The sequence below is a fragment of the Falco biarmicus genome, chromosome 1 (assembly GCF_023638135.1).
Source record: "Falco biarmicus isolate bFalBia1 chromosome 1, bFalBia1.pri, whole genome shotgun sequence".
Classification (NCBI taxonomy): Eukaryota; Metazoa; Chordata; class Aves; order Falconiformes; family Falconidae; genus Falco; species Falco biarmicus.
The window spans coordinates 44,907,194-45,195,551 of record NC_079288.1 but is presented as its reverse complement, the minus strand read 5'-3'; the positions used below and the strand labels follow the sequence as shown (position 1 = coordinate 45,195,551).

Here is a 288,358-nt window from a genome sequence, read left to right as displayed (position 1 = left end):
ATGGGTCTACTGGTGGTAGTTATGTTGTTAGTCTATAACTAAATCCAAGGCAACCATTTCAAAGCAAATTAACTCTAGTGGAAACTCAAAATTTTTCTGACATTTCTGTCATTGCTTTAAGGCATGTGCTTGCCTTTAACAGTAGCTTTTAGACACCACTTTGTTTCAGGAAAGAAGGTTTTTGTTTAAGATGGGTACAATCGAGTCTATTGCCTACTACAACAAACTGGTATGTCACCTTATGAGGAAAGACAAATCTGAGATTAATGCTCTTGAAATAAATCTGAAGTTTCATTTTATCATCTACTCTGTACTCAATTTGAGGATCTTGTTATTAGAGGTCAGACTTATAAGCCACAGCTTCAGCTTAAGCACTGGATAGCAACTCTTAGTTACAGAACTCTAATTCAGACTGCAAGTACCTCAAGGCACTGATACATATCTTTTGAATTGTAAGAAAGTCTGTAAAAATAATTATTTACATAGGAAAGAAAATCAAAGGGTCACAAAATACTTGCTCAATGTTATTTCAGCTGTGAATTTCTGGATGCTAAGCACTTGCTAAAGGTTTAATGGTATTGTTAGTCTCTAAGAGTTTTGTCAAGAGAGTGATAAGTAGCCTTTAACTGTGAGAACAATCAAGAGTCATAGGACAGATTCCAGTTGACTCCTCATACAGCTGCAAATAAGAGTAGCCTCTCTTTGTGCCACTGGTTCAAACTATACTTTGCCGCTGGTCAGCTTAATGTAAATTTGATCTTTGTTGATCTGTACTCAGAACTTTCTGCTGAAGATGAAGAGAGCCAAGAAAGGTTAACTTTCTAACCTTGTCGTAAAGTTTTCCTGCATCAAACCTATGGAAGCAAGTTTCTTTAAAATTGTTAGTTCCCTCAATAACCTTACTATAAGTTCTTTGGTCTAATATCTTAAAACATCTGCCAGAGTCCAACCACAAATGTTCACAATCCCATATGACATTTTTCCATTCTCGGAATAAAAGTACTAAAAAGAAAAAAAAAGTTTTTCTTAGCTCTACTACTGTCATATGCAGAAAGAAGGTGAAAAGTTGATGCAAAAAGAGAAAGGCATAAATATAAGGAAAAGCTTTTTAGCATGTGATTCAAGAGCATGCCAGTTAGCGAAACAAGGCATTAATGTGGAAACAAGGCCAGAATAATACTGATTTCTTGCAGTGAACTTATAAACCCTTTCCTGCTCCCTTAGTGGCTTTGAATGAGGTTGATTTAAAGAGTAGCATCCACATCAAATTGAAATTTGATCCTAAGCTTATGCTTGAACTGACGCCTGTGGTATTTGCTTCCTAGCACTACACCTGAATTCAATCCCAAGTGACATAGCAGTTGTAAAACCACTCCTGAAAATATAGTATTTGGAAGATAATTCACAAATTCAGGAAGTAAACCACAATGGCAGTCCAGTGTAATTTCCTGTGTGGTTGTATCCTTCTCAGAATACACCTTGCTAAATTTGAAGGATGACAAAGGTGATGCTGGAAGACTGGCTGTCACCTTTCCACATAAGTATAGATGTTCCTTTTACAGACTGAATTCTAGTTTTTTAAGACTAAATTCTTGCCAGAGGGCAAAACACTAACCTATGTATCTCATGCATAATTGACATTTAAACACATTTTAAATCAAAGGTGATTCTTCAAAAATCTGTAAACAATGTTCTGTGGGTAGTGATGGTTTGTGTACAAGCAAGCTTTCTGTCAGTAAAGTATTATTTTTTTCTCATGCTTTTGATATTATTTGGAACTGGCTGCATGGGGAATATATTTTCCTAAATCTAATTTCAATTTCCATTAAGAATTAAAGAATTATTAAGTGTCTTTTTCCTCCTGTTTCAGTGAACAGTGGGCTAAGCACTAAAATTGTTATTCTTGAATTGATGCTGTTAGATCATACTCAGATTTCCTTCTTATTTTGAGTAGTAAATCCAAAAAACGTAACCCCATACAACTCTTGCAATGAAAAAAGGGTTCCTTTTGTATCTCATTATCATATTCCTGTCTGAGTTTTTAAAAAATAAGCCAGAATTTGCCAGAGAAGATTAAAGACTGAACTCTTATGCCGGAAGAGCTGTATGTGATGTTTTGCAGTGGGATGCTTTACTTTGCCCCATAGCTATCTGTCTCCACTTAAATTACCTGGCAGCGAACACACACAGTTCTCATTTGTTACCATGAAAATGTGAATAAATCATGGGCAGTGCTTAATTTCCATCACTTGCTTGAGGCTCAGCAAGCATATCACATTGCCACATGTCAGTGACCTTCTATCCTGGAGAACGCTGAACATCTTAATATTTGAGCATGAATGATGCATAGTGAGTGAGACAAGCCGGTCAATCAAGAATCAAAGACTTCTGAAAATAAAACTTGTGGACAGTGAAACATCTTTATTTAGTAGCATTGGTATTGATTTTCCGTAAACCAGCTTGTCGCCAGTTTTACATGATCAAAGATTTTTGAGCAATGAGCATGCTAATGGGGTTAAGCATACAGCAGAATGACTAGGTATACTGTATTTTAGAAATGCAATTTTTAAAATGTGACAATGAATCCTTAGATCATGACAGAGGCATAAAATGCTAGTGAGTCTGGCTGCTGGCAGTGCATTGTGACCCATGTACAGATTTGGCGTGTGATGTGGGTAACTAGCTTAAAACTTGAATTACAGTTCAAGAATTTAAAAGCTCCATAGATGATTTCTGTCTCCTACAGATATAATAAGAAAGATTTCAGCATTTTAAATGCAGAATCGATCACCAAGGACAAAATTTACACAGTAAAGCTGCTATTTTGCTACCTTTAACAGAGAACTGTTTCCTGCAGTGGGTACTGATGCCCAGTGAACGCAGCTGGGGTTAGTAAAGCCAGACGGTTTTGCCTGCTTTCCACCCCTACACTGGTATTTAAAAAGACGTATCACAAAAAGCAGAAAGAAAGTGTCATGTGGTGATAAAAAGCCTAGCAAGGGCTTGGACTCAGTTTATCCACCCAAGTCTTGTGGGCATCACCAGCTCCCTCAGCTGCACTGTGCTGGCCCAGCCCATCTGTCAGTGGGGTGGGATGAGCTTGTCCCTTGCCCTTCTCCCCAGGCGTGGTGGTTGGTGCTGCTCTTGGGCTCTACTCGCCCCCGTACGCCCTGCTCCTGTCTCTGGCCTCGCTCACCAGTGCTGAGCTTGTGCCGAGCCACCACAGCCACCCTTGAACTTGTGGGGTGGACGTGCCAGAGGTGGCAAAGCTCCAAGGCACTCCACATGCCAAACTTCTAAATGAAAAACTTCAGGAAAAGAATAAGTTAAAGTGATTATAGTTTTAGCTATTTCTCCCTGCAACCTTGTTAAAAATTTCAGTGCTTAGTTGAAATAGTGTTGCTACTACATATCTTCTCAACAGGATGATTTATTGATAATTTCACCTTTAAGTCTTAATTTTGCTAACAATAAACATATTATGTGTATGTAATGACAGAATTTCACTGCAGAAACAGGTAAATATACTTGTACATTCCGGAAACATTTGTTTCTTTGTGCATTGAATGGAAGTTTATATACAGCAAAAAGTTACTCTAAGCTAGTGTGATTTGTTCTTCCAATTATGTTTAGTGTCTTATTAGAAAACACCACTTTTGGTATCTTTGTGTACCTTTATATTTTCATATGAATTTAAAAATAGTTCCTTAAGGAACAAAATAATTTTTAAAAGAACCAGTTACTTTAGTGATGCTTTCTGCATTTAACTTTATTCAGTACAATGCAATAAAAGGGTTTAGGAAATTTCTTCCTTTTTTAAGTCCCACAGACTGTATAAGAAACAGAACAAGTGAACACATTGCTACTTAGATTTTAGTAAATCAACTCAGGTTTACTTGAAAATAATTGCATTTAGACTTGATCATATAAGGTGCTTTACTTAAAATGCATAGCATCATTTCTACTTAGTTATGTAGAGATCTGGTATTTTTCAAAGGTGTCGGTATTGACAAAATCAGCAATTTTATTATTAAGATTGTTCACAGAAAGCTGAAGTTGTAAATGCTAATCGAGCTCATGCTTCTGCTTCAAATACCTTTTCACAAGGCATTTTGTGGTGTTCACAAAGCTTTACTCTGGACCTTCAGACTGCTGCTCATGCCTCAGCTTTATTTAGCCTCTTGAAAGAGGCAGGGGGAGAAACAGACTTTTCTCCTGAGTGTATAGGCTTCACTTGTCTCTTTTCATCTTGCTGCCTTTTGCAGAACTGGCAGAAAGAATCCAAGGTGGTGAGGGAAAACAAGTTTCGGTATTTCTGGGTAACATCTTCAGTGTTGTCTATGTTGTTCTTTCATCCAAGGCACTTCTATTTTCAAAATTAATATCTGTCACAAGGAATAATCTTCACAAGTTTTAGAGAACATCATTTGCTCTGTTAAATCTCCTCAATTATCTTGATTCAAGTATCAAAAACTTTTCACAAAGGTGGGAAAGCCTTTTCATTCTCAAACAGGGGAAACAATTTTGCTGGTATACCGATTGAGTGTGCCTTACGGAGAGGGATGCAGTGCTCTAGTCGCTCTGATGGAAAACAATTACGGGTCATTTCTGCTGTTGTTCTTGTGGCTGTGATTTCTTTTTCATGGTTCTCTTTCAGTCTCTGTGACCCTGCAGCTGTTGTAGCTGTATTGCTTGGTCTCAGAAATTACACTTCAGTGTTTTTTTTCCTTTATGTTGTGAAGACCGTGACCCATTGACTTGTTATGATTTTTTAAAAGCTCTCCATAGAATTTCATCCAGTTGTTCACATCTGGAAAGTAGGAACAGAACTGTCCATATTTTTTTCTTTCTTTCTTTTTTTTTTTTTTTCCCCTGGGTGAAATGAGGAGGGGAAAAGAGGTAAAGAAAAAGATCAAGATTTGGATTTTAGTTGCTTCTACTGCTTGCAAAACCAGTATTAGTGATTTGTAGAATTTTAACCTACACAGAAAAAGCGGTCCAATTTTATTCTTCAGGTAAGCAGAGTCTAACCCTGGGAAAACAGTTTTAAGATCATTTTACCTGTTCAGATAGGGAAGCACAAATGAAAAAAACAGAAGACAGCAGGAGATTCAGGGGTCAGACAGACCAGAACAATCGGTTTTGTCGGCCCCCCCGTGCACCCCAGAGCCTGGGACTGCAGTGCGGTGTTCCTCAGTGGAGAGCATCACTTTCTGCGATAGAGGTGACACAGCCTTTCTGAGCCACCTCTCTGCCAGAGATGGCTCCTTGCCATTCCCTGGGGAGCCAAGGGAACAGTCGCCGCAGTGTTTATTCGATGTGGCTGAGTGCGGCACTTTCTCTCTCCCATCAGTGTGCCTCAGTAGCAGTGCCGCTGATGAAGCAGGGACGTGCACTGCTATCAGTAGCCGCTGTCTAATCCAGGAGGCAAGCTGCACTTCAACCCAGAAATGCATCAGGAAAGTTGACACCCCATTATCATACCGAAGCAGGGCGAAATTCCGTGAAGATGAAAGATAGATACCCTTTAATAAATAAATCTTGAAGTTTCTTAAGTGATTTGCTGTACAAAAATCTCCATAGCAAGATGCAATTATATGGCTGCCAGCTGAAAAGAAAATACCCCCACATTAAAATATGCCTTTATCCAGATTAAACACAACTTTTTGAGGTTACTGGGTATTTCTACTAATATAAAATTACTGTCAAAAGTGAGACAAACACATCTCCTTAGAAATTGTTGGTGGTGGGAATAGGCTTTACAGGGGCTCAGGCCCCCAGGGCTGCACTCCAGCCAGTAGCTCCTTCCAGCTTACTTCAAATGGATTCAGACAGGTAGCAGAAAAAAAAGCTTTGGGGTTTGTGTTTTCTGGGTTTTTTTGGTTTTTTTTGTTGTTGTTTGGTTTGGGGTTTTTTTGTATCATTTGTTTGTGTAGCACTGGTTTTTCCAAACCTTTCCCCCAGCCCCACACACTCACCCCCATTTCTAGGTGGGAAAATTAATTGCAGTGGGAGCCAGTGAGCTGGACAAGACTGAATATCTTACAGTCTAGATATTCTCATTGTGCTAATTTGAACATAAGACTTGTAATTGCATTGCTGATTGTTAATCTATTAACAGGACAGGACACCATCACATACTTCTCCAAGTATTACAAAAAGCAGAAACAAGAGAGAGAGAAATCAGCTACAAAACAGAAATCTCATGTGGTTGATGTTTACTGGTGCTATCTACAAGCTGATGCAACCTATAAATCTACAATGTTGATGAAAGTTTACTTATTACTGTGCAGTCAGTGAAATTAGGAATGTTCTGGGCAGTAGTTTTCTTACTGAAGCAGTAAGAAAATCAGATGCTTTTACTGGCAGACAACCTGGGGCACTAGGGAGTTCTACAACGAGATCTAGGAAATGTAACAATTTGTTGGTAGTATAGAATTGGTGGAGCTACTCTGGGAAAATGCAAGTCAACAAAAATATTTCTAGTGAAAGAAAATTTTATGATACAACATAGAGCTTAGCTTTCATATAAGACCTGAACTTTGACCTGTGATAAGACAGGATTTACTTGGCTGCATACAGTTCCTGTGTAATTAAATGTGATAATATCTATGTGGATACCTTTGGTTTGGAACACCAGAAAAGCAGAAAAATGCTAAAGAGATACCTTAAGAAGTAAAGGCAATGGTCAAACATAAGGAAAGTAAGGTCGGTACAGCTGCATGAAGAATGACACAGCATAAGAGATACTATTCTCTTCTGTAATATTTTATTAGGTAATATTACAGAACTTTTCATGGTCAAGCTTATAATGAATTTTCATCATCTCCTAATCCTCTGAAAATGAATCAGTTGTGATACTTCTTAGCAATAATAAAATGGCATAACTTAAAGCAGTGAAAATAAACTAAGGGGAAAATTTAATATTTTCAAGGGTTATAGTAAATGAATAAAATAATTGCAAGCACCTTTGGAACTACTGTATGTGCATTAACTAAACGGATCTGTTATACTTTATATATTTTGGCAATTTGTTCATTGTCATCATTTCACAAGTCAGTCTTCTCCACTTCACATTTTTGTGGTAACATTGCTCATTATATATAACGAGGTCCGACCCTAAAATATTCTACCCATTTTACATTGTAGGTATACTAAAATGATGCATTGTGAAATATAATATTTAGAAATTGTCAGATGTGTCATAATGGCTTTTCTAACTCTTCCTGTGAAACTAGTTCTACATGTATTTCATTACTACTTAACATTTTATGATATGATTCTTTCCAAGAATTACTGATACTCATTCAGTCAGTCTGAAGATAAGAAAATTTATGGATAACTTGGATTTACTCATATATATTATATATATATATATATATATAAGTACTCTCTAGAAACTCTTTTACAGGGCCAGACACCTTGATCATATGCTGCTTGTGCCTGAGCTATAAATAAGGAACTATGTGGGTTCACTGTTTAGTCCAGAAGAAATACGAGATTCATATCTTATTAGTATAAAGAGTGAATAGAAACAATATTAGAAAGAGGGAGTTAAAGTAAATGGAAGTAAAATAAAAGCCAAAGATATTTGTATTTTTTCCATTAATGCATTTTTGTTCTCCTGATGGCAAAATATCTGTCACTAAATTTCATATCAAGCAGTGCATTTTATATGTTAACATTGTTAGATATTAATATTATATCTATTTGGTTAAGAAAAGCTCAGAAGTTATATTTCTACCCTGGCATTGCAAAATCATCTAAGGATTTTGTCGATATTTTTTTTTTTCTGACAGCGTAGACTTTTTCCAGCAAGTTGGTCATCAAAGGTAGTGTAGCTGCATAAACATGAGAAATATAAAGAAAATATTTGATTTTCCTTTAAAATGTATCAATTAAAAGTGTGTTACAAGAAATACTTGAATATATCTTAGTAGGTATTACTGGGAGTATGGATTGAGAGCACAAAATTTCTCAAGTGTACCATCTGATATTTTTAGATTGTGTCTTTATTAATGAGTAATTTGCTGAGTGAAGATTTTGAACAGAGTTTATATAGCACAGACAAATAGGACCCCCATCCATTTACCAGTAGTATAAATAGCAGTTTTGGCTTGTTGGGGTTGGTTTGGGGTTTTTTTCTTCTTTTTCTTCGCTAACTGGAACAACTGTTGTTTGAAGTATGCATAGTAACTCTGTAAAAACACAGACGTTGTCAGAGCTGTCTCTGAAACATTAGATGATCTTATTCAGATATGAATAAATTTCTAATATTAAAGATAGAAATATTTCCTCTAAAGCCAAGTTTGTGAATAGCCATTATATCCTTGGCCATTTGAAAACTTGAAACTTTGCAAGAAATTAAAAACAATATCAGAATTTGAAGTTTTGGCTGATCCTTACTTCTTCATAACAGCAAATTCAGATTTAGTAAAATCATTGTGCTTAATAATAGCAGGAAAAATGTGACTTCTGAGGCAGCGGTTTAGGAGTAAGCTGTGCTGCTGGTTGCAAAAGCTGTGCATTTGCTTTGTGTGCATTTGGAGCACAAGCAACACAACATGTCTGTGATGTGATAAGAATAATAAGCAGTTCTCCTTATTTCAGGTAGTTCTAGGTTATTACTGCCTACCAAATAGAAAAGGTCATTGTGATTTCGTTATATGCAGCCAGTCAGTGAAATTCAGTTGTTTGGGAAAGCATTTTGCTCTGCATTTGGTTTTGCTCAAAATTAATTGTGAACTGCCAATTCTAAAGGGAAAGGGCCTGTGTTCTTTTATCCAGGATTCTCTATAATTTTATTTTAGTAAAGGAGTAAGTTAATGAGTGTTTTATGCAATTCACAGACGTGAAGTTAAAAATTAAATTCTAATCTAAAGTCTATAACAGCAAACACATACTGGAGATTCAGTCCTTCAGATGAAAACTGTTATCACTGAAATGAATAAAATGGAAATGATTGTTTTAGCATTATGATAGCCTTTTTGCCCTTTGCAGGATCTCTGATATGTGCAATAAGGCAAACACCTGTACAACACTTTTGTATAAAACTCTAACAACACTTTAAAACAAATGCATGACTCACACTGACCTTTTCATCTCACACAAGTGCTATAACCATGACAGATGAACAAACTTGGATATCAAGAGATGGTTTCAGAATAGTGGTGGAAGTGGCCAGAAAGACAGGGTTTTGAACTCTCAGTGGCACTTATGTCATTTTGTAAGTTTACAAAGAAGACGGATTTTGTTTCTGCCAAACAACAAAAAAAGTTTTCATGCAGAATGGTTGGTGACAATGTTTTACTTAATATTGAAAAAGACTGCATTGTTAACCCAAGCAGGTAAAGGCAATGCATCACAGCCCTTCCAGAGTGATCCGACTTGCTTACAAATCAGGAGAGCTTTGTATAGAAATATTATAGTCTCTTTATTCTCTCCTATTTTTTGTTAGGTTTCAGGTTTCTAGATTTTTCTCTGTAACTATAAGGTCTAGGATTGGCAAGGGTTGGGGGTGGGCTTACTTTTGCTTTGAATAAAATCTCAGGTTCTGCCATGATTACGCATTCCCTGAAGCTGTCTGTAAAATACTGACCACTATTGTGACATGGCAACTCTGGCTGAAGGAGGAAACCCTTCGCTGCGAGGACCCTGCAGCCAGAGGAGGTGCTGAGAACTACCTCGAGCTCTTTCCTGGCTGGGAAAGTGCTCCCACAGCACTGGGAGAACATTCCTCCTAGCAAAGAGGAGTTGCAGGAAACAAAACGATGTGTGAATCTTTTTGGTAGCCCTGTTGCACACACAACAGTTGACAGGCTTCCAAAAAGTGAAGCAAACGTTTCAGAAGTCTCACTGTACAAGTTCTCTGCTCCCGTATGGGTGGAAGATGGATTATCTGAAGTGAATTCTTCCAGTCTGCAATTCTCCCATGACTAGATAAATAACAATAATAAAATTAAAAGCAGTGCTGCCCTGGGGACACTAAGTCTCTCAAGATTACTAGTTTGTATTTTTACTGTGTCAGCAAGGATGTAGATTTGTAAATATCCCAGACTACCCAAAAGGGCAATAAGCTATTCCTTTTGTTGTTTTCTTACGTAATATACTTCCTTATTTTCAGTAGAGAAGGAAATATAATGCTGAGAACCAGTGCTAGAAGTTGCCTACTCAGAGTTTTTCTCATAAATATGAGTGAGTCAGAAGTTGCCAATTTGTTCAGGAAAAGCTACGTAACACTACCACACAGAGATGAAAGAAATGTATTTTCTTAAGGATGCCTTGTACTACCAGAGTTTTAGAGGCTGATTAATTATAAAGGTCAGAAGTTAACGTTTGTTTTTAAGACAAAACCTCTGGTTTGGGAAAAACTTGAGTCATTTACTGTTGGCAGTGAAGGGTTGGAGTAAATTAATTTATAGTCTGTATTCTTCCATACATTGTTGTGAAAAGTGCCTCCAAAGTGCTATTATATTGAAATGATAGTGTCGTAAGAAAGTGTGTGTAACGGCATCTCTGCTGAAGGGTGTAGGTATCATTCTGAACTCTTAAAGTCAAAACAGTTTTACTGTTGACGCAGCGAAGCTGTGATTTCCACCCGCCCTATTCCTAGTGGACAGCTGCCAGCCTTACACTGACAGATTTTGACCGGGATTTCCAGTACAGTCCTTCCCAATTTCAAGCTAAATTCCTTCTTTATGTGTCTTATTTCTACCATCACGTTATCTGTAGTATCCAGGAAGCTTTTCAGCTGACTGGCTGCGTAAATGTTTATTTTGTGTCTACAGGATGCCATGGGCTCAGTTTAGTTGTCTAAACTTCCCTGTTTTGTGCCGTTTGAACTGCTCTGGTGTATCTGACGCACTTATGCAAAAGAGAGGAGCTCTCGGAATGTGCAAGAATATATGTGAATTTTATTCAATGAACACTCAGTTAAAGACTGTGGGTTAAGGATATTAAAACACTGTCCCGCAAAAATATGCAGTTTCAGTGAAGCCTTTGTGTTTTATTCTGCTGGTTTTGGTTTAGAGTCTTTCAAATATTTGTTTTGAAAGCACATTTTTCTTCTAAAATGAACAAAAATTATAGCAAATAAAAATGGGATATAAAGTCTATATGTAACGTTGAAATCATGGAAGAAAAATTCTGATTTTTAATTTTTTAAACCCAAACTGAATAAATATTGCTTTGCTTTCAGCCTGACCACATTTCCCACAGGGCATTCTTAGTTCAAGGCCTGGACGAATACAGATCCACCACTCGCTCAGCCCCTGGCCTGCGGCAAGTGCTACTTTCCCACACAAATACTATTGCAAGGAGATTTTTTTGAGTGATTCTCTTACACCTTCTTCCAGTCTGAAGGAGTGACGGGATTTAAAACACACTTTGTGTTGTCAAGTTTGAAGACAGTAGTTGGAGCCAGAGCACTGCCCCATGGCATTGCCAGACCTCTGTCTTCTGCCTAGCATTGTGTTAGTGACCTGGGCTGCTGGCAAAGCGCTGTGAATTGCAGGGGCTGCCAGGTGGCTGAAAATTAAAAACAAATCCTCAAGTGATGTTGAAGGTCTCATCTCCAATGTCTTTAGCTCCTACTCAGCTCTGAGCGCTTGGGCTTGAAACAGGTGGAATGAGTCCTGTTGTCAGAAGGTGAACGGTATGCCAGCATAGTCTGCTCTGGATAATGCCATTTCTTCTCATTGCATGGCCTTGGTGTGAGGTTCTGATGCCATTTAGTAATAACTTTGCCTTCGACTGAATGGATTCAAGCTTTGCTCTTATTTTTTCTCTTGGAACTGGAGCTGTGTCGTTTTATCTATATTGCTGGTATAGAAATTTTGTCAGCCTTTTGCCAAGACAAATAATTTTCTTTAGTAACATAAATTGAAAAGATTTCATCTCATTCTGAATCTAAATGATCTACCGATCTGTTTATCTAATTAGCCCACTTTCTTTTTAATCTATTACCTTGACATCTGAATTTGAGTCTGTTATATGACAGATTAAACAAACTGTCCCCTAACACATTGGTATTCTCAGACTTCCCTCCCTGTTTCCTACCTACAAAAGGTGTTTCAACAGTGGAGTTTTAAATGATCCCAGACTGGCTTATATTATTTTTTGATTCAAGCCACAGATTTCCAAACTGTGGCCCATTTAAAGCAAATTCTACTTTTAGTAAATGTCTCTGAAAAATCAAGTTACATTTTGATCGGCACTTTCAACTACTGAAGCTATTTTGTAGAAGTGCCAGTATTATTAAATATTATATCCAGATGTGTATATTTAAAACCATTCTCTAATTGGTTTTATTTGCAAAAATCAGAAATATAGCACTTAATTAAATCTTTCAGGGAGAAACAAAGTTATAAAAGCACAACAAACCAGAAAGAAATGCAGTTTACAGTAGAAAATTTCCATTTTCTCAGTGCAGTTTTACCACACGGTATTCACACTTTGTCAGACAGTGTATGTTAACTGAAGTGACCTAGAGTTATTGTCCAATAGATACAATAATTCTTATTGTCTCTTTCTTATGGGGTGGTTTTTTTTATTTGTTAGGTTAGACATGTCAGGTTCCTCCTTTCTGCCTACTTTGCTGTTCACCATGTTAGAGGGATCATCCCCCCTGCAAGCTACTCACATAAGTACTCACAGTTTAATCCTTCTAAACTGCTAGAATCCCATTATATTAAAAATATTTTTGAGTCTATGGGTTTTATTCTGATTTTATTTTTCTAAGGAAGTAAAATATCTTCATGAAGAAAGGAAAGTTCTTTGATTATGATATATTGTAAATGTCACTGTAATTCATCTAGCCTCTGTAATACGTTCTTGCATCACCCTCAGCCAAATCTGTTCCTTTTTTTGGAAGAACCATAAGATCTTTTTTCTGCTTTGAAAAAGAAAAGATAAGGGTTTTACACTGATTTTTGCCAGTTTTCTGTAACATCTCTGTAGGGATCTGTATATCCTGGCTTCTAGTCCCTCAGAAAAGGGGGAAACGGTCCACTGAGGTAGTGGTAGTAACTTCAAAGAATGAGTCCTTAGCACATTTTAACTGAGAAAACAATACTTTATTCCTGCTTAAAAGAATTAAATCACAATTTGATATATGTGGCTGTGTTTACTGTTCTTAGTGTGACTGCATCTATTTTTTCCATATAAAAGGGAACGATAGTATTCGCATGTAGGAATAATGTTAGAAAGAAATCATGAGATGAAAGTTGCCATGGAACTGAAAAATGTTCTGAGTATATTTCAAAAGTCCTGAGTTTTGTGATTTTCCCTTTGGATATGAGTGAATTTCATGACTAAATCGCAACTAGGTCAGTGAGTAGATAATTTATTCACATTATGACAATTATTTTTTTTGAGTTGTTGGTTTCACTGTTTTTCTTCTTGTTTATGATTATAGATATTTAATGATATTGTGATATGCTTAGTGAATTTCCATTGCCTACTAGGTATGGAATAGTTAACTACCACGTGTATAGAAAACAGGGAGCAGGTCTTGCAAGGTGCTGTATGGTCTAAATTTTCCTTGACCCCAGTAAAGTTCGGTACTTTGCTTCCCTCTCAGGACTGTAATAGAAGATATGAAAATATTTTATTGCTCCATTTTAATATTTATAGTCTTGCCTTTCATGTGATGAGATTTGAAACCACACTACAAAGCAACAATGAAATGTGAAACTTCCCAGAGTTTGATTTTCATAGTAAAGGCATCATAGCGTTCCTGTTTAGAAAAGTGGTAATGTGCTGCAATTAGTCTCTGGGCTGCAAAGAAGCAGCAGAATTATCCTTCTGAATACAGAATACTCATAAAAAATATACAGTCCAAGGAGTTTTTATTGGTTGGCAACCACAGAACTTCATTTTGCCTGGATCAGAACTATGTTGGCTTTCTGATATTTTTTCTTAATACTCTTTAACAGTTCAGTTTAATCTAATTTTGATTTTTAATATGCCTTTGTTTAAACAGTATCTAGTTTTAAGAAAAATATTTTAAGGGGTATTATTGCACCCTCAGGTTTACATTAACATCCTGTGAAATAAGATATGTGTTAAATTAGTACTGATCAGAAATTAACTACTACCATGAGGCCTCTGTGTTCCATCTTGCATAGTTAACCTGTGACAAGGGTGAAACTCGGGAAAATACCTAACTTCCACCTCTTCTTACCAACCCAGAATTTGTAATAGTTGCAGCAAACCCGATGCCATTTCAATGCAGAAACTAAAAAGGAATATTATGTTTACTGTGATTAATAGCAGAATGAAATAATTGAAAAGCTAGACATGAAAGCAAAAAACCTGCATCTTCAGAAGCCCTGAATCTGACACCCTTCTGGCCAGCCTGCAGTTCTTCCTGGAGTACCGCTGCAGCCTATGACTAAAGTCCAAAGCCTGAGATACCATGTGAAGAAGCAGGCTCTAGTTTTGTACCTGGTCGCTTTATTCTGAGGCCACAATAGTCATCAATTAGCTTATGTGCTATTGGCTATATATTAATATTCGCAACATATCCTATCCAGCGACTGACCTCACCCTACCTGCCAAAGCTGCCTTTTTCCCCTCCACTTCCTACCACCTCCTAAACTAAATAATGCTCTTCCAGGATGTTAGAAAATATTTTTGAGTTATTGGAGGAGAGTTTTGGAGTGCAATTAAAGCCAAATAAGAAATATTGCAACTACTTTGGTTTTGTCAAACAGATGTTTCAATTTTTTGCCTGAAATCACAAAGGAACTTAGATGCCATTCACAAGTTAAGACATAAGATATGTTTATTTCCTATAACTTCTTAGGCAGTATATAGGCCAGAGTAGATATCTGAATACAAGCAGTGAGGAAGATGTTTCACTTTCCAGATTTTAGAGTAATGCAACGCTACTGTTTCTTCTATCAGTATTCCTCTGCTATTCAGTGATTTAGAATTTGATTTTTATTTTCTAAGAACGTCTTACCTTTCCAATTACTATTTTAACTGCTTTAATTCAAACTTGAGTTAATGATGAACACTGTACCCTTTCCATTGGTGGTGTTGCTAGATAAAGAAGCTTTACCCTGCCTTTCATCTTTTCGCAAAATTTTGTGGAAAGTGAATCATGCTAATATGTTTTCCTGTATGCTCATGGCAAAAGAAAGAATCATCGTTCAAGTCTGAATCTGTTTAGTGAATACACTCAATATTTTCCTTCCTGTGCCCTCAGAAAAGAACTATGTAAAAAAAAAAAAAAAAATAGGCTGAGAAGCATTCCTATACATGTGCAATTTCCATTGGAAACCATAGTAATTTTTTATGTAATGGAGTTTAATAACAAAATTAAAACCATTCAAAAGTAATTTCTCTATAGCAAGCTGTAAGTCTTTTAATTTTCCCAGAAGGTATAAGAAAATTCTTTGTAATTTTGTGTGAAATAAGTCCTTTCAAACAAAGCTGTATTCTTTCTGATCTCATGTAAATTACATTATAATATGGTTTTAATTGGAGAAAGAAAGGTAATGGCAGACTTACTGTGTTATGCAAACCAGACCTTTTAAACATGCAGAATAATTTATAGTAACTTGAGCTTTTAATAGTGTAAAAAGATGCCTTGCTTTTTGTTTGAGCTTATTGGAGAGGTCAATATTTGTAAGGCCTATTATAGGGGACTAAATGCTCCTCTGGAAAGAAGAATAAGAATTTTTTCCCTCATTTTTGGCCTCTCTTGTTTCATTAACTGGTCTCAGTCCTTGAAGCTGCATCTTTTAGTCATAATAACAATTCTACATAGGAACTCTGTATGCTTCACAAACAAGAATTGATTTAGATCTGCAGTATTTCAATGAGGACGGTGGTTGATGGGTGGGAATCGTGTTCGTGGAGGCCTGGCCCATCACTGAAGGACTGTGTGTGATCACCTGCTATAAGGTGTGGGCCTGCTGAACCCCAGCCCTGTTCCTTAGCCACAGATTAAGGACTGGGTAAGAACACTGTAGGTACTGTAATGTGTTTACAGTGTTAGGATCCAGTAGGACATAGAAGGTTGTATGTTATAGTATAATTTCGATAATTTTATAGGGGTGTCTTCAACACTTTGGACTTACAGTACTCTCATAGAAGAAATATTCAGTGTCACTTATATTTACATATTTTTCTGCTGGATTTCTTCATCTGCGAAACATAAGCAGGTACTTAATTCTTGTGCAAACACAGATGTACGGAATGGTATTAATATTAAACGTTTTGAAGATAAAAATCACTGCATTCTTGCATCCCTACCTGATTTGCTCAATATAATATTCCATGGAGACTAAAATACTAATTTTTATACATTAATTTTATGAAGTAATTTCTTGCTCTTTTAAAAGAACACTGCTCTTGCATTAAGTATTACTGACTCAAACTAATAAAAAAATGAATTTGTCGTGGATACTCTGTTGCTAAACAGGCTAAGTTCTTTGTGAGTTCAGAGCCTAAACTATTGCCAGAACAAAATTTATACTTGTCTCTGTAAAACATCTGTGCTCTCAAAGTTACCAGTGATGTGTCCCTTTGACCTGTTTCATTTGAACTTTGCTGGAAGTGAATTTTCAAACTACTAAATCTAACTTCAGGGTGTGAATCACTGCTGGGTGATGATAGGTAATTGGATGGTGAACTCACAAGGGGCATGAGAGTATCAGAGCTCCTACGTTCTCAAAGGAAAAAACTAAAAAATTGTAAATGCAAGTTGGGAATGGGTGAGGGTGCAGTTTCTCTTTATTGTAGAGAAAGTAGATTTTGCAGTCTGTTTGTTTTATGACAGATTTTGTATCAACAAGTCAACTATTTTCATATCATGTAGTAATATAAGTGATGATAACACAAAAACATACTGGAGTGGATGAAACATTCTTATTTGTAACATGAAAATAAACCTACCTGAGCAGAAATTTTGAGCATGAACTTATTCTGCTATTGCAGGACTTGTAACATTCAAGAAGCATTAGGACTTCTGAATAGCTAGACCTGGGAGAGGACAATCCTGGCCCACAGACTACTCGGCAGCTCATGAGTTCTTGTGCTCATGATGCATGTGTTCTTGAGTCCAGTGTCATGCATGTTTTCTTGAGTCCAGTAGCTAAAATGGATCCTACCTTGCTCAGTAGATCATGGGCTAGATGATGTGATATACACAGCCTCATCTTGCAAAGACAGGCTCTACTAGTTCTACTACCTTTATTTCTATGTGAAACAGGCAGGATTTGCCTCTGTGTGCTGGTGACATCTGCTTGTAAAATCAATCTTACTAGAACTATCCAGCTCTACTAATGAAAACCGTTTAACCTATATTTTCTGAAACCTGGGAAACCACATCAGCCTTGCGTTTTCTAGCATTATAGTCACTGTGTCAAATTCTCCTCTTTGTAACAGTCCTGCTGATGCGATGAGTTTGCTGGTGTTTTGAAATCTATATGCTATCTCCTACATGTTTGCAATCTTGTTTCCATCTGAAATGACCTGTGTTAATTATTTTGTCCCTGATACGATACAACAGCCTTCTGCTGGGAATGTATTACCAGTGTGTTTCTGTGTAGATGTAAGTTCTTAAGTAAAGTGTGTATTGCTCCACAGGGAGAAAGATGGGTGAGAAGCAGGTGAGGTTTATTGTTGCAGTGAACTGTACTAATGGGGATTCAAAACATAGCGGAAAAAGACACTTTGGGATTCATTCAACAACATTCATAACCTTGGCACCTATCCCAGTGTATCGGTGTTGAACTGAATAAAACAAATACTGGATTGCTGAACGGAGCTTTCTGAAGTGTCTTGCATGTGTTTCTGCTTTACATGGTAAATATTTGTGGATCTGGTTTTAGTTAATATTATTGACACAGATTAGGTGAGGAAAAGAGACCCAAACTCAAAAAACATTCAGAAGCTTGCTTATACTATTAGTTTATCCCTTCTAATGCTCTGTGGTACTACTTCAGTATGTATTTATTTCTGTAGAAATACCGGTGTCTGATATGTGTTTCCTAACCGTAGCAGATTTAATAGCACTTCTGAGAGAAAAGCTTACTGTAAGAGTGATATCATATTTTACTGAAGACACAATGAAAAACAAAAGGAACAAAAAGGAATAAAATCCTTAGGGCATCTTTGAATCTTACTTCTTTAATGATGTATTGCATGATTAGAAGAATAGGAGGATGAGCACCTATTTTCTGTCTTCTAATTAAACAAAAATCTAAATAATGTTGCATTGAATCTGCTTTTTAGACCTTTTTTCTTCCTTTTATTTCTTTTTTTTTTTTTTTCTTTTTCTTTCCTGAAGAAGCCCATTGCGCTCTGGTCCCTGAATATTATGTCAGTGCAGGTTTTCCCATTAAGGAAGCCCATCTGTACAGCTTTTCAGCCAGTAACTATGTGTTGTTTTCTAACTGAAACAAAATGGCTTCAGCAGTGCCTCACTTTGTTACCTTCACACATGCACGGGCACGCTGGGCTGTGATAACATTTGGCAGTTTTTTCAGATGTTTCTCCATAATTACTTCTGCCTGTTTTCTTTCTCATGTTTGCCTCTGTGAGAATGGCTTACACCTGTGTTTATAGGGACAATGCTCTGCAGAAAAGACCAAAATATAATGTAAATGTTATGTTACTAATTTATTAGCTGCTATTGGGAATTTGGAGGTACAGGTTTTTTAGGAGCACTTGTGCAAATAGACATGGTTCATAATATGAAGCCTGGCACACAGTGTCTTTAAAGCCCCTGAATCTATGTGGCAGTAGTCAGCCTGTCATTGCGGACCATCTTTGGTAGGTTTGACAGCAAGCAGTTAAAATTTTCTTACCATGGGCTACAGGTAGGCTAGTAAAAACACTCACTTCAGCCCTCACTGCAGTCGTACTCCACGTTGCAGTCGTACTCCACGTTGCAGTCGTACTCCACGTTGCAGTCGTACTCCACGTTGCCAGTACAGAAAAGCAAAGGCAGCAAAAAATTGCCTCAAACACTAAGCAGAGCCCGAGAGCGTGCTGCTCTGCTTTCCTCGGCAGCCTCGGTGCGGTGTGAAGCCAGCACTGTTGGAGCCGTAGTCCCACCTGGACACCAGAGCTGGCAGATATTTCACGGGGAGATTTGCGAAGGGTAGAAGCAGATACCCCTTCCCTGTCTCTGGGCTTTCCCCACAGCAGCTGTTGTTGATAAGAGCTTTCTGTGTTCACGGAGGCAGAGTAAGTGTTACAGAGGATGGCTGGACATCCCTCTAGAGGGATGCACACAAGGGCACTGCCGAAACACGGCCCCTCCATTGCCATACCTCCTGTCTGGGAGCCTAAAAATGAACTCTCCCCAATCTTCTGTGCTGTGAAACTTGCGGTCAATGCACAAGCCCGTCAGTGAGCTGCCAGCCTGTTTGACTTCAATTGGTTCCTTCTAAATAACAAAAGAAAATCACAAACCATCTAATTTTATGTCATATGTAGAAAGACTGTTCCTTTTGATTTCTCTGTTGAAAATACAGAGGAAAATATGTGATCATACACGGAAACTGAAACAGCCTAAATGTACTTCTTTCTCTAACAAAAATATTGGGGCAAATCTATGGCAGAGGGAAGTTGTATTAGAAGATGCTCACGTAAGAGCAAATACTGAATAGGAACCTTATTTCCCTTCCCCACCTTGCTAAAGCTGCTAAGAAATACCTGGTAATCCCTGCTGTTACATTCAGAATTCTTTGCTGCATATCTATATTAGATAAAATATGATGTTCTGAGGTTTACAGTCTAGAAATCAAGTGTCCTGGGAGACATACATTTTTCTGGAACAGAACACAAGCGATAAATCACAGAAAAGAATGTCTCTGGAGTAGAAAAAGATAAAGCTTATGAGGAGAAACAAACAAATGTGGTAGGCATATGTGACTATATGTATATATTCACAAAAAAACTCGTCAAACTGTGGTCTCCTTAGTGGAAAACTTGCTGAAATGAAAGCTAAATTTAAAGTTCAGTTGGATGTGTGTGATACTGCACCTTTAAAAGACAAATATTTACTGTTTTGTAAATTGATTAGTGTTTTAATAGCATTTGTGCCTTCAACATCAGATAGGGCATACTAATGGTTTCTAGCCCTGCTCAGGCAGTTATGATTTGCATATTCTTCCACCAGTACATAATCATTTTGGCAATAAAAGTGCAGCCAACAGTGATTCTGGCCAATGGGTGTAGCTGCACAAGCACATAGAAAAAGTCTATCAGCTAGATAAAGTTCTGTCAGACTTTCCATTACACATTATTTTTCTGGTAGGGTTTTAAATATTGGGCTTTTAAATATTGGTCTTTAATAGTTCCTTCTGGGCTAGAACCTACCATGTGTGAGTCTTGTGTTGTTTGCAGTTAAAACCCAGTGATTTGGGATCTGAAATACCGTATTTCATGATTCAAGGTGCATTTGTACCTACACAGTCTGATTTTTTTGGGTTGGTTTTTTGGGTTTTTTTTTGGTAGATACAAGCTTTGGTTTTGATTTGAAATTTGATTGTCTAAAACCCACTCCAAATGGCAAAGGGTTTAATAATGGTTTTCCTAGTCTGTTTTTATTTCTTCTTCTTCTTAACCCACACTAAAACACCCAAAGTAATTGTAAGTGATTGTAAGATCAAATTTGGAGCCTCAGTAAATGGAGTTTCCAATTGATTAGTGTGATAAGGCCATTCATAGAAAGGTATTAGTGGAATGGGAGGCTTATATGAGGAACAGTCTTCTTGAAGTATCTTCCTCATAAGGGACAGCAGTAATCAGTGAAAATCAGTACCCTTTTGTATGACAGCTGAAGAATATATCCTTTCCTTCCCTTGATCCTATAGCCCCACAGCACCAGTGGGGACCCTTGCATGCACCTGCACTGGCCTGAGCTGGGTGGCACTTGCCCTCAGGAGGCTGGCCAGAGCCGCGGGAGCTCCAGGATGGGCTTGGGCTGTGTGCCGTCAGGGCCTGCCGAGCCTGCAGGGGCTGGCGAGCTGCGGGAGAGCCCAGGGAGTCTCTGAAAGCCCCATTTTCATAGCACTTGCCTTATGTGCCCTGTATAGGGCTTTCAGTTTTAGACTTGCACAGCTTGCATGTGCCAGCTCTGCTGATGTCTTTTAATTTTGCCACTTGGAAAATCTCCTAGAAGGAAGCCTATACATGCAGACATGGACCTAGTACTGGGAGCCTGCTGGGCAGGATTCTGGTCGCTGGCAGTCATGGTGCACAGTGTGTGCAGGGGGAGGCAGACTGGTGGATGTTTTTTTTGGTTGCATGGTGCTGCACCGGGACATGAAGTCAAGACATGAAAGGGCATAGCACTTTGTAAGACACACTGACATAAGTTTGGCCAGGCTGGGTAAAAAGAAATTGCAGCAGGCTATGCTGATCATTTCTGTGTATTTAGGACACCAGCAAATACTGTCTTTTTGTTAGCATCTGCATTTCCTTAACACCATACCTATGTATTGCCCCTTAGAGTGGTTCCAAAGAATGTTTATCAATATGGTGAGAGGCCCTTTATATATATAAATATGTATAAAACACACCTTAACCAGAGCCGTGTACAGAAGTAACAGGACTGTACTGGGTGGCTGTGGAGATGGGTATGTGATACTCCACTATGGCAGTGTAAACGCAGCTCAAAGCTACTACATTTCAGTAACTGTAGCACAGGTGGCAGCTGAACAGCCATTCCCAGGTCAACTATTGCAAGATCCTGCCTAGTTCTTTTTTGCATCAGATGCTTAGGAAAATTTCATAGTTATTAAGTTAATGACTTAATTTCACCAGCCATTCAGTCATAAACTGGAACATGTACCACAGCAGTCAGTTCAACACTAAGTGTTTGGCCCCACAGCACAGCACGGCGATCTGGCCATGTCAGTGGGGCAGTCAGTCAGAGGCAGCTGCACGAAACACCAGGATACACATCTGGTACATAAACAGCTCAGATGGTCTCCCACAGTAGCGCATCATGCAATGCAGATACACTCAGAGCATCCAGGCCAGGGCAGGCATTCCCACTTCCAATGTTCAGTAGATTAGTCCCTCTATGCTCTGACCAAGTGCAGGAGTGTTTAAAATGCTATGTGTCTTTTGGGGTTTACTGAAATCTTTAATTTTATAAAGTGTGCTCATTGAAGGCAGGTATTGCTGTCATCACTACAGACGCAGTTCTCATCACTACATCACTGAAAGCTTCTCTTAGGACTAGTATTCGAATGCTTTGTCCTTACCTCTTTAAGCAGGGAGGCAACAGGATTCTTTAGACTCTTTGCAACCACATTTTTAACAACATCTTATATAAAACGAATACTCTTTGTGACAATTTTCTGTATTTGCATATTCCCAAGCTTAGATCACACTTGGAGCTAACCTTGTATTTCAGCATCCAATCCATTTAAAATGTATTTCACAGTCTTATTTTTCTTGATCACAAGCATCTTGCAGCTGCTTGAGGCATTTATACATTATTCATAAAAACACATACGAAAATTATATTGGATCAATATTCACAAACCAGCAAGGTTTCAAATAACGCGTAGGCATTTATCTCTAAGCTAGTAAAATCTGTTTTAGTTTTGAAAGAACTATTACTTTTAAATCCTCATAAATCTGTGGGAAATGATAATATTGATCATTTTATTTTTGTCTTGCTGCACATTCAATTAGTATCCTACAGAGCGCACTATGTAACTTTTCCTGAAGCAGAAGGGACAGAATCACCTCTACAGAAAACAGCTATGATATATTGTATATATAAAATAACTTTATAGTTGGACAGTGATTAAAAATAAAATGCACATTGAATTAATCTCATATTTCTGTGTTCCTGCACGTTATCAAGAATCCCTGAGTAATGTGCTTATCAAGAATTGACAGAGTATTATGCAAACATTGACTTTTTATGGCAACTTCAATCTGGATTTATACCAGAAAGCCTCTGTTATATTGTTATTTTGAGTAACGAGAGGCATTTCTAAGGCATTGAAGCATGAACAAATTTTGGAGGCAACTTTTATATCTCTCCGAGGTCTTCAGTATTCTGAGATTCTGCCATTGAAGTCTTCTAGGCCCAAGGATTTCTACAACAGTTAGATGAATTAGGGATTTTTCACTCTATGGAAACCTATTTTAGGCACTCCCAGTCATTTTGAGAGTTGTCTCAGATTCTAGGTTGATTCAGAACCAGAATCACAGTTTCCTGGAAAACTGTAGATTGTACACACGTGCACACAAAATCCTTCTAGAGCAGAAACGTGGAATATGGTGGTGAAAGTTCAGGTGGAGTAGAAGATCCAAAAATTTATTTTGAAGAAAACATAGCATTTTTTTCAGCTGTTTTTACAAGCTCCCCGCTATGTTAAGACAACAGCAGCAGTACAGAAAGGGTTTAACACTGGTCCTTCTGAGCACCTGTGGTATTAGTCCGTTTGTTCAGCACCTCTGGAGCCCCAAAGTTCGAAGCTGCTTTTTCAGACTTTTGAGCCTCGAGCAAGTTGCCAGAGGAATTGTGGAGGAATTAATCTGGCCAGCTAGAAGGAAACCAGGTACATTTATGATCAGACCTGTCTGGTTTTCATAGGAATTTTGTTGGAATTGACATATTCCTGGGAAGCAGTTAATTTTCAAGCAACTGACATTTTTGTTTAGAAGAACATTCTGTCAGAAAATGCAGAGCTTGCTCTATCACCAGGTTTGGCTGCCATCCTTAGAAATGGTCAGTGGAGATTTCTGTGTAGAGAATGTTACTGTTTCCTTTGTAGAGATGAGTTAAGCCCTGCCACAGACAAAAGCTTCAGCCTCCGTTACAACAGCCTGCTTGGACAGCCAGGTCCCCTCTGTAGCTCACACTCATGCGTTTGGAAAATAAAATTTTACCCACATCTGTTACAGGGAAGACAAGCATGTTGTTAGGCATTTATCTCCTCATTTCGAGCAACAATAGCAGTGGGTATGGGGGTTTTTTGGTGGGTTTTTTTATGGTTTTTATTTTTTAGCAGAAGAGGTGGATAAGAGCTTATTCTTCCACTTTCTATTTGTATAAATAGTTCCAGAGATGCTGATGGCTCTACGCTCTATAGCAATGACTGTTTTTTAATTTAAACCTGCTGTATAAACAAGGGCAAGTGCTATTCTCTTTTAATAACATTCCCATTTTTAACAACGGAATTCTATACAGAAATAAAATGAGTTTAGTATTGCTTCTTTTTGGGCCTGGGCTAGAAAGTCAGGATAGCCTCTTTCTTTTCTTGGTAATTCTATTACCAGCTTGGTTGGTGACTACAGATATTGCTTTTTTCCTCAACACCGCCCTAATAACGTTTTGATAATTTTGAAATTATTTGCAGAAAAAATTTTCTAAGTTACTAAGTGTTTAGGATAGCACCTATATAATTTTTGTGTGTACACACTTGGATACTTGCAATGATCAAATAGAAAATAATGCATCCATAACGATACGCAAGTGATAAATCTGTATGTGGCATAACAGCAGATCAATTGTCAAAATTCTGTGTTCTGTCTTTTGAACAAAACCTAGTATAAATACTTAATTACAGAGTGGATGGGTCACCAACTGAAATTCTATACTGAATTCCTGCAAAAAAGACATAATGGTTTTTGGCATTGGAAAATTCAAATACCTGGCAGATGGACTGTATTCAGTTTACAAGCAAAAAGATGAGTATTTTCTTAATTGCCACTAGTGCAGCTGAGGCTGGTGCTGGAAATTCAGGAAGTGTACGTTTGGTCACATGCCCACAGTCATAAAGATGCTGCCTTTAGAATTAAAATAGGGAAAACGTTATGTACAGCTAGGGGTACAACTAGAGGGAAAACATTGCTTTCTGCTGCAATTAAGGAAACATTTATTGTTCTTCTTTGGTCTTAGCATTGCTTTAAGTGAGAACCAAAATTCAAATGGTGAGGAGATCATCTGCACAGCTTGATCAAGTACCTGCCTGACCAGTACCTTCTTCATAGATTAGCACTGCATTTTGACACCAACAAAGTCAGAATTTCCAGTTCTGCTGCTGGATTAAGTTGTTTTTCACAACATCTCAGGAGTCTTTTTCTGACAGGAATAAATACGAAATACTTCATGCTAAATTAGATCTAGTTTAAAAAGTAACTGCATTTTTCTCACAGAATAATACTGGCTTCTTTTGGAAATATCTTCTCCCTTGACAAATACTGATTTCAGTTCTTTTATTTTAGTGGGAAACTACAGTAAAATTTACAGAAAGGTCTCTGGTTTTGGTTTTTTTTTTTTGGTTGCTTTGGTGTTTTTGTTTTTAGACCTCTACATCTCCAGTTTTGAGTTTAGTTTTCCATTTTCTCACTCATTTAGCAATGGAATAAGGAAAAAAATAAGATAAGTATGTCATCTGGGACTTTTGTGTATATGTTGCCTTTTATTCTAACTTTTCAAAACTTTGTCAAGCATAGAAAAATAAGTATGGGGAAAAAAACTTTTGAAACTTTGCCACTGTGTACTCGAAGTATGGAGACATTTTGAAAAAACAAAGGGATAAAGGGGAATTTTGAACTTTATTAATTTTATTGTAGCTAGTATCAAAGAAAAGGGACAAACAACACCATTTTAAAAGTCTGATATTTAAAAACATTTGTGTTTCAATGTTTTGTATTTTTTTTCAAACTCTTGTTTGAAAAAAATCCCATAGATTTTAAATCTGCACATTATTTCTAAATGATTTTGCGATAACATAACGAGAAGAACAGGAACCATTTCAAGATCATTAGGTATGAGCTTAACTTGGTCACCTTCTCAGTGCTGTCAGGTCCAATTCTTCAAGGACCTGAAAGTACTTAGCAGTGACCACTCAGTAATGTAGCTCCATTTATATCAATTAAGCTATAGGAATCTACCCCAGCTGCTGATCTGACCTACATTTAGTGCCTGTCACTAACAGCTATGAACAGGTTTTCTTATATCACAGAACCTCACAGTTAAATTAAATTAAATTAGTTGTAACACAGAACACCCAAGAAATTAAATGACTTCCATGACTGACAGATTAGCCAATAATAGCTTATGAGCCATTAAAAAAATTATATTTGGCCTCATAGCAGGACAGAACAAAGAGATAAACAATTCAAATATATTTCTGCCAGACAGTCTCCAAAATTTTGAAGACACTTTTTTTATTTTTTATTTTTTAAACAAGAGAAGACCACAAGGAACTGCGTGATGTGCATGTTTCTTTTTAAGCAACCCGTTAATGTGGTGTACTGACACTTGATACAGCTTTTCAAGTGGTGTTAGCTGCATACTTGGGAGGAGAAGAGCTTTTTCAGTATCTTATTTTGTTTTGCAAAATGAAAATTATCTTCACTGAGGAGTCAGAGACTTCAGCGTTTTGTTTTTTGTGGAGATGTTTGCTCCTTTTACCTGACAAAATATATTTATTATTTTGTTCAGTTTCTAAAGCTACCTCATAACTAGTAAAAAAAAATTCTGTCCAGTTAGGTATTGCAACGTAGAGTATTAGAAATGTGACATGTTATTATGAACTTAAATAGGAAATGAGTATGCAGTTGTCAATATTGACCACTTATGTGGTGCCTCATTTTGAATAAAAAAGGTTTCCCTTAAGACATTCAGAAATGAAAATGTTATTGAAATTGTTGACACGATTCCATCGTATTTTTAAGAAGTATGGATCAAAAGGTGAAAGCAGCCATAAAACTCATGCAAAATGGTAACATCTTTCACAGAATTTCAATACCAGCAAACCTTATCTCTTCCTGCAGATTCCGCCAGGGCCATCTTCCCATGCAGAGCTAGCTCCGCCGCGGTGCAAAAGCAGTACTTACTCTGTACGGTGTGGCTCCACCCCGCACTGAAGTCCCTTAGTACAGTGTTCTTTGGCTGTCATTCACTAACCAGAAGCCAAATCATCTGTGTTTGTGTAACTTGGTAAAAGAGAACTTTTAAAGTCTATTCGGTTTAAAGGAGCTTCTGCTTCTAGGTCAGACAGACAATAACTCTTCTCGTTATTGTAAAGCCTTACATGCTGGATGAGTAATTCTAGGCCATCTGAACAATAATATCTGAACATTGCGGTATCATTTATGTATTCCCAAGGAACTAAAATGATTGCCTAAAGTATATTTTTCAGTCAGTCTTCAGTGAGGTCAGGGGTTTTTTTCCCTGAATAATTCTCCCTTGAAAATTTGAGGCAACATAAATGAATTGCATATGTAAAGTCTTGGATTCACATGTCAACTTTTCTCAGCAAACACGTAAAACTCTGTTCACTATCCAGCTATGGATATGGAAATGTAAGAATTCATTTGTTATTGCAGATAAGTCACGGTAAATGTGCCTGCTGTCTTGGAATACATATAACTATTATATATATAATTATAATATATATTATATGAAATACCTATAACTTTTTTTGCACTACCTTTCTATAAGTAATAAGCATGTATATGATAATTTCAGCAATCATTTGTTAGCAGTTCTAAATTAAATATTCACATCTAATGCAACTCAGGTGTTCTTTAGATCTTGCATGAAAGAGATGGTCATCTTTCCCAATCAGAAATATCTAGGTTATTCCTACTCTATACAGGAAAGGAGTGTTAAACCCCTAATGAATTCCTTTCCTTTTTGTCAGTGATGCCTCACCATGTCAGTCTGGCATGTGATCAGGTTATGAAGTAGAAAGCTGACACCCAAAAGGGATCACAAGGCATCGGTATCTGTGTTACCGAAAAGTTTTTGTATGGTTTGCATTTTACCTAGCCTTAAACTCTGCCTCTGACTGAACAGCGAGCAGCAGAGCTGCTGGACTTTGAAGCTGCAAGCCAGTCTGAGGACTCAGAGTTTTGCTTTGTAGGAAAACTAAGACTGATCAGCTATTGGGATTTAAAGCACATGTGCCAGGTTTTGCTTCGTCAGAATGGGCACCCTAAAAATGTCCCTAGAAAAAGCAAAAATTGATTCTGAAATATCTACCATCAATGCCTAGGGGAACAAAACAACAAACAAACATTTCAGATCTTGCAATCATGTCTAGAGATGTAAAGCAGGTTTTCTACTCCATTAAGATTTTGCTCAGATGTTTTTAGTCTGAACTGGATGGATGCCAGGATTTCTGGTAGAAATTATCCAGAAGTTCCCAGAAAACTTTGTTTTGGAAACATCAGAGCATGCATGGTCTTCCCTAAAGGAAAGTTGTTATAGACTCTAGCTATCCAGCCGTGTGCTGCAATGGCTCTATTAAATTGGCTGGCTTGTCTGTTTTATCTCTGCAAATGTCACTTGCAATGGTCAGGAGGAGGAGGTCCTAAAATCTTTCACTTCAAGTCCTGGGTGACTTAATTCAAGGAGGATTTGCAGCATGTCCACTGTGAAGCAAGAATTCTCATCCACCAGAGCTACAGAGCTTCAGGCTGGTCTTGGATTTTCCAGGCTCTGAATCTTAGCTCTGCAGCAAATAGCCCCAAGTGTAATGACCTGTAAAAATCAAAGAAGGAAAGCAGGAAAGACAGAGTGGGCTGCCCAAGAGCCAGAGCCCAGAAGCAGGCTGGACAAAGACTTACCTGGACCCTGTCCTGGGTCCAGTGTCCCTTAAGTCTTCAGAGTAAAACACTTTAGTCCTGAAAAGTTGTTGAGGTGTTTTTTGGCTTCATTGGTTGGTTTTTAAAATATTTCTTTTTTTTTTTTTTTTTTTTCCTCTTGGAAAATTTCCAGCTAGACCCTCTGTGGAGTGAATTAAGTTTAGGTGATGCATGCTAGTCCTGTTATTGGCTAGAAGCCAATTTTCCTTAGCTTTTCTGCAAATGCTTGGAAATTATTTCTCTGAACAGAAAATCAGTGTCCATCAGGATGTTACCAAATGCTTGACCTCACTCAGGAAGATGGAAAAAAGTTAATTACTGGCTTAAAAGTAGCAGTTGACCAGGTACTAGTGACTGCATTTCGTACAAATCAGCCTATATATTTGGAACTTTAAAGGGACCAGTTTCCCAAAATTTAGTGCCTTGGTGCTGCAAGTGACAGAGATCATAAATTCAAAAGAAGAAATGTTAATGGAAACTGGCAACTGATTAGACAACCCACTGGATGCTCAAAAGACAAGATTTCATAGACATAAAGAAGTTATGCTGGGCAGAAAATAACCTGGTTGTAAGAAAATGTTAGAATGATGCTAAAAAATAGCATATAAAATAAACATTTTTCTGATGAATTTAAATAATTAATGGCAATTAATATAACTTAAAAGTTTAAAAATGTGAGAAGCTTAAAGATATATTCATACCAAGAATCAGAAGATGTTTAAAACACAAAGAAAAAGAACAGGAATTCCATTTCTAGATGCAGATGCTAAAATCATGGACCACCAATGCAAAACAGTTAAAATAGTCAATAAATATTTCTATTCTCTCTTTGGAACTAAGCTGCAGCTATCAAAAAAATTATAGAATAGAACTGCATTATAAAAATTTACCTCCTGTGGTTGAGGGGCAATGAAACATCCATTTCCCTCACTGCTGCCTCCCCCCCACACCCCCCTGCCCCAATCAATAGGCCTAGATAACTTAACTCTCAAAAACGTTAAGAGAACTAACACAGCCATATGACAAGCCAGTAGTGTTTGGCTTTTTTTACAAACCTTATAAGTATTTTACTATGATATGGTTTATCCTTTAGTCTAGTCACTGATTCTACCTACTTTTTTTTTTTTTTTTTTTTAGGAGAAGTTGCTCTAAAGAAATTTTATTGAGGACTACAAAACATACACATTTTAAGTATATATCTGTCTCACCCATTAGGGATATTGCTGCACATATTGAGAGGCTGATAGGTTGAGTAGGTCAGTTTCATGAGCTTTTCTACCATCTTTCATTAATTTTCATATAAAGTTATTCTGTTCTAGGAGTATTTTGGAGGGTATGGGTTTATATTCATTTCTTCGGTCTGAAGCTGGAGCATTTCCTGCATCATTTCAGAGCTGAGACATAGAGTTCCCTTGGCCAGTGGGCTGTAACTAGTTAGCAGATGCCAAATCACAAACATCTCTTATAAAAGTTGTGGAAGTGCTAAATTGCCAAAGATGGAGATGAAGTCACTGTATTTAACTGATGCTTTGCCATAACGTCCTTAAAGTCCATGATCAAACATATCCCAATGCATTATGCAGCTGCTCAAATATATCACTGCTTAGACAGCAGTATGTTTTTATTGGATTCAGCCCATGCAAATACCCTTCCTAGAGGTAGCATTTTGCAGAAATTATATTAATTTCTTCCATGAGACGCTAGGCTGGAAGTGAAGTCTCCTGTAGGAGAAATAAATATAATCTAAGACCATAGGTTTTATTTATTGCACTTCAGTCAGGAGAAAATTTAAAAATATGTTCATTGCTGAACTGATTAAAATAACTAACTTTAGGACTGTCAATGCCACAGGAGTCTCCTCTCCCATTTTATAGTCATTTCAGCCAGAAATATCCCTGCTATGTTGTGCTTAGTTCCTGACCTTCTTATATTTTATAATAAAAGGATGTTCTTGCCATTGAGCCTCTATGCAGCATGAAGAACTACTGTTAAACCTTATTTCCACTGCAAAAGGTTTCTTTTCATGCCTTCCTGCCATGTCCTTTTGAGCCTCTGTGATATGCTCCGTAACTTTTCACGGCTTGTGCTTTATCACCACAGATAGAACTGAAACAGCTCTTCAGCTAATTTCCTCTGATACATTTGGATATATTTCTCTGAGTTAAAGAGATGGCAAGTTTTAGGTGAAGACTATAATGAGAAGCCTAAGCTGGTAAAACTATTTATATTCAGTTATTAAATGATTTTGAAGAGTTCTTGTCATGACAAAGAATAAAAATGAAATTGTACGGTGGCAGTGTCATGAGCTGGCAGGCAGGAGACCTCAAAGTGACAGGCATGGAAGAGAAGCAACCTGAAGAACATACGCTCCCTCGCTTGTAAACGCTTCCCGGGAGCAGTAACGTCGTGCAGGCTGCTGGGGCTGCCTCCATGTGAGCCTCTGTGAGCTGTGCCCACCGGCCTCCTACCTGTACTGGTGTTTGTGGAGGGCTTGAAAACTGCTGTTTGCCTGAGCAGAATTTGGGATAGGTTATGATTTCTGAATGCTTCCAAGGCACGTTGCAGCTGCACTCACATATAGTTATCATTTTTGTGTCGTTCCAGTTGTATGATTTACAGTATGGTGTTACGTGCCGTTGCTTTGTCACAGGTGAGGAGCAGAAAGTTGTAGCGCAGGAGAAGGAAATGAACATCTGAAGATAGAGAATTAAAGGGTGTAACTTGGGAAATGCTTACAGGAGCGCTGTTGCTGGATAAAACATATCACGGAATTAAACGTAGCTGCAGGAGACTTCCCTAAACGCTGCCACACTTCTGTGGCAGGGGTTCACTAGGAAAACTGAAGGCAGTAACATCTTTCCCAACTGCAGAAGTTATGTGCTCTTCTGCAAAAAGCTACTGTAGAGAGCCATTTTGCTGCAGACTGGATTCTTATCAAATGCTTAGATATGACAATGTACAGTTTGTTTCCATAAAAATAGATTGTGCTCAAACAAGCAAATCTAATTTTATTTTTTAAAAAAGGCTGAAAGGACATCGACACAAGAAAAAGGTTGGTCGATTATTTAAAAAAGAAATCACTTTATTATCTTAGCTATCATTGGAGAATGTGGTAAGCATTATGATTTAACTGGTTTAATGCTTTACTTTAAGAACTTTCCAACAGAGTCTCTTCCTGCCCAACACGTCCACCGAGGCTCCCTGGGGCTTTTTGATTCATAGGTACAACTGCTTCTCTGACGTGTGTGAAGTCCCTGGCAGTAGGAAGCTTTGGCATTAGCAGGTACAATTCCTTCTGAAGCCCATGAGATATCCACTCAAGTTGAGAGCTGGATTTTACTGCTGAACTGTAATAGGATCAAAAAGTTCCCCATACAGTGCAGCTGAGAACACATTACATCTCAAATCCTTGTTCACCTTATAACTAGAAATTGTATTTGCAGCTTGCTGTGAATATGGTAGCATGGCATAGGGATAAAATTGCAAAGGAAAACATGATGAACACCCTTGTATGCTATCTTCACTACTATTTAGCTTTGATGGTTTTACATGTGTTACTACTTTCTCTCTAGCAATTTAATATTGTATATTTGCCCTTGAATGTGACACTAATGTATACAACATTTGTTGGGGCTTTTTTTCCCAGGTGGGGAAAATCTTCATTACAGAACAAAAAAAATCAATTTCTTAAAAAAAATATAACTTGGCTTTGATCCAGTAAAAAAAAAAAAAAAAAAAAAAGCTGCTTTCATTATCAGCAAACCCAAAGGGACCATAAAATTTTCACTGGTACCCAGATGAAAACATTTGCTTTCCACTCAAGCTGTTATTTTAAAACTGTCTGAAATTTAAATTTAAATAAGATGTGTCTGAAAAAATTTGTTGAACTGATGTTTTATTTAGATATTCTTTATCTTCTACTGAATAGATATTCTCCCTATAAATTATACTTATGGGAAATAGTTTGCTTTTGTCTCCAAGCTCTTTTGCATTTAGGACATAGAATAAAATCAGTTGCAGTTCTGTTGCAAAATACCTGTTGCAACAGGGCTGTGTTTTATTTTTTACCAGTCCTACTAACCAGTACTTTCAGGGTTTAGAAACACATTTCTAACTTTAAAAGGGGATTAAGACATTGCTAATAATTTAATGAAATCATTAGTCTTTCCATTTAGCATTAGGGATTCAACATTGTGCTTCTGAGAAAGTGACCTCAATATAAATTGGATCAGAAAGAACCAGAAATAGAAATTGTCTGGGAACAAAAGGCAGAAAGCAGGGATTTTCTTTCTTGCTGAGCCAACTGCCAAAATAACTAAAACAGGCTAATGAAGTTCACTAGATTAAAAAAAAAACAACAAAAAAACAAACAACAAAAAAAAACCCCCAAACAACAAACTTAGATTAGCTTGAATATTCTCAGTATGAATTACTTGCCTTTTATCTGCAGAATATATGTTGTCCTTTTCTCCAGTCTCTGTTTACAGCATCTCAGTTTTTGCCTCTGTCTCTGTAAACTTCTCAAGCTGCTCTTTTCAGAAAACTGTTTTTAGAGCATCTTTGCTTCCCTGGGCTGTTTCTACCAATTCTGTTCTACCATTCTTTTGTTTATCTTGAAGACTGCATACATGTTCCCATACAGTAAAACTTTCTTCCTCAGCCTTGGAAATTTCTTTCAGGCTGTTAGCACAATAAGCTTAGCTAGAAAGATGGACAGATAAGGTAGGATATTACTTTTTTACTTGGATATCATCAATCAAACATGCGGTCTAGACTATGGAAGATGGCACTATTTTTCCTCCTTCATTTTTCTCTTGAAATTTGTAGGGCTTTGCACTAGAATCCTAGCATTGATCATATATGTGTTCAGTGGGTGTCATGGGCAAGGCTGGTGAGTAATATTCGATTACATGCCCATTGTGAAACTGTTAGTGAGGAATTTAGCTTTTTCACGTTTCAGTACGGAAATTGTCTGTCTGTTGTCACCGAAGAGCAGCTAGGTAGAAGAAAGAAAGATTTTAATACTGGCTGCAGTGAGATTGTATCTAAATGGCCTGGATGTTTTAGATGTTTAGCTCTAGTTTGATATGCTATCATTAGACCATATTCCTGAAAGCAAACCCATGCTTTTAAGTGATTTTCCAAGTAAAAGTGTTACCATGAATGAGGGCCTTAGGATGCAGGTCAGTAAACACTCGGGGGTTTTTTTTCCTGCTAAGACATTGCTGTGGAAGGGCAATTGAACAGAAAGCTCTTTCTCCAGCCTCAGGGAGCACTCATGTATTCTTGCCTCCTTGCCTTCAAGATGGATTTAGTTAGCAATCACAGTGATTGCTACTTTATGAACTGAGACTTTCTCCCAGTTTCAAGAGACAGTTTATTATTATGAAGACTGGTAAATAATGCACATTGGTTTTCAACATGCTTAGAACTTAGAATGAACGTTGATTGTACAACTCCACTGGAACATAATTCAGTCATTGTAGATAATTATCTTAGGTGATAATACATTTCCAGGGATATTTCCATGTTGCATGGATATGTTCCATAGGGCAACTTTGTAAGTGCTTGGTCTATTAAGTGGTGAACATATTTTACAGAATACACGTTGTGGTCTTTCTCAGATAGAGAAATTAAGCCTCTCTTGTTCTTATTGAAGTGCCTGTTGCTACATTTTAGTAAGAGTTTGTGAGGAAAAATCTTGTTTGAAATTACCGTTTAATGAATTAATGAAGCTTGAGTCAACATAGTTAAATCCTGCCTCTTATTTGAAAAAGTTATATCTAAAGAGATTTTCCAGAGGAAACCGAATACAAATATACAACATCCATGTTCCGCGTGATTGTTTTTCATTAGTCTTTGATGCCTATCAGGATTTTCTTTTGGTGATTACTAAAGCCAAAGCTTTAAATAAATCTTTTCAAATAAACAAGTATCTATTGTTATGTTCAAGTGCTTGTGTGGTCAAACCCTTCTCCTGAATAAACTTTGCTTAAAATTCTGTCACTAATTTATGTGGAATTCTATTCTGCTTGAATATTTGAATCAGATGTCTGTCAAGTTTCAACCAGTACCAGAACTATAGTACCAAGCACTTATAATTGTATCTTACAAAATCAGCCTGACGTGTGCAGAGACCAGATAAATGTCCATCAGCTCGGGTTTCCCATCAGCATTTCTGATGTGAGATGCTGAGGCAGGACAGCACCGGCACCAGCTGTCTGCAGGAGTGGCTTCAAAGAAAAACTGCAGGCAGTTCTTGGGTCTTATTTCTCAATGTGGATCCTCTTCATACATGACATGGTTGTCTTTTACCAAACAAGTATTTGCAAAGAATACATGTTACAACTTCTCTTGTGCATATAAATGTGTTTTGAAAAGTTATGCTTTCATTTCATTAAGCCACAGTCTGTAAGTGAAAGAAACTGCCCCAGTAAAAGCACAAAATTTAGTCAGGATAACTGGGCCTGAATAAAAGTTTTTAAAAGGCACCTGCTAAATTAAAACCCACTTCTCTTCCCATCCCTGAGCAACCCAGGTCTGCCAGCATAAATCAGTAGCATAAATATTGCTTAATATTAGTTCACACTGCACTGTTTTGCTACTGTCAAAAATTAGCTATTCCGTAATATCTGTTTTCCTCAGTTAGTCTGACCACATTTACTAGCCAGGAGGTAGAGGTCTACCAGCAACCTTCCAGATATACTTGTTAGTTGCTTTATAACAATTACTGATGGTGAGAACTAAAGTTAGCAGACTATCTCCATTCAAGAAATTGAACGGAGAAATTTCTTTTTTTCTAATGTTATCCAAAACATAAACAGCTGGCTCACGCTTCTGTAACTTTTAGGCTTTTACATGGATTTTTTTTGTTTGTTTCTAAAGGCCTGTGGGTTAAATTAATATTGATTTGACAATTAGCACTTCTACACAGGGGTCCTGATGCTGCAGATGTCTTCAGAAGTTATCCAGCTTACAAGAGAGGGTTTACAGGGCAGTTAGCAGAGGCGTTAGCAGGGTTGTTTGATATTGTGTCAGGACATCTGGGTTTAGCAATACTGTCATATGGAAGCAGTGCATTTCCTTAAACTGGCATTTAGCTTTGTTTTACAGAATTCTAATTACAGAATTTGTAGAAGATAATAAACATAAAAGGGCTTTACAGATTAGTATAATAACTCCTGTATGGTTTATTTCAATGTATAAATTTATTTTCTTGCTTGTTCTCAAGTGCTATTAAAACAACAAAGTTATGAACCTCCATATTCAAACATTAATTAGATTATTTTTTTAAATTTTTGAGTGTCAATTAAAGCTGTAAATTGACCACTGAATTCTTCTACTTGTGATTAAGGATTTTAGGAGTGACTGTTTTCAGGAGTCATGCAAATAGTCATCAAAGTGTAGGCAGAAGATGAGTTGCCTCAGTGCCCTAGAGATGCCACCACTAGGAGGGAACACATATTGCAACCCAAGGCACCTTGCCTGACTTGAAACCTAAAGCCAAACTACATCGAACGAGTGAACAAAAGAAAACATACTTCACTGATTTATTTATTTTTTTTTTTAATGACCAAAACCTAATGCAAGCTTGCTGGCAGACTCCTTTTTCTGAATTGTCAGAACTGAACGGCACTTTTCTACTTTTGCTCTTTAAAGTCTGTCTTTCTGCTTTCCAACTACGCTGTGCATGTCCGTATTGAAAAGGTACTAATGAAGGTCTGTCACACCTTAGGTCGTGTCTTGGTGATTAGGGCACTCTTTGGAGATAGTAAAGGTTGCTCAAACCCTCTTCAGGTTTCTCTAGCTCTGAGGAAGAAAAGCAATATGAATTTTTTGCTGTTCTTGGTGAGCAAATAATATTTGGACAACCCAATGGGGTTGCCCATTTCAAAGGCAATCTGTAGCAGTCCTGCAGTATTTCTTGGGGACACAGGAAACTGGACACTTAAAAACTATCTAAGGCTGAAAATGAGAGTGTGGTATAACCACCAAGCAGAGGTGGCAAAACTTCACTTTCATTTCCAATAGGGAGAGCTGGGCTACCTTCTTGATATGTTTCATGGGCATCTTGTTTTCATCTTCAAATTTATTGTCCTTTTATTTTAAAAATAAGTTTAAAATGCCTCCCTTGGGGTGTGTGTAGAGGGAAGGTTCTGGATTACTTTTGTTAGGATCTTACACCATTTTTTTTTCACTTGTCTGGAGAAAAAATAGGGTTTTCTGTGTTTGTTTGTTTCAGGCTGACCTAGAATGTTTTCAATTGTCAGCCCAAACACTGGAACACAAGTCCTCTCCAACCCTGCCCCACAGCCCCAGCCCTTTTTGAGTAACTTTACACCACAACGGAACTACGAGACAATTTGTCGCAGCCATATTGTCAACGACAGTCTGGTATTTTTTAAGTATCTTCACAAAGAAAGGCATTTTTTTCCATTTTAATTCCAAATGAAGGTAAAAGAAGGCAAAATGAAAACTGTGTGTGCTGAAGAGCAAAAACTGATAGGAGAGGTAAATAATCTTCGAAGTTTGCATAGAGTAGAAAGAAGGCATTATAACAAAATGTCATGTTTAAAAATACAGTTCCTTTAAACTTCTTGCTGCCTTAAATTTCAGCTTCAGTGAGGCTTGAGATCTTGCTAAACAAATGTCTTTTCCCTGTTGTTTGTGACAGGATAAAACAGAACTATTAATGACAAGGAATTATTAGGGAAATATCTTGGCATTTTTAATGGAAGAAAGGAAGCAAATCATGGTCATATGTATCTTTTGTCCACCTCGGAATTATCTCTGTCATGTTGGAAGTTTTTATTCGGAAGTCTGTGTTGACTCTCATGATTAGGGCCAGAAATCCTACAGCTGACAGGAAAGTGACCTATAAATAATGATCTGTGATGGACTTGTCATATACTCACTAAATGAAATATTCTAGTACTTGTTTCCTTTGTCTTGTTTCTTAGTTTCCATCTTCTTTGAAGTTATTGCTTTTGACATATCCCACTAGCTAGCTGGTAGAAATGGGTTTCCTTTGTCGTGTAAACGTATTCAATTTTCCCCAGAAAAGTACCACTGAAAATATTATTGGAACTATCGTTGTGAACACAAAGTCCACTTGAATGCAATTTAATACAGTTAGTATTGGATTTCCAAGTCAAAGCTAAATATTTTTTTTTTTAAATAAAGGTATATAAATACATGTATGCAGATACATTTAAAAACAGGACTAGAAGGAGACTACATACAATGCAGTACATATTCTAGAGTTTTGAGCAAATGAAAAAGTCATAATTTAGTAAGAATATAAATCTACAACACATCAGATACACTATAGTAATTACCTGCACGCATTCTCTAACTACCCTGCTGTATAAAGAAAATCAGTCAGCTCATGGTAACAGCCCATCTTCACTCTTAGCCAATAATAAAACAGGTTTTCAGCAAGGAGTAAATTGTTTCATTTCATTTTCTAATGATGAACAATGTGCATATGGGATGGTAACATCATGTAGCAGACGCTCTCTGACTTTGCGTCCCAGTGTTTTGCGTGGTAACTTGTGTGGTCATGTCTTTAATGATAAGAATACAGTGCTGCCTTTGATACCTCTAATTGATAATTCCTAAAAGGAGCTGTGCCAGGTCTGTCCACACAAAGGGGGCATTCTTGTCATTGAGGTGGAGAAAGATGTTAGGAGAGAGAAATCTAGCACTGCTATAGTCTATGTCAATTTTACCATTGAATTCACTGAATCTGGGATTTCACCCCAAACTTGCAGTTCAGATCTCCCTTGTTACGCTGAGTAATGAGGCAAACAGAAACACCCACGCCAAATGTGCTGCTTGGTTAACATACTTTTAGCAAGCCTGCCAAAAGTGAACTCCTCTTGCAGCACAGTTCATTAAGCATTATGCACGTAGCATTAGCAGTTGACACTGCTGAAAAGGCTACAATAGAACACTGCATGAAAGAACCATAAAAACTGGGGTTTGTGCCACCTATGTTTCTGTAAAGCTTGCAGAAAATTTATGTTGGCAAATAAATTAGGGTAGGCCTAATGAAAAGTAATAACTCTGTTATTTTGACCTTTGTTTTGGTTTATAAGCTTACGTCACCTACAAGAAAAGATGGTATGACTTCAAGACCTCCATTGTTATATCTGCCAGTCTCACCTTCCCTGCTTTTTGAAAAAAAAAGGTGATTTACTACAGGAAAATGACTTCTAAATTTGTCTAAATGGCTTAGTAGACCACATACTTCCTCTTGAGATCATGCTTGGTTGAGGGAATAATTCATAATATTTTTTGTTTCTAGTTGAATCTCAAGGATAACTTTTATCTCATGTATAATTCAGCTGTGTTTGAGTAACTCATTACATACACTGTTCACTCATCACTTGAATCCCAGTTTTTTAATCTACATCATTTTCTGTTGACCTACAGTAGAAAATATGCTGTGATCTGTGCCATTTGGCCATTACTTGTGATGTCTATAAAACAACTGGAAATGACTAACACAGGTCTTTGAGGACTAGTCATATATGCAAACTATGCTTATGATTTCATTTGATTCAGGAAGGTTCCACATCTGCCCACAAAAATGTCACTTCTTGGCTGAGCTGGAAATGATGTTTTTCAACTGCAGTGCTACAGTTCTGCTCATCTGGCTGGTCACACCCTACCCACAAAAAAGAGGGATCCCAGTTCATAACTGGAAGTGGAGCTATTCCACTCTTCTTCCCCTTTTGTGTAGCAAGCTTCAACAAATGAGGAGATACAACAATAGACAGGGAAAGGCACACTTGTAGCAGTGCTAATATTAAAAGCCTTACGAATGTCAACGTTGAATTTACTTTCTCTTTCTTTCCTTCTCTGATCAGCTGTACAAAGCAGTCTGGAGAGATAGAGTACAATAGCTGAAAGGAAGCAGATAGAAACACAAGGCAGCTGATACAAACCGAGCGGCCATAAATGTGTACGAGGCAACCACTGGTTTCATACTTCAAGTGTTTGATTTAATGGCCACGATTGTGTTGGATGGAGTCAGCTACATTTTGGTCAAACTCTTCATAGCAGGCCCTGCTTACATATTTATTTTCATTAGAAAGAGTGTAGATTCCACACCATCACCTGGGTAGTCTGAATGGCATGTATAGTATTCAAAAGAATATTAATATTGAAGTAAGTTACGATCACTCTGTGATGGCAGAAGAATGAAAGCATATTAATACTCCCGATGCACCTAACATGTCCCTTCAGGCTGTTCAGGCATCACCTGGACAACTAAAGGACCCCACTGCATTCAGTCCCTGATTTCTAACTTGTCCTGTGTGAAAAAAACCTCTTCACAATATGACAACCAGCTTGCGATAGTGAAAGCATTCTAAAGGTAAAGCTCTTCATCCAGACAGCTAGTTTTTGGCTGATGCAAAGGATACAGAAAGAGTGATATTAAGAGCACACAGTCTATAATGAAGTAAGTCAGTGCATGCATACTTTAATCCGTGAAAAATCCTTTGCCTTAACAATAATTGAAGGAAATAAAGCCATAGAATTTATCACTATTTGCGTAGTTGAGAGGACAAGAGTTCAAGCTTAGGCTCTCTGGCTTCCAGGATAGTAGTGAGCAATTAATTTGAAATTAATTTTAGGATATTTCTATAAGCACAAGACCCCAAATTTATATAGGAGTGCCTGGCCTATTATCTATGTGTTAGTAAACAAAGCATTATCTATTCTTTTCCAAGTGATTGTTGGCCATTTTCCCATCTGCTTTTGTAACCTTTTATAAAAGGATTGGAAAAAGCCCTGCTTTGTATGCTTGGCTAAGACATCTGAGGTTCTGAAGCATTTCTCAGCCTCCTTTAGATGCATCATTTAAAACCACGTCTACCAAGCTGTTAGGTGTTAGTAGCACACCAGAAGTATGTAGATTTTCAATTATGCAGGAAATAGAGTTTAAATTTCTTGGTCTTACCATTTCAGAGGTTGTTACTCAGCAGAAAATATTAGTTTGCAAAAAAGCTTTCTTTTCCAGATGTGAGTTTCAAGGTGGCATCAGTATAAAAGATTTGAAATGCTTTGCCTTTCTAGCAGAAAAATTTTACCAGATGATTTTCTGATTAACTTACAGCACTTGCCAAAGCTTTTGCATAATTCTTCAGTTCTAATATAGTTGACTGAATAGTAGTCTGTGGCGTAATGTCAAATAAACGCATATTTCAAACAAGAGCAGGGGGAAATGTAATTTTCCACCCACTAACAGGCTGACCATATATTCAGAAGTGGTATTTGGCAGGAGCTTGATTCAATAAGTTACAAATAGCTGCTGCCCACTGTTTTACTACACCCCCTACACAGGGCTGCAGCAAGGACCTGCAAAGTCTACAATTGCAAAGGGGACCTAAATTCCAGGTTTTTAGGAGTCCAAAATTTGAGATCAGCAGGAGGACTGCAAAGCTAGCGGTGAACAAGGAAGAAGCAGAACTCTGATCAAGACAATTAATGCTGACATGATGATTTTAAATCCAACTTTAAAAACAAAACAATAACAGATCTGGCTCTATAGAGTCTGATATTGCCACCCAGCCTGAATTACTACTGACAGCTCGTAACTTTATTGCACCAGCATGCCTGATTACTGTCATCGTGCCAGAGATTTAATACTTCTGAAATTCAAACTGGGAAGGAGAGTAGATAATATCTGAAAATAATCAAGTGAAAATTTCTGTGGCAGAGGCTTGTTTACCACGTCTTCTGATGGCCAGCTCAGAGAGTCTGGAGGTTGCTGAGTAGAAATTCCATAAGAAAACAATTATATGGTGCTATTAATACTTAGCAATTTCCATCTGTAAAACTGTACAATGAAATTGAGCACTTTCCCTCTACTTAATGGTTTAGAAACCAACACGTACAGCATTTAAGGGGAGATTTTGCAAAAGGGCATGAAAAAGGAGTTTGAAGGCCAATTCCCTACTGTGGCAGAAGCCCAAGCCCCCATAGGACTTGATCTAGAAAAATACAAAACAAAAGCACTGGAAAGTCCTCCACTGATTCCAGTTGGATTTGAAACAGACCTACAACAAGTCAGCTGCAGATCCCAGGGACAGAGAGGCTTAACAGAGCCCTTCCTACATCCTCTAGCTAACGGCCAAAGCAAACCAGTGCAATAGTAACTGCTTCAGATGGGTATAACTGAAATCAAAGGAGTGACCTTACATGTTATTTTCTCCCTTGAGACACTACAAACTGTTCTAATGTAGCAAGAAATATGAGCTCATTTTATGATATTAAAAAAAAAAGTCCTTATATATATGACCTTTTAACCTTAATTAAAATCGACACTGTGAGAATGCTGCTGCTGCAGAGTAGCGCCTGCCACAGATAGGAGCACCGTGACTTACAGTGTGGGTTCCTCTCTTTGTGATGGGACATCACTTAGCTGCCAGAGCAGCCCCTCTGCAGCTTTGCTCTGTTGCTTTTGAAATGGCTTGACCTTGAGAGCTGCTGTCAGTCTGCATGAGCATTGTTGATTTGTGTGTGCAGCCTCCCATCACAGTGTTGCTCTGATATGTGCTGTTGTACTGTACTTTTACTGTTTTATGCCTTTCTGGTGTTTCAGTTTTTCTCTTCTGAAGGTACTGAAGGGTACAATACTTATGTATCTCTTAGAGGACCCCAAACTACAATGCTTTCTTTAACAGCACTTCATGAGCAAGGATGAGATGCTGCTTCCTTTATTCAATTCTGCTGCTTGATATTTCACAGCAGATTCATATTCAGGCTATCAAAATCCACTGGAGGGCCATTTTTCCTCTCCACCTTGTGCAGAAATGAAAAAATATCAATTAGAAAGTATGCTGATGCTTTCTGAATAGGACTCTGAGTTCAAAGTGCAGTCCAAAAGACACTGAGAGAAAAAAAGACAGTTATAAAGAGCATTGCATAAGGTAACAGTACGATAGTATGTGCCTATAGGCTGATTGCATTGAAAAAAAGGTCATTAAAATGAGGCAGATTTGTATAACCAGTTATACTCCTTGTAGTTCTCAATTTTAACACCTTAACCAATGAAACTGTCATTTTGGCTAGCATCAGTTTGGTTTCTAGTCTAATGCAAGGCCAGCTCCAATCCTCAGGCACTGTCAGAAATACTTTAAAACAAATTGCTTCTGTGTCTACAGGTTTAGGAACATCAGCACTGCACTGCTGGTCTTCTAGACTTTGGTAATACAATAAACCAATTACAAATTAGGTGGGGTTTCCCTTTAGCTTTGGGGATCTTAAGCACACTTACTTCCATCCTGACAGCAGCTACTTGACATTCAAACCACACTAGGGGCAGCTAATGTCATAAGAGTAACAGTAAATCCACCCAAAAATGTTTTGGAAAAGCAATGGACAGACTCTAACCACTTCAGCTCTGTTGGTCAAAAAAATCCCCCTCAATCTACAAAATATAGATCTAGTGATGCCCTGGCCAGTTGTTTCAAGACGCTGGGACACAGCCAATTATTACTGAGTGCTTTATTTATATTTCTATGGTAGTACATGGCTCAATTCACATGCTAGTGTATTTATGGTGGAAACATAATAGAATTCCAACTGATGTGGCATACAATCCCTCTAAAATCGAGTAAACTATATAAAAATCAGGGGGACATCTGAGGTGGAACATACTAGTAAGATAGGGTAGCAGAGAAAGCCCAAATGGAAATTGTAAAAAATACTTTAAAAAAATAGTTTTATTTATCTTTAAATTCTTCGTAGTGCTTTGATTTGCTTTATCTCCTCCATGCCTCATAAGAATGACATCTGTTCTTACTGATAGCCTGCAAACTGCGCATCTGCTATCAGAATTTCATATTTGATACCTTCTGTCTTCATCTTGGCTCACTTGTTTATATACTTGAGGTGCTATGTTTATTTTTTAATATATAAGCTCTCTGAAGCAGAAGTTTGCATAAGACCACACAATCTTGGTGTGATCTGGCTCTGGACTTCAGGCCCTCCTACAGTCTCTGTAGTTATATCTATATTTGCATGTGTGTGTTTGTATATACATATAATAAGCAAGTTACAGAAGCTGAGCTGTAAGAAAATGGAAGTGAAATGAATTTAAGTTCATTTTGCATGCTTTAGATGGGCTGACTTTGGGCCTACATGGAGCTTAAAGCTCATGTCCTATTGAAATCTGACTGTTCTTCATCTACAGCAGGTTGTTCAAAGAAGATACTTCTTTAGTACATTTTAGCTTTGGGCTGTCTATTCCCAGAGAGATCCATAAAGTTTGTAAAACAGATGGCTACACTGACAGCTTGCCAGAAACCTAGGGACCACACTTAGGCTAAATAAAAACATGAACAAAATCACTATTTATTTCTACTTATAACACCTCTAATAACTGGATTGAACTGAACTGCTGCTGTTTAAACCCCAAAGTGATCCTTTTTATTTTAAAAAATGTGGGGGTAAGTGGTGATGACAGTCCTAGTTTAAGACCTTTCCAGGTGGCACCTTAGATAACCCTTTGTTCAAAAAAAAAAAAAAAAAAGAGGGACCTTAGTAGAAACCATTTAATCGAGTATGCTGGTGAATGGTGTTTCGGTCCTCTGAAGCGAGGAGATGGGATTCCCTGACATGGTGTGCCAGTGCAAAGTGCATCCCGAGTTACTGAGGGAGCTCCTGGCCCACCCAGAGCCAGGAGGCTCATTTCACAGGTTTGCTAAGATGGCTTTCAGTGCAAGACACACTGCTGCTCCAGCTTGTTAACCTCTTCTGTGTTCTGGGTATACTGGATATGAGGGAAAATTAAGCTGCAGGCGTTGTGTATGTACCAGGTATGACTAAGACCAATAACTTTCTCTTTATTCAGTGAGATTCAAGCAAAAAATAGATGTATCAACCATTACTTACTATAGCCTTCTGCTGACATTCAAATGTGGAAAGGTTTTTTGCCTTCAACTTTTGAGCTATCCAGCTAACCTTGATTATTACCATCAAGAGATGCCACCTAAATCTCAGAGGCATATACATCAGAACATAGAGTATTGTAGCTGCTGTTCTTAACAGGTTTTTGAGCAGCTACTGAAACTAAAGGAATGAAATATATATTAAACAAACACAGTAATACAGACCCAAAAGTTTTGTCCTAGCAGGAGGCTGAGTACGCTTTGTATCATTCAGTACTTACTCCTCCTGCTTTCTCCTCTTGTTCAAACAGCAGGACTTCAAGGCAGACAGCCCAGATGGATCCAGCCCTCGCTGAGGCTGGTTCCGCAAGCCTGCCATCCTTCCATGGGTAGTAGGCTATACATTTGCAGAAGGGATTTTGATTGACACTTCAGTGTGATGAAGCATAAACTCAATATTGGGATGCTGTGTTATCTGGTAGCATGAAAAAACGAAAATTCCTTACTAGTGTCGTCTGAGCTGCGTGAAGCCTGACGTGCAGCCTGACCTAGAGCTGACCTTGTGTGGATACAGGAGTTGTTTCTGGTTAGCTTGTCAGGCAGGGAAGAATCTGCCTGCAGGGTGAAGCCTAAAATACTGTGAGAGGAGGGGTCTTTGTAGAGCTGTTTCTTTAACTTTGAAATCCATGTGTGAGATTTGTCTTTTAGTGACTGATGAGATTTGCAAGGAATCCCACCGCTACCACCCTGGACATGTGCGTGGTCCTGGCCTGCTAAAGTGTTTTTGCCTGCAAGGATGGGGCTGATGGTAACCGCCTGTTTTTACAGTGTACCACGCAGCTTAGAGAGTGGGGGTTTTTCCTCAGTCTCAATATTATGATCAGTCCTCTGCAAGCCGAGATGAAATGTCTCTGGGCGGTCTTCATAGGTGTCTGAGCCTGCACCAGTGAAACATTATTACAGTGTTGGTGAGAACTGATTGGGCTGAGAGTTATCTACCTGATTTTGCAATAACTATAGCTCTTGCCACAAGTGCTGTGACCCCTTAATTCCCGTTGCCCTTTAAGCTCTATAAGTTTTATTGTTAAGGGATTTCCAGCCCATCCCTATTCATTACCTTGGAAACATAAACAGAAGCATTACTGAAAATGTCTAATAATGAATTTAGCCTAAGCACCCTACTGGGAGGTAGAGGAGCATTATTATCCCTGTTTTACAGTTGAAAAATAAGTTCCAGAGTTCAAGGCTGTCCACCAGATCTCCTTCTGCCAAGTCTGTCCTGCCTATATGTATAGGCTATTAACTTGAATTCCTCTGCTGACCACTAATACAACAGAATCAATTGTCAAGATAGGTGGTCTCTCACGTAATCACATTTGAAACCTCTGAGGCTCACTCTATATTAAAAACAACAGCTTAAATCCTGCCCATAAACTTGCCAGCAGTTGCTACAGGTTTCTGCAGCATCAGTTTAACAGCCTCTCTGTGTGATACATTACTTAATTAGAAGGTAGAATGCAGCTGCTTGAGCTTAAGTTTCTGTATCATCTCTACATGCAACCCCTTTGCAAAGCTGACAGCCTAACCTGACTGTGACAATGGGACTGAGAGCTGTGTCCTCACTCTTTCACAGCAGAGATGAAAAAAATCATGGGTGTCTCAATTCCCCGTGTAGCTATGACTATGCTTATTCTAAGAATTCAGGAACCAAGACACTGGTCTAAAGATAATAAGATTTTAAACAGATACTACAGTTTCAGTTCTCTGAATTTGTCTTCATGTTTTGTGTGAGGAGGGTTCATGCTTTTAAGTATTTCTTCAAGAACAAACAGGTGGGTTTCTTCAATGAAGGAGAAAGTATTTGTATAATCTCTTGGATCCCATTGCATGGATTTCAACAAAACACCACAATTCTGGTAACACTGCAGGGTATGGAAAAACCTCTCTTGCAAGCACCTTAAGCTCTGAGGAGGTGGTCACAGGAAACCAGATCTTGCCAGTAGCATAGCAATTACCTAAACATCACATGTGGAAGAATGGAGAAATCAGAAGTCCCGTTTTAGCTGAAAGTCTTTGGCAAAGTACAAGACAAGTGAGGCAAGTTCAAACAATGCTTGACTCCATATGCTTAAGAAATGAATACTAGGCAGAAGGAAAATATTTAAAGTAATGTTATTTTGTACAGTTTTAGTGTATTTAAAACTTTTATGTTAACTCGGGCAGAAAATAGTAAATGGTGAAGATATAATACTGTACTCTGGGTAAGGAAGCAAAGTGAAATGTAGAAGAGACATTTTAACAGGATTGAAAAGAAAATTTCTATTCAGAACCTGTGCCTGCTTGAAGAGAGATGGCAAAGGGATCCAGAGCACAAAGCTGAACTAAGATTACTCTGAGAATATGGGGCCAGGCTGTGTTCAGCATGGCCATCAAGTTACCCAAGTCAGAGATCTGGAAAAAGAAATGTGCTGAATGCAATTGGTGAACTGGGTAATGTTCATCATGAAAAGAAAGGACAATAGTACCACTAACTCAGATGAACATTTTGTAGCTGCAAGTGAATGCAGTTTCAGTGAAAGATGAGTTGACTACCAACCAAAAGAATGTCGCGTAGCTTTCCTTTAAAATAGAGCATTTAACGTGACAGTGAAATGCTGGAAAAACCTAAAAAAAGACAGGTAGATTAAAATTCAGGACACGAGGAGGAAAATACCCACTAGACTAGAAGAGTATGTCAACCACTTATGACTAGGTATTAGCTCAGAAGACACATGTAAAGACGCTAAACATAAAAGCGTCCAGGGCTGGGTTAGAAGTCCAGAAAGCCTTTGATCTCCCAGAAAGGGTGTATGTGTTAGAGTGGCAAACAAATGCAGTGAGAGAAAACCCTTTGATAGTGGTTTTTTGGAAAGACAGTAATAATCAAGAATAGAAATGTCAAGCTTCCCATACGTTAAGTTACTGGAGGAAAGATGAATTGTAAAAAAAGAAACACTTTTGTGAAGGAAAGAATCAGGTATGTATGAGAGAAGGAAGGAAATGGAGGATAAAGCAAATGTCACTTATTTGTGTACACTTGATAAATCGGCAGAATTCTGACAGGTACTGCCTGAGGAAATGGGATCCATCTTTGTGCATGTGTCCCTTAAATTTTTTAGTTTCTCACTCCATCACCTGAACAACAAGGTGTTTCAAAGGGCTTCACAGCTTCACAAAAAAATTACAAAATTCAAGGCACTGGAAAACCAGTTTCTCAGAGACAGGAAAACAAAGTAAAGTGGTATAAAGGACTATTTTAGAAAGAATCTGAGCTGCTGCATAAAGAATAGACCCAAGGTGCACTTATAAGAAAAAATAAAACTACAAGTTGGATAGTTAAAGCTGGCAAAAGGCATGGGTTTTGTGGCTATCTAAAAGGATTCAGTGGTAAGCTATGCAAAAAAAAAAAAAAATTAAAAGTGCTTACTGACTATACTTGCTGGAAAGGGTAATCTGATTGTGCTATTCAGAATAGATACCCAGAGTACATAAGAAACAATTCTTATTAAAGAGTTTGAGAAACGAAAGTTAATTAAGCTGCAGCCAGGAAGGATGTGGAATATGGCATAATTAACCTTACCCTATTACGCTTGTGCTGGCAGCTAGGTGCAGGAAGAAGGCTTAAAGGGAGAGGCACTGGGCAGCCTTAGGAAACAAGAAGCTCGTCTCTGCTGCTGGCCTGGATCAGTTGGGGCTGAGAGTTTGCATGCAAGTGTTGGGGTAGTGTACCGCAGCTGTGGGCTCGCCTCTGAAGAAAACCGCTGCTTAGCCAAATCTTTATTTGAACTGTGCTGCTTTTAAAATCTGTCTTAAAGACTTGGCTGGGGGGGCTTGAACTCCTTGTTAGGAGCCAGAGCATAGCTGGAGTGCATGTGGGCTAGACTGAGACTTTGAAACAGTGAGACAACTATTTTGCTTTTCTATACAGTATTTTACCAAGTTCCTGTACCTTACAAGTGGGGTTGTATTTTTTCTCCACCTCTGTGGTGGTGCAGCAGGAAAGTACCATAACCTAGAAGCAGCAGGGCCAGATTTGTAACCCTGATCCATGGGCAAACTGTCCTCTGGGGAAAGGGACTCCTGCTAGAAAGGTACATCCTACCTGCTGCTATTTCAGCATTTGGGTGGCATGGCTGTTTCTAGTGTTCCCGTCCTAAGAGAAACCCGACAGAAATAACGTGCTGAACTAGAGATGGGTTGCTAGTTAGAAGAGTCAAGGAACTGTTGTCATTTCCTATGTTTACAGAGCAGTATACAACATTAATAGCATGAAATGTGAGATGAGGAAGCTGATGGCACTGACTGGCAGCCAGAAGTGATGTTCTTGCTCCTCCAGGGCAACAGTTACACCAGTCCAGAGAATAAATGTTCCTTAAAATAATAGACACTTACTCCTGACAGCTCAATGTCTTCATCCCTTTATGCTGAATTCAAGGTAACGTTCCTATCAGTGCTTTCACCTAACTACCATGCTGCCAGGCACACTGGTGTAAGCTTTTCTCAGTCCCTCCAGCATGATCTCTTTAAATCTGTTTTACAGCTGTACATACTGGGATGTGCATGTGTTCTTGATGGGTAGTGCACCTGCTGAAGTGCTTCACTAGGTGCCTAGTCACTGGGACAAACGAGTGCTGTTTTCTGTAGAGACCGAGAACATCTGTAACCACTGCAGTCACCAGCACAGGTCAAAGCAAGATTCCCCTGTGCTGCAGAGTGGACACTGAGCCCTGACCTTCACCCACATTCACAGCATCTACTTTAGCTTCTCTTACCCAATAGCTGGAGGGTTAGCCTTTCTTCCTTTCTCTTCCAGCCATCCAGTTTCTATCGAAACAAAGCTTTTCTAGCTGAAAATTTTCAGTAGATTAGATCCAAACTGATTAGTCATTTGAAATGAACAAAACTACATATTCTTGGTAAATGAACTGTTTGTCAGTTACCTGCCCAGATCTCTGTGAACATCTGACTCATGAATTCATTCACAAAGGCAATAATCAAACCCTCCACAATAATGCTGCTGCTGAGGTAAAGACCCTTCCTTACGTTGGGTGGTAATCACAGCATGGCTTTCAAAGTTCTGTTTCCTTGAAAGCTGTGTCTAGCAAACAAGAAGTTCCTTCAAGCATTTGCAAAGTGAAAGGACAAACACAACCCAAGAGCTGAGAATGCCAGTCTTTGCTCCACTTGAACTTTACTGATTGCAGAGGCTTTCGGCTATACCCCCTGATAACAGGGAGCTTGGTGGGCTGTAAAAGCTGTACTCGGAGAAGCGGCGATGCATACTGGCAGATGATACAAAGTGAAAGGAATGGAAAACTCATGGGAGGAAATGATGACAGATGGATTCAAGAGCAGAGCAGAGAATTTGGCACTTGAGGCAAAGCCTAAATGAATTGTGAAAGTCTCCTACATTAAAGGATGCAGCTGTCTCATGTTATCCACCTAATCTTCGATCTCCAGGAGCAAAAGATCTTTAATGAACGGTGCCAAACTTGTACTCCTTGTCTTGCATGTGTTGAGCAACATTCAGAATATGGAACCTTTCCAGTATCTCTCTTTCTAAATATCCCAAGTCAGTCTTCCTCACACTTCCTGTGCTCTTCCTCTGGGGGGAAGCTGTCCATTAGCCAACCTCATCTTCACCGGGGGAGCTATACACAGGTTAGGTCCACCAGTATGCTTTATTGTTCTTACACTGTAATTTAAAAAAAAAAAAATCAAACCTTCGATAATGCATATTCTGTTCTGCCTAATTGCTTCAAGATCTCCTATTTCTACAATGGCAATACCAGCTAGATCTGACCTTTGGATAAATCACTAACAGGACTACTGCTGGGCCACATAAAAGGTTGACCTCATTTTTTGATAGAGTGATTAATGGGGTTGAATTCAAGATCAGGGTTATCATGCAGCTGAGGGGACTCTTCACAGTATTGGTCCGACTATCTTATATGCTGGTAGCTCCGGGTATTCCTGCTGCTGTCAAGGCTGAACATTTGCAATAACACATATGGTATTCTGATAACTAGCAGGTTATTAATCAGAGATAAAGGACTATCTGAAGCCTCACAAGAGAAATACCCCATGTGTTCTTGTTAGTAAATACTAGTCTGGATTCTGCCTAAACTCTTGGTTAGTGCTTGGCTCAAAATGGAGGGAGGATGATGTCAAATGCAAATGCAGTTGCCTACAGCAAGTGGTTTTCCCTGGGTTTTGAAAACTTACCCCTTTCTTTTTTAAAAATTTAAATAGGAAAAAAAGGCTCGTGACTGGGTTGGGATTTTTCTATTGATTTATTCAGTGATGACATAGCATATATTATTAATACAGCTTTTAATTTTATGCATCAAATTTATTGTTGCCCAGTCTCTTCTCTCTTGACCATGCACATGCGCAGACCAAATATATTGAGGGTATGAGAAAAAAAAAAAAGTTGTTTATCACAGGTGGCTAACTCCGTTTGGCTTCTTGCCTGGATAGGTAGGTAGCAAATCTGTGTGAGTAAATAGCATATATATTTATCATGTTTGGTACTTGGAAACCCCCATGTAACACATATAGCATTAATATAATTTTTCATTAAGACCCCCAGGGCCAGGAAAAGCCATGGCAGCTCTGAACACTCACGACAGAACCTTTAAATGATAGGCAGAAAGTAAAACTCTATGTGCTTTCAATTCTTTTTACAAGTCTGCTTGTTTTGAGAGGAGGGTTGGCCAGAAAACAAGAATTCTATTTGCAAAACTATTTGAGGTTTAAAATATACAACAGTTTTGCAATGGAACATTCACATGACCTTTTAGAATTTCTTATAAGTATTGATTCATTCTGGCATAAAGAATTACTTATTGGGTAGAGAACTCTCTTCGAACATTGAGGATTCCATACTCAAAGTTTCTTCCTTCTAGTATACAGTGTTTTTCTTTCCTATCTTTCTTCATATTGGTATTTCTTCTATACATAAAATGGAAGAAATGGCTGAGCTCTTACAGAACAGAAAAACTTGAGCCAGGCAGTAGGTGGAGTCTGAAGCCTGAGTCACCCACAACCCTTCCAAGTATTCAGGTGATTAACTATTTTGGATATGGCTCTCTGGTTTTGACCAGCAGGTTCATTCTGGACTGAAAAAATCTGGTCAGCAGTGCTGACATTGAAACCTGCATGTTGATTTGATAAGTTGTCAATACTCACAGAATTTTTCAAGCTCTTGCTCAACCTGGAAGTAATTGTCTTCTGAAATTATAGTTAAGCTAGATTTAAGAACTTGTTAGCTTTTTAAGGATTTTTTTTAAAAAGTCAGTCTGTTTTCCTTCTAGTTTAACATGCCTTGAAAAACACACAGTTCTTGCCCAAGCACAAGACTTGTAATCACTGCAATCCAAGACCAGAAATTGGATTAAACTATGCTTATAAAGCCGGTATGAAAGTACATCATCTGAGGCTTATAATATCTTTCCCTTCCTTGCTACACTCAATAAAGATGTCTTTCTGACTTTTGACTGGTAGAAGTTTATAGCTGAGACTGTGAGGAAAGAAAAGAGCTACTTAGAAATTATAAACGGCATTAGCTTTATAGTTTATAAATCCTTTTAAACACACTGTAAGCATTCAGTATCCAAAATGCTGATGTCTTCTGAAAAACTGTCTCCTAAAAAAAAATAAAATAAATAATATCGGTCCTTAACGGTAGATGTGGAATACTTTGCAGTTCTGGCTGTGACCTGAACTGTATTGCACCTAGTGACACTCAAGCACTGACATAGTGATACACCCTCACATCAGCATCCTATTTCTATTTGGCCCAGTTGACTCTTAGAAAAACAAAAATTTCTAAAGCAGCATAATTTTCCTTGTTTCTGGCATGAAATAACCAAGCCACAGCATCTGATGGTGTGAAAGCGCTCTGCTTTCCCTGCCTTGCCCATGTCAAGCATCAGCCTTCCACATGTTTTCGTGACACAGTCTTGTAGGAGTCAGCAGAGTGCTGTATAGACTTTGGCCCGAACAGCTGGATGACTGACTGATCTGCTAACTGACTTCAAATCACATGTTATCAGGGAAACCTTTGCTGCTGTGTTTCCTTTCATTGTGTCCTTAAGCTGACCATTTCCTGCTCATGTCCTTTAAGCAGAGAATATACAGAAGATCAGGGTCAGCCCCAACGCTGCAAATGCTTCACTTATGGTTTGGGAAGATAAAGCTGTTGTTTTAATAAGGTTTGAACAAACATAAAAGTTGCCTACACTTCTTTTTTTCTAATACAGTCGCAAAGAACCGATCATAAAAATTTCCTTCATCATCAATTTTTAGCCAATATTGAACTGATTTTTTTTTTTTTTTAAATGTGGTGTGCATTTCCAGCTGTGATAAATGCAAGCTATTGCAATCTGGTGGAGGAACCAGAATGTTTTTTAATGACCCTACACTGTAATCTAAGCCAAGCAAATATGATTCACCCAGGGAAGATAAATTATTGCCTGGAAATGTGCCAAAGCATTTTAATTTGTAACTCCAACATGTCTCTCTTGGAACCCATTGTAAAGTGTCTGGGATACGAAGTGTTTTCCAGATTGTTACATAACTTCATCATTCACAGTGGGTTTTTTCCCCTTCCTCATCCAGCACACGCTTACATATGCTTAATTTAGACTGAAAAAAAAATTGCTTTAAATAGCCACCTGAAAAGCCCTTTGCTATAAACCCATGGGGAAAAAAAAAAAATTACCTCAGTTGTGATTGTCAGTAACATTCAAGATTTGAAGTTGGAGCTGCAGCAGGTGTCAGGGGGCCACTTGTCACCACAGCTTGGAAATGTGACAAATCGTCAGAGCGGGTTGGCCGTCCCAGGCTGTTATTAGCCATCTGTTCGCAGCTCTGGGCGGGTCAGCTGCCTGGGCTTGACCAAAGCCACCCCTTAATTAGAGAATTTACAATTCCAGCCAATTTAGAGCTGATTTTGTTTATTGTTTATAAAAGGAAGATGCGTCACACAGTGGGGGCAGACTCGTCCCTGGGATTTTGTGGAAATGGCGGTGTACAAGTTCAGATTCGACTGCTGGAGTCGCCCCCAGGCACAACGTGGCCGTGAGTCTGTGCACTGCTCCAGCCAACTTCACTTTCTGGAACTTGTAACATGTCAGGACTTTCAGCTGTGTAGGAGAAGGTATACCGTTTGCCTTTTCGTGTTCGGTGTATGTCATCCGCACAGTAACCAGGCACAGGGTTACTCCTGCAAAGCCCCTCCTCAGCTCCCAGCGCTTGCAAGAGCTCATCTTTGTTCCCACAACCGTTCCCAGGGAAGTCACTCAGTCCTCAGAAATCTGCAAGGTCAGTGACGAAAAAAAGAGTAGGATACTATTGTGTGCCATTCCTCTAGCAGAATATTAAAGTCTCATCACGTTCCTAGCATTTCCAAGGCCAAATAAATACTTGAAAATAGGATAGAAAGAACCGTATTTTCATAGCTCGAGCAAGCTTTCCCTTTTTTCTCTGAAACACATTTGAAAACACTCCGTAGCTAATTGGAGTTACTAATTGGAATTAGCCAGGGGAAGTTGTGATGAGGTAAGGATAAGGCTAAACAAAAATAAATTACTTGATTGTATTGTATATTTTGTTAGCTGTATAAAATATTTTCTTTTATTCATTAGTATAGAAAGTTATTAATAATTCTACTTTTTTTTTTTATTTCTTACTGTACTAAAGTGTCTTTTAAGAAATTAATGGCACGTTTAAATATCCTGAAAAATCATGCAAAAAGTATTTTATTTTACTAGGACAGGAAAAAGTAAACTTCAGTTCATTTGATTCTCACTTTCTGTGCTATTGGTTTTCTTCCTGGGAAGAAGTGTGGCAGTGAAGATGATCTAATAAACTTTACATTCTTCTATTGCTTATATATTGCTTATATATATTACATCTATATAATAGACATTCCCTGTTAAATCATAAAATAGACAGGAACATGTACTGTGGCTTGGAATGTGACTCAAGCTCTCTCTCGCACCTCTTTCCCCAAACTGGCCGGCACTGCAGTTGACGTGGCTGTCATGAACGGACTCTACTGTCGCCCCCTCCTCCCGTGATCACAGCCGTCATTGCTCCGCCATGGTATGCCAACGCGACGGGAACTGCCCTGTTCGCCAGCATTTTGCTTGGAAGAGCAGGCAAGAGAAAGCTCTTCTGTTCATGGCTGTTCTATAAGGCACATTTCTAGAATGAGCTGGGATTGCTCATTCTACTTCACTGGTACCGTAACGTACCTCTGGAGGTCAGAGTCATAAAAGTTTTTAAAATCAATAAAATAACAGCCTATATATTTTATATATGATGTGTATCAAAATATAGCATGGGCAATTCTGACTTCAGAGAGTATAGTTCCATTGAGAATTTCTGCTATGATCATGTTATAAATCTTCAGTGGGTTGCACAGTTTAAAGAATGTTTAGAAAGAATTCAAGACCCTTAGCTAAAGGTACACAGGTTTTCCTTTTGCTGTGAACGGATTAGACCTATATTGCGTGTGCATGTATGGCTCTGCGCACATCCTACTTAGCTCTTAGTGCAATTCTTGGGTTTGTGAAACTATATGCAAAATTTGGTGATCTTTTCTTTAGGGTCTGAAATGCACAGATTTCTTTGAAGTGGCATCTTTTTCCTCATTGAAGTTACTCTTGTTTCTCACCTCTTCCTGTGCAACTCATTTTCAGCTTCTTTAGCCCTCACAGAAACAGGTGCTGGGAAGTTTCCCTTTGCCTGCGCTATTGGTGCTGCGGTAGCAGAGGATGGCTGCTATGCTATCACATAGCAAGCCAGGTTTTTCTTGGAACGTACAGCGAACGATGGTGTGAGGAGCAAAGGCTGCTCCAGCAGCTGGCCGCCTGCCCTCAGCCCAGCCCCCAGCACCCGGTGCTTTATGCTGGGACCCAGAGCAGGGAGCAGCCTTGCCCAGGCAGGGGAGGGGGCTCTTCGCTCCGGTCAGCGGTGGATGAGGATACATTTTGCAGCCAGTGGAGGAAGGAGGGAAAGGGCCAAGTGCACCGGCCTTCAGCGGTGCTCCGTTGCGCACACGCCGTGCAGGGCCGAGCTAAGCTGTCTGCTGAGTGACAGTGGCTGCCACCACAGCCGCTCTTGTCACGGTGGCAGTACCATACAGGCTTGGATGCAACGGGTAGGGGAAGATACGTTAAGTTGGTGTCCTAAAGTACAGATGTCATGATGACATGCTCAGCTCTGGATTGAGTGTGTAGGTGCTCTTAATTTATACTTTTCCTGTGGCTTTTCCTGTTTTCCATTCCTACAGGAAATTCATTTCAGAAAACTTCATGTCCACATTAACAAATCTTTTTCCTTTTTTTTTTCTGGAAAAGGAAAAGATGAAAGGTAGTTTAGAAAAGTGTAAATTGAACTATATTTCACTACCAAAGTTTTCCATTATTTTAGTATTCATCCTTATAGTTGTGCTACTTACAATTGTTGTGGGTTCTGCTGTATGGTAGTAGAAAAGAGTGCATTCAGCTTTAGGAAAATTAGTTGTAACAGAAGGGCGAGAGGTAACGGTTTTAGACTGAAAGAAGGTAAATTTAGATTAGACATTAGGAAATATCCTTTACTGTGTAAAGCACTTTATTGTATACAGTAAAGGAGAATTTTTTTACTGTGGGGGTGGTGAGGCGCTGGCTCAGGCTGCCCAGAGCAGCTGTGGGTGCCCCATCCCTGGCAGGGCTCAGGGCCAGGCTGGATGGGGTTGGGGGCAGCCTGGGCTGGTGGAAGGTGTCTCTGCCTGTGGCGGGGGGGCTGGAACTAGGTGATCTTGTAGGTTCCTTCTAACCCAAACCATTCTGTGATTCTATGATAAGGTTCTCCAAAAAATTCCATAGTTTTGTACTAATATGTTCTACAGCTTTTCACTAATATATGAGATGAATGACAGCTTCCATCTCCAATCTTTTGTCCTATTTAGGAACTCTCAACCTCTTTTAAATAATAATGGAGAAAATCAGAGATGTATGTAAAGCACATAGTATTCAGATGCCTAGGCAACAATATTTGAATATCTTGGACCTTCCTGAAGAAACCAAGGAGGGAAGAAGTTTATATCAGATAAGAAATTGTAAATGAACTCTCACTTGTATGACAAGAAGTTGATACTGAATCAGTCTACGTAACCTGTGTGACTCTCAAAAATGTTTACAAAAATGTCTTGAATTTCAGAGAAAAGCTTATTTCAATGGAAACCAGACAAAAAGGAGTATGTCACGTATAACAAGTAACTCTATTCTTGCCTCACTGGGTATAGTGGTATATGTATGTGTTAATTCACAGGAATCCACAAAAGTACTCATTGAAAATCAGTATGACTGATCAGAAGTGTAATTGGATTTTTTTTTCTTGATTTCTAAATTAATGATACAAAGGGTTTTTTCCTGCTTTTCTATTATTGTCATTCATATACTAATGGACCTATTATACTGTGAAGTATCCCAAGGGGCTGGAAAACAGTCCAGAGGAAAGAGAAAATTAATATATACAGATGGAGGTGGGAGAGATAAGTTTGCCTTATGTTTGTGTATGTATGTTAAATTCAATGTCCTTTATTTAAAAATGAAAAAAAAAAATATCTTTTTTGATATGTGGTAAGTAAAAGTTTGCCTGGTTTTAAAGATCTGTCTAGTAAAAGATTTTTTACTTAACTGGAACAAAGGGTGTCCAAAGTCTTGTACGGTCTGTTGAAGGATAACTAATTTGTAATACACTCTCCCCTCAAAGGGAGGAGATTTATATTTGCTAGTAATAACGGAATGTCTGGACCACAGAATGAGTCTTACAAGCCCTGTTTTGAAGAAACCTCTGCCAGTACTGGATTGTCACAGTACTGTTTCCTTTCTCTTCTGTTTTTCATGAATTATTTGGAAGGGAGGATCACACAGCATCGGGAGCAGTGGTGTACCATAACCACCACTGAAATAACTGCAGTCTGAGAGACGGCAAGCACAAGGAAATGGAAGGTATTCAGACTGGAATTACTGAGGATTTACCCTCCAAAGGCCTCATAAACACTCACATTGGTTTCCATTTTAGTCATAGTGGGTTTCCAGTTTCTGCTGTGATCCAGTATCACAGTTAGGCGGATACTCATTGGATGCTACCGGTCACTGGTTGTGCTTGAATGTTACCCAAACATAGCTCTTTAAATACCTGTAACTGCTTGTTCTTTTCATGTGTGAAAAACATAGCTTGTTCTGCTAGGGTCCTTAAATATAACTATCAAATGTTAAGGCCTTTACTCTGAAGTTCAGAGTTTTTAGAGAGTAAAACAAATTTTCTTTTGAATCTCGGTCACCCAGTTTCAAATCTAAGTATGAGGCACTTCTCTGGGGAAGAGCTAAGTTTTATTGTTGAAAGAAATAAAGATTTCTTCTGTCAGTCAAATTCAGCATGCTAGAAACCAGTGAAAAACAAAAAAAAATAACAGCATCTAACTATGCCACCAGTGTTAAACACTGATTGGCCTAATTTCTAAGTTACAGCTTTAACTGTAAATTGGCTGTGTCTGTCAGGCTGGGCTGAACAAATGCTAAATGTGCCATGAATATGAAATCTCTGCTAGGAACATATTTGGGGTTTTATTATTTTTAACTGTTAAACTTACAGTAGTGAAAAATTAAACAGTAGAAGTTCACATTTCATAATTGCATTCTTTCTTTCGAATGAGATCCATATTGAAGTTTTCAAAGTTTATTAACATCTGCCAGTAATTTGGACTCTAAATATGGATTGACCATAGCATAATAAAACAAATCAATGAACAAAGAAAGTGAAGTATTATAAATGTCTCCATGTGGTGACTATGCCTACAAGGATATTTACATACAAATAGGTCTATCTGTATGCAAAAACATACCTTGAGCTGTACAAATTATTCACAAGTGCATTTTTATGAATTGAACCTCATTACCCGAAATGATACTGATCCAAAGCCATCTTATACTGTTTTTTCCTGTTATACCCTCGCACTTTGAATTCTTATATTTAACAACCACTGCATATGGCAATTAAGCACTTCAGCACTGCTAGCACCTCAGATCAGTACGTATCTTTCAGAGCTATGTGTGTTGTTTTACATGATGAGGAAGGATTTTCAGTCTTGTATATCTGCACACGAATTTGAGCTGAAGCATTCTCTGTATTCAAACACAGGGTCTTTTATTCTCCTTTTGTAATTTAATTACATACTTCAGTCTTCTCCCCAATATCTAATTTCATTGAAATTGTTAGTAATTCTATCTTGACATATGCAGATATATTGGGGAAAATACACCGAATGTCTGGACTTGTTACTGAATTGGAAAACTAATGTCAAATTTGTCTTTGGAAAAGTGGAAATTGTAAGTTTAACGTGTAAAAAGGATGATTTAAATTGTCTGGTTAATTCAAGTCCCTTGAACCAGTTCCAGCCATCTTGTCATTTTTAAAATCTTTATGAAGATTAAGAAGTTTCCATTAAGAAATGCACTGGGCAATTTGCTCTAACTGTCAATAACAGCAGCTGCTTTTCTTTTATGAATTATCTGTAAAGAAAGACATGTTTGGGAGCTTTCAACAGGGAAAAGAACCATATCACTTGCTATAGCGGCAAGTTTTCCATTTCCCTGTGTAGCACCCCTCAAGGGTCATCCTGCTGCCTCCCAGAGACCTGTTTGCACAGCACCAGTTTAAATGCTGAATAGCAGGACGGACGCCCAGTGCTCCTGCTGTGCCTGAGTGGTGCAGCAGACGAGAGGAGGGTGCACTGGGTGACGAGCTGACGATGTGGAGGCAAAAAGTAACCTCCAGACCACCTACGGATTATAGGCTACGAACTAATGAACAAGGGATGTGTTGGAGCTGTTCATTTCAGCTAACATTTCAGGGTTCTATCAAAACATTTCAGCTAACTGTTCACTGCCTAATATTTGTGGTCGGTGACCAGATGACTGAAGAAGGAAAATCAGAGGTTTGAGAAAGCCCTAATAAGCATTCCTAGGCGTGAGCTTTTGTACAAGTACTCATGAGACTTCTTGTTTTCCGCAAGCATTTTGGCAAAAAAAAAATACTCACATGTTTTCTGAAAATAAATACAAAAGGTCATAAATACCACTGAGGTGAATTCATGGGGTTTAGGGTAATACATATCTCTGAGTACTTACTTTGCAGTATTCACCCATGTCTGAAGAGTAACAAGGGAGCTCTTGGAATGCAAATGTTCTTTACCAGCAGGAAAACTAGCAACAAAATATATCTGTTGTAGAAGGGTTCGTGCCTCTAGATCTGAATCTGCTACGTATGCAAAAACACAGAAAACAGTAAAACCATTGAAGTAAAATTTTGCTATGCCTGGGAAAGGCTGAAGTAAAACAACATTAAAAGTAAAACATATTTAAACTGTGCAAAAAACACTGTATAAACTGCTAAACGCTACTGAGGGACTGGATGCAGCTGCAGCTGTTGGTTTGTGATTCTAGGCCGTGCAAATGTTCTTCTATGGACAAACACACTATAGAACTTTTTATTAGTTACATATAAAACATAACTAATGTTTAAGAAGTATGACACAGTACAGCTATCATTTGTATAAGGCAGAAGCCTCAACTCTGCAAAGAAAACCATTAGAGAGGGATTCTTCCCCTAACATTGCTGATGCACGTGATTTAAGAAAATTGTCTTCAGAAATGTTAATTTTAATAGAATTGTTGCTGTTCCCAAGTTCCTACATATATTTTAAGTGATTCACCACAGTGCTGCAAGCAGAGCAGGCGAATAGGAGCTCTGGGGACTTTCTGGACCTCATTGACTGAACACCCAGTTTTTCTTTCGTCTGCCAGATGCTTTGTACAGATTGCTAAGCTGCTTGTAGAAATTAAATTCAATGGGAATTTAAAAAACCCTTTAGTTTTCATAATCAACTTACATTTCATGAAAGGCTGTTAATGCATTTATGTGTCATCATTGAAGTACTTCCTTCTATAAATGGGTCTTCTTTTTTCACTTTTTCAAAAAGAACTGACTTGGTTTAGAGAGGTGCAGAATTCCTGTAGCTCTTGTATCCTTAATAAATGAAAAGTTCCTAAGATTTTTTATAAGCCTTTTTTAATAAGAGTAGAGCAAGTCAAAATTTGTAGAAAATATTTAAAGTGATGTACAAAATTGAGAATTCCATTCTCTTATGGAAGAACAAGGATGTTACACACAGAAATTATTATTCTTAGAAAAAGTCAGTTGTTAAATTTTTCAGAAGCTGACATGTTATTTTTTCAGCTGCAGTAATATACTGACCATGTATGAATTATCTGAATTTTACCTTAAAATTTACATTAAGTTGGAAAACATGAAAATTAAAAACATCAGGATGACACGGAGAAAATTACTTACACCTTGTATTCAGATAAGAGTAAAATAACCATTTCCCTTTGACATTCTTACCACTTTCTGTTACTGTACTTATGGCCTGGGACATTCTTATTTGAACACCCTTTTAACACAACTTAGTATGTCCTTCAACACATGCACTATTGATATCAAAAGTTCATTGTTTTATAAACATTTTATTAAGATTCATAGCCTTTGAACTTTGTATCGTTATCTGCCGAAACAAAATGACAATCAAATAATTCTTCCCACCACCACCCCCACCGCCTTTTTTGTTCTGTCCTTCCACTTTTTTTCAACTTCCTTGCTTTTCATTATTACTGTTACTCTGAAATGACTTTGTCACAGTGGAACATAAACAAGAGATTAGGTATCTCATCTGGATTAGCTTCACAGCCTCTCTCCTTTTCACTCCCCAAAGCTCAATGACCTGCTAAAATACAGTATCAGCTGAGTTTTCTTTGGCCAGCTTGGTTCACTTGACTTGACACTAGCAAGATCAAACTGCAGCAGACTGTCAGCATAAGGGATATCCTTTGAAAAACAGAAGGTTTTCTTCTTTAGAGTCAGACATTTTTCCTAACTCTTTTCTCCTTTATATTTTGGATTCTCCTTCCTATCTTCACAGAAGGAAAAAACCACCTTTGTGTATCTACAGTTGCCCTCAAAGCGTTGCTCTATAATACAGCAATTACGTATTGAACATTTCAGCAGAAATTACAACCTTTTCAAAGATAAAAAGCAAGTAATCATTTTTTCTGTATTTTAAAATTCAGATCTCAAAATTAAGAAAACTTTGTTTTTCAGTTTGAGCATGTTTAAGTGAAGGATACCTCCTGAAAATAATGCTAGTTTCAAATTCTAATACTAACATTGCTTTTTTCTTAACTTCATTATAGAAATGAGTAACAAATTAATTTTGAAATATTACCCTGCCAATAAAACTAGATAAAAATGTGTGCATGGAAAAGTGGAAGACAAGACTACTCCTTTAGTGGGAGGAAAGCCTGTAGTTACACAACACATGTCTGTCTTTACATGTACAATTAGACAAAAATGTTTGCATGCTTAATGATTGATTACATTTGTGGTGATAATGACAAGCACAGTAAAGTTCTGTCCCTCCATCGATGATACCATCTTTCCCCCTTATAAACGTGTATCTAAATATTCTGTTTGGTCCTGGGGGCATCATGAATTCTGAACAGGGTATGGCTTCCAGCTGATTCATTCGTTCTGCTGGTGCAACTGCACTGATATCAAAGGATTTTAGGGAAGAGCTTAGCTTATGGAAGCTGACTGTGATGACAGTTTGCAAAATTCTTCCACAAATCTTGACAGGAATTCTATTATGACCTAGTAATTTATTTTTTCTAATTAATCCAGAAATGAAACTGTGTTGTTACAGGCCATATGGCTTGGAACTCTATGGTGGCAAGATATGAGACTTGTTGAAATGGAGATAGCGCTACAGTTCACAAATTCAGGGTTAGAAGAATCAAAATTATAAATGGAGGTTGAATGGCTTTTTCTGCTTTAGGCAATTCACATAGATTTCATGCAGCTGCATAGATTCAGCAGGAATCCAAGGGAATTACTAAAAAAGGAATATTTTAGTTTGAGCTTCCCTGGATGAACACAGAAAATAAATTTAGTGCTATTTTCATTGTTATTTTGCAAGATATACCAGCTTTTTCTGTATGTTTTGCAACTATACAGGAGAATGAGTGGGATACAAAAGGAAGACCTATAAATAAACATGTAGCCTGACAAGCTCAGCAGGGTGTCAAAGAGTATGTCGACCCACTAATAAGTGAGGGGTATGAATTTTATAGCTGTGATGTCTATGAAGCCTCTTCAGTGAACTGTGTATGACACTGTCATGTAGTGGTTATAAAATATTCAAGTTCTAGCCTTTGGAAATGTTATAGTTTACTAAAAATTAACTTAAAAATAGCAGTTATTTCAGATGAGTATAAAGTAAGATAGCTGGAAACAATATTCCTATAAAAGAAATTTTAATCATAGAAAGATATACAAAGAGCTGTAATATATAAATATAGGAAAATATGCCCCGTACTAGCTGAATGTGTATGCCCTGTGTCTATGCAATTCTAAAGGCAATGTTATATGATCCGATTTTTTTGGTTATAGGAGACTCTTCTTTTGCCTATAATGACATGTCCAGCAGATATTATCAGCTCTTAAGTATGAGGCTTGGTGACTGTGAGTATAAGCATTATATATTATGGCATATAAAATTTCAGTGGGGTACAATGGGTGAACAAGCTCCTACTTCTGAACACTTTCTGCAACACTGTTCTAACAGTGTCACTTCGTGACAAGTCTACATGCAGGTGAGGAAGAAAAAAACGGGGCAAAACCTAATAGTTACTGAGCCTGCCAATAAAGGAATCAGCAAAGGCTCCTTCCTCAAGCCACAACATCAGCAGGCAGGCAGCAGTGGGTGTCCTGCAGATGCCCTGGGCTCAGCCCCTTGTTCTTACTCCACTCTCAGGGTGCATCACTTTAGGCAGCTGCGGACCACCTAGGGCAGCTTTTCTTCAGGCTCATGTGCACTTTCGCAGGGAGTCCCGGTGCTGTCCGTTTCCTCCCTTGCCTGCCTTTGGGTTGTGCTCTTGGCTTTCCCTCCTGGGGCACACGGGCTTCCCCCCGAACCTCTGACAATACCCTCGTTTTGCCCCCTCACTAGAGTTTTTCACCCTAGTTATTGGTGAGTATGGTACCTCACGTTTCAGTTACCTGGAACACAGTCGTGCTCAGCCGATACATCTACCTTCCCAAGTGCCGCTGGCTAAAGCTCGGTCCTCTCAGTAAGTGCCAAAACCAGCTTTGAACTCACTCTTCGGTGGCTTGCTCTCACAATAGAAAAAGCTTTTACATAAGAAATTAATGCATGACGGGAGGCACACAGACAACTTTGCATTTGTTTTTCTTAAATAAAAGAAAAAATTGCTCTGTTCTTTTTTTCACCAAAGTTGGTGCACAGCCTGACCACAGAAAGGAGCTGGAACCAGACATTCCACTCTACTCAGCATAAAGGGTCCCCACGTTGTCCCAGGCAGATGGAATATGTGCTTCTCTGCACAATATGTGTCTTTGTCAGCAGGAATGTCCATCATTTTAAACGCAATTTAAAATGCATTTTTGTATTACATTTGTTGCCAAAACTTCTATTAGAGATGTTTGTTTTCCTTCATGCAGACTTTCCAGACACATCTTTCTCTTTTTGAGATAACTAATACTGGGTGTGAACTGCTAATGTATAATGACGAGCTGCATTTTGCTAGCCACATCTTTCTAGCTAATCCAATAAACACTGACGTGCCTTGGTTTGATGACAGTATGCTGCATACACAGGAAACAACATTCTAAGGGAATAATATATTTTGAAGGGACTCTGTATATTCAGTGTATCTTCTGAAAAGGCAACCTAATGAACCAATGACTGTTGACATAATGTACCTCTCAGTTTTTATTTATTATTTATTTTTACTTTCTATGAAGTTATTACAAAGTGCAGAGAAGCACATAGATGTATGCAGCATTCACAGGTTTGCAGACTGAGTGACCTGTATTGCGGATAGAACATCTTCTTGTAGGTTACTGCTTCTTAATCTGGTCCTGGAAATGAAGTTATTACTTTAAGGGTGTTAAGCCACCTTTCTTGAAGAGAAGAAGAAAAACCCTGCTACGAGTCATCAGCTATGGTGTGATAGTCACATACACCTTCCAGTTGGACAAGAGCTGAAGAAGGTAATACATTAATTTTTAACATGTTTAACTTGGAAACTTCAGCAGTAACCCAAAAAGAGAGTCATGCATTCATTCCTGTTGCCCGTGCTACAGAATGAAGCCCTGGCATTAAGATGGGCAGCATTGCATTGTAGACCAACCCAATTAAAGTAACAGTTTGGAATCTTTATGAAGAGTAGTATATAGAGTAGTTCAGATTTTGGGAGAAATTTTTCACTAAATTGCTTTGGCTAATAAAAACTAAAGCTTACACTTTAACAAACAAGAAAAAAAAAAAAGTAGATTTCACTTATGTTTTTGATAAACTCTTAGAGTTGTTCTAAGATCTGACAGTTTCAAGAAATTCTTGATTACGGGTGATGCAGCCCGGTGGTCAGATACTTATCATGTTTTCCAAAGTGACACTGCAGCCCATAAGCTGCATAAGTTTTGAGATGGCAGCATCTGTGGAAGAGTGATCCTCCTTTACAGAAATAAAAAGAATAGAATATTATTCACTTCTGGGGAGAAATGTAAACAGTGAGAAAAACTGACAGAAACATATGCTTGGTTAGGGGGGTTGATCTATCAGGATTTCTCTAATACCGGGAGCAGGGGCTATTTGTGTGCATAATTGGGAAAAATACAGTCTCTGTTGTGGACACATGATACTGTTTTCTCTACTAAAACTTCATTTGAGCTGAGATTTCACCCTCACTTGACAGGAAAAGATACTAGGATGAGAAAAAAAAAATAGTATACTAAAAAAACCCTGAGCATTCTCAGATACTCAGGGAACAAGCACAGTGTTACATGTGAGAACAAAATAAGGCAGAGAAAGGAAATCAAGTACGCACTTCGTCTTTGATTTCTGTGGAAATGAGTCTTTAAAATAAACTTCCTCACTGCCATTCTTAGAAAAGGGGGAGGAGGAGGAGGAGGAGGAGGAGGAGGAAAGGCAGTAACCATGTCACATGGCTACCCATGTCCTTCTAAAAAAAAAGCCAGCCAGGGCCCCATGCGGTGTTGGCTGGGCTGGCTGCTGGCGGTGCCTACAGGTGATCCGCTTGCATCCTTCTCCCTTTTTCAACCACATCTGTTATGGTTACAGAAAACAATGCTGAAGACACAATTTCTAAAAATATAATTTGATCACAGAGGCAGACCATTTAATTTGTTCCACTCAGCCACTGCTAGCCTGATACATTTCATTTATTCCCTATTAAATGAATGGAAAAAGCCAGACATACAAAAGGAGTACCTTCCTGGATGACAGTTATCCCAGGCTCTGATGAAGCTTCTTATTTTCCAAAAATACCACACAGATGAGCAAATTAATAATAGGTATCTAACAAAGGCTGATCTTATTTATTCATGTCACTTTGGTAGTGTAAGTTGATAAAGGGGAGGAAGAGAATCCCATTTGAAGCAAAAGTACTTTTAATGAACACTGTGAAGTCTGGAAATACTTGAAATAATCAAAATTACATAAGGTTGGTACGTTACTGATTTAATGCAGTTTTCTCTTATTTTCAAGTTCTCAAATTGGATATGCAAGTGGTGATATACCTGTAAAATCTGTGGGTAAGAAAAAGAAATATTTTGGATACAGAGTGCCCTTTAAAATGACTAGATGCCTTTTACTCATACAATCATAGGATCACAACTTGTACACTAACACAGCAATCTAACACTAGTTTTAATCATATTCTAGATGCTTTTGCACACAGGCTACCAGTATCCTCCAGTTCTGTGGACTTGTATAATGACTTTTAAAAAATATAAAGTAAAAATAAGCCTTATTTTTATTTGTTGCTATCCTTTTCTATACCCATATGTAAAAGGGAAAGAGTATTTTTTGTTAAAATACACTTCCTTTCTTACAACACTGTTGATGCTCCAAAGCCTCTATTGCAGATAGAGCCAGCCAGTCACTGGATGCTGGAGAGCCTTCTGTCCAGTCCTTTTTTCCCTGGAGCCCAGTGTGGAGTCAGCCATGCACTGTTTAAAACTTGTTTGCTGGAGCTGAATGCCCTTCCTTTTTCTTGTAATTCTTGAACAGGTTTCCAAGAAAAACTTTTCAGTTGTCAGCGAAATAATTTTACTTGCACCATACTACCAGATCTAATCTTGAAGTAGTTCATTTACTGATTCTGCCTCTATGAAGCTGGTGGGGATAACAATGGGTTGTAAAAAGCCCGTTCCCTGCCCTTGGTGCTGTCGTCTGTCTGACTCTGGTCCCTGGTGTGAGGCTGCCCCAGTGCACCCCTCCCCCAGTGAGGTGTTACGGAGCTGTAAAAATGCTCGTAGTCATATTTGCTGAACGGTTTTTCTGGTACAATGTTTGCTGCACTTAGAAAAGAAGGAAGGGTCCGCAGGTTTCATCTTCCTGCAGTGAGCGTGTGCTACCTGGGGCTGGTTTCATGTGCTGGGTACATCTGTGGCGGTAAGGAAATGCCAGGGGGATCAGCGTGAGTTGAGGGAGTTGAAGGGCCATTCCTGCTTCCAGTTCTGCACCACTTTTGGTGGTGACCTCTTCTGCTGTGTTACAGAATCTTTGTAACTAGAGACAATTTCTTAATGTTTAAGACAAGTGCGGGAAAATTATATTCAGAGGAAGAAGGAGTGTGTGTTAAGGCTCTTCCCTGCTGGAAGTAGGAAAAGGCAGAATCGGGATTTGGAAATGTCAAACAAGATCCATGCACACAGGGCTAAAAATGGAGAAATATCAAATATTGGTTAGAGATTTTAAAGGGCTGCCTGTCTGTTCTCAGACTGAACATGCACACACTTTGGAAGTAGGAGTTTGCTACCTGTGAAATATTTTCATTTTTGCTCAATATCCCTCCACCTAATAGGTCTACAAGATATACCTCAACACATTGCCGTTTTGAAATTACACAAGGGGAAATAATCTGGGCGATATGTTTTCCATCCCCAAGTGTTAGTGCCCCGGCTGAAAGCATGGCCAGTCCCATTGTGGCCAGCCTTGTGGCCAGCCTTCTTTCTCTCTTCCGCTGTTTCCTTTCTATTGTGGAAGAACACAATAGAGGCGTCACAAAGAGGAAAGTACTTGTAGTATTTAGGGTGGACCAAACATTAATTCAAGACCAAAGGGGACGTTCATACAAATAGCAAGATGTAAAAATTATGCTCTTAACTAAAAATATCTATGCTTGCCCTAGAAGTACCATGTAGCAATAGTCTCTTTTTTCCCCAAGTTAGATTATTCATTATAAATAATCACTATTCTAAAAAATATTTGAAAAAGTAACAATGTGGCAGGCTGCTGTTTATGATACCACCTCATCTACATTTCTCTCTCTTTTTTTCCCACTTTAATCACAGGTTGCACCTAGACACCCAACAGTGGAAAACATTTGCCCAGAAGCAATAATGGAAGATGTGGGCTGAAAGCCTCATTTTCTCAGCAGCTTCACTAACTAGTTTTCAAATGCCTTTGCTCAGTCTGATCAAGGTGTTTGGGTTACATGGAAACACCACAGTTGTCTAGAGGTAAATGACTGCAACAGATGGCTAAGATGGTTTGCTAAACTACTTATTATTTTCAAGGTATTTAATTTAAAATTATTTTGGGCGACTCTGTGCTGCACTGCAGAAAACACCAGGGACAAAACCATATTAATCAACTCTAGAATTATGTTCAGGATTCTAAGGCATGCGTGAGCATTGAATGCTTTGATAGAGGGTCTTCCACAAATCCTCTTCTGAGACAAGCTTTGGATTTTGGTACTAAGATGACTTGCTCGGACTTTTTTTCCTTATGTAAGTGTGTGTTGGCCTCTAATGAAGTGTGAAATCTCACTGACTGTATAAGAAAGTCATGAGGAATCCATCATATGGAATAAAGACAGGGCTCCTGGCTGCAAGAATATATCAGTACAACAGTAATATAGGAAGAAGACGCAGATGTGATTTGGTACAGTCAGGGTAGCTGCAGGGGGCTGAGATATTTAGGTCAGGAAAAGAATATTGCTGTAGGTCAATGGGACCTTAATCTCTTCTCAGCTAATGAAGAGTCACTTTGATGCACAGGCAATGCTTATATGGGGAAATTATACGTTACAATCCTTCTCACCTACTTGTGTACACTCCTACAAGTTTTGTTCATTCATTTATAAACAGTTGAATGGCCCCATTGTAGTTACCACGATGGGAAAGAACATGTGTGAGTTAATTAGAACAAGCTTTGTAAGCCTCAGCTCCTATTGCTGTGCTGCTCTAACCCAAACAGCAAAGATACTGGTTTTAGAATTATCAGTGAGTAAATATTTCAAGGGAATTTAATGAGATCCTCTTTTTAAAAAAAAAAAAAAAAAAAAAAGTTATTTTGTGGTTTTCTTCCTTTTTTCTGTAAAGAAAGTGTATGTCTTTGTGGTTCCCTGTGAGTTCTAACAAGGATCCTAGGAAAAACTAAGGCTGTGTTAAACAAATATCCATTTAGAAGAAGCCGTAGGGAGGCCAGCAACACGTATCACCCAGCACCCCAATGGCCATCAGATCACTAATACCATCAGCTAGTGATTCTCACTCCCTAATACTTAAAACACCTTTCATCGATTTTTTCCCTTTTGTTTAAAAATCACCTTAAACTTAATTTTGTTGCCTTGAAAAACCTCTAAAAATTAAAAAGCAATTTTAATAGGATGTTGAAACAACAATATTCAAAACAGTGTCAATTTCTAAGACTGTTGCATTCAAATAAAAGCTGCAACGTTCAGGAACTGAAGTGTTAACCAGTTTCAGATCACTGAATTGAAAAGGAAAAGGACTTCAGGGTAACAGCTGCTTTTGCTCTGATGTCTACATATTTTTCATAGTTTGGGGGAAAGATATTACTTGTTTTTTGCTGCCAGAATTTTGTAGGTGGGCAGCTGACAATTTAACAGAGCAAAAGGAGCTGTTGGACTGGTGCAGTGTCAGAACTGAGCTGCGCTCATCTGCTAATCCACAATGAGCTCGGTTTATAGCACAGGCCAAAGCGATGCCGAGGCCATGGTATAACTTAAGAACAATGTGGAAAGAAGTCATGAAATAGATAGAAAATGAACACTGAAATAATATAAAATAAATGCTGAAAATTAACTGGTTTTTAATTAAATACAGAGAATGAAATGTGTCTGAGATTTGGCAAAATGTACAGCTGAAATGGCACTAAAATGAGAACAGTTTCTTTAGCATCTGAGGTTTCATATATGGCATCAGTTATTCTGTAAATTAGTTTGTAAAAGTCAAAGTTAATCTTGTAGATTAAATTTAAAAAGCATCTGCGTGGTGGATCTGGATATATTGAGAAGGGTCGAGAAGCCTTTTTCTCAATGTGAGTGCATTATCAGGCGAACCTATACCGCCCCATGCTGTGACGGGAGAGCAGATAAGGTCTTTGCCATCTGTTCCGAAGGTCCTGAGTTTAGTTCTCCATGGGAGTCAGTACACAGTGCTGGTAGGAGGGGAGGAATTCATTTGGGAAACTGTTTATCTTTCCTTTGGAGAAAAAAGATTTTTTTACATAACAGGACTTTAATCAGAAGAGATTTCAACTCATGTTTCTGCTTTCCTGAGGTTTTCCAGAGAATTGTAAAGTAATGATTCTTGTAAGAAACAAATTACTATGGGAGACAATGGTATTTATTGAAAGTGCACTTTTATTTTATTTCAGCTTAAACGCAATGTATAAACATCCTGTTTATATTATATTAATATCCACAAATTTTACATATGTACTACTTTCTAGAATTTAATGATGTCATGATGATTAAGCTCCATTCAGACAAAAAAAAAAATATTCTGATGCCTGAAAGGGACGGGGTAAATTGGTGATGTATAGCAACTGGGATACTCTTCAAAATATTCTTGTTTCACTTTTTCCCCAAGTGGCAAACAAATTTTCAGCCAGTTGGTCAGAAGAAATGCTCTTTACTCCTGGTACTTTTCTTCCAAATAACAAACAAATGTAGGGCACTACACTCACCAAGTCTTTTATTTCTTATCTTTCCCTACCAAAGACACTGTAAACAGATGATCACAGATGCCAGTCATCAGGGCTACCACCTGCCGAGTCCTTCAAGTGGGTGATGTGAGGCTTCAGTCAAAGCTACGCCAAAGCCTTTGTTCTCTTACTGTATTCCTACCTGCACCACTGTGTGCACAGATGTATCTTTATGAAATACATGTATGTCGTAAAGGTTTTGCACATGGGTGCAAGGACTTGGCACCGACAGGGATGTCTTAGAGGCTTTTTTGTAACATCCTTTCTCAGCCGAAGTTAACGCAGCCAGAAATCCTCATTACTACAAAGTCAAGCTGAACCTGTCACAGCTGGTTCTCCCTACCTGCCAGTCTCACAGTTTCATAACCTTTGCCTACGTGATTGATTCTGGAGGGAAGTGATAAAGGTATACGAGCTGGTAAGTGATTCTATCCTGTGTATTGATCTTCTCTGACAAGGCACCTTCAGAGGAGAGGCAGGAAACCATGCAGATGAATGGGAGGAAAAATGGGAGATGCAGCGGCAAAGCTCTCCAAGTCCAGAGTTACATGGCTGCTTCAGTTGGCTGGGAACAGGGAGACCAAAGGAGCTCAGCACTGCAAGATGGGCTCTCCGGAGAGCAGGCAGGAGACACCGAGGGCAGAGGGATGGATGCAAGCAGGGATTACGGGTCTGTTCTGCCTGCTGGCAGCGGCGGATGTGAGGCATGGACAGAGGTCCCAGGGAGTGCAATATGAAGCAACCAGAGTATTTCCCCAGCTTCTGGGGAATAGTAAACCACAGGGAACGACAGACAGTGAATAGGAGTTGGGCTGTTTTAAAGTTCTCTCTTCTTGCAGGTGCTTCTAATCGGGTAACAATCCAAGAAGTCTGCTGGGTGCAAGTGGCATGGGTCCCACAGGGACTAAGAACGAACCTTAAGCCACTGCCACTGGGATGGCTGTCACTGGTAGCAGCTGTCGGCAGGCAGAGCTTTGCTTCTGGGTGGACTGACTGCACGACTGCATCCCGAGAGAAGTGACAACCCCAGTTACGAGGTAGGCTGTACGGAAAGGGAAGCTGTTTGGTGGTGTTTCCCAGCGGCACTATAAAGCTTTGCTTTCAGGAGACAGTGAGATAACACCCCAGCAGAAAGACAGACCTAAAACAGGAGATCTAAAATCTTGCATTGTATATATAGTATTAATCTGGTTTCCTTACACTACTACATTTTCAATTAAGAAAATGTCTGTTTTCTAGTGTTCATGTGTACAGAGTGGCTGAAAATTCATTACTTTAACAAGGTATTAAAAAGCCCTTGGAATGACTTTTTAGGGTGTGTTTTCAATTAAGTAACTTTTTACTATTATTTCTGCTGGGTTTTATCTTAAATAAAGAATAATAGTCTGGTGATTGTAATAGTATCCAGGTTTACAAATTTACACAAAGTTTTTGCTTACATTAAAAAAAAGGTCCAGTTCCTTACTGTTAAAAGGCATAAATTGAAATAAAGGACCAACGACCTTGTAGTCCAATGGCAAGATTCTTGTAATCAGGAATGACTTTGGATAGAAAGAGCTTTCAGAAGCCAAGAAAACATAAATGTTTTGGTTCCCAGCTGGGTTTAAAGTCATGGGATTTATGATTCTGACTTATTTAAGTGCTTATAAAATTTTGTCCTTGTGTATTAGAAAATGTGACCAAGGGACAAATACACTACAAGTTTAGATATGTTCCCCAAGTCTCTTTGATTTCAAGGCAAATTGAGGACATAAAGGCTTTTGAAAACTCATTTAAACACTTAGTTCAGCTCAAAAGCTGAAGCCCAAGTTTGAAATTTGTGACAGAGTTGTATATAAAGAATTAATGTAAACATTATGTATCTGGACCTTTGGATAGTTTCACATCTATAACATTAACTGCTTGTCAATGCTGAATATAGTTTCTTTTGAGATGACACAGGTAGTAGTGATTCTGGGAAATATTTTTTTTTCAAAGAACAGGCCTTTTACTTTATTTCAAGATAACAAATTGATTTGCAGAATAAATAACATGATGGACTTATTTAAATATTAATTTTCAATAATTAGGTTTTCAGCCTGTTTCATTTCTCTTATGTGCTCTGCCAGCATGGAACTTCATGAATTAAATAAATAGCAATATTTCAATTTGCAGTATATCTCAATATAGTATTACCGTAATGGCTTGGATGTGGAAAGACTTGAAAATTTTCATATTATAATCTTCTTATTAATTACTTTAAAGAAGAAAGAAGGTAGTGCTGGCAAGACTCCTTGGTGATCAGTTTTGGGGCTGGGTTTTCTGAAACAGCCATTGTCAGTTATCATTCATAAATCCAAACAAACTCATAAATTGGATCCAATGCGTCAAATATTTTCAGTTATAATGACCATTTCTGAAACATCCAAATTGTTTTGTTTACACACGTAACAAAGCTAGCTTGAGATGCCCATGAGGTGGTCCTCCTGTAGGTCTGCATGCCAGCACGCTTACTTGAGGCATGTGAAAAGCTCATTTCCCTCTCAGCCTGGTAAGAAGTTTTCCCATCTTCCAGGCAAGTGTTTTAAGCCTGGGGCTGTCAGGCATTTTGAAATGGAGATCTCCTGGGAAGACACTCATCGGGCCAACAGAAAGAATGATTCTATAGCTGTGTTATAGTATGAATAATACCTTATAAAATGAAATTATCTTATCTGTTTCAGTTCTGTGTCTCTGGTCTGACGTCAGACCATTTGTCCTTCTGTTCTCCAACTCATCCTGCATGACCTTTTGGATAACAGCAAAAAGATATTGGTACTACTCCAGTTTCTGACGTTGACTCAAGTTATTAAAAAGTCTCAGTCAGAAAATAAGAAACAATCAGCTGAAATCCTCTCATAAACTCTTCTGGGAGTCCTGCGTGGAATTTTAAAATATTTAACTCTGACGTACTCTGTAGTTACTGGTCCACCCTGAAGAAGTTCATTCCCCCTGTAAGATGGAGTATCTCATACTTCTTCCCAGACAGAAAACAGCAGTGCACGGAGTAAGCCTTTCCATCGGGCGGTACCATTACACTTTTTATTATTGCTTTAGTACTGCCAGATACACATACTTTCTTGATCTTCTCAGTTTTCTTTATCAGTTTTTGCCCAGGTTATTAATTTTAATTTGTGTAGTTTATTTCTCCTTCTCCTGTTGTGAATGTAGTGCTTCTGTAAATCCCAGTGGAGCAGAGGTGTAGGAGCTGCCTGATAACCTGGTGGTTTTGAGATCCTCCTGGGGGCGTGGGGCCCTTTTCCCAAGGCCAGAGCATGAGCCGCAAGTCTCCTCTCGCTGCCGGCTCAGCCGCAGCACACTGTGGGCACACTGGATAGCCGTCCCCCCGGCTGACCTCTGCCCAGTCGCCAGCATGTAGAGCAGAAGGCCGGACAGAAGAGCTCTGGCTGGCACATCACTGCAATATTTTGATTGGAAACCTACCTGGAAGCTGAACCTCCCTTCCTGCTGGCGGTCACTTGCAAGATGCTGCCTGACACCGATACTTGCCTGTTTTGTTTTGCAGAGTTGGGCCTTTGCCTTCCCAAATCCTCTCACTCAGTCTGCTCTCTCCGTCGATTCATGAGCCCTTTCAGGTGATAGCACCATTATATGTTTATACATATAATATATACATGATAATATATATATAATCATTATATTTATAGATAACTCCCTTCCTGCTATTCTGTTTTATGCACTAGGTCAATGAGGAAGTTTGAGTTTACTGGAAATAGCGCACAGGTTTCAGCATGCCATTTGTAGGAAAAGGTGGTCAACACATTTAGGCCTTCACCCATGCTCACACCAGAGAGGGGAAACGGTTGCAGTCTGTGCTCTCCTTGTCAGCTGTGGCTACTATTGATTGCTGTGCAGATGAAATACGTCCTGGTGTCAGCCTCTTTATCCAAATCACTTTTATTGCTCTCTGGGCTTTGGCAAGAAAATGAAACCAAGGCAGGAAGCACCCAAAATAATAGCGGTATGGGTGCATATCGTACAAGACCAATTAAAAGTCTTTGTTGCTCATGGAGAGCTAACAATGATTTTGATGGTTTTCTAGAAACAGGCATTGATAGTATATGATAAAGCTAAAGAAGGTAACGTTTCATTTGGTGGGATCATTAAGTGCTCTGAAAGTGGAAATATTTAGCATGGAAGAGAGCAGACATTAAATTAATGTATTTTTATTGTACAGCTGGCCTTATAAAATGACTGTAGTTTACTGGTTTGTGCCTTGTGGCCCATTTCTGGTGCTTGCTTTAGATGCTCCAGGGAGCTGCGTTCTCAAGTATCCTCACGTATTAGTGACAGTTTGTATTGTTTTAGCAAGGGGGAGCAGACTGAGAAGACCACAACCAGGGCTTGTGTCAGTCTACGTTATACAGAAGGAAAGAGTCCAGGAAAAGGTGGTTGTTGGATATGAAATAAAAGTCACCAAAGAAACCTGATACAGTAAGGTTTTACATATGCACAGGTAGAGATCTAAATGGGCAAGAGCACAAAACACACCATCTTGCCCTTCCAGTCACAGAGCTGTATTAGGGAAGTTGTCTAAATACATACTTCTACAAGGAAAAAAAGGAGCTCAAATCTACTACGTATTGCTGAGCTGTTGTATTTTCAGGTGTTGTGTTAAGATTTGGTTGCAAGTTTGCAATTTTATTATTCTCTTTTTATTACTTGATACAGTGAAGGAGGTAAGGTGTTTGCATTGAAATTTTTGATGTCTGGTTGCTAGGATACAGGGGGGTGTTCAGGTCTTTCATCTAGGAAAATGGAATATAATACTGTTTATTTTTGATTCTATCATGGATTTTATATCAAAACACATTCATGAAAACTGGTGAATATTTCTTTAAATCCTGCTTTTTTTATTGACTTGCTGAAGCTCTCTCAGCAGTTCAGACTCAGTACCTGAACATCAAACAATGGCTATGTTTTAGCCAAAAGTCAATTCTTTGTTGCTACTTATATTTGGCAGACTACACTTTGATATAAGACAAATAATCTGATGTATTCTGTTTGTACTTTCTAGGACCTTCTACAACTCAAATGTGCACTGTATAAGCCCCAGACATGCGTTTCAAAATTAATGCAACCATTTTCTAAGTATTGAATAACTTCAAGAGGAGGGGAGGAGCTTACAATTTATGCACATTTAACAGCTATTTACAATATTACAATAATTATATTTGTAAAGAAAATTGTTTCGTGAATTTAAATGCATGAGTTGAAGTGATGAATCAAATATTTTTATAATTGTGAAAATATATATAAACAAGCATGACCATAATAAAAAAATGTTATGTTTCAAGGGAAGTCAAGAGAGTAGAATCATAGAATGGTTTGAGTTGGAAAGGACCTTAAAGCTCATCTAGCCCACCCCCCATCATGGGCAGGGACCCTCTCATGTGGTCAGGCTGCTCGAAGCCCCATCCAGCCTGGCCTTGAGCACCTCCAGGGGTGAGGTATCCACCTCTTGGGCATTTCTCTGGGCAACCTGTGCCAGTGCCTCACCACCCGCACTGTAAACAATTTCTTCCCTATAGGCAATCTAAATCTACTCTCTTTCAGTTTAAAATGCCCCTTGTCTTGTCACTACAGGCCATGGTAAAAAGCCTCTCCCCACCCTTCCTACAAACTCCCTTTATCTAGAGAAACGCTGCAACAAGGGGTCTCGGGAGCCTTCTCTGCTCCAGGCTGAACAACTCCAGCCCCCTTTGCTTACCCTGGCAGGAGAGGTGCTTCAGCCCCCTGATCGGTTTTGTGACCCTCCTCTGGTCTAATATTAATAAGGAAACCTCTACTGTCTTCCAAACCCCACCCTGTATTTTATTCTGATGTATTCATCATTAAATTATCTTCTGTGCTTTATGCATAACTAAATTTTTGAACTGTTTCAGTCTCGTATTTCATCTGAGTTTGTGTGAGTGCCTTCTAACTAGAATGACAGTTCAGTTACGTCAAAACTTCCCCGAGAGCAGCCTCTGCATCAGAAAAAGGACCCAGGAAAACACCCGTTCTTTAGAGATTTTAGTCCTATCTTGTAAAATCACAAAAATCTTCTAGAAAAACGAGCAATAACAAAGCTGATCGTTCTTCTTTCTCTAGGCCAAATCTTTGCATGAAAAGAGATATTAATTCTGACCTGCTACATTACATTAATGAACTCACCTCACATGCCGGATGCTTTTGAAAAGTCCATGTGAAGGGTTCCATTTAGCACTGGCTGAATGAATTACTAAATGCATGTTTATGAATTTTAGTTATCTTCTCACTTAGAAAGCCCAGAGTATCTTGGGTTTTAGTGAAAATATATAAAAATCTGTTATTATTTTGGAAACAGCCCACTGGAGTAATGAAGAGATGTAAAATTGCTACAATAAGCATACTCTACCCAACCAGCATAGTTTAGTTTATGTAAGCAGTCAAATCTTGCATCTTTAACAGCTTTTTTAACAACTCAGTTAAGGTTAGACCTTCTCGTATTTGGATAGCTGGCCCAGTAAGTCCTGACTCCACCTTGTTCACTCGGTGCTCTGAGAAGCATTCAGACCACGTTAGCAGGGGACCGTGTCTAAGCTTGTAAATCCTGCTTGGATGTGCTTCATGGAAGGGGTGCGAGGGTCAGCTTCTGGAGAACTCTGAAGGACAGCGCTAGATCAGCGTGAGCGGGGCTAGCTTGTTCACGATTGTGGGCATCTGATCGTGCACACCCAAAGAGTATAGCAAATAACACAGCAGGGTACCCCAGTGCGGTGCTGCCCCAAGGTGATGGGTATCAACTGTGTTGACGGATGCAATTTCTTGTTATAACAGGGAAACATAGAAGATTTTTGGTGTAACTGTATTTGATTCTCACTATATATCTGCACTGCTTTGAAAGCTCAGCGCATCTCAGGTCCGGTGTGGCATGGCATCCATAAGCCCAGTGACATTCTTTCACACTGAGAGTTTTCTGACTGTTTTACAGATATTTTTGGTTGCTAAGTAGGGACAAGGAGCCAAAACACAACTGAGAATATGACCTGCTAAGTTTTGTGTCAGAAGTGATCCAAGACACGATCACGCTTTCTGATGTGAAAGCTTGTATGGCACTCTAACAAAAGATGTCCCGGCAAAACTCATGTACCCTAGTATGCCTCAAGGTTCAACTGATCAGGGCATCTTTTGTCTCCCTCTGTGCCTCGTTGCTTTGCTGTGTTGCTGTGCTAGTCACCACCTGTGCTTCACCCTGGACAAACTGTGTAGAAGCTGATGTCTTCCTACTTTACATCACAAGAATGTGATGAGCTTTAACTAGGTAATGTTTGCAAGGTATTCTGTGGTTCTGGATTAAAAAAAGATCCTGTAGAAATTCAAAACGGTAACATACCTTTCTTCACTGAAACCTTCAGTTGTGAGTGCTTGAAATTACAGCAGCAACTTGCACTTATAAAATTTTTTATGTGGACATTGAAACAAAGTGTTATTTTCAGCATTGCTGGACATTATTCTTAATTTAATAAGCACTTCAACTACATACGGGTTTTCAAGCTGACAGCCTCAGAGACATTTGTTTAACCCCTGTGATGTGCCTGTAAAGTGCAACACAGACCTCACTGCCTAAGGAAAAAAAGGGTCTTAAGTGCTCTCTAGGTCCTCCCAGTTCAGAGGCTCTCAAAGGACTGGAGGCATCCTTAGACTTAGAAATGGTTCTTGGAAGTAGAGTTCCAAGCACATTTGATAGAAAAAACTCCGGGAGCGAGGAACAAAGGTTTTTTACATCCTTTATGCTCTGTTCACTCTTGTTCCCAACATTAATGAGTTCAACTAGAGTTGAGGAACTTGTTCAACATTGCAGTCCCCAGAAGTTTACATTTCAACAAACATAAAATATGAACAAAGGAGACAAACAAAAAGAACAGAGAAAGGAAGGATATGGCTTCAAACAAATGAAGCCAATATAAGTCAAAATACAACTAAAGAAAGAGAGGAAGAGTAAATCCTTTAAATAAGCTATATTAACCACAAAGCCCCAAATGAATATGGGAAAAAAAAAAAAGAACAAATGTGAATCATTCATAGAAGTTCACACCCTCCTTTGGAGGCTGCAAACTGCTGAACATGCTGATGTTCTGCAGCCCCTGCTTTCCTTAACTGCAACCCCAACACTAACCATAACGCTTGTTGGAAAACCCTCCATAAGTAAGGAACAAAGGTGCCTCAAGGAGTAACACATGCCCTGAGTGCACCAACAGGTGCTAACAGCCCCAAGCAGCATCACCTGGGACCCCTGCCCACACACCCTCTGCCCATGGGCCCTGAGGCTCCATTTAAGCTCAGACCTGAGCCAGGTTGGTCTGTCTGTCCGTCCATCCCTCCCTTGCTGGGTATTGGACTTGTGTTACAGGTATGTCTTGGGTGGACTCTTCTGACTCGTGCTGTAGCCCTATACCCCAACTTGTCTCTAGCTGCTCTCTACTGGAACACCTGAATGGATTTGGTTTCCAGTACTCTGTTCTGCCCGTGGTGTTTGTGTGCTGTGGGACTGTAAACTGGCCTTTGCTGGGGTTGCCCTGGGCTCCTGGCTTGGTCCCCTCACAAAGCTGCCCTGCCTGTGCCACTTCTGGCAGTGCTCACTGTGAGATTCCTGGCATGCTGGGACAGAAAACATGAAGCATAATGGTCCCAAATCTGTTTCTCTGGAGCTTCGAAACAAAGTGCTTTCAGGGTCTAGAATTTCAGAGGGGAGGGATGTTTTCTCAGAATAATCCCTCTCCCTGTGGGATGGCTGTCGGGACTTGCAGAAGGTCCAACTCTTGGAAGAGTCAAAGAGTAACAAACACCCATTGTGTGGTTCAGGCTTTCAGCTTGAAAACAAGTTGTACACTTACCAGAGACTTGTGCTGGGGAGGAGGGGACGGTGTCCATTTTATGACGGATTTAGAAGCTTCATGCATTTAAGTTAGAACTCTTAACAAAAGGTTAAATTTCCTTCAAAATGAAAGTGCCGTTCCATGTCTGACTTGACAGAGCACCCACGGAGGAACAGCACTCTGGCAGCAGGGTCTGAGGGATGTCTGTTTGCCAGGTAGGCTTGTTGGTGTGGGGAGTATGGAGAGACTCACCAGCATCCTTCTGGAGCGAGCAAGTACGTGAGCCGGTGGGAATCGGAACGCAGGATTTGAAAATAGTTTCATCTGGCAGAATTTCATTAAAATGGGAACATCTCTGGGAAACATTTAAACATTAATGAATAGGCAAACTGAGAATAGAAAAATGTTCAATAAAAATAGCAGTGTTGTTGTTTTCCCCTCCAGTTGGCTTTACTGGTATTTCTCCTTGCATACCATATAGTAGTAGTTGGTACTGTTCCGTGTGGCTGGTTTTTTTGGCTTAGGAGTTTTGGTTATTTTCAAATGTCTTTGCTTACAACTGTTGATGGTTATATTCAGAAAACAATATTGAGCAGTCTTAATCACTCCAGAGTTAAGAAATAGAGTTAAAACTATTGAGACCATTATAGTTCAATCCCCATGTACATTACAAGATAGTCTTTAATTACATGATCTCATTCTTTGTTTTCCCGGAGGACCCTGCCTCATTCAGTGTGCAGGATGAACAGTGCTTGGAATGAATCAGCACAACACTGAAAGAGTCTGTTGTTTGCAAGACTCATCTCAGTTGTTGAGGAAGTTGGGATATGTGTTTTGAATGAGTTGGGATGTCAAGAAAAGAAAGGATGATCTTGTAGCTGAGGAAACTGTCTGTTGCCCTCGAGAATGAGTTTCTCTCACTGTCTCTTCCGAAAAGATCCTGTAAGGTACTGTTTTGGGGGAGAAAAAGCAAAGAACTTTTCTCAGGTATCCATTAACTGTGAACACCTAAATTTCTTAGAAGTCTGAGGGCATGCATCCACACTGTATATTACCAAAATTTTACTCTTGTTTTCCAACTGGTTGATCACTTAGCAACTGCTCCCATTTTTCTCTTCCCCGATTACATGACTAAATGTAATGGCAGTACATTAGTAGTCTAAAAATATTTCTTTGTATGTGAGCACTTATCCAGTCTGTCATTATTGTGCATTTTAGCACTCTGTTGTAAGGGTCTGAACATCAAAACCTTTTTTCAGTGAGAGTTTGGATTTGGTGTTTCTCCCAGCAAACAGTAAAGGGAGAGGTAACAAAAAGGGAGATCACTCTGATAGTTCTACTGGATTCGAATATATTTTTTAGTCATAAAAGGTTATTTTGCTTTTTAAGTAGTTATTCATCATAGATGCTAGGTAAATTCATAAACTCATATCGGGTGTTTTTACTTGAGTTTTTATGAACACCAATCAACCCTAGTCCAAGATAATAAAAACTGAGCTTGCTGAGAATATTCCAGGGTTGAGGAGAGTCTGGATGAGGCTGTGACTGTGAGCATGGAAGTGTGTGTGCTCAGCAGAGATGGGAAGGGGAATATCACTGCCACTGCAGTACCGGTGCCCTGAGGCACAGAGTCAATCCTACTGAGCAAGAGAGGCCGCCAGCCAGGGGCGCTCAGAGCAGCACAGCCCTGCTGTGTGCCACCCTGTGGGATGCAGCTTACATCAGACTCCTTCAATTCAAGGAAATTGGGTCTAGGTAGTAGAGAATGGCTTTCAGAAGGCCAGTTAAGTCATAGAGCTTATTCTGTCAGGCTTATGCTTTATAGTACGAGCAACTTTGAACCTCCCAATCTTCTGAATCTTACATTAGAATCCAGTTACAGTCTGGGAAAAAAAATAATTCAGGGCTTGTCTACCTCACCTCCAGCTTTTCTTATTTAGTAAGAACAATAACTATGGGTCACTTCAAATGGTCAGAGCTGTCTGTTTCCTTAAATCTTTCTTTGGATAGACTGAGAAGTGCTACTTTGAGATTTTTTTTCCTATTTCCTGTATCAACTATAGCAATCTGATGTAATTCAGGTGGAGGACAGTACTTCTAAATCTGTCATGACAATAGAACTGTGTTCAAATAAATGAATGCAAAAATAATACTTAACCTTATTGGCCTAGTGTTACCCAGAGATGTAAAAAACCAGAGACTGTGACAGATCAGGTGACATCAGTTTTTCCTTAATACTAATATTAGTAGCAAGCCTGGGGATATAGAAAGTACTGTGCAGTTCATTGCCTTCTTTTTGAATGATCAAATCTCTCTGTATGAGAAGGGCTATAAATACTCTCTTTGTTTATTCTGCAGCCCAAGGGCAAATCTATGATAGAGACAAGATTCTGCAGCCGCAGAGTTATAGAAAACTCAGCATTCTGCTGTGCCATTAATAGAAGCCTCTAAGTACTTTTAAGATTACCTAAAAATAAGACAGTGTAGGTCTTCTGGTTTGTAGACAAATTCATTAGAGACCTGGTGGAAAGGTAATTCCTTTCCATACATAAAAATGTATTGGTAAACAAATCTTCAGAAGCAACGTTTTCTAAAGAATACCTTACGCAAATATGTGGGTAAAACTTGCACTTAAGTACATGCCCAATGTGAAATTCATATCTAAATTAAAATGCAATAACTTGAAAATGTCGGTTGTGAGCCAGCCAACATGAGAAGTCTCTGTAATCAAGGTGCTTGGCACTTGTAGTGAAAAAGGATAATTCTAGTCTAAACAGATTCTGAGGCTACTACTGCAAAAAAACCCTCATCTGTTCCATTTCGCTTACAAATAGACCAACTAAAACTGCCCACAACCAATGGCTGTAAGTAGCACTTGACTTTATCAATAGATAATGGTATAGCACCAATGACAAAACTTGGTTCAAAGCTGTAATGCAAATGAAAGATTGAGCTACTGGGACCTCCCTGGATGTGGACTCCAGCACATTCCTAGACCAAGCAGACGTGTCACATGTTCTGTTTTGAGCGCCCTTTGAGAATTAGATAGGATTTCTCCTTTTGTTACTCCTCCTGGGTGGCTGTCTCAGAATCCCAGTTTAATATAATTCTTGAGCAGTTTGTAGCCATTTTTCCCTTGTGCTGATCTGTTTTTATTGCATAGTTAATGTTTCCCATACTTTTATAGGAAGCTAACATATCCCTTCACATGATTTTGAAGTGCTCTCTTAATAGCATGCTGGAAGAGAGGCTCTCCATTCCATTGATCAAAAGAATGGTCAGGATTATATGCACCACTTCAAATACTGTTCATATATACTCCAGCTTGTAGTAACATCATCAATGTTGCTCTTTTTTACTGGAAATATCTTGCCTTAGAGAGGCTTGGATTGTATTTCTCTTTCACGGGCATATGAGGTTGATGATAGTTTTGTTTGGCTATTTAATCCATAGCTCTCTTGGATCACTCTCTATGCCTGAGGTCCCAGAAAGAATTCTTGTTATTACCCTTTATGACCTTGCACTCTGTATAATTAATTTTCATATGATTACTATTACTTTGGCTCCCAAGGTCATTCACTTCTACTATGATAGCACAGGTCCCTTCTGCATGGATAATTCACCTCAATAATGTATTCTCAACAAATTTCAGTTGCATACTTTTATTTTGAATGGTAAGTTTAGCAATGAAAGTGTTAAATAATATTTGCCCTATGTTGGCTTTTGAGGATGCCACCTAGAAAATTGTAAGAACAACTTCTAGTCCAGTATTCCTCTACAGTCTGTGTAAAGAAGGTAGATTCACAGTTTATCTAGCATCACTGAATTGTTGCTCCTTGCAGTATTTGAGAAATATTTCCAAATATTACATGAACCTTGTGCTTACATCAATAAGGATGATATTTATACAGAAAGTAACTCGAATGGAATACAAAGGTTCTTAAATGGAAAACAGGTGCCTAGGAAAACAACGCAGGGATTTTCTGTACATTTAATTTAGTTGCACCTATGCAATATAGTATTAAATGTCTTAGTCTGAAATGGGTAGTAAAAGACAAACTGACAGCAGGAAAACTATCTCTCATTTGGAAAATGACAAGTCTGTGTTTCTTCTTTCTTTGAGAAGAAAAAAATACAGTTCTCTACAACAATATAAAGCAATGCTGACACCTACAGAGAATGTATGTAAATATCAACTTAGAATTTGCATTTTCAGTGAGGATTTCCAGAATTATTTCATTAATTCATTTCCAGAACAAATGAATTAAAGCAAGCTCTGAGAACTTTTAAGAAAAATAAATCTTTATCTTCTGCTTAGGTCAGTCCTCCGTAAATCAGACAAAAGTTTGAACATAAACTGTATGCTTTGAAAATTATATAATTTACTTTCAGTTAATGTACACTTCCAATTGCAGAAAAATAATTTTTTTACAAATTGATTCACACAGTTGTGGGGGACCCAACAGCCAGGAACCAAGCCATCAGTCCGATGTGCATTGCTGCACAGAACCAGGTTTCCTGCCTCTGGTGGGCTGTGCCCCCTTCCCTCCCCCACTGTCACACAGGATTACATTACATTTTCAGCCTCTGTGCTCAGCCAGCAGGTCTATAACAACCTTTGTGTAGTAATTGCCCATATGTGGAGCAGCTAAAGAAAAATTAGCCTAACATATTGAGAGATTACATAGATGAGGCATAGTCCCTTTGTGTGTTTGTTCCCCAGTGTACTCTGAGTTATGCAAGCTGTGATTCTCACCCCACTGGTGCAGATAGGTGAACTCCTTTCTTTCTAATCATATGATAGGCATTTTAAACATATAGTGGCAGTATAACTAACAAGGAATTCTCCGCACTAGTTGTTTTCTCAGAGGCAGTTTGTAGACTTGACGGTACCTTGCTTAAAATCATGATTTTGCGAAGTGACCAAAGCCTTGACAGGAGGCACTAGGCCACTTAAGCTCTGGGAAAATGGGAGACAGCAGTAGTGTGCTCGCCCAGTGATCGTGTCACCCGTGCTCCTGCCACCACAACATCTGGGAGGGTTTCAGGTTCTCAGTACGGCTCAGACCCAGCCCAGCTCGTGAACAAATGGTCGGTCGGGATGGCCGAGTGGCCGGAGCGCTTGCCTTGGGGTTCAGGGGGGTTGACCAGGAAGCTACAGATCAGCAGGCAATACTGTTCATTAAAGACAAGTCATGATTATCTTGATGGAAAACCCCGAGTCAAAAGCCCTCGTTCCAGGCCTCTACTGCCGCTTTGGAACTGAATGTATCACAAGACACTAATAAGTGTCTTTGAAAAATGGGCATGTTTAATATCCCGGAATCTTTTCAGCTGATAGATAACGGTGCTTTACCCGTCAGATTGCCAAGATCTTTAACTGTTTGGACTAGTTACTGTGTATTTTCATTTCTGTTGGCAACCACAGTATTAAAGTTCTGGTGTGTTTATTTTTAGCGTTAGGTAGAATTGTTGCTGTGCTTTATCAATAAATTGTAGGAATGAAAACAGTAGACTCGCCCTTTTCATACTATATTTGTGGCCCTAAAAGTGTGTCTACACTACGTATGTAAGTGCATGCAAGTTTGATATATAGCGTTACCGTATGTGCAGACACATACTCTGATGCGTGCATATGACCACCGAGTCGATCTTAGTTGGGGGCACGAACCGCGTTAAGCAGGGGCCGCTCCCCTTCGCTAACGGCACCGTTGCGGTTTCGGCCTGTCATTCCCGCGTGAGCCTGGGGCTCAGCCGGCCCCGGGTCAGCCCCGCTGTGCCGCTGCCTCTGCCCGGGGCGCCGCCGCCCACGCTCCGCCGGCCGTTCCCGGTGCCGGGGCGCACCCGGTGCCGGCCGCGCACCCACCGGGGGCCGGGGCTGTGCCCGCAGCTCAGTCGGGCGGCAGCAGCGCGGCCCGCAGGTTTGCTGCTGTGCCGGAGGTGGGGGTGCCGCTGCGCTGCACCCGCGCCCTGTCCCGCAGGCGGCGCGGGGCGCCCCGGGGTGGGGGTGGGGGGCAGCCGCGGGGGTGTCCGCCCGGTGCCCCCGGGAGCTGCGGCAGCCGCGCCGCCCGGGCTCGCGCTAGGGGTCGCAGGGCGCCCGACAGCCGCCCGAGGGCGGGGGGGGGGGCGGCGTCCGGGCCGTGCTGCGGCTGCGCTGGCCGCCCCGGGGCGGCGGGCTTGGCCCGGGAGGGAAACAGCCGCCCGTTCCCGTTCAGCACTACCGAGGCTGCCCGTGCGGTGCAGCTTCACCGGGGCCGGCGTTCGCTGGGGACCCGGCCGGGTGGCGCCCCCGGTGTGTGCGCGTGGGACGGGCGTAACGAACCGTCCGCAAGTACCGGCCTCTTCTCCCAGGGAAGTCCCTGAGCTGCCACTGCTGTTTCAGCACCGCTCTAGCAAACTACCTGATTCACTTAATTATGTCCACACCGAAGGACTGCATTAAAAATGTAGGCGACACCAATGATATTTCTTGTAAACGTGCTGACTCTGAAGTATAACCACGGTTGGGTTTCAGAAGAGGACTTTCTCATCTAGTTTGCCGCTGCTTTTTAAACCAAATCTCGGGCATGTTCCTATGTCTGTATTTCCCCAGCAAACAAATACTCTGCTCCTGTGGTGACAGCAAGGATGGGAGTTAGAGAAAGAAACGTAACAAGCGATAACGGCAAAAGATCCAAATTTACTGATGGAGACAACTGGCAAACTGCTCTGTTCCCTATAGTAAATGGAATGTGGACAGGAGTAGGAAACTCGCTCCAGATACATCAAGCAGCCTTATTCTGAGTCAACTGAAATATGCAAATATCAAAAGCTGTATTCAATAAATAGTTGGACATTTAACACCAATTGAAGTAATTTCTTATAAAGAAAAAATAAAAATGAATGGAAAGTAGAGCTGAGTGACTAAGTAATGGCTTTCAGCATTATTTATGTATGCATACAGAGAAAAGAAAACAGGCTTAGGAAGGAGAAGTAGTAGAAGAGCTTTTCACAAATTGAAGACTGACTGAACCATTCAGAAGTCATGAGCTATCACTTCAGCAGAGTCAACTCTTAAACCAGCAAAGTATTTCTGACTGTTTTCACTGGTAGCATTTTGTGCAAAATTCAAAGGTTTATGTTACAAACGTTTCTAGTACAAGGATTTTGATAGTGTCTTCTTGCATTAATCTCCAATATCTGTCCTGCAAACCGCTGCTCATGCCATTTGCTGAAAAAGGATTCACACAGATACACATTGGCTTAAGGTGGATTGAGTTAGGGGGTTTTTTTAGTTGCTTGGAATTAAGCAATTTAATTTTGGAAGTGGTTTGATCTCAGACTTCAGTTTGTGTCCTGTATATCGTGAGTGTGTGTGTATGTAAAGGTATATGTGCACACAATCACCAATAGCTATCTCTACAGTCATCCGTAACATCTCTAGTATTGCAAATTGTATAGCTTTGAGGAGAGGGGACAAAAAATTAATTGCAAAAGCTTAGTGTTGTAATGGTGCTGAAGGAAAACTCTACTGAAATGGCTGCAAGTTGAGCTCAAATTGTAATACATATGTATATTTGCTATATATGTGTAATTACTGTAAAATGTGTATTATTTACAGCCAATATCGATTGGTGTTTGCACAAAACTATAACCTTGGTGAGTGAAAGACCATCCATCTTTAAAATACAATAGGATCCGTGAATCCTCCAGACAAAGGTTATTAATTATTGCTGCATGGTGCATCAGTGTCATCTTTAAAAAAAAAAAAAAGCTTATGCTGCATAGTCTTGTAGTAAAGAATTGACAATAAGAACAGTAATGATAATTGTAGAGAGAACAGGGTCATTTGAATGCAATTAAATTAGTTTTGCCATAGACATTTATGACCTTATGCCACTGAAGGTTAGAAAAAGGTACTAGCTAAGCCAGCTTAGGTATATGAGGATTTTTTGGAGAGCTGCACTGTAAAATTCAGTGGGTATGATAGTACCTGTATTAATGAAATATATTTTAGACAATGTTGAAAGGGGTAAAAGTTCTTTGTCTGGTAGAGAACTTATGTAAATATTATGACAAATGAAACAAAGCTAATAACTACAGGACAATATTGCTGTCATTGATAGTGCTTGTATCACAATTTCTTACTGCTTTCTGTAAAACAATTGCTATTCTTACTCCTGGGAGTTGGCAATATGCTTTATTTTCAGCGACTCGGAGTTAGAAGAATAGATTGTGTCTGTGTAGAAAACCCAATTAGGGCAGGGTTCCCCTATATGCTTTGATTCCTTACGTCCCATCTCAGCATTTTTCTGTATGTGCCAGAGAGGTTATCATACGTGATAAATTACAAAGTAAACTAAACCAGAGAGTTTTCATCTGAGCGTATGGCTCAAAACAGTGAATTCTGTTCTGCAAGGTGCTGAGCTGCCTCATCTTCTAGGAATGAATGGAAGATCAAAATGCTCAGCAGTCACTCAAGATCAGTCACTCATTAGAGGCTTTCTTCTGTCAAAAATCAGCCGCTGACCCCCAGCTATGTGACAGTATGCTGATACTGGAGGGTAAGATTAACCCTGTACACCTAGTCAGTCTCATTCAATGTCACTTCTCAGTCTAATAGCAACATTTGCTCATAGATGAAGGGTGAACAGGTCTAGGAGTAGCAATGTCAATGTTGTAGTTTGTTAAACTTACATTATCATATAATTGCCAAAGCAACTATGTTCACCAGCTATCAATAGCTAGAATGATAACTGATAAGTGATCCTGCTCAGCTCCTGTGGAAGTCAAAGGCAAGTTTGCTGTTGACTTTGACAAGGAGCAGCCTCTTACAAAGTTGAGAACTGAATCCTGAATGCTTTACCAACTTGTAAAAATAAACTACAAACTTCAAAACAAACATATTTTAGCTGTTTTTTGCAAGCTAGACAATAAAGTAAACCAAATAAAATCAAGTTGGCAAACATTTAGATGTCACTTTTTCATCTGGCAGTCTCCATCTATCTTCTGAAGAACTGCAAGCTAAGCTCTGCTAAGCTCAAAGCTCATAACTTTGTTTTTTAATTAAGAGGAGGGCAGGATGCCTCCTAGTACTTGGAATGCAGCTGGTTTCAGACAAGTGAATATTTAATATGACCTCCTATACTAACCTCCTTTACCTTCTAGCTTTGAACGTTGCTTTAACAATTAAGCTCTTCTGGGCCTGTGTTTAAATAGCTGTCCACAGCTACTGCAGATTGATTTATTGCTTGATGAGGATCAGGGATGCTGAGCAAATACAGAACAGTTTCTAATTTAAGTAGTGCACCACTGGTTTTGTTGTTGTTGCTTGATTACTTGTTTTAATGTCAGTGTGTGTTCTCAATGTAGTTTTATGCTCTTCTGCAGTTTTTAGAGCATTAAAAATGGAGACAGTGTAAGACACATGATGTTATAAACAGAATCTGGTTGGATATCTAATATTAAAATTCCCTGACACTGCCTGCTGATAGGTATTGTTTAAGTTGCTTATATACCTTTGCTTAATTGTAAAGATTTGGAATTACATTTGCCATGCTAGGTACCTGCTGCAAGCTGATTTTTAATCTCTTGTTCTTCAACCTTTCTTTTAAAATATTGGCTTAAATTATGCAGGTATTTGAAAATGAAACTTGCAAATATATGGGTTTGCTCGTAATTAAAAATCATAGCAGTATTTTTGGAAGGGCTTCAGTATGTTCAGCCTGTAGCAAATGTAGTTAAATCTTGAGAACAGAAAGGAGGAGAGTAGCAGCCCTAATGTCAAGGGATGTATCCTTTTTTTCCTTTAATGTTACCATAGACTTAAATATCACCATGGTCAGCAGCTCTCTCACCCGAGCGTCTCACCTGCAATGACATTTTACATCACCGTTTTGAGCTGCGCCTTGCTGGGATCTGGACCTTAACTGGGAAGCAGCAATGATTTCACATGCTCAGTGCACCTGGGTTGTACCTGCGGGATGCAGAGGGGAAGGCTGGCTGACTCGAGCAGACGGGGAAGAACTGATCTTGCGGCATGGTAAAGTCTGCACGAAGCTCCTGAGAAAGAATGTGGGATGTGATTGGGAGAAATCGGCAATGGGAATGGCGGACATCTATTTGGGACAATGAAATTGTTTGCAGAATGAAACTGGGCTTGAGAAGTAACAAAGTTTGAAGGAAAAAAGGTAGATGGAGGGTTGCAGACAAGGAAAACTGCCTAAAGAGCAGTGTAAGGGCTGGAGCTAGGGTAACTGTAACTGGGAAATAAGGTCAAGGAGCAAGACCAGCTTTGTGGTGCGTACCTGGAGTAAAGAACAGGCAGGAAGGTGAACGTCAACATAACTAGAAGTTAAAACGGGTGAGAAGGCTTGAGAAAAGGATCAACTAGATAATGGGAGTGAAAACAAAACAACAACAACCAACCCTGCATAGCTGAAGATGAATCTGAAAGTGAGAAGTCCCAGAATAAGATTAAAGAGAAGTGCAACTAGGACAGCTGGAACTGGGATGAGAATCAAAAACTAGCATTAATAAGTTAAAAAAAAACCCACAACAAAACAGGGATGAACAGCCAAGACTGAAGACAGGTTTAGAAATAACAAGACAAGATAAGGCAAAATATGGTCATGGAAAGCAAGCAGATGGGATCGTGCTATTAAAAAACACCCTCTCCCGGAGCTTGGAAGGGATCCCAAGATGTGCTGTCCCTCTCCTGCCAGTAATAGCTGTGAAATCCAGTGGTGAAGAGAGACACATCTTTTCAAACACTGGGCCAAATGCAGGACTGCCTACTGGTGCTAACAGGCACTGCATGGAGGAGCAGATGATTCAAAGTGGTGGTTTAATTATGTGAGTGTCATTAATGATGGGGTTGTTGCTGGCAGGAGACCGGTCACGTTTATTCTAGAAACTGAAGGAAGTATTGAAGGAAAGGAATTACGGGAAGAGAAATAGTGTCTAAAGTCTTCAGAGAGCTGAACAGCTTGAAATTTGAGTCTTGGCCCTTGCCTCTGCCACAGAGCTCCTTGATAAAGCTGGTTCAAGGCTTTTAAATTACACTTCTTGCTAATTACTTGCTTCTCAGTTTTAGATGCCTGAAAACTCCAGGGTTTGAGTAGAAGTAGTTTGGGATACTTGGGGAGTAAAATTACTGCAGCTGAAAACAGCAGGAACCAGGCCTTGAAGAAATAAGGTTTTCTACAATGCCAAGTCCTGACAGGTCTATGAGATGTCAAACCAGACAATTTGCAGCTGTTTGCCATGTGTAATATTCATATCCTGTCACAATATCCCCTCATCTGAGGGGTGTACTATGAAACTAAACCGATTAATATTTTTGAAGCATATGAATACTGTAGCAACAAACTCCATAAAAAGCCCATGAGGAAATCAATAACTCTGTATAGAGAGCAGCATCTGAATAAGTGTGTAATGAATAAAGCATGGGCTGCGCTTTCAAAAATAAAACCAGAAAACAACATTGAAGAGCTTCTTGTGAATTAAGCACGGAGGTCTGTAGAAAAGAATTGTATGTGAACATGGAATGAACAACTGTCATAGTACAGGAGTGGATGTGGGAGACAATGGAGAAATAAGGTGTCACAGGTGAGCTCACTGCTGTGAGGATCCTGAGTGCCAGATTTTAACTTAAAAAGTTTAATTTTATTTATCTAGTTTACTCAGTTTATATTTACAATTGTTTATATGCCTGTTACCGTAGACAGTCTACTTGCCACAATGCGCTTTCAGCTTCAGTGTTTCCCCTACAGACTTAACAATTTTGGGAACTGCCAACTATTTAAACATGGTTTCAGCAGTTTTGGAAGTGCTGTAGGTACCTCTGAGCAAGGAACGGGTTTGTAAGATGATAAAAGCAGGAAGGTAGCCAGCTCCTGCTGAACTTCACTGTGTTAGCCTCCTGAAAACTCCCACGAGTCCCAGCCCCAAGGAGCTGACCAGCCATGGTCTTCAGCCTTCAAAGCTTTAGGCATGTGCTGAGCTTGATGCTTGTGAATAAGCCCATTGTGTCCACCCACCTAAAACGCCACACGAGATGGAGGCCTAAGCAGGAGACAGATAGCTAAAGAATGAGGAGGAGGTGTGAGCAACGATGTTTCAGATGTATTTTTTTAGTTCTGTGATTGTGTCTGTCTTTCTTACATACTTGTCCTTTTTTTTAAAGTGGTTTTTTTTTTTTTGTATGTGGGAAGAGCAGAAAAGCCTCCAGCTTCCTGGTTTAAAAAAAAAAAAAAAAAAAAAAAGAAAAAAGAAATACCACCACCACTTTTAGCATAACTGTATTTACCATTATCTGTGTCCCTGTAATATACCCCCAAACCAGAAAATTTAAGGGAAAAGGGAAAATGCTTGGAGTTTTGTTGTTGCTGTTGTGTTCCTTTGGTTGGTTTCCTTCCAGCTTAAGCATTCTGTCTTCCTGGCTATGTGTTCGTTTCTTTGGAAACGGCTGTAGGATGGATTTTTGATTGACTGTGTTGTCAGATGGATTATCAGAGTTGTGAGCTTTTTGGAATGGTAGACATGAATGTGCGATAAGAAAAATATATTTTGTACCTAAAATGTTTCAAAATTTTGCATCATGAAAGAAGCTAGATTGAATATTTAATGGGTTACTTGGGGGGAAAAGTTTATTCTTTAAAAAAAATATCAGCCAGTTTGGTTACTAGGAAAAAACTTCTCTTAATGTGAGCAAAGGTTTTTACTAATGTGACTGGGGGGAATATTCATACCTAAGCAATGCAGAATAGTTCCTGCAGAGCTGTAACGCTTATTTTAAACAGTAATACTAATGTGTAGCTGTGCTGGATTACAAGCAGAAAGCAGCTTTCACCCTGACCTATACACACATTTATTTGTTACATCACGAACATGCCCAGGTTTCTGCACAGGTCCCACCTGGCATTCCCGAGTGTTTCGTGCCTCAGCCAGGGCTCTGCCGAGCCGCCATCCTCGCACTGCCACTGCCGGTGGTGCTGCTCTGCCAGCCCTGGCGGTGCTGAGGTCAGGGGCAGGTGCCGCTTGGAGGCTGAGGGTGACGTCAGTGCCTACCTTGCTGGGAGAGTTAATCGCCCGCCGGAGAGAGACTCTGATCATCTTCTCACTGGGGAGACTGGTGTGCTCAGGATCGCATGTTGTATGTTCGATCCTCTTGCTGAAGCCGTCAGGAAGGTCAGTGTTCCGAAGGCTCTGTGGACAAACGTGAGCTTGTTAGGCAGAGGCCGTTCCTCTCCGGGGTGGAGGCACACGGGCTCAGGAAAGAAAATTAACTTTGTAAAGGTGTGCACGTATGAAACAAGACTGGGCAGAATGACAAAACCAGGTTAGGGAGGTCAGTATGTGAAATGAGCATGTAGTTAATGGCATTGTAAGATAAACTGTCTCCTTGGCGGACATAAACAATAACAGAAACTAGCTTTCAGATCGGATCAAACTGGTTTCTCCAGCCAATGACAGCCCACCGAACTGTGACACTGGGAAGTGAAGGGGCCGTCGGGCCCGACGCTGCCCTGATGGATTGACAGGAATGGTCTCCGGTATCTTCCCTGGGGTCTGTTCCAAGTGTCTGGGGTGGCTGGGCACAGCCAGCACCCTGAGGAGGAGGGCAAGGGACAGGCCACAAGTTTCCTAGGCTTTCCTGTGATCTGGTGTGTGGTGCCTTCTGAGGGCCTTGTGACACAGCAAACCCCGCTGCCGGGACAGAGAACAGTTACTCCTTACGGAAGGCTGCAGCCTTTCAGTGGTAGCTACTCATTCCTTGGCTTTCAACTTGGGAGCAGCAAGACTGAGTTGGGAGTAACGTGAGCACAACCTGGATGCCAAAAACATAAGGAAGCACAGCACATGGATGCTTCTGAGACACTGCTGTTACTCAGTGCTAGGCTGCGTAATGCGCCCTGTTATTAAGCTGTTATTAGCTCGGTCTTAACCAACCTTTCCAGTTTGAATGGTATGAACTGAGAGAGTGCCTATCTATAGCAGCGCTCACCCTTCGCCCGCAGGAGCGCAGGGGCAGGCTCGGGGTGGGCAGTACGCTCTGTCGCGATTTTACCACTCCGCCAACCCCCACCCCGGTTTTGGGAGCAGCTCAGCCTCGATAGCGGCGACAGCAAGCCGTGCCAACCCCGGCGATAGCGGCGACAGCAAGCCGTACCTTCCCCCCGGAGTTTGCGTAACCGCCTCCCGGGCGCTGCCCCCGCTCCCCCGGCCCCCCCGCACCTGGGGCGGCGCGGGCTGCCCGGGAGGCGCTGCGCCCCGGGGCCGCGGTGAGGGGCGCCCCGGGGCCGCCGGCTCGGCCTGCGCTGCTGGCACCGCCGGGGGAAGGGACTGTCTCCGGATTTCCACCCTTGCGCCAGGGGGAAGGAGACCGGGAAGTGCGGCGGGGCAAGCGGAGCGCTGCCCCTTTCAAAAGCCCGTGTTAAATGTGACACCCCGGCGAAGTGAGAGCAGGGGAAAGTCCCCGCTACCTCGTCGTCGTCGTCGTCGTTGTCGTCCCGTCCCGTCCCCCCCCCCCCCCCCCGCCCTTTCCCATGGAAACTCGTAAGAGGAGGAGGAGAGTTTGTTACGGAAAAGTCTCACCTTGGTCTGAAACAGTTCTAGGCGTTCCTGCAGGATCGGAGCAGCACGTCTCGGGGGAGGGGAGGAGGCAGGCAGGGAGGGAGCGAGATCTTCAACTACCTATATATATATATTTATTTTTTTCCGCTTGATCTTACTTTATCCCTGCAGCACGTATCTCCACCCCCTCCCCACCCCCGGGCTGGCCGCGGAGGAGGCTTTGCGCGCCGATCCCCGCCCGGGCTCAGCGCAGACCCGGCCCCGCCGCCCGGCTCGGCGCGCCTGGGCGCTGGCGGGGCGCAGCAGAGGGTCCGCGGAACCCCGCTTGGGAAACACACCTCCGCCGCTTCCCCGGAGAGCCACGTGAGAGCAGGGGAGCCCGACTGCAAGATCTCAGCGCTGCCGGTGCCTGCTGCAATCTTACTTTTTGTTTGCCTTGATTATTTTCTTTTTTCTGTTTGTTTGTTTGCTCTTACTTTCATTTTGGAACCGGTTCCCAGCTGCTTGGCTGAACTTCTGGAGACCGATGGACCTTTTATATTGCTTTCCTCTGTTTTAAACAAACTATGGACGCTTAAACTTTTCTTTTTCCCCCTCCCCCTCGCTCCTTAACCCCCACCCGTCAGCTCATGGGGCTAACACTGCAAAGCAGACGCAGCAGAGGGAGGAATACACAGGCACTGATTTATTTTCCCGTCTCCTAAATTGCAGCTAATTCTTCTCATCGTCCTCCTCATCACCCGTTCTCTCGAGCTTTTTTTGGCTGCCGGGTGTCGATCTGTGCATTGTTTTATCTCATCTCGATTCTTTTGTTGTTGTTGTTGTTGTTGTTTAAATGCCGACCACTGCTTATCTGGAGAGAAAGCTATATGGAGATAGAAGCATATAGTGAATGCGTGTGTGTTTCCATAAGACTATCAAGGGAGCAGATCAGAAGCAGCCTGGATCCTGACCCTGACTGTATGAATAAGTAAGCAGGATGCTGACGACTGTGTGTTAGTTGCCTGTAAGGTTTTCGTAAGTTAAAGGGGGACGGAGGAGGGGGGACAGACCAGAGACAGAGCTTAGAGTGTTTGTGCAGAGGGGGGGAAGCTCTGACACTTTGCTCCCTCCAGCATCGCTGCTGCCTCCCATCACTAGGGCTCCGCGGTTTGCTCCAGCGCACCCCCACCCCCCTACCCCCCCACCCCCGCTCCCTTTTCTTTCCTTCCTTCCTTCTTTCTTTCTCGTTCCCCCTCTCCCCGCGGCAGTTTGCTGATGTGCAGCCCGGATCCATCTTCTGGCAGCAGCAGCGGGACCGGGCGCGGCGGCGCGGCGGGGCGCGGGCCGGGCGCGGAGCGGGGCGCGGACAGCCGCCGCCGCCGCGGGAAGTTCGGCGGGGGCCTGACAGCGGGGGGACGCCCTGACGGACGGGATCTCCCGGCCTGAGCCCACCCCCTGCGCCCACCCACGCACCCGGCGGCTTCTCCCTGGCGAGGTGGCGGGCCGCGGGCGGGGGGGCCCGCGGCGCTCATGCTCCTCGCTTCGTGCTGCACCCGCCTGACCGGGGCTACCTAGGGCGCACCGTCTGTCGGACCAGCCTCCGGGTGGAGAAGGAAAAAAACCCACCGACCCCCACCGTTCCCCAAAGCTGTGGTTCCTCCATTCCTTACCCTCCTTTCCCAAGCCGGCGTGGACAGCGGAGCCGGCCGCCTAATTCATCTGCACCCTGCCCGCCCTGCCCGGGGGAGGATGAAGATGCTTTGCTGGAGGATGGCACTGTGGCTGGCCGGGTGGACTGTCTGTGGGAAGCCTTCCTCCTGCTCTGGCCTTGATTATGACTACACTTACGATTTCACTGAGGAGGATAAAGCCGAGGCGATAGATTATAAGGATCCTTGCAAAGCCGGTAAGTGACTTCCACGTCTAATACCGCTCCCCATCCCCTCCCCAGATGGTGACTTTGTCTCGGCTTTATTTACGGCGCTGTGCGTGAGGGGAGTCCCGGGCTCACCTGCTCCCCCCCGGGGCACCGGCTACAAGCGGAGCCGGAGCCCCGCGCCCGGCTGCCTCACCTGGGGAAGGTGCCCGGGACCCGCTTCCCTGGCGCGGCGGCGGGCAGGGCAGGGCCAGGCGCCCCCGCTCCTCGTCCCCGCCGCCGGCGTGCCGGGGGGCCGGGCGGCCGACACACGCCGTCGCCGGGCGGGCGGGCGTCGCAGCGGGGCTCAAAGCTTTCGAGGCGGCACCGTGCCCGCTGCACCGGCCCGGCCGGGCCCCGCAGGCGGCGCCGGAGGGTGGCGGCTGCTCCCGGGGCCCTGCCCGCCCCGCGGGCCGCCTCTCGCCTTCCCCCAGCTCAACCTGTCGCCCCCGGGCAGGCAGCCCCTCTGCTGGGGCGGGCCCGGGGCGGGCCCTCGGCACCGGCCGCCCTATGAATGTGCATGTGCTGGGTGCGGGCCCGAGCGGCGGGGACGGCACGGTACGGCACGGCACGGCGCGGAGGGGCCGCCGGGCTTTGGGCCGTGCAGCTCCACGCGTGCGTGGGGTACGGGCCGCTCTGGTGCGGCGTGTGCTGCGGGCCGGTGCGGGCCCCCCGCGCTGGCCGAGCCTGTCGCCAGCTCTGTGGGACGAGCTGGGTTACGGCCCCTCGCACCGTGCAGAGCGGCGGGCGCTGTTCTACGTGTAGCCCACCGGTGCGGGACTTGGGTCTCCTCCGCTCCGGGTCCAGCTCTCCATGCTCTCCAGCGTTACCGGCGGGCGGGGCCGCTGTGTGCCGGTACCGTGTCCCCGCGGTGCTCTTGCCACCCACCCCCCGGCGCGTTAGGGACAGCCGTGCCCGCGCCCAGGGCCAGCTTCATTGTTTAACAAGTGCTGAAGTTTTCCAGCAGCCTTCTTTGCATTAATTAGGTATTTTATATCCTAAAAACTAGTTCAGCCAAGGGTTGCGTTCACCATGTCTGTGCGGTTTTGTTTAATTTATTGAGGAGAATGTGGTGAACGTATACGCCAAATATGCAGAAACTCTGTTTTTCTAATCACAAAGATATTTTGTTCCGAAGTGTGAAGCATTAGGTCCTACTTGCTTACAACTAAGGAATGCTCAAATTCAAAAGGAGCTGCAGCAACTGCAAACAAACATTCTTTTTTCCCTAGTTAGCACTCAGAAATAAATATATGTGAGTAACTGGTCATGGTTAACTTGAACTGTTTTTATTCTGGTCTGTTATTCTTTAGGAACATTCATATGCATAATTTCATGTACTGAGAAACATGTATTTACTCTCAGTTTGCGGTGGGATTTTTTAAGTACTTCTTGTTTCATAGTGGGAATAACTACAAATTGTAACTCGTGATACTAAGTGTTTTAAGGTTATGCATGAGAGAAAGATAACAGCGAGAGAGTGTGCAATGCGATCAGCATTGACAATTCTCTGCCATCGTTTTGTTCAGAGCAAGAAACATTTCTTTGAAAAGTTGAAATACTTTATGGAAGTTATTGTTGCTGCATCTCCACAAGGTGCTTAGATACTACTGTGATGAGAGGCAGATATGTATGTGAAGTAGTTGTGTGTAGTTCCTGTTAGTCTTAAAAGCAATAGCTGTTGAGGTTTTCCTGTTCAGTAAATGGCACTTTTTAAAAATTATTGTCTATGGTAGTTCTTCAGGAATGAAAATGTATGTCACCATTGCACGCTAGGTTTCTACCATGTACAAATCATTCTTAAGAGAAATTAGAAAGTTCTATGTATCAATGAAACTGATCCTCCAACAGTACTTCCCAATTACTTTTCCCACTAAACCTTCCCTAAAGACTCTGTTAATCTTAGCCTGTGAAGTACTGGTACTTGATCAAAGGTGACGGGGTCAGTGGATGCTCAGTCTGTTTTAGCAGCATCGCCCGAACGTGGTTCTGGTTAGGTCAGGTCTTACCCGCTGGGGTGGGTTTCTGACTCGCATGAGTAATTTCACTGAAATCTGCCATTAGGATGGTTTCCACGTTGAGGCCCTAAAGAAGGACAAAGGCAGGCTTCACACTGAGGGGTGTGAGTTGTGCACACTTAAATTTGTGTGGTCGCTCAATGTGTGAGGTAACAGGATAAAACAAGATAGGCCTTCCTGAGATTGTGTTCAGGGTATGAAGACTTTGTATCTTAGATAAAATTAACACCTGCTCCTACTGCATCTCGAGGGCCTGCAGCTGAGGCTGTAAAAGTGCTCTTTGCTTTAGCTGTTCAGGCTGGTAACAGGTTCCAGATACTAGCAAATTTCTGCGACTTGGCAAAACGGGGGAACACCCAAAGTCTGCTAGGCTTTTACCTAGTGATACGCTTCAAAAACGCCAGTGAGATCCCTGCAGATTTTACAGACATGCTAGAATAATCTGACCTACCACAATCTGTGAGCAAATAAAATGCTTTGAAACCAGCCACAGCTGAGATCCCCCAAACAGGCTGATGCAAGATGGATTCACCTCTATTTAAGTTACTTGCATTCTGTTCTTTCTCCAGTGAGTAGTGTTTGCTGCTTAGTTTTTATTCTGTGGACCACATGAGAAAACATTCGTGATCTTGTGACAAAAAGCACAGTACGTGAGGCCTCAGATCTATAGTTAGAGTTACAATTCTGTATAGATAACTCTTTATAGATACAGTCCTAACTGTTGAATCAATCTTTTTGGTAGATCCTTTCTTCCCCATTTTTTCCTTTTGTGGAAGAGCCGGAGAAATTAACCAGAAAACAGACAGTCTCTGAGACGTTATTTATAGGTACTAGGTACTCTGTGGGTTTGTCTATGGGTATTCTGTATGTATTTTAGCATTTTTATAGGGAAGGGTTCATTTTAGCTAGTGTCACTAGAATCACATTGTTCCTTAATTCCCAGCAGTGTTGTGCAGGGTGCTACAGAGGCTGAAAAGTACATTTTCTTACAATGTTTCCAGCTTTGCAATAACGGGAGTCTGACATGCACAGTTGGTCTAGGAGTTGTTCCTGGAATTGATATTTCCAATTGCATCTAAGTGAGCAGCTTTTTCATGTGACAACCCCAAAGTTCTGTCTCGGTAGTGACGCCAGCACCTTGGGAGCCCAGGGAGAAGTGCCTGGAGAAATGTTGTGATGGTGTTGAGGAGAGGAGTGTTGGTAAGAGAGTTATTGACATTGTGCAGAAGAGCATGATGAGCTGTGTGGTTTCCTGTGTGTTTGTCTGCAGACCTTTAACCTGTGTATGAATTTTGGATCGTGCTACTTCTCCTTACAACAAGCATCCTGGCATGCTGTAACAGCGGGATGTGATGTAACAGTTTCTGTGTTTCTGATGTCTCAGATATTTCCTTGTGTCCCTCTGCAGGATGTTGCCCTCAGTGCTTACCGTTGTGAAGTTCAAGTGTAAGGCTTTCTTAGTTCATCTTCCAAGATCTAATTTGCCAGAAGATGTAAAACTGGGAATGCCATACTCATCGCAATGTCAGGCTTTAAAGAACCTCAGAACTTAGGTCAGCATTTGTATAAATCAGGTATCATTCAAAAAAATAAAATGTCCGGTTAGATTTAAATGGGTATGGTCAAGCTTTTTTGGATTGCAGCATGCATCTACATTTATCTGTGGATTCCTGAAATTTTGCTTTTTTTCATTCTTACTGCAGCTTATAACATATTAAGTATATGTATTTCTCAACATACAGAGTGAGATGGGTCAGAAAAGAATTTCCTGTCCTGTAATACTTGTTCATACTTAGTTTATAGTACAGGTTTTTTGAAGCCTTTTGGGTTTTTTTTCCCTAAAACACCAGTCCGTCCGTGTCCGTCCCCCCCCCCCCCAAAAAAAAAAAAAAAAATGTATACATACACACTCTCTGGTGGGATCTTCCACTTAAAATACTGTGAACTATGGGAGATTAGGCAACAAGTCTTAGTTCTGTTGTATATCCACATCACTGAGGACTGTTCCAGCCTCTGGACAGCTGGCTGTGCTCAGATAAGTCTCTTCTAGCATTTGCAAGGTATTTCACTTCCTAAAAAAATTGTTAAAGGTTTTGGGAATAGGCTCGAAGTTGAATTCCTTGATCTATTGTTTTTCCCTGTTGTGGCCTACAGTTGTCTTTGCACTAGAAATTCTGTCTTGCACTCGAGAAACTTTTCCAAAGAAAACTTCCTTGAAACTCTTACATTCTCACTGTAGTTTGGATTGCCTTTGTTTGTTTGTTTTTGTTGTTGTTGTTAACACAACACACTTAATTGGGATTTTTTTCTTTCAAATTATGCATGAGTTGCTTGCCTTGGAACAGTAGATTTTCATTTTGTTCCCCAGTAAAGCTAGATACACATGTCAAAAGGATAATAATAAAGAGAAACAATTGGATTTACAGCTTCATAACTTGGAAGTTGATTAGCTTGCTGTTTGACTAAGAACAAATTCTGTATGTATGTGTGTCTGCTTGAGAATAAGAAAAAGTAAGAAAGATCCTCCCCACTGTGCCCATGTCTCCTTCCTGTGAGAATCTAAGGAAGTTGTTTGGTTTCTTTGCACCTTTATAAATAATAAAAAAGTTCAAATTGTCTGTAACAGAGATACTGGTATTTCCCACCTCGCTCAGGTGTGAAACCTTGTTATGTATTTGTAACCTATCTGAACATGAAAAGGTGGTGGTAAATGTTAAGTATAATTATTATATGGTGTCATCTGTAACTATAATCTCAGTTTTGTTTATGTTGCTGCAGCAGCAGCCTTCTATACTTCTAGATTGTTTCTTAGTTTGTCTTGTATTCTGGGACGTGTTTTCAGCTGTAAGCATGCTAATTGTGCAGTCTGGTAATATGAAAACTCTTAAAACCTCTGATTATACATTTTTAATCTGTTGTGTGATTTAGATAATCAACATCTTTCATCTTTATATTTCAGTCATGCAGTAAATTGTAAAAGATATATTGTGCAGCTTGTACTAATATAGAGGTGGTGCTGCTAATGTTACTTGCCAGATTGACAGAACTGTGACTCTTCATGTAGTAAACACGTAGTGTAGGCAGCTGAAACAGAAACAAGCTTTTCTGAATAGTCTGTCCCAAATGGCTTCCGTCCTGCTGTGGATAAACCTACAAGGTAAATTATACTACTTAAAAATTCAGGGTTTAAGTCTCTTTTTTTTTTTCCTCTTCTTTCTTTTTTTTCCCCAAATTCTCCAGCATTACTTTGTCTGGGATGCCCTTTAACGTGGTATCTCAGCAACTTCGAAAGAGATTTGTGTGAACATGAAGTTCTTTTTCTCCTAAACTTCATTGAAAAGATTAATTTAATAATGAAACTCTTGGAAAACTGTATTAATTAATATATTTGACATTCTAACTTTGTGAATATCCTTCCATACCAAAGGCTTAATTTCATGTCCAGACCACTTTCCATGGGGATCTGTTTCTGACTGTATTTGTGGTGTGTCAAACAAGTGACCTGCAAGGAGCAGTATTACATCACTGCAAAACAAGCCTAATTGACAAATCTAATTGAGCTTGGAATCAGGTCCCCCAGGCAAGCTCGGAAACATTCACCACACCTGGATGTCTGCCTTATGTCATTCTTATTGCCCCTCTGGAAAACAGGGTTGATAGGCTTATGACATAATTCCATTCACTTTTTGGAGAGAAACGGTCACATCTGTGGTGCGTAGTATTGACGGAAAGGCTGTAAAAGGGAAGAGTCAACTTCTGGTTTTCACAGGCGCAGGGGACCTTGTGCAGGAAAACAGACATTTTTTTTTTTTTTCTTCCTGGATGCGTTATGGGACACTAAATTTTATAACAGTGAATAAACTAAACCAGGGGAGAAATCTCTATTCTTTGTTTAGACAATGTGTCTTTATCGTTAAACTGAAATAGGTTTTAATGGTCTAGCTTTAGACTCATGAAAAATATTATGGCTATACAACTTTTTTTTTTTTTTTGTTTTATTTTTATTTTTAGTAGAATATATCTGAAGGAAAGATGATTCTAAGAGTATTCCAGAGCAAAGCTTAAGATTTGGCCTTTCAAAGCCCTCAGCAGGATGAGCAGCATGTGGTAGTGTTTTTCAGCCTTCTCAGCCTCCTTAGGGTCTTTCCAGTCTACTTGTTCCAGTCGTTACTGAACACAGCCCGTTCCTCCCACTTTGACCACAACCAACCTCTGTCTGCCTCTCTACTACATCCCTTCACAGCTACAGCAACTGAAAGTGGGACTAGAGAAATCTTTGTGTCTTTTTAGTTCTCTCAGGGTATTTTTCTTGGCTAGGAAGGAGCTAAGGGCTAATCTTTTAATATGTTTTAATGCATATTCATTCTCCGTGTCTGCTGCTTATCTTCTACTTCTTTCCCTATCACCTCTTCCATTGTTCCTATGACAGGTTTCCTTGCTTCTGGGTTCCCCTTCTCCACTGAATGCATTTTCTGCTTGCTTTTCAACTTTTTCCAGTGTTCCCTGACCAGTCACCTAGTCCTGTTTTTTCCCTTGGCATATTCTTCTCTTGCTTACAATTAGCAGTTATTCCCCCCAAATATAACTTCTAGCTCATCATCAGGCTTTCGGTAAAATTGTCCTCTAATGCTTTTGATAGTTCTGTAGCAAAGGAACTGGGCAGCCATGCCCACAGCTGGAAATGAGGATGAGGATGGGTGTGCTGTGCCTGACCAGCCTGCTCTCGGAGGCCTCGCACCGAGTGCTTGGTGGGATGCCAGTGATCCGTTAAACACCGCACGTCAAACCCTGAAATACCCAGCTATAAATATTAACACAGACCACATACGTGGACCTTCTGTTTCTGCTGGACTCGTGCACCTAAATACCAAGATCTGATGTGAAAACTGTCCTTGCTGAACAATGAAGTAAGAGTGCTGGAAGTACTTGAAGTGTAAAGCTTGTATAAATAGCCATGCGCTAGAACAGGTTGAGCTGGGGAGTGTGAAGGTGGAGGCAGTGCTGTGGACATATGTAGCGTGTCAGTGTGCAACCCTTGTGAGTGGTTGCTCTTGCAGACTGCTTCGGAGGCAGTTCCTACTCGTACAGATACTCAGATGACTTTTATTAGGATTTTTGCCTGAGTAATGCTCTGCAAGTGCAAATTTTGAGTGGCTATAAATCTGTGAGCATCGTGTTTGAAAATATTTGAGCACAATCAGATAGCTCTTACAGAGCAATAATGGTCCAAAATGTAGGGTTATGGGTTTTTCCTTCAGTATTTAAAAACAGATTGTCAAGACCAAAATGCCAAGAAATCAATTTTGTTCTAAAATAGCTCCTGATTTTTTCTTGAGGTGTGTGAAACATGATGCCTAATAGCATATGCAGTGTGTATTTGATGGGTTTATTTGCTATATGTACTTTATTGAGATAAAGTCTATCAATAGTTGACTAGGAATTGATTTTGAAATATTTTTATTCACTTTGATGGTTATCAATTATATCATAGAGCAATATGGCTGGACTGAGGTATCCTTTTAGTAATCTAAAACATATGAACATTCTTACCAACAACTTATATTACATGAAACACTTAAAATTATAATTTTGCTTAAATTATGTGGGAGTTTCAATTTTAAAAAAATCCATAAATCGTGTCTAAAGCTGGTGCTATGCAGCAAAATAAGTTCAGCTGTGTCAGGACTGTTGCTGTCAGTATAATGGCACATCTTATCAGGATTCAAACTTTCAGAGCTTTTAGGCTGGTATTGTCATATGTCACTGACAAAACATCAGATTTTTATTATTACGTTAAAGAGTAGTAAGTATTGGAACCCTGATCAGGGAATAACCAACAGAATCAGGCCATAAATGCAAAGGAAAGATTTTTATTTTAAAACTTAATTTCTAAATTCAGATTTAAAAGCACTGAAAATACCTGTCTTGCTGTCCTGATGAATTTTATCCCTTTTGCTACAAAAACTGAATGACAGATACATTGATGCATTTGAAAGGTGCCAGTAACTCTCCAGCCACATTGTGCTCCTTGGGTATTGTAAACTGTATGATGGAGTTTGAACTATCAGCTGTTCGAAGAAGTGAGGGGGCATGGACATCAGCTGAGAAGGATGTATCTAAAGAGCTGTGCAGATGGGTTACATTGTTCTCACACTGGTAGCAGCAGCTAAACATTTTTCCAGTAATAACTCTAATTATTATTAAACAAAAATGAATCCATTTTACTGGTGTCTGACATTTTAATAGGTGCTAGTTAGGTATGTTCTTGCTGTCGTGGGTATTGTGTCACTAAAGACCTTCAACGTTTTTCCACTTTTCCAATAAAGCATGAAGAATTTTGAATAGGGCATAGCAATTCCAGGGGGTGGCCAAAAGGCCAAGCTTCTCTGTTTCCAAATGATGTACACAGGCAAGCAAAGAAAATGATTTCAGATGGTTCTTATATAATATCAGGATTTATTTAAACAGTTTACTTGCACAGCCAATTATATTTGCTTTCATGAAGAGTAGTTTTAGAACAACTCTGCGGGTGTGAGAACATGACTATGAACTGCCCAATTTCTCCATCTGGTAAAATGTCCTTGTATTTATAACGAACTTGCATAGATCTTAATTTTCACTTGTACTTTATTTTTTCCCCTATACTCAACATTATTCTTACAATTGGGCTCTTCAGTTTTGTTTGCAGGTGGGTTAAGCTCCGCTACTTGACAACTGTTTCCATAGTTATCCCTATCTATTACATCCCTTTTAAAGGTGTATATACATCTAAGCAGATTGATAAATTAAGTATTTTGTGTCCAGCCCTTTTCTGATGAAGAGCATAGCTTGTTTCTCTGCAAAACCGCCAGAGTCACGATGAAGGCATGTTACTCATCTTTTTGTGATCTTCACTTTAGTACCAGGTTCTTCGATCTGTCCATCAACCTATCCTTCTGTCATCATATAAACTGCTTAGTCTTTCTAACTATGCAGCTATTAAAGACAATTGATTCAGGACTAAATTCTGGAATTCTGATTCTGTTGTTACTGAGATGCCATAATGGCATTATGTTCTGAAAAGTCATATAGATTAATCTTTCATGCCTGAAAAAGAAACTATTAAAAAAAAAAAACACCCCAGAAACCCACAACAAACCCTCAGACAAAAAATAATAATCAAGCCTATAAAATAGCTAAGAAACCAGATTCATGAGGCTCAGTGTTTTATTCCACAAAGATCATTGGAAAAACTGTTTAATGAAAACAGGGTAAAAGGATGTTCAAGTTAGGAAAGAGAAAATGAAAGAGAAGGGGTGTAATAAACATGTACAGTTTCTTAAATTGTACAAGAAGATAAAAAGAGAAGATTTTTATTTCTACTCCTATTAGTGTGTTTAGTTCTGAAGTGGCAAATTCAGAACAGAGACAAGGAAATATGTGGGTTTTATATACAACTCTTTTTTAGATTGAAGTCTGCTAAAAGATTCCAAAGAGGTGGTATTTGGATATACATTATGTCACTTACATAGCTAGCAGGGGTTTTTGAAGCTCTGGTAATTAATAATGATAACATTTTCAAGTGGACATTATACCTCATTCTTTGGAGTTCAAGCCAGTCTTTAGTAGCTGGAAACCAGGATGAACCCTAATGTGTGGCAAGATTATCCTCGTCTACCTACTGCAGATTCTTGTTTCTGTCTGTGAAGCAGCTGGTGGTGACTGCTGTCAGAGACAGGATCTTGGATGTGATCCAGTGTTGCAGTTCCTTTGTTCCTCAGCCCTCCCTAAATGCCATTTCAAAAACTTACGTCTTGTAGCATGCCTGAAAGATAAATGCAATTTGGCTGTTTTGGGAAGTGAATGAATTGCAAAGCTCAGTGTGACTGTAATGCATTGACCAACTGTATTTGATGAAAATGAATGTATGCAAGCACGCAAGAAGAAAACTATTTACCTAATGTATGTAGATTCTCATTATGGGTTTGGTGGAACACTTGTATACATGCTTATCTTTAAACACATGTATGCACATGCTCACCTGATTACCTAAGGAAGTACCATTGAAGCATGGGTACCTGTGGAAGTATCTATACAGCAGGATTCTTAAAGTTGCCTGTACAGATTGTGGGGTGCCTTTTTATTTTTTTTTTTCCCTACACTTGGAAACGCCACATTAATCTGTGTGTTAAACCTGATCTAGAGGCTATTTAACTCACTGGGAATGTTTCCAGTTACTTTAGAGATAATATTTATGGGTGGAAGAGTAATAAAGTGCAGAGCTGACTAATTTACTCCTGTGTACTTGGGCTATGGCTCGCTTGTATTCATGTGCTCACATGCTCTGCAGGCACATTAATGAAGGCAGTTGGATTTTTGCCCCAGTTTCTGTAGTTGTCATCACTAACACGAGAGTATCATGAAATCTTACATTCAGTGACCTTGTGATTGCAGGTTCTTTCTTGCTGGACTGGGGTGTGAAAAAAAAAAATCCAGCAGCTTGCAAGAGCATCTGATTCCTCCCCCCTCCAAGAAGCCTCAGGATAAGACTGGATTTAGATTACTGCAGCCTTTAGAGATAGGTTTCTTCATGTCATAGCTGAATATTTTATTAATTGTTCAATTTGATGAATGGCTAAAGATGCTGACGAATATGATGGTTGCAGTTGCATATACAGTTAGTTCCTTATCTGTGTGATTTCAAGAAATGTAAAGTTAAAGATAATAAGCCATTTGTTACAAAATACAGCAGGCATGTGAAACTGGTGTCAATGAAGTTTGTAGTAATATCAGCAAAATCACATACCATTAGCTAAAGTTTGACAAGCACTGGAAGTCTCTTCAGTAATTTACAATATCCCCAAATTAAAACATTTCCTATCCCAGAGGCTGCTAGAAGCTAAGGAGATCTTGGAAAACTAGGAAGAACAGGTGTACTAATTTCCCCATTTATTTAATGTTGAAGAATAAATGGTAAAATAAAAACAGAGCAGAACGTGTGATTATTATTATTATTTTTTCCCCAAAAAAAGCTATATGTAGTTTGGATGGATTACAGAAACTCTAGATTGCAGTATAGACCTAAGTATCCTTATGACATGGCCTAACGGTGCAAATCTTGCATTTAACCACACAGTTTGTTACTTTTGTGTTTCACAAACTTCTGTTTTCTGATGTTGTTTCTCCGGTGTGTTGAACTTTAATCATGGCCCAAGTGAGAACTGCAGGTGGCGAGTCTAGCTTTGACCAGGGGTTCTTGATTGAAGAAAGTCCTTTACTTAGCTTTAGTTACGGAGTTTTCTGGAGTTACTTGACAGGGGAAGGAAGGAGTAAAATCTTTGGCTATAATGGAAACATTTTCTTTTTACAGTTTGTAGATCCTTTGACCCCTGAATCGGAGGACTGGTGGAGAGTAGAGAGAGAGTGTGTGTGTGTGTGGGGCTTCCTCTTTTCTCCTTTGCTTTTCCCTTTTCTCCTTTGCTTTTCCCTTCTTTTTGTTTGTTTTCATCCTCAAGAATGCAGATAAAGGACTAGCAACCCTTTCACACATGAAGTACAGGTGAAAATGCAGAAACCCAGTCCAGGTCTTCTGGATGTTTTTATTCGTAATACCTTTACATTGGAAGAAGCTGAATTAAGTATGAATTGTAGCACTGATGGATCACAGTCAGCGTGTCTACAGAAGCAAAACTTGGGTGAAGAAAATTTATAACATAGGTTCCCTTTTGCATTATGGAAGAGATCCAAATACAGAGATGCCTCCTTGATCAGTAACTTCATTTATGGAGATGTGCAGGTCCTGAGGGGGCTAAAACTGAAATGATAGAGAGAAATGCAAGCTATTCTATGGTGATTTAACTCAACAATGTGTAGAACCAGCTAAAGTCATGAGAACTTTTTCAGCTGGGACAAAATTACTTTTTCTTGGCTATCTTGAGATTTTAAAAAAGTGTCCGTTAGATTTATTTGGAGTATGGTACAGCATTCCATCACATATAATATATTTTTGCTCATTCATTGATCTAGTCATTCTAGGCCCAAAGCTGTAGAGGAATTCAAAGGTTTCCTGAATTATTTAGAAAGACTTGATTATAAATGTGAATGTTTTGTCTTTCCTAATTATGAACAAGCTCAGAAAAAAAAGAGCAGCCCTAAGGAAAAACATTTAAAAAATTGACATAAATAGTAATACTCAGTTCTTGATTTTATAGGAGAAGAAAAAATACTTGACCCTTGGTTTCTGCTCACATACTCTGGCTTAGCTTCATTAACCTAAAATATCCCAGGTCTTATCAGTGGAGACATTCTCCTCTCCTTCCAACAAGCAGATGATGTATTGTGGAAATCAGTGAAGAGCTAGATAAGATTTTGAATCCGCTTTTATGTGGTAAAGCGGCAAGTTAACATCCCCATTCTTACGCGCTAACCAATTCCGGTTCGTTTTAGTTCTTTATGGCTGTTCTGGTGTCAAGATAACCCCTTTCCACAGCTGGCTGTCCGCTGGAAAGGAGGATGCCCAAGGCATGCTCCTGTGCTGGCAGAGCTGCAGGGACTCCTTGCCCTGCAGGGCGCTGCCGTACACCACTGCCACTGCCACTTCCCTCCTCCCTTCTGCAAAATCTGCTTGGATGTAGTTTCCCTTCTTGTTTGTTGTCTGAAGAGTCATTGTGTTTGAGTTTGGATAGGTGAGAGGTGCTTAGAGAAGTCATAGGGAATAAACTGCCATCACAAAGTGCTGCATATGTTATCTGCCAGGGGAAGCCAGGTAACCGGATAAAAACTGAGATGCAGACAAGAGTGAATGACCCTGTGCTGAGCCCTCCGAAGTCATAGATAGCAATTTCCAGCAGAAACTTCTGGCAGCGCATTTTGACTGCAGATTAAACCGGTCTCTGTATTCAGTTGCTGCTAAGGTAGTACCTTTTAATTAAAAACAATGATACATATATCAAAATTCCCAGTGGTATTTTATTCCAGCATGTCATTCAGTTAAATATGGATGGGTTGCTCTTGCACAGATCTTTTGGTTTTGCTTTTGCGCTGCTGTGGCTTCATGGAGCTTCATGGCTCCTCCAGCTGGTAAAATCCCATGGCTTATAAATATCGTGTGCCTGAAAGTTTGTTTTAGATTCTTTTTCTTTCTGTAAGATGGTTCTAAGAAAAGGTAGTTACTTTCCCTGCAAACTTTTGAGTTTCATCTCTTTGGACCATCATAGCTACAGCAGCACTGCTTTGTATCCTGCCTGTATCCTGTGTGCAGCAGGTGCTGTGGATGGGACGTAGGAGAGCCTGCGGCACTGATGTGTCACGGGCCCTGGACTGTGTTAGATGGGCCATGGTGTGGACTGTCCGCTAAGGAGCTATGCCCAGGGCAGGGACCTGCAGCAGCCATTGAAGGTTTTTTGTGGGTTTTTTTGGTGGTGTTGTTTTATTTTTTCTCCTTTACGTTAAAGTCGTGTCTTAATTTTTTATCTGTGTGTTCTGGCACATTTATGCCAGAATGCTAAATGCATTATATTTATGCACTGCAACTTGTAAGGCTGAATTCTTCACCCAGACTGCAGTTCCCATCAAGATCTCTTGTTACTTCTGATGAGATGAATGGTGTGGTGATGTTCCCCTTAATGAGGTCAGAATTTGTACCTGAGGGAAGATTATATTTAGAGCCACTTTACTGAGACTTACTGGACTGTTGAAAAAGCCTACCTCCATTAGAGTGGAGGCAAGAGGTAACCAGGCAATTGGGGTGTAGTTTGTTTTTTGGTGTTTTGTGATCTTTTAAAGAATATATTAAGTAGACATTGCAATGGAAGAATCTTTTCAAAGTGGCATTATGCTGAAATAATTTCCAAGCATAAATAGCTGTTTTAAAAAAAAATTGGTTGCTGTTCATACATGCCACACAAGCCGATAATCCATGCAATTACTGGGCGTTTGAATTGGATGCGAAGGAAAATTAATTTAAAAAGCTTTTGTTGTTGTTCCCCTTGTACAGTGGGAAATTAGAAAGAAGATGTTGTAGCAAAGGCGAGCATAGAGGAACTGTGCTGCGCTGTGAGCCAAAGGACATCGTTAGGAACACTCCCATTATCTGGAAGCCTGACTTCCTGTCTCAGTTTCCTTGTGGGTCTCAATGAATGGCAGAAGAAACGGAACACTTCCCTGCTTGGCCAGAACCTCGGCTAAATGACTCCTTTGGCTGCATGCCAAGCTACGCTTGGGAACAAATCCTGCAGTCCTCCCCTGAGTCTGGAGGGTGCTGCGTGCAGGTCCCGGGTGCCAACAGAGCGGATTTTAGAAAGCCTGTGGGAGCAAGAGAGACCCAACCTTCTCGGGAATGCCTTAGCACTTTTGGTGTCCTTTTGTACGTTTTGAGAACTTTTTTCGTGATAGAGGGGTAGCTGTGTTGACATTTGTTAATGCAGACTTCCACGAGAATTAAGGAACTGAAGTATGTTAGGATTTTCATATCGGGTAAATGATTTCACTACAATGAAAATAGTATAGTGTGCCTTAGGAAGAGTACCAAAGACATGTTTAACCTAAAAAAACCACGAACATTTAAATATGCATTCAATTCAATAACTATTTTCTGGGTTTTACCCCAAAGTTTACCACATAAATTGGTATACGCACTGAACTTCTAAATACAATTTTATTGTAGAGTATAAAAATAGGGTAATAAAGACTTTTGTATGTCTCTTAAGAAAGAATGAAACCTAAGCTGTGGACATCCTATTAAGTGCTGTTTCAGTAGATGATGCATCTGTTGTCTTCTGTGTACAGAGGAAGATTTTTTTAAACCATGTTTGTCTTTTTTTATTTCATGTCTTTGGTACATTATCTCTAACGTACATATTAAAACCCAAACCACTGAGAATCCTGTCTTAGCTCTGATTTAAATTGAAGTCACAGCACCAAACTTCAGGTTCAGTTGTTACCGTCAGTTTCTGTACTTTCTATTTTAACTACATTTGGCAAGTAAGAGACCCACAGCTGACTCAAAGGAAACTTGGCGAAACGTACACCATTTCCCAATAGCCGTTCTCTGTAATAGAAGAGATATTGGGACAGTGTTTAATAATTTTTGGCTTGTTTTGACATATGCATCCAAGAGGAAGAATGTTCTTAATCCTCTGGAGATGGGAAATGCTCACTGTAGTTAGCACTCTGTATGTGTCATCTTTCAAAGGGCTCATTCTCAAGCAGCTGTCCAGCTGGAAATTTTGGGGATACATGGAAAAAAGAGTACGGAAAAGACTTAGCACCGCTGGTGTATTTCAACAGGAATGTATTCATCAGCTTGTGGGCTGCGTTGTTTTTTTTTTTTTTTTTTTTGTTGGTGGTTTTTTGTGTGTTTTGTTTTGTTCTCCCCCCCCCCCCCCCCCCCTCCCCCGGTAGTTTGTCTCATAGTTTTTACTATGTATCCCTTGTTCGGGCTTTCAGGAATTGTAATGTTAACTTCATTGGTGTGACTTTGTGGAGTGCCATCAGAGAGGGCGATGTGAGACGGCACCTGTTCCACTGAAAGAGTTGGGCAGCTTCTTCCCCTGTGTGGAGGCAGGGACGCAGTCCTGCTGCCTGGGCTTGGTGCGGGGGTCACCATCGCCTTCAGGGAGGCAGGACCATGGGTCAGACCCGCCTTGTCAGCTGGTCCTTTGGTGTGTCCTTGGCAGCTGAGGGGGTGGGCAGGAGCTGCCCTGGGCTGGCAGGTTGTGTGCTCCCCCCACCTTTGGACACGGGTGCTGGCGGGGCAGAGGGGATGGCGTTGGCTGAGGGTTGGCGGCAGGAGAAAGGGACAGGCTGCCATTTTTTGTGGCAATTCTTTGGTATTAGGGTCCTGATTTTGAAAATTGGGAAATCTCATTTATTCCCATCGCTTCCCCCCCAGCCCCAGCAATACCACTTTGGCCTTTCTGTTGCCCCTAAGGGCCAGTTCTCTCACAGCCGTTCTTTTCCATATTCCCTCTGGATTCAAAGAAAAGAGACTCGTGCCCATCTGCAGTTCTCGGAGGGACACTGGTGAGATGCCACGGACTATTCCTCTTCCTTTGTGCCAAGATTTTAACTAACGTAGTAGAGGAATGTTGACTTGTATTGTTAATGTGGCTGTATTGTCAGCGTCCACAGTTAAGAATTTCCGCTTATTTTAAAAACTGGTCATAGAGTCCCACATAATAAATGAAAAGAAAAAAATTGCACCTCCTTTAGAAGAGTATTTTTGGTTGGTATTTTTGAGCTCCAAAGACAAGGCCCTGTACAGTATAAATACATGTTTGCATGTAACACAAACGTATGTGTGTGTTTTTGGAAGTGTGTGTGAGAGCGAGGTATGTGGCAACTATTTTAAGGATACTTGGTATCATTGGACAGTAAATTTGATGACTAATTAAACATAACAAGCTCAAATAGTTCAGTTTGTTTCTATGTCATAATCAGACACAAGGTAGTATTAAGAGCTGGTAGTGTATGATTTATTAAAACCGTTGAGGGAAGAATAATAAAATTATACTTTTAGTAACAGATGTGGAAATACATTTCTGCCAAACATGAAACAACTGATTAGATAGCACACAAAACATTGCCTTGAAGTATATTCAGTATAGGTGTACAAAGGCGAAGTACCTATGCTATTCATGCTTTACTTCTTGTGGAAGCAAGAAGAACCCTTAGGGAAGGGTGATGTTCCACTCCGTTGTAAGGCCAGGCAGTTTCTGTTGTCTGCAGTTGCAGTCGGCCCCTGGTTTTACCCAAGGGCTAGGTTTGGTTAGCAAGTGTAATATATTGTCAGTGGTTCTAATAGCAATCAATTTTTGTCTTAAATGGTAACTGATAGATATTATAAGATTGATAATGTTTTTTTTCTTGTAGCAAGGACTGTGTTGCTTCTAAGTTCGACTGGATTTTTTTTCAATTCCCTGTATTTTTATTTTTATGTAGGAGGGGTTATTTTCACCTCTTGTGATCCGAATGAATTCCTGCAGTTAAATGTAGATGTTCTTTCTGGAAGGAAAATATAGGCTAACAAGTTCTGCTCTTGTATGAACTAATAGGGGAAAATTTGTCTCAAATATTTACGTTATTTCCATCTTGACTTTTGAAGAAGGGATTTGGGTCGATTATTGGATGTGTAGTTTTCAGCTAGGTAAGTGATGCCTGGCCGATTTTGTTTACCAGTACTGCACATAATCCTATTATTTAGTTGTTACGTCTGTGAGGAAAACTCGTCAGTGCATCACAGACTGGTAGAAGTGTAATCGAGATAAAAATGTTCCTAAGGAAGACTGCCTGAAGGAGATTGTTGAAGCTTGCCCTAACTGGAGCTGTCAAGTTTCTGTTCAATGGCAAAGTTAACAGAGTAGTAAGAAACTGGGTAATTCTAAAATTATTATTCCAGTTGTTGCTTATAGAAATGACATTGTATTTTAAATCTTACGTGTATGGGTAGGGTGGTTTGAATTTTTTTTAGATCATCAGCTTAGATGTAAGATACTTATTGTACTAAAACATTTGCAAGTTTTGATTATTAAATGTCTGCTTCATTTATGCTATTGAAATGAGCATACATAGTTACCAAATGAGACTTCACTCTCTTTTACAAAACAGGCAATATTAAAATGAGAGTAGTAAAATCTGCCTGGGGGACACTTTTGTGTTTGAAGATGACTTGCTTTAAAAGCTTACTGTTCTGTACAGTATGCATATTTTTCCTGAAAAGTATGTCTTTATTTTGATCCAGTTACTGTACTTGCAGAAATGTGTTTGTGGTATAGGAGCTCATTTTATAACAAAAAAAACCAACACACCAAAGTGAACTGCACATACATAGTGAAAATCCCGGTAAAGTTAGCACAGGCATTTACATAAATTGTCTCTTGAATATATTGCTTCATGCCTGTTTCTCACAGAGAGGAAATAAACTCTTTATACTCAGTAGCTGTACTGGTTAATGTTTGTTCTGTTGCTCAAGGGCTGAGTTTTGTCCTCAGTTAAGTCAGTGGGAGTTGACTTAACATCCACTGGCAAATCTGTTTTGGAGCTCTGTTACATTAATAATTCGGATGAGATTGAGTTATCTGCAAGGGAAAAATGAGCTGTCAGCTGTATCTCACCCAAACATAAAACATGTTCAGCTAGTAAGAATAAAAAAAAAGTGGTTGATATTGAGTTAATGCACTGATGGACTATTTTGTGGGACAATGGAAGCAAATTTCCAGTGAAGTGTGATATACAGCTGCCTTTAAAACCACATTTTTATTTATTAGTAGGAATGTGTCTGTGCCAAACTGTCTGCCCAAAATTGTAATCACTAGTTTGGATTTTGCAGGCTCTTGATGTGTATTCTTTTTTTGTTTTGGTTTTTTTTTTTTTTTTTCCAAAGCACACTGCTTATGTTATGCACGCATTATAAAGGACAGCCTCTATAACTATATATGCGGTATTGCCCTTACTGTATATGTTTGCTTGTGCTTTGAAGTGGCAGACAACCACAGTATCAAGGTCACTTTCAGCAAACCCTCGTGTGCACTTCAGTGTTGAGTTACTCACTTTGGACTGCCCCAAAATCCTGCTCTGTAGTTGGGCCTTCTGGTTATGGCTAAAAAACATTTTCACTTGCTTTATGTCATGCATCGTAAAGAAGGGAAAGAGCCGATTGTTTGTGTCATACTTGTCACCTGGGGCTTCGCTCTGAGGTCTGGGCACATGGTTCTTGGCTTTCGTGGGCAGCAAGCAAGGTGCCTGCATGCCTTTTGCCAGCACCCAGTGCGAACACTTGCTCCAGGAGCTCTGGTTCCCTGATACGCAGTGGTTAAGCTGGACTAAGAAGAAAGTACTGTAAAGCTGGGGCTTTAGGGGGACTGCGAAGGTTTGGCACCATGGGAAGGCAATTCCTGTTTACAGCCTCTCAGCGCTTGGGCATGGAAAGAGTGGTGAGGACTGAGCAACATGTTGGGACCAGCTGTAGGAGGGCGAGGAGCTGGGTGGAAGGGGAAGAAAGGAACCATGTCTCTGCTCTGCGGTTGTGGGATAGTTCCTAGAGATGTTAACATTTGTTATAGCCAAATTAAACAGTCCCCACACAGCAGGTCAGGTTTTGGTACGAATGCTGTATTCTCAAAGATACAGGTCCCTCTTGACATTTTGATCACTTTTCCAGATAGCTTTATGTTCAAAAGGGACTGTTACAGTTCCCGACTTTCAGAGGTGCATATCTGGCCTTCCACACTGGTCCTCCTTGTTCCCACTAAGGACAATATGTAGGTTTGTTGTTGGCTTTTCTTAAATCTAAAAAAAAAACACCACCCTTTTCTGTGTACAGAGTCTTTTTACATTTGCCTGTTAAAATATACAGAGGTCTTTAATGAATCCCAGGATTTCTGTCCTCCCCTCTTTTAGTGGGAAACTGCCAGAGCTCGATCTTTTATTTTTGCATTTGCTGAATGGAAATTTGGAGAGACCATTGTTGGTGTGTTTTTTGTTTTTTTTTGGTTTTTTTTGATCAGACACACTCATTCCTGAACAGTCCCTGAAGGCTTCTATCGCCCTCTCAGCCCATCACAGACATCTTTCCCAGGAGCGCACCTCTGGGAGTCAGGCTGCTGTGCACCAGCACTCTGGAACCAGGCATCACCTCTCAGTTTGTCCAAGACACAGGCTTGTTAACAGAAACCCCAGCAATAAAATCTTGAACCCTGACTTCTGAATAATCAGCTAAAGTTTCTTTAGTGTAGGTCTGACCTTTGCCTTCCATCAGCACAACAAACACTCCATAAAACAATAACAGATAAGTGACTGTCATCTGACAAGCCACACTTATCTCTGTGAAACAAAATTGCTCTGTAGCATCTCCCCTTTATATCCCGTATTAGTTTTATTCCAATGGACTTCCTTTCCAGAGCCTGTAAGTTGTAAGGTTGTCTCTGGTTTTGTTGCATATATTTACAACGTTCCTATTAGGTTTTTCTTTTATTTTGTTGTTTATACTGGCTGGAAGAACAAAATTAAAATTTTCATCTCAGGTTGAAGCATAATTTGGTGTGATTGCTCAGCTTCTGATCTCACTACCAAGAATGTCTTGTTTTAGGAGTTGATAAAAATATTTGGCTCTGTTTCACCTCAGTCACTCTTGGCAGTTCTTCATCTGCTCTTCTGGGGTTTCCATCTGCTCTTTTATTCTGCAGTTTCTTCTTCAGGCCCCAGTTCAGCACCAACAATTGCAAGTAAGTGAAAACCTCACTGACTTTTATGAGAGTACAGGGTTGGGTGCAGGTGCTATTCTGCATTTTGGTCAGAATCTTCCAGTAGTTTATCACGTTGCTAAAATGGAGAATATGGCAATTCCCTGTGGCTTTGAGTATTCCTTTGTTTTTCCTCCCTCACAGGTGTCCAGTGGTTTAACTTAGAGCTGTATATGTTACTTAAACCCTCAAACCAACAGATCTATAAAATTAAATGTCACGAGGGCTAAGGAAAATATTTTTTTATCTGATGAACTTCTCAAATTAAACTCCTTTTAGCTGCAGAACAAAGCTTATGAAGTGCCTATGAACACATGTGAAATTAATTTATTAAAATGCCTTTTTTTTTCAGTAATTTCATACTTGCTATTTAAGCACTTTTAATTTAAAACAAAATCACAACTCATAATAGGGGTTATTGATGCTGAATAACCATTTGCTCTCAGCTGATTAAGCTGTTAACCAGCACACTGCTGTTACGTATTTCACTTTCAAATGTGCTTTTCATTTCACATATTTTTGGGGTTTTTAACTTTTTATACATGGATATTTTTTTTTTTACTGAAAGCATAATCAAAGTTTCCCTTATCATCTAGCTAGTGGAGATGTAATTATACTTGTGTAGTGTTTGTGTACTGAAAGGCATTATGTTATAGTGAAAAAAACATATATTCATTACTTGTACGAGGAGACAGTTTGTCTAACTAGACGTAAAGCTTAACCAGAAGGTTTAGAAGGTAAAGTAAGAGAAGAAGGAAGAACTTGGTAGTGAATAGATGGGTAATGAATTAGTACATTCAGTGCTTTTCTCTTTTTTTTTTTTTTTTTCTCCCCACCAGCTCCTGTGTGTTTTGACATACTGAGAATTTACTTAATTGTAGGAAAAAAAAGAAAGTAATGTCTGGTGTCTCTTTGGAACTGACATTTGTATCAGCCTCCCATTGAATTAGTGGAGTTTTTGCCATATAGAATGCTGACAACTTATTGTGTAAAAGCCTTTTAATAACTTTAATAGTGAGAAATTATTGAACAAAAAAGTTATTTAATATGCTGAATAATAAAAAAATTTAGGTTATCAGTTTACTGAAGCATGTCATCCACAGAAAGCTCATTTTCCTTTCAAACAAATATGTATTATATTCCACTAGTACTTTTTGCTGTTTCCTATCTGTTGTGTAAGCTAGAGAGATTTACAGCAGAATTGCGCACGGAAGATGTTTGGGTTTTCGTTTGTAACTATGAACACAAAAGTGTTTTCTTTGATCACTAAAATAATTAGAATGCAATATTCAGCTGCCTGTACAGGAGAGAAAGCCTTGGGAGCCTAAAAAAAATAATCTTTTAATCTTAAAAAAAATAAATACACATTTACTAACATGTATTAGTAAATCAGCTATTCAGGGTGTTTCCAGGCATAGTGATGTGATCACAGCAGACAAAATCCATGGAGAAGAAATGTTGCACTGTTTAGCTTTCATTCCTTACCCCCCTAAATCTGCCTAAGTCAGCGTTTAACGTTTCCCAGCAGCTCTGAGAGCTCAAGGCAGCTGGTTATTTCTCTCCCAGGTAACTGTGCCCAGTGTGCCTGGGGCAGCTGCTGGAAGAAAAGTTCCCACCCTGCAACTCCTGGCAGGCTGAGCAGGAGCGGTGGTGGGAGCACTGGTAAACACCCAGCGGAGTTTGCAGACCTGCTGGCTACTGTGCTCTCTCTAGCACCCCACCCCCTTTCTCTTTTCTTTCTCTGTACCTTGCTGCCTAAATATACCTTCTTCCTGCTAATCCATTTTAGAGTGTAATAAGGTCCCTGGGATATGGAAGTTTTCTGGGATGCCGCCTCTGTCATATTTTCCAAAAACAGAAGGGGAAACTTGATTTTTCCTTTATCAGAGGGGAAACTCATTCCCAGATGTAAGCCCTGAGGGTTTAAATTAAACTTGGCAGCACTTGGCGAACCCTTTGTCACAAGAATCAATTGCATGCCCCTACTGCGTCATCTTCCGTATTCAGAAGTGGCCTGCTTTCCACTCAGCTGGTCATGCCACAAACAGAGTATTGCAGGCAGGTTCTTACCGTTGTTGCCACCATAAGTCCTGATGGACCACTGGTGGCCAGTGGCATGACTCGTAAAGGTGGGTGATGGTCTGTTACCTGCATTGCCATGGGGAACCACTGGCGGGTAGGGGAGCTTTCCCACACTGGTGGCAGGGAAGGAGGGGTGAAATTAAAATACTTGTTTCCTCTCTTGTTTTTGGAGAAAGTTTGGAAGTGACAGTGGAGTTGATGAGGGCAGGAGCTGTTTCCGAGTGAGGAAGATGTTTTTGAGCAATGTACTCATGCAAAAACCGACTGGCGTGTATTGCAGCTTAATGTGGTGAACAATACAAACAGGCTCATGAAACAGAAGCTCTGATCAGAGTTCCTTGTACTACTTCATTTTTTCTCTTTGCTTAAAAGCTTGGAGAAATTTTGCTCTTGGCCTCTATACAACCAGAATTTGTCCTTTGACTCTCTTGTTTTATTTAGAACTAATGATTTGTTGTCCTAAATACTTCTGTTCTGACTCAGTATAAAAATTTGTGGTGGTCAGTGTCAATATTTGTAATTTACTGGGTGCCACTGGGTTGCAGTGTAAACCATTGTAGGCATACATATGTAATACTGCCTGAAAGACATCAACAGGCAGGTGGCAAAGTGTATCAGTGGAGTTGTGGGTTTTTTTTTTGTTGTTGTTTTTTTTTTTTTTGGTGTGTGTGTGTGATTTTAACTAACTTTGCGGTTGGACAGCAGCTATTTGTAACTTCTCAGTTAGGTCTGCCTTGAGTCCAATAAATTCAGTATAATGAGTAAAAGAATAATATTGAGAAGAAGGTGCTTGCTTGGATAAGATTTGAGGCTCAAAGGGAGAAACAGCCTTCTCATGGCTCTGTTTTGGCTGTGAAGTACTTTGTGTATAATCTTATTCTAGTTATTTATTCTATTTTATTCATGCCAATGCAGGGATAAAAATAGGACCTCTTTAAAATGGTTTTGTTTCTACAGTACACAAGGGCTTCAGATGAAATATATCTTGCACTCCGTCTGAAAAAATGGCATCTTGCAAAGTTTTTCCAGGTAAATTCTGTATTTGTATGTTTTGATGACTGGCCTGGGAGATCATCTGCGATGATTCAGTGCATATGCCAATATCTTACTATTGACAAAAAAGGAAATTCTGGCACATACAGAATGTTTTTTTCAGGGACTGCATTAGGAGCTGCCCCGGGAGATCTGGCCCTATAAGCACGAAGGGTATTTACGGTTCCTGTGGCAGTGTTCCAGCACTGGTTCTAGGTGGGAAACAGAGCTTCTATGAAAGATGTCACTGTTGCTGTATACTTTATTCCAAAAATCCTCACTTCCACTGCTGTCTGAAAATACAGCATATACCCTCCTGCTGCCTCAGGCATTCAGGTCTCTGATGTAGAGCAGAACTGTGTTACAAGTTATGTTACAAGTTATGTAAGTTACGGGCTGGTGTATTGGCTGAAAAAAAACCATAAAGGAAAGAGATCAGCAAGCTTCTTAGTAAGGAAATGATGTATTTCTTTAAAATTGATGTTGTTAATAACTTTTCAGTTGGTTTCGTGAAGTAAATGGAGCTCATATACACATGCTGTGTTTTTTTTTTGCTTTAATATGTTTCTTTAGAAAGATGTATTATGCAAGTTATAGAGCAAGCTTTGGATTTCTTTGTGTTTGGTTTTTTTTTTTCCTCCTCCTTCTATTCCCTCCGTAAGTGTGATTCTTATCCTGTATTCTTGAACTTACTTCCTGAGCTGCTCAAAGCTCGGTTGTTGTCCTCCTGGTTTCTCAGAACCCTCTCCTCCCTCTTCAGTGATGAACTCTGCTTGAGAACCAGCTTTGCGCAACAAAAAAACCCCTTCTAACTACACACAGACACAAAATACTGTCACAAAGGAAAACAACATGCCACGTGTGAAAGCCAGAAAATCTGTTACTGCCTAGCCCCTTGGCCTGTTTAGAGCATGATGTGCTTATCTGTAGAGTGCCTTGCCCCCGCGTATGCCAAGCGATCAGGTAATAGTCCAATATCTTGAGGTCTTTACTCTGGCAGTAAATTAAAGTAGATGAGAGTTTGCTTATGTAAAAAGCTAACTGAGTATGTCAGAGCAATAATAAGACGATGGAAAATACTTTATCCAAACGCACTAGTACTGAGGAGCTTTAGAAGGTTGATGCCAAACCCTGGATCAAACGAAATGCCCGTGACCACAGCTGACAGCAGTTGTGGGTGTTGGAGTTCAGAGAGAGCCAAAAGTGAACAGGGATTTTTCCCTCTAGCAAAAGCACATGTTTAAAATACTGTTCTTTAAAAATGAAATCATGCAGGAAGTAATGAAACTTCTAGGTTTTTGTCTTTTTGCAGAAGTTTGTGGGTTGTCGCAGCTGTAAGGGATAGTGTGCAGGTAGTGAAGGGATTCCCTAGCCATACCAGAAAAGTACTGGTAGCGTGGTATCTCTGAGCACTCCCAGTGACAGAGCCTCCAGGGCTGGGTTGGTGTAGGGTAAGGTGGCAAAATAGGAGAACCTGGGGAAAACTATGTCACATCCATTGGGAATCTCTTTGACTGTGTGTGCCTCAAAATGTCCCTCAGTACTGAGGGCAGCTGTTGTGGAGTGGCCAGTGTCTGTGCTACTAAATTTTGTGTGTGTCCAACATTTGTAGTTGTATCTGAGCTGCCTACCCTTGGCCATGGGCTAAGGGTTGTTTCAGCTGCTCCATCCTTCGTGGCAGCTACTCAGGCACAGGGCTGGTTGGGATGGACCAATTTCACACCAGGAAACTTTCCAACATTTTGCTAGTATACCCTCTATCACTTTGGGACTCTTCCATGCATTAATTTACAGATCTGTATGTAATTTGCACATATTTATAGATGCATTGAACCTATGTAATCTGTAATTTAGGTAAATGTTGTCCATGTGTCCCAGGTAGCTTCATTTACTAGTTAGCTACACCTTCACTTCTGATGCAGATCAGTTTTAAAAACAAAGGCAACTGAGGCAGCCACCACACACTGAAAACCCTTTACATATTCCATGGATTAGTGCTTTAGAAAAAAAATGTGAGGGTTTTGCCTAGGGTTTTGTTGTTGTTGTTGTTTTTTCTTTTAATATTCCGATTTCACATAGAGCCAAGTAAAGTACTGGTGTATACTAGCGGAAATTGTGTCTTGCTTCTGAAAACCTCTGTTGGAAAGTGAAAAAGAAGCAGAACGTAGGGCAGGAATGTGCTTTGTTAATAATTGGTGTGATCTGGTATAGCAGAGAGAACTGGGATTTGTGCCCATGTCTAATTTGTGGAGGTGCTCAATTATTTTATGCATCTTCTTACACTTAAATCAGTGTCCTGTTTCCTAGATGAAGCAAGAAGGTTCCCCTCTGCTGTTAGGGAATCTGGATGGTTGTTCCTGATTACCAAGCAAGGAAGGTGAGGTGAAAAGGGAAAAAGAAAAGGCAAGAGAGAAAAATCTGAGACAGAATAGGCACAGGGATGAGAGCTGTAAAATAGGAAAAAAGGAGAGAAAAATTTCACTTTGATGATTATTGATCAGGATGTGAAAAGTAGGGAAACTGAATAAAGGAGGGAAAGTAACAGAATAGAGTAAGGGAGCAAACCACTGTGAGAGTCAAAAGGCTAAGAAGCTAGAGACCTCCTGCGACAAATTACATGGGAAGGTTGTCTCTAGAACTCTCTACAAGCCATAGGGCTGTCCAGTGGCTGGTGAGGACAGTGTTAAACCTGCCAGGAGGAGCGGGAAATTTGCTTTCACAAAGATAATCTTTTGTTCACTTTGCTTAGACTTAGACTGTGGCAAATGAAATCACTTTTGTTAAGTGTAAATTTTAAGCTGAGTAATGCCTTTATTTATTTTTTTTTTTGCTGTTTGTCTTCATGTGGTGCCTGCATAGATTTTGGTAAAAATACTAGTCTATCCAGCCATGGCTTGCCTAAATTATAACATTTTAGTTCAGTGTGGTGGCAAAACGGTATCCATTCTTCTCTTCCTACACACGGAATGGTTAACAATCTCTTCTTGTCATGCAAATATAAATGTCCTAACAGTTGTTAGGAGGGGCAGGCTGGTTAAGGGGGAGTAACCAAACAAAGCCTTGTGTACCCAAAGTGGGGTTCATTTGGGTGCATGGTCCATCAAGCATTCTTCCCTCAGTGTCCTTGAAGCCTACACCTTTTCAAGAGGCTTCTGTAACACAAAGGCCTTGTGTACACAAGAAAAGTGTAGTGATTAAGTAGGTTTAGAGATCAGTTTAGTCAAATGAGGCATTGCCGCCTTTAGACATTCTTGCTGCAGTTTGAGGGCACTTTAGCTAAAGTTTCAAAGTTAAATCAACATAAACCATTCATAAAGCAAAAAAACCCCAAAACAACAAACCTCCAGCAAACTTGGTGTGTAAACAGCATTAATTAGTGAAATCAGTTGCTAAAACAACCCTCTCGGATACAATTGAAGGTTCTCATATGAAGTTTATTTTCCTTAATGCTTTCTTGCAGACACAGTAGAAAATTATAGATTAAGATAGGGTTTAAGATTTGCCTTGATAGTATAACTAAGAATAGATTTGGTGTGGAAAAAAGGTTGCTAGCCCATCTCCTGGTTATCTGTCAGTGGTGCCAAATGCTGAATCAATCTCTGTGCATTTATTTTCTGAGGCACTCTGTGTAGGATGAAGGGAAGACAACGCATCTTAAAAGTTAATAGGAATGTTGGCAGTAAGATGCTTACCACTTAATAGTGTCACTTGAGAGATTAAGAAATAGGTCATCAAATTTTAATTTAGCTTGTTTGGAAATTTTTTACTTTGTGCTCAGGTGAAACACTAGGTCAATGTAGTGAAATCACAGTGAAATATGTAGAATACTTTCTGATAGGGAGGATTTTCCTGTAGTGTTTGTGGAGAAATAAATTCATTTTTTTTCTACCCAGTTGAATTAAAAAGTAGCCCTTACCAATTGTGTATGAGTAATTGCATTTCTTTATCTCAGATTTACTACCAGCATTTAGTTTTATGACTTTTTTCAATTTTGGAACGTATGAGCAATAAAATGCATATTGAACATCTGTTGGTGTGATTTGTGAGATACAGTTCTCGGGTGAGCTTTAAAATATTTGGGAATATACCTACATACCATTAGCACAAATTTAAGAGGTTTTTTCTGAGGATAAACCAAGAGGACTGACTGAGTGCTACCATTGAGGTGACACGATTTGGCCGAGTAGGGAACAAGCTAACACAGCAGTTCTACTGATCTTTAGATTAGTTTGATTTTAGATGGAATTAAAGACTGCTTTATAAATAGTGCTTTTCAAAATAGGGATATTTTGAAAGCATACTTACTAAACACTGATCTGAGCTCCTCTCTAGATGTTTGATCTATATCAGCAGTTCTTCTGTGTTTGGAATAAGAAACCTGGATAAGGTAGAGTGTGTCAAATGTATAGCTAATTCAGCCTTGTTAACAGTTCAAAGAAAGGCTGTAAAAAGCAGCTGAAATACTTAATTAGGAAAGCATCTCACATTATAAAGCTGTAAACATGTACTCTAAGTTAAATCTGTTATTCTGTAGGTATTTAAACAAGTCCAATTCTTTAAATTACATGGGTGCTCTCAGTAAGCCACTTAATTTTGTCAGTGGGGACTCTTGTTTGTCAAACACTATTTAATCCAGTTTGGCTGACAAAACAGAATTCTAGAAGTCTTTTTGCTGTGAATAAGGTCCTCATGAGATAAGATGCTTCAAAAATTCCTCTTCCTAACCACTTCAAATGAAGCTCATTCTTGTATGTTTGCTAAAACAGAAAGATAATAGCTTACACTTGTGACGAGCTATTCTCCCACTTGCTCTGCTGCTGTAGTCAGATCATCTGAGTAGCTAAGGTGGACCTAGTGAGTGCTGTTGAAAAGAAGAGGTAGGCATGGTCCAATTCCTCTGACTTTCTAAGCATGTTATCAATAAAGATAAGCAGATTTTTGTCTTGTGAACAGTTGGCTTAAGTCAATAAATAGAGCTTCTGTTGACATCCTTGGCCAGTTCTGTTGGATGCTCTCGTAACTAAATATTTGCAGGGTCAGAATTTTTCTCAGTACATTAGTTGGATTTGCAGTGTTTGGTTCAAATGGAGATTACTTGTCCCTCTCTGCATTATGTTTCTGAGATCGAGCTTGAAATCATCTTTGTTTCAGAACCTCTGATTAACAGCTTGTGGAATAAACTTCTGTAGCTGGTGGAACTGTAAAATAAATATTTATGTGACTAAATTTTTAATTTGTGCTATGTAGGTGTATATAGAGATCACTGCATATTTGGAGGATTAAATATATGGTGAATTTATTTTAATGTGTGCAAATTTCAGCCTTGTAATCTTGGGGTGGTTTTTTTGGTTAGTTTTGTTGGGGTTTTGTTTGTTTGTTTTAAACTTGAGACTAAGCAGTGATTTGCAATGTCAGGTGTTATGTGCTGTAAGTACCTCCCCAGGTAGATGTATTTAGTGACTGATTGACAAAATATAGGTTACAATACTTAGAACAAAGTAGACAAAATTGCTATTCTTAAAAGGATTGGAAGACAATTACTAAATTAAAATATGATGCTACAAATGGTCTTGAAGTTGTATGTACTTATCTTTCGAATTTCACTGAGGGTCCTTCTTGGAAGAATTTGGCCCTTTCTCTGTCTGTTCCTGTATGCTACTCTGATTAGGTGTTCACTGGGGGATAAACTTGAAAGTATTACTCGTGAAGAGGCTAGTGGATGAATTTTTTCTCTTGGATCCACGTGATGGATTTTGGCACTGATAATCCACACACGTGATTTCTAAGAGTGTTTTTCAGATTTAGAAATTGCCAGTCAGCTGTGGTACTGGAGTTTTTGCGCATCTAAGAGGAGAAATTGTTAATAATTTGCAGTCAAGAAAATATATTTTACCTTTTGTGCACGTGTTCTGTAAATTAGATTTCCTTCACGTAAAATAGTCTCTTAAATACCAGCTGGCAGAGAAGCTGCCAGTTGCCTTTTGCAGAACAGATGATTTTTCACAGCAGTTGCTTGATTCATTCCGTAGCTGTCATTTTTCAAGTAACAGATTACAGCAAATATTCCTAAAAGTAAGAATTTTCTTCTTGACCCTTATCAACACTGAGTTTGAAATGATGGAAACTTGCGGAGCTTGTTGCCCACTGTGGAAGAGTTTCTGATTCCCAGTCCCTTTTGTTTATCCCTCATGATCCCGTTTGGGTTAGAGCCCGTCTTTTCACCTCTGCTCCTTTCTGGTCCCCTTTAAAATGCATGATTAACTCCCAAAGACATGGCGAGCTTTCCTTGTGCTTGAAACTGCCATTTCTCCCTGATACATGTATTATTTTTCCCCGGCTCTTTTCTCTCCCACAGCTGCAGTCTCCGTCACCACGTTGTGTGTTAATTGCTGGGCAGCCCAAGAGCCACGGGCAGCGGCCTCCGAGGGAGCGGCAGCCCTGCCATCTCTGCCATGCATGCCTTCCTCCCCTTGACGCTAATGGGACTTAATCACTCCTAGCGCAGCGAGCCCGGCCGTCCCTTCGAGAGTGAGCCTGATGGGCACGGGGCTTTGCAGCTTGCCCCTGGGTGCCTGCCTTTCTGTGCGGAAAGGGAGCTTGGTGCCAGTTTTGCTCAGACGGGGGGAGTGTGTGTGATCCTTTTGATGCTGATAACAGTCCTGTGCTTTCTCAATTTTGACTAGCTACAATCTAGATGCATCTCATTTTATGAATTCCTTGGGCTGGTTGTTTTCTGGTTTGTTTAGTTTTGTTTGATTTTGATTTTTCTTTTTTTTTTGTTTGTTTTCTTGTTGTTGTTGGTTTCTTTTGTTGTTGTTGGGTTTTGTTTTGTTTGTTTGTTTTAGTTCTCATTCCTGGAGCAGTAAGGATGCTTTGATGCTTCAAGGTGCTTGATATTATACCTAGCTTTCCTGATTTTGGTGTTACCTTTTCTTAGTCCTTTTGTCAATTATGCATTAGTTTATTTGCCTTTCAACTTGACGGTTTGTTTTCAGGGATTTACGATGCTCTTGAGTTAAGGATTCTTACAGTAGATGGCAATGGAGAAATGCTGTTAAGGAAGTTTGAGTACTGATGAAGTGTATGTTTCTAAGTCTGTTGCCTTAAGACAGTGTTTAAAGGGGCTTCATTTTCCTTCTTATAGTGGGAAATGTAGTTTTAATGAACTTGGTTTTTATTTGTCAAGCACTAGGCTTTTCCTACTTGATGTGCTTAAGAAAAAAATGCAGCGATACCCTCATTGTTCTTAATAAAATGGATTAATAAATTGTAAGAGGATTAAGCATTTTAGCTTCTGGCCTTTATGCTTAATTTCAGAATGCCCTTCTGGAGCCAATAAAAAAAATAAAAAAGAAAAGAAAAAAGTGATATGTCAGTGTTTCATGCTCTGCTTTGAAGTATTGCAATTCTGGAGATAGTTTCCAGGTAAACTAAATGGTTCTCACCTACGAGAGTATGTCATTTGAAAATCTCTTTGATTAATGGGGGAGTGAATTATTCTTCCTTGTATTTAGGCAAATCAGTAATTTAGCAGGTAGGTTAAGTTAATCTCTAAACTGAAGTCATTGAAGTTTTGCCAGTTAAGACTTTGTGTGATACCACAATTTACATGAGATCTTGCTTTTCATCCAAGGACCTTAAACCATTTTCTAAATGTTGGTTAGGCTGTGAGTGTTTCTTTGAAACATACAGCCCATTTTCCAGAAATATAAACTAGTACTCTGAGATGTCAAATGATGCTTTTAAGTCTAATAAGAAATGCTCTTGAATCTTAAGCCCTGCTTAAACTTGGAGATAATGCTGCCGTTCAGATCCCTTTTCATAAACCTTAACAACTGAAGAGTGTGTAACTTTCATCATCTTCCAGCTTCATAGTGAGTCCCAACATTGTGCCTTTAGGACAAATTGATGATTGTGATTGTGTGTATTCTTGTTGATTCAGAGTATCTAAATAATGCAAGGGCTGTGCTGTGGTCCACTGAGGTGTGGGTTTCACAGGTGAGAGGAAGGGGGTGTGTGAGTACGCGTCACCTGCCCTGCGGCGTGTCGGGGCAGGCAGGTGAGCTGCTCGCGAGCTGGGCTGGTGTACTCTGAACACTGCAGCTGGGAAATGGTCTCTGCAGTGAATTGCATTCAAAACCATGCTTAATTAGTTTTTTTTTTCCTCAAAAAGAGCAAGCCAGAACAATTTGAAACAGAGTGAGGGAATGAACTAACAGTTAAGGAGTGTGGATAATCACATGCCCTGCACTGAAATGTATTTGCTCTGGTCCCATTTTTGTTTAGCAGTGTAAGACCAGGAATTCCATGAGAACGCTATTGTTAAAATATCTCTGAGCCTACTAGGGTAAGTGATGAAACTTCTGACGGGGCCTTAGGACACGTGTCTAATGTACAGAGCTTTACATATGGCTTAAATTGGTTCTGTTTTCTGTAATTGCTTTTAAACAAAGTTTAGTATAGTTTTTGAGCCCACATCTTGATTCTCAATTTGAGTTAGTTCTGAAATTAACTGTGCTTTTTCTTGACCAAAGTTTTTTTCAAGTTTGTAATTGTTTCATCTTTTATTTAGGTAACTAGTCTAAGAATCTACAGGGAAGATTCTGTCCCATGTCCAATGTGGAACTTTGTTGCCAAAATTACTAATTACGCACAAGTTATTTAAGGGGACTGTGCAATTTTTGAAAAAGATTAAGACATAATTTTGGCAAGCACCTTTAAGTATTCAGGTTGCTGAGTAGTAACAGTAATTAGTAAGACACATAGTTATTATGAAAAAAAAAACCAACCCCAAACTAAAAAAAAAACACCAAAAACACAAGCACACGAAGCTATTGACTTGTCCCAGTTTCAGTTCACTGTTAGGGTAATATATGAAATACTAGAAACATTGTCGAAATGAGGAAACAGGTAACTATTGTATGTTAAAGTGCGTGGTATTCTTTAAGAGGAACTTAATGCAACACTGTTCTTTTTATCTCAAACACGTTATTTTGTTTGGCACACAAATCACCTGCTCATGTATGTATGTATGATCTTGTATTTTCTGAGTTGCATGTGCCATGCTTGCTGGGCACACGAAAGATCTCTTACATTGCCACTATTTCTTGTGCCTTCACTAAAGAACGTAATTACGCTGCAACAGAAGAGACACAAAGGTGCATATCCATTTTCTGCTTTGCATCTGAAAAATACTGGGAAGGAAATGTGCTAAAGCATTAGAAACACTTAAGATAGCATTTCTTTCCCTTAAGGTTAGCCTTCTAAAAGACAGGTGTTTAGTTTGAGCTGGCCATCTCTCGTCCTGCTGCAGTGAGTTGGAAGAGAGGTGCTGTCATCAGTCAGCCCTAGACCTGCTGTTTTAGGTAACAGTTAGGCAGGGGTGCATGGCCGTGGCCTGGGATGCCTGTTCTGTTTCTTCTTGCTTGCTTGGGAGGGTAAGTATAGATGCCTTGGATCAAATGAGGAGCACTTTGGATACTGTTGAGTTCAGAGGCAATATCTAGGCTTCCCAAAGAAGTAATCAGGTATTCTTTCTCATTAAAACTGTCTGTGCAAATGCCTGTTTACTATGTGAATTCATACAGCTGGTGTTTGATTTAACACTACACAGATACGATTTTGCTGAGTCTTCCTTGTAAAGGACAGCCTGTTGCAAGGACAGTTTGTGTGCTGTGTGTTTCTTCGCAATTACAACCTTGGTGACCCTTTTTTTTCCTGGTTTTCACTTTTCCATGGTTTTGCATGTTTGATATGCCTTAATATATTGACGTTGAAGAACGGGTTACAAGCAGTACAAATGCTATTGAGGCACGCTTTCTAAAGACTATCTAGTCTGTATATTGTCCGTTTTGAGTATCAAGTCCTTCATCAATGGCTGAGATAAACTATTGTGTAGCTGGACAGGTACATACTGGGATCCACACAGAGAGGGATCTTCAAATAGAGCTACTGAAGCATTCCTCAAGGTGTTTCCTTTTCTGTTGCTATTCCACTTTCAGTAACTCAGCAGAGCTCTAGAATTAGACCTAGAGTCTCTTAAAAGATGTTCTTAACTCAGTGGAGGGAGGGCCTGGCTCATGTGCTCTGCAGTCACATTCACTTATGAAGAATAAATATATTACTTTTTAGAAACAGTTAATGCTGTTAAAAAGCCAGAATTACAAATTTATTCCTTAATAATTCTCCTTTGTGTCATTTATTTCTTCTGGGAGCTGGCACTAACTCTGTCCTCTTAGCAAAAGTAATCATGCCATGGCAAGAGTTAATGTAGCTTTCTCCTTTCCAAAGAAAAACAAGAACTCCTTTTCATAAAAACAGTCGGCGTCTTATGCCAAGGAAGAGAGGACCCAAGACTTTCCAGAAAAAGTAATGCCACACCCTCAACCTGAAAAGCAGATGGGAAGGAAAGAGCTCTCTGAAACAGTTGGCAGCCTTCTGTAAGGTGTTTGGTGATGTGGTTGGCAAGGTGGGACTGGGGGGCAGCCCTCCTTTCATTCAGAGCAGTGGAAGTGGCACATTACATAAATCAATATGGAGTTCCACAGCCGGTCTCACTAAACCTTAGAAAGTAAGTAACAGGTGAAACTGTATATTATTCTTTTTTTGGTTGGTGAGTGCTCAGGCTTTGTATAAGACAATGGTAAGGTTTCAATAAGGCTTCCTCGAAATATGTATGAAAATTTTAGATAACTTTGAAGCTTTCTTTTCTGATGAACTTTGATTTTCTTTCTTGTCATTCTGTATTTCCTGTAAGTTTTTTGATTCACACTTAATGCTATTGTTCTGTAATAGCTGGTAACTATGCTTTTCCTTTATTTAAATTTTGTTTTGGATTAAAGAAGGATGTTTACTTTGATAACTAATCAAACATGTGTGCATTTATGCATTTTCAAAATGTTCAAGAAACTTCAGTGATCACTTCCAGAGGTCCAGAATAAATAGTGGATGGAAGCACAGAACTGAGGCATCAAATGAAAATTGTATAGGAAAACAAAACAAAGTTTATGCAAAATGTGTTAGGACATAATGGAAGTTGAGGAAAGACTATATGCCAATTGCAGTCCTAATTTGTCTTTGCATGCCATTGCTTTCAGTCTTCGCTGGGCGTTCATAGCCACATGTCTATATGCCTTTCTGTTCATCCATCCACCACTTGGAACACAAAAATCACTTTGGGCAACAGACAAATTTGTGAACTCTCTGTGAATCTACAAGTGCTCTACTTTATAATTAGCATTTAGAAGACAGCAAGCCAGGGACAGGAGTTATGCTTACATTGTCATTTGTAGTTCAAGTAAATGACAAATACTTGTGAGTTTGCTTACAAAGTTTTTCCTGCTATCAAGTATGTATAATCAAATAAGTATGAATGAACCCATCCCATTTCCTCAGCATTTTTGTACAAAATTTCTTCTTGATGAAATACTGATTAAACTATATTTCCAGGCTAAGTACACAAAATATATGGTGGACAAAAATATTTCTGACTGTAGCTTTGCTTTTTTTATTATTATTGTGTTAGGAAATGATGCGGAGCATAAAGTGCCTTATGTGGCAATTCTAGGCTGTTGCAGTCATGTTGTGATGAAGGCTCTGATGAACCTACCAATAAAGCTATTACGTATTTATAGCACTAGCACATGTCTGCTGGATAATGGACTGAGCTTCACAAACACACTTCGCGTAGGCTTTCTCATCGTTGAGTAGTACTGTCTGCTGATCACAACAGGTTCTACACCGGATTTCAGCTACTGATTTCAGAAAAAAATTGGGATTTTCTGCTGAAGAGTTGTTCCTTGCACTGTCAGGTGCCCTAGTCTGTGTTATGGCACTTGTCCATTTTGCCCTCTGTGCCTTATTGTAGACCTACAGAATGAGGATCACAATCCTCAAATACAAATTCCTGAAAATGCACTATCTATGCTTTTATAACTGGAGCGGATTAGGATTACTACACCTGGATGTAGACTGTATATTGCCTTTGGTGTTTTAAGATTTGCCTTTTATGGGAGGATGGGATAGGGAAAAGCTATTACATTGCAAATCTTTGAAATTTGAAGGAGAAAAGACCCTAGAGCTAGAAAAACACATTTTCTTAATTCTATCCATTTTTATTCAGGTTTAGTTGGGTTTAAACAATTCAGACACACCATTTCCCTTCATTTGCTTATTTTTCTCAGAAAAACGGTGTCAAGCTGCCAAATCGATGCCTGGACGTGGCTGTTGGAGGGAGGGGGTCCCAGGCTGCCACCAAAGCATTACACTACATTGTGCTTGGAGCCAGCAAAGCAAACAGAGCAATATGGCTGGAGGGAAGTAAGTTAGTGAAGTCCTACCTCCTATCCTTAACTGCATCCCTGCAGCCTCAGAATACCTCTTGGGAGAAAAAGTTCTCACAATTCCTGGGAAACTTGGAGAGGCAGACAGCCCGGCCAGGCTTACTCCATAAAACTATAGCGTCAGCAACCCTTCTCCCTCCTTTGGGGGCACAAATATGTGGCACCGATCCCACCTCCAGGGTGGGAGGAAAGCGAGGGATAAATTGGGCCAGGGCTTCCCTGACTGCTGCTGGAGTTAGCACTTAGCTCCAGGGGCCATTTCCCTCTCTGGGATAAAAGCTTTCCTCCATTGCCAGTTCATGTCCTGCATCGCATCTGACACAAGTCTGTGCTATAACGTAAGGCTGGAAACCCTACAGATGCGTGGTCCTTGTTGCTGTCCACATGAGGAACTGACTTTCCACTTTTTAAAGCAAAAGCTAGGAAATTGCTTTAATATAATTTTACCTGTTTTGTAACAACAGGTAGTGGAAGCATATTATGCCACAGTCCTCAATGATATTTTTTTTGTCTTAATTTAAAAGTAGCCCTATAACAGAAGAGATTTAAAGTGTCTGTGTATCTGTTATTTCTGAATTTAGGTTCTTTTACTGCTTGTTCACCTGTAGCTAATGTAGAAAAATCTTGTTTTTCCTCATCATAATACATCACAATACAAGGCCCAAAATAAGAAGCACAGTGCAATATTTTGTGAGAAAACTTACCTTTCTTTTAAGGTATTAATTTAGGTGAAATATCATGGGAAAGACTGAAGAGCTTCAGCTTCTCCAAAGAGTTTGTTTGAAGTGTACACTATAAGTGAAGTTTAGGTGAAAGGAAAACTAACTAAACATTATCATGAACATTGCTGTATTTGCAAAACAACCTTAGTGTTATATCTGTATCTTGAATTCATTAGTTAAGGTCTGTTGGCAGATCTTGTACAGAAAACCATAAGAGTTTTACTAGTGGGATAGTCTTACCTTTTATAGAGATGAAATGTCTAACAGTGTCTAGATAATTATCAGTTTTATAGCAAATTGTCGTAATGAATTACGCTATCTTTTCAGAAGGAGTAGTTTTTAACTTCATCTAAATGAAAGGTCATCTTACCATACAGTTCAGATCAGTTTTTCTTCCAAAAAAAATACCATTAAATTTTAGTACTGCCAGGTATTCCTGTCCATGTTATTGTGAGGAAAGACACGATGTGACTATTTGGCTGTTAGCTTATCTGATATAATCTTTTCTATTAAAGAGCAGATTGCACATTGCCAACCTTTTGTTATCTAGTTTCCCGACTGCAGTACGGTATTGGGTTCTGCCAAATCGGCTTACGTTTTGCAAGCATTCACCATTAACTTAGTTATCTTTTCCTGGTAGTCTGCATCCTGCCACTTAGCTGTAAATGTCACACGCTCTTCTTCATTCATGCTTCTTACTGAGAGTTATTTTTATTGAAATTATGTACAGAAATATGCAAATGTGCAGGAGAAAAAGAATTAATTTTATTCTAGCCATAGGTACTGTTGAAAAGACTTTCTTAGGGAAAAAGTAAAAATACCATTCTTGATGCTTGTACGCTGTCTGGTGAGTGTAAAAATGGGAAAAGATGCATTACAAATGTCAAGTTCTGGAAGATTTTAAAATTTATTCTAATACCTTAAAGCACATTTCGGTGTGGACTAGTTTTTTTCCAGTTGTATTTATGTATGTAATGTACCTAAATTTAGCTTTCATATGTTACCTGCAGGCATTGATTTTTCAGATGTAATCTGACCCTTTCTGCTTTAATTAAAAAGAGAAGGCAGAAATAATAGAAACGGAACAGAAGTCAGTATATGAAATACCAAAAATTGTTACCATTTAAGTGGTTGCAGGAGATGTTTCTTTTAAGTATCTGATAGGATGATCTGCTGACAGATTGAAACTATAGTGTGAAATGCACCGTTAAACCACCTCCTTGCTATTTCTGAATAAAATTTTACTATGCATCTCCAAGAGAGTTTAGCTTTTTAAGACATTTTACTGCAAGTAAATTCTCACTATATACTCTTGCAGAGGATATTATGTAAGATTAGAAAAAAACATTATTTTTTTCTCAAACTCACTGAAAGACAATTTTTAAACTGCTTCAATAGCAGGGAAGAAATTCAGTGTGCTCAGAAAAAAAATTAAAATATCAGGACAGCAAACTGCCATTGCGTTATTCTGAAGAATATCAAAGCCATAATATTCTACAGTGGAGTGTACCTACATTTGATAACAGTATATTGTTGAATGTTAAAGAAGCAAAGAGTGTTAGATGCAAGTGTTGGAAAAGATGTGTACATAGCTGTACACTGTATGTGTACACTAGCGTAGCTCATACTGACTGGTAGGAAATTATTTATCTTTGATAGTTACTTATCACTAAGTGTTTGTTATTTTTTAAAACTTGGTCAACATTTTTTCTCATGTCTTTATTAATGGTGACACTTTTCTATTAAGGGTTTTGTTTTCTTTCCTTTTCTTTTTTTCCCACACCTGAGCTACCTTGTCTTCCAAACTAATCAGACACAAGACCCAGTCAGGTGTTTTATCTTTTTCCTGTTGAGTGCTGACATGGGGTTTTTGCTTTCTTGTAGTATTTCTCTGCTAAAGATGAGGGTGCTTCTGGGAGTTGCATTTTTAGTAAATACCTTCTTCAGTGGTGCGTTATTAATACCATTTGTACAGTGCTCTGTGTTAAATTTCACCTCATTGGGTATCATAATACAGAATTACTTCAGAAGTTTAGTTCTGCCCTGGTGGAAAATACCAAAGATGCCATTCCTGAAAGCTGCTTTTGCTTCACTGACAGATGACTTTGCCGAATCAAATAGGTTGACAGGAAAAACACAAGTGAGCAGATCAAAACTGTTCATTTATCTGTCCATCACATACAGCCAAGGGATTTTTGCATTTCAGATAACTTTACCACAAGTCAAATCTTGTTATGTGTGTTGTTTTTGTGATTACCCTAAACTCAAGGATCATGAGATTACTGTGAGTCTTTACTGTCATTTTGTGTGCCATTCAGAAAAATAACTCATATTTCTGTCAAGGCATCTGAACCAGCTGAAACCAGGTGCTAGGAATTTGCCCCATCCTTTCTGTTCAGGATTTAAACCATTTTTGGGGGATACTTTGAAGGTCCAGAGCAGAAGGTGGTGGGAAATATGTTGGTCTTAACATGCAAAATTCATTCCAGCTGGTAGCGAACATGGTCAGAAGTGGAATGGCCACATCTGGTGACAACAGCTTTTGCTGTTCGCTGCAGTGTGCTCACTGACTAGCTGATTGCCACAAATGCTGTAACAAGTTTTTGGCTAAAGCCAAGTTCTTCTGCAGATAGTCAGGCATCAAGGACAGCCAACAGAAGCCAGATCCGTGAAACATAGGCTGTCTCCTTGATGTATTTATCCTGACCTCTCACTAAGCGGTGAGAGTGAAAATGTTCTGTTGGTTTGTGTGTGCTGATCAAATGATCCCATGAAACTGTCTTGTGTGACTGCTGGGATTTATTTTCTACATTTATTACACATCATAGTGTTTTACAACAAGAATTCTGCTAAAATGTTATGGATAGTAAAGAGCAGGTTTTCTGAAGCATTGGAAGGTGTATATTTGAGTTTAATTAAAAACAATCCAAACAGTAGTATCTTGGTTTGGTCAAATTTATCCTCTGAAAGAGATGAGAGAGGTTCCATATTGTATTCAGAGATTAAGGTTGTTAGAGCAGCTGTTATTCCATTTGACCATGCTAGGTACATGTTTTATCTCCAGCTTTCATGAAATGGAGATCATTTGTTCTTCCAGAACATAATAATGTTATTATTTCCTTTGATCAGGGAACTGCTTAACTTTTGCTGGCTGCTGTTTCTGGTGAACATATAAAAGTAATTTTCTTTTCTCATGGTCTCTTTTCCAGATACTGTCTCCTTTGTACTGTCTCCAAGGAGAGGCTTTGCTCTTCTGTGGGTTCTGTAGAGCCATGACAGTTGTTTCTCTTCCCTTTATATTTAGGGACTGAGTTTGTTCCAAATGCAGTTTTTTGGACTGGAGTTAAGTTATGGAGTTAGGCCATAAAAGAGGTATTTTCAGCTGGTAATTCCCTTTTGCGATGGCCACATCAAGTACCTTTCCTTCGTTCTAACTACCTACTAAAAGTCTGTTTACTTGCTTTGTTTTGTCTTAAGATGGCACAGGGTCTGCCTGCAACTCATTCTTTTAATGGAGTGCAGAATACAGTCTCATTCTTGGTGAACTGTAGGAATCGTGTAGTTAATATATAGATGTAATAAAACCGGTAGCAATCCAGGATAGCTTGGTAGCTGTGCCTTTTTGCTAGAAAAAAAAAATAGTGACTTGGCAGAGAGCTTCTTTTCAAAAAAGAATCTTAAAGACAAAAGATAATGAGGAGCATTTAGCTTATGAGCACTGGTGTTTTGTAAATGCCTTCCTAGCTCCATTATGCATTGTTCCATAATGGTGTGTTATGTCCAGTTTGGATTTTCTGGTTATCCATTTCTATCTGTTTGCTTTGTCTTTTGTCAGCCGAACTAAGAAAAGTCACACAGTGAAGAAACTTTTTCTCATGAGTATTCTATCGATGATCAAATAATTTAACATTCTTTCTGTTAAGTTGTACATACTGACTTCCTTTGATCTCTCATTGTGCTCCTGAAAAATCATGTGCATGAATCCTTTCTGAACCTGTTCCAGCCATCAGCATTCTGTTGAGAGCTGTATCTCAAAGCTGAACTGACCGGCCTGCCAGTGGCCTGCCAGGTTTCTTTGCCAGGTAAAACACTGCACTCACACACCATCCCTCTCTTAAATTAGCTCATGCTTCTTGGGCTGTAACGTTGCACTGAAAACCACATTTCCCTGGTTATTCAGCATTCTGCTAATGCCATGTCCAGTTGGTAAGTGGACCATTAGCAATTTCTAGTTTCTCTCCAGCTGCATCCCCAGTGTACCCTAGGCTTTTCCCCAGCTCTCTCCCATGCTGTGCTCCGTGGCTTGCCAGCTTGATAAGACACTGAGCAGGCTCTGATTGATCCATGTGCCTAATGCTTCTCTGATGAGGTGGCCAGAGGTATGCACAGTGTGACAAAGTGGCCAAGAACTGCCTGTCAGTTGCTAGTCAAATCGGAATGTGTGCACTGCCGCCTTGTGCCGTTGGCTTTGAGGTTGCATGTCACGCAGACCCAAAGTCATTCTGTGGAGTCTGTTTTCTGGGATACTGTCTGGCCTCTCATAAAGTGACCTGCATTTTTCACAGGTACATACATGCATGTAGTCTAAACACATGAGCCCCATGCCATGTACTGATTTTTTGGTGAATGATTATGTATTTTTCTAGTTGAAAAATAGTTACATAGCTTTAAGCTAAGACTTAATTCTTGCAAGAAAAAGGATGCAGCTGAATGATAATTCTTTGCATTTAATTATGCCTTCTTTTGTCAAAAGGCCATTTAATGAATTTAGTACGACTGATTTTGTCTAATGCTAGCAATATGGAGATAGTTGCTTCAATATTATATAGAAGAAACATTTAGTTTCCGACATGAAAGTGTGACATGTCTACCAAATTAAAGACCAGGTTAGCTGATCAATCTTATATCAACCTAGAGGTTTAAAAGTCTTAAAGTAATTGTTTTTATCTCTGAGTGAAAAGTTTGTCTGATAAGTTAACTCCTGTCATTATGCCTTGCTTTAAGAATCCATTTATCTTCATTACTTTGCTAGTAATTTTAAGCTTATAGCTATCTCTATCTTGCCATGCAGTAGGACTTAAATCGTTTTGATTTAAGATGAGTATTATTATTTAGTAACATGATGTATGTTTTCAGTTAAATGCTCTTACAGAATTTTATTGCATGGTAGTAATTCCAGCAATACTGTCAGAAGATTGCACTCTCTGACTTGATATATTTTAAACTCATATAGTAGGCATGGCCTCTACATTTGCATTTGTGGTATTGATTTATGAAAATTGAGTGGCAGTGCTACCATGTTTTTCAAAAAATAGAAGTCTAAAGTTAAGTAAGCAAGGTCAGCTTCAAACTGGAAGTATCACAGAAAAAGCTCTCAGTAGGTATAGTGAAAGGAATGTGATGTTTTTAAAATGCTTCTTGATGAATTATGGGAGGTTGCAGATGGTAAAGTTGATAGTGCCATCAGGGTTCTGAATTCAGTAGCTCGACCAGGTACATATTTCTATGTTAACAAAACTTCAGAGTGAAATCTTTTTATTGTATTACTAAGTGCTGTGTTGTTAGAACAATGAAATTCTGGGTATTCTGTGAAAATTTGCATTTGATATATGATTAGACTTAATTTGAATACTATTGGACAGAGAAGTAATGTGGAAAAAATAACAGATATATTAGTTTGTAATTTATGTTATCATGGTTTATGAGTACTGCTTTCACCCACTCAGTATTTACATTTTTGGAGTTAAATCAAAGGAAAACCCAATAAGATGAATTAACCAAAACCAGTGACTTCAATTTTAGCTCTGTTTTTGAAGCACGGAGAACGGAAAAAATCCATTTACCAAGTGGAAAACTATGTAGTCATTAGGAGGAAAAGTTATTTTCATACTCCTATGCTGGAACTAATAATATTCTAGACAGTATTTGATTCCACACTTGAAAACATATTTGTTGATCTAGCAACAAGAGTCTAACATACGAAGTGTTTCCATGCTTGCACATGAAGCTTTGTTGAGGCTGTGGGCTGGGGGTGCTCTTTGCAGGGCATCGTCACCTGAGAAATCCCCTGGGGTGGCTCTGACGGGTGGTATGTGAGTTGCTGGGCAATACAGTGTGGCTGTGCTGGGTCTGGGAGGCAGAGCATGGGCTGGTTATCACCATTAGTTAACCAGTAGTTAGCGCTACTCTTTTTTTTTTTTTTTTTTTTGTACAGCCTGTGGAATGACAGCAATGGCAGCTGCATTTTGCTTTTCGAGGTTTTTGTTAGTACTGAAGGTATCCCTGCAGAGTTAGCTGAGTACGTTGTTCCTCTGACATATTTGACTCATTTTATCAAGATATTTTTTTTTAGTGTAAATCCAATAAATAACTTTTGAGGCATCACAGTTGCCACAAATAGATTGGATCAGTCCAGTCACTCAGGCATAAGACTGGGAATAGAAGTACTGGTTTTAGTGACTCAGAAGCTTTTTGGTGTTTTCTTCCAAATCGATGGAGTTGTTGCAAGTGGTGTAATACTGATGCTTTGTGTTGCAGGTTTTTGTTTTAATCTCTTAAAATCCATACGCCACAGGTCTTTAATCTACTGTATTTTCTCAAGATTTGTAGGAACCTTGCAATCCTTTCCATCCAGTTTTGGACACTAAGGTTTTAGCTCATTTTCTCTAAGTCCCAGAAATGTGATGTACCCCTTTGCCAAAGCCAAACAAGCAATTGGGGGGTGGGGGGGCGGGAAATCCATCCCCCAAATCCCTCCTGCTAACTTCAGCTCTGATGCCTTAAAAAGCTCCAGAATCCTTTCCTGTCCTGCCAGATGTTCCTCTGATATTTTACAAAAACAAATGAAGTCATTTTAGCACATGAAGATGTCTTCTGTTCTCAAACTTTGGGTTAGGTCATTTACTGCTCTCTGAAGTGTCCCTTGTGCATTCATGAATTTCTAAGATATTAATCAAAATTAAAAGGTTTGTAGGATGCCACAAAGGCAGTTTTCTGGTATATTCACAGTCTAGAGCTAGGTTTCTACCTTTTGCCTGCCATGAAAAAAAAATAAATCTTAAGTCCTGTAGTACAGGATTTTCTTTTTTTTTTTTTCTTTCATATTATGTTTTGTAGATTATATGACAGTATTCTGTCTATTCGGTCTTCTACCTCTTTAGATATTTGTTAGTTCTAAGATTAGTATGTCAGTTCTACAGCTGAAAATGGGTGTGAAATACCTAACAGATTCTGCTGATCTGTGTCTACTGCTTGTATTAAAAAGCTGACTATCTTTAAAGCATTGGGCTTTTTTCCTCTTCAGGGGTAGAAAGAAATGTACTTTCAAAACTAGACAAGTGCAAGATTAATTTATAAATGACAAATGTCAGTGACTTTCACATCCATGAAGGTGCTTCTAACTGACACTTTTACGGATTGATTTTTATATGGCGTTTTAATGAGTTCTCCACTTAGATGTATTTGTACCAGTAATACTAATGTTAAGATAAAATTATTTTCCTTTTGGGATTCATGTTCTTGGGGAATAACATATGGCGGAAAGGCACAGAGTTTCGCAGTAGGTGTATAATATTACAGCTCCCTAACACCTGGAGCAGTATTTGTTACCAATCCCAAATCTGAAATACTGTCATGAAGTCTTTCCTAGAAGAGCTTCAAGCAGGTACACTTCTATAAGACGGCAGTCTGTGGCTATTGGAGCTGTGAACACAGAATTTGAAGTTTGGGTGGCTGGCGTTCCTTTGCAGCCCTGGCAGTGGCCCGGGGTCGTTCACTCCAGCTCTCGCTGTTGGCTGACCCCTCTCACAGCCCGGGCAGGTGGGCTGCCTGGCTTAGAGGCGCTGCTTGAGGTGCTGGGCTAGCAGGTCTTTCCATTTTGTCCTTTGCTAGGAATTCTGTTTTCAGTTTATTTTGTGTTAACTGAGGGAAACAAGTAAGTGTACTACCACAATTTTTACGTAAGAAATGCGGACAGTTAGGATTATGAATTACAGACTAGGATTCATATGACAAGAGAGAGTGGGTAGAAGAAAGTGTGTTTGGCTGGGGTTTTTTTCCTCCAATGTAGAGCAGAAGTCTCTCAGATACTTACAGGAGTATGCCCTTTGATAATACAGAATTTTTCATTTAACATTGGGACATCGTGGTGGAGGCAGTCATTTATAAACACAGTATTAATACATTTTATCTACTTAAGGGGTAAGTGATCAAGCAACATTTTTTCTGAGTGCCCGCGTTTTACTTGGTCAAGTGCTTTTCCTGTGGTTTTCTGCATAATCATGTTTATTTATGAATAGTTTGCTTTGAAAGCATGAAAGAATAAAGAACATCTAGGAGTTAAGGAACATACTAAAATTTTCTGTTTCTCAAAATATTAATAGGCAAGGAATTTTGAAATATTAGACCCTAAACACCATAGGCTAAATAGCAGCCCTCTGAAAAGGGTAATATTTAATTTGGCATATTTCCTCTGAATGCTAGCTATATCAAATACTTGTATTTTCTCTGAGCTTAGTATTTGCCGTATCTTGTGTAATTCCTATTTCCACAGCTATATTAAGAGGTTATTTGAGGCCACCACTGTGTTCTGTCAGAAGACACACCCCTCACAGCCAGCAGACCATGCTAGCCCAGGGTGAGCTGGCTACAACATCATGTTTGGCTCATGTCCGTTGTTCCAGCTGCGGAATCGTATTAAAAGACATCTAAAAATACTCTGGGACTATCTTAGACAGTAACATCTTTATTAATTAAAACCCAAAGACATTTAAAACCATTAAATACTTAGCATCTAACCTCTCTTTATTCATGCAAACAACAGCTTAATTAAGACTGCTGCAGTTGTAATGGGAGAACTGATGTCTGCCAGTGGGATGGCAAATGGACCATGGTACACTTTCCTGCTAACTTATGGGCCCCTATTATAAAACAATTTAAGAATCCGGTAGTAAGCAGTATATAAGGAGCTACAGTGGCTTAATGAAGGCAAGAAAAGAAGAATAGTAGATGTGGAGAAAAAGTCAGGATCTGTTATTTGAGTTGGCCCTTTAGTGTTTCTGTTTGACATACAAACTAAAATGCCTTATAAAATGAGGATCAGCATGAGACTGACTTTCTGGAAATGGGAAGCTTAACCAAGCTATAACTGTTTGCTTTCTTTTAAGATTTGTGAAATTCTTGAACTTTTACACAGCTACCATTTTGCACCACAAGATTGTCTGTAATAGAATCTGTGAGACTCATGGGTGGGTTTTGTTGTTGGATTGCTTTTTTTCCTAAATTTGCTTTTGGCATCAGTCTGATAATCAGTTGCAAACCTGCAAATATGCACAATTCAACCTAACTGATTTTGTGGCACCTTGGGGGTGGCAAAAGTGGTTGCAGCCTCCCAAGTTTGGGGATAAAGGCAGTATTGTGAAGAAACTGTAGGGACAGGGGAAAGTTGAAGCAGTGTATTTTCTTTCTTTTTTTTTTTTTTTAAATTGTCTTCTCCCTTACCTCCCCTGCTTAAGTTCTGTTGATGATACTTGGATTACCAACAGTGCCAAAACCTAGGAAGTGAGTAAGTTTGGACTGCTTGCAACATGTATAATTCTTTTCAGGACGGGGCGGAGATCCCACTGGCTTGCAGCGGAATACTTGGAAAAGGCTAATACTCTTTACTATTTAAAAACAAGGATTTAAAAAAGCTTTCAGCAGCTACACAAATAGTGTTTTTCAAGAGGGAATAAATGCAAAACTGAGATGAGATTTCATTGTATCTATCAAGAGGCAAAATAGTAGAATGTATAAATCCTGTCTCAAGTACTATCATGGCTAAATTTGCTCAGAATATTAAGCTATGTAAGATTCAGATGTATGGAACGTTAAATTCTAACTAATAACTTGATATGAGACATAGGATGGCATCAATGATTTTTCCACTGTACATTTACTGTTGCCTCACTAACTCTGAGGATATTCTTTCAGTTTGTGTTACTTGCTGTGTCCAAAAAATAATCAGCAGCTGTGCAGAGTCTCCATGGGGAAAAAAAAAAAAAAAGCCCAACCCCTTAAATTGCAAATGCTGAAAAAAACCCACCAGTATTCAGTAATAAGCAAGCAAAGTAATTGTGACAAATGGGACTCATCATTTCTGTTCTAAACCATGATATGAATTGGATGATACAGAGTAAAATAATCATGCTTCAACTTTTTAGGTGTGTTGACTAGAATTTGTACTCCGGTAACAAAAAAATGTGGTAGAAGACATCTGTTGAATATGTGGATGGGAATATAGAATTATGTTGGTCCAACACCCAGAACTTGCTGTATTAAGCACAGGATCACTGCCAAAAAAAGCAGCATTAAAAGCTGTTTAGTCCCTTTCCTTGTCTCTTCCGCAGAGCTAGGTCGCAGAATGATGTGCTAAAAACTGAGATGGAGTGACTTAAGTGAGCCTCATGACAAAACCGACTGAAACAGGAAGCTGCAGCTGATAATGGAAATCACTTCTGAAGCCTAAATAAGGGTTTATTTATATACAGTTTAATAATTCTCTGTGTTTAAATTTAAGACAGTGCAAATGGAGCAACGTTTATTTCACGTGGTACAATGAGAACCTTGATCCTGAATGCCAGATAATCCCTCAGACATGCACTTCCCTTTCTGTGCCATTTGGCTTTCTGTATAAATCTTTGCTTGCGTTTAATGATTATTCCAGGATTTTCTGTTTTAGAGGTACTACTTTAGCTTACTTGGGGTTTTATGTCTGTGAGAAAATGAAGTATGTTTTTTTCATTCCTTAAAGGTGAGGGGAAGGTACAGAAGGAGAGGACTTCTACATAGATCATTATTGCCACACTATAACATCAATGTGATGTTTATTATATTATAATGCAAAGTTTTAAAGAAAGTATTACTGAATAAATACGTGGCCTCTTGTTGTCATAGCACAACAAAATTAGTAAGGGTGTTATTTATTACTGAGTTTCTTACCCACTTCTACTCCATAGTAGCAACCTGTAGCTCTAGAGGAAAGACATAATTGTGAAATTTCATGAAGACTGGTATTTCCAAAGTGAGATATCTTAGCTAAACAGTAATTCTCAAACTTTGTTGTTGTTGTTGTAAATTAGCCTTCTTCTGGGTTGCCCTCCAAATCCCCAGGCAGCTACTGCTGCTCCCCCCTCAAGGCTGCTGCGCGGTGGTTGTGCTCTGCTGGCTCTGGCCACCCCTGTGCTGAGCTGTCCCTCCAGTCCTTGCACCAGGACTGTTCCAGGGGCACTGTTCACATCTGACTTGCCTGAGTGTCTTTGGAAGCAGCAGCCCCCCAGGAAAACATGATTGCAAAGGCTCAAGACCTCAGATCCACTCATCTCAAATGCTTCTTCTGTAATGTATATAAATCTATTCTTTCATCATATTAGAAATGGTAATTTTTGACCCTGTACTTACTCCATCACTGAAAGGCTAGGACATTAAATTGAAGTTGTGACCAAAACTGATTTGCCCCACACCCAGAGTACTCTAGGTGAATTTTGGAAATCTCCATCCTTGGAAAGGATTTTATTCTCTTCAGTCTTTACTAGATTTGTAGTCCTGATGGTCGTTGCTCAAGAATGTGTATCTCACAACTTCTACTTGATATTGGTTTGTTCCCCTGGTACCCTTTCTATATGACAGTCACGTGGCAAAAGTTTCCATGCATGTTAACCCATCAGGGTGCAGATGCCTAACTCCAGACACCTTAAAAGTTTTTACTTTGCAGCTACCTAGCCTGTAAAGTGCCTCTGCGTTCACTGGGTTGCGTGATTTTTTTCCCTTGAGTGAGCTTTGCTGGTAACGTTGAAACCCCACTTGCTCTTCCCAAATTATGCTAACATATGTTGGGCTGAAGACCACAAGAGCTGCAAAAGTCTAGGAAACAAAATGAACTTTATTTCTAGTGTCTGATGATTTGTTAGATAATTGTGCTGCAGTTTCCTATCTTCAGACAGTGGTGTTACCTTCCTTCTCTCCTGAAGCTTCAAGATTGAAGCATCAGTCATCAAACTAGAAATTGATTTGTGTTTTGAACAGAAAGTTCTACACCATGCCACCTCCCCTGTCCCCAAATGCATTCCTGTGGGCGAATCTATACATACAACCTTCTAGCTCCTTTTTTACTTTCTGGTTAGATTGAAAATAATATTTCAAAACTGCCAAGTAAAACAAGAAAATGATTTTTCCTTTAATAACCACAATGAACTGATTGAATTAAGTTTCTGGGACAAAGAAACTAGCACTGTGCTCAAGTGATGCACGGTTGTTTCATAATGATGAAAGTACTATTTTAATTTAAAAATGCCTAAGTGTGCTCTGAGCAAAAAAAAAGTTAATCATGTGGAAAAATTATGAAGGGTATGGTACTTCACTTATAAAATGTAATTTATTTTGTGAACCTAGAGAAGCTATTTTGACCTGAAGTTTAGACAGTATGAGAAAAACAAAAAGCTGTGAAACATCAGCTGTGCTATACAACATTCTGTACAAAGCAGATACAGTTATGATTATATATATACAGTAATAGCGAAGAATAAACCAGTGTAATCCCTTTGGCTTGTGCCGTGCGTTATCAATTAGCTTCGTAATTTGCTTGATTTGGTGGTGCTATGCTGCTTTCTTGGTATTCGAATGAAAATGTCTAAGGCTTGCGTCTTTGGGGAGGCCTTGTAGCAGCTGCTGTGTTTGTCTCTGCCCCAACAGCTGCTTCATGTAGGTGGCATGCTCAGACTGACAACTTTCTAACAAAGGGTTTTCTTTATTCTTCTATATGCAGCTAATTTATAATCTGTTTTCCCATTCTTTAAGGAATAGAATTAATTCAATTCTATTAGTTTCCTATTCTTAATTTAAAAACAATGAGTTTTGTTCTTTCTAGTTTTATACATTTATGTATTTTCTATATTTTTAAAAAGATTTCACCTCAAGAGTGATAATTTTGCCTCATGGAGCCTGTTCTTCCCACTGTAAGAAAACTTGGCCATATAATTAACTTGGTAGATCTTGACCCTCAGGCTATTCACTGGGTAATGGAGTTTCAAAGTAAAATGGAAATGGGTATTAGAGCATTGTATTGGTCATACAGGGCTAACTGGGGTAATTATACTGGTGTGATGTTATAGACCTGAATTTCCCCCGCAGTGTGTTTCAAGCCGCCTTACTAAAGCTAGCTGTAGCAGAAGTCAGCATGTGCAGGTGACTGGTACAGCAGACACCCTACGACCTGTCAGCCCTCTTCCTATGCCAGAAACCACGCTCTGTATCACGAGCTGAAAGGTCAGCAAGTGTTGGGTCAGTGCCTGCTGCTGAGGGTGGCATGTGCCCTTCCCAGGAGGAGGGAGAAATATTTCCTCACTGCCTCTGTTACCCTGGGGGCAGGAGGAGTGACAGGCACAGGACACGATGTTACTTTTGCATGTGGTTTCATATGTAAAGCAGGTCAGTATTTGTTGTGCTGGGGAAAAATCAGCTGTGATTGCCCTGTATTTTTGGCGGTCATTGATCTTTCTGAAAGCCACTGATGTCGTGGTGTGGCTTTCCTGTCAAAGTGGTTGGTAAGTGCTATAAGCGCTCTTAAGAAAGGCTTGTACTTCAACATTTTGCCTTTTTTTTTTTTTTTTACTTGTGAATTTATGCCTAAAAACTAGAAATAGTAGAAAAATAATAATAATAAACGTCATGCACAAGATGGGTAAATGGGTCTTTTTCACTGTATTTCTCTGTAGGTTTGTTTTGCTAACATCTGGCTTGAGGCAGCGGTCAGTGATGGAGGAAGCTCTTAGAGCAGCTGCTTGTTTTGCCACCACAACCTGCAGACAAGACACCTTTACTGTTTGCTCAGCAGTGTTCCCCTGTGTTCAGTTCAGTGGCTAACCCATTATATGAAGAATAGATTTTACCAGTTACAAAGTGTGTGTGGTGGTGATGAAGATCTTGCATAAAAAAAGAAAATGTTTACTGGAAGTCAGGAAGCTTGCCAGGTTGAACAGTGTAACCAAACCCAAACCTTCCACAGAGCTGTTGCACTGTTAAAGAGCCTGTCCTCAAAATACAGTTCAGTATGTTTGGGAACTTCTGTCAAAGTAGTCTTTGCTTTCTTGAAGATCTTTTTGTTGTTGTTTTTACTAATTTTAAAAGAATATGAAAACTGTCCTTCAAAAAAGGAAAAAGAAAAAAATGGAATTGAAAAAGTTACTACTTTCAAATTAAGAACAAAGTAAAAGCTGTAGTTAGGTCAGAGCAAATGGAGATGTGTAAATCAAGATTTTTGCTGTGTCATGGAGAAGCATCTCCAGCCAATTAGCATCCCCTTTCAACAAAGATCAAGGTCTACAAGTATGCCTCTTTTGGTAAGTGAAGATTTTACCTTGATAAAGGGTGTCACAAATACTCTATTTTCCATGAGAGTATCGCTTTGTATTGGAGATATTTTCTGCTTCGAAAAAGTTGGAACATGTCCCAGTGCTGCACGCCACTTAACCTGTAGCCCAGCTGTGCTACGATCAGATTGCCATGTGCCTGGGGGTGTGTGGCTGGAACAGCTGGCTCTGTAAGGTGGGGGGTGCCTCTCCAGCAGTTGTTTTTCTGCTCCCACCTTTAGCTCTACAGCTGGCTTTTGTGTCCACCGTCAGGCCATATGTGGCTTTTTTTTCTATCCTAGCTGGGGCAGTTTGGTAGTAACTTCCTGCACAGTTTGGAGAACACTGAGGGAGCCGTAGTAAAATGCTGACTGCCGCAGACGGGGCTCCCCAAGCGTTAGTGTGGCCCCGACAGGGCTGCTGCCTTGCCAGCACCCTGCCTATAGTCGGGAACACACAGTGAAAGGAAGGCAGGAGGCAAAAGCATTGTGCATGGGGAACACAGGGGAAGTGTCTAAGAGTGGATGACATGAGGCAGTGGTGGGTTGCAGGTAATGGTGTCAACAGGGAAGCTGTGTCATGGAAGATTTGAGTAAATTGCATTAAAATTTGTGCTTCTAAGGCTACATCACTGCCGTACATGAACTAGCTGATTTCGGGATAACTTTAAGTGTGTCTGTGCGAGCTGTTGTCAAGAGGTGCTACGTTCAAAAGGATGGAGGAATGTTTTTCTAACTGATGTGCAGTCTGGAGATGTTTAAAGTATTCTACCATCGTTATTTTCTTTTCTGATAGAAGTGGAAATGATACATTCCTTAGGGAGAATGGTGGCTTTCTGGTTAGGAGTTTGAAGCAGGAGTCTTGGAAAATAGAATTGGTGTGAGTGTTGATGAGCGTGCTGTTTTACATAATTTACTTATACAGTGAGTAGGAACATGGATGGAGCCAGTCAGAAGTGTTATTTCCCTTCTCAGGTGTGGCTATATGAGCTTTTTCAAGTAAATCAAGACTTTTTGTTAACTCTTGTTCATAGTTGCGCAGATTAAAAAATGCTGCATGGTGAAATTAAGGAAGTTCCTTGTTTTGGTGTGTCTGTGAAAACACCTGCCATGGTCTTCTATTTAATGTTGTAAAAGTTTTATTTAACTTTTTTTCCTTTCTTATTTTTGTTCAATAAAAAGCAAAACTGATCTGGTTAATTATCAAACACTTGATTAAATCAACTTCAATTGCAATTCCTAAATTTCTTTTGAATGTTCCGTGATGGTAACACAGAAATTTATTAAATAGTTCCAGCTGAGGTTAGCACTCATGATGAACAGTGATAGAGTCGAGGGTATGGCATGCTTCTGGTTGCATGAAACATCTTTTGCTGTTTATTTGCCCTCTCATTTGTTCTCATTTTAATGATTTCTAAGAAGAGTGTATTGTACACAAAAATCTTGGAAAGACTGAACTGATTTGAAGACGGTGGGAATACAAAATCAGGTTAATTATAGTGCGTATGTTGTCTTCCATGTAATGAAGTGGAATTGTTTTTACTTATTTAGCTCTAAATTTTCCTTTTTCTATTCAGAGTTAGAGACCGTTATGTAAGCCGTGAAGGGATTGTATGGAACAAAATGACTCCCCGAGGTGGACTGCAGCGCACATAGCTCTGTTGTTACAGGGAAGTGCTCGGTGACTCAGCTATGGAAGAGGCTGCTAATTGGAAGTGCCGCACATGTGGGTTTAGATGAGACCTGCCCTGAGCCTGGGCCAGCACACTTTTTGGCACCTCTTGCTGCATTGAATTACTGTTCAGACTTTGGAAGGTGCTGGGTGTGCCCCTTCCTATCGAAGGACACCACAGGAGCTCTTCAGGTTTCAGTTGTGTCTTAAGTGCCATGTTCCGTTGTCTGCTCCCGGCGGCTGCTGGGGAGGAGGGTGAAGGAACGCTGCCTGGGCTTTCCACTCCCGGTAGCGTACCCTGATCCGAGGCTTTGCTTCTGAAGTGCCTTCTGATGCTGCACTGATCCTTCCGCTGGTACCTGCTCGGCCAGGAGCCGGCTCCCTGTCGCAGCCCGGCACCTGCTCACAGAACGGCAGGGCGCCCGCGGCCCAGCAGTTCGCAGCTGGGTTTGACAAAGCCTGGGAAGGGCTCCCTCGTCTTGTGCTCTCCGGCCTTCCGAAGGCGGGAAGTTGGTCCCCGAGCCGGGCACGCGCCCGGGGGGGCGCCGGCGGTGCCGGTGGCGGGGAGGGAACCGGGGGCGGGGGCATGGGTGGGGGCGGAGGGGGGGGGGGTGGCCGGTGGCGGAGGCCGGTGGCGGTGGGGGGGAGGGGGGCCGGTGGCGGTGCCGCAGCGCTGTCCGTGGTACCTGGCGCCCCGCCCCGCTCCCCCAGCGCTGCGCAGCGCGCGCCGAGTCCCGCAGCCTCCGCGCTGCGCCTTGTTGCACCTGGCTGCTGATAGCGGCGTGAGTGCGACCGGGAAGGTATTGTATTAAAAACCGGCTGTTACAGTGTTTAGTTTTAAAAGTTAATAGCTGTAGGGCAAACTGTGAAGGAAGTTTGATGTATGTAATTTATTACGATTGTAAGGAACATACTGCTGTACATACTTTGCAGACTTACACGCTAATTAACTTTCCGAATCCCAGAACGAGCCATCCCTACCACATACCACAGCCCCCTGGATTTAACCGCGCGATTTCTCTCTTGCCCCATGGACTTCTGACCACCTTCTACAAAGTCATGAAAGCCTTTTCTTGTCCCAACCCTGTATTCTAAGTGATTCATAGCACGTGCATGCATTCCTGTGCTTAAACTAATTTTCATTCCATTTTCCAAAAAATACTTATTTATTTATATTTATTTCCTATCCTTAGTATTTATTTTATCCTTTAGAATACTGGATATTTGATGCAGTGATGGTCTTGTTGGAAGAGAGTAGACTACCAAAGACAGCTTTGCAGATGAATTGTAATTACTTATGGTAACGTGATAGTTCCCATTACAAGCAGTAGAGTGTAGCTGTAGTTTCTGTGCTCGATCTGTATTTTATAGACCATCTTGGGTTTAGTTTCCAGTCACATTGCTTGTGTGGTGATGTTCAGATGTGTTTCTCTGGATGGCAAGATTTCTTTTACAACCTACTTATTTCCCTGTTTGTTTTCATGCTTGTGAGCTGATAGCTTACATGTAGTGACCTGAGCTGCTTTGCATGGCAGTGTTTTGTTTTTTAATAAATTAAGACCTTTTTGAAGCTGATGTTTGGCTGAGGGATTTGAGTTGTATGAAAGCAGAACTGCATCTGCTGGTAAAGAGTATTCTCTGCTTTAAGGGGCTCCACATAAATCCTTCTTCACTGTTAAAGAAAAAACCGTACTTTTACTGCATGGTGAGTTTGTGTCCATCTTTCTGAATTTTGTGCATGTATTGTCTCTGAATTTCTGTAAATGCATAATGTTGTGTCCATATAAAAAACATGAAAATATAACTCAAATAAAAGAAAGTTGCATGAAATCTGGTATAGCAGGTTATATACCTCATTATCAAGTATTGGACAAAATGATCCATTTTCTTTTTTATTAAGAACCTATGCATAGTAAAAGATACTTGAAATACTTTTCGTTTATTAATACTGTCTCAGATTTTCAACAGGTTTTTCCTAAGCTTCCCAATTTTGCATTTTCAAATTAAGTGAAAAAGCTGCCTGTGACCATGTAGGTTTTCCTGGCCACTGATACATAGTTAGGGTAAGAGATAATATGAAGCAACCTAAAATAAGTAGAGGTACATTCAAGTTCAGTTTGGATAATTCTGAAAGTTTTTCCATCCTTTTGGTGTTTGGGTTTGTTTGTTTGTTTGTTTTGCTTTGTTTGCATGCTAAGTGAATTGGTTATCAGATTCTTGTCAATTTTCTGGATAAAACTTATGAACTAAATATCTTTGAAAAAAGTGGGAGGTACAGAGCTGAACAGTTCAGTTCTGTCTGAAGTTCCTTCCAGGGAGCTAATAAAGCTCTTAATCCTAACATACTCTTAGCAAAGTCTTTAACATCATGCCTTGCATACCCCAAAAATCCTGTGCTTGCTTTCCGTAGCATTAAGATTGATGGCATGTGACACGATGAAGAATACAGAGTGACTTCTTCAGATAGTTTCAGGCCATAAAAATGTTAAAGCAGGAGACAAAAATACAGTCTTCTCTAGTCACAAAGTACTTTGAAACTTAAAGGATACTTTTAACCATTGTGGGAGGTACCTGTTTTTATTTTACTGGATAATGTGAGTGGGGTTGTGTTTCAGAGCAGAATTTATACCCAGTGTAGACCTTACACTGAAAAAAAGGTGTATTTTTTAAAAAAGCAGTTGTCAGCTCTCTTTTTGTCTCAGTTCCTGATTGCTTGGGCTATATTGACATTAAATAGCATCCAGTTAACTGCTGTTTCTTTTGCTAGGTATATATCTTCCCAATTGAACTGGAATTAATTCAGAAAATCACACTGTAAAAGTGAAGTGGCAATTATTGTTGCTAAACTCAAATGAGTTAATTCTGTCAAGGTTTCTGCTTTTCATCATGTGTCTTTCATGTGTTTGTCTTTTTCTGCAAAACAGAATTGCTTTGCTTCAAAAAAAGTGGCCTGAATAAAGCTCCAAATTTCCATTATACTTTTAAATGATCAATCATAAATATTGCTTTCTTCAGTGTTAACTCATGTTCAGTTAATACATTAGATAACCTAGCTCCTATTGGTCACACAGATTACAATTACATCAAACTTGCATCAGTGCTTATTGTTACATTACCATGGTTATATATTGTTAAACTTAACCTTGTGCTTGGTTGCTGATCAAAAATTAGCTAGCAGTCCAGAGGGTTAACAGAAGTAGCATAGCTTTGTTTTCCTTTCGAACCCAACAGACAAAGTTGCTATACCTTGCCTGAACACCGAGGTATGTTTTATATACGTACACGCTAATTCAATGCGTTTATGTCAGATAAATTTAAAGGGTTTAGTCTTCACTATTTGTATTCTCATGTTTAAGTGAATGTCACCACAGTGAAGTGATAAAGATGTGTCATCAGGACTGAGGAGGATGTTTTCCACCAATATTTTTTTCTACTTTACTATTTTTCTGAAGTTTGATTTGCCTTGGGTTTTCGTATTTATACATCAGTATTACTGAAACCAAAGGAGTTTCTGCTAATGCATTTTTTTGGTGAGTTATTTTTTGGATCACCTATTGTTAATTCAGAACCTTGCTTTTGTTAGCTCTCAGTCCTACCAGGGAAGAAAAATGGGCTTGCTGTTAAGCTTTAGCACTTCCTGGAGTCTGTTGTGGACAGCCTGTGTGACCTCTGCTGGGACACATCATATCTTTGTAGACTGAAATGTTAATAGTTCCTCTTGGGATTTTCTGTTCTGTTTATTAAAGTTTGAAATCTTTCATTGTGCTTATACAGTGGCGCCTGTTACAAATGACATCTGTGAGAAATCTTAGGTGGTGTTTACAATAGTAAATAATAAATAATATTTAACTCCAGTCAGATGGAGACTTTCTCCCCTCACTGTTCAAAACACTGACACTTTGAGATATTTTTCCTAGAAGCTTAAGGGAAAATAAACCCCACCTATCTAGAGCTGCCACTAGCTCTGTCTCTTGGCCTGGTGGTAAACACCCTCCCTGGTGAGAGCAGGCTGGCCAGGGAGGTGTCCTTGGCGTGCGTGGTGTGAACATGAGGAAGTAGTGACTTCTGGAAGGAGACTGTTCAGAAATGTGTTGAAGTGACTGAACAGTCTCAGAAATGGTCCCAAATACTTGTGGTTTCTAAGAAATGTTATCTTGTGTAGAAATTATATACACAGACATACCCAGATTTAGGGAAGATGTAAGATGCTGGTTATGTTTTTAACGGAAAAGTTTCATTTTCATTTTGGAGCTCGTTGCCTGTGATCTGGTTTTTTTTTAGGAATTTCACAAAGCAGACCAAATGCATGTTCAGCGTAATTTCTCCTAGTTGCCTTGCATTCAAGAAAAAAAATGGAAATGGGAGGAAGCAATGTAATATCTTGGGAGTTCTTTAGAAATACATAACTTTCTGCTTAAGTAAAACCTCTTTGATGTTCATTTGATTAAAAACTAATGAATATAAGCATCAGTAAATAAGAAAAAGGTAACTTTTGCAGCATAATGAAACTATTGAGAGTATTACCTGTTGAATATTCTCTACCAGATGATATAAAAAACAGACAAAGAAAGACAATATTAGAGTCAGTTTGAATGGAAGTAGACTAGAGAGAATGATTTGGTAACAGCTGGACTTTGGACAAGGTTTTAGTTGTATGGAAGTGAAGAAAGCAGTTTGCTGTGGAACTGTGTAATGAACAGCCAAGCAGAGCTAGTGATGTCTTCCTGGATGGGAGAAAGAAGGGAAAGGGTTGAAGATGACACCAAGATTGAACCCAGGGGCTTTGTGACTCTGCGGGGACAAATAATAGAGCTATCGACAGAGGCAGTGAAGAGAGGGAAAAGGAAGAATTGGAATAAAGATAATAACCACTTCAGCTCACGTTAATTGGTATATGCTCTGTTGACTTCATTCACAGTAGTTGAGGTTATGGCCTGTTGAGTTCAGCTTTAATGATAAGTTTGAGCTGGCAGGGAGATCTCAGGATAAAATCTCAGCAAAAGCAGGCAGAGATGAAAGGCTGAGGTTGTAGATCCAGAGTTCTTGCAAGTGGGCCTATATCTTGGTTCATTGAGTTGTGATGGCAGCTTAGGGAAGATGAGTTAGCTATGCAAAAGTTGGAACAGAAAAAAACCTGAGAGTGCCTGAAAGAGAACAGGAGAAGAGAGAAGAAACCCACCAAAAAAGGTTAAAAAGGAGGAGAGACTGGAGCTTTGAAAAGCAAAGTATTTGAAAGAATCCTAATAGTGAGATTAGCTATAGAAGCATAGAAATAAACCAAGAGAATAATGAAAAATAAGGAGTTTTTTCACTCAGTTTAACATAAAACAGATAAACATTAATTCTCAGAGGCAAACAATGAAATATAGAAAATCATTGGAGCATAATAAAATTTACTTCAAATAACTCAAATCTTTGGGAAGATGTTAGGAAATGTAAAGGTTGTATTTTCACAGTACTGTATGTTTTTGACTTCATAGTTTGAATGTTACCGTGTTCAGTGTCTTTTCTGCTTTATTGTGTTTACTTACAGAAAACAACAGATGCTGCAAATCTGTTAATAGATTGACATTACCTTTAAATTATTGAGTTTAGGCAATGTGTAAAGAAACTAAAATGACTGAGAGTTTAGGAGAATACTGAAACAGATTATTTGTTTTGCTAGGTAGGTTTCTTTCTTTGTATAAAAATACAGATCTGTAAGCAAACATATGTGATGTAAGTATATACTTGTCATATATTTTCCCGAGGGTTGTAACATGGCATTATAGTCTTCAGATTGGTTTTATTGTCTAAATAAATTCTTTAATTAAATTGAGCTCTTTTTTATTTAAAGCTGTCTTTTGGGGAGATATTGCCTTAGATGATGAAGACTTAAAAATCTTTCAAATTGACAGGACTATTGACCTTACGCAGCACTCCAACGAAAGACTTGGCCATAACACAGGTACGATGTTTCAAGCTTGGTTTAACTTATTTTTTCTGTTATTTATTTCTGCATGGAAGGCAATCTCTTTTTTTAAATGTAGAAAGTCAGTATAATGTTTTGAGTAATATTAGGTTACACTTTAAAGAGTTATGAAACAATGAGTATAAATTTGTTCTAAGGAAAGAAAGATAAAAGCTAAAATTTTAATCTGGCATTTCTGATTAAAAATATCTTGTTGAACTGAAGAGCAGAAGCCACTAGGAACTGTAAATCTGCACATGGTCATGTGGGAAGGGAAACTGTACAAAGCTTTACTTTTGTTGCTAAAACTTCCTAGTAGCCGAGCCCAGATGCCTTATAGAGAACATACGTGGAATCCTGGAAGCCAGACTGGGAGTCTGGAATTACAATTCCTCCTTTTGCTCTTTTTTCATTTCCATCCATATCTGTACCCAGATTAAGAAGCAACATAAGAACATGTCATCCTTGCTAGAATTTGCCTTGTCTAAAAAGCAACTATTTATCTGACTTTTTAATATATGTTTACTTGCTGTTAACATACAGCACATTAGTGCCAGCAGCTGCAATCTGATTAACACAGGCAGTTGGATATTCAGACAACCAGGGAAAGAGACACTATTTATGTATAAATGTGTATGTGTGTGTGTGAAAGAGAAAACAGACATCCATTTAGGCATGGATTATATCTAATGTATCTAAAAGCATCTATGCTTTCATGCTGATTTGTAAATTCATAGCAGAATTTTGTAAACTTTAAGGTTACGATACCAAAAAAGCCAAGTTACTTAGGAAAAGTGTGGAAAAAATGCTATTGGAAAATGTATGAGTGCATAATTGAAATTTATTTTCTACTAAGCATGTTCTATATGTTCCTGAACTGAGCTACTGTTAACTTGACGATTCCTGATATGTGGAAATAAGGGTCACTTTGAGGAACGATCAGAAAGGAATTTTTCAGACCAAAGAAGTAATTTTCAATTTAACCTGTAAATACTGATACATTTAAAATATTTATACTCTTTGTAGTTAATGTCGTGATTAGACTGATTTTATAACAACTTGAAAATTTATTTTATCTCCTTTTAAAGCCACTTGTCTTTTCAAGGCAGGAACACCTTTGATAGTTTCTAGTTCAAGACTGGATTTTAAAATGTTAATAGTCAGTGGTTTCCTTGTCCCTCTTTCCCCCAAATAGTTTTAATTGGCTTTGAGGGTATGTCAGGCGCTAGCTTTGCTGACAAAATGTAGAGAGCAAGGTCGGTCATTTCCCCTTAAAATGGATGCAGTCAAGTGATTTCTTTGACCTGCAGACTTTCCATTTTCTTCTTGCTTTTCTACTTTTTTCTTTTTAACTGCAGACTTGTTTTTTCCCCCTCTCAATTGCCACAGAATAATATACATTTCTATGCTCTTTTTCAGTAATATTTTGTATTCTATTATATAATTTTCTTTCCTTACCTGGCTTGAGATTTGTGCATTATCTTTCCCTGTGGATAGTGTCCTATTCAGGATACTGAGTCATGCTACTGAGGGTGACTAATGCATTGGGGTCAAAAGTTTTGCCCTTTATTGCACAAGAGTAATCAGTGCAACTGCAGTGGTCAGTGGGGCTGGACTTTGGAGAAAAAACTGCTGAAATTAATGATTTAATAGTGGCTCCCAGTGAATACTCAACATCCTTGATTTTTCTAAAAACGGAGTTGATGAACTCAAGTTTGCACTTGAAAACGTAATTGTTTTTCTAGATTTGCAACGTTTTGATGCATAAACTGGCTTAGACTGTTTTTGCAAACTGCATAGCCTAGCGTGCTTCCCCCCCCCCCCCCCTCATTTTCAAAAGAGTAAATTGCCAACAGCTAATTAGTTGATATTAGGTAGCAACTGGAAAAGGAATGTAAAATGTCTGTGAAACAGAAAAACAACTAGTATTTTTACCTTAATTACAGACACAATGACAATTAATTACAAGTTTGATTTATGAGCGCTTTCTGTTGTTAACCTTCACAAACTAAAGGTGACATCAGGTAGAAGCGTTAGTTAGACACTTGGGTGTAAACCAGCAAGACAGAATTGTAGAGTCTCATTTTTCATTGCAACTACTAATAAAAAGTCCCGAGGCTCACAGGCTCTGGTTCACCTTATGTGACTACTCCTTTTGGTGAGGATTATCTGCCTGGATTTTCAGGGTCAGATACTTAATCTGTGAGCTTCTCAGAGGGTGGCTCTGTCATTTTGTTAGCAATTTTTTCCAAGCAATATACATAATAATTGTAAACAGAAACAACAGTAAAGCTGATAACATTGTTATGTGTATATTTTTTTAGTCCAAACTGCCAAAACTATCCTTCTTCTCCTGCTTGAAGTGTGAGAAGATGCAGCAATTTTGATTTATTTTTTAAAAAACCTTTTTGGATTGTGGCTGGACAAGACTGTGTATTATTCATATAAGACAAATCAGTTATATGAGATACTTTTTTGGCTCTAGCTTTTCACTAAATGGAATACACAGGCTGTGTTAACAAAGAAGTGGTAGTTTAATATTCTTTCTAGAAATAATTACAGTATAATAGTTTATTTAATGGAGCCTTTGTTTTTTTCTGTTATGCCTGACAGTTGATTCTTTTAAGGGTATTTTGATATTTGTTTGGAATCTTTAGCTATATGCCTTTTTTTAATATGAATGTTAAACATGAGAGACAATTACATTAATGACATGTTCAACACATTCCTTTCCAACAAGTTACTATTACCTCATCTATCTAAAATGTTTTAAAAAATTTGGAAAATTTTTCTCAAGGGAGCCAGCAGCTATGTGACAGTGTAATCCAAATAATTAGGCAGATTTTTATTCACTGAGCAGCCACACAAACTCACTTGCCTTATATGGAATTTTCTCATCTGTAATACGATTTTTAAGTTGTTGTTTAATAGACGTATTTTTCATATATTATATTTAAAGATTTTATGGGGAGTTAGGAAAGGTCTTTTTAGTGGTGGCTGGAGGTTTCAGTGGTCCTTTTACTTCTATCTTTTTACTTTTGCTGTTGTAAAAGTAGCTTGAAGACTCTCTTGTCCTATAACAGAGACTGAATTTTAAAATACAACCTACTACAAAGTTCTGGAAATCACAAAACCTTCTGAACAATTCTGAATGATTTGTTGACTAGTGCAATATTACCAGTGTTCATTTGTCTGGTTTGGTGGTGTTTGCAAAGGCACTTCCAGCCACAAAAGTATTATATGTGAAGGGAGTATGTGGCAGATGTATATGATCAAATGTTTACAGTAAACCTAGAAATGCAATGCATTTCTGTAAATGGCATGATAAATTTTAAAATCAGCTACTTAATAACTTAGTTTTTCTTGCTCATTGATGGCTGAAATGACACAGATATGTATATGCCTGCAGGGTCTTACTGCAATATGCACCCGGCATGAGATGCTCTCAAAGCCTTGAGAGTGCCCTGACAACTATTTGCATGTTGACAAAGAAAACCAAATCTTGCATGGTAAAATCAGCCATATTAAGTTTGTGTCAGTTCTGTTGTTTATTTCTGGTGAGACTTTGGGTGTTTGCTTTCCCTTTTCCCCCTCCCTTGAAATGAGAAGATTATGGCATGCGTTCAGGAAATTTCTGTGAGAGTAAGCCTTTTAGCTGTCAATCAATATGACTTTGAGGATGTCAAGGTCACCAGGAAGAAAAAAGCTCCAAATAATAATTAGATGATGTAATTGTCATGATTTGTCTGAATAACAAAGACATGTTGGCTTATGTTCTGGAATGCATATTAGAAAATTTTTCAGCTAAAAAATGTGGTTTTATTTCACTGTCACAAATACTTGAAAAATTCATATGTGAGTCATTGAAGAATGTAAAACTTCCTTGAAGATGCATTGCAGGTTTTACAGGGTATTTTCTAATGTCTCCAGACTGTATAGTTGGTGTAAGTGTAAGATTGCATGTTTGTAACTTTTGTAAAATTCCTTTTTTTTTCTTCTTTTCTTTTCATTTTAAAGGTGGCTTTGGAGAGCATGGAATGTCAAAAAAACGAGGTGCCCTCTATCAGCTTATAGACAGGATAAGAAGATTTGGCTCTGGTATTTTCACTGTTTAAATTAGCAGGTTGCCTGATGTGATAATGTATCATGAACATTAATGATCATAGCAGTTTAACACTTTACAGCCTTTCTGTATTACTATTGGCATAAGCAAACTGTAAAATAAATAGTACAAAAATAGTAATGAAGAGATTAGCTCTTTGCTACATTTTCTTAGAGGTCTGTTTCCAGTGTCAAATCTGGAAGCTAAAATATGTAGTTTTAAATCTGGTATTAAAAATTCCTTGGCTTTTTTTGTATGGTTGTGTTCACAGTTATCAGTTGAACTTATATCAATACAGCCTTTTCAATACAGGTAGGCTGTGCTGCATAGCTGGTAATTTTACGTTTGGGTTTTTTTCCTGGATCCAGTTGAGTATTCTGGTGATTTATACTGTGTTTGAAGCATTTATGGTGCGTTACACTGAACAAACACATTTTTACAGTAATGGCACTCTTGTCAGTATAAATGCAGATGAATTCAGCAGGCTACGTAAGTGGGACCCCCGTTAATATTGGTTGAGTTTACCCAGTATATTTGATGTCAGATGTCACTCTAATGTCAAGAAGCCTCAACCTCAGAAAGGAAAATATGTGAAACTCCATTGTAATCACATCACATTATGTCTAAATGCATCACTTACATATTTTGTAAGATTAACCAGAGCACAGTAACTGCCTTTGCAGATGTGCTTTGGTATATAATCTTCATTCCTTATAAGAGAATTACAATTCTAGTATTGCATAAATACTTGTCATCTTTTGCATGCAATTTGGCATAAATTTCTTACTTCTAGTTCAAAAGGAAGTTGATAAACAGAATTTTGAATTGTAAAACATCTGTATTAACATGTGATGTGGTTCAGTAATGACTGCATATTAACTGTAACAATAGTTTTCCCCTGAAGTTTCTACCTGTGTTGTAGACTGTTGTATAATTCTCATTTAAACACTTATTTAAGGGTAAGTAATTTGCTTTACTGAGTGGTTGTTTTGTTTTGGGGTTTTTTTGGTTTTTTAAACCCTGAAATTTTCTGTATCATTCCTGATACAATTTAAGTTATGTGTTAGTCATTACAAAGGCAGGCTTTTCTTCCTGTGCATCAGGAGCTTTCTCCCTTCATTTTGCTGTAGCTTCTTCCTTTCCTTCCTTCTACGGCTATCCCAGCCCGGGGCTATGCCAAGGTGCTGGTCCATGATCCTGCCCTGGAATCCTCCTTCATCCTGACACAGCCATTAACACTTGGGGTGCAACTGGTGTCACGGGATGCTCAGAGCGAAGGTGTACTCTTCAATGAGGAATAAGATTTCAACCCCACTGCGTAGGATTTGTTGAGTGCCTTTCAAGTGATCCATTTTAATCAGCTGCCCTGTTGTGCATACTAACTTATAAATTGCTTTAGACGAAGCACCTGTTATGGTGTGCAAGTCCTTCTCTAAATATCCTTATCCTCTTCTGCTGTCACAATAAGTTTCAGCTGATTTGTGAAAGATTTGCCTGTAATGGGAAGTGGTGGTAGTATCTCTGAAAACAGCAGACATTTTTTGGTCTCGTAAAGAAACTCCAGTCATGAGTAATACTAATACTATGATATGGTAATAACCATACCGTTTCCAGAAGCTTATTTATGAAAAATGTGTATTTGCATCCTGAAGTGTTGTAGGGTTACCATCTAAATGAAAGGTAACATTTTCATCTGAGAACGTGTCTACTGGTAGCAGCTAGAGGTGATGAAGACTGGAGGGAGAAATGACCCTCTCTGACTTTTTCCATGTGTATACAACTTTGCAAGCCATTTATCTATTTTTTTTCTTTGTAATTTCTGATAATAAAAGCCAATTTAATACTTTAAGGACTTCTTTCTGTGCAGGGCTTTAAGGGTGGTCATGCACTTGCTTTTTCCAGATCTTGGAATAAAAATGAAAAGGTCAGTGAAGGCCTTGATTACTTTGGGTCTGCCCAAGGTCTCTTTGTTTGCTGGAAAAATCCCAATGTATTAAAAAAAAATAATAAATACACAGGGAGTGTGATTTTTTTAAAACATTATTTTTATTAAATGAGAAAATTTAGGTGAAATTATGCAATGTACCTTCAAGCTGATAAATGTTTGCAAATTGTTACTATAGATATGTTTGAAAAATTAAGAGTTAGACTCTTAGTTTCAAGCATTTCTCAGAAAACTAAGTAACGATAGACTGTTGTATAACAGCAATGTTCTACTTTTAAAGGGTGTAAAGAAATAATCTGACTTTGACTTGCTGGAAAATATTTTTTCTCTTCTTGTGTGTGTGATCTCAATTCAGTTTCTTTTAATTATCATTACAGGCTTTGAGCAAAATAATACATCTAAAGGAAGAACTACTGTAAAATTCTCAGGGAAAAATGAGAAAAACCGATTTCCCAGAGCTGCTACGTCACGAACAGAAAGAATATGGCCAGGGGGTGTCATTCCATATGTAATAGGTGGAAATTTCACTGGTAAGCTTTATGCTTTGGATGGGGAGAAGGAATATGATTTTTTTTTTAAATTGCTGCTTTTTTCTTCCCTTCTTTTTTTTCTTTTTTAAAGTAAGGTCTTACTATGGAAGTCAATAGAAGAGTTTCTGTTGGATCAGGCCTGAGGTACATCTGTTCTGAAAATATTGGGCATATGTCAAAAAATTGTTCCCAAAGGCAAGCTACATAACAAAAAAGTATAACTGTGCTTTAAAGGGAAGGCTCCTCTGCTTTGCCTAACATGTCTTGTGTGTTTGTTTTCAAGAGCTTAAGTAACAGAATGTCATGAGATCTGTTTTTATGCTAAATATCCTGCATTTTTTAAAATGTGACTAATTTAACTGGTGTGACATGTATTCTGCTAAACTGATTTCTCTCAACACTCACACGCGTGTGGTGGTTTGACCCAGGCTGGACGCCAGGTGCCCACCAGAGCCACTCTGCCACTGCCCCAGCTGGGCAGTGGGGAGGAGATCCAACAGGGGGCTTCTGGCTCGTGATAAGGCAGAGAGATCCCTTACTGTCATGGGCAAAACTGACTTGACTTGGGGAAAATTAGTTTAATTTAGTACCATTCCAACCAGAAAACCACCTTCCCCCCACCCCTCCCTTCTTCCCAGGCTTAATTTAATTTCCAATTTCTCTACCTCCGCCCCCCTAGCAGCACAGGGGGACGGGGAATGGGGCTTATGGTCAGTTCATCACAGGTTTCTGCTGCTCCTTCCTCCTCACTTTCTTCCCCTGCTCCATTGTGGAGTCCCTCCCACAGGAGACAGCTCCCCACAAACTTCTCCAATGTGAGTCCTTCCCACAGGCTGCAGCTCTTCACACACTGCTCCTGCGTGGGTCCCTTCCACAGGTGCATCCCTTCAGGAATGGACTGCTCCAGTGTGGATCCCCCATGGGGTCACAGTTCCTGCCACCAAACCTGTTTCGGTGTGGGCTCTTCTCTCCATGGGTCCACAGCCCCTGCCAGCAAACCTGCTTCAGCACAGGCTTCCCACAGGGTCACGGCCTCCTTTGGGCATCCACCTGCTCTGGTGTGGGTTCCTCCATGGGCTGCAGGTGGGATCTGCTCCACCATTAACCTCCACGGGCTGCAGAGGGACAGGTGCCTCACTGTGGTCTTCACCACAGGCTGCAGGGGAATCTCTTCCTCTGTGCCTGGGACACCCCCTGCCCCTCCTTCCTTACCAACCTTGGGGTCTGTGGAGTTGTTGCTCTCACATAGTCTCATTCTTCTTTCCTGGCACAGATTTTCTTCTTTTTCCTTCCACCTCCCCACCCCCTTTCATACACTATCCCAGAGGCACTACCACTGTTGCTGATGGTCTGACGTGGAGCCGGCTGGCAGGGGCTCCATGGGGCACAGGGGCTTCTGGCAGCTTCTCACACAGGGCCCCCCTGTAGCCCCCCTGCTACCAAACCCTTGCCACGCAAACCCATGTGGGGTTTTGTAATTCCTCAGTTTGGTTTTCAGATGTGTACACACAGACTTTGTATGTGACAAGAAGAAAGACTGATTTCAAAATATATAGAATTCTTAGCAGAAAACTAGAAAAAGTTTAAAACTTTTGTTGTCCCTGAAAAATGTGAATGGATCAGTATCAATGTGGATGTAAGAAGTAATTTAAAACAAAAGGAGAGGGAGAAAAGAAAAGATGGATGGGAAAAGATAAGTAATAATATCTCTCGTGCACATTAATACAGGGAACCAAAATAAACATGCAAGTGCTCACATGTTTGTATGCATAGGTATGTGGAGAAACCAGAGTCATTCCTTCCAAGCAAACAGCTACAGTATAACTTTTAGTTCGGGTATTTACATAGTACTATACCAAATGTGACCTTTGCTTTAGGATTACTGTCTTCTGAAATAATGGTAGTAAACTAAATGAAAGCAGATCATGTTAAACATTTTTCCTTCTTCATAATGAAAGATAAATTCTAAAGCTTGGAAAACATTGCTTAAAGATAAAAGAAAAGGGCAAGATGGGATGAAATAACCTTTAGTTTTTAGGATCTGACATCATTTGACCTTGCTATTTTTATGAACTTTGAGTTTTTGTTATCTTTAAGTTTAAAAAAGTTGTGGTGGTGGTTTTTTTTGTTGGTTTTGCTTTTTTGAAATTATCCTATACTGTAACATACATCTTTGCAAACATCTGCAAGGTGGATGCATTTCTGCTAGCAAATTTGTGCCAAATAGTACCATTCTTTATGTATTTCCAGCTCAGAAGCAATACAGCTATATTCTTAGATGCTGCCTCTAAGTTAATAAGCTTTGTCTTTTGTCAGGCAATGAAGTTACATTGCCGTGCTATCTGAAGTACTGCCTGCTAGCTGGCTTTGTGTTCTGTGGTGAGAGCTAGCCTGACTGCTGCTGCATCTAGAGTTTGGGTTGTTTCTGAATGTGTTTCTCATTTTTAAAACAAATATCTAGATATGCTTAATATTCTACCAAATTAAGAATTTCCCCCTTTTAGTGGATCATTTGATTTCTGAAAGGTCTTAATGCAAAGAAGGGCAGCCTGGTGACTGTTCAAGACATCATTATTAAAATCAAATGCCTTGACTGGTATGCCTGTTTACATGGCTTAGGTTAAACTGGTCTCCAGATTTGAAGGCTGTAGGATTATGTTTTTTTTTCCCTTCCGGCTAGATAGCTAGGAGCCAGGGTTCTTCAATTCCCCTTCACCCCCGCGCCCCCCGCCCCCCCCCCCCCCCCCGCCCTTATGTGGTCCACTGGGAAATTGCTTAGCAAGTATTATGCTAACGCAGGCATGTAAGCACACTGCATTTCTTCTGCTGTCTTCATCTGCTGTAACATAGGTGTGCTTTTTATCGTAGGTTTTATGTTTGCTAGAATGTGTCAGGCAGTATTGGTCCTCTTGTAGGCAGATATGACGAGCTGATGTTCTGAGTATCCCTTTAACTGGAATCTGGCAGTACCTGGGACTGCTAGGACACAGGACTTCATGACTCCTTCCAGGCCTATATTCCTAGTATTGAAATCTGATTTTAAGGAACAAGATGCAGTTATAAAAGTCTCTTATTTCACCTCATACAATTATTGTTCCAGGCACCCAGCGCGCCATGTTCAAACAGGCTATGCGGCACTGGGAAAAGTACACGTGTGTTACATTTATTGAACGAAGCGATGAAGAAAGTTATATTGTGTTTACGTATAGACCGTGTGGGTAAGTGTGTACGTGTCGTAACAGATACTGGTGCTTTCAATGTTTGGCCATGTTTGTCAGCTTTGCAGTTATAAGTGAATGTGTAATTCACAGGAAAATTAATAGAAACTTACTGCATTTAAAAGATACATGTTCTGATTGGCATTAGGTTTATTGAAAGCAGTATGGATAGTAACTTTTTGAAGTTATGCCTCTTTTGTCTTATTTCTAGATAATCTTGCTATAGATACGTAGACTGAGATTTTTATATTTGGCTTTATGCAGTGCTTTTAATATTTATATGTATTGTTCTAAAGTTAGTTAAGCCTTATCATTTGTTTATTATTAGCTTTCTCTGTGTCACATGTTGGCTGCTGAATTATGTGTGGACATCTATCCTATATTCCCTTTCCATCTTAATTGTTGTTACTTGTGATTCTAACTCTTCTATTCTTAGACTGTCCTTGGCCAGATTTGTTTAACCTCCAAATTCATGGCCATTTTACAAATTCCTTCTTCCAGGTCACAGGTGTGTAACAGTGAACAAAACAGGTTTTATTTTCCGTTAGTGCAGCTTGCTATTAATCACTGTGTTCCATCTTCAGATATTTATTCCCACAAATGCCTCTGTCAGCTATGTTTGTTATTTATTCCACTCAGAAGTCTTAATTTTATACAGTAGTCACTGAACCTCCTCAGTGTACCATCTTTGTTTTCCAAGAAGAGCATTTACTACCTTTGGAAATACTGTGCTTGTGGTAGCCACCTTCTGTTTGGGTTGTAGGCTCCCCAGGGAACGGCTCTGTCTTGCTGGCCTCCTGATCAATGAACACTTTGCATGCGTACTTTTGAATTTTTGTGGGATAGGGTTTTGAAAAGAAGCCTTGGGACCTCCTTGTGGTGTAGCAATGATTCTGAATGTACTTAATCATAGCCCACAAAACTACCTGTGGACTTACCTTTTTTAATTACCCCTGAAATTCTTCTTAAGGCATATGAAAACATAATAAAACCCACTCATAGACTGTTTTAAGAAAGGCATCCTCTTTGCCTTGGAAAGCCCCTGAGCCTCAGACCCTTGCAGTTAGAGAGTTTATTTTATAGGAGTGCCTGTGAACTTGCCTGTCATGTTCTTGTGCTCCCGTAGGTCTGCTGTAGACCCTGTTGGAAACGGTGCCAAATGAAATGGACTTTTGTTCTGGCCCAGCACAGCTGTTATTTTAGTTAATGATACGAGCCGTAAGACAGGATTCAGAGATACTGACATACAACTGGAAGAGGAGTGGGAAGCAGAGAATAATTGTGATGGTTCCCTTGCACTTGCAGAGGCAGAAAGCACTGTGAATTTACACAGAAGAGTGTGAAAGATTTAAGTGGTGTCAGACACTTTAGAAAGAAAAGAATGGGGATACCTACAGAGATCTTGGTTTCCTCAAAAGTAAATACAAACTCAAAGTGCCCAAAGCCAAACAACGGAAAATCTCCCCTAGCGACAGCGCTGTTCCGTAGGTTGGTTCATGCTTCATGAGATCAAGTTTAGGGTGAAGGTTGGATTATAACCAGTTTGAACCAGAAGGTTGGGATATACTCAATATCTACCTTCAAAGTCACCATTATCCTTTACAGTTAACGTTGTTTTATTGGTGGGTGCTTTACAAATTACAAATAATTTAAAAAGGCTGTAACAAGTTTAAAATAAGGACAAGGAAGAGTGTGGCTATGAACAGTTCACCGGTGATGAAAACAGGCTACAGAGAAGGGGCATTTGAGTGACTGTTTTGGGGGTACTGAGTCTATAAGCCATTTCAGGAAGAGCCAGATAAATGAGTGTATCTTTGGGTGCATAGGCACCACTGTGCATTACTCACTGGCATACAATGCTGATGCAGGATTTTCCATGGAAAGAGCCCAGACAAAAGTGACACCAAACCATCTGCAAACACTTTCTGCTACATGGACAGTCACATTGAAATTAATCTCTGTTCTTTTCAACAGCACCGTGCTGTGTTGGTTTGTTAGCACGTTGTGTCATTGTTGTTTGCAGTACCACGGCAGCTAATGTTCACAGATGAGGGAGACTGTTGCACTTAGCGCTGTTCAAATTACAAACTAAATGATAAACCCTTCTCCAAAGAGCACACAGTCAAAACATAACATATTTAATGAAACAGAAAGCGGATACAGTCATATATGTAGAAATTCAGGTATCAATATCTACAAATGTCTCAGATGGCAGCATTAACACACTAGCAAGTGAAGTGTTACTGAGCCTTTGTAAACATTAAGGATAATGTGAAGGAGCATAATGCGTTACATCTTGCAGCAGCTCATGAGAAGCTCATCCCAGAAGGGCAGTGATGAAGAAAACATATTTGAAATATAGCAGCTGGTTTTCAGCAATACATGACCTTCTTAAAGTTGAGAGTTTATGTATCAAAAATGAATGAGGGGTAAGTTTTGATTATTGTAGACCCATAGGACTGCCAGGGATCGCAGGAAGATATGTAATGTATTCTTAAGACAGAAGTGGCTGTTCCTAAGTCATTGCTCATATGCGGTTGTCTAACTTGTTTCTGAAAACCTGCAAAGGTGAATACTTCACAACCTGCTAGGAAATGTATTGCATCACTATCCTTAATATAAAAAATGTAGGAAATTGGGGGACAGTGGTTTTGGTCATAGCTAAACCAGATATTTCTTGCTGCAATTAAAGTAAATTAACTTTTATTCCTGCTCACCATGGCCATAGAAAATAAATTTTTCCTCTTTCTTTTTTGAAGGAGTCTATTATGTACTTTGAGACTGTTATTATTTCCACCCTCAGTTCTATTTTCTTTTAGGCTAGAAATGTCTAATTCATTTAATCTTTCCTGGTAGGTCATGTTTTCTAGGCCTTTGATCACATTCTTATTCTCTTTGAGATTCTTTTCAACTAGTCCACATCTTTCTTGAAGTTGAGGACCCAAAACTAGGGTGTGTTTGTCCAATTGAATCATTACTTCTGCTAAACCAGTGCTAGAGCTAATGCGTGTATCTTGCAGTCTCTCCTTCCACTTAGGTACCTAAGCATGATGTCTCCCTGTTTCTCAACAGCTGCATGTTTGACTTGTGGTTGGTTGGGATGTGACTGAATAAGAGCCAGAGTTCTTCCCACAGCACTGATATTCTGTCACTGGTTCCCATCTGTGCCATGTTTTGCACACCTCAGGACACTAAATAATTCTGTATTTCCCTTTTCAGATCTCTTCTCTGATCTGTTAGAGTTGCTATCAATTGCGGGCTTGTCTTTGTGGTATTTAGCAGTCTTTTCTCAGACTGCAAGAGCATCTTCTCTGTCTTCACTTCATATAATATTCCCACCAGCTTCATACCCCCCCTTTATACCAGGGTTCTCTGATTTGCTTATGGGCAGCTTGTGTGGAAAAATGTCAAAAGCTTTACAGCTGGATTCCTCCTTCGCATCAGAATATTTTCATCTGTTGCAGTATTAAACTATAATCATTTGTTATCACACCTTGTTTATCTAAGCTGATTTGGAGAACAGTTAATTATTGTAATATTGTTTCTTAATATAGCTGAAGCACTAAGTAATTCAAAATTTTGTAATTACTAAGTGATTTGTACTATTAGCTGGAGATATAAAAATCAGAATGTAATATTCAGATACTAGTGTTTATGATTCTTCTAACAGTGCTGTGTACATTGGCATTAATATCAATTACAGCTAATATTCACAGCTAGTTGATTAGGGCAAGTAAAAATCTAATCTGTAAACAGGTTCAAAAGCTCTTTTGTTCACTACTGCTTCTCTGTCCTTAAGTTTCTTGCAATCACATAGGAAGTGCCTGAAGATACAGTCAGTGTGCTTCTCTGTGTGCAAAGCCAAAAAAAAGGGGTCAGCAAACTGGGATGGCCTCTAGTCACATGCTCTTAATAAATATTACTGAGTGCAAGATCAAGCTTCTTTTTATATAGTGAGACAAAAAAAGAGCAATTAGTCATATTGTTCTGGCATCTCAGCATGCCTTTGACCTGCCTTTGTGGCAATTTTTGTTCTTCACTAGAAGACAAGTACTTTTATGACAAACTTTAGATGGCTTATTACAATCCCTGCTGTATCCTCTTGTATGGGTGTTTGACAAAGCTGTCTGAGATACAGGAAAATCAAATCCTTCCCCCAGCATTGTCAGCTGAACAGCTTCTGAGTGTTTTAAAGTTTTTGAACTTGCTAGTACATTAAATAGACATTATGGGCAAGTTCTTAAAGCTGGCGAAACAGGTAAATTCATTGCCTGAGGTACGCTTTTGCATGTATCCTTTAAGAAGAATTACATGTTATAAAAGGTGCTGAATCACTTTTATGGAATGAGAAGACATTCAGAGTTGTGCTAAATAATCTGTGGCATTAGGGCTGACTCGTGCTCTCAGGTGGCAATTAGCTCCAGCAGCTGGCACTCTGCCTGTCCCAGCGGGGCTCTGCTGGCGGCGGCACGGCGCGGGATGGATGTGACCAGGGTGCAGGTGACCTGTTGCCATAGTCTAAACCACAGTGCATTAACGTAAACTGAATGAGGGGTGATTGATGTTGATACACAGGGATAGGTAGCTGTTAACCGAGGAATGGGCTCAGCTGGCTGTACTTTATACTGTTGGGGTAGTCTTCTCCATTGAGCAGGTGAAGAAGCAGTAGCCACTTCTGCCACCCCAACAGGTCCTCTTTGGGGAGTGAATCAGAACGTTTAGGAACCACAGCTGTATTGATCCCTGACAATAAGCAATTTCATCAGGTCAGGTCATAGCCGATATCTCTTTTGTACAGAGTGAGTTATATTTGTGATAGAGGTGCTTTGTCTCCAAGAAAAAAACTCTGCTTCTTCAGTGAGATATTTGTTCATGAATTTTGTGAACCTCTTTCTCTTGCTTTGTGTAACATTTAGGGAATGTTATGCAGTCCTAGCACGCTTTAGAAGTTCTGTATTTTTTCATCCACCACTTCATACAGTCTGTGCCACAGCAAGCTGATGTTGTGATGTGTGAGGATTTTTATATCATCACATTCTGAAGAGTGTAGCTTTCTAAAAAAGTGCTGCATTGACCCTACCTGATACTCTCTTCCTTCATAGGAATTTAAGAGCATTTTTGACAGTAGCTGTGAAATAGTGTTGCTTAAAAGAATGAGTGGGGTGTTCCAGTCACTTCACTTTCTCTCTGTCATTTGTTTCTCTTTGCTCGCCGTCATTGATCAGCTAGACTGATTAAATAGAATTAGAGATTCATAAATAGTTACTGTCTCCAGCTGCTGTCTAGTGCAATAAAGATTAGAGAGATGAGGAGCTTTAAAAGCTGCCAGTTGACTCAATTTAAGGGGCATGACAAGTGCTCATACAGCACAGAGAGGTCTTGATCTTTTGCCAAACACACCTGGCGTCAAACCGTGATATTGCATATTAATTTATTTCATAGATTTATTTATTTATTTAATTTGTTTTTTCGTACCCTTTGATTCAGTGCAATTGTGGAAGTGATCAGAATCTTGTAGCTTAATTGGATGAATCTGGTGTGCTTGACATGACGCTCATCCTAGCAAATCCTACTAACCGTCTATGAGTGTGCAGTGCTGCTGTTATTTTAAGACTTGGTGTTGATGCTTTACATGCCAAAGAAAATTAGAAATACTCAATAAATGTGTTTATAATTTCTGGGAAGTACTTGAAATCTGTTAAGTAATCAGTGTAAGGGAATTGCCGTACTCATCTGGCAGCTTGTTTTTAGGACCAGGCCAACATTAAAAATACGTAATTCCCAGTGTGTTAGGTTTTAGGTGTTCAGTGTTAGGCAACCTAGAGGAATAGTGCTGTTTTCTTTTCAGAAGAAAAAAAAATATATTTCAGGTATGTCAGATGAGGTACCCAGTCACTACACAGATTTGATAATGCCCAACTTCTCTTGTTTTTTATGACTATAATAGTAAAATGTCAATTTGTTTTTGCAATCACGACAAGTAATTTCTGATTTATGAAATACCACTAAAAGCTTTCAGTGGTAGTCTGAAGCACCTCTGATTTTGAGAAACAGTCAACTTCTTGATATTCTTAATTGGATTGGGTAAATTGGTTAATTAGGTATTTATTTACCGTATTTTCTTACAAAAACAAATTGTCTTAATTACTTAATGTGTTGTACTAGTCATTTTGTTTTTCTGTTATTGTACAGCTATTGCTTGACCTTTTCCAAGATACAGTGCACAACCTTAAAAGCCCTAAACTGTCTTTTGGGCCAAATGAAGTAAAGAGGACAGGAAGAGATAGACCATAGTTAAATTCTTGCTTTATACTTTTGCCCTTGTTGTGAATAGCGTCAGTAAAAGCAGAGCTGGAGACATCATAGATACCATAATTATTTTTTCACTTTTTTCCTTTTTCTCTATTTGTCTCCAAAGTATCACTGTGCAAAAATTATATTGAAAATCTGTGGAAATTTTTAAGCCACCAAATATGGCTTTGATAGTTGAAGCATGTAATGTACATGAAGTCAATAACATAAGCATGTTGAAACTATTAAAATTGTATAAAATATTCTACAACCTACAGTCTTAATAACCTATTGATTTGCTTTAAACTATAAATTGTTAGTGTTCTTTAGTTCCGCATTGCAATTTTTCTCTATAGATTTTCCACACAGTGGTAAATGTGAAGACTCAGCAGAACTGTTTAAACTGTTTTTTACTAAAGGATTTGTTCTGCCTTTTCATAATTATCCGTGGTTATCCTAACGGTATTCTCACAAATCTCTTGTACTGCTGTCATGTGTTGTGTTCAGATCACAAAGGTTTTGAATTGGAAATTAAATTCCAGGATATAAACAAAGGTATTTAAATGTGTTGTGTCTCCAGGGTGTACTTTGCAGGATTATAGTTGAGTGGGAAACTAGGTAAGTTAAAATCAGTTGTGTCGTTGGTCTGGGAGGGTTGTGGTTAATGGCTTGGACTCAGACTGTGACTGGAAGTGCAGTGTCTCAGGGATCCATCCTGGAACCCCGTCCTTTTTAACATCTTTATCAATGACCCACAAAAGAAACGATGGTGCGTGGTCTCATCAGGTTTGCGGATGACACTAAGTTAGAGGGGACCAAATGATAAGCTCAGTGGTAGAGCTGGCACCAAGAGGGACTGAAGAAGGCTGGAGGAACTGACCAACAGGAACCCTGTGACATTCAAGGGCAAAAGACAGGCCAGGCAGTGCCGGCTTGAGGAGAAGCTCTGTGGAGGAGGCCACGGGGCAGTGGGCTGGGCAGAAGCTGGCCATGGGCCCTGGCAGCAAAAGCAGCCAATAGCCCCTGGGGCTGTGTGAGCAGACACACAGCTGGTGGCTCAAGGGAAGGGTCATGCCTCTCTACTCACCACTTGCTAGAATATAGATAGAACCTACTTCCAGTTGTGGGCCTCCAGTACAAGAAACATATTAATAATGTGGAAGGACTTAAGCATAGGGCTGCCAGGATGCTCGGTACCTGGAGCACTTGCTGTATGAGGAGATGTTGAGGGTCCAGCGTCTGCTCAGTTGTGGAAGAGATGGCTTCAGGGGGACCCAGCAGTGGCCCCTAGTTCCTACAGGGAAGGCAACAAGGAGAGGGAGCCAAGCTTTGCATGGTGGTGCTTGGTGGGAGGATGCAAGGCAACAGGCATGAGCTGAAGAATGAGAGAATCAGGCTGGATATAAGGAATAAACTTATTCCTTATATCACTGTGCAGAGAGCCAAGCATTGCAGCAAGTTGTTCAGAGGGCTGTGCTGGCTCCATCTTTGGAGGTTTCCAAGACCCGACTAGATAAAGACCCAAGCAACCCTGGTCTGACTTCACCCCTGACCCTGCTTGGAGCAGAAAGTTGAACTAGAGACCTCCAGAGGTCCTTTCCAGCCCAAATTGTGCATGAATCACTGGAATTTTATGCATATTTAGGAGTCTAATGTGAATGTTTTACAGGTTGCATGCGTTTTATGCTTTCCTATTTTTAAAACAACCTTCAGGCATTGTCAGTGCATTTTATCTCTTTGCCCAAGTTGAGGTCAGTATACCATAATTACCATAATGATGTACATGACCTTAACATAGGTAGGAAGCCCTGACTCATTAAGTTCACCTGATATGGAAATGGTGACATGTTTTCACAGAATGCAGATTACTCCATCTGATTGATTCTTGTGTTTTCTACCATGGCTTCCCATAGATTGCCAAGGCAAATGCCACATCTCAGTCCTTACTTCAGATTGTAAGGAACAATGTTGAAGTCTGGGACCTAGTAACTAAGTTTGACAAATTTATTTGATGTCTGTAATGCAACTGCCTGTGACAGTGAATTGGGAATTCTGTACTCAGGTTAGAAGGTCTTTAATGGGTGTTTAAATGAATGAACTTTCCTTGGAATGAAGAGTTATGGCAAATTCTACTATCTTTGGCTCAGAGTACAAAGTTTGTACTCTAGCATTTGCTTTCTAATTGGGTGGGACAGTAAATAACACTGTGTAGGAGACCTAAAAACCCCCAACAAAACAATAAAAACCACAAAACCTTCTTCAGGATCCAAACACTTTTTTCCTCAGGGTGAGTGTGAGTAAGAGAGTATATGAACTATGGTAGTTCCCTTATTGCACAACAGAAGTGTATTCAGATAGCTGAGTGACTAGTGAAAGATAAAAACCCAGGTTAAAATGATACTGAAAAATACCTGTAGTGCTTTAATTATGTTTACATATTCACCTGTAGCCATGATATTTATTCTGCAAACATGCAATCTGAAAAATATGTCAAGCAAAACCATGTCAGCGTGTCAGATGCAAAGGTGAAATCCACTGTGGAATCATGAGATAAAATGGTGTAATTGCTCTAAATTTTTATTTTAATCTTATTGCTGCTGTTTGTTGCTTCTTTTTATCACCTGAGCTGCATTTTTAGGGTACGTCTTAAGATAGATTTTCTATTACTATTATTTGTATCAGTGTTTGTAATAATATTTCTATTTTATAAGTATTGTAAATAGTAATTTGTGTTTATACAGTTTATATGGAGTGAAGGAAATAGAGAAATACACAGGTGTTCTTTATTTTCTGTTACTGTGGTGTGAAACAGTAGCACGTAAACCTGCACCATTGACAGTGACGGAATTGTACGAGAGTTGCCATTGGTTTTATTTACCTGCTTTGAAGAGAGCTATCAAGAGAAGGCACCTTAAAAAATTAATTAAACATGATATTGCACAACTCTAGCTGAAGCACTGAGCCTAATTCAGTGCTTTGACCCAAAAAGGTGATTCATACCTATCCTTGGAACTACCTAAAGCAGGAAGGAAAGAGTTAACTTCTGTCGAGGGTAGGAATACTGGAGAAGCAGTTGAGATAGCAAGGAACGATTGTCATGTGAACAATAATTTTTCCTAACAATATTTTCAAGATAGTTTCAAAATTCTTGATACAACCCTCCTACGCTGTTGTAGTAATATTTTCTCCTATAAACGTAACTTGTGTGGCCTTTATAATTTTAAAATGTTACTATCATTTTTTGATATATCTATCTTTGATTTTAACCATCAGTGCAAAACCAGTATATGCTTACTAAGAACAGGTATAGTGAGCTAACATGACATGGCTGTACTTCTCTAATATTCATGTTTTAAAGTTCTAGTTGTATTAGATGCTAAAAATAACCAATGAGGAAGACTAACCAAGACTGACTGACTAGCTAACTAACTAAAGTTAAAAGTTTCTTTGTCACTGCAAAACCTGAAAAGGAAAACCAAGCAAATGTTGTCCGTAGAAGTTAATCTGCTGTTGGTATTGTTCCCATAGCTGCTCTTCCAGTATTGCCTGCAGAGGCATATGAAGGGATAGGATCATTCTACACACTAGCATTGACCGTCTCAAGGACCAAATATATTCTGCTATGTAAATGTTGCATCAGAAAACATGTTTGTTTTTTTTTTAAAAAAAAAAAAAGAGGAGGAGGGAGAGGGTGGAGGTGATCTGCTCAGTAGAATTCCATTCCACCTGGCAGACTGCAGAATTTAAAGATCAGAGATGGGAAAACAGGCTTTTATTAGGAAATACAATGCTAACTTGAAAATTTAAGATCTTCAGCGGTGACAGGTGAAATTGTCTTTCATTTTGGTAGGATTTGCTTTACTCTTCTTTCTCTTCTTTTGCTAGCATAGTCAAGCAACTTTTTTTCTAACCAAAAAGCAGACATCTCAGATAAATGCTGACAGTATGAATGCTGAAAAGGGCATCTCTGTTCCCTAAGTTTACGTTGGAATCATAGAAGTGGAACAGGAATGAAAAATGAGAGCAGTTGTGAAGTAGGGCTTTTTTGAGATTGGTTGTTGGTTTCTTTTCTTGTGAAAATATGACTTTCTGGGACTAAGGTTTCTACTGCAAGAAAACAGGAGTGGGAGAAGAAAAAGGTTCACGCGCATCCAGTGCATTCAACCTCCTAATATACTGTTGTTGCAAGTCGCACTGTATGTTACCCATAGCCAGAGAAACTAACTATGAGGAGGGATTGCACCGTGGTGTCATAGGGTTCTGCATCTCATTCAGGGTATCTTCCTTCTGTGTTTTGAACTGCATGCTAAGTGAATCTTTTCAAGGACTACTATTTAACTTGCATAATTTCTATACCCTGTATAGATGGAACTAATTAAGAAGGGTCACTTTTCAGATCAAAATAAAGCAAACTTACTAGACTAACCAATAACTAAGAGTCTGTTGAGTGCTGTCAAGACACACAGCAGAAGTATGGCACAGAAGAAACCTTGCCTTCACATAGCAAGAAAGCAGGGGTATGCATGGGTGAGACGGTGCTTCCAGTAAACTTCGTTTTTATTGATTCTTTGATGAAAAGAAGTTCCTGTGTCATTCTGAGATACAAGGCCACAAGTGACAATTCTGTTGATCATAGCTAGCATCTTTTGAGAATACCCCGGGGGGGGAAAAAAAGGAAAAAAAGTGTCCTTTATTAGGTATTCTGAGTAAGTTGTTCTTGCACTAGATCTGGAGTTTGTGAGACTGCAGAAATTGTGTAGTGCATTCATTGCTCTGTTGATTTTTTCTTATATAACATTTTATCAAGTTTTAACTGAATTTCCTATATGGTTTGTAGAGATATGCATGAAAGCTTTATCTGTGTTTGTGTTTTAATTACAGGTGCTGTTCTTATGTAGGTCGAAGGGGAAATGGTCCTCAGGCTATATCTATTGGCAAGAACTGTGATAAATTTGGTATAGTTGTCCATGAGCTGGGTCATGTGATAGGTTTCTGGCACGAACATACGCGACCAGACCGTGATGACCATGTCACCATCATTAGAGAAAACATCCAGCCTGGTAAGATATTCTAATAAGTTGTTTTTTGGGGTTTGGGGTTGTTGGTTTGTTTTTTTTTTTTGGGGGGGGGGTGGGGGGGGTGGGGCAGGGGAGGGGAGTCTTTATTTTTGGTGTTTCCATCGCCTATCAGAAGTAGTCATTTATGCCTGATATTCCTTTTTAGCTAGACTGTTCTCAAGCTGATTCACAAATGAAATACTGCAACTGAAACTTCATTTTTTTCTAACGGTCTGGCCAAGTAGAAAGCCATTAAGTAGTATGGGCTAGAAGGAGAGAATATAGTAATCGTGCTCAAGAACTCTGAAGGAAGCCATTGCTCTTAAAGCCCTTTAAAAGTCATGTTTCTGTGCTTGAGAAAGGGCTTTTCTTTCATAGTCTTTACTGAATGATAAGTATAAAAACATGCTAACAGCTTTTTATACTGCCCGAGAGGTTTCGACCTGGAAGGTAAGCTGAGGACTTTGTGACAAGGACGGGCACTGTTCCCATGCTTTCCATGTTACTTGTTTCCTGCAGAGCCTGTAGCTTAGCCAGCGGCCTTGATGTTGTTGCGACAAACATCTGAGGAACCTGAGAAATTTAAGCTGGCTGTTAAAATTAAATCTGTCAGTCCAGCTGTTGTGCCCACACTTGTGCTGCGTGGGCAAGATGGGAGGGAACTAGGCGTGTTTCATTTGCAGTGTCATAAATGTGAAACACTGATTTTGACTTACGAGAATTCTCTTCTCAAGAAATGGTGAAATCAGAATTTGTCTGATGATAACTTTGGAGTATTTATTTGTTCCTATAAAGAGTTTTAAAATAAAATAGATTTGAGATGCAATAGATCTTTTCCACCTCAGCTAGGACTTGGAAGATGACTGGCAGCTGATACACACTCCCACAAGTCTCTGAAGTCCCGAAAGGACATATGCATCAAAGCCTTCCTTCTGTTCTTTCCATGTCATTAACTTGTGTAGATACCATAAGTGCTCTTCCCCTGTGCTTTTTCTGTGATGGGGAAAATTAGCTGGAGTGCCGTCCTCAGCCTCCTGCTGTCTACTTGCCGTTGTCTCTCTAGTTTCCGGCTGAAGCCACTTTGTGGTGTGGCATGAGCCTTGAGGGGCGCTAAATGGAATCAGGAAGTCATGACCACTAAGACATTTGGGGTTTGTTGTATTATGCAAGTTACGTTGGTTAATAATGTTAATGCCATTGCAGGTTTTTTTTTGCCAGACATCAGTTGGAATATGAATTGGAGTGAGGGGTGCTTTGCATCTCTTAATACACTGATTAGGACAGGACAAAAACCTTCTGGTCTGGAATTATGAACAAACTATAATTCTTTTTTTCATTAAGTTGCAACAGCTGACTCTTGAAAATGGGACTTTGTAGTGTTTGTATTACTTGGGGGCTCAAAGAGCAGCCTTCATGGGAGCAGTCCTTTTAGTATCCAGTATGACCAGTCTATAACAAGGAGGGTTTTTCTGGGGTCTCTGCTGTCAAAATGATTTCTGTCTCGAATTAAGAACCAAGCCAGCAAATTTTGCAGATTCTACATGAAGCACAACGTAATGTGTGGGGCCTTTATGTGTGTTAGGTGAATGAGAACAGTCTTTCTAAATGTAAAGGTAGGAATTTGATGTGTGTTTCAGAAGACATTTCTGCCCTTTTGGTTAACAAAATCACACAGTTAATGCCAAATGACTAAGATTTATGAATGTCAGTGAGTGATTAGGTTAGGATCTTTGTTGTTTTCCTTTTCGGGGTTGTTTTTTATCTTCACAAAAAAAGATATTGAAGAAACTATCAATCATTTTTAGGTCAGGAATACAACTTCTTGAAGATGGAGCCTGGAGAGGTGAACTCCCTTGGGGAACCGTACGACTTTGACAGCATTATGCACTATGCTAGGAACACCTTCTCAAGGTTGGAGTCTCAGGTTATACCTTTTGACTTTTAATTATATTCCTGTCTGTGAATGTGAAGAACTATGCTTTTTTAAGTATCCTGAAATCACTGAAGATATCCCTTGTGATATATTATTCTTACAACAATCAAAGCACAGCTTGTTTATTTTAAGTCAGAATAATTTAATTATATTTTTTAACGTGTTTCATTTCTGTTCAGTTTCAAAGCAGCCTTTTGATCTTGCTTCAGTTCTTCGGATTTCAAGACAAGATAATCTGGAAACATCATTTCATATAATACTCTCTTTTTGTCTCCATAAAAATTTGAATTTAGTAAAACCAAATGAGTGAAATGATTAGGAATTGTATGTGTAACATGAGCTGTTCTCTTTAAAGAGAAATCTCCTTTGGTGCATGACGTCTGACTAACTATGAATTATGTAGGTAGAACTTGTCACGGTATTAGGGCATCTACCATGCAAGGCACAGCCTTTACTAAGGACTGCAGTCAGACATTTATAACAGAGCCTGTAGCCTCTTCTCTATTGCTTGTACAGATTGTTACTGTGATCAAAGAACACAGTTCTGGGGTTTTTCCTCTGGCGTGTTGCAGGCTGATGCTTTCCCAACTCCATGGTAACTCATGTGGGGCTTGCTCTGAAACTCTGCATGGTTTTGGGAGCTGTACAAAGAGCTGTTCCCATAAGCTAGCCCTGCCCTGGAGAGTAAGTGGAGGAGTCTTTCACCCAGTCTCTTGCTATATTTCACACCAAGTCACAGTTCAGCTGCTTACTCTCTAAAAACACCAGAGTAATGTAAATTAAAAGAAACTTCAAAAAAACCCAACAAAAATGCTAGTTTAAAAACTTACATGCTTAGCTTTTTTTCCCCCAAAATTCATGCATTTAAAGGCAAAAAACCTAGACAATCTGAGACTGAAGTAAACTGAAGACCACCAGAAACCTCACCAGCCTCTGCAAATTTCTTAAGCTTACTCTCCTCAATATAAATGATATTATTAAAAAAAAATATATTCTACCAAAGGATGTATTTAGCATACCCATAATTTACCCCTGGAAGAGCATGAGATTGAGCCACATGAAGTAGATAATAGTCAAATTGCTTACTCTAGTTACAGATACTATTACCTTAAGGAAGAGATTATAAGAACCTGTATGAAATAGAGTATTTTAACAATCTGGATCCACCCCTTCCCCCCACCCCGCTGAGTCCTAGGGCAATGGCAGCATTAAGATAACTTGATTTGTGGGCCCTGATCTCACTACCTTCCAAGCTGGCAAAAGCCGATAGCGCCATGAGCAGGCATGCCCTGCCCCAAGGTGAAAGAGGTTGTTACTTCATACTGTTTAAAAACAACCAGCAAACCCTTCAGGTCATTGATTTGTGCTGATTTATCTTGAAAGCATGAGTCATGCTCAGTGTGTTATATTGCCAGCTGTTGTTAGACTTTACTCACCCAGATAAGTAGCAGAAATCACAAAACATCATAAAGTTCTAGTCACACACAATGCTGTTGTTCATGCTATATTAAAACTGTTACAGGTTGTTCCCTTACTAAAGTGCTAAGGCATTTAAGAGAGCACTGTTTTCACATTTTTCAAAATATGAATAATGTCAGTTTCAGGCTGTACTAAACATAATTGGAAAATAAATTTTATAATTTATAGATACAAACACTTTTTAAAAATAATAATGCGCTTTATTTCTTGAAGCTGAATAATGTCATAAGTAGTTTATTTCACAGTTTAGATTAGGATAACATTTTGACACGATTCTTTTTTTACAACATTTCTAGTGGTGCAAGATTTCTAATCTACATCTGACTGGGTAAGGAGAGCAGTGTGTACCTGCAATACTCAAAATGGTTCATTTATTATAATTTACAAAGCAATCTGTATTTATAAACAATATTGCTAACTACAAAGATCCTTATTGTTCATTCATTTGTGGACCTACATTATGGCTGAAAATATCTGTTTGACTTTTCAATAAAAGCCCTACAGGTGTACAAGACAGAATGAAAGAAATTAAAGAACAAGAGAACACAGAAATGTGTTCATCTATTAACTTTTCATTTTATGGGATTTGGGGGATTTTCAAATTCTGTAACATGAACAGAACTTAGTTTTTTACCTTTACTCTTTTAAAATTTATTTGAGAGTACCAAAATATTTTGAATCATATTTAAAATTTGGGAAACTGAACAAAACTGCACATTTGGAACAAGTATGCTCCTATATTACGTCTAGTAATTTAGGGCAAATGTTATTAAAATCACATACGGTAAGTTGATATATTTTATTGTAAAACAAGCAGAGGCTGGCAAGTAAGCATTTCTGTTTCAAAAGCAGCAGATAGAGTAAGTTCTGTTATAACACCTGACAGAAGAATGATTGGCAAGTGTGCTTGACTTTACCTGCTCTTACATGTTTAAGTCAAGACTTTAACACTTCTGTTAAAAACTTCATTAGAAATAGGAGCTTTGTCATTAAGAAATTTGTGATAGGGCCCAATTTATGTATTTTATATAATTCTATAATTATTTTTTTAAATACAGCAAGAGCTTAACAGTAGTGCCTTTTTCCTGTGTAGTCTTTATAGTAGTAAGAGATTTCCCTCCTGTTGTCTAACACAAATATAAAAGCTGATATGTTAATTGATATGCTGAAAGAAGATAATTTTTTGATAACTTTGCATAAAGTTTACTAGTATACAGTATAAAAATACTGAGGAATTTTTAAGACATGTTTTCTGTATTTAAAGTTCTGCATTTTACCCTCTTATTTATGCCAAATGTAAATTCTAGATTGACAAAATAGCATTATACATTCATAAAACTCAGACAGCTTTATGACAGAAACCTGATAGGGGGTTTTGGGGTCTATTTTTATTTTTATTTTTTTTAGGGGCATGTTTCTGGATACCATTCTCCCTTCCCGTGATGATAATGGTATACGACCTGCCATTGGCCAGCGTACTCGTCTAAGTAAAGGAGATATTGCACAGGCAAGAAAGCTGTATAGATGTCCAGGTATTGCATCACAAACAAAACCCACATACTAGCAACTGTTCGACTTGTTGTTCAAGAGGAATGAAAATTTTTTTGAGTCAGCTGCTGAGTAGTCTGCCCTCATGTTGGCAACTGACATAGGCAGTTCAAGAGTTGAATAATCTTATAGATGTTTCTGGAGTGCAAAGCACTTAAGGACAGGTAAACTGTATGAAACAACACTTAGTTCCATGACATTTCAATCTTTGTTTTCCTTAGCTGTTCAATGATTAGGGAAAAAAAAGTTTAATCTCAATTCTAGTTTGCATATTGGCTGGAGTCCTTTTTGATTTGAATTCAAGTAGGATGCAGAAGGAACAAATTAAATTATTGCTATCAGGTCTGAACACAAAAATTTTTGAAAATTTCACAAACAACAAGCCAGGACGACTAAGTTGTAAACTCTTTTATGGATGAACTGGTTAGATATTATTACAAAATCCTATGATTTTAAGACATACACTTAGTATTTGGATATCTCCTGCTTAATTATATCCTATGAATTCCATGCATTTTAGCGTTGTATCTCAAAATAGTGTTAGGGTAGAGTTTCTTTCTGTCTCGGAGACATCAGTGGCTAGCCTGGAGTAACCCAGAGTTCTCGTCGTTCTCTAGTGCTGGTTCTTTGTTAAGTGCTGGTGCAGTGGTGGAAACCTCAGAGCAAAAGGTTTTACTTTCCTTGCTGTAGTTGTGGCTGGTACCAGTTTTAACCTTTGATGTCAAACAAAGCGGTTCAGAAGTGCCATCTCTCAGCCAGAATTTGCCAGCAAGGTCCCCGTGCGAGGCCAGACCTATCAGCTTTGTGCCGCGTAGGTTTTACAGCCCTCCTGCTCCTTGTGGGAGTTGATGCAGTCTCAGTAGCTGTTTGAAGTCAGGTGTGTGACTGCTTTCAACCACCTGATCAGTGCAGGAGAAATAAAAAGAGGGATCAGGACTGAAGTAACGGAGCTGCTTCAAATTTGTGTCTGCAGCAGCGTGATCTGCGGAAGGTCTGGGGCATCTGATGTGCATTTGCTGTATACTGTACAGCTGAAATATGCCTTCCGTTTGTGCTGTAAGTAATCATAGTCTTTTGTATACTGAGAGCTTGCACAGTCTTTCTGGGCCTACCAGAGGAGAAACCGCTTTAACGTATTTTCTTTAACAACTGTTCCTTTTGGAATAGTTTTTGCTCTTTCCTTTTGGTGCAGAAAGTGCTTAAATAACGGCATTCTTCTTGGCAGCATTATTTCTAAAAAGCGTATACAGAGCGAAGCAATTTCATAAACACAGAATATACCTATTTATGTATTGATAAAAGGCAAATTTTGGAGACAAAAATAGTCTATGAAATTAAAACCACTGTGAAAGCAGCTAGTATCTTATGATCATATCGACTTAAGGAAGATTTTTTTAACAAATTAGAGCTTACGCTGTTTAGTGTGTATATAATAGTCTAGCACATACTTACAGTCAACTGAAAAAGATGCGATGTGCTTTTTGAGCAAATGTTCAAATAGCTCTTCAGAGAAAATGTACTTTTCATATAATTAATGAAAATGTGCAATGATGAGTTAGCCTTTCTTTCAACGTCTTGAAAGTTGTTGAAAGTTAGTTTCACAGTACTGTAAAACCAAGGCTGTTGAGAGTAGTGTGCACTTTAAAAGTAAGCTGTTTTTTGCAGCAGTGGTGAACACGGGTCAGAGGGATAGGAAAAATAGGTGGTAGTTACAGGATCATGCTCATTTTCTGGCGCTTTGCTTCAGCAGACTTTGGAATAAAAGATGCTGGTTTTCTAGCCCTACTTAGATTAGCCAGTCCATAAAAGAAAGTGAGTTTTAAGAGGCAGAAAAAGACAAGAGGTTTTGCTACAGATTTTAAATAGCATACTATTTAACATCCTGGGTTTTTTCATATAAATATTTTTAATAGAACTGCATAACCGAATAACACAACGCGACTGTAAATGTCCAGTAAAGAGAGCAACTCTGAAAGTTGCATGGTACTTGTGATCTAATAAAGTTTCCAGTTCTCCAAGAGTGAGACTGAAAATTCAAGCATTAAGCTTTTGGTTTTATGAAAAGAATCATGTGATCATCACAGTATATAGCAATAAAATCCCTGATACTGTTTTTTTTGGTGGCGTGCTGTACTTAGTATTTCAGACAAAAGATGTTAATCGTGATGTCTGCTTATGATAAAACAGCAGTGAATATTTCAAACATTAATAACATCTCCATTGTTTCATCTGTTCATTTGTGTTGACTGAAATGTAATACAATGAAAATATAAAAAACAGTAACTTAAACAAACCAGTATTTTCCAGAGATGCACACTAATTTGATAAAGGGGTTTGTGGCAAGCATTTCTGGCCCTAGAAGCTGGCTGGGTTTTCTGGGGCCCACGAGCGTGAAGCTGAGCTCAGGGCTGCTGCAGAGCACAGCCGATCCCGCAGCAGCGCTACCACCGAGCCTGCGCCGCTGCAGCTGCTCAGGGTGCACAGGGCTGTCCCCCAGGGAAGGGCTCAGTGCCTGAGGAACTGCTCTGAGCTCGGTGAAGCCAAGGCGTGAGATTTGATAACCTGGCTTTCATCAGCTGAGCTAGGGCCAGGGCTCAACAACCTAGCAACAGCAATTTTGGTTTGGTTTTAACTTTTTCTTAGGATTTCTGTCAAAGGAAAATGTAATTGCTGATAGGGATCTGTTACGTTTTAATACTGGGTTATATTGTTACATGACAGAATAATGAGGAGAAAGCAAGCAACCAAGCTGAGAATCCTTGCTCTGCCAAGCTTATTTTGAACTTTGAGTGCCTTGGCATTTGAGAACTCTAGATCTTGAACTTCAAGGCTGGATGTATGACAATTTTTAGACTGTCTAATGGAGTAATAGAATATGTTTTCTGGTGTAGCTATTAAAGTTTCCTCACAGATCTACCTTTATAAGTTTATATAGAAATTGTACTTGATTTAAAATTCATATGTAGTTTTATAGGAGAACGATACTCGTAGGAGAAAGAGAGGACAAGAAATAAGCGGGTAGAGTGGGACTGAGTAAGGGGTGGGAAAGGAGGCTCAGATGGGCAGGAGAAGGCTGTGCAGAGGAAGAGAAGGTGAATGGAAGTGCTTCAACAAACTTACAAAATGCCGGGGTCTGTGACAGTATGCATGGAAGAGAGCAGATGAAAGACACCTAGCCTGGCTGTTGTCACTGTTCCCCAAGCTTAACTTGCTCCCATCTGTGTTAGATTAGAAAAGAGTGTTCACCTTCAAAAGTCTGTCTTTATTCACTGCATAAGGTAGTTTAAAGTTTTTACATTAAGACCATGTTCCTACAACTATAAAGGGGAATCAAGTCAACAGTAAGACGCTGAGTTGTAGTAAACTGATTTAAGTTTTTGGTTTAACAAGTACATTATCAGCACCAGATACTTTTAGGGCTCTGTGGCAGCTTTATGTGCTACATATGTATAGTTGTACAGACTTGGGTCTAAGTAAAAGATCTTAATTCTCTTTGGAAGAGGGTAGACTTAAATTAGCTGTATATGACAGTATGTATTTGCTAGTGCTATACACAAAGGAATAAGAGTTGGTTCCCTGAGTGTCTCGGAGGATCTGGGCTTTGTAATTTTCAGATTTCACTGTAAGACTTAATGGAAGTTGACCATGTGCGTAGACCAGCCCAGAGAGGTGTTATACACAGGCTGTGTAATTAAACACTGCTGCAGAGTTCGCTGGTAAAAATTGCTTTGTATAAGCATATAATCTACCTGCAGCCTGTGCCATCTTTACAATGAGAAGGAAAAAATAGTTTCCCTTTCCTTAACACAGAAAGGCTTCTCAGGATTCTAACCTTCTCAAGCTGTATAACAGATGGGAGATTGTTTTTTTTGGTCGGGGTGTCTGTGTGGGGAGAGCTAAAGTGGCATTTCTGCAAGTGGGCTAGCCTAATAAAATTGATGCCATGGTAAGGCATGACATTTGGGAGGGGGGAAAAAAGCGTCAGAGAAAACATTGGCAGTGTTAATGATTAACAATGGAATAAATATGTACAAATGCTTTTTAAAGCAGAGGTGTATAAGATTAAAGTTCTCATTAATTTCTTCTTCATTGTATATTTCTACTAAGATTAGTTCTTATGGCCCTTACTGCTCATTTTCTTTCTACATTTCTTCCCAAAGTGGACTCATTACTAATGGACTGTCACACGGTAAAATGTGTATAATATACTATTTTATAAGCCTAATCACAAATACTGTAGTTGCCACAGTCCAATTACAGGGAAACCTTTATGTTCTCTAGGGATAGAATTTTAACTGTTTCAATTACCACTGACCCATTGAAGATGAATATGCTTTTAAACAAGAAATACCTAAATGTGACCCCGGCTATAGTGGCTCTGGAAACCAGCCTGGAACTCAGATATCTCATAGATAATTAATTCAACTATTGATTGGTATAAGCTTCTTGTTATAGATCCCTTGAGTAATGAGGAATTTTAAATTAAATGGTAAAGACTGTGAAAAAAATAAATCCCATACATATTTCATAAATTCTGATTGTGTTAATTCTTAGTAGAAGTTATCTAATTACAATTTTTCTTACACTTCCCTTAATTTCAGACATATTTATGAAAACTTTGATTTGATAGAGAGCTCTCAGGCATTTTAATGTGGATATAAGTCAAATTGTAGTATTAGCTAGCTTTAACCTATAATTCCTCAAAAAAGAAAATGTTCCACAGCACCCTTTGCAACTTAAAATCCACAGCTGTAAGGAGATATATTTATATATCTATCTATATTTATCTCTCCTTACAACTTTTGTATATGGAGCACGGAGTGTTATTAATAGTCTGGAGAAAAAAATTCCTGCATTCTATAAGAGAGAAAAATTCTGAAATGTTCTCAAAAATACAAAGCTATTGTGCTTTATTCATTGATGCGTTTACTTTTGTAACAGGGTAATTTAGGGGCTTTAATAGAGTAAGGGGTAGTTATGCCAAGGTCTTCCTCCTCTCCTCTTACTATTTGCAGGCCTGCATTTGAACTGATAGCTCATATGTCCCACATATTTGATAGCATTTTGTTTGCTTACATACTTCACATGTGAGTGTGTGCATTGTGTGACTTCATAATATTTGTCTCGAGGTTACAGTTAATTGAAAATAATGCAATGTGAGCAGAAAAGTTTGGACAAACAGCATTCCTCATCTCTCATCATGTCATCTGCTCAAGGCTTGCTTAGTACCTGTGGTGCTGGTGAAATAGTTGTAGCTAGTGCAAACAGGAGATGTACTAAAGCTTGAAATATGTTTCTGTGCCTTGTGAAAGTACGCTGATGCAGTGTGGCCTCGATGGCGCGATGCATGCTGCTGCGCAGGGTATCTCTTTGCGTTCTCTTTTTCTCTACTTTTGTACAAGGCTACTATTTCACTGTTGTCCTTCACTTAAGCACTTTACATATTTGTTATAAGCTACAATACAGTTTACTAGCACTGGGGGAACCCAGTATGGTTTTCTGCAATTTATTTAAATTTGCATTCATCACCATGTTAAAAATAAATTGTGGTTAATTATGGATATAGCCTTTTCACTGAAAAGGCTTTGTGCTTTGTACAGAAATAATTATTTAGCACTGAATACCTTTTTTTTGTATGTGTCATTTGCTGTGGCTGCCTGCAACTTTTTAAAGATAAACCCACACTTCATAAATGAGGGGAGGAAAATATTTTTTTTTCTGCTTCATTCCAAAAGGACGTGGTGACTGTGACTTTAGCCTTTAAATTTTTTTGGAGGCTGCACCAGTCTTTCTTTTCTCACCTCTTCACAATAACCATTTCAGCGTCAGAGAGCATATTTAATGCCTTGAATGTAATTTATGCCTGATATTACAGCCTAGTTGTCAGATTACATTTTAGACACATTTTGACCAGACAGGCTTTACAGCTGTGTTGTCTGTCACAAACAATCTCTTCCTTTGTCCCCTTTTATTTAAAAATTTTCCAGATCATTTATAATTCATTGAGATTTTGATGATACAGTAGTTCACCTGCTGGCAGTGGTAGCTGTAATTTGAAAGCAATGCAGATCTGATTACACTGTCAGTCATGGGATAATATTCTCAAATTCACATCTCTCGTATCACACCTGCAAAATTGGTGGGTGAAACAACTTGACTGAGATTGAAAGAGATGACTGACTGAGGTGTGACACCCTTACCAGAATCAGTTATAGTGGTGGAGAATGGCAGGAGCTTCCAATGTTGTATTTTTAGTGTGAAGAGGAATTATTAACCAGTCCACCAGCAGCTAGTAGCATGATTGACAAGTGAGATATGGGTGCTAAAAGCTTCAATAATAACGAATATAAAAGCTTTTGGTATTTTAGCACTTCACATTTGCTTTTCTTTATTACTCATATCTCTACAAATCACTGTTGCAAGAGATTTTTGTTGAATATACGCTTTGGTTTTCTATACCAATATAAATGAGTGAGTTTAGGTCAGATCAGTCTCTCATGTGGGCAAAGTACTAAGTTAAATGAAACCACTGATGAAATTCCAGTGTGGTGCCAATCATGCTGTACTTTTTTCCCACCAAAGTAAAGTTATATGTATAATTGTACAGTTGATTGACAGCAATGACATTTTTAAGACTGCTGTAATTTTGGTTATGTCAGCAGACAGCACACAAGTGAAATAGTTCATGGAATAAAAACATTCTGTGTAAATAGAATGAATGTCAGACTGACTTAAAATCATTGTTTTGAATAAATTGTAAAATAACTAGTCTGTTTTCCGTTCTGCATCTGCAGTGAGTTAAATGTATTCTGAGTAGATATTGGAAAGATGCATTTTCCTGTTAGGCACATTCAATTTTATATTTTTACTGGTTTTTTTTCAGCCTGTGGAGAAACACTGCAGGAATCTACAGGCAACTTTTCTTCTCCAGGATTTCCAAATGGTTATCCTTCCTACACACACTGCATATGGAGAATCTCTGTGACCCCGGGCGAGAAGGTATTTTGACATTCCTCTACTAAAAACAGATACTATTTTCAAACTAAAATGTTGCATTTCTTTAGCTTTTCATTTAAGTTTAAAGCTTACATAACAATTGAAAACAACGTTATGCCATAAAAAATGGGACCGTGTACTACGTCATATTGACTTGACTTTGGTCTGTGACATATAGAACGACACGATCTATTTGGTGGCTGCCCATGTGAAATCAAGGCATGATTTCCATCTGCCACACGTTTGCATCATGAAATCCCTTCAAAACTGACTTCCGATTCAGTTGGTGGTTCGGTGTAAAGGTGGTAGAGGTAGTTCAGGCTCCTGAACGGTCTCTTCTCCAGCACGGGACTGCGCGAGCTGACTGAGCTGTGTGGGGCTGATAGCTGGGCTCTGCCTAAGGAAGGTCTGGGTATGCTGAGTGACATGTTTTTAAAGTGAAACAGTAACATCATGGGGTAAAGAAAGTGTCATTGCAGGTCTTCCCTGGTGTTGGTTCTAGTGCATGTAGTTCTACTTTCCTGGCATCAGTTTTAGAGGAAAAAGTGGTGGTGGTGGGAAAATTGGCTTGGGGAGAGAAGTGCACCATCTTAATGAAAGCAAAACCTGTTTCTCTTGTCTATACTTTCAAAATATGCTAGCTGAATCTTGTTTTAAATTACTGGCTTAAATAAGTAAGGATAGAGAGGAGTGATGGGAAGTTTCACCTGAGACAAAAAATGCAGGGGGAGAAAAAAGGATGTAAGTTTCTTTGTGGGAAACAGTGGCTGATATTAATCGGTCAAGTACAGCTGAAAGAGTGAAATATAGAAGTAACATAAGCCCCTGGAGAGTCCAAAGAGGAAACCCAGCATTTACCTCCAGATATTTCAGTCAGTTTTGTCAGTGGTCTCACACTCGCTATTGGACATAGTTTTCTCCTGTTTGGATTGCTTTATTCCGTGTTTCTTTCAGGTCAGAGTCCTGTTAGACACCAAGAATATATGTTCTTAATGTGCTAATAGATCCTTAGGAGCTGTAAGAGCATTTGCTGCTGTGGGGGGTGAAAGCAAAGTCATTTGGAAAGCATTCTTCTTCCTCTGGGCAAGAGCCAGAAACAGGAGGAAAAATAAACATGCTCTGTGCTGGGAGGGTGGGGGCGGCTCTGCAGGTTGGCAGGGAAAAACAAATGAAAACAGATGAATAAGAAAAGCTTTGCACAAAAGATGCAAGTTAATCTAGATAGGTAATTTTATGTCCCTGCTATTTGTGTTGCTTCTTAGACACTGCTGTGATAACGACAAAAATGGCTTAGGTTTCTTTTCTATTCCTCAGTTTAAAAAAATTTAAAAATACAGCGTTCATCTACAATTGTTACTGGCTTTTGAAAACAATATTAATATATGAGCTAGAAAATGGTCATGCTTAAGTATTCATATCATACTCCAACTTTGTGTAAGCCTTTCGGTGGACATTAGTGTAATTGTAATACATCTGTGATACCATTATGTCTTGAGATTGTAACCACCGCTGGAGCTGTGTCATACTGTACAAAAGCTTAATGGGGGAGAACTGCTGTCCTGAAGTCAGCGCTGTAAGAAGACTGGCTCCCTTCCCATCATATCTCCTGCTCCAAATGGGGAAAAAGGCTAAACAGAATTTTCTAATTGAAATTTGACGTGACAAGTCATATCTGTAAGGCAGTGTTCTGACCTCCAGCTCTCATAGTCTCCATATAGTTCAGCAAGAATGAAGTAGATGGTATTTCTGCTAATGTCAAAGTCTGTTTTGCCAGTGCTGTTCCCATAGGATATTGTCTGCCTTGAGATAAAGGACCCTATTTGCAGCAAGTACTTGATGTGAACAACAGCAGAAATGAGGTCTAAATTTTAACTAACGCATGTATCGCTGTACCTTGGACACTCATTATGCTTCACCCCAAATTTTCTCAGTGAATGACGCTAACATATTCATATTATGAAAGGGAAATAATATATTTAAATTCTTGTTCCTTTGTTATCTGCTTTGACCCTGATGGATGTCAGGAATGTTGTGTGGAGGTTGGAGTGCATTATAAGTACATCACATCATGCTCGGAAATGTCAGTGGGCACTTTAGTCACCTAAAAATAAACTGGAAAAACATCAGTCCAGATTGTCTAGTTCTTGCCTCTCTTTTATTGACATTTAACATTGTGCTGTTTGAGCATAGTTTAAAGGACGTTTATCCATGCTGCTTTCTCCAGGTACAGGCACTTCCAATCTTTGGCAGGAAATTCGGTGAAGGATGGCACTGCAGTGGTACACGTTAGCTGCAGCGTCCCTTTTATTAGTAGGCACCATAAATTGCCAGCCCAACCTAAAATGTATGTGCACCTATTGCTAAAACCAGGCAGTTCATTCACCTTTTACTTTCTGTCAGGATTTAAGTCTATATGGTAAATGGCTGTACACAGTATATCTATACACACAAAAATCTCTGGGGGAGGATGGTGTTAGTAATACTGTAAGACCTCTGCCAGTGTGAATCCTGCCTTCTGGTGTGTGGAAATTTTGTTGGCATAGGGAGTTGCAACTGTGCCAGTGTTGTGGGGGGTTTTTTAATCCTCCTTTTTGAACAGGTTACGCTACTTTAAATTTTTTTTTTAATGTTTTACACGAATGCTAAAATAAGACAGATAAATCCTTGGTTGGTATGGGAAAAAATGCCATATGCAGAAAACTTGGTACTATCTGGTGTTTGCTATTTATTTTGTGCTTTCTTATCCCAGGCTGTAGGAGATAGGATATATTCTCTCCAAAGCTGCAGTAGCACGATTGAATCTGCTGTGTAATCAATAATTCCTTAACTGTGCTGACAAATACCCATTGATCGTTTTTCCTATGAAGACTTTCAGCCATCCTGTCCCTTGAACAAACTCTACCTTCTCTGCAGCTTTATTTAATACTTTGCAGAATTTCAAGTCAGAATCTTAAATATATTTATACTTGTTTGGTTCCCGACCAGAAATCATGCTGTGACAGACTGGGGGTTCTGCCTATATACAGCTAATGAATTCTGGTCAGTGTTAAGGAATTGCTGTATCATCAAATACCTTGGCAGGTCAGAGTAAGAAGAGGCAGTGAAGGTTATTTCATACAATTTCAAAGGTGGGGCCCATTGAGGAGGCTTATTAAATTTTAATGGTTTCCATTTAGGTAGCCGCATTTTGAGACAATGACACGATCACACTTAAATAAAACCATCCTTTTCCCAAGTCTATCCTGGCAACTAATGTTTAGAAAATGCAAATTTCCAAATGGAAAAGAGAGAAGTCTGGTGTTTCAGCTGTGTCATGGGAAATGGAAAACTTGTGGCTAGACTAGTGAGAGACCTCCAGGCTCTACGCCACTGAGCCAATGAAGGAGGTATGTGATGTGGCTTCCATAACTTGCTTCCAACAGAGCCAGCTGGGTTAGCTTAAGCAGCTGTGGAAGGTGGCCTGACCTTGACCCAGCTGTCTACATCTCATCTGGGCAGAGAAAAAGGCTTCCCCTTGTAAACCTCTCTGCCTCCACAGCTGCAGTAGAAAAGGACAAGGAGACTGCTGAGGGCAGTAGGATTTTCAGGTAGTGTGGCTAAATGCAGAGATGCCTTACCTATGATCTGAGAAACCCAGGAAAAAAAGAAGGTAAGCGTTTAGACGGAATCTGAGCTGCAAAGTGGATGAGCTGAGGAGAAGATCAAAACAATTGTAGTTGGTGAGGCCTCTTTACTTGAAGGACAAGCTGGAGAAGGAACAGCCTGCAAAGGACAGACAGAAGACAGAGTTGCTGTGTGAATGAGAGAATATACAGGACCTTTTTGCCACCCTCAGAGGTAGATTCAAATAGCACTTGGAAACATAATAAAAAAAACGAAGCAGAGGAAAGCGTATGGACAATTGTGCTTTTAGCCAGATCTGCATTTTTCTCATGGAGAATAACATGGTAAGCGGTTTTGGAATTCTGACAATATTTGTGCATTTATTTCTTTAGTACATGTCCCCGAAGGTGTGCCTGAGTATTAAAGGCAAAATGCCCTGTGGGTTAGACATCTGGGAAAGGATGCATATAAGCTAGAAGAAGTTTGAGAGGTGTAGCAGTAGGCAGAAGAAAAGGGGCGAGTTATGAGGTTCCCTTTCTGGAAAGGAATGGCGTGGGAAGTCTGCATCCGGGAAATAAGACAGGGAAGTCGAAGCGGGAGGTGCTGCTGTTAGACTAAAAGAAGCATGAGAGTATGTGGATGGACACAACTGTAGTAGCTTAGTGAATGCCAGCTGAGAGTCTTTGTGCTTTGATGCATGCCATTTTTAGGTAAAAAGTGCAATAGTATGGAAACTGAGTAGTATGATGTTGAAAGATTTGTCATTTTCTCAGTAACACTGGAAAAAAGACATTCTTCCTATTTTGCAAAATCTAAAAAAAAATAATAAATAATCATTCTCCACCAAGGCCCTGGTGAAAAACTGGCAAGGGAAGAATGAGAGCCATCTGAAGAAAGATGTAGCTCAATAATTGAATTGAAGATAGAGGTTGTTAGGTAGAAACCCAGACTGTAGTGCTTGCTTTGTTGAGTACATTCAGAGTGTGTGCTGTGCTTATCTGAATCATGCCAGTTGTCCCTCTGCTGTTGAAATTTGTTTTACCTAACCTGACTAGCTGCATCTGGAGTGGGAAAGGAGTCTTAAAGTCTAGCTCAGAGAACCTGCAGATATATAGAAGATCTAGAATTCAAATCTTGGATGTCTCAAAGTTGGAAGTTCAAATCCTTGGAGTTCAACAGTGGACTGTCTGGATGGTTTGCTTACTGGCTTTCACCAAAAATACACTCTCCCAAAAGACATAAGCAGCACTCCCTTCTTTCTCCCTGTTCAATTCCCTACCTTCCCTGGCTTTGAAAGCAGTGATTTGATGCATTTTCTATATAAAAATTCTTTATTTTTCTAATTCACTGAGTGATTAAATGTGTGAGCATTTAATTTTTTCATCTTTTTAAACTCCATGCTTATGAAGACACCCCCTATCTACATAATGCAAGATATTAATCGAAACGTTTTCATTAGGATGTAGCTTGGTTTGTTTTTTAAAGTTCCGGGAGATGGAGCCTATATTGAAAAATAGTTGAGGATACTAGAATATCTATTACTTCAAACCTTTCAGTGTAAGAAACATGTCTTCCTTACATACATTCGTTTCTACTGTAATTTCTTTTGCAACAGAGTGGAAGGATTGCACAGCAGTTGCATCTGATTTCAGATTAGTCCATTTTAATCTCTGAGCTCAGGAATGAACTCTACAACACAATTTCATAACTGTTCATTGTTATAGGTCTTTGTGATTCAGAGTGCCAATGGCATCCTGGATATGAGTTAATATTATCTAAATATATTTCCAAAGTATCAAACTAACATTGAAGCAGACATTCTTTGCATGTAGATCTGAGATTATATTATTGCCTCCCTTTGTGGCCCTAAAATGACAGAAGGAAGGGGCCAGAAGAGAGAGGACAGGCTGTATTTGTTGCATCTGCTACCCTAAAAATGTACCAGAGCTGTTTGTGGGATGTTCCCATGGAGAACACGGTGCTAAAGGCAGACTGCTGTTTAAGCAATACTTTTGCAAGTTTTGTGGTTGTGGTAGCAGCTTCTGGATAGAACTGTTGGGCCATACCGAACCATCAGAACAGGTATTCGTTTATTCAGTGCTGTCCTGATGCTCCTTGGCATACTTCGTGTCCCATACCTTCATCCCAATAGGCTGTGGCTGCCGGCATAATGTGCTTCATTGTACAGGACTTCTGGCTGTTGGATTTTGTGTGTTGTCTTGTAGAAGTTTTCTGTTTCCCATGGCATCATGGCAGTAAAGGTGAAAGCTGAATAGAATCACTTGCGAGCTGGTCTTCCATCCAGTCAGTAGTGTCAGCGCTACGGGATGGGGGAATATACAGCTTTTAAGGTTAAGTCAAAAAGTTTCCCATTCTCCATTGAAAATGAGATGTTTGAGAGAATGTAATTGCTCATATGGACGTACTTAGTTATATGCTGTGGAAAGTAAGTGAAGGCCAACGCCTTGCTAGCCTAATGTTAAGACATACAGTGTCTTGCTATGAAAGATGGTCTTCATCATCTACACACCCAAACCATGGAGCTGTATGTTATCTTAAATTTAGCTTACTCCAATAGCTAATAGTTTTAATGTTTTTAAAGTTACAGTCTGAAAAAGTTCTGCCTTTCAGGCTTAATACTGTACTATGATGTGGTTGAAGAGACACAGGTGCCTGCAGAGGAGCTGGAGGCAGCCCACCCCCCCCACCCCACTGGGGTAACCCCTGTCCCCCAGCCGGCAGTCACCGCTCCCTCGGCTGCCGTGCAGATGTGTTTTTGCACTGTGAGGTGTTTGCTACTGTGCAGCGATTCATGTTCGCTTTATAATAGCAGGTTTTGCTTGTGAGTTTCTAGGATCAAAGCTAAAAATAAAACCACTTCTATGCTCATCTGTGAATAAAGATTTTTAGTTAGGTTGAAATATTTATTAATCTACACTGAGGAACTCTTTTGGAAGAAGAATAATTCTTTTTCCAAATACACCTAAATCCAGTGGAAAGGTATGAATTGGCAATGATTTTACAATACAAAATATAAGTGATTTTTGATCTTGTTTGGACTTACCCCTGAAATTGCAGGACATGATGCTAAGACTATCCGGTCAGCCAGGGTCCAAACTGTACCTATTGTGTCATCCTGTGATCCAGCATGAATCCTATTAAATCCTATTAAAGTTAGTTAAAAGTGTAAGTTTATGGCAGTTTAGGATTAGTATTTCTAAACCAAAGTGGGATAATGTAATGGTCTAGGTTAGTCCTGATATTAAGTATTGAAAATATGCCTATTTACAGATCTGCTCAGTAGAATTGGGAGTCCAAGTTCAAAAGTTCCAGACATGCACAGAACTCAGATTTCTGTATATAAAGCTTTATTACAGTATCATTAAGAGTCATTAAGGGGCTGTGTATCATTTGTTCTAGTGATACTGCTTTCAGCATTACTGTCCACCATTGTCAATATTTAACTTGTCTGAAAGTAAATTATCTTGTTAAAACAGTAGTAGAAGGAAGCACAAACCAAAATAAAATGCAATTTTTTTTTTACAGCTGTCTGTGCTGATTATAGTCAGAATGGAATGGAAGAGCAATTGGCAGGAGAATTATCAAATAACATATTTAAAATTACATTAGCACATTATTTTACCTTATTAGCATTCTCAAATTTTTATTCTTCAGTGAAAGCTGCCTGTAGGCAATTAAATGTGAGTAGTCTGTGAATCTGCTCAAATATGTAAGAGTAAATAAAGAACTTGTAATTTTCCCAAATAACTTTTACTTACTAGAAGAAATCATTGAGAAATTAATTGTCTAAGTAATTGGAACCCTGTTACAGGTGACCAGACTGTGTTCTGTTCTGCAGAATGTTGGAGTAATTTTCTAGTATTAACCACATGTGATTTAATTAGGTGTTCTCCTCTGCAGATTGTTTTAAACTTCACCACCATGGACCTTTACAAGAGCAGTCTCTGTTGGTACGACTATATTGAAGTAAGGGATGGCTACTGGAGAAAATCGCCTCTGCTTGGTATGCAACTGTTGAATGCTGCACTGCCCGTAGTTACCGTACTCGCTGAGTTCAGTCAGTGGCCTGCTGTTGAACCCACAACTAACCTCTCGGTTTTTAGGTGTCTAGAATGTATCTAAACTTGGAGGTGGTAGAAAACTCTTGAGTGGCCTCAAATAAGCCGTTCATTTGACTTCAAGCCTTCCTTTCATTGCAGCTAGTTGTTACAAAGCTGCATGTGTGGAAGGGTGAAAACTAAAAAAATGTGCAACTTTTTGCTTTGCTTATGGATATTGAAATATGAAGCTGCCATAGTTTTTTTCACAGAAATGGGTAAATAGTATACAGACAAGTCTGTAGAGCATGTGATAGGAAATCCAAAGAGCACGTCATGAACACTGTGCTGTGGCTGAGAGCACCCGGTGTAGAGTGGTACTTATGAGCTCTGTTCCTGTACTTTTAAAATCATGAATAGAAGATCACTTCTATTTCTTCTTTGCTTGTTCTTCCCTGGTCTTGCAGAGGAAAGACATGCAAAGCAATAATGAATTCTTAGAGTTGCAACTAACATGCAGGAAGCTGAAGCCCTCCTTTTCTAAATTCAGAGGGTTAGTATGGGACATTTCACACCCCATAATGCCTGGTCCAGAGGCTCAATTTGACATCCTGTGATTTTTCTCTGATTGAAACTGGGGATTTTAGGCCATAGGAAACATGAACATCTCCAGCTTCTTGGGTCAGTTTTGTTGCTGTTTTTAGAATGAAGACTAAAACTATTTGTTAGGGTCCTAACAGCCACACTTTAAAAGCAGAAAAAATAGAAAATGAAGCAGATACAAAAGACTGCTTTTTAACAGTAGTGCCTATTTTCTTGGCCTTGAAAAGAAAAGGACGAAGAAACAGTTAAGACCAGACAGTAATTACTCTTCTGTTCCCTTCTCTGTCACCTAGACAAACAGAAATTTCACCTACCTTGGCTGAATTTAAGAGGATAATATAGTCTAGGGTCATTTGGATGTTAGTTTTTAAATCTCTTTGGCCCTTAGACACAATGAGCAGTATTACTGTGACCTAGATTATGTTCCACTCTTAAGATTAGTACTCTCTTTCCCCTTCCAAAGTGCCTGATTTATATGTGTAGAAACAATCTATAGCAATAATTTTTCTACCTAATTCTCCTAAGGTTTTATACTTAGACTTGCGAGCTTGATTGCTATGAAAAGAAATACTGAAAGCTTTATAATAAAGTCTTTGTGTATTAGGTCCTGATCTGCAGAAACACGTGTGCTTAACCATAAGCATGTGAATAGTTCCACTGAGTGGTTATGCTGCTCCTGCCTATAATGTTAAACACTTGTATAAATGTTTGCAGCATTTGGCTTCAGAGGCAGCAGAAAATGCAGTTACTAGTTGCATGTTTTTAGGCAGGTTTTGCGGTGACAAACTGCCAGAAGTCCTTGCATCCTCCGACAGCAGGATGTGGATTGAGTTCCGCAGCAGCAGCAACTGGGTTGGGAAAGGTTTTGCAGCAGTTTATGAAGGTAAGCCTCTTATAGCATTAAAGATTGATATAGAACTGAAGACTTGATTATGAAGGAAAATATTAATATGGAGAAAAAATATTAAATGGATACTTCTGTATATTTTTTTTTAAAAAAAAGGCAAATAACCTAATATGAAATAGGTATTTTATTAAGAAAAGAGACATTAGGTGTTAACTTATTAGACAGGACATTTTGCAACTCTTCCTATGATCAGATTTCAGATGACCTCTTTTCCAGGGACACCACTAATAATAGTCATAAACATTTTTTGCCAGTTGTTTAACTAAATGTGCATGTTCTTGTACTTAGTGGGTGGAGAGATTTCTTTGAGTACTTTCTGTTTATTCTTCAGAAAAGTCTGATTTAATCCCAGAGCATATGGAAAACTTAATAGAGACACTCCCACACACTGAGTAGATTAGCAAGTCAACATTCACCTGTTTAAAATAGGGCCTGTTTTCTCAAGTATTGAATCTGTGGTAGTAAACTGTACTATTTAGTTTATATTCACAGATCTTTACATGATTACCAGTATGGGCCCTGAAAAGTACATTTATTTTTCCTGAAAATATTTTTTATTTTTATTAGATGTTTCTTCAAATTCATTGTAAGCTTGCGGTGGTAAACTGCAGGTTAAAATACATAGATTATTATAGAATATGAGATTTCTGTCTCATTTGTCTCTTTCTAAAGGTTAGTAAATATTAATGAAGAATTTTGATTAAATGTATTTCAAAGGTGAACATAAAGTAAAATTTAATAATTTTGAAATTTTAAATATATTCTATAAAATGTGTTGGTTCAGATTAACTGTGATTCCAAAGTCTTCCTGCGCATTATAGACATGTTTAGAGATATTAGAAATGCTGAATTATATTCACTAACTGAAATATGTATAGTAGTTTAAATGGATTGTGTTTTCAATAATTTGTACTTGGTAAAATTTTTGAGTCTTCTCCAGAATAATTTACCGCTCATTCTAGAAGGGGGAGCATAAATGTCAGCTTAGGCATGACAAACAGAAAATGTCATTATTGACAATAAGAATTTTATGCTTTCATCAGCTATCTGTGGAGGCGAAATCCACAAAAATGAAGGCCAGATCCAGTCTCCCAATTATCCTGATGACTACAGACCAATGAAGGAATGTGTGTGGAAAATAACAGTGTCAGAAAACTACAATGTGGGATTAACCTTTCAAGCATTTGAGGTAAAGCCTTTTAACTAATCTCAGAAAAGCATCTAATGGATAGGTGACAGTGGCATTTAAGGGCATCCTCATTAAACCTGTGGATAAATTTCAGAATTCTCTATGAAAACTAAGCTCTAGAATCCAGTTCTACTCTCCATGAAACCTTCCTTTCTGCAGAAATTTTCAAGAAAGTTAAACATTTTTCATGTTTTCTATGCTATTTACATTAGAATGTTTAAAGTACTGACAATAGTCACGTTTTAGCAAATACATAATCCAGTTCAGCAAGGCTGCTTTAATATTCTGTTAAATAATTGGGAATTTTTTATATTTGCTAAATCTTATTGTTAAAAATGAATGTCTATCTGGAAAGAAACCACTGTGGTTTTTGGCTTCTGTTGAGAGATGAAATAAATAAAAAAAAAAAGCCTACTTAAATTCAGTTTACAAACCTATATTTAGCAAGGGAAGAAAAGCCATGGTGAGTCATACTTGTGTCTAGTGTACATCTCTGTGTATAATATTGCTACACAGTGGGAAACTATTGTATAACAACAAAAAAATATTTCATACGCCTTTTCTTATGCATACATAATACACTGCCTTGAAGTCTGTAGATAAATTTAGTATCATACTTCAAGGTCACTTATTTGAATGTGCTTCAGCATTCAAATATGTTCAGATATGAGGAACACTTTAGATCTAAACTTTTTGGCTTTATAGTGCACATAAACACAGGTATATTAAATATAGATACAGTCTCCAACTTGTAATTTTAGTCTAACAGACAGACTTCAGGGATATGGCACGCTTTTGCTGTAACTGATGATGAAAAGTCTGAGCATGAGATAACAAGGGTATGGGACTTTATCAGCAATTAGGAATATAAACAGTGGAATTTTAAAATAATTTCACAGATTATATTTAGTTTTCCCTTTTTTTGTATCCTGAATTAATGTTGGGTCCAGTGCAGACAAGATCAGATCTCCCTGACTAAACAGTTTTCCAAATGCCGTTCAGACTCTGCATGGCCTGCCTCAAGGTCTGTCTCTTTCTTTTTAAGCATTGTTGAAAATGAACAATGTTTTCAGCAGTTTTATGTAATTTAATGACTAGATATGGAGCTTTTCTGGTCTGCCATTGGTGCTCAGTATTTTTTAGTGTGATCCCAAGAGAAATGGCACTATGCCTCTGCATGAGACTTGCTGCAGTATTTGATCTCCATGCAGATGGTCAGCATTGATACACATGTACAGTACATTATCACTTGAACTTACCCCAGTTCAATATCAATCACCTCTGGGAGAATCAAGCTTCCATCTCTTCGTATCTTTCAGGACCTCTTCCTAATCACCAAATTATGGACTATTTACAGGTGTGAAGTTGACATGTTCATGCCTTGCCATATAGGAAATAGGAAAGACCAGCAAATGAGAGCACAATTTAGTCCAGTTTTTCCCCCAGACTATTTAGTATTATGGCACTCTCTAGAGGGGAAACATGTGGACTGACACCTCGTAAGAACAAAGAGGAAATTGAGCAGAGGTGTAGTTGAGTAGGACTCCCAAGTTAATGCCTCTGCTAGATATGTTTTGAAACAAAAAAAAAAATTCCAACAGTAGAGACTTGAAAGGTACATGCTTTTCCAGAGAGAGTCTGAGCTGCAGTTCCAGAGTGGCAAGATGCCCTTGAGCACCAAATGAGGTGCCCCAAAAGGCGCAAGGCTTCTGTTACATCTGTCTTTGCGGCATTTCTTACTGGCTCATCTGCAGAGCGCTCTGCTGAGAGTGGGAGCTGCTTTGGAGACTCCTCTGAAGTGCCTGGCCTAGACATCCACCATCGGGCCTGATTTCCATTTCAGGTCCAAGTGCCTGCACGGAGGTGTTCTGGTTTTTGGTACTAAGTCCCTCTCTGGACTGAATCCTTGGTGCACTGCCCAGTAAAACAAAAAGTTGTTTAAAAATCACAGTTCTTCGTGCCAGCTGAGATCAAGAAAAGTAAATGTCAGGCCAAAGAGTTATTGCAGCATGTTTGTGAGAAAATTACTTCTCTGTCCTTTGAAAGGTACAGTTAAGTAAGAGGAATTCTCATTATCCATATGTAATGCTAGGAAAAATAACTGTTTAAATAACCTTTACACTGAAATGAAGGCACTAGGGAAGCTCAGAATTTCAATTTCAAACTGTTATCAATGAGTCATCTTGTTTTGCCTGCTGTGGGCAATGCATTTTTGCACTGTGTGGGATTACCCTCTTCTTATTTGGCTGCTTGATGGGCCGCTACGCTTTCTGGTATCTGGATGACAACGGAGATGCTGGGACTGGTAACTTCATCTTTTCGCTTCATTATAGTCACCTTTATGATACTATCGTTTGCAAATTAGTGGTTCTTGTGGTTTTATTTAATTTTTTAAAGAACTTCTGTTGGCATGCAGTCTCACCAGCTAAGGCCGTCCAGAGGGCTTGTCAAGCCAAGCCTTGTTAATCTTCCTCATTTGAGTGGCCCTGTTAATCTTTGTGCCAGTAGTGTTCATTTAAATTATTTTTACATAAGCCAGGGAATAAAGTTTATGTGATCTTCTGATGCGCATGTCCCACCTTTTATGACTGAAGTCTATGACCTGAGTCGGATATGTTTACCTGTACTGAAATTTGACACTATCAAGAAATAAGTTAGCCTTGTCAGAAAGTAATTGGAAGAAATTTCTCCTGAAATAGGATCACTTCTGGATTTGCTCTTCGGATCCTCTTTTGTTTAATTATTTATATATATAGGGGGACTGCTACAAAACAAAGCTACTCTGGAATTTCAAACAAATATATTTTAGTCTGAAATATTTTTTTTTCAAAACTGAAACTATGTACAAGGAATTTTCTTTTCTTTTTAGAATGGATATTGAGAACATTTCTGGCTTTCCATTTCACCAGGAGATTACTTACAGTTTTCTTGCGCTTATGTGCTTATGTGTCTGTTTTAGGAATTTTTCTAGTATTTTCTCAACTTAGTTCTCCAATGCCATTCAAATTGTGGGTTTCCTTCAAGGCCTTCAGGAGCTGATAGTGTCCTCCATTCTCCTATAAGCAATGAATTTTTCTGTAAAACGTGTTTATGCTTTTTTGCATTTTCGAACATTTTGCATATTTCTTCCTATCCGCATGTAATATAAATCTTGTAAAACTTTAATGTTCCAATAAATAAGGTTTACAGGATCAGTCCAGTTACAACTACACTCACTGGAAGTCCTTTAATTAACTTGAGATTTTCTACCATAGTAGTAGAAAGAATAAGAGACTGTTGCAAGTGTAATAGGTCTTTGTATGGCAGTGTTCGCAGAGGAGAGTACCATGACATCTTAAAACCTGAAGTAGAGATAAGCAAAGCACATGGTTCTTTTTCATGGGTTGCCAAGTGCCTTAACACCACTTATGATTTCTCAAAACCACAATACTTATCTGTTAGTTTATATATAGGTGTAATGATTTAATCTCTTAATATAATAATATTGATAATAATAATGGCATCACTTGTGGTAGTAGTACGCTAAAAATAAATGAAGTAGAATGTCCACCTGTTGAATTATTTTATTGAAAATCAGTAGCACTTTATAAGTTGGTTGATATTTATAGTCTTAGAAAGTTTAGCAACTTACTGCTGTACAAAATGTGTTTTTAGCTGTCGATTTCTGCCCAAAATAGAGTGATTCTCAGAAAAGAAACTAAAAATCCAACTCAATGGGAATTTGGTACAGGTAACTCAGAGTTGCACTTGGCCTGTGTAAAAATCTTAATTTGCATATTGCCCCATAGAACATAGAAACATGGAAAAAACAGACGTTAATTTAGTCTTGAGTAGTAAAATGACCACAGACGCGTGGGGAAAATACACAAGTGGAAAATACACAATTCCTGCATTGATATTAGTGGGCTTTGGACCAGGTCAGTTCTTTCTACATCAGAGTGCAGTATGATTTTTACTGAGAAAACAAGGCAGAATTTGTTTCACATTGGAATAAGATATCCGATGTTTAAGCTTTAGATTAATGAAAATTTGGAATTGGTATCACAGTGTCAAAAGCATCAGTGCTCAGGTAGACACACACCTGACTGCATGGGTTTTTTGCCACTGAAGTCAGCAATAGGTGGTTGCATCCCAGGCCTTCATGACTTTTCTCATTCATTTCCCAAACTCTGACCCAAAGCAATTCCTGAGCAAACACCTAAGAAATTACTGTAAATGGCTATAAGGATTGTGCCAGAGAAGTGAGTGGGAGAAAGTACATATGTAAATGCTTGAAAAGTTGGAAAGAAGACAGACAAATTTTGTGAGTGCCATATTTTGATGCTATTAAGATGAAATACAATCAATCAGGCCCATCCCCAAATTTTCCATCTTACATAAAAGAAGCAGAAATCCTAATGTGCTAAATGAAAGCTCCTTAGTGTGTTGTGGTTACTGAGCTTAGTGTTGGTCGTAATGCACAGTTAGAGCAGAATACCAGCAGCCACTCATGCTAACAGGAAAACTATCCAGAGATGTGGATTTTTCTGGGTTTGGTTTGGCTTTCACTTCTTTGTCATTTTAACAGAATTTGGATGTGCTGAATTAAATCTGAGGCTTCTCCAACCCCTTCTCCCTGACTGTGGTCCTGCCCCTCCACCCCAATCCCTACAGCTACCTCACAATTCAGCCAGTTCGTTGAACAATAGTTTTCTTAGAGGAATTATTTTTGAATGTTTGAACTTAGTTAATTCTTTTATAACTAACATGCTATATTACTTGAGTAACGTGCAGTAATCCTGCAGTAAAATGACCCAGATCAAGAGGGTTTTTAATTCTGTTGGGAAAGATACTCTCTCAATAAAGACAGGCATCATAAATTATCTAGCCTCCAGATGGTATCATATTTGGGCTGCTACTGCTTTCTCCTTGGTGCAATTCCCACTCTGACTGACTCTGTAAATACTATTATGCAAAGAGCACAAGGCTTGCTACAAAAGTAGAAATGCACACGTGTCCATTCACACATTAGTCTATGTTTGGATGTCATCTGGCAGGATGTTTAATGAGAGAGACATTTTCAGTTCTGGTTTCAATAGGTATCTCCATCAGTATGGCAAAGGTTCACTCATTGACCCATAAAGTCAAAATACACCTGAAATCGGGAATCATGCAGCAGGGACCAGGCATATTAGCTGCAGAAAAATGATTTTAATTTTTTTGTCATCTGTTCTATTAGCTACTTAAGAGCTGATAATTTTAGAAGTGTGTTTGGATCAAATTCTACAGACTCCCCAAACTGTTAATACACTGTAATTATTTAGTTACCCTGCAACATCAATGGGTAGTGACAAATGCAAAATTTTGCACAGTGTTGAGGATAAAGGAAGAAAATAAAATATTGATCATCACCTGAAATAGCACAGGTTGATAATGTATAAAAATCATACTCATATTAATCAAATTTGAGCTTTTCAATATTTCAAACTCTATTAATATTTCAGGCCTATTTAGTTATTGAACAATTAATCTTGTATACTTGAGTGTATGTGAGAATAGAGTACTTTACTTGAGCTCAGAGTAGGAATTTGATAGAACATTAGTAGGCTTAAAGGTGAGCATGTCTTAGTTTAGTTACTCTTTTTCCAGTTAGACTGTCGAGTTCCGTGTAACATCTCAACATTTTTCTCTTGTAGAAAACAGGTATAGTTGAAAACAGTCCAGTCAAGTTTGTTCATCTTCCTGATGTCTGCACCCTGAGCAGAAAACCCTAACCTTAACTATGAAAAATTTCTATTCTGTGTGTTGTCTAATTGATATTTGATATTTATGGTCAAGTTCAAATAGGTTGCTTTAAAATTTCTTACAGATTGAAAGGCATGATAATTGTGCATATGACTACTTGGAAATTCGGGATGGAACGAATGAGAACAGTCCTTTAATTGGTCACTTTTGTGGCTATGACAAGCCGGAAGACATTAGATCTACCTCTAATACCTTGTGGATGAAGTTTGTTTCTGATGGAACTGTTAACAAAGCAGGGTTTGCAGCTAACTTTTTTAAAGGTAAATGTTAAAGCATATTTTGGGAGCTGTGAAGTCCTTATCACTCGGTTTTGTAGTAGAAAAATTATTTCAGGGTATTAAAAATATCTCTCAACCTAGTTTTACTAATATCAGTTCTGTACTGTCTCCAGCACGTTTTTTTCCCAGGCATACAATTTTATCAAGAACAGTAGAGGTATTTGAATGTCCCTGTGAAATATGGCCAAAGAATGAGAGAACACATTTAGTGCAACTTCTTGCTCTCTTCAGGTACAAATAATCAGCTTAGTTTTGAAACGCCTTTGACACATATCTAATCTTGTAAAAAAATGGCTTTTTTGGCATGGCTTTATCAAGTATACAGTTAAATAGTATAATCACAAATGAGCCTTTTCTGTTAAGTTTTTTCTTTTGGCTAAATGTTGTGGGTTTTCTAATTCATTTGCTGCATTAGGCTGGTTTATGAATTTATTACTTTCTGTAGGCAAGAAATTAAAAACAAAACAGCTGAGAAATCGCAGTGGCCAATGGCCTCACAGTCTTCCTGCAGTTTGGGGGGCTGTGTGTGTCACGCAACTGCAGCTGTACCTGCAGCGTCTGGTGTGTGGCAGCGTGCCCCTTACCCGGTGCTGCCCGTGGCAGCGCGAAGGCCAGGAGCAGTGATGTGGCCATGGTGACACCTGAAATACAGCTCGCACCACCAGGAGAACCTTTTTGCTCTTTTGAAAAGCCGCAAGCTGAAGCTTTTCTCACCCTTAACTCTTGTTTTCACTGTAGACAATTACGAGCTTGAAGGCTGTACACATGAGAGTGGGAGTTCCATTTTATTCCTAAGAAATTGCTTGTCCTAGTGTAAGGAAACAATATTCAACATCTGAGGAATATATTAATGATGAATCTCGTGGGTATACTTCAGATCTAGTAGAGATAATACATTATTCCTTTCCCTCCCCCATCCCCATGCATCTTGTTCCCTTTAATATCAGTAGAATGAAAACCTGGGATTTGAGGATTCTGTTAATCTGTTTTTGAGTATGAATTCGGGATAATGCACAAATTGATTCTGTGGGAGATAAAGTGCCCTTCAAGTGACCCTGCTGTGGATTTTCAATCTTTCTTTCAACACTTTATACAACCTTTAGATTACAGCTGCCTGAATTATTGTATGCTGCCCACAAAGTGGTTATAAATTAGGTCTGCAGCTGTCGGTAGGTATTGTTGTAAAAAAAACCCACCTAAACCCCACAAAGGACAAATTTCTATTTTCTCCATTGCAGGTCTCCTTAGCATTTGAAAATCCTCTAGTCAGCAACCACAGTGTGTTATGTCGTGTGGCTTATAATGGCAAGCATACAGCTTTCTTGGTTAATATTGATCCAGCAATTGCAGCTGAGGAAGGTACTTACCTAACACTTCTTTGCATTATTCCCTGTCTTGGCAGAGGAAGATGAATGTGCCAAACCTGACAATGGTGGCTGTGAGCAGCGCTGCGTAAATACTTTGGGCAGCTACCAGTGCGCCTGCGACCCTGGCTATGAGCTTGGTCCTGACAAGAAGAGCTGCGAAGGTAGGGTGTGTGGCTGTGCGGGGGCTCTCGGAGCTCGCGGAGTGCCATTGCCCGCGTGAAACACTACGCCTTTCATACGCTGGGCCCTAGCAGTGTGAGGCTGTGGAACCCAACTTGGAAAACCAGTGCTCCCTTTTAAGTGGTGGTGCCAGGGTAATGTCTGCCCACAGCTGTCGTGTTCATCCGATGTCTGTCACTTAATTTAGCTTTGCAGGTTCTGCTGTTAGTTGATTAGGAATGATGCGAAGCAGGATTTTGTACCTTCCCAAACCACTTGTTACATTATTCATACTCAAAGCAAAGTCTCCCACCGTGCATGAGGAGACATGCCTCAGCAGAGCAATGTGCCACTGTCTCAGAATTGGAGTATCTAATGGTCCCCCTGACCATCTCTGGCTGGGGTGTGACTGGGAAGCTGGCAGACTGGAAGAGCAGGCTCCTGTATTCCAGCTGACAGCTCAGAGAAATCCTTTCCCCTCGCAGTAGGATTGTGCGCTTTTCTTGCTGGAAACAAGTTGTACTTTTCAGGGTGAGCAAAGTGTGTTCAAATAATCATTGGAGAACTAAAAACCTGATAAGTGGAAGTGTGTGTAAACATAGGATTGGACCGAGATAAGCTTTTGCATTCTATACGTATTTCATATCAAAGGAAAGAAGCGAAAGCTCTTGATCATTATGCACCGATTATTGTTCAGTTTTTATTCATAAGCAATAAATTGAGGGATAGCACAGATTATTCTTATCTCAGTTCAGCTGTCTGAGTAGCAAAGTAGCAAATGGAGTTTGAAAATTGGAGTGCTCATGGCTATGGTTTTCTTCTGATGCGATTCACTGGTCTCTTTTTTCCAATTTCCAGGCTTTAATTCATGATTTGTCACAATCTGGGGCAGTTTTGCTTAGGTTTTTGTACTTTTTGTTCTGTTTTGTGTGCTTTTGGTTCTGTGGGCTTGGGTTGGTTTGTTTGTTTGGGGTGTGTGTGTGCATGAGGGGGTGATAGTCCTCAACTACAGTGATATTAGAACATGGATTTCAGCAAGCTAGGTGTTTTTTTCAGTTGTTCTACCCTCCACCACCACTTAAATGGTGACTACATTGGAAAAAGAATTTATTTTGATATCTGCATATTAGGCAGTATACAGAAAGTAGGGTTAATCTAAGGAGAACCATGAAGACAGAGGTTTGATCTCTGGGCCTTTGATCATGAGCCCAAATTTATGTAAGGAATTTGGTTTAGTCTGCCTGCTGACCTGAGGCAGGAGGAGGAAGACTGGTGTGTGTTCTGTGTTGGCCAGATGGGCCCTGACACAAACTGGAGAGTTCTCCCAGCTGTGTTGGATGATGTAGATGTAGTGTGTGAGACCATCAGCTTGACAGGAACACCCAGTTTTTCAAACATTCAGCAGTAGCATGGAGCAGTTGGAAGAAGGTGGTGCTTCCCCCCACCAGCTCTTTAGAAAGATTTGTGGATGATTCCCAGCACTGTGACAGTGCTGTAATGGTATCAGTGCAGCAGAGTGTGATCGAGAATCCCTTCAAACCCCATTACTTTCCTTTAAAAAAAATAAATAAATTTCCACAGGTGGAAAAGATTAAAAAAGGTCCTTTGCTATCTGAACTGCATTCACAAACATAGAACAGTATTGTTCTGTTGTATGGAGGTGACTATTTGGCATATATTTGAAAAAGATAGGTATTTTCTGTTACTTGAACGTCCATATTTCAGCAAAAGTAATTGTGACTGAAGACTGCATGACTGCTATCCCAAAGTGACACTATCTAGTAGGTTATGGGATGCATATACAGCTATATAATATGAGACAGGTAGGGCTGATTCTGGGTCAATAATCAAGGAGAGAAGCTGGGGAAATGCGAAGTGCATCTTAAGCAGACTGTCTGTCAGAAGAGGGGTGGTCAAGGTCCTGGGGAGGGTGGTGAGGTCAGAGGACTTGCATGGGAAAGGCTGTGAGAGAATAACCAGAGTCTCTGGAGGGAAGGGAAAAGAATTAATATGATAACGCCTTGTGTAGTCCTGAAACTTATCTCTGTCCACAAACCTGCGAGCTGTTCAAGATAGGGCCTGTCTCTTTCTCTTTGTTTGCACCAAGCATGATAAACCAAGATTCTGATTAGTCTGCCTGGGCATTGCAGAGTATAAGTAATGAGAGGACTGAATCTTCTCAGCATACTTCTGTTTATAGTAAAGCAGTTTCAGTCAAGAAACGATGCTCTCCCTTTTAATTTTACAGCTGCTTGTGGAGGACTCCTGACAAAGCTAAATGGGACTATAACCACACCAGGGTGGCCTAAAGAGTATCCGCCGAACAAAAACTGTGTGTGGCAGGTGGTTGCCCCAACGCAATACAGAATTTCAATGAAGTTTGAATTTTTTGAGTTAGAAGGGAATGAAGTAAGTAACTGTGAACAAAGATCTGCATGATGTTACACACTGAACAGTTTTAACGATGTTCATAAATAGGTATTATCTTATGAAACCCTTGCTGACCTTCCATACGCTGACAATAACCACAGATATTCCAGTTTTCGTTTTGGGACTGTTTCTGGATTCTTTCAAAACAAACATGGAGAGAAGAGCTCTCTTTTACATATCATCTAAATGTGTATGTATTACAAGAAATTTAAAAGAAATGTTCTGTGCTGAGTCTCAGCTGACTTTTTTTTATCAACAAAGTGAAACAGAGCAAATGGCTGAGGTATATTGGAAAGAATTCAAGAGGAGAAAATATGGAGAAACCAAATCATCTTTGCAGACTGTGACTACAAAGAATACACAGAAGCTGTGGTTAGTTACAGAGCGAGGGAGCATTTAAATCACTTACAGGTCTCTCGGGGGAGAAGTATTTTAAAAGCAGCAGTAGCAGGACTAGGGCAGGGCAGAGCAGTAGCAGTCTGAGCTGGGCAGCCAGAGGCCTGGGGAACCGTCCCAGGGGCAGGAGAGGGGCAGGGCAGAGCCCGCCATGTGGTAGGGGCTGCTTCCTGGAGCTTTAAACAAAGTGGTGGGGGTTGCAGGGTTTTTTGCATGTGGATCAGTAAAACACAGGTTTCCACACCGACTTTTCAGCCTCTGTTTTGCTTCCTAGGCGCTGCTCTGCCATACCGTTGAGTTCCCCTGCCACACGCCACCTGCCATCAAGGCTATCGGGATGTTATTCACATGGCCTTAAGAACACGAATCCCAGGATATTATTTCTGACTAAACAAATTTGTAGCAACAGATTTGATGTGAGGATGGGCCGTATGTTGGGCCTGAGATCTGAAGTGGCAAAAGCTGGAGTTTAATTTATAACGAACAAACAACCCAGCTGTGGTTTCCCCAAAATATCTCAAAATTATTTGCAGAGGGAGCAATGTGAGACTTTTATTACTTTTTAAAAATAATTTGGGGTGGGTTCAAATTCCATGGAATTCAAACTTTTAATTATTTATATCTTACACTGGTGTCCTATTACCATTATTACAAGAACTGCAAAAGTTGTAATAAAAAACTTACAGATGCCAAAGGGTTAAAATTTAATTACCATTTCAACAGTCGTAGAACATTTTTCCTGCACTTTCTTGGTACTTAAGCCATATTTTCAAGGAAGACACTTGCGGTGTAATGCGGTTAAATCAGTTTTCTAATGTCACACAAGACACATAAATAAGCAGATATGAAAAATATATAGATAATGTTTTTCATAATTTAGAACTTTGGTCCTCTCATGTGCTGCAAAATCTCAGCTTTATACTGTTAAATATTAGTAGTAAGAATGATACATGTGAAAATCAGAAGAAACACCAAATATCTGGAACATTCTAATATATTTTCTGAGTGCAGACATAAAATGCTGTAATTTTTTTTGTTATAGGAACTCCATTTAGGACCAAGTTTAATATGGCTTTTCCAATATTATAATTTTAATATTTTATGTTTACATTTCACAATTTTAGTTTATTTTTTAAAAAATTACAAGTTAAATGTAATTGTATAGTATGAAGGAAGTTAGACCTATCTGAAATTACATTTCATTTCTAATCAAAAAATATACAACCATCAAAATTCACCACTGATGTTGCTGGGATTTATTAACATTGTGAGCTATATTTGAAAATTGCATACATTAATATGAATTTATCTTACAGTTACTCTAAATCAGCATGTGGCAGTAACTCGGGTTTTATGAATCTTATGTGCTTTATATTGTATAAAAGTAGTTTCACCCAAATTAGTCACTTTCCAGCTCTGCAACATATGAAAATTGTTGCAGTAACAATGAAAATTTAATCTAGGTCTAGAAGTATTCTATTATAAACAATATGAAATGTTGATAATAATTTAATAATTTGTAGGAAGAGAGAGCAGCAAAAGCCAACACACATCCTTTTCTGCAGTTCTCCTCCAGCTCCCCTGACATTTCTTGTTTGACTACAAATTGTGATTCATCAAATATAACTTGGATTTAATGGATGATCTAAGCTCTGTATGAATCCTCCTGGCCACTGTTTTCTCTTAAGCTATTAATTGCAGACAACTGGGACATTTTTGATTAAATGATTGATAGTTGAGCCTAAGAAGCTTAGAAGTTTTGAGGTGGAAGGCTTTAGGTTGGCCAAGGGATTATGCATTGAAAGTATTATCACGAGTAGTAGGTCTTGCATAAGGCTTTTTTATTACATTATTTCACTTGGTTTTTAACCTTTTAATGAAAATTACATGCATCAGCCTTCCAAATTATAGCTATGCTGCTATTAAAGATGTATGGTTTTAATAGTGCAGATTTATATATTTGTAAATAAATGAATGTCTTAAATACGTTATGATAAAAACTTACCTTTTAAGTTTCTAAGTGAAAATTACTATTTTTTAAAAAAGTCTATAAGATGCAAGCATTAGGTTTGTAGGTTCTGGGTATGTGGTTTGTAGCACAAAGATAGGTATAATTTTTAGGGTAAATATTCTTAGATTTTACGGTAATGTCACTGGAATTTTTACTTTTTAGATTAAATGGAAAGGCTACTAAGCATCTTGAAATTTAGGTACTAAACACGGATTAGTATCTATCAAAATATAGTTTTGAATGTAATGCATAGTATAGCTCTGCCTTAATCACCTTGAAATGTTCTTACACAAAATCAGTGAATGTTTGTAAGCATTTACAAATGTTTTCAGAGTCAGGGAATAGAAAAAAAAGTTATTATTAACCTATTTCCGAGCAGCATATACCAGTCAGAGTTCTTGCATTTGTAAACAACTTCATGCTTTTCTTTTGGTTAGCCCAAAATTTTTTTCTTTCTTTTCTCAGGTTTGCAAATATGATTATGTGGAGATTCGTAGTGGCCTTTCTTCTGATTCTAAACTACATGGTAAATTCTGCGGTACAGAAGTGCCTGAAGTTATCACCTCTCAGTACAACAACATGCGAATTGAGTTCAGATCTGACAACACTGTGTCAAAGAAAGGCTTCAAGGCACACTTCTTCTCAGGTATAGAAAATTACTTTGTATATCTGTGAGTGCCCCTGAGCATACACTGACCAGGTGCAGTGAATAGTATTTTGGTATGAAAATGAGTGGCCTTTTCCCTTATCATTTTCCTGGTAGCTTTGAATCTTTGAATTTGTTTTATTTACACAAGCATAAACTGCTGTCCTGTGTTAAAATACTGTTCTGAATGGTAATGTCTGTAGAAAATACATGGAACGCATATATAAATATATATATTTAGATAACAGCGGAGGCAAATAAACTTTGTGAGAAAGGGAGGAAAAAAGCAAATTTACTAAGTCTTCCTATATTTTGACTAGATTAATTTTTTTATCTCAAGTTTTGTTGCTATTTTTTCAAATCCCACTTGTAATGTGATATGAATTACATGCAGTGTACACTCGTATTTTTTTCACTCTGGTCTCTTAATAGATTGCATTAGTTATGAAATTATCACTTTGTGCTACAACATTTGTTTAACATTATGGGTACTTTCTTGCCAAACTGTGCTGCTTAATGTTTTGCAGAACAGTGTTTAAGACCTTGCTTTTGCAAAAATGTGTGTCCTTTTAGTTAGAAGTGCAATTTCACTGAGGCAGATCGGAGCGACGGAAGTTTACATCATCTGAGGACATGTATCACTGAATAAAGTTAGACATGAGTGAAGCTGAAAATGTGAGGAAATACTGGCACAACAGTGGTCTTTGCAATTACCCAATGAGACTAGACCATAATAATCTGACTGTGGCAGGATACCACCTGGTGTTAGTAGTGGCATTTTGCTTAGTGTTTTTCTTGTGTGTTTGCAGATGCACATGTACATAGGTATGTTACCTTGTGTAAAACAACACAACAAAACAGATGCATCTGCCCGTGTCCCCAGGCTGGAAGTCAGCCAAAAGCATCTGGGATTTGAATTCTGCCCCAGGCTACTTGATAGCGGTTAAAAATCTGAATCTGGAGAATTCTGATAATGCTAGCAAGAGGTATTACCAGGCCCTGTTATTAGTGTTTGTTTGCTATAATATTTTATCAAAACTGAAATGAAATATTTCATTGTTTACCTTTAATAACTGGTAACAACTATGAACAAGTAATAAGAAACAGTAGATTGTATAAGTGATGTGGTTTGGAAAGAGAGTAAAATAACTGTTAAGACAGTTTAGACTTTCAATTTTTCTCATTATGACTACTTTGATGTTTTTCTTAAGCAATTGTGAAAGATGAAAAAAAGTCTAATCTCATAGAAATCTCATAGAAACAAATTAACATGTTTACCTTCTCTAAAGCGTATTATTTTTTCTAGGCATCACATTTCTCTGATCATCTTTACATATAGTAACACTTTCTACTTTTAAATTTATATTTTACATTAGCAAGAAGCTTTCAAGGTTTACTCATTATTTGTAGTAAATATGTATATGCACACAAGAGAGCTTCCTCCTAGAAACACACCAGTAGTCATTTCGTGTAGGCCTGGTAGTGCCAGCAGGAATTGTCACGTATTTTGACTTTTTACAAGAATAAGCATTGACATGTTCCAGTTCTCAAAATGCCTTGCAAATGAAGTTCGTTATGTATTTTCAGGATCTATGCGGCTGTGCCAGGTAGGATTGGCAATGATAGCTTTGTAGTTTGTGTAAGCTTTGTAGTTCAGAAGTTGTGTTTTGTGGACATGCTGAACGTCTACACATTTATAGTCAGTTAAATTTGGGTTTTCTTCAAAGTGATAGCTGATTTTCAAAGGTGTATTTATCTATCTATCTATCTATTTATTTATTTATTTATTGGATTGTTTAAATGATCTATTAATATTATGAGTGGGATCCAGGAAGAAATCAGGCCAATGCAGTATGTTGGGGAAAGACCGGACTATAATTCATGGAGTTCAAAGCATTAGGTTGGAATCCTTCAGAACCATTTTTTTCCTTGCCTTTTTCAGTTCTGAATTAAATGTTCTTCCCTTTTCTCCTGAGTTGAAAACATTTTTTTCCTGGTAATTTAAAAAATATGTTTTAAATGATGCCATTGATCACTAGCATAAATTCATTAGCCCAGGATAAGTCTGAACTATGTATGTTTTTTTAATGAATAGAAATGTGTGGTGTGTCCTGGATATACTATATATCTAATCCCCTTCAAAGAAAGGTAGTTTGATATAAAATAGTCTTTGAATTGGTAAATATATACATTTGCTGAATGTTTCATAATGCATTTCTGCCATAATCTCTTATTTCATGTAAATTCAGATACTTCATATTTTATTTTTATTCTTTCTCAATTCTCTTCTAGTTGTTAAAATTTCTAGCAGATTCTGTTCTATTCTGTCTGGCTTTCCCCTTTTGATTTTTAATTCCCCTATTTCCTGATTAAAACGGAAAATTTGTAATGCTTGAGACAAATCAAACTTCTGAATTTAAATGATGTAAAAAGCGGTGGTCATCTCTGAATAATTCATCAGACAGAACTCTCATGGCTGTCAGGAACACTCTTACCCCTGAATTCCTTAATATGGACATAATATGCTATTGGTCTGTCGATGAGACTTCAAGTATTTTGACTTTTGGGAGTTGATAGTTGATCAGTGTTCAGCTGACGAAGCGGGGTTTTTTGCCTATTTATACACTTGTGTCCAGAATACAATACTTCTAGAATTATAGCTGTGGAGAAATACTTAATGCTAGTGTCTAAGATACTTGTTGGAAGGCATTGAACAGTTTTATTAATTAAATCACAATGGAAATATGTGTAAGCATTTGGTTGTAAAGACATCATGAAAAAGTCAGTAATGAGTAAAACACTGCATCTTGCAGTCTGTTCACCAGTAAAGGGTATAGGAAATGCTCAGCAACAGAGACAGGTGGATAAATCAGATTAGTCTGAAGATTAGGAACTGTGATGTGTGCCTAAAGCACAGCCAAAGAACTTTTTTATTTTTTTCCCCTCTTCAACTTTTTTGGTGGTGAATTCTGCAGCCATGGCTACAGTTGAGAAAGCATGGCCCAGCTCCAGCTGAGATGACAGCCGTTTTTGGGTGCTTGGAACCCACTGTGATAAACTGTGAAAGCAAACAGTGACATAGGGCAACAGATGACCTGCATTAGGAAGGTATTTATGTTGATATAAGACAAGATGTAATTACATTTTTGGCTGTAAAATGGTGTTAATAGCCAGACAGGTGCTACTGGAAAGTGAGAAAAACTTTTTTTCAACATGCTGTAAAATTTACATTTGATAGGAGAGTTCTGAAGAAAGCTGAGTTAGGAAAGGCCGTTGCAGGGATCTAGCTAATCTCCAGAGACACTCTTGTATATTTATAATCAAGTTTCTTGGATAAAGAGAAGAAACTAGGGAGTCATGAGACACTATTTTTTACAAAACTTCTAATATAACTGTTGGAATTGGGTATTAGGCTTCTAAACTGAAAGCTTCCAGTAACGGTTTTCATTCTTTCTCCCTCTCTCTTCTGTCCTCCTCTCTCTTTCCTGCTCTTGTTAAGACAGTGACCTATTGTCTGCTGGGCCCATAAGACTAGCGAAGTGTAAAATAACTCCATGAATTAACTCTAGAAGAGAAAAAAAAAAACCCAATAATTTTTTTTTTTTAATTCTGTGATGTTTCAGGGAAGATAGCCTAATGATTTCTTTAAAACAGTCTTTGTGTAGTAGTATGATTAATACCCAGTGATAATATGTTACCAAATGTCTATTTATCATAAGTTTTAGAGTTACTCCAGTGTTTTAAATAAACATGATTCTTTGCATGATCATTCAAAACATACATGGAATTTGATGTAATACAGAAATGGTGTTTGTTGGGACATTTTTTGGGGGTGATGATTCATTAAGCAGTTAAAAAGAGAAGGCTGGAGTGTTTCTAGCCTTGAGGAAATATGTTTTGGAGCACAAACTCATCTCTGGTGCCATTCTGGTACGTTTTTTTCCACAGACAAGAAAGCTGCCTGCAAAGAGAAAATTTTTGGTTTTCAATGTTGCAAGGATTTGATACAGGTCCCTTCAGGCCGAGTACGTATTATTCACAGACTGGTGGCCTCTGAGGGTCTCAGAGTTACGACCATTTGTCCTCTGAATGATTCAATCTAACATTTTATTGAGAATGGATCTTTCCCTGTTCTGAGTACTGAAATGAGAAGAGAAAGTATCCATTCAGAACTGGGAGACTCATTTCCATCTGTCAGCATAACAAATGGCTTTGTTTTTACATGGCAAAACATTCGTTCCTATAACTAATACAGACTAATTGTTTTTTTCATGAATTTTGAAACTGGGCAATCAATTTGACAGAAAGTCTGTTCTGAATTATGAAGTGTAAGGAAGGCTTGTTCAACAGTTGCATCCTTGATTAGCTATGTACAAGTAATTATTGTAGCTCCAATGTGTTCCAAAGCTTCTCCTTTCTACCTTCTGTCCGCTGTCGTATCTCTGAGGAGGTCCAACATGGGACCATGCATTGCTTATGCACTTCTGTCTTAAGAGATTATTTTACAGAAAATAAGCCTATTTAATGTTAAAATACTTTTCAGTATTTTCACACAGTTTGGTGAACAACGAAAATGGACAGGGCTTTTATTTAGAATTTATGTACCTACTCTTTACTTGAAAGCATAACTTGAATGCATTTTGAGCTTGCCTTCCATTTGTTATTTTGGTAGAAAACTGCAAACTAATGCTTAGGAGGGGAAATACTGAAGAGGTTTGTTCATGTTATATCTAATTTCTCATTTGTTACTATTCTTCACTTGCAACATGGAATTGATTTATGATAGTGCTTGCTTTTGCAAAGATGAATGGTTATGCCTTTTTTTTTTTGAAATTAAATGGATTTACTGCCTCAGTTTGGGACTTGTATTGCAAGGTGCATAAATAGTGTATTGTGGAGCTTTTACGCTTCTTACATCATCAAAATGACAACTAGTATAAGCCTTTGGATGTATGATTCTGGGAGCTACCTATATTTTTGACTGTTTCTTAACCTTCAAATCTGTTCACATTTGCTGAAAGGTTCCAAAATATTTCAGTGGAAACAGATTTGAGAACTACAAGACACAATGCAGTGGATGTTTGTGTTTGACTTGCAGAATTTGTCTATAAATGTACATTAGCATCATGTACTATGAGTAGAAGCTGATTTTTGTGGAAGGACTTGCAAGTCAATGGGTCAAGTGTTGCATACATTTTGGCAGATAAGGCTGATGTGTATGCCATTGTAATGCAAACTTCCTTTTTGTGTTACTGAATATGGGTATCAGTAAAGGCAATGAAAAAATGCATGAGCAAGTCAGCGAAAAGAGACTTAAATTATCCATAGTGGTTTGTAATCTATAGAAATTCTTACTGCGCCTACTGGAGTCTGAAACATCGCATGCTACCTTGTTTAGAGATAATGCTCACTGCTGCTTTCCAGGGTAGGTGAGGCTGAAGGGGGTGAATGCTCCGCATTCCAGCCCTGCAACAACTGGACCTCTGGGATGACAACGATTTCTTTGCTCTTTTCCTCCTCTCTTTTGCATGTGACGTTTTGTAAGAGAAAGGGTTTTTTAATATGTATGTGTTTTTATATATATATAAAAATACATATTTATATAGGCATATATTTTTATATCTCAGGATTCATATATATGTGTCTATACCTATATGTAGTTGTGTATATATGTGCGTACATACTCACATGTATGTGTACGTGTATGTGTCAGGAGCAGTCTGCCTCTTTTTAAATGGACCAACTTCACCTAAAATGACAGCAGCTGAATGACATAGAAGGGTGGCAGCTGAGGCCTTTTGCTAGAGTGACAGCCTGTTAATCTGGTTTGGCTTTTTTCCATGCAATGAATTTGTAGCTGTTTAATGCAGGTCAGATTTCCTCCCCTACTCTCTGCTTTACTTCTAACACACTAAAAGCTCTTTTGAAGGATTATATGTTAATAAACAGAACTGCATGCTGTATTGTAGATCTCCTTGAAATAACTAATGCCAATTTCTTTTGTATGTTTTTCAATGAAATATTTTTCATTTTTGTGATGTTCTATAATGTCCAGATTCCAGTAAAGCACACTGTCACTCTGCTGGGGAAAACCAAATACATTTATTTTAAAAGTTTGTGTTACATCCTTCTTATCTTACATATTTGATGTGCAGAGCTTGAAACCTTGTTTGGCCTGCATGTTCCTTTCAATGTACCACTGTTAAATTATGGAATTTGCATAAAGTTAGAACACTTCATGTGTGTTGCTCATAAATTACACTCCTGTTGTTTACTGAAATAAAGCTTTGGATGAGATATTTATGAAATTTTTCACCAGCTAGACCACTTGAAAAAGTAAGTGCTAGTTAACCATCATCTTCTTTGATTTAGCTCGATTGTTTTACTAGTGTCCCTCTCCTCTGGGAACTACCTCGCATTTTCTAGAAAGAGGAGACAGACTGTTTGTGCCATGGTGCAAGGTTGCAGGCTGAGCAATGTGCGGCTAGGACTAAGTTACCATAAAACTGCCATGCTAAGAAGAGTGACTGTGCCTTAGCTTATCCTTTTCTGGACTCAAACACTGTGCTAAACCTTCTTTTTTGGTAACAAGGACTACTGCTAATATTGATGCTCACTTGACCTTGTTGTGTGTTTCTTAGACAAGGACGAGTGTTCGAAGGACAATGGTGGCTGCCAACACGAGTGTATCAACACGGTAGGAAGCTATGTTTGCCAGTGCAGAAATGGATTTGTGCTGCACGAAAACAAACATGACTGCAAGGAGGGTAAGTAGTAAGCTATTTGAATGGTCAGTTATAAAACTGTCTTACAGAAACTCTCTGCAGCTCTCTGGCCAAAGAAAAGAAAGGGAAGGAAAAGATCTTGCTAATGGGGGCTTAGGCTTTTGGTCTTAAACGCTTCCCCAGCCCCCCTTTCCTATCCCCTCCATCCCCAGCATCCACAGGCATGCAGTTTGGAAACTTGGGATCATTGGCAGGGAGTGCTACTTCTAATAGTTCTGTGAGGTGTAGAACATTTAAAGCTGTGATAGCGTATTTACCTAATCATGTATTAAACACAGGGATAGAGTTTTTGGAGAGAAACCTGGTAAAGTTGTCATTTGCTCCTGTCAGTGGCAGTTAGTTTCCTTGCAGTCAGGTTGAAACTGTATCTGCCCTTTCTGGGTTTATTTTAGGGGACATATTCAGACAATCTAAATTCCAGTCAAGTCCCTATGCATCATCATTCCTCCTATTTGCTGTCTCAAGGTGTGGCTGCCTCCAAGAAAACAGTAGACTTTGGAGCTTAAGTAGAATTTAGATTATCTGCAAATGAACCTCAGGCCTGCAATATTATGTGAGCTACAAGGCTGTATTCTAGCATGGATTTAATTTGTGAATAAAGATGTGCCCTTTGTGAAGCATTTGCATTTTCACTGTTGTTGGAATGATTCTTGTGTACTCTAAAAGATTCTTGTTGAATAATTCTGTGGTATTTGTAAAGCAATTTGAGATTGTCAAAAAAACTAAATACAAAACCGAAACTAGTTTCTTTCTTGACTTGTTTAAGTTTTAGTTCTTCGTATTTATTTACGGAGGTGCACTACTAGTAATTCAGTTACAATGTGAATGACTAAGCTGTCCTTGGTACATACTCACAGTTTAGTTTTAGCTGTTCTCTAGTTGTATATATGTCCTTAGAAATTGTGGCTTAGAAATCAAAATGATTGCTCTGTAGCTGCATTATGAAAATTAGGAGAAGAAAGAAAAAGAAATAGTTCAAGAAATACTATTTGGAGTAGCAAGATTTCTAATATGGATTTTCATACTTACTTGTATGTAGAAGGGAATAGCAAAATATCTGATTAAATTTTAATATTTATTTATATTCCTTTATAATATTAGAAAAAGCCACCATTGTAATCGGCAGTGTATGTTTCACAACAATCAGTAAACAAGCGTACCGGGTTAATTGCCATAAAGAGTGTGCCAAAGGGGAAGAACATGATGGTGCACACACTGAAGAGCGTGTTTGGCTGCCTTCCTAAGGGGTCCTTTCCCTTCAGCGGGTCCCCTGACAAAAAAAGAGCTTTTCTGTTACCTCTGAATGCAGACCCCCAGACTAACTGATGCTATCACTGTTGGCACAGCTGAGTGTGAACAGAAGATCCACAGTCCCAACGGCATCATCACAAGTCCCAACTGGCCCGACAAGTATCCCAGCAGAAAGGAGTGCACGTGGGAAATCAGTGCCACCCCAGGGCAGAGGGTCAAACTGGTGAGTTTCTGCCTGCTCATCCTTTTTCTCTTCTGTTCAACCCAGTCTGCTTCTCAAATGGCTACTCAATGATACAGAACTGTTACTAAACTTTACTCTCCATTTGCTGCCCAGAAGTGAACTGTTTTAAAAACCTGCTGACTCCTGACCATTCCTGGCCTGCTAGGGCTGCTCAGTATCACACAGCTGTGAATTTAAGTTTATGGTGATTGTAAATACTCTGGACAGCAAAAGGCAGTAGGAATACTTTTCTCCTGTCAGATTTTACTATATCATTGTTGCAATTCATAAAATGTGCACAAAGTTTTGACAAATATGGCAAAGGCCATTTATGCGAACTCCAATATATAGAATAAGCAAAATCAGAAGTTATGAACAGTACAGTCCTCTGAACACACCTTTTGTGCTTCTGTTCTGTACTTTTTGGGGAGGAAGAGAATATACAAAACCCAAAAATCTGGACTTATTTAAAAGTGGCTCCAAATTTTAACATATGTAGAAGAGCAGCCTAAGTAGACCTAAGTGACTTTTGTGTCCAGTTGGCTGAGGACAGTGCTGGTGGCTGAAGACAGGCTAGCACAGCTTAGAGAGCTTTGGAGATCTGTTGAGGTTACGTAGCCTCTGCACCATGCGGGAGGCACAGACCTGATCAGGGCGCTTTTCTGCTTTGAGCTCCTCCCCAGCGTTCCTTCAGCCAGAGTACTCTGCACAGCCACAACAAAAGCTGGCCTTAACATATTTTAAAATCTGATAAACTTATTCAACAAACGTTTTGGAGAAAATAAACTTCTGAAGAGAGATATCTCTGCTTCAGAGAGGTGGAAGCAATAGCCAATACTGATGCAGGGATGAAAGTGATATTGTCATCTCGTAACTGCTGACCTTAGCCAAAACCAAAACCCCGGTTACTGGTGCTGGTGCAGGATCGTGTATTGGTCCCTGTTCACCAGAAGTAAAATGGTTAAACTGCTCTGGGTGGTGTGTGGGAAAATGAGTGGTGTGCACGCTCTGTCCATTCAAAGGGTGAAAAACAGGTTTTTGGTCCAGGCAGCCTTCCTACTGCCACTTCTGAGCAAGTGTTCAGCCTGGCTGAGTAAACCAAAGCCAGCCAGGCATGGGCATGTCACTGTGAAAGCTTTTTTCAGTACTTTGGCAAAATTTCAGCATTCAGATTTCTTCAGTGAAATATCACATGGTCTGTTTTAAAAGAAAAGGTTTTTTAATTGGCTTTTGCCAGTGAAATTGGAAAAATCAGACAGAATTTTACTAGATAGAATTTTCAAAAATACCTCCATGATTTAGAGTCTGAAATGCACTTCTCTGTGCAAGCCAGTAGGGTCAATCTACTAAATTCTGTGTGTATATCTTTAAGGTCTGTCTAGTACAGCAAGATGACATATCAATACCATACTTCCACTGTACATAAATATTTTTCCGTGGACTTCTACACTGTATTTAAGTTCACTCCTCACAATTTACTTAGTCAAATTGGACAAAGAAAGAATTGGTTTCTTCATGGTAACAAACCACATGAATTATGAGACTGTGCTTTGTTTTTTGAGGGGTGTGTATAGAGAAACTAATCTTTTGTTGTGATTGCTCTCACTCTGATAATTGTTGAAAAGCCTTTTCCTGAGAAGGCTAAAGTTAAGCATTTGGTGTTACTAAGAAGCCTATGAAAAAAATGGGTATGCACTTCAGAATTTTTAAATGAAATGTGTGGATAAAGATGACTTTGGAAATGCATGTAGCAGAAAGAGCGATTTTCATGAGCTAATCAGCCAGATGTTTGCGAGACAAGACTGAAGCGTCCCATTCAGGCAGCTATCCATAAGTGCCAGCAACGTATCTGCTCCGTTGGACGTTATAGATAGAAAGGGCTGGACATTCAGAAGCTATATGTAACATTTCTAAATACTGTCCCCACTAATGAGTCAGTCAAAATTGGGATTGTAGTCATGGTGGGGGAGGTATTCAAAAGTATTTGTCCCAGGAAGATGGAGTGTGATTTAATTAGACTACCACCTTTATTAAATTATCTGTGAGCTCTGTTGGCAGCAACTATTAGTTACGTTCAACTTCACACAAAGTTTGTGTCAGCTCTCCTCTTTCAAGCCTGCTCTTAGTCCAGGGCTGGGAACTGACCATTTTCTTTTTTTAATTGAGATCTTCTGTGGGTGTTTTGAAATATCAGGCATTTTGAGCTTTTGAAAGAATTCATATTAAGATCTACTTTTCATTTAAAAAAAAAATTCATTTGATTCTCTTTATAATTGCGAGAATCACAACAGATTTAGAACTTTCTCTGTTTTTCCTTGTGGGACCCAATATATCATGTACTGTCCCTCTGGAGGCTTAGGACTCCCAGTGATAAGTCTAATGTTAAAAATAATAGGTGTATCTTACAGTTCATGATGAGAAGTGCTTCCTAGAGAGTGATTTTTTTGTTTGTTTGGTTGGTTTTTTTGTTGTACTTTTGAGAAGGGGACAAAACTGATACAATTTTCCTCTAAAAGAGAACTAAGTTATGCAGGCTGCTCTTGGATCATATCTATTTCTCCTGTTGATTCCAAGTTGGCTTGAATCAATTCTATATTTAACTAACTCCATTACAGTTAGTCTCTCATCTTTCTGTTTTTTGGGGTGTTTTTGGTTTTGTTTTTGGGGTTTTTTTGTTTGTTTGTTTGTTTTTTAATCCATCAGATTTTACTTGGGTATAAATGACAGCACATACTTGGCACCATAGAAGTAGAATGGCTGACTACAATTCAAGAGCAGCAGCAGGGACAGCTGTACAGCTGGTTTTAGTGCCTCTGCAGATTCAGTCCCTTAATATAAACCCCCAAACTTTCCTGTGAGATGAACCTATGTCCACTGCATCATGCAACTCTTCACTTTTCACAGAACAAAACTGTTATTCTGAATATTCTGGTTCTTTGGGCAGACAACTTTGTGTTAGCTCTTTATATTTCCTTTAGGTCAGCTGTTAATATAAATTACCATCACATTTCCCAATGGCTGGATTACAAGGGATTCAGTAGGTCAGATTTCCTTTGGTGTACCAGACAGAATGCATAACGATGATATTTGCTCAGTATTTCAGAGTTCAGTTTTATTCTTTCTAATTATTGCTTCTTAATTCTTTAGTGGGGTGGGGTTTTTCATAAGCAGTCAGCTATATGACTGCTCATGGGAGCATTTGTAATTACTGTTTTTGTGCTGTTTTGTTGAACAAAACAGATTTTGAATTTCACCTTAACTTGTAGGTTATTCCTGAAAATTCATGAAGATGTGTATGTTTGTTGCCTTCTCAGTGTTTCCATGAGAGGAAATTACCATATATCAGGCTTTATGTTCCTTGTTGAAAGATTGCCCTGGTAAAAAAATCTTATCTGAAATCTCTTAGATGTCCCCCTGAAATAAATGTGTTGATACCAGTCCAGTCTTGGCGGACACTCATCCACATTTGAAAAGCAAGTATTAGTTGTATGTGTTTTCTGTTTCTCTAGGGTATGGCATACAACTTTTGGACATGTCTTTGGTTGGATACTGAGCTTGAGAAATCTAAATTGCAAAAGTTTTAAAAAGTAAGTTGACCAGGCTCTGCACTTGCAATTTAGAATTTTTAGTAGGCCCAAACTTGTCCTTAAAAGCTGCCATGAGCATTAAGAGTGACTGAGAATCCGTAGGAGCTCAGAAACCAAGATAAATGCTTTGAAGTGTAGAATAAACATCACAGTTTTGAAATCATAGAATCATTTAGGTTGGAAAAGACCTTTGAGATCATCAAGTCCAACTGTTAACGCACTACTGCCAAGTTCAACACTAAACCATGTCCCTAAGCACCGCATCTACAAGTTTTTTTAACAACTCCAGGGATGGTGATTCCACCACCTCCCTGGGAAGCCTGAAGTAGAGTTTGTGAGCCCTAGTGTGTGTTCAGACTATGGCAGCAATTTGAATTTTCTTGGGAAAGCATATTGTTAGTGTTGTAATAATAAAAAATAGATAATAGATTAGATAGATTAGAAAATACAAGTTTCATGCACAACCGTTTATGTGGAATGGTCGTTCTAAAGGCTTTAGTTGCAGTGTGAGGTAAGTTTAAAAAAAGGGGGGGAGTGCATTATGTTTTACAGATATTTTAGTCAATCCTCAACTATCTGAGGAACCAATAATTTCCTGCTTTTTGCTGTTTCGAATCTTCTGTGAAATTTGGAATAATCCTGCAAACAGAAAGGCCATCATATTCTAGATTTAATATTCTTTTATGGATATTCATTAGCTATAAAGATTCTAATGCCTTTCTATGTGAAGGATGATGCTGTCTTGAAGTTCACTGTCTTAATTGTTTCTCCGCTTTCTCAGAATCTGTATGTTACTCAAAGCTACGGGCTTGTAGGGGCAGTGATGTTCAATCTGTCAACTGCATCTACTTTGTTTTGTGAAAAATGCTAACAGTACATATGTATCACGTAAGTACAGTAAACACAGTACTACATTGAGTCATTTTGCCTTTTTCCCCCCCCCCAGACCTTCAATGAATTTGAGATAGAACAACATCAAGAATGTGCTTATGACCACTTGGAAGTGTTTGATGGTGAAAGTGAAAAATCACCAATTCTGGGACGCTTATGTGGCAATAAGATACCAGATCCTCTTATTGCTACTGGAAACAAAATGTTTCTCCGCTTTATTTCTGATGCATCAGTTCAAAGAAAAGGCTTCCAAGCAACGCATTCTACAGGTCAGAAAATCGGGATGTGCTTTACTAGTAACTTCTCCTTTGTCTTTAGTGGAAGATACTCAGGCATTTCTTTTCTAGGAATGGCATGAGTTAACAGATAAGATAATGTTACAACTAAATCTAATGAGACCTTAAGAACAGTAAGTCTGAGGTTGCAGAAAGTATTCTCTAATATTTTCTTTCTCCTTCTGTCTCTCTCTCTCTTTCTTGGGTAAGCAATTAAAAGATTTTGAAACAATCTGAGAAAAAGAAGGTACTGGCATAGACAATCGGAGATATTTCTTAGGATTCATGCCACTACTCTGTAAAAGATTCAGTAGCTTTTCTTTGTATTTGTAATGGCAATACTTCCCTGGGGCATGTGATGCCCCTCCATTACTTTCCTGTTCTAACTTAAACAAAAGTCTGGGGTTTGTGTAAACAGCTGTTAAATTCCTGTAGAGCTAAAAAGGAAAGGCAAGTCAAAGGAGAATAAGAAAAAACAATACTGAAGGCTCTCTTTTAAGACCTTAAGAATATAATATTCATGTTTACCATTTAGTTTTGTTCTTTAGCAAAATCACTGAAATTGAAAGCAGTGTTTTGCCATTGAATTAATAGATTTCCTGGGATATTTTCAGTGTGTAAGTTATTTCCCGACATTGCTTGGCTCAGAGTGGCCCCTAGTGCTGAGTTTCTGAAGTTCTAGTGCCTGCTGTAAGGCGAGGGGGCTTGGGTTTTTTTGTTTGCTTTCTTCTTCAGCTTGAAAGTCTATCTTTACTCTCCAAAGTTAATTCTTACACATTAAGTATTTGGCAATAAATATTAATGCATAAAATATTTTATAAATATCTGTACCAGTAGATAAGGTTTACTGACAGGCAGCAATTGTTAATAGAAGATTGTAATCAATGTGATTAGTCAATGTTAATACAATTTGATATTACCCAGAGTATTCATTAAGTTGATGTGTAACTCAGCTAACAAATTCTCATATATCAGGGTTAGAATTTTCTCTGTTTTCCTTCTGCTTTGTTAAGAATAATTCTAAAACTTTATTAACTTAATTTCCCTTTCAATTCAAACAGTAGGCAAGGGTATACGAACTGTACACAGCATCATCTGGGCCTCCAAAGCAACAAGTTTAGCTACCATTAGTTCAGTTACTTTTTCATATGGAAAATCTTCTTGTACAAGCATGCCATTGTTTGCCTTCCCTATCACAGTAACTCCTTCCCTTAGATGGAAAAGTAGATAGAACCGGTAATAATTACTAATTTTTAAAGTACCTCAGGTTAAATAGTTAAAGGGCAGAACTCATTAGAAACAGGTGGTATAAAAAGATAAATGTCTCATTTTCAATTTGCAGAATTGGAAGAATCACTGTGTGAAAGAAGTTCAAAAGTATACCCCATAACCTCTAAATTTGCTACACAATTGTAGCAAATTTAATTGTAAAATTGCTACACAATTAAAAAAAAATAACCAAAATTGCTAGTTGTGTTATGATTTGCTGGAATTTCCCTCATATCTGCTGTGTTTTCTGTACCTTAATTGCAAAAACTTTCTTAGTGTGCGTAATAGTGCTTTCCTGAGAAAGTCTGAAGAATAAAATCTGCCCAGTTTTTAAGGAAGTTGTAAAAATTATAAAGTTTGCCTCCTTAAGAGAGAACATGTATTTCTGTCAACTGCTGCTCACAAACTGCTCGCCAAGTGAAACGGTGCATCCCCGGCATGTGCTTTGGGGTGGGGACTGAGTGAGGAACGACTGGGATCTGCAGCTTTTCCCTGCAATCCTGAGCCAAGCACAGATGCTCTGTGGGAATTTCACCTCTGTGCTTTGGACACACATGCAAATGACTAGATCTCTAACAAGTGTGTCAACAGTGGATTGTATTTCCTTGTTTTAGTTTTTCTAGCAAATAATAATTGACGGTATGCAATGGAAGTAGGCAAGGTTGTGCTCAGTCCTTCACAGCTGTGCAGACAGACAGGGAGGGCCAAGGAAGCTACTCCCTTCACTTCTGACCCGTCGGCAGAACTCACTCAGTACAAGTGTCATCTCAAAAATGAGTTTGTTACCCAGTGTGCAAAATCAATGGAGAAGTCTAAGAACAGGAGGTATTGCCTTTAATAAAAAATTGCGCAAGTTTGGGTGCTAGGTGAGCTAGCACACCTTGGTAGTTTCCACAGTGGATTTATACATGATTAAATGAACATGAATTTGTTAATGACCAACCCTCTAACACTGACTGGATGGTGATCTGTGTAATGATTATGCAATGTTACTGGTTAGCTGTGCATGCTCTTTGAGGAGGGCTCTCTTTGTGGTACCACTTTGGTGTAGGGGTATGTGTTTTAGTATTACAGTGAAGGTAGTTTGCTGAAGGACACATTTTTGGTTATCTGTCCAACAAGTAGCAGATCAAGAGTCTTGTGTTGTCAGCTTTCAAGGTTTTGATTGTTCTTCAAAGTCACCTTGTCCTAAGCAGCAATTACTTCAGTTAATCATCCTCGATAGTTCTTTGCATGGGACATTCTGAGGCAAAATGATGTGTGCATTCTGTTTCTTCAAGAATATGTGCAGATTGTTAAACAAAACCATGTGTCCGTATAGTCTGGTTACAAAATTTGATAACGGAAGAACTTGTGTAATACAACAGCAGTGAAAGAGTAACTGGATGCTATGCCCAAAGAGGTCTGTGCTGCTGTATTCCTGGCATCTTCATGATTTAATGGCTGCTTCTTCTAGCAGATCCTGATGATGTTGATTTCCCTTCTGTGACACTTTTTGGCTTGAGATACTATCCAAGTTCCAAATTACCATTTAATATTTCAGAAAATGGGATAAAACTGTGCCAGCAGAGGCAATGAAGTTTAAAAAAAAAAAAAAAGTTTGGATCAAAAGGCTTCCCTGGGTGGAACAAAACTTATAAAATGTTTTTTTTTTAAAGTGCAACATAGTTTTAGAAAGAGATTCTGTTACATTTTCCCTTCTCAGAAAAGGCATAACCCATCCAGAAGGAATTTGTAACAATGTTCCTGAGAACATTAAACGTCATTGCTCAGGAAGTGATTTGGTTGCCCTTACACAGGCATCTAGTCCCCTTTCTGATGGCCTCGTTTATGGTGCCTGGCCTCCAGCCACTGTTGCAGGAGGTTGCAGGTCTGCTGTGGGTCCTGTTCCTATCTGTCAACCCTGGGAGGATGTCTGAAAAATTTGAACGTCTCAGATGTCGCTCAGTTCCAGATCCTGTGTTGCTTCCAAAATGACTGCAATAATTCAGTTTGGCAATGCTGAATCAAATTTATAATCTTCTTTCCCTAGTTCGGATAGCGTGGGTTTAAGCTTTTTCCATCTGTCCAGCTTGTTAAACAGCCAAGAGACAGTGGCTTGATTTGGTCTTCAGTTTGTAAGAAGCCTAAATGCCCCTAGAAATGTGAGGAAACAAGAGAGGGGTTTTGTTCTTTAGCTGATCTATAAACGTGTCCAAAAGCTGTCAGATCAACAGCATTTTATAACTTGGGCATATGTCTTTACAGTTAGGTGTGTACGTCACACCTACAACGGAGCAGCTACACGTGCGCAGTGGAAAGCAGGCTGGGTGGTCAGCGGTGCGAGTGCTGGTGTCACTGCTCGGCAGTGGTGCTGTGCGGCACTGCTCCCTTCCCTGCACCCAGCACAGCATGGCCCACGTCGCCTGACGCAGCGCTGCGTCGTGCAGGCTGGAGATGGACTTTTGACACTACAGCTTATACCTTAACGAATTGAAAATTTGACTTGTAATTCCTAAAAATCAATACTTTATCCTAAAATATAAGGAGGAGGACAGGGGAAAGGGAATTGCCATTTTCCACAGTTGTCAGTATGGCTGCAAGTTTCCTTTACGCTTGTGTCCACTGTAGCAAGCAGAGGGAAGAAATGCAGACAGTTCAATAAACATGTTCTTCTTAGCAGCTGTTCTGTGTCTGAAGCAGGGAGGTATTCTTAATGTTGGGAACAGTCAAGTAAAAAAAAAAAAAAAAAAAAGGGAAATAAGTGAATCTAAGAATAGGAAAAAATAAGGGGGAAAAAAATTAGTGTATTAGAAAACCAATGAGAACTGTTTGAGCTATCTCGTTTGACAAATTTTCTTTATCATGTGGTCCTATCTGTTCTCTAAAAGTGAAAAAATGTTGAAATTTCAGATTGAACCACAGATCATACATAATGGACTAGTCTGCTTACATAATTTATATTTCCTGTTTTGGTTCCTTCAATTCCTTATTAACAAAAACCACGCATTTTTAAAAATAAGGTTTTGGTCGTCTCACTGTCATTAATTCCCAGCTGAAATGTGATTCCTCACAATGCAGTATTGCAGTCGGTCATGTTTCCTGTGCGTGGAGTCCATGGCGCTGAAGTCAAATTCAAAGTGTCTCTTCACCAAAGCTTGGAAATATTTGAATCTTGCAATTTGTTTCAGGTTATTATAAAGTCACCAATTTACAGTATCTACATTTCATAAAAATGCAAATCGAATTACTTATTTGTTTATAAGAATTTAATTTAAACTTGTGAATGTCAGGTTTCTGTTCAAGCTGATTTGCATTGGGTGCTTTTATAGGTGCTGTAAGGGATGCCTTTTCTTAATGAGAAACCAAAACTAAATTGCGCTATTTTCATTGAAATCTTTGTACCGTAAAGAGAAGAAGCCTCCACCCACCTCTTAGAAACATAATAAACAATGCTCTTTTTTTTGTTTGTTTAAGTACAAATTTCCATCTGTTGTCGGTTGCATTGTAATAGACTTTTAATTGGCAAATTCAGAACACCTATATATTTAAATTATTGTAGAAGCTGAATTCACTGACTGTTTAGGATAGAATACTAGTTTTAATTCTAGGTGCTGAAAATATTTAGAAAGGGTAAAGTACTAGCTACTGTTTGGGTTTTGGATTTTGGTTTTTTTGGTTTTGGTTGTGGGGGTGGTGGTGGTGGTGGGTTGTTTGTTTAGTGCATTTTTAGCAATTTCTGTCCTCCAGCAAACTGGCTAAAGAGCAGCTTATTCAACTAAACAGTAAAGTTAATTCATATTTAAATTATGAACTTCTTCAGTAGTTATAAACAATCTCTAAAGACCCACCTACATTTTGCTACTGTGTAAAATAGAGTTTTATACTGTAGTTATCGCTTTGGCATAAGGTAAGTATCTCCTGCTCGAGACTTGCCTTAAGAGCAGACTTTCAGCTACAAGGTTTTCTCTGGTAGTAGCACAGAAACTCCCAGCCATGATCTTTTGTATAGAAAGACCCATTTGTGTCCACAAATGTGCAGCAAACAGACTAGCAGGCTTGGCTGTGGTGGTTAGTGTTGAGCTGGCTCTCCAGACACCAGATGATGGTTTAAGCTGACGCTCCTATGAAACACAAGACTTCTGCACTGGATTGCTGACTACAAGTGTGCTAGTGCTGATCCTCCTCTGGCGCTTGCAAACGGTGTCGTTAACCCCTGTGGAAATGTCACCACTGAAATGTGGATGCCTCGCTTAAAGCACTTGCCTTGCTGGCCACAGGCACCTACCTCTCCAGCACCTACCCAAAGCATGTCCTACCACTTGAACCACATTCCTTATAACTTTGGTGTTCCCTGTTCACTTGAAAATCATGAAATATGCTCAACTGTCTGTAGTTATAAAACAGAGGAACTCAGATTGATGGATTTGTATTCATACTGTGTATTACTTCAATCTACACCTTGTTTGATTGATCTGCTTGTGGCATGAAAGCGCACTCTGCCTGAATACAGCTGGGCATCTGTGAAAAGAAAATGCTAATTTGCACTGGATAAGCATCTTCATCCTTTTTTTTTTTAATTCCTCTATTTAGAGTGTGGTGGTCGGCTGAAAGCTGAAACCAAGCCCAAAGATCTGTACTCGCATGCTCAGTTCGGCGACAACAACTATCCGGTCCAGGCAGACTGTGACTGGCTCCTGGTGGCAGAGCGCAGCTATCGAGTCGAGTTAATGTTCCAGACTTTCGAGGTTGAAGAAGAGGCAGACTGTGGTTACGACTACGTGGAACTTTTTAATGGTCATGATAAGACAGCTCTGCGACTTGGTCGATTTTGTGGATCTGGGGTAAGTAGCCAGGGATTAAACTTTTTCTTTTTTTCCTTCCACAAGGACAAGAGTGAGAAAGACAGGGCAGAGGTAGGAAAAATTCAAGAAGGCGTAAGGTTCAGTTACTACACCTTATAATGAAGATACTAGATTATCTGCTTCAGGCTTTTATTTTTATTATTGCTTGTCATACAAGCATTCCCTTGAAATATTTTCAACAATAAATATTCTTATCTAGTTTTTGACCAAAGTATTGTAATGTTATGTTAAGCTATACATTGCTGACAGTTTAGTGTCAGCACCCCAAAAAAAGTTAGCAGCGTTCTCCCTTACAGGGAGAGAAATGCAGTGATGTTGAAAATTATTGCATTAAAATTCTTTCAATTTGAATGCAGAAGCCATATTTTACAGGGGAGGGGCTCTTGGGAAGCATTTATAATAGGCTCATCTTTACTACTTAAATCTGATCTTAGGGGAGAAAGTGATCCTAAACTGCTTGATTAATATGGGCCTTAAGAAAGCCCTGTTCATCCCATGTGCATCTCTGACATGTTTTAACTATGAGGCATGGAGGTGACATCCTGAAAAAGATGTATGCTGTTTCTCCTTTTAGATTTGCATTGTTCTGTTGCTGCCTGCCTTGCAAAAGGTGGTGCGTTGATCCCACAGGTCGCATGAACTCTTTGTATGTGTGCAAATGCAAACACGCTTTCACACATACACTCTGCCTATGTGAAAGGTTTGAAAGTCTCTGCATAAGATGATAGGAGCTCTTAATTAACCACATGTGATTTTTTTTTTTTGATTCAGCCACAGTGCTGGATCAAACATCTCAGTCATTCAGGTGAGATAACTCTAAGCTGGCTTGAATGCACTTCCAGGTCACTTTGTGCACTTTCGATGACATAAAGATGCAGGAAAGGTGCTACCACTGAATTGTGGGCAATATATTCAAAGGGCAATGCTACATGAGGTCAGCATCTACTAATTTACACAAAACAATACTTTTTTTCACAAGTTGCCCTATTTTTTACAACAAGTAGGAGGGCAGCAAAGTGGAGAATGGCCCCACCTTGGGCTGACTTTTTTTTGGGGGGGGGGGGGGGGGGGGAGTGCTATGCTCTTGTGGGGGGTGGTAGAGTGGTTGGGTTTTGCTGTTGTTTTGGTTTGATTCCGCTAAGATATGCATGAATGGCTTTAGAGACCATATAGGAAAGATGGAATTAAATAGAGAAGCTATTGAAAGCAAAATAATGCAAACTGAAGTGGGAAAAAGATGCTATTAGTATATATTACCACCTTCTCAAAAATGATTTGGTTGTTCAGCTGGTACTTTTGATCACTGTGCTTCAGTAATAGAACAGACCATCATGAGGGCTATGAAGAATAAGATGTAAAATAGGTCCTGGTGTTCGTTTGTCTAAACCTAGAGTGTTGTGTATGGTCCGGGCCAGTCACTTACATGACTCCAGCAGAGCTATAGAAGCTATCTGGGAAGGATAAAAGACCGAGGAGCTTTGTTTTCTTTGTCTCATGAAAAGGCATTGCAGAGATATGCCATACAAACTGGAGAGTTTAAATCAGATTCAGAAAGTATGATGGCACATTTATTTAGATTGTGCAAAAAGATGCTTTTCAGACCCAGAGCTTGAAATTGAAAGAGTGCATGTTAATTCAAAAGCAAAAAGTTAGAATAGATAACTGCCAAACTTCTGCCAACAGATGAAAATTCAAATATCATGATTTAAGCTGACTCTCCAGCGTTTAGGAGTTTAGGCTGTCATTTCCTCAGTCTGCCTCAGAAATTCCTGGCCTATAATTGAGAGCTGAATGAGATAGAAGCGTTTTATCTGGTGATGTCTGATAGCACCATGTGATACCTGGTGGAATTACCTGACAAGACACAACAGAAAAAGAGAAATATCCATAAGAAAAAAAAAAAAATGTGATGAAGGGGATAAATACACAGAGTGGACAGATAATTTGGTTTTTTGTTTCTTTATTTTAGCCACCAGAAGAAATTTATTCAGCGGGGGAAGCTCTTTTACTTCACTTTCACACTGATGATACAATCAACAAGAAAGGATTTCATATACGATACAGAAGTATAAAATATCCAGATAGTGTGCACACCAAAAAATAACGCAAGAACCTCTATGACAGAAAAGGAGAGTGAGAAAGAAAGTACAATGGAAAGGAAGAAAAGGGTTTCTCTTTTTTTAAACTGAGGTTATTAGCACAATTGTTTTATATGAGTTCAGTTGAAATGATGACTTATCAGACCAGAGACTGAAATAAATAGATAAAAGTCACCTAACCCAGTGGAATAGTCAAGATGATGATGTGCAGGCTCCATACTTGACTGTCTCTGCAAAGCTTGTGAAAGAACTTTGCATGCAGGGAAAATATAAAAGCTTTTGTTCACGGTTTGACATTTTTCATAGATGCGTGCAGATTCAATCAGTTGCATTCAGGGGAAGTGACCCTGCAGACCGTTCTTCCTTCTGACAATTGTATGGTGTCCAGGAGGAAAAAAAGCTCTTTCGGGTCACACACTCAAAATGCCGTCCTTAGATCTAGTTGCTTTGACTTTGTATCCTGTGTATGGTGTGTACAAGGACTTGAAATCAAGAGATGAAATGGGAAGGTCTTCCTGCATTGTTCTGTATTTTTTACAAATTCGTCTGTCATATCAGGTTATCAGTGTTTTGAAACTGGAAAATCCTACTTCTGAAACATAACTGATCTTTAGAGTATTTTGTTTTACTAATGACTGAGACGTCTGAACTGTTACATCAGTCATCACTGGTTGACTGAATTTGAACAGTGTAAGCATCTGAAAATGTTTGGTTTACTGGTTAAGTAAGCTATCTCCGATGATGTGGTCTTATTTTGCACTGAACATAGAGACTGAGATGAAAACCTGTTCTGAATCAAAATCTGTATCCAAGAGAAACAGAAATAATCAAGGGTCATCTGAAATTCCTCCTACTGAATTTGTTTTCAGCAGTACCTTTGGAACCACTACTAAGCTTTATTTCTTCGGACCTGTTTGTGAATGAGCTAATTGCCTGGTTTAGCTACTCAGAAATGAAGCTGCAGTAGTATCCAAGAGAGAGGTTTCCCAAAGAACTTTTTTTTTTTCTGGGACTAAGAGTATATGTGATGGTATAAAAACAAAACAAACAAACAAACAAAAGCAAACCAAAAAACCCCAGACCCAAGAATTGTTTGTTATCAAGAGTGAATTCCTATGGTGCTATTCCATGAACATTAAAAGCAAAAACAAACCAAGAAGTTTTAGACTTTTGAGCCAACAGCTTGCAGATCGTGAATGTCTCACTACACCTGGCTGCATCTGGAGAAGAAAGGCTTTATGGCTCCTAGGGAGAGTGGGTTGCAACGGCAGCGCTAGTCCTGTGGAACAACTACTACTATTGCCTTAGAATCCTTGCACACGGTCAGACAGATCTTCCTGTAGATACACCTCTAATTTGATAAATAGTTAAATGACTTGGACATCTTAACGTACACTAACTAAATGATCTTCAAGCAAAAGCCCCATCTGCAGAGCGAGATCATCTACTGTAAATAACAGTGACCTGCTTCTGATGTAGAGATATGTTATGTTTAGATCTGAGATATTATATGTGCTTTAGGCCGTATGTGGCTTTAGTCGTAATGTATATGCATTATGTTAAGTATTGTATGTATGAGTGTTCCAAGGGAGTGAGAGGTATTGTATGAGTGAGAATGGAATTGTTTCTTTATGTGCCAAGTTCTATCAGGACCCTGTTTGACTGTAGCAACTTTTCTTTAAAGGCTTCATAGACAGATAACGAGGACTTCTAGTTGGCAAGAGTGAAGTTTAAAGGAAGTATTATGTTTCACTTACAACAAATATTATTTTGATATCCTTTGATGTAAGTTGCTACTCAGATTAGCTTAGTTTCTGTTTCCTTACTATGAACATACATTGGCACTAATAAATCTGATCTTTTTTTTATAAAAATAAAAGCCAAATGTCTGTATAGGTGTCTTTGGTTGTTTCAACAGCGCTGTTGCTGCTCATATATTACCATTTTCCTTTCCAGACAGCTTATGTTTGTGGATTAAAAAATGGAATAATTTCTGTATTTTTGTGATATTGCTCTGCTGCCCTTCTCTTTGCACAAGAAGTTAACCACAAACATTTTCTCCAAGGTCCCACAAAATTCAGGCAGAAATATTACTACAGTTTAAATAAAAAACCAAAGTGTTCTTAACCTTGATTACATAATTTATCAGCTGGGTGGAGTTGCAGCGCGTGAGCTTCTGAGAGGAAAAGCCAGCAGCAGCAGCGTGTCCCTGGCATGGGCAGTCAAAAGACGCTGGGAAGGGCTGAGGCTGGGCGCAAGAGCAAGTTTCCATGTCATCTTTTTTCCACTTCTCTGTTCCAGTCTCCTCTTCATATTACCTCCCTTCCATTTGCTAAACAAAATATTTTAAGTCTTCCTTTTCTCTATATTTGGCTTTATTCCCCTCAGGGTTACTTTAATAACCACAGAGTTGTGCCATTATTATTTTTGGAAAGGTTTTTGTTGTTGTTGTTGATTCATACAGGCCCCTGTATAAATCCTACTGTCCTATGTTAAATAGTGCAACTGGAGTAGTTGGGGAAGGAGGTTAGACTGGGCAAGCTGAGGGCACCAGCACCGTATAGTATTTCTTACACCCTAAGGAAAGTGATTCTTTGTGGTCATATCTAAGTATAGCTTTTGAACACAGTATGTCTTGTATTACCTCACATAGAATATGTAGAAGTCAGAAGAGAGTTGCCATAACTTTGAATATAAAGTTTGATTTAATTTCTCTAATTGCTTATTCCTTTGTAGATCTCATATGCTTAAAAGCGGTGAATATGAGGAAGGTGTACTTAATGCTTATCTTGATGACAAGTGGACCATGTGGATCACATCTTCACATTGGCCGTGACCCTAGCCCATATCTCATGGTGCTGTCAGTTGCTATTGAAAACGTAGTTATTTCAAAGTCCTAGGAGGTTTTTCCTGAGGTAATGAAAATCACATATTCAGTGAACTCCTCATTTAATGGAAGTGTGCCTTATAAATAGCCTAACAATGAGGAAACAATGAAAAAAAAAACATTTATGCTGATGAAATTGTGAAAAGTAACATGGGTTATCCCCAAACAGTCTTTGAAATGGAGAAATTTGTTCACAACATACTAATTAAAGATCTTGCCTGTTTCACAGTCAACAAAACAAGACGTGAAATCCAGTGGGCTAGAAATCCGGCTTTGGGACCTGGTTATGGTGCATTGACTGGCAGCACTTCCAGCAGGGTGAAGATGACACTTATTCTGCTTCTTATTTGACACAAACTTTCTTGACTGTAAGCTGCTGGATTTTAATTAATTTTCCTGTAACATGTTGTAACGTTTTCTTCTTAGCTACATAAAGAGCTTCTGACGTGTGCTGAGAGTTAAATTCAGCATAAATGATGGAATGCGCTGCACCTGTGTGGCTGACTGGTTCTTGAGGAATTTAAGTCTGTGGCAGACCACATTCTGTGAGCAATACCATGCTCAGATAAGAGGGAAGATGTGTTTGGTGAAAGACTTCCCTTCTATCCTTAAAAAAGAATAAAAATCATTGGTGAATGTCAATTAATATGGCGGCCTTGCGTAAGAGCTGTGAAGGTCTAGCTGGAGTGAGTAAGGCAAGGTAGGTGTACACACAGCGGATATTCTGTTCTCTGCTGGCTCTTCGTTATAATCTGCAACATACTTGGGCAATCTTGCCTGCTCCGAGACCCATGAAACGGTGAGATGACCTAAGCATGGGCAAGAGCCAGATCAGGTCCTGAACACAGTATTGCGGCAGTACTTGTTCATTTAAAGCATGTTGCTTTTGAACCACTGGAAAAAATCAGATTAATTGGGTGGAAGCTTTATCCACCTGGGGAATCGGTTGTGCAGTTTTGCTGTGTGCCGGGGGCGCACATGGCACACCTCGTTTCTCATGATGGAGGGAATGGTTGCTGAGCCCGCAGGCTGCCGCTGACTGGCCGTGTGCTGCAGCCCCGCAGAGCGTGGGCACTGCTGGGGCACGCGGGAACTTTCTTTAATGTTTCAAATGGTTCTGTTCTGCCAAAGTTTATAGATCTCAGCATTCAGGTGCCTGGTATGGGTCTGTAAGTTTAGGAAAGTATGCAGCCTTAAAATAGACCTGACGGGTAACCAGCGGGGAGTTTTTCTTTGACTTCGGGTCTTAAATTGGGTCAAAATGAGTAATAGGAGGGGATGGGTTTTATCACATTAACGTATGTGATCGTATGGGTTGGCACAACCTTGCCTAAGGTGTTACTCTTATTTTGATTTTATCCTTGATTATTATGATTCAATTATTAATTGATCAGTCAGTAAAAGAGGAACAAGGACAAACAAAATGCCTGAAAAAGGATCATATAAAGATACCACAGGTAAAACTACATTACATTTAAAGATAAATAGAAATAATGTAGTCTCCAAAGTCAACACTGTTGCTGATACATTAATTCTTCAATGCATCCTTTATATTCTTTAAAAATACTTTATGTTGTATTGCTTCAACTTACTTGAAGGAAGAGTTAGATGATTAATCACATTGATTAGTGAATTTTTCAAGCAGAGAACTGAAGACAACCTAGGGAATGGCCTGCTTTTGGTTCCTAGTGGTGCATATCCTGAGTAACTACCTGTTTGTGAGAGGAACACTGGGCTAGAGCCCTTAAATGTTTGGGGTTTTTTCCCTTCTAGCACTCTCAAGTTTTACTGCTCTAAGCTGAAGACTTGGGGCAGCATTTTATTTTATTCCTCATGATCCAATTGAATTAATGGAAATAATAAGCAGCTGCTTAATACCATTGTTTCATGGAATCAGAGTGAATGAAGTCTGATTAAAACAAAAAGGACAAAGGGAAATGCGTTCTGCAAGTTATTACTTGTTAGCAAATGTTCTCATTTCTCCAGGTTTCTCATTCTGAGTTCACAAAGGAAGCAAGCTGCAGCAGTTGCAAAAAATATTTAAGATAGAGTGGTACGGGGTGAACAGTGAAAGGGAACACTAGCAAGGCTTGGGTGTCTGTTTTGATCCCACCTCTGCAGTTGTTTTGTCTCGTGCTTTTTACTTTTAACCTGTCAAATCCCATCCTAATCCAAGATGAAGTTGTGTGTATATATATTTATATAAAAGGGGGTGTGTGTATATATAAAAGTAAGTTTTAGTGAGGTTTTTTTTCTTTTCCTTCAATGACCTTTAGATGTAGTAATTCTTCCTGTGTTGCTGGGACTTCTGGAAAGAATCATTTGCTCTATGCATATATATTATATAGTGTTTACCATGTGATAGCAACTTCTGAAATGCAAGTAATAATTGTTAGGAATGTAAAGTCCTTTAGGACATGCTCAATGACTTTTCTCTCCCTCCGCGGTAATGCTGGAATTGGTGCTTTCTAGGCACACGTCAGGTAAGTGGCCACACAAGGACATGCAATGAGGAGAGGTTACGGTGGAAAGGGAAAAAGGAAAAGGACATTTTGGCTTTCGCACAGTATGTGATTCCCACAGAGGAGAATGAAATTGTTTAGAACACATTACAGGAATATATGTAGAAGTAAAAAAAATACATTTGAGCAATACAACATTTAAGCTGAGTGTCAGGAGACCTTTTCAGTGTTAGAGATGAAATAGTTTCCCAGGGATGATATCCCCATCTCGGATACCAGGAGCCACATTGTACAGTGTTGCCTGATGGAGCACAAACAATGCTCAGAGGTGCCTTTCAGTTACGAAACTCTGCTCAAATCTGCGTGAAGCATTTGCTCTCTGATCAATGAATTTAATGGCAGTAACGATACACTTTTTGTAATTAAAAGAACTGAAACTAGTTCAGTGAAGACAAAAGCACTTCTATTACAATAGATAGAAAACAATAATATCCTACATCTACAACCTAGGTATCTCTAGTCAGAATTCTGCTGTAGAATCTTAATATCCAGCTGGTGCTGACAGTTGTTGAGATGCCTTTACTAAGCTGCTGTTCTGAAGAGCTGCATGGCCAAAAGCTGATTTCTTTGAGACATCTGGGGAGAATAATAATATGTCTCCCTTTTTTTTATTGCTGCTATCTTTTTTGGATGATCATAATACAAAATTTTCATTAGTAAAATCCGTAGTCTTAGCTACGCTATATAGGAAGAACATACGGAGGTGAGAATATTACCTATTGATGTACTTGCTTAAAAATTCTCATTTTTATGTCAGCAAAGGCAGTGATGTAGTGAAGATACTGAATAAAACATCTTTGGAATATTTCTAAATAATTATAGTAGCAAGTCAATTAATGACCTTTCAATGAGATTTCTGAATCATTGACACATTATTTCTTAACATGTGCATTTTAGAAAAGACAAATCCTGAATTTTCTTGGTCAGTTTGACTTGTAGGAGCATAAAAGTTAGTGTTAATCTGAGTTTACAACTGTTTAAAGAATAGGCTATTCAGTTATATCATTGAAAGGATATTAATTTTTTTTAAACTATAAAGGAGGATCTTAACATTTGGAAAATTTAGTGAGTGCTAAATGAACTTAGTGTGTGGTGACCTACCTTAATGCCTATTAATGATGAGGGAGAGAAAGAATCTGGCTCATAAATTCTCTGCTGCAAAGGGCGTGTTTGTATTATGTTTGTGTATAGGCACAATGAAAGTTCTACTGAGAATGTCTCACAATACTTTTTTCCTCCTCTGAATTTGCCTATGAAAAGCGTAGTTCAACTCAATGAAATCTTTGAGTTGAATGGTACTAATTAAATGCTATAAGGTATCAAATACTTCTCTCTAGTCACAATTCCAGATGTCCATTAAGAATATGCTGTTCTCCAATTGAACACAAAACTTTCCACAGCAGCTTTATCTTAAAATATATTTTAAAATCATTGATGCCATTCTCTTTTAACAATCTTATTTGTATTTTTACTGCACCATTAAATTTACATGTTACTAATTTTGCTGTCTATAGAATCTTGCATTTAGGCATTGCAAACTTTGCTAAACAACCATTATTTCACATTTAAGGACAGTTTGGGTGCTAACTTTAAACTAGTAAAACAGATGACATACTTGATATCAGCCATTAAATGAAACTGTTTCAAGCTGCAAGCCTTTATTGGGATCTAATGCTATTTGGAAGTGAAGGACTCTTTCCATATTTGTTTTTAGAGTTTTCTTTAATTAAAATGAAGAATGTATATGGGTATTGCAACTAAAGGAATGCTAGATTCTAGGGGGCAGTGAGTAACGGTAAATATCAGATCTCTAAGGCAGTTTTCAGGTAAGATAGTTTTTGGTATGTGACATACCTAGAGGAAAGTTTCAGGAAACCTATTTAAAATATTTATTCTAATGAGAGGAGCATTATGAATAAAAAACAGACTGACTAACTTTGTTTTATTTTAGGAGGAGCATTATTTGTGCTTTAAATAATTTTGCAAAGTCAGACTCAGTAGCCTCTCATTCCTAGTTCTGCCAAACCAATACCAAGAAAGGCTTGGAATCACATCGTTATTGCCAGGAATAAACACATTATTAGCAAAATGAATGGCATGGTAATTGCAGAATGCTATATATATATTTGCAAATTAGTTAGAATATGCATCAGGGAAGATACAAGGACTTCCTCCTTCTTGTTTGTAGATCTTGCACAAAATGGTCCATCAGCTGATTTTACTCTGGAATTCATCCGTATTACAACTGTTCAGAATTCACAAAAAAACAAATACATACTATGCAACAGTTAGTGTTACAGGTGTCCATTTCTTCAAGTTAACAGGAAATGAGAAGAGAATACTCCTTTGAAATACTGTGGAGTATTTATTAGGGCTGTTTTATCTATAAAAATCCCAGGCTACACTTGTCCAGACTGTGAGTGTGCTCCCCTAAAGAGACTCTAGGTAAAAATAATATAATAAGAATACCAGAGTAAGAGCAGAGGTCTGTGCTCTGTCTGGTGGATGCTGCCATCTGCACCGTTCTCCTGGTAGTTACAGCTGGTAGGGACAGGGACAAAAAGACGATGGGCCAGAGGCCCCATGGCAGGCAGTGCAACAGCCCTGGGAGCCTGACCCACCCGCAGCCGGACTGGTGTGCAGGCCCTGGCGTGCGTGCTGCGCGTTAAGCCATCCAGGTGGCTCCTTTTCCCTGCCTTCTGTGGAAGGTCCTTAGCCTCAAGATCTCCTTTCCTGAATAGACTCTCGGGTAGGTGATGTGATTAGTTTCCACCTTGCAAAGACAACTGGCAATCCTTGCAGTTGCTTTTATTTACCCAAGGAACTTGGATCGGTTGGTGTGTTTGGTGGGTATCACTGAAAACAATAAAGAAAATAGTCAGAAATATGAGTTCAATTAAATTTGTTTTACACTGAGACCTACTGAACCAAAGTCAACTGGTAGCAGAGATTTGTCAGAAGTAAGATTACGTATGTAGAAATGCCTCTATTCCTTTTCTTGAGCACAGCATATATTCTGTCTGTTATGGGAAGCCACATATTCACTGTTTTTATCTACAATCTGAAAACAAATGACCTTGCCAGAGCAAGCTGGAGAAAAACAGTTTTTGAATCTCTAACCTTCCACTGCTAAAAATGATTTTGAATTGTCATGATAATGTCTTCATGAGGGACTCCCGAGTCTGAAAATGTCTAAATAGGATTTCAGACTATGGAATAGAACTGCTGAGGGAGAACAGAAAAATTGAAAGGTTGTGATTAAATGTGGTGGTGTTACTGCTTCTGCAGACAAGGCAAAACCTTTATTTTTTATTTTTACCTTTGGTCATGATCTTCACGGCAATAAGATTGCAGAAAATATCCCAAATGTGTCCTTTAAGATTCCATCTTCTGGGTGAAGCTGTTGAATGAAGAACAGCTGTTCTCATCCTAAGTGGGATGGATTGTTTCAAGTGAAATACAGTCTCTGGAAATAGTGTTCAAATGAAAAATGTACGCTATTGCCAACATCCTTGGTGCTTGATGTCTCTCCAAAAAGGAGGGCTACAGTTGCCTGTTGTGGCACTTCATTAAATACTTTGTTCTGATACAAGTCACCTGAGGAACACTTCAGAATTTGTTGTTCAGTTTCCTACTTCATTTATTCAAATATGTAAGAAATACAGTAGAAATCAGACATGAGTTCATTGCAAAATTTATGGTAAAATAACATCAGGACTGCATAATGAAATGGATCCCTGGCCTGAACGGTAGAGCTCTGAAAGAGAGCGACACTTACCCCAGTCTGGATTCACATCTTGCTATGTATTTTGTTGTATTTCTTCACTGAATTAAATTCCCACCCAGAAAATAATTTATCAAGGCACTTTTTTTAACTTGGTTTCATCTTTTCTATTGGAATTTTTTTTTTTTTTTTGAGTGAAATGATCTTTTCTGGACAGTTGTAATTAACTGTGCTTAAGTAGGCTTGAGGAACAGAGAGACTTTGTTTATACTAATTTCTGCTAAATTTTAGTGGGTAACATGGCATGGGTTTTGACGTTGTTTCTTTTGATTATTCCCTTATGGACTCTGTAATAAATTGTGAATGCTTTCAAGAGCATATGTTGGATTGACTGAATAGGAGTGAGTTTTATGCCGGTTAGCTAACTTCCCTTATTTCATTAACATGTAGAAATTTCCATTCTGTTCCTACACGTCTCAAATATATTTCAGTGCAAGAGTAGGTCAGTGCAAGAGTAGGTCACCAACTAACATTGCATTCTCTAGCATGGCCCTGCCCTTGCACACGCAGCAGTACAGGTTGCAAATGGGTGATCCCATGAGTGAGTTTGTAGAATAAAGACTCAAATAGATAATTTGAGCATGCTAGAGTGCCATTGCATGGCCTGCCTCAACACACTTTCACTGCTTTCTTCCTCATTTTCATCATGCCCTGCCTTGAGGGTCAAGATTAACTGAGATTGTTGTTTCTCTTGAAGATGGAGAAGGGCAATTTTTACCAGACTTTTCAAGAGCTCAAACTTGTTTAGCTTTGGATCATAACACAAAACCATTCTGCTTAGCTGGACTTTTTCTAACAGTTGATATTAGCCAGGAAGAAACAATTTTTTATGGGGAAATGTTTTATTTTAAATGCTAAAATCGATTAGGTGATATTAACTGCTCTTTTAAATACACTTAGAGGTAATAGATATACAAAAATAAGTAGTGGTTTTTTAGACTCATTCAACAAGTACTACATGTAATAAACATGCTAGTCTATCCCCGGTGGAGTTTATGGGCAATTTAACCTGGCTAAAGTTACATTAATGTAATTAAATACACATTTTCAATGTTCACTTCTGCCTACCTCAGAATTAATTTATTTTTATTTCTAAAGAAAGAAGTTTTTTCTGAGGAAACTTTGGACTCGGTGAGTTGTTTACTTCAGTTTAATTTCGAGAGAACTCTTTCATGTTTCTGCCATTGTAGGCAGTATTTTGAACAAGGAGGTTGTCCACTTTCTTTGCTGAGTTCTGCTTTCATGCTTTTTGGTCAGCAAAAGTTCCCAGCTCCAGAATAGTGATAGAAAATGGGTATATATTGAACATTACCCATTTTAAATAGAGTATTCTTGGGCCAAAAGGAGTCTCCACTGAGACAAACATTCTTCTGGGCAAATTGATGAATCAAACAATGTATTTTGATGTGCAGAGTCTTCTATCACCAGTGTGACTATAAAGAAGAAAAAATGGAAACAGGATTAAAAAAAAATCTTTTTCACAGGGTTTCTGCAAGAAAAAGACAATCCGACCAAACCTAGAAACAGAACATTAATTACAGGGGTGAGAGAAATCTAACAATTCCAGAAGGAAACAGAAAATAAAGGACCTATAGTTTCTTAATCTGGCACTTTTCAGTTGTAAAGAACACGTGCATGGTAGGATAACTGAGGCTGAGAAAAGTGTGAAGATGTTTGTGCTGGTTTTGGCTGGGGCAGAGTTGATTTTCTTCCCAGTAGCTGGTGTGGGGCTGCGCTCTGGATTTGTGCTGGAAGCAGTGCTGGTGACACTGGGATGTTCCCTTGCTGCTGAGCAGCGCTGGCACAGAGCCGAGGGCTCTTCTGCCTCTCACCCCCCAGCGAGCAGGCTGGGGGGCACAGGGAGCTGGGGGGGCACAGCCGGGACAGCTGGACACAGCTGGCACAAGGGGTGTTCCAGAACATGTGGTGTCACGCTCAGGATATAAAGCTGGGGAAGAAGGAGGTGTGTGTGGGACACACTCAGAGTGACGGCGTTTCTCTTCCCAAGCCACTGCTCCAGTGACACAGCCCGGCTGTCCTGGGGGTGGCTGAGCACCTGCCTGCCCGTGGGGCGTGTGAATGAATGCCTTGCCTTGCTTCGCTTCTGCACACAGCTTTTGCTTTACCTGTTAAACTGTCTTTATCTCAACCCATGAGTTTTCTCAGTTTTACTCTTCTAATCCTCTCCCTTATCCTGCTGGCAGGGAGCCGTGAGTGAGCAGCTAGCAGCGGTGTGGCACTTAGTTGCCAGTGGGGGTTAAACCATGACAAAGTTTTATTTCTTTGTCTAGATCTACATGCAACCAAAGAACCAGAATGGTTAAAACATGACTAGGAAGGTGGCAGAGGGACATATCGGAATGTCAGAGAATATATGAGAGATATCAGAAGGGAAAATATGTTTGTATGTGTGCAGAGAAATCTAAATGAGCAAGTAAGTAGTCATGTGTGCTCTGGAGGGTTGGTTTTTGTCTATTTTGTTTCCTGCTAGGTAAAATTTCAGGCATATTTCATTTGACTTTCTATGTTTAAGCCTTTGAGTTTACTTTTTCTTTCCCCCAAAATGCAGTTTATCCATCAGTATCATCAGAAACAAAAATGAAATATTTCTGTTACTGTCAGTCAACCTATCTTTTATCCAATTTTACTTAAATTCAGTTTTCAAGGAAGACATGTATTTTTGCCTGAAGAACAGGGTTTTTTAATCTGAATTTGGAGCACATTATGATTTAGTAATTTACTTTTCTCCTGTCTTAAATATTTATTTAATCTGAAGACTTATTACTATTTTGCCTTTTTTTTTTAAGCTTGCACTTCACTTGGACTGCAAAAGGCCCTTCTGTTTTTCTCATTTCCTCTGAATTCAAAGGTAGTCCATATTTCTTAGAACTCTAGTTCCTTATTTATCTGCCTGTCAATCACTGTGTCTCTTGGGACCTCTAGGAAATCAGGTCTTTTTAGTTCTCTGTACAGCTGAAGTAATGAAGTTCTACTCTCGGGTTGTGAAGGTCAGAATTTGACCCTTGCAGTTTATCTCCCAACATCCTTCCGGAATTAAAAGACTTTAGTACCATTTATCTACTTATTTTTAACACCCAGATCAAAGCCAATATATGAGACATCTCTGAAATTTAGCATAACCTTTAAGTCCTAAAGGAAAAGATGGCAGGTCGTTTGCAGGAAGCACTTATAAATACATTAGTAGACTCAAAGTAAAATACATTCTTAATTGAGACAACTACCTTCTTTCTTTTGTTTAAAGGAACTCTTCACCTTCTCTGTCAGATTCCCTTATGATTCCTTAAATAAGTCTTTAAACAAGTGCTGTTGGCTACACACAGACAGTGTGCTGGAGTGGTCTTGAGGCATCAGCTATGTGGAAGGATAAGGCTGAGGCGGGGAAGGGTTGTTCAAGGTCCACCATCATTAATGGGCAAGTGAGAAGTTGTCATTACACAGTTGCAATGGGTTAGACTTCCTTCTTTTTCAACTGTTGCCTTTGTTTACTGGCTGCCCTGCTATAATTATCTTTTTGAGAGCAGCAGAGCAGTGCCTGTATTGTGCTGGATGCTTGAGAAGTGAATGGGACTGATGCAGCCTGGAGCTCCCCTGCTCTCCCTGCTGCACTGGGCTGGGGACACACAAAGCTGGGATTGAAGAGAGACTTCACATGGCATGGCTGCGGGGCACTGCCTCAGATTCTTGTTGCCTTTCTGCCTCTGGCACATAGACAAATCACGTACTCCTATCCTATAGCCTTCCCTGAGCCTTAGCAACTTGTCAGGGAAGGAAGCAGAAGGTACCAAACCCCTGCCCTTTCTTTAAATCAAACCTACAGTGAGACATGTGGAAGTAAGGAGGAGAAAATTATCCCCGTCATGGAAGGGCCATATGGTGAGGGCCCAAATGGTTGTTTCTCACAACTGAAAATTGCTTGAGGGAGATTGTATTTATCTTCCATCCAGGTTAGTAGCTGTGTAACTTAATCCATGTAAAGAATTGGCAACTTCAGTCAAAAAGCTTTACCAAAAGAATGTAAAAGCCAACAACATTGCTTCTGTGGTACAGGCCCCTGACCTGAGCATTACACTCCAAGGTAAGGAATTTTAATGTCTAGAGGGATTTTTGATTCTGTTTAATCTATATGTGCTTTAATGTGCTGGGGTAATGAGATGGTACTAATGAATTGTGATTTGCTATCATTTGAATTATAGGCGGAGTGAGGTGCCTGCTGCTTTCCAGGTGTTAGTGCAGTGTGAAAATACACCGTTTTCTCTTTAGGATTACATTGAGGGTTGGTTCCCAAATACTGAAAGAATTTTTCTCCCCACATTCCTGCTTGAGAGAAATGACTCCTTTTCCTCTGGTGAGGAAGATGGTGAGACTGCAAATGGATTAACCTCCATTTTAATGTCATTTCTACCTTGTCCTTGGGCTCTAATGGCTGCAGGAAGGGGGTCCGTAGCTCTGCTGGCCAGTGGCCCGTGAGGCTGCTTCTGCTCTGATATATTTGGATGAATATGAAAGGACAAGAGAGAGGCTATCGTGAATCACATCCCCACAGGAAGAGGCAAATCAATTACAAGACTCAAGGCCACCAGTTACTGAGTTAAACATCTGTTTACACCTACACACAAAGCAGCAACCTTGGCTCATGTTCATACAGAGTCAGGGTGGGAAGGCAGTTGATGATTTTCTCCTGGAGCGTGAGATGAACAAACACACACAACTAGTGTTCTGGCTAGATATTCTGCTTGGAGGCAGGGAGAGAGAGGGGGAAAGTCTTGCCAGGAAAAAATATTGATACAAGGCAAGGATTGAGCTGTTCAAGAGAGTTCCTCATTCTGAAAGAATCAGAACTTCAGTGCAGATAAACGTTGCTGCGCTGTTGCTGCTTCCTTAGGCAAATTTCATCCTCGTGAGAAAGTCTCCAACCTTTTCTTGTAACTTCCTTCCTTTGATGCCTCAAGACATCCTACAGTACCACTCTTTAAAGGGAAGACTCTTCCAGAAACTGCTTTTGGTTTTTTTGGCCTTACTCCTAGGCAAGTGAAAATGATGAAGAGAGATCTTTTACTGATCAGATTGGTAAACAGGATGATTAAGATTATTTTCCTCTGGATTGATGACTGCAATTGCAGACCTGCCATAAAGGACAAATATTAATACATCAATAGCCGTGGCTCCTGTTTCAGCTGTAGACTGCCCTCAGAATATAAAACCCAAGTTGCTGTTTGCCTTCGCAAAGCAGCCAAGAAACGTCTGTAATAACAGACTATGTAGATCTTCTCAAAACCAAAAATTGCTCCTTTGATGTGCCACGCCTGAAAGTGAGTACAAGTGTCCGTATCACCTTCACATTCTGCAACACAGTGGCAGGCGATATCATTGCATGCTTCTTGACCAGGTGATCCAAAGGACAGCCAGCAACACCGATGGCATCTGGACAGTGTCATCTAATGAGCCGTAATTCCAGGAATATGTGTCAAAAGAGGTGCCGATCTCCTGTGCTTGTGTCTGTAAGTTCCTGCATCCTTCCCCAGATTAATTTATGGACCCACAAACAAGGTGGGTCATCCTGAAATCCCAGATTTTCTACTTTAGCTTTTTCATTCTCATCTTTTCTCCTGCTTCATGAACCCATCCTTTAAGATGCAACGTTTCTGGAAGTGACTGTATTTCTTTCAGTTACGTGACAGTAGTGCCGTTGATCAGCTCTTCCATAAGAGCCTCTCTTCCTGGGGCTGCACTGTCCACGCCTGGGCAATCAGGCCACATTTATTGTGTTCCCCAAGCTGATTCAAGTCAGCCAGCAGATATTTAGTAAAGAGGGTCATATTTTGTAGCTTTTTGAAGCAATGCACAAGAGACATCTTTTGTATGTAAATACCATATGTGCCTTGAAAACCCTGTTCTTACAACAAATTGTAAATGACTGCTTTATGTGGACTGTACCACAGGCATTGGTATAACTTGAAGGCAACTAAGTAAAATGAGTTTGTATGTGTTGATCAGCAAACTCCATATATGAAATTGCCAGGTTCCAATCTCCATAGAAATTGTTTTTAGGAAGCATATCTAAGGGAAATACTCAGGTTACGTACCTATGGCAAAGATATTGAGAACCACTTGTAAAAGACTTTCAGCTAGGTCATCTTCATAGAATATGACCATAAGCACAGCATGGCTACAGCCCAGATTGGTTAACAGCCATCAAAAAAGCAAAGCCACTATGAAGCCACAATCTGATATGCTCCTCATTCATGTTCAGAAGGCCACAAGTCTTGGTGCTTTTTCATAGCTAAAGGTGGCCATCAGTCAGGACCCAGACTCCATCATAACTGCTAATGATTTGCATTTCTCATGCCGATGAGGCAGAAAGCAAACTGATTGAGGGAGAGAAAAGTTGTGGAGGACAGTGGACCTTCTTGGTTTGTTGCTCTGATCTTTGCATTTTATTTTCTTCTTGAAAACAGGCTATTTTTCTGCTAGGCCTGCGTTATTGCAGTTAGATACCTGAGCAGTGACTGAGTCTTATGACTGACACTCTTATTGTGACTCAGGCAAGAAAATATGCCTGATCATTAAAGCTACTGTAAAGTCAACCGGGGCGGGGTGGGGTGGGGTGGGGTGGGAAAGATATCCTTGAGAACTGCGAGCCAGCACCTCAATACCATAGGTTGTATAAGCCAAACAGATGAAGGGAGACCCACTATTGACTTAGATTCCAAAAAATAATATTTACCTCTTACAAACACTTTCTTTTAAACATTTTTTTTAGCAAGTAGACATCTATCGGTTTATAAAATAGAGTTGGTTAAAGAGGTCACCAGTCTCGCATAAGTTGTTTTGTGGTGTTATGAGTTTTATGTGTTAAGTTTAAACTAGACAATGAAGCAACTTTGCTATTAGCTCCGTAGACAGAAATTAGATTTGTAGGTCACTCTCAGAGATCATCCATGAGCTTAGGGGAAAACCCATCTGTAAATGATTCATTCTAGAATAGATAACTGCACTGTATTAATATGAAAACCTTAGGTGGGATTTAGGCCACTCCATGATAGTAATACTGGTCTTGTTCTCAATGGAAACTAGGAATTTTGCCATTGAATCAGTACAAAAGATTTAAGACAATCACTGAATAAACAGCACTGAGAACACGTTTGCAGGCAGTCCTCAGATAATTGCAGCCTCCTAAGATTTATCTCATGTATCTTGTAAACAGGGTACTAGATTGAAATACAATTTTATAAACCTTGGCCTGAGGTACGTCATTTTCTTTTTACCAATTCCTCTTTGGCTAGTGAAGAAGGAAAAACTTAGGTATTCAACAAAAGGACTTGGAAGTTTCTGTCCCTTCATCTGTTAACCACTTACCTCATAATCCTATGCGTAAATGCTATTACAAATATGTAAATAGTTGTTTCAGCCTTAAGCTGCATGCGCTGCTTAAATAACTAAGGAATATATTACCATCCTAGCAGTGACTATGGCTTACAAAACATATACAGAGCTGCAGCTTCCTATTTAGCTTCATTACATATGCTGACAGCTTTCAGATAATAACTATTTTGTTCTCATCTCTGAAGTAGCCAGCATTAAAATGAATATAGTGACTTCCCACTTCTGCATGTGAGGCTGTATTGGACAAGCTCCAAATGCCCTGCATGCCCTGCTTCTCATGTCTAATTGTTTTCTGCGGGGAAGGCAGTTTACTGAGGGCATTTCAGGAAAGGGAAGCCAGTAGCCAGTGGCTCAATGAGTTTTACACTAGACGGCATGTAGAAGAGCTAACGCTGTTGGCTGGGTTAAGAATTACTAAATACTGCTATCAGCTACTGCAGGCATGGAAGGGATAGGAGGGATGTTGAGAAAAAGATAAATGTAGTACTTCTGATTAAAAAAAAGGGTTTCTCATACATTTCACTAGAGTTTTTTTGACTGAAAATCTGACATTGATGGATTAGGAGTAAAGCAGTGAGCATCTGTACTGAAATGAATTGATACATGTCAACTAATTCAGTCGTGTTTTCAATTTTGTTTTGTCTTTGTGTCACTTAGTAGAAAGTAAAGAATGTAATTTAAAGCTTATTTTTGATATGTCACTTGAGACTAAATTTGGACAGAATTTAAAAGTGAGATGAAAGCACTTACGAGTTAGATGGTGTTTTTATTAGTCATGTGATGAGCAGGTCAAGGGAGGTGATTCTCCCTCTCTGCTCTGCTCTCTTGAGGCCCCCCCTGAGGTACTGTGTTCAGCTCTGGGGCCACCAACAAAAGGACATGGACCTGTTGGAGCAAGCCCAGAGGAGGGCCATGAAGATGATCAGAGGCTGGAGCACCTCTCCTGTGAAGATGGGCTGAGAGAGTTGGGGGTGTTTAGTCTGGAGAAGAGAAGGCTCCGGGGAGACCTGACTGCAGCCTTCCAGTACCTAATGAGGGCCTTCAAGAAAACTGGAGATGGGTAATTTTACAAAGTAGGTGGTAGGACAAGGGGGAATGGTTTTAAGCTGAAAGGGGTAGATGTAAATTAGTTATTAGGAAGAAATTCTTTCTGGTGAGGGTGGTGAGACACTGGCACAGGTTGCCCAGAGAAGTTATGGGTGCCCCATCCCTGGAAGTGTTTGAGGCCAGGTTGGATGGGGCCTTGAGCAACCTGGTTTAGTGGAAGGTGTCCCTGCCCCCATGGCAGGGGGGTTGGAACTAGATGATCTTTAAGGTCCCTTCCAACCCAAACCATTCTATGGTTCAATTTCATGGTTCTATGGCTGAAATCTACCTTAAACATGCCTGATACTTGAGAAGAATTTAAAATGTATATAAAATGCAATACTACCTGCAATTAATGAACTGGGATGGTTTTTTCTGATTAGTACATACCCAACGTTTCAGAAGTAGGAGAACATACTAGCTATTTCTACAGATTGTATGAAGGAAACAACTGTTGCTGTTTTTTCACCTCCCAGTTGGTTTTCAACTTTGAGCAAATGGTTACTAACTGAAATAACCAGATAGCAGAAGGCACTACTAGGGACAAAAGCTAATTTAACACTTCAACAAATACTGCTTTAAGATGATTAGTTAGTGACTTCCTCCAGCTGAGTGGCTCTGCTTCCCTCAAATTAGTAGCAGTGCATTGTCACACACAACAGATGCTTTTTAATACATGATAGAAAACCTGGAATTTTATAAGATTTTCTCTACCTTCATTTTTTTAATGTGGTCTTTTATATGGAAAATACATACATTAAAAGATTCTTTGTCTTTTGTTTTATAGATTGTTTCTTTTTAAGCATTGTAATGACTGTTGCTGTCCATTGTTGGTAGTGGCTTCTTGCCAGTGCTGTATGATTGGACAGGACCTCGGTGCTAGCATGTCTTGAGTCAGAAGGTTTCAGTCTTGCTGCTCTCTAATAAGGAATGACCACAAGTCTGACTGAGGCTTGGCAAGGTTTATTATCATAAGGAGGGTCCTTGGGGGGTTGTTCTGCCAAGGTGCTAGTATATGCATGCCTGGCAGAAACCAGTGCTCTTTTGGTTGGTATGGTTACATGACTTCTGTGATCAAAATGGTGTACACTGACCTAAACTTGCACAGGAGACTCCACCTGCACCACAGCCCTCCCTAAGCATTGCATGTGATCTGTCCTCTCATCTGCACGTTCATATTCCTTTCCTTATCCTTAGCCATGCACCATCCCGTGCTTAATACATTTTTCTTAATTACTTAGTTTTGACAGGACCGTGTATCTTGTAACATTCTCCTGGCCTTGTTAGCACTTTCATCTTGTGTAAACAGTTTATCTGTCAGTCATGGCTCTATGAAATCCCTTTTGGTTGACACTTAAGGCAAAGCTTTTATTTGAGCAGTGTATGGTCTGAGCTATGCTCCAGTGAAACTGATGCCAGTGACACAGAGATGTACCCCCAGAGTAAGTGTTGTAGGAATTTAGGATGACCAAACTTTAATTTAAACCGTGGTAAAAAAACACCAACGGTATCCACAAAGCAACTGGAATATTTTCCTTGGAAGTAGAATGAAACTGATACTTCTTATGGTTCTTTATTTGATATAAAGGGAGCATATCTGTTATGCATATTGCCATAACAAATAATATATGGCAGGATTAAAAAGAATTGCTACCAGTTCATTTCTAAAAAAACATGTAATAGTCATTTGACAGCTCTGTGTAGACAACAGCTCACACCACTGTAAGCTGCAGTTCTTCTGGATGCACACTTTACACTGTAAGTGTTCATCCAAGCACATGCATGCTCTTGATATGTAAATCATATACAGGTCTGTTAAAAGATTCCTTCATAAACTTCCAAATCTCAGCTGAAAAGACATGAGTGATAATATATGTTTTTCAGAAAATTCGCTAATTGGGCAAGTAGTGAAGAAGCTCTCTCACTGACAACTCATTAATTTTACTGGTGGTTGTCTGTATTGCTGACTAAATACCTCAGACATGATCTGAACCTGATTTTTGAAATGGAAAGGTAATTAAAAAATTTAACACAATTTTCTAAAGTGTCCAGATAATTCTAAACCTTTATAGTTACCCTCTGTGTGTATGTTACATATATATGCTCAAGTGCATACTTCTGAATAATACTATTAATATTATAGCGGGAAAGTGTAATGGCAGGTTAGATACCATCAGACTTGACATTTGATTCAATAATACTGAATTGCCATTTCCCCCCATCCCCTTGCACATGCTTTTTGTTAAAGCCTGAAATTATCATGATTGCAGACCCCTTCCTATTCAGTGCAAAGAAGCTCACACCATGTGTGTGCCTTCTTGTTCCTCTGTGCAGCCCAACACTCATTTACTGTTCAGTTGCTCTCCGAAAAGATTTAACAGATTTCTTCATGATCTATTTTTTTGCATTTCATGATTTTTGTATTTGGAAGGGCCTTCCAAAGGACGGCTTTCTTTTGGGCATATCTGCCTTAGTGCATTCTCCTTTTGACAGAAAACAAAATTTAGCTGTAAAAGGGAAGTGAGAAACTGGTGGGTGTGTGTCACACATTCTTGTCTCGAAGAGTTGCACTTCTGTTAGTGATTAAAGGTAAGCAGCAGTCCTTGGGAAAGTCTAAACAGGCAGGGGCAGCAATTACACTCTCTTTATGTTCTTCCTGGCCAGATGAGCAGGGGTAGGTGGTTGTGATGAGAAGCAGGAAAAAACTGAAAGAAGTATTTTACTTTTCAAGGAGGGGAAGAGGCAATCAGGTCACTTCATGGTTTTAACAGCCTGCACTGGGTGCAGTCGAGACCCTCCGTTTCAGCCCTTTGCAGCAGCCATGATTTGCAGTGCCACATATGACTCAGGGCTGAATTCCTGGCTGTGTTTAAGGCTACTGTTACCTTTTTTCTTTGCCTTTAGTGAGTTAAAACATTGTTCCCATGTTTACAGCTCAGAGCAAATTCACAGTTTTGAGATATGTGTATTTTCTCATGACCAGGGTTCCTTTAGGTCGTTTTATGGTAAAATTCAGTAAAACACAGAGTGCTTAATGAAACAAAAAGGCAAATTTTACAGGTGTTACTTGTATGAATACTGAAATAAACAATATATTAGAAAGCTGATGTAAATTTTGATTCTTTCTGGGTTTTGTTGCTTGTTATTTTTTTCTTTGGGAAGTAAAGGTTTGCTCACATGTTGATAGTGACCTTCCTCATTTGATTTAAAAACAAATGGAGCAGAGCAAATTACTAAGGCACTGGAGCATGTTCTCAGCTTTGCCACACTGAAATACTTGTCTATTCTGCAGGGCTTTGGGAAGGCAGCCCAAAGGCTTTGTGAGATTTGCAAACCATAAAAGATGGAACAGGTGGGAATGCCTGATCTTTCTCTGTAGTAGCTCTTAATATGCCACTTCTGCATCTTTGGGCATTTTTGTAAAATATGTGCGTGCCAAACAAAATGAAAGTGATGCAGACTGTATTTCAATGAGATGACAATACAGTTACTTGTAGATAATTCTCAACAGTATTGCATGCACCTGCTCTGATTAAGTGGAATGAGATGTACTCCAGTTTCTTATGGTTAGATGACAACAAAACACATAACCGCATGTGTCAGAATCATTGGTTACCAGAGGTGTTACTCAGATTATTCCATCTTTATTCTTCCCCACCTTCATTCTTTTCAAGCTTGCTGCATACATATCATAACTCCTGAATGCTGCAACCATGTACGCACTGTTGAAAATAGTGAGATAAACGCCCATGGGCTTTTATTTTTTTTTAAAGCATCTTTAAAAAAGCCCTGTTCTTTGATATCACTTCAAATGCAACAGCCAAACCACAAAGAGAGAAAAATAATATAAGAAAGCTTCCAAAATAGTTTTCTATCTAAGGGAAATCAGCATAAATCTAAAATAAAAAATTAATGTTGTTTTGGTACCTCTGTCCTGTGTTGAATAAGGTTGCTCAACTGCATGTTCATATAATATTTATTATGTATAACTATTGTTAGGTTTCTGATTACAGAAACTTTAGTTGCTGGAGCAGAAAGTTTAGATTTATAGCCGTACTGTCAGTGTAAAGTCACAAATGAATGTAGTCTGAAAACAGGACTGTGCGTGGTATGTTATTGATGTGGTACAGGTAGACCTTCAATACATTTTTCAGGTAAACTACCACTGAGGTTTAAAGCCAACCTTTAAACTGTGTTCTTAAATTTTTCATGATTGCACATTTACATATTTCACAGCATGGGTTGGTGCTTTGTACATGCAGTGCAATGTCAAGGGGCAGTCAGGTGTGAAAAGCTATGCAAAATTGTTAATTAAAAACTGTATTAGTTTTCATTTCTCTCCCCATCTTGCCATGTCTTTTCAGTGCTGTTCTGTCTGTGAAAAAGCATTGGATTTTGTTCTGTGTGACAAAGTTGGATTGCCTTAAATAAGCAAAAGTCTTCCACTGGCCTGTGATGTGCCGTGGAGATGGGAGTGAAAGCACAAAGTCTGAACAGTCACCTCACCTCACTTCACTGAACGGTGAACAGCTAATAGGGATGCTTCTTCATGGGACTTGGTAAGTGTGAACACTTCTGCAGAAGTTGAATCTATTTTATTTCTACAGTTTTTGTACTGGAAGAGAGATCACAGTTTTCAAACTTACACTCGGATACTCTTGGAAGTTATCTGGAATATATTGCCAAATTAGACACCTCCCATGAGGCTTTCTGGTGAAAGACCTTATAAAAATTAAAATCTAAAATGACAGGGTGAAAACTTAAACATACTGGCTAGGTATGGTAAAGAGAGATAATTTAACTTGCTTCAGAACAATGTAAATTGACTTCCATACTACCAGACTGCTGTTGCTACCTACCCTTTCTGTAAAACTAGTTCCTCCACTGCAGCCCTAGAAATCACTGAATATCTGTATGTAATAACCTTAAATTTTATGAGACTGTACCTCTAAAGTCATGCCAGTGCAGATGTGCTGAAGTAAGTTCTTAGAACCAGAAGCATTAGAAAATCAGTGAGAAGAAAACTAAGTAGTCTGGGTTTATTAGTTATGGTGCAGCAATGCTATGAATGCAGACCTACCTGTCTACCACTTTTAGGTCCAAGCTGTTCATATAGAGTTCAGTTTTGTCACTTACACATACCAGCTGGGTTTACTACAAACTCCTGTATCTGTATTCTCTGTTCCATTGGGTAATATAAAGTTTAAATCTACTGTGTCTGTGACTGCTGTATCCTGAGAGGGTAAAAAAGAAGGTGAATGTGGTATGCTGCATATTTTACTTGTTTGCTACAAATCAAAGAGCTGAGCAGAACTCCCTGTACTCAAAAACCTTTAAAAGACATTATTAGAGATCATAGTGGTGAGACTATAGAGCCAATTGTGTTTAATTGACTGCTTGGTTGAATTTAGAGACAGTTCCTTATTGTAAGTTAATGGTCTGTAAAACAGCCACGAAAAAATATTTCTGTTTCAAAAACAGACTGCAGATGGAAGAAGCAGGCACCTGAAGCACCTGAAGACGCTTAACCCTTGTGTAAGGACAGAAAAGCCAAAACAATCACTCAGACTTGGCACAGTATTTTAAGCCCCAGATGATAACTGTAGGCCAAGATCAAACATGGAACACGAACCACAAAATGCAGTTGCCCCTCTATGTCCAAGAAATATTTTTCCCTATGAAAACAGCGCCAGGTCAGCCAAAGAAAGTATCCTGCAGCCTCATATGCATACCACCTTTGACATTGCCCTTGAATAACACAAAAAGCCTGGTGCAGATTGCCGAGAGTTATGTGGGAGAACCGCAGGCAAAACTGAACTTTTTCAAAAAATATTTTACATCTTAGACAAGCAAAAATCATACCGGCAACTCATCCAGGGCTGGCGCAGTTATCTGCTCCTCAGCTTCTTGACTGAAATCAGAGTTCATGTAGGAGTTTTTAGAGATGGAACTGCTGTTGAAGCAATGGATGGCTATAAACTGTTCAGAAGGGACAGGCAAGGAAGGAGAGGTGGTGGGGTAGCCCTGTATGTCAGGGAGTGTTTTGACTGCCGAGAACTTGATGGTAACACCAAAGTCAAATGTTTATGGGTAAGAATCAGGGGGAAGACCAACAAAGCGGATATCCTGGTGGGAGTCTGTTATGGACCACTCAACTGGGATGAAGAGGCAGATGAAACATTCCACAAGCAGCTGGGAGAAGTCTTACAGTTGCTGGCCCTTGTTCTCGTGGGGAACTTCAACTTACCAGATGTCCACTGGAAATACAGCACAGCAGTAGGGAAACGGTCCAGGAGGTTCCTGGAGCACGTGGAAGACAATTCCAGCTGGTGAGTAAGCCAACCAGCGGAGATGCCCCACTGGAACTGCTCTTTACAAACAAGGAAGAACTGGTGGGTGATGTGGTGGTTGGAGGCTGTCTTGGGCACAGCAATCATGAAATGATAGAGTTTTCAGGTCTTGGAGAAGTAAGGAGGGGGTTCAGCAGAACTCTTTTCTTGGAATTCCAGAGAGCAGACTTTGGCCTGTTTAGGAGCCTGGTTGACAGAGTCCCTTGGGAGGCAGTCCTGAAGGGCCAGGGGGTCCAGGAAGGCTGGACATTCTTCAAGAAGGAAATCTTAAAGGCCCAGGAGCAGGCTGTCCCTGTGTGTGGGAAGACGAGCAGGCAGGACAGAAGACTGGCCGGGCTGAACAGAGAGCTTTGGCTGGAGCTCAGGGGAAAAAGGAAAGTTTACCACCTTTGGCAGGCAGCTCAGGAGGACTACAGAGATGATGTGAGGTTATGCAGGGAGAAAATTAGAAAGATGAAAGCCCAGCTAGAACACAGGCTGGCCACTGCTGCAAAAGTTAAAAAAATGTTTTTTCCAAATACATTGGAAACAAAAGGAGGGCCACTCCATCATTTATCAACAGCTCTGGCAAACTGGGGAGGTCCCAGAAGACTGGAGGTTAGGCAGTTTGACACTCATCTATAAGAAGGGCTGGAAGAATGTTCCAGGGAACTACACGGCTGTCAGCTTCACCTCAGTGCCAGGGAAGGTGATGGAGCAGGTCACCCCGAGCGCCATCACACAGCACGTGCAGCACAGCTGGGGGGTCGGGCCCAGCCAGCCTGGGCTGATGAAAGGCAGGTCCTGCTGGATGAACCTGGTCTTGTAAGACAAGGTGACCCACCCAGTAGCTGAGGGAAAGGCTGTGGATGTTGTCCACCCCGACTTCAGTAAAGCCTTTGGCACAGTTCCCCCCAGCATTCTCCTGGAGAGACTGGCTGCTCATGGCTTGGGTGGGTCTATTATTTGTTGGGTAAGAAAACTACCTGGGCAGCCAGGCCCAAGCAGTTGTGGTGAGTGGGGTTACACCCAGCTGGTGGCCGGTCACACGCGGTGTCCCCAGGGCTCCGTGCTGGGGCCCGTTCAGTGTCTTTATGGAGGGCCTGGCTGAGGGGATGGAGCGCACCCTCAGCCAGTTTGCAGATGGCCCCCAGCTGGGCGGGAGTGTTGGTCAGCCTGAGGGCAGGAGGCTCTGCAGAGGGTCTGGGCAGGCTGCACCGATGGGCCGAGGCCACTGTACGAGGTTCCACCAGGCTCAGTGCCGGGCCCTGCCCTTGGGTCACAGCAACCCCCCGCAGCGCTCCAGGCTGGGGGAGAGCGGCTGGGCAGGGCCTGGGGGGAAAGGGCCTGGGGGTGCTGGCTGGCAGCCGGCTGGGCAGGAGCCAGCAGGGTGCCCAGGTGGCCAGGAAGGCCGGCAGCGTCCTGGCTGGTGGCTGAAACGGTGTGGCCAGCGGGGCAAGGGCAGTGACCATCCCCCTGCGCTCGGCACTGGTGAGGCCGCACCTCAGGTACCGAGTTCAGGTTTGGGCCACTCGCTGCAAGAGGGACAGGGAGGTGCTGGAGCGTGTCCAGGGACGGGCAGCGAGGCTGGTGGGGGGTCTGGAGCACAAGTCTTGTCAGGGGCGGCTGAGGGAACCGGGGTGTTCAGCCTGGAGAAAAGGAGGCTCGGGGGGGCCTCATTGCTGCCTACAGCTGCCTGAGAGGGGGTTGTAGGCACGTGGGGGTCGGTCTCTCCTCCCAGGTAACAAGTGACAGGACAAGAAGCAAAAGCCTCAAGTTTTGCCAGGAGAGGTTTATAGTGGACGTTAGGAAGAATTTCTTCACTGCAAGGGTGGTCAGTCATTGGAACAGGCTGCCCAGGGAGGTGGTGGAATCACCATCCCTGGAGGTATTTAAAGTGTGTAAATGAGATGCCTGGTGACATTGTTTAGTGGTGGAATTGGCAGTGCTGGGCTAACAGTTGGATTTCGTGATATTAAAGGTCTTTTCCAACCTAAATAATTTTATGATTCTATGAAACCCTTTACAGAGAGCTACAGTCTTCTGGTAAGAACCAGTTCCCACTAAAGCCTTTCTTTCTCAATTGGCTCAGAAATGTAGCAAAAACTTCTTGAACAAGCGGTCTTATATCCCCACCTTGACCAAGCCAGCCTTTTTTCTGTTGCAAGTACGGGGACTCTTAGTGAGGCTCAGTGTGGCCTCTTGGCACAGGAAGCCTTGGGGAATGCATTTTTCCACAATCCCTTATAGATGTAGTGAAACAAATATTTATAAGAAAAGACTGGATGGGAGAAGGGATGTCAGTGTGTATCTAAAAAGATGAAGACTGTTCAACAATGGAAGAGAACTTTAAAGAGTATGTGAGGATGAGAGGTATACACGATGTAAAGAAAATAGAAATGTCTATAAGTGTAGTTAAAGGAAAAAGCAGCTCTTCCGATCTTTTCCAGGGATATGAGAGATATGTTTCATTTGATTTAGAAGGTGAGTAGTCCATGGAGATATTGGCAATACCAGTATGATGAAGGAGGAGTCTGAATATAGTTACTTGCCCCTGAGTCCAACACAAGTTGATGAAAGTACTTCAGGCTGTAACTGTGGCAGGAGATGATGGAGATGCAGAAAATAGATTCATGCCTGGCAGAGAAATCTTACACAGTTGGCTGAAAAATCAAACTCTGTGTAATAAGACAGTAGAAGTGGAATGAAGAGATTGTGGCTGCATTGTAGGACTACATTAGAGACTAGAAAAGGATGATGAGAAGGCAGCTTTTTCTGTTTTTAAGGCAGTCAGGTATGTAGTCTTAACCATTAACAAACAGTGTGCTTGATGGGAGAGTCTACCTTTTAAAAATCATAAGAATTTCAGGCACAGCAGGACTCAAAAGTGAAAGGTTTAAACAATCAATTATAAAAGCAAAAAAGTGAAAGCTTCAGACACAGTAAAAATCGAGGGGCCCATGCAAGGTTTCTTGCTTCCCGCTGAGTAGTTTTAATGAGTCACGAGCATGGAAGGGCAGCCACGGCAGTGAATTCAGCGAGAGGACACTCGGGGTTTAATTTAAAATTTCTTCTGAGGGGGAAGGTTCTGGCTGGGGTGAGAGGTTCCTGCCCAGCTGGCAACCATGTGTGGGCAGGACCTGCCATCTGCAGGAGTGAACACGTGTCTAAGACTCCTTGTAACTGCCCTGTGATTTACTACTTCTTGCTCCATTGAAAACGTGAAATCTGGTTTTGGTTTGGCTTGCAACACAGGATTTTAATAACTCGAGTGGCAAACTTGTCAGTGTGTAATATGATCTTTCAGTCAAAATATCTGCTTGATTCTGTTTAGCTGGGATTTTTAAGGCTGCTCTTGTTAATTTGTGCTTGCATTTGTAGTAGCCCTTCTGTATTCTGAGATGATGAATTGCAGTATCCGATTCCTCTTTGCTTGTATCATTGGTATACTTCTTACATCTCCCCTTATTAATTTCCTCTCTAAATTAAGCATTTCTAATCTTTTTCATCTAGAGAGCTCCTGATGTCATTGAAAATTTCTTCTTTGTTCCTTGGGCTCTTCTGTTTTTGCTGCATTTCCCTGGTATCAGTTTATCTCTGGAAGCAGATTGCTGAATCCTTGCTTGTGACTAGCTCAGGAGGAGGAGCCTGTCTTCTTTGCTGCTTAGAAAGTCCCTGTGGTTTACATACAGGTCTTATGGGCTGCTTTGTATTGTCATATGGTGGTCAAAAAGTCAGTGGCAAATGAAAGGTAAATCCAATTCTCCCGTCTTGCTTTTACTAGGTTTGAAGGATTTTACTTCAAAACAAAATAATAAACCAGAATTCAAAACCACATACCCTTCACCAGAATTTCTGGCCCACATTCAGCCCACTTGGAGTTACAGCACAGTAGCTCTGACAGAGCGACCGTGAGTCTGGAAAGCCTGGAAATTTCCATAGCACAAAGGCAGAGATTGAGTGCCATACTTCTGGAAAATGTTTGGCTTACTATGCACGCATTGCACAGTGTATTCACTCATGCAACATATCCTGAAGGCTTTGGATTTATTGCACATATGCAGTGCAGCAGCTATTCATATTTTCTGTCTGGGAGTGTCTTGAAAGAAATAGAGTAGCTTTAGCTTTCTTTTTCTAAATAGAAGGCTGTCTCCTCCTTTCTTGAGCTGTAAGGATCCAAAAGGATCCTCAGCAATCAGAACTAACATTGAAGACAACCAGGGAGACTGCAAGCAAATGCAAATCTCTCCAGCATGCATAAGGCACTGTTTTCCCTGATAAAGTGGCCACAGTGTGAAGTGACTAAGACACTGTAAAGTCACAAGTGTTAAAAGGCAGGTACAGTGTTTATTTCTAGGTAACAAAATAAGATCTATTTTACACTTTCACCTCAAGTTCATCTGAAGCAAAACTGAAATGCCTTGTCTCTGCTACCAAGATAGAAAACACTTTATTTTTGTCAGAGAATTCAGTGGGAAATTCACTTTGTACAGGTAATGTTTTAGTACTGTTGGAACTGGCCAGATATTTAATAGCTTAAGGGTTCAGCTTTTTTTTTTTACATTTTTTTAAAGATATTTAGTCAATAGAAACTGAACAAATATTATTGAAGCATTTAATACTCTGCTACACTGGGATTATAATGTCTCAGCAACATGTCAGTTCCATTCTTCCACCTCCCGTGCCATCTTCACACTGATTAATAACAAAGCATTGTTATTCTCTGCTTTCCTCATTCTAATAGATGGCTAAGTAGACCAGAGCAAATGTTTCCTATTCAGGCTCAGAACCCAGAAGCACAGTCTGAGCTTTTTCAGTGCTTGGTGGCAGATCCTTCTGAAATCTCTGCTGGATCTGGAACTGAGATACACCTAACTGTCTCCTAGTCCTTTTAAGCAGCATTAACTGGGTCATGACCAATAAACCCTGCAATTTTTAAGCATGTTAAGGTCCTGATTTTAGTATGAAACAATTGGAATTAGCACAATTTATTTAATTTTTTCCTCCCATATTTCTTTCTTTTCTTTCTTCTTTCCCCGCCACCCCATGTTATTAGATTTGCCATTTATTTTATTGTGGTTTCCCCCACATTACTAATGCCAGAATATGTTATCATTCTCTCATTTTTCCTATCTTCTTTAAATGCCTTATATTTTCTCCTCGTTTTCTTTCTTAGATTTCTTATGTTCTCCCTCTCTTTGCTGAGCCATTCTGCAAATAACCTTCTCTCTTTTTTATTCCCAGGCACAATATTTTAATTTCATCCTTCATCTACATAGATTTCCATTTAACTTCTTCCATTTCCTTTGCATAGGAGGTCTAAAAGGCACCTGAAATCAGTCACCCAACTGGTAATACAAAAATGCCTGACAGGATAGCACGTTGGGTCTCTTTTTCTGTAAGAATACATCAGAAACAAACAAAAGTTTTATTTCTTCTTTTACTGTTTATTCCTCTCCCATATCATAAATATTTATCTTCTTTTGTTTGACCAAGACTTAAGAAATTAATGTCAATCTGATAAAATATAATGTCAGAGATCATTCAGTAAGTTTAGTTTGCAGAAACTTGCTATCAATGACTTTTGCCTCAGTATTTGAAGAAACGAAATAGGCTACCAAAGAAATTTTTGGGCCCTGCCACGCAATTTTATTGCACTAGATGTCACTGTTATACTTCTTAAAATACGGTGTCCAGATTTTGCTGCATTACAGCCCCAAACTCCTAAGAGTCTTAAAATTCTGTTGTGTGTGACAAGGTGCAATCAGAAGAGCATTTGAACGGCCCAGTGTTGCCTGAAGGTATTCTTTTCTTTTGGTTTGTGTCTAAGCCATCGCTCCTGTACAGAGAACGGAATATCTTCTCTTCAGAACCACAAGCATCCTAATCGCTGTGGATGTGAATGATCTTCAGACAATTTAAATGCAAATGCTTTTTAGTCTCCAAGACAAGATTTTTAGCAGTGAGTGATACTGAGAAACAGCACAGTAATTGCCGTGTTAGCTAATGAAAAGTGGAATCTCACCTCCACCTCTCTGCTTTTTTTTTTTTTTTTTTTTTTGAGTTCTCCTCAACTGGAGGTGCATGCCAGAGTTATGACTGACAAAAACACTTTTGCTGAGACTTACCGGCTTCTCTAGTCTGGCTTTCTCACTTTTCTACAAACACTTGACTCCACGGCAAACTTAATCCCTCAGAAGTTCAAACATATTTATTTGCCTCTGAAATCATCCTCTGTTTTCATCTGCCTTCCAGTTGTTTCTCCTTCAGTCAGTGGTGTATCTCTTTGATTTTTACCTCTTGCTCTTTCCAGGTATTCTTTACTTGTCTGTTCCTGTGGCCTCCATCACCCACCATTTTTGAGTATTTAAAACCAACACAAACAGCCTCCTCTCTTTCTTTCCAGCCTGTTAGATAAGTGGTTCAAATGGTGTATCAATTTTGGGATGAGTGCTGAACCATCTCTGCACTTCTTAACAGGTAGACATCAATTAATTTTGCCATGCCAAGGGGGATAAGCTAGGACTAGCTAGATGCTTCTATGGAAAGAAAGGGGTTGTAGGCTGAATTTTGGAACTACAAGTGGAGCTACATCAGACAGCTTTTGCTGTCTGAAATTTTCTGGCACTGGCAGTGTATATTGCAAAGCCATAGCCACTCTGTCACTCTCAGGGTACACTTCCAGAAAAGAGCCTACCTTGCCCAGTGACAGCTGAGTATCTCTGTATGTGTATTATGTCTGTGTGAAAGAGAAAGTATTTCCTGAAAATAAAATGTCATTTTTTTCAGCAAGGTCTGGAATAGGTAGTATTTCAGGTTATCCTGCCTTTTCTGTTTACAGTGACAGAAAATCAAGGAGAACAAGTAGTTCATATCCCACTTGGAGCAAAGTTAGCCCCAAACTGCTTGTTAGATTTCTTACATGCTTGAGATTCTGCATACAAAGTTCGTCATTGTCTTTGTGTATGTGCCTTACATGAGGATCTCTGATCATCTTTTCTGTCTGGTTCAAATTTACCTGAAGTCTTTGCACCTGCTGCTTCATTTGCATTCATTCATTCATGAACTGTATTATTACAATCACTGGGATTTTCCTTTGAAGTTCCTTTTTCCTTAGAATTCATCAGTTCACATGCAGAAAAGTGATCTTCAGTACCAACATTAAGAAGACATCTAAACTTAAATGTTAAAAGGAGGGCATAATCCAACTAAATTATTTCATATTCACTATAATTGTTGCATTTGAAAGAAAAGAAAGCAGTTTGTACATAGAAGAAATTAATAATGCAAGAAACATTTATTTGTTTGTCTAACAAACAGGGCAACTTGCCTTGCTTTCAGCTAAACAAAGGCAGACACATTTTTGGCTTTGATCTTTCCTTATGGTGAAAACCACCCAGGAAAATGTAAAGACACTGTCTGTTCCACCTGTTGGAAAACTGAATTTGTGATATTATCACCAAGGAAAGTAGGCTCTTCAGCTAAAACTCCCCACTTATTATTGTTATAAAAACTTTATTGATCAAAAGTATAGAAGGGATTATGTTTAATTATGCTTGACTTTCTTTAAATTGGAATGACTTTTACTGTTAAGGTTTCATGATATGGTCTTTTAAGATCATTTTCCATCTTTATGTGCAATGTACAGCAGAGTAACTACATTCCTAGTGAGAAAAAGATACCTGTGGAGGTATTATGCCATAACTATTATCCCAAACAATAACAGGCTGCAGAGAATTAAACTGTTTCCTCTGTATGTGGATTCTGAGCTGCACAACCGAACCATTTAAAAAAGGCAAATCCTTCCAGGCAGACTATCAGTGCACAGGCTGGAGCCAGAGGACAAACTTTCACTTGACTAAGTCACTTATTTCCTCTTTACCATATACAGTGTTTACAGAAGATTTGTAAAATGACTCAGAAGTTTCCTAGCTCAGTTGGCATGTAACTGATTTCGATCCAAGCCTCTCCAGCAGTATTAAAATCCATAATTATCTGGGTAAGTTTGTAGCTCCAATATTCTTCTGTAAGAGAGGAACATTTTTGGTTGGTGGCTTTGCCTCTGTGTTCAGACACTTGGTTTTCTCACTAATTTTGTTTTTATAGACTGCTAAATGTGTACCTTGCAAGTGGTGTAAAGTTATGCAGATTTGAAGGTGTCTTTTCACCACAAATATCATACAAATTATATATCCTTCTTAATTCTTATCTTGCCCCATCTCTGCTGAGGGAAACAAGTTGGCTGTCACTGGAAGTTGTGCATGCTGCTGTATGCTGCATATGTCCTGTGTATCTTTATTTTTTCCTTATGTCCAGGTACCAGATGGCTCACACAACAAGTACTTGAAGGAGTTCAGTAATCTTGGTCATATTTAAAACAGACCGAAGATAATAGTGAAATTAAACAGAATATGCTGCTGAATATTGCTGATGAAGGAAAGTGAATGTATTGTAAATTATAGTAAAATTATTTCCAGATTTTGGTACAAAGGTCTCTGTCTTAGAAAATGTAAAATATAAAACATAAGTTGCCAAAACCCTAACTAAAATTCCTCTATAGGAAGAGATGGTAGTAACTGCCTGGCAGTGTACAGTATACTCCTGAACTAGCACAGGGTTGCTTTTACATAATGTTTAAAATAATTAGGAAACTTGGGAAGAATGATGTCTGCTATGAACAGGTGCTGGCTAAACTAGATACATACAAACATAAATATATCTATAATATACATTTTTTTTTGCCTTCAAGTAAATTTGAACTTTATGAGAAGTAAGAGAACTTCTTAGTTCTCACCTTAGATCTCTTCTTACTGGGGTCTTAGATTGGATGTTTACAGATATCAGAGTACAGCAGACATTAAAATTTCTTAAAGGTTACGTCTGCATTGTGTCAGAGATGCATAAACATAGAAAAGATGTTCTATATAACACTGATTAAATGGTGGTACCCCTACACGGAGAGAGGTAACAGGAACATATGTTTTTTTGTAGAAATATGATTGCAATCGTCTTGCAATGTTTCTCTAAAGGTTTATGCATATAACCGTTTGAATTTTCTTTTGTAAACAAGAAATAGCCACCAAGGAATACAGTGAAACCTAGGCATGTAGGTAAACTTATGCATGCAGGTAAGTACCTCACCAAGTAGTCATTGTTAAGGTGTGCAGGCCCTGGCATGGGATTTGGCTAGCTGTGCAGATGACAAGAAACTGCTGGACACATGAGAAACTGCTAAACACAAATAACAGAGCAAGAGGCTCACAAATTTACATATAGCACCTCAGGGAAGGACAGGATTTCACAACTAGTTAAGTGAGAGATTGCTATGCTTCACACACAGTTTTGGAGGAGCACTATGGACATTTTGGAAACTGCAATTTTACAAGGCCGACAATGTCTAGGTATAACCTTGTCAGTAATACTGCTTCAGGCTGAGGTGATCTAGAGAGGGATTAAGGCTGATGGGGGAAGAACAAGCATGGAGAGATGTGGAGGAAGAGGCCAGTAACTTGCCAGCAAGCTGATGGTCAGTATGTTTGTCAGGCTGAGCCTGGTGCCTGATCACTGCAGGTTTTTCTTCTTAATAGAAAGTCCTATTATTGAACATTTTCTCACTATACGGTGTATGTGCATGCACATGTTAGAAGCATGTAAGAGGTACAACTGCCAGCAACTGGAAAAGGGGCCACAGGTGCCTTTTAGATTGGGTATGTGTATATTTTTCCTCAGTGAACATCAGTCCTCTGTGTGTGCATTTATTTTATATATATATATATATATATATATATATATATTAATATATATTATCCACAAGTGAACTTCAGCCTGGACTGCCTGGTGAGTAGATGACCTGCACCTGGAAAGACCCAAGCTCTGACCTAGTGACCAGGTAGGGAGCCCAGGGCTTAAACACGGATATTAGAGGGAATTAAAGCCTGTGCTATCTGTGACTGTGAATCTAGAGAGTGAAGAGGAGTGTGTCTCTTTTTATGAGTGAACTCCAAACCTGATCAGCTGAACAAGCCTCGGCTATCTGTGCTTATGTTTAGGTGAGTGAGATGGGGTTTATGTGATGTGGATGCTGGAAAAGGCACTGCTCTGCCTGTATTGGTCTGGTCTCTATGAGAGGCAATGTTAGTATCTGTGTGTGTCTGCAACTTGCTGCTGGCCAGACCTGCAGAAGGGACAAGAAGCAGCTGCATCCATTGGGCTGGGATGGGAGAAACCTCCTGGGTCTGAGAGTCCACAGGGCTTAGCTCTGGCAGATTGAGGAGGAGGGATGCCCCAGTTTCTGAAGTGCACTTAATGCAGCCACTCCTTAGCAGTCATGAAGTTTAATTTCAGTTTCACGTTAAATATATCCTTACCAGGATTAGCTACAAAAGACAAAAATCAAGAACTGCTTGTCACATTGCTGAGGGCTGAATAGATTTGCCTGGACAGATAGAGGTCTCTTCCTGAATTCATAATTTTTTGGGGGTAGATTTATGAGACTTCACCAACTCTGAAAAAGACTGATTCTTTTTTTTTATTATTTTTTTTTTCCCCTGGACAATTCCATTCTGTTCTGGAGGGAAGAGCTGTTTGTCTGAACTATCAGTTTACCAGAAAACATTTAGAAATGGGACAAGTACAACAACAAATGTTGCTGTTTCTTATTATTTGAGCAGTCTTTGGCACTTAATGATTTATGTTTTGTTGGCTTGTTCTTTGTAATCTGAGTAACATATTTATTGCCTCTAGCAGGAGCCATCTGCATAGAGAAGGAAACAGTAACAATAAACGGCAGGAAAGAAGTCTGCAGCTTTTAGTCAAGTTTGGCTGGTGATACAAAATTACCTTCAAAGAAAAGGAAAATAAGACCCAGAAACATGCCAGTGCCCAGATTTCTCTTTAGTAATCCTTTTAAATTTTTTTTTTCATTGTTGTGAATTTTTCAAGCAGGAATTTGTTACAAACTGATGCCTGTGGCAGAAGACTGAGGAGAAAGAGTGGGTGTTAAGTTACAGAACACATGCACAGTGTATGAAAAATTGAAATGACAAGGTAGCACATTTCTGTCTTGTAGCTGAAGTAGGTAGCTAAGGAGATAGTGGAGCAAACAGGGAATTAGTTCTTTCTCTTTTTTCTTTTTAAACTGAGTCACCCCTTGTTTCCATTTCACATATGCCATCTGCTGCTCCAGGGTTTACATTACAGGGTGAAAATGAGAAGTTACTTGATATAACTAACTGTGGTTATGTGAACGAAACCCGTATTCTGTGGAAGAGGTGAGACTGTGTAAGAAGAAAGGTATGAATTCACTATTAATGAGCTGTATTGCAGTGATGCCAAGATGCCCAGTTTTTAAGAGGACAGTACATCACTGAGGAACCACTAAAGACAGTCTCTTTTCCCAATGTTATACAGACTATACAGATAAAAAAAAAACCACGATGAGGATGGAAGAAACATGCATGCTTCATGAATAGATGTAAGAACTGCAGGAACAGTGACCAGCTCCAGAGTTGTATAAGGAGGTTAAGATAGACTTAGACTGTATTGCTTCAGTCTTACCCCAGAGCATAATCTAAACCTCATATTATCTATTTTGTGGGAGAAAGATGCCACTCCAAATGCCTATGCAGGACAGATAAATTTAGGACATACAAAAAAGGTGTGTCCCTACTTCTGGCTTGCTCCTCTCTTCTCCAGCTTCTTAACAGCAACAGTGGTAAAGGAATAAACATCTTAGTAGGCATAAAATGGTTCTTGAAGCTGAAAATTTAGACCCATTCCACACTGGAGGTGTTGGTGGCTGATCAAGAGCTTAGAGATGCACTGTCATGTTTACATCTGTCAAAATCATAGAAGCCCAGCAAACCTAGACATTTTGAGTTATGGAGAGGGTAATGAAGTAAAAATATCTAACAGTTGTTCTTCCCCCCCTCCCCCTCCTCCAGAACACAAAATTATTTCCTTTTATTTTCTTTTCCCCCTCCTTTACCTGTTAGTCTCTTTAAGTACCTTTAGGAAGGTGTGCACTTCGCAACACACAGCTAACTGTCCCTTCTTAAATGTGCTTCTTGCCTTCAAGAACTGCTTTAAAAAGGCATTTTAACAAGCATATTTTGATACAAGCTCTGAGGATTTTTCTGTGATCTTGCTGCTTCTCCATCCAGCAGTTCTGCCTTTCTTAGGTGCAGAACAATGCAATGGCTGCCAGCAGTGCCAGGAGAGATCCCACAACAAATGGAACTGAGACGTGTCCCTATAAGACTGACCATTCCTGTGTAGTTTTTCCCATGGGATTCCTGAAGACTCTGATCTGTAAGAGAGGGTGTTATGTGAACTCACCATATAGTGCACTAACTGGCTAACATCTAAAAGCTACAATTCAGTGGTGCCCCTTTTCCAAATAATTGTTTATGTCCTACAGCTAAAACTGCAAAAATCTTGAAGGCTTACAAGGCCTGGAAGGCTGAGGGATCGAAGCTAGGTTAAGCATGTGTAAGAGTCGGTCTAAAGAGAATGATATTGTCTCAACATTGCTAACAGAGACCTGGAGATGGAATGTGGTCCTCATGGACACGGAGACCCAGTGACCCTGAAGGAGAACTGCATGGTACGAGGAGTACTATGCTGCTCCCTGATACCTGGCACTGAAAGGAACAACTATGGTAAGGCCACATAACAGCTGTCCAGAAGATGAATCACAACTGATGTCATAACAACGAACCAGAACATGCGTGATAACCTTGCTCGAGAAGGCAGAGACTGACAACATTTCATGAGCCAAAGGAGGAGCAACATGTATTGCTCGGCATAAAAGATGACTCCTTAGCAACCGGACTTTGGAGATCTTCCCCACCAAGGAACATGATGATTGGAAGGACCAGCAGGATGCAACCTGGACCTGGGACCATAGGGACACCTTGGACCCGTGGTGGTAGCTATAATCCTCTTTCCTTTTCTTTTTACTTTATCTTTTCTTTACTTTCTGTCTTTCTACCTATCACATGCCACTTTACGGGCAAACAACAAAATTGTGCTGTTTGACTGTAGCATAACCCCTTGGCGTGGTTGCCTTGATTTTTTATGCTTCAAGATCATAGTAAATGAACCATCACAAGTCCACTGAGTGGACCGTGACACCCATGGCAGCAGAGAACGATGTTGTGGCAAAGAGGGCTCAGAGAAACAGCTGTGTGCTAAATCAGAAAAAACAGTGCCTACTTTGAGTGCATACCAACACCTAATCACACAGGTATTTGTGAGCTACACGAAAGCCCTGGAAGTGTAGCTATGAGACTTTGTGAGGCAAATATGTAAATAAGTTCCAGTGTATTCTGGTTTGATGAAGGCTACCTATACCTTAATGTTGTCTCACAGGATATATGACATATATATTTAAGGCTCTTTTACAGTTTGCCTTAAGTTTCCTCTCCTGCTTTTATTACTACAGCTAATCCATATCTTCATTTCTATTGGCCTGCCACCAGAGTTCCCTAAGTGTATTATTAATTCGGGGCTGAGCTGTGGGAAATAGAAAGATGTAATTGAAAGTTCTGCATCACCTGCTGCAGGAGACCCAGGTCCTGTGCTTGGCTAATTGTCATAGTACTAATTGATAACAGCAATATTGTCTAAGCACAATCCAGTCCAAAGGGGGGGGGGGGGGGGGGGGCTCAAAAGTGGAGCTGTGTACATTTGCCTGTTAAACTGCATTCTCGGGAGAAATATGCTATTTGTTAAGATTGTGTATGGGGTAGAGGAAGGAGGAGTCTCATAGGAGAGCCAGCGTTTTCCTTAATAGGTAGCAGAAACAGGGAACTAGGAATTTAAAAGCAGTAAAATCCTGGGCTTGTACTTTAAACTGAAAAAAAAGATTCTGCTCTCTAAAAATGACTCACATTGAAGACGAGCATATTTTTTGATGAATTGGTAACATGCAGTACATGCTGTTATAAACACGTAATCTTGTAGCAGGAACATTTAGCTGGGTTAAGAAATGTTCTTGTTTATTTGTGGAAATGGGAATGACACTCAGCAGGGAGATAGATTTTCTGAAGCGGAAACTTTCTGTTTTGTGACGTAAAATAGAGTCCCGAAGAAAATCATATTCTCCTTGTAGCAGAAGCATTCAGTGCAAAGAAGAGGCTTCTCTTTCATCAGTGTCAACTATATTGTGGTAACAGCCTTCACTGTCCATTTGTTAAGTTTTCAAAAGCTACACTTATGCATTGACCTATGATGCCTCTTTCTACACTGGAGAATTATGTCATAAATAGCCACAAAGCTGCTTCATTACCTTCCTTAAAATTCCCCTCTCCTATGTTACAGAAAACCTTGAACAAAATATGTTGCTGGTATAGAAAGACCATTGTTAATCCTGATCAGCAGAATTCTATTTCTGTCTCATCAGGGAATCATTTCTATGTCTAACTGGGAAACTGAAAGTTCAGTATTTCGAAAATTCCATTCTTTTTCGCTGTCAGTATCCATCTGTTTTCTCTTGTCCTATATGTAGTTTTAGGACTTCTGTGCCACAAGCTGCTTTTCTAGTTTGTCTTTGCACAGCATCTAGCACATTAGCGAGTTGAATCTTGATAGAGGATTGTATTCATAAAAACAATATATTGGTAAATACGAAAATAATCATGTTTCCCGATTCTGGCAGCTCTTGTTTTCTCTTTATTAACACACACTTAGATAGCCTTTAAGGACTTTCCACAGTGCCTTTCATAAAAATCTCAAAGGTTTTATAAACCTGGAAAATATTTTGCCCTTATTTTACCATTAGGGAGAAACAGAGAGAAAAGATCATTTATATAGTCAGGAAGATAATCATAGAATCATAGAATTGTGTAAGCTGGAAAAGACCTCTGAGATCATAGGAATCCAGCCACTAACCTAGCACTGCTGATTCCACCACTAAACCATGCTGCAAAGCACCACATCTACACATACCTCCAGGGATGGTGATTCCACCACCTCCCTGGGCAGCCTGTTCCAATGACTGACCACCCTTGCAGTGAAGAAATTCTTCCTAACGTCCACTATAAACCTCTCCTGGCAAAACTTGAGGCTTTTGCTTCTTGTCCTGTCACTTGTTACCTGGGAGGAGAGACCGACCCCCACGTGCCTACAACCCCCTCTCAGGCAGCTGTAGGCAGCAATGAGGCCCCCCCGAGCCTCCTTTTCTCCAGGCTGAACACCCCGGTTCCCTCAGCCGCCCCTGACAAGACTTGTGCTCCAGACCCCCCACCAGCCTCGCCGCCCGTCCCTGGACACGCTCCAGCACCTCCCTGTCCCTCTTGCAGCGAGGGGCCCAAACCTGAACTCGGTACCTGAGGTGCGGCCTCACCAGTGCCGAGCGCAGGGGGACGGTCACTGCCCTTGCCCCGCTGGCCACACCGTTTCAGCCACCAGCCAGGATGCTGCCGGCCTTCCTGGCCACCTGGGCACCCTGCTGGCTCCTGCCCAGCCGGCTGCCAGCCAGCACCCCCAGGCCCTTTCCCCCCAGGCCCTGCCCAGCCGCTCTCCCCCAGCCTGGAGCGCTGCGGGGGGTTGCTGTGACCCAAGGGCAGGGCCCGGCACTGAGCCTGGTGGAACCTCGTACAGTGGCCTCGGCCCATCGGTGCAGCCTGCCCAGACCCTCTGCAGAGCCTCCTGCCCTCAGGCCGACCAACACTCCCGCCCAGCTGGGGGCCATCTGCAAACTGGCTGAGGGTGCGCTCCATCCCCTCAGCCAGGCCCTCCATAAAGACACTGAACGGGCCCCAGCACGGAGCCCTGGGGACACCGCGTGTGACCGGCCACCAGCTGGGTGTAACCCCACTCACCACAACTGCTTGGGCCTGGCTGCCCAGGTAGTTTTCTTACCCAACAAATAATAGACCCACCCAAGCCATGAGCAGCCAGTCTCTCCAGGAGAATGCTGGGGGGAACTGTGCCAAAGGCTTTACTGAAGTCGGGGTGGACAACATCCACAGCCTTTCCCTCAGCTACTGGGTGGGTCACCTTGTCTTACAAGACCAGGTTCATCCAGCAGGACCTGCCTTTCATCAGCCCAGGCTGGCTGGGCCCGACCCCCCAGCTGTGCTGCACGTGCTGTGTGATGGCGCTCGGGGTGACCTGCTCCATCACCTTCCCTGGCACTGAGGTGAAGCTGACAGCCGTGTAGTTCCCTGGAACATTCTTCCAGCCCTTCTTATAGATGAGTGTCAAACTGCCTAACCTCCAGTCTTCTGGGACCTCCCCAGTTTGCCAGAGCTGTTGATAAATGATGGAGTGGCCCTCCTTTTGTTTCCAATGTATTTGGAAAAAACATTTTTTTAACTTTTGCAGCAGTGGCCAGCCTGTGTTCTAGCTGGGCTTTCATCTTTCTAATTTTCTCCCTGCATAACCTCACATCATCTCTGTAGTCCTCCTGAGCTGCCTGCCAAAGGTGGTAAACTTTCCTTTTTCCCCTGAGCTCCAGCCAAAGCTCTCTGTTCAGCCCGGCCAGTCTTCTGTCCTGCCTGCTCGTCTTCCCACACACAGGGACAGCCTGCTCCTGGGCCTTTAAGATTTCCTTCTTGAAGAATGTCCAGCCTTCCTGGACCCCCTGGCCCTTCAGGACTGCCTCCCAAGGGACTCTGTCAACCAGGCTCCTAAACAGGCCAAAGTCTGCTCTCTGGAATTCCAAGAAAAGAGTTCTGCTGAACCCCCTCCTTACTTCTCCAAGACCTGAAAACTCTATCATTTCATGATTGCTGTGCCCAAGACAGCCTCCAACCACCACATCACCCACCAGTTCTTCCTTGTTTGTAAAGAGCAGTTCCAGTGGGGCATCTCCGCTGGTTGGCTTACTCACCAGCTGGAATTGTCTTCCACGTGCTCCAGGAACCTCCTGGACCGTTTCCCTACTGCTGTGCTGTATTTCCAGTGGACATCTGGTAAGTTGAAGTTCCCCACGAGAACAAGGGCCAGCAACTGTAAGACTTCTCCCAGCTGCTTGTGGAATGTTTCATCTGCCTCTTCATCCCAGTTGAGTGGTCCATAACAGACTCCCACCAGGATATCCGCTTTGTTGGTCTTCCCCCTGATTCTTACCCATAAACATTTGACTTTGGTGTTACCATCAAGTTCTCGGCAGTCAAAACACTCCCTGACATACAGGGCTACCCCACCACCTCTCCTTCCTTGCCTGTCCCTTCTGAACAGTTTATAGCCATCCATTGCTTCAACAGCAGTTCCATCTCTAAAAACTCCTACATGAACTCTGATTTCAGTCAAGAAGCTGAGGAGCAGATAACTGCGCCAGCCCTGGATGAGTTGCCGGTATGATTTTTGCTTGTCTAAGATGTAAAATATTTTTTGAAAAAGTTCAGTTTTGCCTGCGGTTCTCCCACATAACTCTCGGCAATCTGCACCAGGCTTTTTGTGTTATTCAAGGGCAATGTCAAAGGTGGTATGCATATGAGGCTGCAGGATACTTTCTTTGGCTGACCTGGCGCTGTTTTCATAGGGAAAAATATTTCTTGGACATAGAGGGGCAACTGCATTTTGTGGTTCGTGTTCCATGTTTGATCTTGGCCTACAGTTATCATCTGGGGCTTAAAATACTGTGCCAAGTCTGAGTGATTGTTTTGGCTTTTCTGTCCTTACACAAGGGTTAAGCGTCTTCAGGTGCTTCAGGTGCCTCTGTCAACCAGGCTCCTAAACAGGCTAAAGCTGGCTCTCCAGATGTCCAAAGCAGCAATTCTGTTATTACAAAGGTGGGGCTTAAATTGTTTTTCCAGCTTTTTGTATTAGCCTTTCTACCACAGTGCTACTCTAATATACAGTACAAGCTCATACAGACTGTTATTTCGTAGTTCACACAGCTATATCTTAGTGATTTTAATGCCTACAAAATTTTAAAAAAATCTTTCAGTAAATGTGACTGAGGTAAAAAAGATGCCTGCTCTTGAAAGGAAATACAAGCTATAAAGACATTATTTACACACAGCATAAAGAGCTGGACACGTTAGGCAAATAAATAGCTGCTGTCATGAAATTAACTATGGTATACACCTGTAAGTAAACACATGAATCCTTCAAATTCTTCAGTCAAGTAACCTTTAATGAGATTAATTGGAACTAAAAATAGAGTTTGGTATGTGGTCCTGGTTTAAACTTGAAGTTTTAGAGGAAAATCTAAATAAAAGAAATGCATTGTGAAACCTTTTTTACTTCTCTTTTACAGGAACTACCATAAGGATTTTAATGAAGTGCCTGGACTTATCCGGAAAACTAGAGAAGGTAAATATTGGGGAAACTATACTGTCTTGCTGATTATCCCAACATACTTCTGCTGTGTCAGTGGTGAGAAAGGTGCTAGCTGAAGGACCCCTTCTTTTACTAAGTGTTTGTGGTTTGCACCTAAATGACAACCTGTTTGGAAAATCCATTCAAGTCCTGTATCAACTCATTCCTGAAGAAGGAAAAGATTTGTTGTTGGGTTTTTTTGTTTTGTTGTTGTTGGTGGTGGGTTTTTTTAAATGTATTTTTGAAATATTCCTGCATTGCCAGGAATGATAGTTGAGCATTCAAACTAAATGATGCCAGTTACCTGTCTACCATGAGAAATTACTAAGCAAAAAATTAAACCAACAAGAGAGAATGTGCCACATTGTGCCCTACAGTTTCCATTGCCTCATTCTGATAGCAGTGGTGAGTCCTGAATAGAGTTAAGGGAACAACATGAAAAGCAATGGAAAAATGGGAGAAAAGATACTGGAGTTGGGCTAGCAAAAGAGAGGAAAAATACTACTACAGAGTTGCAGTGTGAAAGCTGATTCAGGTGAGCTTTGAGTGCAATGCCTTTATTCAGCTGAGTCGGAAGAGGCACATGCAGTAACATAAAAGCTCTGAAACATCAGCCTTTGATGTTCAGGAGACAGATTCCCCTTTCAACCTGAAGTACAGAACATAGACTTGGTGGCGGAACATGGAAAGTTAGTAGTCTGAGGGCAGTGATGACAGGTATTAAGTGGCAAGAACATTGTTGAACAGCGGAAGTTCACTTAAACATTTTTGGCTTAAAAGAATTCTTAGAACACAGAGTTGATATAGCATTGATGGCTTTATTTATATTTATCAGAACAAAGTTTGTCCTGAAAACTATCAACAAATAAAACAGGAATTGAACGATGTTTCAGTATTATAAAACTGGCTACAAATTTTAATGGAATTTGCTACTTCGGTAAGTTATGCATAGTAAGAAAGTTTGCCGTAAGATACTGCTTTTTTATTCCTAAAGATTTTTTTCAGATACACATAAACTTGAAGTAGTTCCATGGTAATTCTAGGCCACTGAAAGTTTAATTCTATAATACAAGCTCCAGATAGATTATTTGTGCTATTTTAGCAGGGTCACCCTGGAATCTTGAATTGTTATAATAGCTTAGCCTTAAATGTAATTTCCCACTAGCTGCTAGGATCAGTTTGAAAGATTCACTCTTGTTTCTGTGTCTTATTATTTTATGAGCAGTTGAATGTCAAGCATCTCCTGGTGTCACTAACAGGCGCTGCTCCCTTGACTTAGTGAGAAAAGTAATGACCCTGTAAATCAATTTATGGCTGAGTATGTACTGCTGAGTATTCATGCTGCTACCTGATTGATTCTGGTTGTGAAAGTCACTGTATAAAATACTTAGCTGTCATTACACATTGACAGGAACAATTGCCATAAACACAAATACCCCCAAAGCCCCCAGACAGTTTTCAGAATGTTGTCCTCATCCTTTAAATGTAAGGCTTCACGTTTTTAATAGTGGAACACATGAAAGCACATCTTTTAATACACTTCAAAGCAATGTTATCTCCAAACTAACATGAAAGCAAACAGAGAGGTAATGATAGTTAAAAGGTATCAGTTAGAAGAGCACATCAGCATTTTTCAGGAACACTCAGCAACAGCACTCATAGGGTATGGGATTGTTTTTACTTTTTTTTTTCTTTGATGAATTCATCGTTCCTGACATTAAGAAGCGCAGACAAGACATTCAGCAGAGGGCAAAAGGACGGAAAGTCTGCACAGTGTTTTCCTGAAGCAATAAAAAACGTGCAGCACAGAGAGGGCTGATAGGAGTCTGAATAGCATGGTAAAAGTCCTGTTGATGACTAGAAGCCCTGGCACAAACTACCTTGATTCAGAGATAATCAAGGGCTTCAGAAGGGAGATAAGGAAGAGGAACATACCTGTGATATTCTTAGGGTTCTCACATTTCTGTGGTACCAGAAGACTGGAAAAATAGACCTTAATCAATCTGGGAAAGAGGAATGAAGCTTTTATATCAAGCTATGGTTGTGCCCTTTCATGATGAGGGGTTGGAGGGAGGGGGCAAAGGAGATGGATGCACCTTTCTTTTGGGTGATGCATGGGGTCAGAGATTCCCAGAGACTTGCTCAGTGAAGGGTCAGCAAGGGATGAAATGCCTCAAAGGAGAGGACTGACCAGAACAAGCTTCCCTACCTTTAATGATATGGTGGTCCTGGAACACAGAGATATTTCTTGTTTCTGCACTCATCTGTAGGATGGGCTGGGGGGGCCAGCAGGACCTGGAATTGGTAGTTGTAGATCTCTATGGGCAGGAGTTCTCTGCTCCAGAGTGCCAATAGCTCTGACCACCTCAGTTCCTGGAAACTTACCCTCCACTTCTCTGGCTCTGGAGGAGACCTTTCACAAGCAGAGCCTCCACAAGCCATGGATTCTGTTGAGAGCCATCACAGTGGAAAAGTCTGGTTCTGGGCCACATCGAAATAGTTTGGGCTGTTGGGTATTTCTGCAGTGTGAGTAATAAGAGTTTTAAAAGAGAGTCTGTGGGGTATCTTGTAGGTAGCTCATAACTAGCTGGGGTGGAAAGAATCAAAACATTAAGGGAGATGATAAGAATGTTTGCTGCTGCTTAATTGTCAGTTGTAGAGATGGAGAAGTAAGAGGAATGAGAAACACTTATTTCAGAAAATAAATTTGTAGACTTTTTTTTGCTTTGGGGGATAATTCGCATGACTGGTATTTTGAAATAAGTATTTTTTTAATAAGTAAGCGTATTTTTTTCTATGAGGACAGACAGCGAGCAAAAGAAGAGACTAGCACTAATTATCTAATTGTCTATTACTGCTGAGTCACCACTGACTGGTGTTAGAACAGAATCATCAAGCATCATGCATGGCACTGGTCTCAGCTACTGTAGGGCTGTGTTTACTGTCTGGGATTCCTCCCAAACCATCCAACACAGCAAGCCTGTAAACAGCAGCTTATTGTCCTTACTAGAGCAGCAGCCATTAAGTGTACCTTATACTTTCCAGGCCTTTGCAACATAAGGACTGAGAGCAGGCTGTGTCCACTGCTGAACCTGACTCAAACCTGCTGAGACAAGAAGGTGAACCTTCCGTCTCCTCACAACAGGATCTTCTATACAGTTCTACTGCTATGGGTAAAAGCAAGAATTGTTCAGATAGCTTATATCAACTGACAGGTGTCAATTGTTGTTCTATTAACCATTGACTCCTGAAAAAAAATCCATATAGGAGAGTCTCAGAGACAAAATGTACATTGAGGACTCCATTTGGCTGTGTCACAGTTATCAGTATATAGAAGAATCATATTTTTCGATGTTTTCTCTTATAATCCTAGAAGATGTTGTGATAGAACCATAAAGAATTAAAGGGACTCGCATTAAATGGATGAAAAGCTGTTTAAACAATACATCTCAGAAAATAATTGTGGTATAAGTTACTGAAATGTTAAGAGTCAAAGAGAAAGAATAAGAAACATAGACCATGGGACTAACTTTGAGAAACCTGGTCTACTGGCGGCTTATGGGGCCCATCTGTCAGAGAAGGGGAAGAGCATCTTTGGTCATAAACTTGCCAAGCTGCTGAAGAGGACTTTAAACTAAAGTTGCTGGGGGCAGGGGAACCTCAGCCCATCCCACTCCTACCAGTTCGATGCCAGTGCCAGCAAGAGATGCCCAGAGCATGGAGAGAGATCACAGAACAACACCTGAAGAGCAGCACAAAGTGATTCCAGCCACTCCAGCCATTAAGCTTCATCAGGGGCCCGACTTAAATGCCTCTGTGCAAATGCACATAACATGGGGAATAAACAAGAGGAGTTAAGAGACATGTGAACACCTGTGGGGCTATGATCTTACTGGCATCATGGAGATGTGCAGGGATGGCTCTTATGACTGGACTTTGGAATGGAGGGATACAGGCTGTTTAGGAAGGACAGGCAATGGGAGATGAAGAGCATGTGTCACCCTGTATTTCAATGATGAGCTGGAGTGTGTGGCGCTCCACCTGGGGATGGAAGAGAAGCTGAAAGAGAGTTTATGGCTCAGGATTAAAGGGAGGGCAGGGACAGGTGACATTATAGTAGGGGTCTGCTACAGGCCATCTGACCAGCAAGACCAAGCAGTTGAGGCCCTCTATAGACAGGAGCAGCTTCACATTCAGATGAGAAGCCCTGTTCCTCATGGGGGACTTCAACCTCCCTGATATCTGTTGGAGGGAAAACACAGCAGGGCATAAGCAATCCAGGAGGTTCCTGGAATGCATTGATGATAACTGCCTTCTCCAAGTGATTAGAGGAGCCAATGAGGAGAGGTAATATGCTGGACCTTGATCTCACCAACAAGGAAGGGAGGAGGGGGGAGGGAATGTGAAGCTCAAGGGCAGCCTTGGCTGCAGCAACCATGGAATGGTGGAGTTCAAGGTCCTTAGTGCAGTGAGGAGGGCACATGGCAAGCTTGCTACCCTGGACTTCAGGAGAGCAGATTTTGGCCTCTTCAGGGATCTGCTTGGTAGAGTACCATGGGACAGAGTCCTGGAGGGAAAAGGTTCCCAAGAAAGCCAGTTAATACTCAAGGATCACCTCCTCCAAGCTCAGGAGCGATGCGTTGCAACAAAGCAGATGTCAGGCAAAACCACCAGGAATCCTGCATGGATGAACAGAGAGCTCCTGGAGAAACTCAAACACAAAAAGGAAACCGACAGGGTGGAAGCAAGACCAGGTAGCCTGGGAAGAACACAGAGAAATTGTCTGAGCAGCCAGGGATGAGGTTAGGAAAGCTAAAGCCCTGATAGAATTAAACCTGGCCAGGGATGTCAAGGGCAGCAAGAAAAGCTTCCATAGGTATGTCAGTGATAAAAGGAAGACTGGGGAAAACGTGGACCCTCTCTGGAAGGAAACAGGAAACCTGGTTGCCCAGCATGCGGAAAAGGCTGAGGTACTCAGTGATACTATTATTGCCTCAGTCGTTACTGGCAAAGTGCTCCAGCCCAAGCCTCAGAAGGCAGAGACAGGGGCTGGGAGAATGAAGAATCACCTAGCGTAGGAGAAGATCAGGTTTGAGACCATCTAAGGAACATGAAGATGTAGAAGCCCATGGGACTTGATGAGGTGCATCTGCAGGTCCTGAGGGTGCTGGTGGATGAAGTTGCTAAGGCACTGTCCATCCTATTTGAGAAGCTGTGGCAGTCGAGTGAAGTTCCCGCTGACTGGAAAAGGGGAGAGGTAAGCCTTGTTTGTAAAAAGGGAAATAAGGAATATCTGGGTAGCTGCAGGCCAGAGAGTTTCACCTCTGTGCCTGGCAAGATCATGGAGCAGATATTTCTGGGAACAATGCTAAGGCACATGGAAAACAAGGAGGTAATTGGTGATAGCCAATATGGCTTCACTAAGGCCAAATCGTGCCTGACAAATCTGGTCACATTCTGTCATGGAGTTTCCGTGTTGTAGGCTGCGGGGTGAGTGATGTCATCTACCAGGACTTGTGCAAAGCATTTGATACTGTCCTGTATGACGTCCTTGCCCCTAAACTGGAGAGACAGGGATTTGACAGGGGCACTGGTCGGTGGGTAAGGAAATGGCTGCATGGTCACACCCAAAGAGCTGCTCGATGTCCAAGTGGAGACCATTGATGAGTGGCATTCCTCGGGGGTCAATATTGGGACCAGCGCTGTTTGACATCTTTGTTGGCAACATGGACCAGTGGGATTGAGTGCACCCTCATCAAGTCTGCCAACGGCACCAAGCTGTGTGGGACAGCCAACATGCTGGAGGGAAGGGATGCCATCCAGAGGGACCTTGACAGGCTTGAGAGGTAGGTCCATGTGAACTTTAGGAATTTGATCAAGGCCAAGTCCAAGGATCCTGCCCGTGGGTTGGGGCGGGGCAGTCCCTGCACAGATACAGGCTGGCTGGAGAATGGATTGAGAGCAGCCCTGAGGAGAAAGGCTTAGGAGTGCTTGTGGACAAGAAACTCAGTGTGACCCAGCAATGTGCACTTGCAGCCCAGAAAGCCAATCGTATCCTGAGCTGCATCAGAAGACGCATTGTCTGCAGGTCAAAGGAGGTGATTCTCGCCCTCTACTTGACTCTCGTGAGACCCCACCTCTGGAGTACTGCGTTCAGCTCTGGAACCCCCGACAAAAGAGGGACATGGACCTGTTGGAGCAAGCCCAGAGGAGGTCCGGGAAGCTTGATCAGAGGCTGGAGCACCTCTCCTGTGAAGACGGGCTGAGAGAGTTGGGGGTGTTCAGCCTGGAGAAGAGAAGGCTCCAGGGAGACCTTAGAGCAGCCTCCCAGTACCAAAAAGGAGGGTAGTAAGGAAGCTGGAGAGGGACATTTCACAGGGGCCTGCAGTGATAGGACAAGGGGGAATGGCTTTCAGCTGAAAGAGGGTAGATTTAGATTAGATATGTGAGGGTGGTGAGGCACTGAGGCAGGTTGCCCAGGGAAGCTGTGGGTGCCCCATCCCTGGAAGTGCTGAAGGCCAGGTTGGATGGGGCTTTGAACAAGATGGTCTAGTAGAAGGTGTCCCTGCCCGTGGCAGGGGGTTTGGAACTAGATAATCTTTAAGGTCTTTTCCAGCCCAAACTATTCCGTGATTCTATGAAACACAAAATTACTATATTTTTTTTGTTCCAAAGAATACTGTTATGAATACAGATTTACTTATTGGTGTAGAAGTATGTTTTGAAAAGCCATAATACCAGTAAGATTTCAAGTGAGAGAGAAATGGTGAAAAGTGCAGGAGAAAGTCCATATATTTGGATGAATTATCTGATGAATATTAAAGATGCCAAACGCCAATTAATGTATCTAGGAATTAAGACTGTAACATGCCCCTGCAACATGAATTGCAGAACCTTGCAGGCTTTAAAGATTATGTGAAATGAATTTCTAGTGTATTGATGTTGCTAGAATACTTACCTAAGAGCCCTAAAATGAAAGGCAGGAGACATAAAGTAAGGAGATGGCATTTTCTCTGATTATGGCAATATAAATACCATCTGTTTTCAGAGTGAAAGTTGAAAATTTTCTTTGTTTCATTTTAATGCTTTTCAAGGCACCCAGGAATTGTTTGAAACTTGAAAGACACTTGCCTTTAGAAACTAAAAATTCAGTGGAGTTGATCAAGGCATATTACCATGTACCTGAAGAAGAGATCTCTGATGATATTTGGCTCTTAGCAGCAAATCACTTTGTTGAAAGCTGCAGTTAAAGAAACTCAGACTGAAAATGAAGTGCAGGTTATCAATGGTTACACTTTTTTTTTTATCAGCTTAGGAAAGTACTGTTCTATCAATACTATCTTGGATCAATAAGACTAGAAAAGCACAACATAGATGCTATAGCTCAAAACAGTATTGAAGGGTGTAGAGCTAATTTGATCATTGTGTTGTATGGTATGTGAAGTGCAGGAGGTTTGATGGGATGGTTTTCATGCTACTCTCTAGCTTTAAAATTTCTGACTTTATAAAAGGTGGCCAGACTGGCAGCCCTGGAGCATGAATGTTTCCTTTTGTCTGCACAGCAGGTACCACATGTTAAGCACCAGTGCACACATCCTCCCTAATAAGTCTGAATCCTTCCCGTAGGGCCCAGTTCTGTGGAAAAGTGGATGATTTCTTGAAAGATGGCCATCCTGCAGGGGCACAAAAAGGTGGAGGCGGACCTAATTAAATCTGGAATACTGTCTATCTGTGAAAGGGAAATTTTACTAGGTTTTAGAGGACCAATTCACATAGCCACTAATAGTCAACAGATGGTAATTACTACTGGCTACTAAAAGCTAGATCAGATTTGAACCCAATGACCCAGAACTAAAATGCTCCATATGCCATCACTGTGCTGCCTGATATGTCACTAGTTGTGACCCTCCCACTGAAATGAGGCCTTTCCCCCCAAGCAGGAAGTTTTAATAATCTCAGTTTGATGAAACAACTGTCTTGACAGTTTTGCTTTGACATTGGTTTTAGCTCTTGCTACATGCTGTTTATACGACTTTAGTTTTAACCTTGGGGGGACAGGGGAAAGCAAGACACTTTGTGAAAGAGAGGAAGTCATGGAAATAGTAAGGATTCTCTTAGAGGAGAAGCTCTCCCTAAGTTCCAGTCAGCCCATGAACTAGAAGTTAGGTTAGGCTTTTTTTTCTTTTTCTTTTTTTTTCTTCACACAGTGCCCTTCAAGATCTTTTCCAGGGCCTTAGGTGTTAAACAATTGCTAGGCAATATCGGTTGTCTTGGATGGTACATTTAATTACAAATCTTTTGGTCAATTTAGGCTGAATCTGTCTGGATTTCATCAGTTAGGTAGAATCTGATAAAAATCTAACTGGAAGGTGTTCATTAAACACATAGTGATGAACAAATACAGCTTGTTGCATCTTGAAAAATATGAGGATTTCTTACTGTTAGGACATGCAGGACATACAGCAAGTTTATATACCTTGCCATTTATATGCTTTTCATCACTATGGCATCTTGTGTTTTATATGCATACATAAAAATACACTGCATTCTCAGGTATTAATTTTCTGCAAATGGTGAGTTTGGAGAAGTTACTATGTATGTAGTAAGGAATAAAATGCTTCTCATTGAGGTCATAATTAATAGAGAGGGAAGTTTTCTGTGTGTAGGAGGCAAAGCATGTCTCTTCTGCTCTTCAGTTTCCTGACTAACAAAACACAGTCTCTGCTGCCTAATGTCACACTACAAGGTTGTTAGAAGTCCTGACCTAGGCTGAACAGTCACTATTGATCACACTACAGTACCAAAGCCGTAAATTTATTAATGCATGGGGTTTTTTTTCAGTCTTCTCAGGAAACTGCTCTGAACTGTTATCATATATATGATATACCATATATATGACTAAGAATTTCCCTGGTAGGAAACCACATATCTTTTACTGTGACTGCAGATACAGGATTTACTTGGAATCAGATTTGCTGAATGCTGACTTTCTGACAAATATGTATTGAACCTTTTATGTAATTGTGTTTCCTTTAGCTATTATTGTTAAGGAAATACCTGAAAATGCATTAGGTGTCTTCAGGACATTGCTTCTTTCTATGACTCCTGCAGGGTAAGCACTTTCATTTTCATTACTATGGTCTCTTTCTTTACTCTATAACATAAACCTCAAAAAACTTGAAAAAAGTTTGTTAGCAAGTATTTTACAGCAGTGATGCTGTGTTTTTTAATTTTACTATATAAAAAGTGCTGCAGCCATGTGTTGATGCTTCCCTGTATCTGTGTGGCAGGTGAATAAATAATGTGAAATATTTTTTTTCTTATGAAGCTCATAAAATAGCAACTAAAAGGCAAATGTATGTTTGGTAGTGAAACAAAGTAATGCTGCATCAGCAGGTCTTAATTAAAAAAAAATAAAACAACGGAAACAATAAAAAAAGTCTTTTAATACCCAATCAATTTTAGATAATACTAACACATGAGAAAGAGCAATTAAACTGCAAAATCTGCAGCTTTATGTATGAGGAAGTCAGCAGTAGGATAGTAAGCCACAGAAGTATCAAAAAGAAAAAAAGAATACCAGGAAAAAACAGAAAAATATTTTCATAAGTAGTTTACTCTGGACTGCAAGAGGATGCATAGGGATGTAAAGTTTCCAATAAGGTATCATAAAGATATATCGGCTAATAAAGAAAGCAGAAAATTCAAGGATATTTGTGACTGTCTTCCTCAGCTGTTAGACAAAAAGGATGAAATTCAATCTTCTGCGGAGTATTGCCACAAGGCCTATACTACTGGAACTTCTCTTTAGTTGCTTTTCTACACAAGAGAACATTATTTACTCATGCTGAATGCCACCAAAATTAGAATAGCTGGTTAAAGGATGTATAATTAAGTATTTTTTGGCTAAACAGTTTGTTTTTTCAAGCAGTCTGTATGGCTTTTAGCTAGTACCTATCACTATGGAGGAGGTCTTTGCTGTAACACTGCTATGACATTTTGCATGGTGGTAAAATATCTAGGATAAAACCCTTACCACACTGACATCAATATAAATACACTTTTTTTGAGGATAGGACTAAGGTTTGCTTCTCTTTTCATTTGACAATTCCTTTTGTTTCATAATGTTCAGTACTTAGGAATCTACAGCAATCTGTACTTAGCATGCAAAGGTCTTGCAGGGGTTTCTTTTGTTAAAGAAAAGAAACTCCTAAATAAGACCTATATGTATGTCTGATTACATTTCCTCATTGGAGCTTATCATGGTCTGAATGCACCATCCTAATAACAGCTCAGACAATAGAATAATTATGTATGATACTCCGTTTTTGTGTAAGGCTGTTGAAATGAAGCACACTATTTTAGCAGAGCTATTTGTACCTTCCTTCTGTTAGAATAGTTAAGTATGACTCCCATCAATCATTAATCAACTTCATTTTTTGGAGCAGTAAGTGCTCCTCCTGTTATCTGTGGCATCACTTAGTATCTTGTTATAAGATGTCTTGGGGCTAGTGTCTCAAGCAAGGCAACTGTCAACAATCACCATGAGCCAGAAAGACATAAGAGTAGTAATATAAAGGGTTTAATTCTTTGAAGGACGTTTAAACATGCAGTCACTCAGGAAAGAATAGGAAAAGTAAGACAAGAAAACCCAGCACCCTACCTGCGTCACTTTGAAAGACACAAAAAAATTTACAATACACAGGAGACTTTTTTGCCTCTTTTGCCTTTTTCTTCCTTTCTTTCTGTTATTTTTTACAAGCTAACATTTTAATTAATGTTAAATCAATTAATAACAATGTCAAAGTAATTGTTCTCTGTCTGTGAGTACCCAAACACCAAGCACAGAAGACCTGGCTGACAATCAGCATGACTAAAACACTAATGGATATCATGTCTAATCTTCATGTGCTACAGCTGGGTCAAGTGCATGGGCACAAATTGATGGCTAGGCTAGTGCTAGATTTCCAGTCTTCAACTGATGTCTTAATTCCTCATGCAGACTGTGTCTGAAAGATAATTACTCTTTTGCATGTCAGCTCATTCCAAAGCTGCCCTGAATTCTGGGACTGGAGAAAACAGACAGAGAAAAGGGAGGGGGGTTGGGGGTGCCGCGGCTGCTCTGAAAATGCAAAGGTGCAGAGTTGAAATTGGGCATCCACAATGGAAAAAATATGAACAGAGAATAATTAAAGATGGCATTTTGGGGTTACAACTGTGGAGTGTCTGTTCTAACCAAAATAAAATTAAATTGAAGCTGAAAGAAACAGCTGCACATTAAGCCCTCTTTAATATTGATGCTAACTGAAGTATGGATTTTAGTGAGCTTCTTCCTCCAGGTTTTTGCCTTGTATCACTGCCTTATTGTATAATAAAAAGGATTTCTACTTAGAAAAGTATAGCAATCACTCATGTATACTACTTCATTGTATTTTGAAAAGGAAAAAAATATTTTTCCCCTTATAAAGCCTTTGCAATGATGCCCAAATAGTCAGAGAGACTCTATCAAAAATTAAGGTAATAGTCCCCAGGAGGAAAAATCCCCAATGCTCAAGTGGGAGAATGAATCTCTATAGTTTACTTATACCTTACTTGAAAGTAAAGAAATATGTTAAAAATATTTTTAACGAAAGCTGTTTTCTCAAACTTATTGATTTACTCCATATGTATTAACTTGTTTATAAAGACACTGTTCTTTTTCACGTAGTCAGTTGTTAGAACGCTTAGGTGGGGGAGAATCCTGTCCTGACAGCTTCTCTTATTGGAAGTCTGATAGCCAAGTCATCAGGAAGAAGTATCTTCTCCAGTAGTCACTGGGGTACAGAGTGGTGTGTATTTAAACCAGATATCATTGTTTCTCAGGGATCTGCACATCCTCCCTAAAAGAAACTAAGCAGAAAACACCTTGTGCTGAACAAAACAGAGAATCTTCTTCACCACTACCACTGCAGCAATAGAAAAGGAAATACTCTTCCCACTTCATTTACTTCCAGGCTTCCTGTAAAATGGCCTTGCCTGGTGCTACAGTCTGGTGATCACTGCATAATCATCCTGACCATTTTTTTTTTTTTTTTTACTTTGTCTTTCAGTTTTCAGGAAGAATTTCTGAGAGCTGCCTGCATCAAAACTGGTAACATTTGATCAGTTAAAGCAAAACCACCAGGTTCATAATGTTTTATTTAATTTCACTGAAGCTAAACTTTTACCACACTGTCAGAGTGAATAAGAAATTTAAGATTCAATAGTTTTCTTTCAAGGATATAGGTGCTTTTAAATTAACCTAGAATATTAAACAATGGAAAGGGTAATGTAATCTATATTTTACTAATGTATTAATTGCAATACAAAGGGAAGCTAGATAAGCTTATGCAGCTTTATACTAGAAAATTCAGGAACAGGGTTAAGTTCATGAGTCCTTTCTTTGACATCTAGAAAGCTGTTATTTTTCTTCTTTTTTTTTATAATTCCTATGTCTCATGAAAACATTTTATAGTATTTTTTCCAACTCAAATATAGCCAGTTTTTCTGTTGAAATTGTTAGTCTGCATAACATTTTGACTTCTCATTGAAAAGCCATATATTCATGTGATGCTACATTGAAAATTTTATATTTTTGAGGGAAGGATTTATTTAGATTTATGGATATTGTTGTTTTAGTTGGTATTTTCTGTGGCTTTCCCATTCTCCCCATATTAGTCATCTGGTAGGACAGTACTGCTACAGCACAGTTTTAGGTCTGACTTAGATTACTTTTTTACGAGATTAATTGGCTTTGCAATGATGATGAAGCAACACTTAATTGCATCTGCTGTAACACTTGTGCTTAGACTAGGGTTGTGTTTTTAAAGCTAGTGTCCTGATCAGCTCCACAACCCATGTTTTGCTGTTACACCAGGGAGGGGTGTGGACTGCACAAATCTTAATCCTTTCAGAGGAGAACACACTTGAAGTGTTTGTAGGGCAAACTCGGCACACTCTGAAAGCTAACGAGTGTTCAATCCTTAACACCAGCCAGACCCCAAATGTGCATAGCTGAAACAATCATTATCACCATCTCCTTAACTTTTCTGATCCAATTAATGCTCCTCTTAATGTGATGTGGTTACTGCTGGCATGTCAGCAGCTTATGCAATCTAGTTAGAATTGCCAAGTGAGAGATAGAAAAATGCCCTAGATCAGTGCTTGGTGACCCATCAGACATCAGAAGATGGGTGTAAAAAACCATCACAACATGTGTGTCTATTCCCATACTAGCAAAAGGAACAATAACAAACAATTATTTCAAATTTAGCCTAAATATTGTTTAGTTTAAATTTTGGAAATCGTCATGACATTTACACAAATGCATTAATGACAGGGTGTGGGCTATGGATTTTTTCAGGAAAGTCAAGTAGACTTTGGCCTAAAAAGGGTTAAGGTGTACTGTCCGTGAAAGTGCTTCTGGACAACTGTCCCATCTTAACCTGTTGAACATGACTGTGAAATCACTATGATGATTATTAAGGATGACATTGGCTGAATTTACTGGGAAAATATTGTAAGTTTCCTACTCAAATTAGCTCTGCAGCAAATATTTCTGTTCTGGTAACTTCAGCAGAAGAATTTACTTACTTACAGAGAGAACAGCTTTTCTATAAGGACCACTGATAAAATTTTCTACAGAATCTTTCTGACTTCTTTTTCCCTGTTCAATGCTGGCACGCTAAAAATTAATGATAATTTGTTTTAATGAAGTTAATGTAATTAATGGATGTTAAAGCATTCAGTGTTACTGTGTCGTCAAATATGTTGTTTTAACAATTTGTTTGGCAATGTTGTAGCTTTGAGGGAAACTGCGTTCTGATTTGTGTTTTGTTTTCCAA

At 39.6% G+C, this 288,358-nt stretch overlaps 1 protein-coding gene and 1 long non-coding RNA gene across 3 annotated transcripts; one reads left to right on the top strand and one right to left on the bottom strand.

Moving 5' to 3' along the window:
• Nucleotides 1–92,044: 92,044 nt before the first annotated feature.
• LOC130156680 (uncharacterized) lies at nt 92,045–95,912 on the bottom strand. Its single transcript, XR_008824557.1, has 3 exons — nt 95,798–95,912; nt 94,167–95,010; nt 92,045–92,777 (listed from the first exon to the last, which is right to left on the bottom strand). It is a non-coding gene; the product is annotated as an uncharacterized LOC130156680 (long non-coding RNA).
• On the top strand, nt 94,224–234,104 carry TLL1 (tolloid like 1). Of its 2 annotated transcripts, XM_056355300.1 has the most exons (21): nt 94,224–96,033; nt 154,344–154,454; nt 158,475–158,555; nt 160,882–161,034; nt 164,135–164,252; nt 175,425–175,603; nt 177,406–177,511; nt 180,420–180,544; nt 187,444–187,559; nt 195,081–195,183; nt 196,587–196,703; nt 197,771–197,916; nt 203,765–203,960; nt 205,381–205,506; nt 207,753–207,913; nt 210,807–210,987; nt 217,629–217,754; nt 219,119–219,246; nt 223,780–223,993; nt 229,841–230,091; nt 232,082–234,104. In XM_056355300.1, exons 1-21 carry the CDS (start codon nt 95,877–95,879, stop codon nt 232,214–232,216), a joined length of 3,030 nt encoding a protein of 1,009 aa, XP_056211275.1. In that variant the 5' UTR covers nt 94,224–95,876; the 3' UTR covers nt 232,217–234,104. The 2 variants fall into 2 exon arrangements, with proteins under 2 accessions (XP_056211275.1, XP_056211285.1); XM_056355310.1 differs by lacking the exons at nt 94,224–96,033; nt 154,344–154,454; nt 158,475–158,555; nt 160,882–161,034; nt 164,135–164,252 and having other exon boundaries at nt 175,467–175,603; nt 177,406–177,524.
• The last annotated feature ends 54,254 nt before the right edge of the window (nt 234,105–288,358 follow it).

Excerpts from the sequence above, each read along its gene's own strand:
- TLL1 (XM_056355300.1), top strand. The coding sequence starts at position 95,877 with ATGAAGATGCTTTGCTGGAGGATGGCACTGTGGCTGGCCGGGTGGACT. Across the intron at positions 158,556-160,881 it reads GATAAGAAGATTTGGCTCTG|GCTTTGAGCAAAATAATACA; the intron begins GTATTTTCACTG and ends TTATCATTACAG. Across the intron at positions 205,507-207,752 it reads TGACAAGAAGAGCTGCGAAG|CTGCTTGTGGAGGACTCCTG; the intron begins GTAGGGTGTGTG and ends TTAATTTTACAG.